Genomic DNA, 263737 nt, shown 5'->3' with positions numbered 1-263737 from the left:
CCCAGGGTAGCACAATAAGACAAGGGCATCTGAATACATTTTAAAAGCACAAGATCAAAGTCAGAAACCACCCACGCCCTTCTTCTCGATCCATCACTGTACTTTCACTATCTGACAATGTATACCTCACTGTGGCATATGACCACCAGGTGGTAGATCTAAATATATGCTACAGTTTTCAAGACAGTCTGGCAGCAGACTGCAGATCTAAGATCTACTTTTGGTAAGGTAGCTACAAATCTTTAGCTTAAGCTACAACTTACATGATGTAGCTAAAACCAAATTAAACAAAGATGTGTTAGCATAGATATCATAGCTTTGTTCTAAATTGGCTAAATTGAAAATTAACAAAACCATGTTAGCTAGGCAAGCTATGAAGGTTACATAGCTATGTAGTTAAATCTCTGGCTAATGAAGCTACCATAGCTATTTTAACTACATCAATAAGGTAGCGACATAACTAATGTAGCTACAATTAAAGCAAACTATCTTATCTATGTAGCTATATTAGCTACATAAATCAGGTAGCTATGCAGCTAATGTAGCTAAATCAAAAGCCAAAAAAGCCACTTTAGCTTTGTAATTAGCTACGTAGATTAGGTAGCTAAATAAAAAGCAAAAAAGGCTTATGACGATGCTTAAGCTACATAAAATGCATCAGTAAAGTAGCTACATAACTAACAAGTTTAAAGTCAAAGCAATTAAAACTACATTTGGTAAACAGATAACAGCTATGTAGCTAATGTAGATAAATCAGCTACATAAACAACGTAGGTTACATAGCTATATAAAAAGCTAACAAAGCTACATTAGCTACGTAAACTATATTGGTAAGGTAGCTACATAACTAACATAGCTAAAGCTAAAGCAACAGAAGCTACATTGGTCATGCAAGATTATGCCAAAGCTACATCCAGTTCAGAACTAGTTATGTGATGGGTGGCTTATTTTACCTCTGTTAGCTTGAGATAAAGCTAATGTAGCTACACTGGCTTATGTAATAACAAAACATGGCTAGCAAAGCTTATTTTATCCTGGATTAGACCGTCAACCTTTTTTTCAGTTTTATGTAATATTGCTTAGTTTATAATGTTTGCAGTGTGGTTATTTCATGAATGTAACTGCCATATTTTGTCCATAAAGCTATATTTAAGAAAGCTTTCAAAGTTTTACACTGACAATTTACGTCCCTTCAGCTCTGACAGCGATGACGGCGGTGTCTCACAGTGGTGATATTAAATCTGCGGTCTGCAGCCAGATTATTTGGTGCAAAAATGACACAAGTTGAAACATTAAATTTACAATTCAGATTCATTTCTGTTTTAAAAACAGTGCAGTAGGCCTTTATTTAAACATGGTAGTGCTTTTTCTTGCATACATCGTTAGTGAACGGTCGCACAATAGGTTACATTCAGTATGGCCACAATAAAACAATCCATAACATAACACAATTAAGTCTGCTTTGATCACAGATAGAGCAAGTATCAGTTTTACATAAATAATATCACCCTGGAAGGAGAATGTGACAGTTCTTGATGCAGAAGCATGCTCTACAGATGTTCTGAAATAGGTAAATATCTGGACCAAAAAATGACAACTTAAAGCTCCTGGGAGGAATTTTTAAATGTTTGTGAAACAAGCTGATATTTTTTTGTTATTTTTCTTTATGGCCCATTAAAGAAAAGAAGATCATCAGCATAAAGACTGACTATTTCCAAAGAGTTATTTCAAATGTAATTGAAAGGGATGCAACAGGGTAGGTGTCACATGAAGTGCTGTCCAACAAAGCACAGTATAGAGGGATTTTTTACTAAAACTTGGACATCTACAGGACAAGATCAGAAAAGCGAGCTACGACTTTGACCATAGAGGACACCAAAATCAGCAAATGAAAAGTTCCTCACAGGAGCTTTAATTCCCACTACAGTTTTTAAATTGATACTATGCTTTTTTGTTTTTCTGGATGAAGTCAAAGTTAACATGGTCATTTATTTACAGTTTCATGAGAGCTGAAGTGTGCACAAAAACACATGGGTGTTTATTTATCATCAGTTTGGAAAAACAGAGTATTAATTTTGGCCTAAAAACTGGGTCATGTATGAAAATGTTCCATCAAGGTGAAATATAACTGCAGTCTGTCATGAGATTGTGAGCTTATGAAAACTATAGGTACGGAAACTTTAGAGGACATGCATCCATGTGTTCTATTTGTCTCTGATTTCCTGGGATAATGAGTAAATTTTAGCTAACAGGATGACAACAGGGCAGCACTCTGGCGCCCTCTATTGACCTACTGCCACCACCCAAAATTGCAGTCTTGTGAAGTTATTACAGGGGAAATAAGCTGTGTGAATGCATTTCCTCTATGGGTTTCCGTACTATAGGAGAAGGTAATTGATAAAAAATAAAATATAAAAATCTGTTAAACAAAAAAATCAACATAAAAACATGTATAAAAGCATATTAAAACTTCTGAACAAAAATCTAGGATCACACATACTGACTCAAAATGTCACGTCACACACATGGATTAGGAATCGATTAACTCCAAGACACAATTAAAAACATTTCAACATTTCTTGTGCAAAAATAGTTTCCATAAGGAATGAAACAATTAGATATGACAACATGTGATGGCACGTTGATGTTTCCTTTTTCAAAGGATAAATAGTAAAATAGAATACAGACGATGATTGAGGAAAATACATAAAACAAGTAGGAGCTGAAGTCCTACATTCAGGCCTGAAAGCCTTTTCTCTGAATCTTCCAAGTGCAAATTGTTGCCTCACAGGTCACAAAAGATCAGATCACATCAAAGTTTTTTGGTCAAAAATAGGCTTCCGATACATTTCCCCCTTTTTAATGCACAATCTGTAGGCTGATTTCAATGATTGTATGTTACTCTGATCTTTTATAAATCTATGATATGTCCTTTAATCCCATACGTTACTTAACAGTGTATGAAATTCCTGCCTCTGCTCTCACACTGTCTCCATCCTATTATTGTGGGTTAGGTAGCCTGCTGTTGATATTTCTTCAAACAGCAATGCCATGATCTAGCCAAAGCCTTAACTAGTCATTCAAATTTGTTTGATGTTACATATTTTACACATGTCCAAGCTTACTAAGTTGGATTTAACACCAATATGGCAGCTACATATAGGTTTAGGTTTCGCTTTTTTTTTTTTTTTTTTTCTTTTTTTAGCGATTGTAAGCTGTTAATATGGCGGCTAATTGTGAACACTGACATAAACTGACCAGTATTTTCATAACAGACAGTTATGAAAATTGGAAAAAGCTTATTTTACATGACAAAGTACTCAAGACTCCGGTAAAGTGGGTTAGACTAAGCAAGCTAACGTCTAAAGCTAGCTTCCTAGCAGTGTCTGTGGAACTTTAATTTCTGAAAATAAACAAGCACTGCTTCAGAAATATAAACTTGATAGCTAGTTTGTGATTGCTTTACATTTAAAACTCTTTTTTTGTTTCCTTTTTTCAGTGAAAACGTCCTTGGTTTGAGGAATTGCGTTTAAGCTAGCTGTTAGCATGGCTGTAAGCTAGCTCTCCCTGTTGCACCAGCAAATGGTAAATTAGCCCCAGCTAACTCCTGTCAGAAAGTCTCCAACAGTTAAATGTCCCTTGTAAACAGGTCAGTTTATTTTTTACCAGTTCCATTTGTGATGTTTTTTTATGTCTTGAAAAAAAATTGAAAAAACTGAAAAAAAAAACAACAATTTTCAATGTACTTTAGTTTCAGTCACAAAATTGGAAAACTTTGGAAAAAATTCCACAAACTGATCAGTTTTGGTTTGAGGCAATTCTGTTTTTGTTCTCTTGTTTTAACAAGAGGACTGACTCACTGAGGAAGGTGAACATTTCAAAATAAAAGCCCTCATGTCAAATTAAAAGCCTACAGATCCACTGTGTTTTACAGTATAATAATATGCCTTTTTTCTCTAAACAATGTTTTAAAATACATGTAATAAAACACAGTTATTTACTTCTTTATTTATTTAGAATACATGATAATAAATAAACCTTTCCACCAAACAATACAATCATGATTCGAAAATCTGACTTGTGCTGGGTACATAGATAAATACCTCATGGAGTCCAGGCTTATTTACTGAGATTTATTTATTTACCTCCAAATATTTATCTAGTTTGTTAAATCAAAATTATTTTTGCTCTTTATGTTATTTTTTCAACACACTGTATAGAGAAATTAGGCCTATAATTATATGGTAAAATGTAGTGGATAGATACGTAGGGTTTAATTTTGATATGGCTTTTATTTTGAAATGCTCACCTTTCCAAGTTGGTCATGTTTTCTTTTTCCTAAAGTACTTAATTAAAAATAGAAGACAACAAAATGGAATTGAGAAAAAACAAAAATTGGACCCAATTTTAAAATTTGTATTTTCCAATTTTGTGACTGAAACAAAAAAAAAAGCAAGAATGGCTCGTTTTTGGGGTTAGGTTTTTTGTTTCGTTTTTCATTTTTTTCCAGTAGTGAAAAAATGTAATTGCTCTGTTTTTTTCCAGTCTTCTGTCAAAAAAAAAGACAGGAAAAAAACAAAACAAAACAAAACAAAAAACACAAATACAAGGGTTTATCTGGATTTCTGAGGCTTGTTTCAAACAGAAAGTAAAACTGCCAGAAATGAATCTGACCTAAATGGCCTGTGTACTTCGCAGCCAAGATTTTTTTTATTCGAAATGAGAAATACAAAATCAAGAGACAAGCTGTTTCCACAGTACAGTCTAGAAATAAGAAAACAACACATGGAAAACGGGAACCAAAATACGAGCCATGAAATATGATTTTTAAAAAAGGTGTTTTTTTGTTTTCCATGTTTTGAATCCCAATTTTTGTACATTTTAGATTTCTCATTTCAGTTAAAAAATCATTTTGCCATAACATTCATTGACCATTAAATTATATCTTTTGGTTTTTATCTTAGAAGTTTTCATTAGCTAGCAGCCTAAGATTCAACACTCCTCTCTAGCTTATTTTTTATGCTAATTAGATTGACTAACATAATCGTACCCTTTAAAACAAGTTTCAAACCAAAAAAGTCACTAAGTGAGTTAATATATGCCTTTGATAACCTTTCAGGATAGCATTAGCCATGTTAGCTTAGCCACTACTCAGCTAGTCTATAAACAGTACTGTAGAAGCTTAATTTCATTGAATTTATAAGGAATGATGGGAAGAGCAGTGATTATCTGGGCATTATTCCAATTGGAGAAATGACTGGAAGAAATCTGAGCTGAACGGGACAAAGTTTGGTCGCTGCTCTTTTAGCCGTATTAGCTGTCAGTGCTAACCCTTGTCCTTAGCCTGTGCTTGCTTTAATTCTGGTCCATAACCCCAGCATAAAAACAACACCACCATATTTCTTCAGTTATTGGACACATTTCTTGGTCCCAAACAACATCCTAGTCATAAATACCTGCTGTGACGTGTCAGGAAATTGTTATTCCTCAGTCTTCTTCATTCCTACAGTGGATCCCGCTTAATTCTGAGGGGTGCAGAAATACGTTTGTGACCCGCAGTAGTAATTCTGTGGCGTGGAATAGAAGTTACTGTGATGATGGTGGTGGTAGTTGTTGTTCTGGGGGGTGGAGTAGTAGTTGTGATGGTGGTGCGGGTGAGTCTGGATGTTCCCGTAGGCGAAGAGGAGGGGTGCTGTGGAAGAGGGAGGCTGCTGGCCAGACGCTAAGCCTGCGGTCAGAGTCCCGTTACGTTGGATGGAGCCGTACCAACTCGATGTTCCCAGCTGGGGAGTTGTGGAGAGGAGGCTGAAAGAGGAACACGTCAAAGATAAGTCCTATTGAAGTGGTTATTGATTTTTGATTTTATATGTGAATGTATCCCCACCTGGCTCGATCACTCCTGCTGTTGATCCCCCTGGACAAGTCATCATCGCTATCATACCGTCGAGGATTGTCAAAAAAATAAGCTCTGGAGCTGAAACTATGGCTGTTGATCATCCCTCCTGGAGCCTGATAGACAAAAGTATTAAAGCTTTTATAAGGTTTATCGCTTTGAATGATTATTGCTAGCATTTGTGCCTTATTGTGTAATTTTACCAGGTTTTGGTTGGGTCTTTGCACTCTGAAGAAAACCACAACTAAGCTAGTAGGCAGCAGCTCCCAAAAGAACAGAATAATTCCAAATATGATGTAGGCTTCCCCGCTGATCTCCTGCACGTCAGCCTGGAAAAAAACCACAAAAACACTGTAAATATTTCTCATTACGTCCTTTTTCATTTGGTTCTACTTGTTCAACAAGAAGGACTGACCTACACAAGGTTTGACATTTAAGGAAATAAGGTTTTTGCAATGAGTTATATAAGCGATGAATCAGTCTTCTCAGCTAAACTAGTGGAAAAGTGATTAAGTGCATTTCAACTCTTCCTGTAATTCAGCTTTGAACGGCCTAACCTTTCCTCTTTAAATTAGGCACTATCAGATATTGGTGGTTAAGCTAATAGTAGTCTCACTGTGTTTGGGTTCACTGAAGAAGCTGGATGTTTAGTTACAATGATGACCTAGAAACATAAGAATTCAAAAAAGCTGGGACATTGAGAAAAATGTGACTTAAACAGTGATTTGCACATCTTTTTCAACATATAGTCGACTGAATACAACAGAGAGGCAAGATATTTAATGTTAAACTCTTTCGACAAATATAATCCACTTCATTTTTGAAATGTACTCACATTCTGACAGTATACCTGCAACACATTTAAAAAAAGTTGGGACAGGAGCTTGCTTTCCACTGTTTTATACCACCTTTACTTCAAACAAAACTGTTTGCATCTAGGGACAGAGGACACTTATTGCTGAAGTACTGAAATTGGAATAGTCTGGGTTTCCATTATTATATTTTACACTTAACAATACACCATCTATATTTTTGTATAAGAGACAAGTCTGGACTGCCTTCAGGCCTAAGTCTAGTACCTCTTTCGCTGTCAAGCCATGCTGTTGTGACTCAGGAAGAATGCGGCTTAGCATTATCTTGCTAGCAAAAGACATCATCTGGATGAATGCATATGCAAATCCATAACCTGTATGAGCCTCTTAGTATTAATGGTGCCTCCACAGATGTGTAAGTTACCCATATCATAAGCACTAATACACCCCACATCATCACAATTGCTGGCTTTTACTCTTTGCCCTATTAACAACCAGGATGGTGCTTTTGCTCTTTAATCCATAGGAATCTATGACCATTATTATAAATAGTGCTATCACAGATGTGCAAGTAGCCCATGCCAAGGGCACTAATACACCCCAAAACCATCAAAGATGCTTACTTTGGATGGGGGTGGGGGGGTGTCTTTTCTTACAGTGTCCCAACTATTTTGGAACATATTGCAGGCATCAAATTCAGAATATGTGTTTAAAAAACCACAACATTAAGCTTTGTTAGTAAGTTTGGTACTGGTTTAGGGGTTCAGTTGAAACTATGTCTGCTAGAGCTAGTGTTAGCATTAGCATTCATCAATGGGTCAAAGTTTTGCTTCAAAATGGTTTCTGTGGGTGACAGCTACTTAATAAAAAAATAGAGAAATAAATTAGCCTCTATGATCAGTGCTTTCTTGATGAACTTTGTTTGACTTTAGAGCTTAATTTCAAGAATGCATGCTAATAAAGTCGGCTAAAACCTTGTATTTATGCTACTTTTTTGAAAGCCTCTCCTTACAGCAGTAGTCCTACAAGATTTACGCTAACATATATACATATATAGATACAGTCAGGTTTTTTATTTCAATACTTAACAAAAAGAAGTTTGTGCTAAAACTACTTATAGCTACAATAATTGTACTCTGCTATTGTACAGCAGGAGTTTGGTTCATGCTAATAATATTTTATGCTAAGGTGACTTGTGGCTATGGTTTTAATGCCTCTAATAGTAATTCCTGTGAACTTGTGTTTTATATAAACATAACTTTCATAAGGAAAATCTAAATATTTTTGTCCTCATGTCTTTTCTTGATTGGAATCTGCTTCCATTCCTAATAACATGGTTAGCTAACAGATGCTAACGTAAGCTACTGTGTTAGCATGCTAACAGTACAACCAGTATTGCACCTTTTAAACATGATATCTTAAGACTAGCAGAAGGGATTTTCTTCAAATTTTGCATAAATGTCCACTCTGACTCAAAGATGGTCTAATTGAATTTTGGAGGTCAGAGGTCAAAGGTCATCGTGACCTCAAATCTCATGAGCACAATATTTCAAGAATGCATTGGGGGATTTTTGTTAAATTTGGCACAAACCAACACTTAGACTTGAGGATTAAGCTATTAGATTTTGGAGGTCAAAGGTCACTGCGACCTTACTTAATGAGATGTCTTAGTGACCCTGAGCAATATCTCCTAAAAACATTGTCACAATACAGCTACATATTTGTTTTTTGTTTTTTTTTTTGTTTTTTTGTTTTTTTTACCCCACATTGCTTATTTTGTTTTATTTAGCATGCAAACACATGGTTTGTACTGGTGATGTATCCCTGCTAGTGATGCAGAATTGCAGTTGTTAAGGTACAATACAATCTTGAACTCAAATGCAGGGAAAAATCTTAATTCTTATTATGTAAAACAGATTTAATCATATAAAGATGTAATAGCCCACATGTAAGTCTTACTTTCATGAAAGGACATAAAATGTTAAAATGTTAAAATGCTAGTCTGACATCTGGTATGCAGACAGATTAAAGCAATAATTTGTGATGTCAGATTATGTAGACCTCTGTGGGCGTGTATATCATCCACCCAGGATCGAGCCCTTTAAAACGGGCTCTTCATCCCAAGGCCTGAGCCCTGATGTAGGTCAGGACACACAGACACAGAGGGTTATTTATAGCCTAACAAAGCCCTTTACCCCACTAAGCATTGCTTCCCCAAATCTCCTAAGATAGACTGTCTACACAAACACACTCACAAAGCTTATTTTCCATCAATAACTGAAGATGCTTGGTGAAATACCTGATCTGAAACGCTGTACCAGCCATAGTTGAAGGGACTCGGCCTGTCTTGTGGCGACATTGCCACCACCACCAGGTTGTAACAGGCTCTGGATGTGTAGAGCAGAATCACCACGGCTCCAATGGCAGTCGCTTGGCACACTGATGTACCCTGGGGGGAAGAGTTACTGTGCTTATTACAAGCTCATGCTCATGTATCAGACGGCTACTGGCCTGTAATTGAATGTCGGATATGGGCCACAGACTTGATCCACCAAAATGACTGAGGCTTTTGCTACACCAAAATGTCAGGCTCTGAGCTAGCAATCAATTATTAAAGGACATAAATTTAGCATTCTGCACACAACTGCAGACCATAATTTCCACTAGTGACGGATGTAGTTTGAAAATAATCAGCACCAATGCTTTTAGATGGATGTATCACAAAAGTTTAGGGTGAAACGTGCACTACATCCCAAAAAGAGAAACCTGTACTTTTGCTCTACTTCTACTGTGTTAGCTCTTAGCATCTAGCAGTCGAGTCAAAGCTCTAAATTTCATAACTGTTAAATAAAAACTGAAATAAGTTTAGAAGCATTTAAGTGCAAAGCTTTGATGGTACGATTGGTTTGGGTCTAGGGGTTCGGTTGCAACTATGTCTGCCAGGGCTGCTGTTAACATCAGCATTTATTAATGGGGTCAAAGTTTAGCCTCAAAATTGTTTCTGGGTGTGATAGCTATTGAATAAAATGTTCGATAAATAAATAAATGTTAGCCTCTATGATCAATGCTTTATTGATAAGCTCTGTTTGACTTTGGAGCTTCATTTCAAGTATGCAGGCTAATACAGTAGGCTAAATCTTGTATTTATGCTATTTGTTTTAAAAGCTTCCCTTCAAAGCAGTAGTCCTTGGAGATGTTTAACACCAACAAATATGTAGATATTATCTGTTTTTTCATTTATCTTAATACTTAACAAAAAGAAGTTCATGCTAAAACAAATTATAGCTAAAATTATTGTACTTTGCTATTGTACAGCAGGAGCTTTGGTCGTGCTAATTGTACTTTTATGCTAATGTGAATTGCGACTATGGTTTGCCTCTAAAAGCCTTCCATGTGAACAAGTTATCTTAAGAATGGATGAAGGGATTTTCGTCAAAGTTGGTGTAAATGTCCACACTGACTCTAGGATCATCTGAATAAACTTTGGAGGTCAAAGGTCAATGGTTATTGTAAACTCATATCTTGTGAGCACAAGAATGCATTGGGGGATTGTTGTCTTACTTGGCACAAATCTACACGTGGACTTTAAAATTAAATTAATAGATTTTGGAGGTCATAGCTTAGTAGCTAACGTAGCTCAAGCTAAGCTCACAAAGCAGCTATGTAAGATAGCTTTAGCTACATTTGCAAAAGCTCACATGGCTGAAGATCACTTAGCTACATTGGCTTACATAGTAACATGGATTACACAGCTATCTTAGCTATGTAAGCTTTAGCTACAGCTAACAATGCTAAAGTGAGCCTTCGTTCATGTATCTACTTGTAAAACAGGTCTACACAACTTTAATTTCATAATAAATTAATGTAGTTATGTAGCTTGGGTCTGTAATGTCAGCAATTTGGGCATTTCATGAATTTTACTGACAAAATTTGTTCATGAATGAAGATGAATAAAAAAATCTAAAGCTGGAAATACGTTGTAACAGAAAATTACGGCACTTCTTCTCTGAGATACCTTGTCTCAGGCGAACAGTCTGCAGCCAGACCCTTCTCATAAATGTGCCTCCACCTTAAGTTTGTAAAAACAACCACTTGTTAGCCATTTTCCTTGAGAATTTTAGCTACACTGTGCTAAAACTACATGGTTGCTACTTCCTGAAAACTTCCTCGATATGAAACATATATAAAACCAGAATATCTTGATTGTTCTCAAGTGTTTTTAATGCCTTACTTAATTGAATACTTAAATGTTTTTGTATGAAAATCTAATATTGTTTTTTTCACCTCAGCACTAGTACAAGTATTTTGCCTAGGCTTTATACAAATTAGCATGTAAAGCACTGTACTGTTCCTTTGATTCAAGGTAAACACTGGAGCAGGATTTTTTTATTTATGCTAATGACACTTTCTCATGCTAACATACCTAGTGCTATAGAGGCTTGCGTGCTTTGGTATCCATACACAGTTCATATCTTATTTAGGCTAATTTACTAATCTTTGTTAGCATAACTACTGCCAGTGGCTGTGTTCTTTCATTTAACCTCTGTGTGGCATTAGCAAGCTAAAGCTAACAAAAGGAAAGTGAGTGACAGGAGTGACCCCTGCAAATAAATTAAACTGACAAGTTCCCAAAAGTTTATTTTTTAAATGTAGAAATGTCCACATAGCTAGTTTTACAGTTTAAGCTACACTATGCTAACTGCTACCAAGCTATTACCTGAAAACCTCCTCTATGCTAAAACTAAATATCAAGAATGATACCAAGCATTTATCCAATACCTCTGTTTATTAAATGTACTTAAATATTTTGTAAAAAGACTAAAGTGTTGACTTTTCTTGGCATAAGCATTAAAAGAAGGACTTTACCTGATTAATTAGACAAACACTGTGATTTTCTTACCTTTGATTCAAGGTAAACATTGGCAGAGGACATTTTGGCTATCTTGAAGATGCACACAGCCAGAGACACAGCACACAGGACAAAGAGACTGTCGTTGATCAAGACCCGGGCCAGGACTGCATGTCTGACACCCCCATCACTGGAGACATAAAGGTGGTTAACTCAAGTACACAGGCATGGAGCTTAGCATATGAAGGATATATTTTATTGATGGTGCTTTTTTGTTTGTTTGTTTACCTTGGTGACTCAGAGCGCTCCAGAGCTCCTTGCACTAACAATGCACATGTTAAATTCACTACCAGGAAGAATATACTGAGACAGAGGAAGAACAAACGCAGAGGAACCCTGCAGAGACAGTGAGTACACATAAACAACATATTTAAATTCATGGCGTCGAAACAAAAAGAAACAAATTAAAGTGGAGGAAAAGGGCTGACTGTGCATAGAAGGAAGGACTTTGTGCATTAAGAGGGACTTACTTGTATTTGGTGAGCTCTGGGGAATACTTCGCTTTCGCCTTAAACATCACCTGAAAAACAGGATAAAACATCACCACAAAAGCACCATTACCTGTATTAAAATAATTCATCCTATTAAAGTGTATCAAGCAATTTTATGACGGAGAGACAGGGTTTTATTTTGAAGTAGGCACACATTTAAACTGAGAAAATTCAAACAATACATGACAAACATGGCAAAGCTTACTTGTGTAACTATTGACTGAACGTGCTAAAATGAGCTTATGGGCTTATTAACAGTAGATTAGTGTGCAATTAAAGGATTTTAAGAACTCAGTGAAGTCTGGCTCAGCTGTAAATCTAATTAACAGTCAGATTTAATAATTATAAGTTATTTAAACAGCTCAAACTGGTGTAAATTTAAGGACAATTTTGGGGCATGTTTGTATCGCTAAAAACATCTTTCAAAAAACAAAAAAGTCATTCCAGGAGGTGAGTGAGATCATTTGAGGCTGGTGTCCTAGATTTTGTGCTTACATTTGACTTGTGTTGACATTTTTTAAGGTAGTCCCTTCAAAACTGGGAACACGTCAGCACAAAGATTTCAGCAAGTCACTGGATTTTTGTTTGGGCTCTTACTTATAGTGAAACATTGACATTTGTTCTCTATATGTGCTCTGGATGTACCGGGGTAGAGATAAAGGGGGAATTTGGAACAGGTTAGACAAGTAATAGTCAGCACCACTGTTGACTTCATGGAGAACAAAAACATCACACTAATACTGATTTACATGGACAATTCAATTGCTTTAACACAAAAGATAACCTCATAAAATGCTTGGACTAGTCCAGGGAAAAACATACCAGACAAACTGATATTCTTATCAAGTTAATACGAAATGTTGCTGATACATTAGTCAATAAAATGTCTTCCTTAAAGGGATATTTCAGTATTTTTTAATTTATGAGGCACCTAGGAGTAGTAGTGGCATTCAGGGATGTAGCTAGGGATTTTGGGCCCCCAGAAAGAATATTACACAGGGCCCCCCTTAACTGGCTAGCTAAGAAACCACTACAAAACAGTAAGCGTGGATGTGATGGGAATTCCAACTCTTTTTGGAGATCTGGATCATCAGGCTCCACTCAGTAATAAGAGATGGACTTTCAGCTCCCAAAAAGCTCTTTATTTGGTACCAAGTTGTCTTTCTATGCATTTAAAACAACAACCAAAAGGGGGAAAAGGGCAAACCATTTCTCAAACCGGAGCCAGGTTGTAAAACCGGCCCGTCCATGAATGACACATCAGAACCCTTCAGTAGCTTACAGTCTTTGTCTGAGTCGTCATTTCAATCTAAAAAGATTCATTTGCCAAAAAGTCTGTCACCATGTCCTTTAAAGGTATGTTTATGGCATAAGCACCTCTCTCAGAGAGCAAGAGGGACATGCTGACTACTGGCTACGCCATGTGGAGAATGAAGCAGTACTCTTATACAATAAAATCCATTTAAGGGACATTATGATAGCAGCATTTTTACTGCTTGTAAAATCTCTGGCGTTCAATACTGTTCAAACCAAACTGTAGATAAGGACAAAAGTGGTGGCCTTAAAAAATATCAAACTGCACACAAGTCCACTGTAAGTACACAAAAGCTGGGACACTGGCTTCAGCTGATACGGTTCACTCACTTCCTAGAATGTTGTTTAGTTTTTGAAAATGCAGGCGCACAAACATGAAGTCTCCATGGCTATAAAAGCTTCCCATCATATTAAAAGTAATAGTAAATATGCTGTGTTCACACTAAAGTAGACCTATCATGTTGACGAAAATCTGCAGGATTGCCCAACATTGTCAACACTGAGTTAAACAAAATATGCACTCAGGCTTTTGTGCAGGAATGTAGGCCAAGAGGAGGTAATTTGTAACCAAGAGATGAAGCAACCAGCCAACAAACACTGACAGATTACATACATTATGTAACCTATACATGCATCTGAACATTTAAGCAAAATGTTGCTACAACAGAGATTTTCTCTCACCAGAGGGGGCTACCACTGATATAAAAAGGCACATTTTATGTACTCATTATCTCCAATAAAAAGGATCTTAAAGTGCAATAAAAGAGAAGTAAATCATGGGTCATGACAGCCTGACTCATCAGAAAAAAACACTACACTCAAGTATTTCCACACATGCATGTCAGGTGGCAGACCGTGTCATGGTGGTATGATGTTATATCAGCTCTGGAGTTTATTGCTGAGTGAACTCTTTAAAGAGGCTGTGAGACACTAATTACAGTCACTAATAATTTACTCTAGTTCACTAAATGACACATTATCTGTGATTTAAGCAGTCTAGCAAGTACTGTAGTTAATGTGCATTTTGGGCTCTATCAACATCTTGCAAAGTAAGGCAACCTTAATAAGTAAATAACTTAATTAAAGCTCCATATAATTCTGTTTCAGCTTCATAATTTGAAAGATTAAATGGTTGAACACATCTGTCGTTTCAGTTACTTTTTGAACAGAAAATTTTAAGTGACCTTTCATGGATGATTAAAAAGAAATCAGTGACGCTCTTACTCCACATTTAAACAAGGGTACTTGTAGTTTCACCTTAAAGCTCCTGTAAGAGAAATCAGCGCCCCCTGTGGACCAAGCAGCACTTCTTATTTCTTTGCTACTTTTGTCCTTAAACTATATAAGTATTGTTTTTAAAGATATCAGGTGAAAATTGCTGTGAAAAATATATTTTTTAGAAGGGATCACACTGTCCGACACCCACCCCGCTCCAGTGGTTCCAGGTTTTAAAAATTACTGCACAAAAAAGCAAAAAGTTGCCCATTTTTTGCCTAGTTAGTTTCTCTAGGTCATAACAAGGCATCAGTATCAATTTTGTGTCATTGCTAGTTGAAAATCAGTCACAGGAGCTTTAAAATATCAAAGGGATACTTCAACATTTTGGCAAATTTGCCCATTGCCATAATTCCTATTAGGCCTTAGTTATAGGTTCACTTCCTTTAGTTGTCGGTGCAAGCTGTTTCTAGTCTGGGGGGACTGATATATCAGCTGTGCAGCTAACGCTATGGAGACAGACACTATTTTTGGCTTTCCCTCATCAAACTCATCATATACACAATCCAACAACTCCAAAACGCTCTCGTGGACAAGTTGTGACCTGCACATTCACCATGCTATGAAATAATCATGGAACGTTCCGAGACGGAGATGTTTTAGAGCTAAATGCAAAGTCAGAACTACACTCCAGACATGGCTGCTGCACTGTGTCACTCCACCCAGTGGTTTACTCAAGAAATAGTTCCGAGTATTTGCTTCATGTGTCGTAATGTTACATAAGTATACGTTATTATTTCATAGCGTGGTGAATGTACAGGTCACAACTTGTCCACGAGAGCGCTTTGGAGTTGTTGGATTGTGTATTTGATGAGTTTGATGAGGGAAAGCCGGAATATCGTCTGCTTACATTGAGTTGGCACAGCAGCTCCGAACTCGGCAGCAGCCGATCTAGAAACAGCTTGCACCGACAACTGAAGGTAACGAACCTATTACTAAGACTATAGGGATTATGGCCATGGGCGAATTTGCCAAAATGTTCAAGTATCCCTTTAAGATTTCCTTTTGGACTACAAGCTTTCAATTTTTAATTTTTATATTTATCCACCAGGATGCGCTACTTAACCCATTCAAAACATGCCACAAGCATTTCACACTTTCTACTGTTTACTGCAAGGGTGCTTTGCTACTGACATGTTAATCAAATACTCCTTGAAATGTATGGAAATTATTTTAGTTTTTTCTGGATCAGGTTTTCCACACATGCTCTAAAGTTTACATGCCGGGCTTTGACCTGTAAGTCAATAGGCATGAATGCAAACGATAGCAGAAGTTCTGCTGTCATCTACATATGAATATCACCAAAACATAGAGGGACAGCATGCATCGTATTTGTGCCAAAAGAACAAAACAGTAGATTCTGTGGTCGACAATCAAACATACCGTTTGCTATGTCGTTGGAGAGGTCAACACAAAGTAGGAACATAGTGACCAGCCAAATGAGGGTATATATTGCTATATACTGTAGTGTAAACATACTAAATTGCTAGGGCTGCAACCAAAAAATGAGCTAAAAGGGGCTAGAAAGCTCTTTCAATCTGAGAGGAACAGCAGAGTTGGACAATATTTCTCGGCTGGGCTTCTGCTGCAAGAGAAAATTTCTAAAAGTAGTCATTTGAGTCATTTTTTATAATAGTTTACTGGCATAGCAACTTTGAAGTGGACTTCCAATATCAGTTTTACTGATTATATCAGACTGAAAGAGGCTGTTCCAGTTTCAACTGTAGCAGAAAATATGAATCTGATAAATTACTCAGGTCAGACATGAAACCACAAACAGGAAAAAATGTGTTCAATGAGCTGGCTAGTCATATGCTTTTTCATACATATTTAACCCTACACTGTCAGCTATGGTAGAGAAAATGTATGAGACTACTGTAGCCACCTATGTGATGTCAGTTCTGTTGCTTATGTGCAAAATATAACAACAACCAAAGAGATTTATTCAAAAGAAATGAGCTGTTTACTCTTCTCAGATCAGCTAATAGGGGTAAATGTTTATTCAGCAGTCATATGACACTGCTGGTTTCATTACCTAATCTCCACCCAGCCTGTTGGACGAGCGTCCTTTCTCCTCTCACTCTTACATGCGGTTAAGACACAGACGGTTTGAAGTGAACCAGTGTGGTGCTACCAGCTGAGAGCGTGTAGGTGTTTTTTTTTTTTTTCTGAGACTGAACAAAGAGGTCTTTGACATTTGGAGTGGGCAGGTGTTAAACAACTGTGACTGACCAGCTGTGTCCCTCTATTTCTTCCACTTACACCATGGGCACAGTTGATGAGAGTATAAACCTAACACAAACATATGGCCCATTTATGAAATGAAAAATGTCAATAAAAGCCCAAAACACAGGCTATAACCAGATGATTCTACTATCTTCTACCCTTAGACATAAGCTAAGTCCATTAGCGGAGCGTTTAAGCTGACAGCAACCCAAAAAACAGTCTGCCCTCTTCTTTTGAACATGTTTAAAACTGATACAGGAAGTACTTCAAAACATACATTCACCCTCAACAATGGCTAGCTTGAACTAGGCTAAACTAACCTTAAGGAAAAAGCGTCACAACCGTCTTTGTGGGGGTTAGAAGAAGCAGATTGATGACAGTAACTTGTCTGTCACATTTTCAGTTTCTGTGCTAAGCTACGTTAAGCTAAAGCCAGGTAGTTAGCTTAACGTAGCTTAGCACAGAAACTGAAAATGGTGGTGGCTAACCTAGCTTAATCTAACTATTACATCAAATTTACATGGTGTATTGCATCTATTTCTATGCATTTTGTACTTCAATTGTTACTACCTTAAGCTATAATTTAACTTTAAAGTAAACTAGCATCGTAGCCTTCTTTATTGATATTAGCTGAGTGATACTGCATACTCATCTGCTTGTCAGATAAGCTTGGAAACGGTTAGCCTAGGATCCATGAAAGCTGAAAGAGGACACGGCTAGCCTAGCTTTTCACTGTTTAGCAATTAACCTAAATGTTGATCTAGTTTTTTTCCGAGCTACATTATTGAATTAGCTTGAACAAAAAACTGGTGCGTGGGTTAGCAAAGAAGATTGTGAACTCTTACATGTTAGCTTATTAAGTGTACAAACTTAAACGGGGGGAAAAACCCACAAATATGCTGCTTTGGGGTCTGACATGGGTGCCATTTTGGAGGGGGGTAGCCGTGGCTCAAAATTAATGTAATTTAATGATGACATGATGTCCAACCAAAATCAAAATATTCATAAGCTGCTGAAATGTTTCAGCCATTAATTTGGCATTGGCTCCTGCAGAGTTATAAAGCTACCTTTTATGAACAGTAATGGCCAAGGCTGCATTTATGTAAATCTACAGATAGAAACTAGCTAGGTTTAACAATAAACATACATGCTAACTTTCTGCACCTTTCCCCCATACAATACCAACCGGCTTGAACAAAAAGTTGGCATTTTGGTGAACTAACATCACAGCCGTCTTCAAGGAGGTTGGATAGAAAGATAATAAACACTTAGTTGACAGTTTGTCGAACTAGGCTACATTATACCCAGAAGAATGTTAGCATAGATAAACTTGAAATGGAGATACAAAGCTAGCTTAGCTTAGCTTTTAAGTTGAACGATAAACTAGCATGTTAGAATCTAACTTTATATTTTGGCCTTTTTTGTGGAAGTTAGCAAAGGAGACTGAGGCTACTTACTGTTTGTCAATATCAAGATTAAGCCAAGAGAATGTTAGCCTAGCATAGAAGCTGTAAGGGGCCACTAACCTAAATTAATCTACTTTTAACAATAAATTAACATGCTGCATCACATCTATTTCTCTATTTCTACACATTTTTCACCTACAAGGGTGGCTATCTTAAACTTAAATTTAACATTTATGGAAACTAGCATCATAGCCTTCAACATGGAGGTTAGCTAAGATGATTGATACTTCCATCAGCTTCTCAGATATTTAGCATAAGCCAGGAGGTTGTCAGCCTCGATGGGAGAATGACTAGCCTAGCTTATTCTTGGTTTAGCAATCAACCTAGACATTCATCTATTTGTCCAACTAGTTTTGAACTAACTTGAACTAAAAGATTTTGGGAAATTAGCTTTACTTTCTTCACATGGGGTTAGCCAAGAAGATAGATAATATTTGGCTGTCTGTCTGAATTTAACATATCTAGTTAAATCCAGGAAACAGTTAGCTTAGCATATGGACTGAAAAATGGGACCAAAAAAGCAGTTTCTGGGCTTCCAAAATGCATCTACATGGGCGCCATATTTGAGAGGGGTAGCTGTGGTTCAAAATGAATGTTGATGATGGCATGATTAACTAAAATATTTCTAAGTTGCTGAAATGTTAGGAGATTTTTAGCCATTAATTTGAGCTGCGGCTACCCCGTCCAAAAAGGCTCCTGTGGAGACGTGAACCTATAGCTTTTGTGAACAGTAGGGGGATAGGTACCATTGGTGTCTATTGATATAAACCAGCTAGGTTCAACAATTAACTTAAATGTAGCCTTGTTCTGCACCTGTTTCACCCACAATACTAACTAGCTTGAATAAAGAACTGACATTGTGGGAAGCTAGCATCACAACAGCCTTCATCATTACCAACGCTTACTTTTCTGTTTGTCTTTTAATAAACAAGCATAGCTTTGTTTATATTCAACAACAGACTAGTATGTTATATTTAATCTTTATATTCACATTTGTCACCCACAGTAATGAGTAGCTTCAACTTAACTTTACATTTTGGGAAATTAGCTTCGGCTTTGTTTGTGGGAGTTAGCTAAGAAGACTGATGCTAATACTTAACTGTTTGTCATTATTAAAATTAAGCCAAGAGAAGGATAGCTTAGCTTAACACAAAGGCTTGAAACAGGGGGGCAGCTAGCCTTAATCAATCTTGATATTCCCTTTTTTCATCTAACCTCTTTTGTAAGACTGTAAAACAGCAAATTGTAGTGTTAGCAGAGGCTATGAGAGGGACTATTTCTAAGCTAGGTGCAACTTCCTGGAAAAACTACTGCTTGCCTTGCAACCTTACTCACTCTACTAGTTGGCACATTGTCACATGGTTAATTTGCAATTATGTGCTATTTCTCTGAAACAGCACAGCTTTGAGGAAGCAGACACCTCATTTTGAAAAATATAGTTTATAGTTGAAGCTAGATATGCTGCTCTACTTTGCAGTCATCAAACAAATCAAGTTTTCTGCCTATAAAATGTTATGAGAAATGTTTGCTACAATTTTCCAGCTCATAGTCCTCAAACATTTTGTCAAACAGTAGTAAATATTAGGAAATAAAATAGTGAGTGGGAAAAGTATGAAAATTGAAACCATGTTCACATTCATAGAGTTAAAAATAGTACATTTATAGTATGCTGATGACCTTAAACTCTTCTTATCAACCACAAGCATTGGATTAGTTATCAAATATTTATCAACGTGTTTTATTTCTTATCTATCAAATACATCTGGCTAGCATAAGTCAGAAAGCACAGTCAGGGCCTACTGGGAGTTGTAGTTTATGTGTAGCTTGTCTTTTTTACTGCAATTGCAATGCAGGAAAATCTGTTTGGCATTGATTTTTCTGGTTTAAATTGATGCACTTTTAAGCTGAACTGGGTTATCATCCTTGCAGAGCTTTTGACCAAAGGGCATTGAGGGATGTTGAGACAAGGAATTAAGGACACTGCATAAACAACCTTCATCCATGACAGTGAATATAACGCAGTAGAATATAAAAACAGCACTATTTGCTTGTGTTTATGTGAAATTGCTGGTTGAATTCGACATCAAACTAATACAATGATAACAAATGTGCAGAGTCAGCATTTCTGTGAAATCAGGTCACACACAAACCGTCCACTCACTCTTTCTCTCACTACCTCAAACCCACACACAAAGGCAGTGCAGCCTTACCTGGGTGAAGTAGAGGTTCAGCAGGCATAGTGTGAAGAACTGCAGGCAAACAGGGCAGCAGTAGAGCAGCCAGTAGGCCAGAGGCTGCAGCTGGTTGGCCTGCACCACATTTTTAAAGTAGAAAGAGAAGAGGGTCGTCCTCAGCGCTGCCCACAGCAAACACAGAAACAAAAACACACTCTGGTAGCTGAAGCGCTTGTGTCCGTAGTGCAAAATGAGCCAGAGCTGCAGGTAGACGAAAACAAACAGGAAAGAGTAGAGGACGGTGTAGATGGTAGTTAGACTGAGCTCCAGTGTTGGGGAGATTGCAGCTCCATGAGACTCCTTCAGTGGGGTAAACAAACGGGAATTAACCTCCTCTCCTGCCGAAAACATCTCCACTCACGGCTCGCACTAACACATTGGAGGCTTCAGAGCACAAAAAAATACTAAAACTGGGTCAGACCTGGGATAAAATCACCGTGGCTGACAAAAAAACGAGGATTTTCGGGTGAAAATGTGCCATAAAGCAGTTTATTCTGTAAAGAAGTGGCATAATTAAACTGCGTTGGGGTTAAAATCCTATGTTTGGTTCAAGAATAAGAAACGGCTCTTGTTTTAAATAAGCGCCATGTTAAAATAACAAGACAGAGAAAGAAAACAAGAGAGAGGTCCCCCTGTGAATCTCTGCAAAGCTCCTCTCTGCAAAAAAACAACTTAAGGGGGGGAAAACCTCCAGATCAGCTGTGATGCAGTTCTAGACCCGCCCCCTTGTTCTCAATTAAAGCGGAAACCACCACTCCTCAGGCCACCATCTTGGCTCTTAAGTAGGCTTATTTACTTGAGAAACAGCTTACCCCGGAGCCGACGATACCAGCCAGTTTCCGAGCTAACTCGCCCCAGTGTAACATCCACTCACGCCCACTTTTAAAGCGCGACACTTGATTGGTTCATCATGCCAACCAACCTCCACAGCTTTCCCCCTCCATTGGTTTATGATGATGTCAGCTGCGATAGAGCCCGCCCTCCGTGTGCCTGTAATTGGCCATTTGTTCAAGTCGAAACCATCCCCCTTTCTGATTGGCTGAGGAACACGTGGGCGTCTCTCATAGAGAAAGAAGCACCAAAACAAGTGGAAATTAGCGTCGAGTTGACGAGTGACAGCTTAACATTAGCGGGTAGTCGTGTTCCTTCAAAAATAAAATCATGTATAAAACTTGTTTAGATTATTTCGAAATGTAAAGTAAAGTAAAATGGTCATAGAATAATAATAAGCTTACAAAAAAAATGGACAAAAGTGCAAAACAATGCAATACTTTTGTTTTTCAAGTGTCCATAATTATTTCATTTTTTAATATCCAATTTTCTTATAGATATAATCCAGAAATAGTTTTTTAAAGGTGAACAACCTGAATCTATAATAAAACATCTCAGTTGAATATATAATTTTGTTTTGATTCAAACATATTTATCAGATATATAAATCCTAAAAGACATATTTTGCTACTAATACAGTGCTTAACAGATTTATTAGACCGCCCTAACCCTAACCAAAGTAAGGTTTATGCCACAGCTGCCCTAAATTAACAGCATTGGTAATGACCAAAATCATTTTTCATGTTTCTGCAATGGTTAATACACCAATATGTAGAAGCTCTTTAACCCAAATGATATTTTTAATGCTAAAATATAATTATTTTTGTTATCCATGAATTTTCAAATTTACAGATTTACAAAAACTGAAAAAACAGTAAAGCACATTAATATTTCTTTATTTGCATTCCTGAACAGAAAATTAGTTGTAGTGGTCGAATGTTATGCTTGACTAGTTTCTGACTTCTCGGAGAGGCTCAGTGAGCCGGCTCAAATTTGGGTGAATTCAGTTTGAAATTCCTCATTCCTGTTCAAAATGGTAAAATGTGGAGAGCTCACTGAAAATAAAAGAGTCCGCCTTAAAGCACCTCATGAGGCTTGATGGTCTCTGAGACAAATATGACAGGTGGTCTAATAAATTTGTTAAGCACTGAATATGTGATGATTTATTATTGTACCTTATTTAGGTGTCATTGGTGTCAGTGTTTTGAAAATCAGTTACAAAACAATACATTGTGCTTTCTTTCCCAGGCCTGCAGATGTAACCTGAAATATATATATATATATATATATATGTATATATATATATATATATATATATATATATATTCGCCCCTTTATAAATAGTTACCCTTTATGTCAGAGGACACATTTTTATATATTTCCCATAAAAATCGCTGAGAGGATAAATATCAACCCGCTATCATGTTATCAATGGGGGACTCTTATTCTAAAGGGACAACCGGAAGCAGTATTCTAGCTGTTGCAGTTGAGCACCTTCCTGAAAGCTGGAGCATCACTTTTTAAAAGCCGTTTCAATATTTTTCTCTGTACGTGGACAAAAATTAAACAACAAATTAGCTGTATCGGCTTTGTAAGATAAACATGAACTTGTCTAAATTTACAGTTAGCCGTTGGAAGCAGCATTAAGCTAACTATCCTGTTAGCAGCTAGGATGCTAACTAGCATTCCTTACATTCCACAGTGATGTACAAGCTTCGTTTTGAGGCTTTTTTTTCTGGATTTAACTCTTATAGATCAAATTTTCATCACACTATTTGTGTCGTAATGCTTTCATTCACTACAACCACGAGTTTGACTGTGGTTTTTAACGTTTTTACCACCTGGGGAGACACAAGTTGAATTTTTCTCCACTTCGCTTCTCAGGTAATTCCACCGGCATGCCCCTTTTCACATCTTATGTATGACACATTTAGTAAGCAATATGTCATATATGTATCATTCCCTGGTGTTACTGGGACAGTAAACCTTAATTAAAAGTTATTACAGGAGCTTACTTCCCCATCTCATAGCTCACAAACCTGTATTTTCTTCTGCAGAGAGCACCACTCAATCTGTCCACCATGTGGATGTGTATTGCTGTTTTCCTGCTATGGATGAGGCCAGGAGGATGCACAGAGAAGGCCAACATATCACTCCTGATCGAATACACAGCAGCAGACTTCTATGAGAAACTGCATTCTGGGAAGATGATGTTCATCTATTTTGAGCATCAAGGTAGGCTGCACATAAATGACAACAATGTTATGAAAACTTTCATCTCAGCTCTTCAGGTTCCCTTTTAATCCATTAACGCTCCTGTGAGGGGTTTTTAACCCGTGCCAAAACAGTCTGAAATGCCTCTTTTTGACATACAAAGGCAAACAGACCACTAGTGAGAAAACTGCATGCTAGAGACAGAACCTTTGTTTCCAGTTTCTACAGCAAAATGTGTAATGTAATGACAGCCCTCGGCACACTGGTTGTAGATTTGAATCCCAATTATGGTGTTGTTTGGTTCCCATCTTCTTCCATTCTCTCTCCTCATATTTCCTCTTTCTTCTGCCGTCCTATCAATTAGGGCTGGGCAATTGATCCAAATGTAGATTAAATCTCAATGTGACCTACTGCAATTTTCACATCCCAGAGGGTGCAATATTTCTTTGACCTGAAATGTGTTCTGAAAATCCAGTTTAATACATTTTTTGAGGAAGAGGAGTTTTTCTCTACACATTCAAGTGCCAATATTTTCTAGAATAATTGACAAACGTTGCTTCCTTGTTTTTGTATATTTTTGTCTTCTTCAAAATAATAAATCCATACAATCATCATTCCTTTCATTAAAATTCAGATCAAATTTGCAATATAGAAAAAGAAATTGCAATAAGACATTTTTGTTAGATTGATTTGAATTTTGGGAGGATTGCGTAGACATTTTAGATATTTTTGCAGAACTTTGAGAAATTTATTTTGACATTTTTAGGAATTTGATTTGAATTTTGGGTAGGAAATTTGCTTTGAAAGTTTAAAGTATCTTCTTGAAAATTTGATAAATGTATTTGTAAATTTTTGGGGTTTGATTTGAATTTCTTTGGGAATTTGTTTAGATAATGTAAGGTATTTTAATGGAATTTCTTTTTTTTAACTTGTAAATTTTGGGAAATTTGATTCAAATTTCTGGGGTAATTAGCTTTGAAACCTTTATTAGGTAATTTCATGAAATTTGCAAAATTTATTTGTAAATCTTAAAGAAGTTGATTTTTTTGTATGTCTTTTTATTTTTTCTATGAAAGTTTGAGGAATTTATTTTAACTTTTTGGGGAATCTGATTTTACTTTTTGGGTGATGGGGCAAGTCTTTAAAATTTTAGTTTTTTCTAAGTATTTGTGAACATTTGTAGACTTTGGGAGATTCAATGTAGATTTCTGGGGGAAATAGCTTTGTGTGTTATAATATAGAATGGTTTATAATATGGGTGCACCGATCGATCGGCCAAAATCGGTATCGGCGCGATTTCCTTAATTTTAGGAGATTGGCGATCGGCCTATCCTTGTAAATAAGATTGGTGGATAAGATCGGTTTCATATGTACCTCTACCTACTAAAATGTGAAAATGAAAGACTAAAGGAACTGGTATAATTTAGTAGTTTGGACAGCAATGCTTTAAACTTTTCATTTATATTTGAGAGAACTACCCCATGTGCAGTTAAAACAACAAGTTTGTATTGTTTCATGGGTATTGTTCAATGTTATTCAATAAAATAAGATTGAAACTTTGAAGGTGTATGCTGTCAGTAATAAAAAAATCAGTATTGGCCAAAATCGGAAATGGCAGGTCAGGCTTTTTAAAGATCGGTGATTGGCCAGAAAATTGCAATCGGTGCACCCCTAGTTTATAAGATGAGGAACCTGAAGAATAATCACATGTTAAATTGCAATCGCAATGTTGGGTGAAAAAAATCGCAATTAGATTATTTTCCCAAATCGTTCAGCCCTACTATCAATAGAGGCAAAAAAAAAAAAAAACTTTCTCCACAAATTGAAAGATACAGGAGCTTTAAAATATCTGAACATGGAAAATGAAATCAAACCTCTCTGCGTATAAATCCGCCTCATGCATTGCTTTGATCTGGCAGTATTGACTGTTTGGATGGTAGATTTCTCAACAATGTCTTTAATAATACAGAAAAATTGAATCACACTAAGAAATAATTTTCAGCTTGAAGATAAAAAAAAAAAAACTCTTTAGTGTCAGAGTGAAAACAGTTTTCTTCAAAGTAACATCAATCAAACAAAAATATTAAAAGGGAAAATAAGTGATTGCATAAATATTAATCCCCTTTGTAGTGACTGACCTAATGCAGCAGAGGTCCAGCCAATTATTGCGAATAGTCGCACAATTAGTTAATCACAACTGGTTAATCAGTATTCCTGGCTACCATTACACCATGAAAACAAAAGAACACTCCAAGCAACTCAGAGGAAAGGTTATTAAAGAGTATGTCAGGGGAAAAGCACCAAATCTATTCTATTTATTATACATCAGACAACAACCAGTGAAATCTCTTGAAAATAATGTCCATCTTACACCAGGAAATAAATCCATTAATCTACATCAGTTTATGCATGCCAGCGATGATGAATCCTTGTCAAGATACAAACACAGCTATTAAAGCCTTTTAAGTAGTACGTACAACAATGAACTCTTCCTATCTCCAGTCTCTCCAACTGTTGCCCTCTTCCTGGTGGAATTGGAGAAGTCTGCTGAGGCCCTGCAGGATTATGGGATACTGGTTGGCAAGGTAACAGTGGTCCTTATGGTGCTGTATGCTCCATCTGTCTTTACAGTTCATATTTTTGTTGACTTTTACTGTAGCTGTTGACACTAGAATGTGAGTGGTTGTTTGCTCCTTCGTTTTAGTTGGACTGTAATAAAGAACTGGTTCACACGTACTGCATGGAGGAGAGGGTGCTGCATACGGCTTTTCTCTTCAGGTAGGTTGTGTAGACATGACGTTATATATAAAAAGACTGCGGCTAAAAGCTTTTCTAGTAACACAACTTGTGTCTCTGTACCAGGGGTGGAAAGGAGTTTCTGGGATTTGATTTGGACACTGTGTTTGACGTCAACTCCATCGTCTCTGAAGTCCTTTTGTAAGTAAACACTACTTCGTCAAGTATTGAGGGCAAGTATGAGCCTTTCTTAATACTCAGGCTACATATCCGTGCGTCAGTTTTATTACATGTGTATCCAGAGCCTGGTTATTCTGGGTCTTAGAGCTCAATTGTTGTTCAAAGCAACACAAGCTATATAAGCATCTTTTTCCATGACAGACTGCACTTTGTTGTTTTGTTCATCTCCAGAAAAACAGTTAAATCTCTTAAAGTCAAATTAAAAGTAAGAGCTTTTGTCTCTTTGTCCTCCAGTGCCATCCTGCGTGAAGAGGTGAAGTACGTCCACACAGACGCAGACCTCCTCGCCATGGAGAAGGCCGCTAGAGGGAGGAAAGATCTTGTTCTGGGTTATGTCCTCAGCCTGGGAACACAAGGTGAGGAGAAGCGCTCTGAGGCACTGCTAGCGCCAAAACCAACAGTTAAATGTGTGCAAATTGATCAGAATTGAACAGATAAACGTTATCTAGCTGATGGATTTAAGTGTTAAGAATGTGACTTCTATGGGGAGATTGATTGTTTAATTTGCTGATCAAATTGACCATATTGATCCTGTTGATTGTGTTACTTCAGAGCACAGATCCATGATGGAGACAGCGTATGTGTATGGATCCAAATATCAGTTCATCCTCATAACAGGGGGCCCAGTTTTAAAGCATTTAGGGTAATTGTTTTCCTTTCTTCAGTATAGATCCCTTTGACTGTCTTTAGTTGTGTTTACTGACTCGTTATCTGTGTTTGTTTTTCTAGTGCTGATGAGCAGTCCCACTCGTCCCAGGTGTGGTTCCTCCACTGCAGACTTCACAGTGGTCACCGGACTTCAGATCGCTGCCCTTTCACTCGGATGAGGAAAGCCCTCTCCACACTCAGCCTTCACTCCTTCCTGCAGCTCATGGAGGCTCCACTAGTGGTCAGTAACAGGGACATGAGCACCAAGTGGGGAAAAATGCACAATGAAAGACAAGATTTCTTTACATTTAAAGTCATAAGAGCTGATAAATAGTCTAGTACTAACGCTTTTAGATGTAAAAATTTGTATTCTATCAACTTTGCTCTAAGAAAAACATGGTTTATTTGTGATCTTGGGGTAATATCTTCACTACTTTCAGTCCTAGAGTGTCCCAACTATTTCTCTGATTAATAGAATCCACCCTTACCTGCATATCTCAGCAACTACACTGAATTTATGGGTTGTTTTCTTAACTACAGATGATTTAAATTGAGGAAATGATATCATATGGTCCTGCAGAAGACCCAAGCATTTATATTACCTGCCTTGTTTTAGGAAAAAGCATGGTATATTCATAATCTTAGACAAAAGGTCAGGTTGCTGAGAAGCATCCCCACAGCATGATGCTGCCACCACCATGCTCCACAGTGGGGAGGGTGTGTTTGTGATGATGTGCTGAACTCTGGCGGGATGTTCAGTGCCTTGGATTTTTTTCTTATACTTTTTCCACATCCTTATCTCTAAGTTGCTTGGGATGTTCTTTTGTCTTCATGGTGTAATGGTAGCCAGGAATACTGATTAACCAGTGACTGGACCAAGACTACAATCAGCATGTCTCTGCAGCTTTTCAGCTTTCACCAAAGTGGACGTGTTTTCATCCTGAGAAAATCTACAAAGCAAAAGTACTAAAATATGCCTGCATCTGTCTCTCCACTTCCAGACTGAAGTTTACGAAGACCCCTCCTCGGTCAAACCCCCTCAGTTCCCCTACCAGCAGACCCCCCAGGTCTTCCTCTTTGCTCATCCTGCAACTGAGCACCTGGACCGGGAGACGGCTACAACCCTGGCCTGGAGGCTCCGCGGCCTCGCCCTGCTGGTACTCGTACACAGGTACTGTGTAATATTTTGGTCTTTAATTGTATTTTATAGTGTTAAATGTTGTTTTAACACAGTGATACTCAACGCGTGGCTCTGGAGCCACATGTGGCTCTTTTGTGAGGATTTGTGGCTGTTCTATGTCTTCATTTGAAATATTTTTCACCTAGAAAACCTTAAAAAAGGTCAACTTTGACCTCAGACCTCAGGAAGCTACACTCTTGTGCAGCTAAAGCTTTGATTTTCAACCAATTTTTTTGTCTGTTTATTTCTGTTGCTTTTATTTGCAATTTACTCCCCTTATTTTTCCTTTTTTTTTTTTTGCAACTTTTAATCAATTTTTCTGCTTTTTACGCCTATTATGCCACTTCTTTTTGCTACAATTTTCCTATTTTTGGCCCTTTTTAAACAATTTTTGCCTCTTTTATCCTGCTTTTTGCTATTTGCAAATTTCTCCCATTTTTTGCCTTTTCTTGCCCATTTAAGCTTCCTTTTGCCATTGAATGCCACTTCTTTTCCAATTTTTGCCACCTTTAGTGCTTTTTCCCCATTTTAGTCACTTTTCACTCATTTTTTGCCATGTTTTTACCACTTTTTGACCATTTTTGCCACCTGTAACTCATTTTTCTTTTAATTTTGCCTATTTTTCTTCCCATTCTTGCCATTTTTACCCAGTTTTTGCAATTTTATACCTATATGCCCCCTTTCACCCATGTTTTGCCACTTCTTTTGCCACATTTTTAGCATTTTTCCCACATTAACTTAGTTTTATTGCCACTTTAACCCATTTTTGCCACTTTTTACCACTTAGATTGTGGTTCTTGCAAAGGTTTGGCTCTTTGGTTGAGCAGGGTTGAGGAACACTGTTTTAAAGTGTATTTGTTTGCTCCTCCAGGCAGAGCCCTGCAGTGAAAACCCCAGAGGAATACAACGCCGCTTATAGGCTGCCTGGGAAGGTATGCTTGTCTTATGCACGCACTCAAAATCAGTCCTCCAATGGGTGTTTCAACCTTTTTGTTTATTTTGTGTGTTTTGAGAATTTAGATGTGAAATACTTGACTTTGCACGACCTTGACGAGGTGCTAGAGCTCTTCACAAACCAAGAGAAAGAGGAGGAGGAAGACGAGGGGATGGAGGAGGAGGAAAACTCACATTTTGGTAAAAATTTGGTAGAGAAATGAAAAGACACATCAAAAGAGTAAGGACGAGAGAAATGAGTTGTGTTTCTGTCTGCCTCCAGGAGAACTGGATGATGAAGTGGCAGCATCTGTCTATGAAAGCAGAGGCAACTTGCCGGACGTGGACTCAATTACCCATCTAACCTCTGAAAACTTCCACGCCACAGTCGCTCAAAGCAGCATGACAGTGGCGCTCTTCTACCTCAAATGTAAGACTTCCTGTTCCTACTGTTCCGACAAACAAGGGGTGCAAAAATATGAATCAAAAGGTCAAACAGATGTAGTTGGAATTAGCTGTAGTTTCTGTTTTTCACCTCCAGGGGATGCTGTTTCCATGGCATTCCTCAGCTCCTTTATTGAAGTTGCAGACAGACTGGAAGGTAAACAGTGTAACTGTGGGAGTTTCAGATAAAATTGATTAAAAACAACCCATACCTAACACTGGAACTTTATTTTGTCAAAAAAGAAAAAGCATTTTCAGGTTCTGTGGTCCAGATGAGTGCCGTTGACTGTGGAGAGTGGACCAACCTTTGTGCTGCTCAGACAGGAAGCTCGCTTCCTCTCCCCTTCCAGCCAATCACAGCATTTCCAAGCGTCTTGATGCTCCGACCGAACGAGTCAGCCCAGCGCTACAGAGGGATGCTGGGTGCAGAGGCACTGCATCGCTTCATCATGCTGTAAGAAGCCTATTTTCAATCAACAGACATTCTATTTTTTTATTACCATAAAACCCAGACTATAGGTTGTATCATTCTATAAACTGCACTGTTGTTTTTGGGGGAAAAAGTATATTTTCTTCCTCTGTGATCATATGTATTGCATTCAGAACAGTTTGCAAAATTCACTTACTGTGCACTTATGTAGTTCTTTTAGTACCGTCTGTTTTCACATTAAGAGTTGCACCTTTCCTAGCTGTAATACGGTAGTTGAGCTCCTAGCCTGTGGTGATAGTTGTGAAGCTGACCAACACAGCCCGCCTTTACAGGCCACTTTTTCACTTTAATTGAAGAATCTTTTCAATCAAACCAGCATTATATACCTATCAGTAGCCCCCTATTTTCCTAATCATGCAGGATTATGACCTAATGAGGGAGAAATGCAGTAAAAAAGTGGCATTGCTGCCTGGCCTGCCTTGCAATGCATCCCAGCACATTGTGAGCTATAAAGTGGCAGCTTCTGGCTACATGCTCTGAATATATAAGCTTCTGTACACTCATATTTATTTGTATTTCTTTACCCAGGAGCCTTCAAGCCTCGCCAGTGCGACTGTCCACGCCTAAGGAAGTCACATCGTTTCTTCAGGAAGTGCCTCACCCTGAGCTAGTAGGCTATCAGCCTGAGAGAGTGCTGGGACTGTTTGAGACACAAACTGACACAGGTATTAATCACTTTTATGACTTTAATGACCTTATTCTGCTCTGTGGTGATGTCATAGGAGCTGAAATCAAATCTAGGACTGTAGTCAAGCTGTAAAGAATACAGCAGCTGAGATAAATCATCTCTTTAGAGCTATACTTCAAGGATTGTGAGGGTGCAATTGTGTATTTTTATTTGGTCTAAGTAGCCCATGTAAAGAGGGACCTGAATGCATACGATAAGAGAGTACTTTCTTGTCTTTAAGTGCACACTGTGAAATTTTATTTGGGACTATCAGCCCAGCAGCATTAAATAAGACAAGATTATAAAGATTGAGCAAGATGCAAACAGCTTATTAATGCCATTCTGGTTTTAATAACAGTAAATTAAATGTAGGAATAAATGCCTGGGGAGGTTTAGAGTTTGTTTCGCTACATAATTCTCCAGCAGAGGGCGCTTTTACTCTATTTTTCAGAGTCAGAGATGAGCTTGCTCCTGCTATGAACCAAAGCATACAGCTGACAGAGAGCATGTTCAACATGAACATTATAAACAATACCCCACCAAAATCCTTCTGTTCTTAAAGCCAGCTGTGACCTTATTTGGACAGGAAACTCTTCTTTTATGGCTCTGGATTTCCAGGCCCAGAGAAGTCAGAGGCATTCTTGGTTTTGTTGATATTTTGCTTTCAATTTGCACAGTAGAGTCTACAGCATTTGTAGAGACAATGCAAGCAGTGGTTTTCTGAAGTGTTACTATGGACTAGGGAGGACACGATGTAAAATGAGAAGAGGTGGACCAAACAATAGAGTCCACTGTATGATGGCTCAGTGGAAGTTAACACTCTTGTAGCAATGCTTTCTGTGCTTCCACCCATTCATAATGTCAACAAAATAGTGTCATTATCAGCAAAAAGGAACACAATCTAGCTTCTGCTTGCTGACCGTTCACACATGCAGCTCAGCGTGAAGGTTTAAGGCAGTTTTCTGGAGTTTTATACAGGTATGAAAGCAGGAACTGTATCTTCTTTAGATTGATACACAGGTATTTAGTTCTTAAACACATCCTATGTGGTTTGCACACAGTCCCTTGAATGAGTCAGACTCTTGTCAATGTCTAGAGTTTTGATTTTTGTAAAAGCATTGAGGTAGAAGATTGCCAAGAAGGTGCTGATTCAAGGTTTTCTAAGGGCTTATGATTTGCAGGCAGTCCCTTAAAAGTTTCCAACTCTGGTTAGTGTTTCTAGTTTTTTATTTTTGTGGAAACATTGTAGGTAGAAGATTGCAAAAAACGTGATGAATTTATTTTTTTCAAGAGCTTTTAATTTGCAGACAGCCCCTTAAATGTTTCTGACTGGTCATTATTTATAGTTTTAGATTTTTGTAAAAACATTTAAGGTAAAATTTGGCATCAAAGGATGAATCAGTGCTCTCCAAGAGCTTTTAATTTGCAGACAGTCCCTTAAATTATGCCAACTCTGACATTGTTTCTATTTTTTTTTAACTTTTTACAATAGGAGACTGCCAAAAAAAGGTTAAGAATCAAAGCTTTCTCAGAGTTTATAATTTGCAAGCAGTCCCTGAAATGATTCCAATTCCAATTTTTCATTTTTATTTCTTGATTTTTATAAAACATTTAAGTTAAAACATGGCAATAAGGTGATGACTCAAAGATGTTTTATAGAGACTGTTATTTGCAGGCATTCCCTTAATGTTTAAGACTGTTCATTATTAATAGTTTTGGATTTTAGTTTTGGATTTTTTTTTAAATGATTCCAACAAGGATTTTTTTTTTTTGCAAAAGCACTTCAAGTAGAAGATTGTCTAAGAAGATGATAAAATTATGTTTTTAAGAGCTTAACATTTGCAGACAGTCCCTTGATAGAGTGCAGCTCTAGTCACTGTTTATAGTTTTTTATTTTGTGTAGGTTAGAGATTGCACAAAAAGTTAATGAAAATATTTTTTCGAAAGTGTCTAATTTTCAGACAGTCCCTCAAACATTTTCAACTCTAGTTACTGTTTCTAGTTTTTGATTTTTTTTTTTACATTTTGTTATTGATTGCCAAAAAATGCTGATTATTGTAAGTTGTCTCAGAGCTTGTTATTTGCAGACAGTCCCTTAAATGATTCCAACTCTGTTCATTATTTTTAGTTTTGATTTTTATAAAAACATTCAAGGTAAACGATGGCAAAAAGATGATAAATCAGAGTTTCATGGGCTTATAATTTTCAGACAGTCCCTTAAAAGCAGCAAAAGTGTTTTTGTAGTTATGTGCTACTTTGTGGGCGAGTAAAACAATGAGAAGGATCCAGGGAGATGAGTTTTATAGTAGATCCGTGAGTTGGAAGGCTCCTCAGACACTGATCCCTACAGAGAGGTTTGCAGTGCTTCCCACAGTGGTAACTGTTTACACTCACAGAGGTAAACAAATGAAACTTGGCACTCATGCTGTGAAATCATCTGCAAAGAATGCATGCTTGTAAGTATTTGATTTGCCACCCTGGTGAAATTCAAATATTTGCATGCTGTGGTCTGGCAGGAGACTGAAAGATGCTTAATGCTAAAGTCTGGAAACAGCAGCATGGTGTGGGATCAGATCTTTTACTAGGTTTTATGGAGCTGTATGCCCAGAGATAAATCGGGTATATCAGACTAAAAATGCACAAAAATGCTCACTGAATGCATTTATTATAAGTTCCTCTGTCTTGTCAGGTGTGTCACTGTTTACTGAAGCAGCAAAGTCACTGAGAGGAGAGGTGCTGACCGGGCTGCTGACAGACGAGCTGGCAGAGAAGTGGTAAGTCGAGTATTGGAAAAACACTTCAATGTTCGCTTACAGTGTGAGCTGGTTATTCCAGCCCCATTAAACAGCAGTAAAATCAGCTGTGTTAATTACGTTATATGTCTGAAATGTCTATTTAAGTGTCATTTGTTTTCCTGCAGGGCTGCAGAGCACTCTGTGGACCTTCCTGCATTGTTTGTCTTTCCATCATGGAGGACTCCAGCTCGTCCTTTGTTTCTGTCTGTGCCCACTTCTGTGAAAGAGCTGCTCGCACACATTAGGTCTGCACTGCTGCATCCACTGGTAAACACGGTTTCTGTATCTCTCTGGGTTAAAAAGGTCATGTTTGCATTGAGGAGTACATTACATTGGTCAGGTGTAAAAGCCTTCAAAATTTAAGATGAGTCATAATGAATCTCCATCAGATCGTGGGCTTAACCTCGTTTAAATCTCATTAATAGTTAATGATATATAAATGATGCTGACGTGACTTCTTGGAACTTTGTAAAAAGCCAAGATGGAATCATTCACAGTGTGGCAACAGGCACCATATGTGCTTATTCACACAGTTTGGACGCTGTTTCCACAATATCCAAGGTCAGAGTGTGCGTCACATCCAGGTTTACATTCACTGATTTAAACAAATGTAAAGAGCTGATGCTGAAATTAAAATCTGTACTGCTGAGTGAGTGTTTATACAGCTATATGGCTTTGTTTCATTTGGCTCTAGATGAGTCAGGAGCCCAGTGTTTAGTGCATAGTTTGGCCTTTCAGTTGTCCTCTAGATGGCACTGTTGTTATCTTCTACAACAACACTAGGATAGAGCAGCGCTTACAAACTCCCTGAAATGAGTTATGATATTCAGAAACATCATGGGGTTATGTTTAAAAAGTGCAATTAAAAAACAGTAAACGGATTACTTGTTTTTGAAAAGCTGATAATTCATATACAGCCCCTTATATGGTTCCCACACTTTTTTAGTCCTTTTTGAATTTATATTAGAAAAAAAGTCATATATAAAAGTTAAAGAAACAGTGAACAGTAGACTTCCCATGTTAAGTCATTTTCATGCAGTCTCTTATATGATTCCAACTCTATAGTCATTGTTTCTAGACTTTGATTTTTGTAAAAAAAAAGAAAAGAAGTGAGAAATTAAAAATTAAGCACTCTAACTTGTAGACAGTCCCTTAAATGCTTCCAACCCAATTCATTGTGATTAGTTTTTGGTTTGTGAAAAAATAATTCAGATTAAGAAAAAAATGAAAGAAAGTGAGGAATTAAAATTTTAAGTACTTTAATTTGCAGACAGTTCCTTAAATGTGTCCAACTCTATAGTCATTGGGTATGGTTTTTCTGTTGGTTAAAAACAATTAAAGTAAAAAAAATGTATGAAAGAAGTGAGGAATTAAAATTTTAAGTGCCTTAATTTGCAGACAATCCCTTAAATGTTTCCATCTCTAGTCATTTTCTGTAGTTGTTTATTCACCTAAAAAATTTTAGGTTGAAGATGACCCAAAAACTTGATGAAATTATGTCTTTAAGAGCTTATAATTTGCATACAGTCCCTTAAATGTGTCCAACTCTAGTCATTGTTCATAGTTTTTGCTTTTTGTAAAAACAACTAAGATTAAAAAAAGGACAAAAGAAAAAACAGAGGAATTAAAGTATTTAGGCACTTTGATTTGCATACAGTCCCTTAAATGTTTCCAACTCTAGTCATTGTTTATAGTTTGTGCTTTTTGTAAAAACAAGATTTAAAAAAAAAAAGGAAAAATTTAAAAAAAACTTGAGGAATTAAAGTATTTAGGCACTTTAATTTGCAGACAGTCTCTTAAATGTTTCTAGCCCTAGTCATTGTTGATAGTTTTATATTTGTGCAAAAAAATTACGTAGGAGATTGCTCAAAAAAGTTGATGACATGATGATTCATGTCTTCAAGAACTTTTATTTTGCATGCAGTCCCTCAAATGAGTCCAATTCTAGTCATTGTAGTTTGTGCCTTTTGTAAAAATATTCAGGATAGAAGATCGCCTAAAAACAGATCAAAAAAAGTTTTTTGGTGCTAATAATTTGCAGACAGTCCCTTAAGTAATTCCAGCTCTGGTCATTTTTAATGTTTTTTGATTTTTGTAAAAACATTTTAAAGTGAAATACTGCCAACAAAGGTGCGAAATCCTGTTTTTAAGAGCTTCTAATTAGCAGACAGTCCCTTAAATGTTTCAGACTTTGGTCATTGTGTACAGTTTTTGATTTTTGTAAAAAGATGTCAGGTAGAAAATTGCCACTAGAACGCGATGAATCAAAGTTTTCTAAGAGCGTATTATTTGTAGACAGTCCCTTAAATGATGCCAACTCTCGTCATTGTTTATAGCTTTTGTTTTCTTTGTTTCGTGTAAATCGTGTAAGTTAGCAGAAACTGGATATTATGTTTCCTTGATTTTTCTACACAATCGTGTATTCATTTCAAACTGTACATATTTAATAGATCTGTTTCTTTGTGTCTGTTTCATCTCCAGCCTGAGCTGACAGTGGAAAACCTGCCGTCCTTCCTCTCCCTTGGTAAAGCCCTCCTCCTTCTCTTTGTAGGAGAGGAGGAGGACGAGATCGGGCGGCGGCAGAACCAGGCACTGGTGGAGGAGATGAGAGGAGTGGTGGAGCTGGGTGGAGGGAGGATGAAGTCATACCTGGCCTGTTGGATCCACCTGTGAGTGGATCAAACAGACTCACCTTACTAGACCTGCTACTCCATCCATCCATCATAAACGCTGAAAACAACCCCACTCTGTCTTCATTATTTTCTTTATTTTGTCAGTTTTCACAGTTTTATTGATTATTATGATTTGTTATATGTTGTTTTGTTGTGTTTCATTCAGGGGCCGTACTCCAGCTGGTATGTCTGTCCTGGGCTCATATCTGGGCTCTATGCCCCCCCTCCCTGCTCTGGTCCTCACCCATTTCCCCTCTGGAGATGAAGTCTATCAGTTTCCCCCCAGCGCCCCCATAGCCGCCCCTTCTGTCCTACGGTGGCTGCAGAGAGTCGAGGCTGGGACTGAAACACCTGCAGGTAAGTGAGATTTTACAAAGCTGTTAAGAAAAAATAAAAGTGTGAAGAAAAAAGGAGAGGGACTAAATTCTGATGCAGCTCTGCATTGTGCCATGGCAGCAGAGCCAAAGCAGCACACCTTTGATTTTGGCCAATTGTTGGTAAAATATTGGCATCAGTAAACCGCCAGGCTGATAATTAGTCTACTCCTAATTTGTACCATAGCTTATGTTTTTGCCACAGTATTGTATCCAGACCATATTTTAAAACCATCTTAAAAATGAAATTCCCTTTTCTTTCAAACAGGATTAAAATGAGCATGAAAAGTGGAAAAAAATGGCAGAAAATGTGATGAAAGGGATTTTTAGAAGTAACAGAAATGGATTAAAAGTGGAAGAAATTAGACAAAAAACAGCCAAAATGGGTTCAAGTTGCACAAACGAGCATAAAAACGTGGTAAAAGAGGTTTACAGTTGAAATATTGCTGTAAATGTGGCAGAAATTGGAAGAAAAAGTTGGTGGGATGGGATTAAAAGTGGCAGAAAGAGGTTTAAAGTGGCAAAAATGGCTGTAAAATGTAATAAAATGGAATAAGAAAGTGAGAAAATTGGTTTGAACTGGCAAAGATTGGTTCACTGTGGTAGAAAATAGGCAGAGAGTGGCAAATGTGGGTTAAATTGGGAAAAAAAATGGGCATAAGAAATAGTGGAATTTGATTAAAATTGGCAATATTGGCTTAAAATTGGCAGAAAAGGGGGTGAAATTGGATTAAAGAGTGTCAGAAAGGGGTTTAGAGTGCAAAAACTGGTGGAAAAGTGGTGCAATGGGATTAGAAAGTGGGGAAAAATAGGTTTGAACTGTCAAAAATGGGTTAAATGAGGCAGAAAAATAGTCAGAAAGTAGCAGACAAAGGATTAAATTGGCAAAAATTGGCATCACTAATAGTGGAATTTGGTTAAAATGGGTGTAAAAAGGGGCTAGTAGTTGCAATAATGGGTCAACTGAGGTAACCATAGGTGGAAAGTGGCAATGATTGCTGTAGGCGTGGCAAAAATGGGCAGAAAAAGTGGTGAAAAGGGTTTAAAAGTGACAAAATGGATAGAAAAGTGGAAGAAATGGGCAGAAAAGGTTGTGAAAAGGTGTTCAGAGGTGAAAGAAACTGGTTTAAAGTGGCAAAAATGGGTCCAAAATTGATACAAAGTGGCAAATAGAGTTAAAATTGGGTGGGAAAAGCAGTTAAAAAGTGGCACAAATAAATACTTTCAGCACTAGACCCCAATAAAAGTTTGACACACTTTTCAGCTTCAAAATGAGGGAAGTGTTAGCCAGGATGCTAGCACCTATGCTACTGATAAAACACCAGTTTTAAAAGAAGGTCTTTAGTCTAAATGATAAACAGACTTCCTGTTTTAGCTACTTTTTTAAAGGCTTTTCAGAACGTGTTACTGGATGACCAACCATGCTTGTTCATAATTATGTTACATTGTAAAATTATTATTAGAAGTGTTATTTACTCCTCTGTGTTGATTTAGCTCCAAATTTGGGTAAAACAAAGCACTAGAAATGATATATTTTAGTGGATGGATATGTGTTTATGTGGAGGATTTAGAACCAGACCAGCAGCAAGAATTCTGACTATTTCTCTGTACATAGCTATTCCTGACTGTCACTGTTGTCACCAAGCTGGACTCCAACAAAGTATTTAACATTATGCAGAGCTTTTGTTTACATTTTTCTGCAGCGTTTTACTATGATTTGTATGTTTGTTAGTTTAAAAAAGCTATACTATGCATGCATAAGAGGACAGGAGGAGAAATGGCATAGCATTTACTGCTTTGTTCAAGACTCACTAAAGCTAAAATCTCTGGTTCCAGAGATCCCAGTTACACCATAGCAGATGCTTTCTCAATCATTAACACACTATTATGGATTAAGTCTTTACCACGGCTCTTATTGAGTCGTTCCCACGCTCTGTATACTTTGTGGCTCTTTGGAACCTGCTGCTAAAATTGCAGTCTGCATCTGGATGTGCTTTTCCACAATGAATCACATCTACACTTTGTTTTTCCACGTTTTGAGCATGCAGCAGCAAAAATAGACACAGCAGGTTGCAGAGCAGCTCAGGTTTACGGCAGTTATCTTTCCAATGACGGGGACGTTGTCTCGGAGCAGCAGCGGTCGCTAAGATGACGTTTCTAACTGCTCGCAGTGATTGCAAACCTACATCTTCGGATAAGTCGACCACCTGCAGTGGTGGATTTTCAGCCTGGTGGATCCAGACAGCACACTGTCAGCACGATGTCTGCTGGGTACATGGAGCATGTCTGTGAAACATTTCCAAGCATAGAGAGGAGGAACATGGAAAAAACATGACAGTAATACATACATAGCAACTGAGAATAGAAACTACAAGATAAGGCTTCTTTGTCCCATATCTCCTCATTTAAACACAGAGAATGTACACTTCTCCACCAGGGGGTGCTAAATCAAAAATAATAACTAAAGATGACAAGCAGAGATGAGCTACTGAGTTCTGCCTACCTCCTGCTGATTGGCGAAACCAACAGAGTGGGCAGAATTATTAGAAATATCTCAGGTAATGTACTCTACAAAAATATAACATATGAGTAGTTATTTTGAAATTACTGGAAACATTCTAGTGCTACAATCCTTCATAATGTTCTCCAAGTTGTTCAGACCTTAAAGAAACATGACACCAATTTTCCATAACAAATGTGATGTCCCTATCTTAGGAGAGTTCCTGTCACTTCGGTTTGAGCAGCTAAATGAATGCTAAAGGCTTTTCAAATGAACATGATGACTAGCAAAGCTTTCAACCATGTCTGTCTGGAGCCATTTGCTCTTAACCTTTGAACCCTGCGGTTTGTTTAGGTGTTGGCCTGGATAAAAACACAGGCCTTGCTGTGACTCGTCCCTGCCAATCTGAACTGATGGATCATCATCCAGCACATTCCATCCATTCTCTCCGGAGAAACAGGAGCCCTGCAATCTAAAGAGACCCACAGTAGCTCAAAGGCTGCTGCTTTACTTCTTCCTTGTGGGGAGTTATCCAGATCTCTTCTTTTGTAGATGGGTTTCAGGTTTGCTGGACCCATCTGGATTGCTGGACTCTGTAACCTGAGTTTCTTTTTTTTGTTTCCCAGAAAACTGACTTTTATTGACCAAAAATGTTTTTGATGCAGTATCTTAGAAGTTTGGCTTAATGTGGAAATATGATATTTAATGTTATTGTATAGGATATAAACAATAGTTTTTCAAATGTATATATTTTTGACACTAATTCCACCAATGGATTTTTGCTAAGAAACTTGTCTTTGAGCAACAACATTGCCATTTTGTCAATTTGAACTGGAATCTAGTTTTTGCTCTAAATAAACATGGGTTGTAGAGTTACAAGGTCGTTCAGGCTACACAACTAGCTAAGTAGCTTGACACAAGTTGTGAAATCCATCCGTTAATCAGCCTAACAGAGAATCCCCATCTTAATACTGTTTTGTTTTTTGTTTTTTTTTAACAGAATGTGATGTAGTATCAAAAGGCTCTGAAAGTAGCGTTGGATTAGCTAGGTAGCTGCTAACGCTTCATCTAAGAGGCTGAGTAATGCTTTAAACTCCCTAGCTGGTTAGCTTGCTTGGCAGTTAGCCATCCATCTATCCAACTTCTTCTGGGTTCCCTTGTGGTGGTAGCAGGCTGAGCAAGTCAACCCAGACATTCCTCAGACACTTTTCCAACTATTTCTGGGGTATCCCAAGGCGTTCACAAACTAGACAGGATAGATAATCCCTCTTGCGCATTCTTGGTCTTTCCCTAAGTCTCCCTCCAGCCGGATGTGCCTTGGAGACCTCCTAAAAGAGGTACTCAGGAGGCATCTTGATCAGATACCTGAACCATCTCAACTGGCACCTTTCAGTGCGAAAGGAGCAGTGGCTCCATTACTCGTTCTCTCTGGATGTTTGAACTCCTCACCCTATCTCTAAGGCTGAGCCCAGCCACCCTCCGGAGAAAACTCACTTTGGTCGTTTATATCCACAGTCTTATTCGTTTGGTCATTACCCAGAATTCATGGTAAGGGTTAGGAGGTCAATTCACCAGTAAATCAAAAGCTTTGCGTTTACAGTACTGCTGAATCACCCTTCACTGAATCTATCCATCAATGTCTTGCTCCCTTTACCCTCACTTATGAACAAGACCCTGAGATACTTGAACTCCTTCACTTGGGGCAGATACTCACCCCTCCCCCAAAGGGAGTGATCCACTGTTTTCCAGCAGAGAACCATTGCCTTGGATTTCGAGGTGCTGACCCTCATCCTGACTGCTTCTCAAACCATCCCAGTGCCTGCTAGAGGTCCTGAGCTGAGGGTGCCAACTGAACCACATCATCTTCAAAAAGCAGAGACAGAATTCTGTGGTTCCTGAACTGGAAACAATCCTTCCCCTGGCTGTGCTTCGAAATCCTGTCCATGAAAATTACAAACAGGATTGGAGATAAGGGGCAGCCTTGGCGGAGGCAATGGAAACGTGTCCGAGTTTGTGCTGAGAGTGTGGTCACCACTCTCATGTTGGTTAGACAGGGACCTGATGGCTTGACGCAGCAGCCCTGGGACCCCGCACTTCCAAAGTATGCCCCATTTGCCCCCTGAGGTACACGGTTGTAAGCCATCTCTGAGCCCATAAAGCATGTAGACTGGATGGGCAAACTCCCATGCTTCTTCGAGAAGTCCTGCAAGGGTAAAGAGCTGGTCCACTGTCCCACAACTAGGATGGGCTCTGCATTGTTCCTCCTGTATCTGAAGTTCAGTAATCCGGCGGGGCCTCCATTCGAGCACACCCTGTGGCCTCCCTTATTAAAAATGGGAAATACCACCCTGGTCTGCCACTCCACAGTCACCATCCCAGACCTCCACATGACATTTAAAAGGCCCAACGACATCCAAAGCCTTCAGCATCTCAGCGCGAATCTCCATTGAAGCCACTGGAGCCAGATTAGTCATGTAAAAACTAGCAATGATGCAATCATTCCCATCATTTTGTATGCCTTTGTGCCAGTGGTGCAACAGAAAACTTAACCCAGATGTCCACTTTGACTAGAATTTGAAGGTCAGATGTCAAGGTCATTAGGAATATCTTAAGAACATTTTGAAGGATTTTCTTTTTTGCACAAATGTCTAGGAGGACTTAAAATTGATCAGATTTTGTAGCTTAAAGAACTGGGCCTCATGTTAATCCTATGAATCCCGCTACAAGAAAAATCACCTCAGCCCTTCTGTGCCTGCCAGTTTACTTTAACTGTCCAGCAGTTGTAAACCTTACAGAGGCAGTACTTCCAGTTGATCTTTTTTACAATTGAGTCATTAAAATGTTAATATTTGACTAATTATCCAAATAATCTATTTCCTAATAAGCTTTATGGACTTTTACTTGCAACAAACCCCTCCATTTTTACATGTAGTCCTCATGATTAACCCTTTAAATCAACAAATCTTAAGGCAAAAATATCAATAGATATATAGATAACATATCATATCATGCCAACTGGAAAAAAATATTCCCAAAATTGGGCTTGCAGCTTTAAAACAATGTCTACTGCATTGGGTTAAAAGGCTTTACCTTTATTATATTTCACATCATAATTCTAGATCTGCATCCGTCTTTGTCTCTCTCCATAGGGATGCTGGGCGACGCCAGCTGGCCTCCTGCTTTCGACTTCTACGACTTCCTGAAAATCATGGACACGCAGGAGCCTGAGGCGGCGCTGAAGCAGACTCCTGCAGATGAAGATGACATGGAAAAGGATGAGGAGAATGAAGGAAAAAACATTGCGGAGGAAGAAGCAACGGGCTCCTCGTCTAGATTTCCTACAAGTGAAAATAAAGCAGACATTCACTCTGAACTATGACTGAAAAAGCAGGAGGGAAAACACACTATGCTGCTGATATTCCAGGTTTGTATATACTGATCATGAGGGTGTTTTTATTATATTTTTGTACATGTGAGTATTTTTCATTCTTCCCTCTATTTTTTATTGCCCTATAGAAACACTCTGCAGTCACATAATACCATATATACATGTTGTTAAATGTGGGATGTGCCAAAGACACTGAAAACTTTACAATAAAAGAAAATCTACTTCTACCAACATAGATTAGTGCTCTTTTTTGTTTTCCACACATTTGCATGCTCCTCTTAGGTGTTTGAATATAATGGTTTCTTATTTCTGTGTGACGCTTCATTTCCAAGCTGACCAAAAATGTAAACACATCTTAACAAGATGTCAGTTTGATTCGACATACCTGCACTCAGTGGTCTTTTGTGTTTCCAGCATCCTTATTTTGTCATGTGATCCCTACCGCTCTCATGCATTTTTGCCACAGCAGTAACTTTATTAAATGATACAGTTTAATTGTAATGCTTTCATGTTCTACAGTCATCCAAACACATGAAGATGAAAGTGACATTAGACCTGTAAATCCTGGAAATTACTCTAATGTCATCATTCCCATCATTCCACCTAATCACTCTGGCATCATGGGATGGCTGTGCAATATTCCTGGCAGTTTATATCGGAACAAAGGAGGTGAAAAAGGTCTCTTGGACTGGTCTGTTTTTATGAGTTCTGTGGTTTTTGATGTGGTTTCTGGGACCTTTAGATGCTTGAAACAATCAAAGTCTCAGTTAGAGGAGAAAATAAAAAACATATACTGACAAGTCTGACAGGCTTTTGGATTCCTGTTTAGAACACGGGGCTATCTGAAACCATTATAGAACTATTCAGCCTCAAACTGTTGTCCATAATGGGCACTGTTTTTGTGCTGAGCTGAAATTAGACTTAAAACATCAGCAGTTGACTGACTGTAATACCTTGGACCAAGCCGAGTCAGCTGATGATGAAGACTAATAATCAAGAAGTGTTTTGGGAACACCTAAAGTCACAGACATGAACTCTAACCCAGTTGATAACTACGCTCATGGTGCAAATATGTCTCGCATCAAGAACAACAACAATCAATCAGAAACATGAGCAAAAGAACCCCAGCAGGTATCGCTGTATGACAGGACACACCCAAACACATCTAAACACATTTCAACCAAGCAGCAATCTCCGGTCCTGAAAAATGAAGCCAATGCGGAAGTGCAAAAAATTGCAATACTGCGAGTGTCCACTAGAGGCTGGCTGCAGGAACACCGCAAGTCCCGTCTGAACACATGTTAAACAGCCGGTTTTGACATGAGAAATAAACTGGTTTACAGCCTGGTTCAAAACACCAAACGTGTCTCATTAGCTAGTGTCTTATTGTGCTCCCACTGTACGGGGGGTGAATTTTTTTGTACCACGATCGTTTGGATTATACTTAGGATGAAAGCTGATTGGCGCGTCTCATTTGATTGACAGATAGCTCAGCAGGCAGAGGCTCTGTTTCTGTCAACCAGAATGCTAGCTAGCAGGCTGACAGGAAGTCGTGCTTAGTGGGCGGGCCATTAGGTTGATCCAAAGTTCAGTTGAGACAGCGGTTTCAGTATGGAAGCCTCCACAGATTGGCTTCAAGAGCCGTTTGAGTCCGCCTATTGTAGGCAGACGACTGACATCAATCGGGGTTTGTCCAAATCTTTCTACAGTCTGGTTACAAGTGGTAAAAATGTGTTTCAGAGAGTTGAAATCTGCAAAAATTGGTGTATAAAAAGTGGTGAAAGCGAGCCAGAGGCGGCAAAAATGGGTTAACAGGCCAAATGATCAGAAAAAGTGAAGAAAGGTTTCAAAATGGTGAATAGTGTTTTAGTTTTGGCAAAATGGGAGAAAATGGGTTTAAATTAGAAAAAAAAATGTTAAAGTTGAAAAGGGCCCAAAAGTGGCAGAAAAGGTGGTGAAATGAGATTAAAAGTGGCAGAAAGGGATTAGTGTGAAAAATTGATGAGAAAAAGTGATGAAAGCAGGTTAAATTTGTGGCAAAATTGGTGTAAAATTGCAGAAATTGGTTAAAATTGCAAAAACTGCCTTAAAAAGTGGTAAAAGAGGGTAACCATGAAAACACTGACTTTAGAGTGGCAAAAACTGGTGGAAAATGTGGTGAAATGGGATGAAAAGGTGGGAAAATTTGGTTTAAACTTGAAAAATGGGCTTAAAAATAGTGAAATGCAGTTAAAATTTGAGAAAAAAATGGCATAAAAAGTGTTGAAAAGGGGTTTATAGTGTCAATAACTGGTCAACAGAGGTACCAGTAGACAGGAAAAGTGGTGGAAAGGGTTTAGAAGTGACAAAAATGTTTTCTAAGTTGAAGAAATGGGCAGAAAAGGCAGTGAAATGGGATAAAGAAGTGTCTGATATGGAATTGGAGTGGGGAAATTGTGTTAAAAGGGGAAAAATGGTGAGACAAGGTTATAAAAACAAGTTAAAATGTGGCAAAAGTGGTGTTAAGTGGCAAAATGGGTAAAAACTGGGCTCATACTGTGCAAAACTTATGAAACATGGTGAATAATTGTGGCAAAACTAGGCGGAAATAGTGGATAAAAAGTGGCATGAATGAATACTTTCATCATTAGAACTCAATAATAGTTTGACACACTATTTTAGCTCCAAAATTAGGGAACTGTTAGCCAGGACATAGCACCAATGCTACTGATCCTACACACATATATTAAATAGGATCAGTACATCACAACTGGGGAGAGCCCATTCACTGGGCTTGTCAGGGGCCCAGCCAGTTCTGGGGGTCGACTTACTTTTCACAGTTTTTTTTGGAGGATTACTTTGATTTCAGTATAAATCTCACCAAATTACCATGTTTTTATTTCACATTTAACTTATTTTGTCTTTATATTTTCATAAAAATGGCTAAAATATCCAGTTTGTAATCATTTTAAAGATATTCTTAGTTTTTATAAGGCGACCCCCAAGGGGGGCCCAACCCCCATGTTGAGAACCACCGCATTATGTGACTAGTAATGATTTTATTAAATATTTCCTATCTTATTTTGAAAATCTCAGACCAGACAGCTTCCTGTGAGATCACAGCCCTGTTGTTAGCTGTAAGGGGATTTCCCTGACAACACATGAGCTTAGCCTATGATGTCATAGATGAAAGTTCTTTGATGATGTCATTTACCAAAGGTCAGAAACTCACCCTTAAGCGTATTTCATGACAGAGGGGTGGAAAATTGTTGAGATCGCTGAGATTGTGTCAGTTCACAGCAAATTATTCGAAACTTCTTCCAATTTTCAACATTTTTTCTGAGTTTTGTGAGAAATTCAACACTGAAAAAATGAATCCAGTCACAAACACGTTCTGTGTAGGGACACAGATTTCCTCAAAGCTTTCAGACTACATCATTGAGGATTTTATTGGGCAGGGCACCTTTGCCTGTGTGGCGAAGTGTCTGAAGACAGCCACCAGAACACAGGTCGCCCTGAGAATTGTGAAAACTTATTCAGAGGCTGAAGCTAAAAGAGAGGATGAAATGCTGAAGAAATTTAGCATTTTCCATCCTGACAGAGAGAACATTGTTAGATGGTACGGCTCATTCATGTACAACGACTACCTCTGTCAGGAATTCGAACTTCTTGATATCAACCTCAACGAGTTCGTTAGGAAGAGACCGACCCGCACCCTGAACCTAAAAGAGATCCGGAGCGTCGTGTTTCAGCTGGCGACTACCCTGGAGTTTCTGAAGGAACTGGGTGTTGTTCACACTGATTTAAAACCAGAGAACATCATGGTGGTGGATCAAGTGGGGCGTCCTCTCAGAGTTAAGGTGATCGACTTTGGGTCGGCACACGAAAAGAGGAAGTTGAGACAAGGAGTAGTCTTACAGACCAGGTACTACAGGGCTCCAGAGGTCATCCTAGGTTCTCCCTGTAGCACAGCCATCGACATGTGGTCCCTTGGCTGTATCGCTGCAGAGCTTTACCTGGGAACTGTTCTGTACCCTGCAGCTAATGCCCACGAGTTGCTCCAGTTCATCACTCAGACCCAGGGTCAACCCCCGGAGGACGTTATGGATCACGGGTTGAACTCGTTCATCTATTTCAACAAATTCCGTCCATATGTGTGGACGCTCAATCCTCCAGAGGAGTGTGGCCAATTTAAGCCAGTGATTAGCTCCTTGGACGACCTGGCAAAAATCCACCAGAGGCCTGGCCATCCTTTAAGAGCTAGGACCCTGGAGGATAAGGTAGAGTTGGACAACTTTGTAGACATGGTCAAACAGATGCTGCACATGGATCCTAAGAAGAGAATGAAACCGAACCAAGTGAAGCTGCATCCTTTTATGAAAAAGACTCATCTGAGGAGGTTTTCCCGACCTCAGATGTCAGATTTTCAGGAGAGGAGGTCAAGCACAGACCAGTCAATGCAGCAGCAGCCTGACTCGGTGAAAGATTTCTCCTGGAGATCCAGCAGTAGTGCTGCAGGTCTGCAAAAATCCATGCGAGTACCTAAGACAGCGAATCGCAGTGCAGTACCCACCAAGAACCTGGAGACAAGGAAGTGGGCCTCTGGGGAAATCTGCAGAAAACACAGAGATCCTAGCGCGCTCTTTCCTGTGGGTAAAAAGTCTGGCATCTCAAAGAAAAGGAGCCGAGAAGAGATGTCTAAGGACAAGGGTGGACAGCAGATGCCCAGTCAGGAAAGACTGAAGAAGAGGAGGATCACCCCAGACACTGAACCAGCGTGTGAGATAAAGAAACGCTGTACAGTACACACCAAGAACCTGGAGACAAGGAAGTGGGCCTCTGGGGAAATCTGCAGAAAACACAGAGATCCTAGCACCATCTTCCCTGTCGGTCAAAAGCCTGGCATCTCAGATAAAAGGAGCCGAGTTAAAATGTGTAAGGAAAGAGACGGACTGCAGATGCCAAGTCAGGAAAGACTGAAGAAGAGGAGGATCACCCAAGAGACTGAACCAGTGCGTGAGATAAAGAAACGCTGTACAGTACCCACCAAGAACCTGGAGACAAGGAAGTGGGCCTCTGGGGAAATCTGCAGAAAACACAGAGATCTGAGCGCCTTGTCTCCTCTGGGTAGAAAGTCTGGCATCTCAAAGGAAAGAAGCCGAAAAGAAATGTCTACGGACAGAGACAGACAGCAGATGCCCAGTCAGAAAAGACTGAAGAAGATGAGGATCACCCCAGAGACTGAACCAGCGCGTGAGATAAAGAAACGCTGTACAGTACACACCAAGAACCTGGAGACAAGGAAGTGGGCCTTTGGGGAAATCTGCAGAAAACACAGAGATCCTAGCACCATCTTCCCTGTCGGTCAAAAGCCTGGCATCTCAGATAAAAGGAGCCGAGAAGAAATGTCTACAGACAGAGACGGACGGCAGATGCCCAGTCAGAAAAAACTGAAGAAGAGGAGGATCACCCCAGAGACTGAACCAGCGCGTGAGATAAAGAAACGCTGTACAGTACCCACCAAGAACCTGGAGAAAAGGAAGTGGGCCTTTGGGGAAATCTGCAGAAAACACAGAGATCTGAGCGCCATGTCGCCTCTGGGTAGAAAGTCTGGCATCTCAAAGGAAAGGAGCCAAGAAGAAATGTCTAAGGACAGAGATGGACAGCGGATGCCCAGTCAGGAAAGACTGAAGAAGATGAGGATCACTCCAGACACTGAACCAGCGCGTGAGAGAGAGAAACGCTGTACTGTACCCACTAAGAAACTGGAGACAAGGAAGTTGGCCTGTGGGGAAATCTCCAGAAAACACAGAGATCCTAGCGCGCTCTTTTCTGTGGGTAAAAAGTCTGGCATCTCAAAGAAAAGGAGCCAAGAAGAAATGCCTAAGGACAGAGATGGACAGCAGATGCCCAGTCAGGAAAGACTGAAGAAGAGGAGGATCACCCCAGAGACTGAACCAGCGCCTGAGACAGAGGATTGCTGTGCAGTACCTACCAAGAACCTTGAGACAAGGAAGTTGGCCCCTGAGGAAATCTCCACAAAAAACAGAGATCCGAGCATCATCTTCCCTGACATCTCAGATGAAAGGAGCCAAGAAGAAATGTCTACAGACAGAGACGAACAGCAGGTGCCCAGTCAGGAAAGAGTGAAGAGCGGGAGGATCTGCTGGAGACTTAAAAGGACAAGGGACGACCAGGAAACCTGAACAACTGGGTCACTCCACAGAAGAGAAAGGTGGATTCAGGGTCACAAAAAAGAGATTTCTTTTCATCATCCAATAAAAAGAGTTGAGATATCCTCTCCAAACTGACAGAGGGAGATCTCAACGAATGATGATGTGAAAGGCATAGACCAGCAAATCAGCGCCAAAGAGACCCTCTCTACTGTGGAGCAGGTGAGACCAGAGACCAAGAAGTCTCCTGGGACAGAGAGTGAGAGCCAAACCACAGGGAGCACGAGAAGATGGAACGACATCAAAGAGGGAAAATCCATTCCAGAAATCTGGATCACTGGATCCCGTTAGATTGAACGAGCAGAGGGAGCTGCTCTTAACAAAATTTGGTTTTATTTTCCGTCTCCGTGCTCAAGTCAAGTGGATTGGAAAAGCCGGCATAGGCTGTCCTGCTCTCCCAAGGAGGCCCTCACTCAAAGTCCCCAAGAAATTTTGGTCATCCATGCTGGTGGGAATGATCTGGGATGGAAGCCTGCCATGGAGCTGAAATGCAAAATGAAGAAGGACTTGAAGGAACTCCAAAAGGAGTTCCATCCATAAAGACTGCATTTTTCTCCATTAATGAGCGGCAAATGTGGAGACGTGGAGGTGAAAGTAACGTCGATGATGACAGGAAGGCTGTCGCTAAAATAGGTGGAGAATTCATCGCACATCCCCTCCTCAAGAGCTCTGACAAAGAGGAGTTTCTTCCTGATGGAGTCCACTTCACCAGAGAAGGGAATGAAATCTTTGTCAGCAGCATCTGCTGATCTATTAAGAAGATCCTGGGGATAGCCTGAATGAATTCCTGCCTCCAAAATAAAAAAAAATTCAAAACTGTAAATAAAAATATCAGAAAGTGATTATTTCAGTGACACAATGCACATGCAAAAGTTTAAATGAAAGCATTACAAAATAACAAAATGCAATTTTAACACCACCTATCATTTGTTTGCTTCGGTTGTTAAGCACCCTACATTTCTATAGTTTTAGATGCATATGAGCGAACTTCATCATCTGAAGGGAGCCAAAAGATCCGGCTCACTGAAAAGAGACAAATTCCATCACTATTCCCTGCGTTCATTATGAAAAGATTCAAACAACACTTTTTCAGTATCAAACAAAAATTAGCATTTGAGACACAAAAATATGATCCAAGCAAAAAAATGTTTACATCAAGAGAACAAATGTAACTATAGATTAAACCGGTCTATTTGGCAGTGCAGTAGTAGATGTTGTGTTGTTTCATACACATATGTGTTTTATCTATTTTCCCAGTCACTTTGGGCTTTGTCTTTGCTTTGTACGTAAAGTACACCTATGTCATTAGCTTGTCCATTGGCTCATGCAGTGGCGGCTGGCCAATAGAGGGCACTGGCGCACAGCCAGACACATATTAAACAATGGAGTATGAATTAGAAAATAAAATCCTTTTAAATAAAAAAGATCGATTTGTGTATGTGTTGAAGACATGATACAGACCAGCAATATGCGATTATAATGTAAGAAATCTGCATTTATTCAGTGTTTTCTTCTCTTTTCTGTATGCTTTTGTTCATCTGGGGCTATTTTCAAATAGCCCCGAGGGGGCGGGTTTAAGGCACATAAACTTTTGTCTCTCACCGTCTAACATTAAATCAGATTAAACTTTTCCTGTTTTTGGTCAATTAGGATTACCAAAATTATTTCTATTTGCTAAATGCCAGAATAATGAGAAAAGGATTTTTTTTTAGACAATTTTTATTACTTTCTTCAAAGTCAGAAGTTTACATACACTAAGATTACTATGCCTTTAAACAGTTTGGGAAAGCCCAGATGATGATGTCATGTCTTTGGAAGCCTCTGATAGGTTTATTGACAACATTTAAGTTAATTAGAGGCACACCTGTGGATGTATTTTAAGGCACACCTGAAACACACTGCTTCTTTGTGTAACATCATGGGAAAATCAAGCCAGCCATCATACCGCTCAGGAAGGAGACGGGTTCTGTGTCCCAGAGATGAACATGCTTTGGTCCTTAAAGTGCATCTCAACCCAAGAACAAAAGCAAAAGACCTTGTGAAGATGCTGGCTGAAGCTGGTAAGAGTGTGTCATTATCAACAGTCAAACGAGTCCTGTACCGACATGGGCTGAAAGGCCACTCTCCCAGGAAGAAGCCATTACTCCAAAAGAAACATAAAAAAGCCAGATTACAATTTGCAAATGCACACAGGGACAAAGACCTGAATTTTTGGAAACATGTTCTGTGGTCTGACGAAACTAAAATTGAACTTTTTGGCCATAATGAGCATCGTTACATTTAGAGAAAAAAGGGGGAAGCTTGCAAGCCTGAGAACACCATCCCAACTGTGACACATGGGGGTGGCAGCATCATGTTGTGGGGTTGTTTTGCTGCAGGAGGGACTAGTGTTTATACTTGTGTATAATTGTTTGAACAGATGAACGTGGCACCTTCAGGCATCTGGAAATTGCACCCAAGGATGAACCAGACTTGTGCAAATCCACAATTCTCTTCCTGATATCTTGGCAGATTTCTTTTGATTTTCCCATGATGTTACACAAAGAAGCAGTGTGTTTCAGGTGTGCCTTAAAATACATCCACAGGTGTGCCTCTAATCAAATGTTGTCAATAAACCTATCAGAGGCTTCCGAAGACATGACATCATCATCTGGGCTTTCCCAAATTGTTTAAAGGCATAGTAATCTTAGTGTATGTAAACTTCTGACTTTGAAGAAAGTAATAAAAATTGTCTTAAAAAATCCTTTTCTCATTATTCTGGCATTTAGTAAATAGAAATAATTTTGGTAATCCTAACTGACCAAAAACAGGAAAAGTTTAATCTGATTTAATGTTAGACGGTGAGAAAAAAAAGTTTATGTGCCTTTTAATATAGTGTATGTAAACTTCTGGTTTCAACTGTAGATGAGTGACGTACAGATAAGCCAATCAGCGCGCTCAAACTAGATCTGCTAGGGCAGGGATGTCAAACTCAATCACAGCAGGGGCCAGATTCTGGATTCAGGACTAACCTGAGGGTCTAACAGGGTCAGCTTTTTGACCAGAAACTGTCAACCTTGCAAAAAAAATAACAAAAAACTTAGCACTGATGATAATGATTTTGACATTCAAAAAGTTAAAAAGATAAGTTTAAAGCCTCACAATCTGAAAAAAAGGAAATTTATTTGTTTAAAGAGGTCAAAACATGAAATAGAAATTGAAAAATAATGTGTTTTAAAGGCAAATATATTAGAAAAAAAAGTCAAAATCATGAGTTTAAAAGGTCAAAATATGAAATAAAATTTGTAATCATGAAATTAAAAATCAAACTATGATTCAAAATTTTCAATTGTGAGTCTAAAAGGGTCCAAACTATGGGATTATGAAGTCAAGTACAAAATAATTGGTTAAAAAGGTCAAAATATCACTTAAAAATTAGAATTATGAATCTTAAAACTCAAAATATCAAATGAGAAGTCAAAATTATAAGTTGAAATGCTAAAAGTATGAAATTCAAAGTCAAAATTCTAAGTCTCAGTCCTAATTGTGAGAGTCCTAATTGAAAATGTGAAATTAAAACACAAATTAATCTCTTTTCCCACATTCCTGACTTCTGATCTAAATATTTTTACTCCTTGCTTTTTCAGATTTTGTGACCTAACAAGGATATCTTAAATCATCAAGGATAAGTTCACATTTTTATATGTGAGGAAATCTTCAGACCTCATAGGGGAGAGTGGGGTGAGTTGTGCCAGTTTTTACTCAAAGTGACTTTAAAGTGAGGCCATGACAGTAATGCCTCCAACTTTAGTACGTACATATATTTCAGGATGTGGTGCATCCCTGGGAACAGTAACTTTGGATCTGAAATAAACTGTTTAAGAAATATAGCTTTCAGAAGAAAGTGGTCTCGTAGCACAACTTGCCCCCAGTGTGGGGTAAGTTGTGCCTTTGGTTAGAATACGTTGGGGTAAATTGTGCCAGTGATTATTGAAGATTACTGAAGTAAAACAGAACATTTTAGTCTCATAAACTATAATGCTGTATAAAAGCAAGACAAATTCAATACAAAATTACTAATTTAGGGTTTATTTAGATATAATCACCCTATTAAACTGATGGCATAAGTCATATTTCTAGTTTTTGGGAAAACACAAAAATCTTAAATACACAATATTGATATCTGTGAATCATTTCAGGCAAAAAGGCTTTGGCAATAGATTCCTGTTGACATACAGTCTGTCAGTTATGCAACATATATGAATGAAGTGATTTAGGCCAATTTCTGAACATCTCCTTGTGACTTAGGCCACTTAAAAACTGAATAAAACTGCTCTTTAATAACATAGTGCGAACTCAAAACTGAAATCAGTGTTAGCTGAATTAAATGAATGGCAGGTAAATCAAACACTGATGAGGCGTGCCCATCTCCTCACCTCTCTAGCTGTTTTTGGTCCTTCTTTGTTGGGTACTAGGTGTGTAGGTCTAGGTGTGTGATTGTGTGGATTTGTTAGGGTAGGTGTGTCGGTGTGTGGGACTGGGTGTGAGGATCTGGGTGAGAGGGTGTGTGGGTTAGGGTCTAGGTCTGGGATTTACTGTATGTGTCTGGGTGTGTGGGTCTGGATTTGTGGGTATTTGGGTCTGGTTGTGTGGGGGTCAGGGTTCTGGTGTGTCTGGGGGTCTGGGTTTGTGGATGTGCCACTGGCACAACTTAACCCAGGCCCTTCGGCACAAATCACCCCAGCCCCACTATTTTGAAAAGCTAGCATGATCCAGCAGCTTAGAGCTAACATCATGCTGACTGTATAGACTCATTGTGTAGCCTACTAAAGCACTAAAACATGTGTGAAATGTTTTCAAACTTGTCTATAATTGTTCAGACATAACAATCAAAAAACCTTGATCATAGAAATTTTACTTTGAAAGGCAAAAAACAGTTTTTTGAGCTAAAATGTGCTTACCTCTCATGCCATGTGTCTGTCTTTTATGCAGGATGAGTAAAATGGATGGCGCTTCAAAAATATGTGGTCACATGACCAATTTCTTCTATGGGTTTCTTGAAACAAGGGGTCGCACTCACCCGCGGCGCTACTATTGGGCCCGGGTGGGCCTGGGCCCACCCATTTTGACCCAGGCCCATAGTAATTTCGGACACAGCATTAGTTTTCATTCTGGCTGTTCATCCAATAAGCAGCCTGAGGAAGGCTTTGAGTGAAAGCTTCTCAGCCAATCAGAGGATTGTACCCCACGTGTGGTCTCTTAATCCTGCCCACAAGCTGCATCGTCACCAGCAAGTGATCCAATGAAATGAATGATAATGATGCGCCAGCTCTTGAAGCAGCAAGCTCAACGAGACTGACACAGACGGTCACTTTAGCTATTAGCTAATATGAGACGTCAACAAGGCAAAGCAAAGCAGCTTGTTTTATTTAAATTCACTGAGAAACGCTCCGAGGAGCCGTTAGCCGGCATTTGCCAGTCATTGGCCGGTAAAAAAGGGGGGAAGTGCGGCGGATGAAAATATAACCGGTCAAAATGTCCGGCAGAAAACATGCAAATGACCAGATAAGTAAATACTGAATACTTGCATATTGTATTTTGAGTAACCTAGAAGACATGTTGCAAGAATGCGTTAATATAAACTAAAAGTTGCCTAATTTTACTACATCTTCTGTCCTGCGGTGCTGGGGTTGTTTATCTCCTCAGACGGCAAGCACGTGGCTAATTATATATGTACGATGACGTCAAAGCGAATCTATTTCTCTACTGCGCCTGCTCATTACTGCTGGAGACTCTGCAGGGAAAGTTTGACCAGAGCTTTTGCATAAAGCAGAATTTTAATCTAAGTGAGGTTTTCCTGGTTAACCAAAGGCTTAATATCATGGAGGGATTTTGAGTTTGTCATCGCTGTGAGTAATGAAGAGGCTGAAACAAAGGGAACTGTATAGCTGAGCGTAGTAAACACCGATGCAGCAGCAGAGACAGAGAGAGGCCTGCGCCGGCTTTTTAGCGGAAGTAGTCTTGGATAAGCCGCCAATGAGAGGAGGACTGGACCGGACTATCTGCTGTGGAGCTTTTATCTTTTCCAAATAAACCAGGATGGTTGGATTTACTGCTTTATTGGAGGTTACAGTGATATCATCATGGGGACTGATATTAGCAACTGACTCATTTTTCATTTGAAATGTAGATTTCTAACGCGGTGTCCAGTTAACAGAGCACTTTTCTTATGTGTTATGTGTTGTAGGTGGAGGATGGTATTTGGCTGTTTTAAGCTGCTTAGTTATGATAGCGGCCAGCTTAGATGTGCTAACGGTGCTAATATGAAGCTAACTGTTGTTGTTTATGAGTTTAACGTGGGCGTGTGTTGTGTGACTGACTGCGTGTGTCAGGAAAAGCGCGCAGCTTTCATTTTGATACTTTAAACCACTTACACAAAAAAAAAAAATAGAGAAAGTCTCTGTGCAGCCATTTCTAGGGTCTCATCATGTGTAGGTGTCTACCAGTCTCTAATAACAGGGTAATAATTACTCAGGTTTACTGTTGGCTTTGTTTCTACTGTCTGGGTTTTGGGTCAGGTCTGGAAATAAAAATGTGTCCTCAGTCCCGTTTAGCGCAGACTTGTATCGATGTATCACAGAATATCAGATTTATGCGTTTTGCTGCTGTTAATGCAGCAAAATAATGTTAAAGAAAATATGTGGTAGTTGTTCTAAATGGCCGGTATTCTTGAGGAAGGCCGGTCATTTTGACCGGGGACAAAAAAAGTAGCGGAAACGCTCAGTATCGGTTAAAGTCGAGACTAGTCTCTTCTCGCGTGATTAAACGGGAACTGGACGGTAGTTGCGACTGTATACGTTCTCCTGTAGTTGGCTGACTGGAACTTCTTCAAGATTGCTGTGAATGGAGACCTGATGGAGAAACTACAGAAAGCAGAGCTGGGTCTGGATCAAACTGGTTGTCACTGAACAGGAGGCAGGTGGAAAAGGAGAGCGCTGTCTGCCGGGACTCAGTAGGCTAGCGGGCTAATGCGGCTAATGCTAATGTTTTCATGTTTGCTGAGTTAATGCGGTCATATCAGCCTGTCAGAAACGGGACTGGAAATACGAGGCAGTCCTGAGAAAGTCAAAGAAATGGGACACACACAGATAAGTAAATGTTTACAGTAAAACGTTTGATAAATGAGCTCCGTCAGTTATGACAGTGTCTGAAAGCTTTACTGAGTCCTGTCACTGAGGGTGAAGCTGATCAAAGGAGCTCATCACATTTACAGCAGTTTTAATGATAGAAAAGAGGCTATCAGATGTTGATAATAATCAGTATGTTTTGTATTGTCACATTAGAATTGAGTAAACCCCAGGAAAAGTAGCTGCTGTAATGTAAACATTAATGAGGATCTTATCAAACATACAAAAAGAATATTATTTCTGAACGACAGTATGTGTTAAATGTTAGGGTAAATTTTGGTGCCCATCAGATCCACTTGTGAACAGGGACTAGATGTTTGCAGGTTATCTGAAGCTTGTTTGCATTCATTTTCACCCTAAATAAAAGGCTGCAGCTGTTTGTTTTGATACTGTTATACTTGATTTTGATAAAGAGGCGTGATTAATCAGGATCAGTGTAGTCATAACATCTTTCTTTTAAGTTAAAGATAAGTATTTATTCTGATGTCTTTTCCAGGCATGTGGTGTCATCTTCATCCATACCAAGAAGCTGTTCTCCTCCACACATCCCCTCATCGGCTCACCTCTGCTGCAGGGAGGACAGTTCCTTTTAATGCCCCTGGTTGCTGCAGCACCTAAAACTCCTGTAAGCTGAACTTAAGCTGAACTCTTCTTTTATGGACGATAACCTTCAGGGCACTCTGTGAAACTATGAGTCTTCCTCGTCACAATACTGATGAAAACAGCTGAGTCTGAGAGGTGGTCACAGAGACACGCAGTTATCTAAATGCTCAAGCGCTGTTCTTCATGGAAAATATGTTTAAAAACATGTCTGACTTTAGTAGGAGAGCTAGTGAAAGGTTTTTCTCTCTAAAAGGAGGAAGGATACCAGAACATACCAACATTTCTGACCAAAATAAGGAGTTAATAAGAGTTTTGCCTCTCAGAAAGACAAAGTAATCCTACCACAAATCAGCTGATAGAAATACATGCAGGGTCTCTCACCATGATTATTATTGTCAGTAGTTCTACTCAGACTTATTTGTTCAAAGCAGCTTTAACTAACACAAAGTTTTATTTATTTTATACAGTGTTTTAAAAGGAATTGGTATGGTTCATGCATCTTGTTTATTGTATACAGATTCAGGTGCTTTGATAGAAAATTCTGCTGATTAAGCTAAAGGACAGGACAGCAGATTGTCTTTGAGAAAGGAGAAACATTTCTGGAGCAGAAAATTACTGGAGGTCAGGATCTCTGCATCTTAAAATTCTTTGATACATGCTACTGTCTGTTTATATGTCATTACTGGAATAACGTGAACTATGGCGACTATAGACATGTCGGTACACGACTTTTGTCATGTACCATTGATGATTTTTGGAGACAGAAAGATCACATATCATCTAGAACAGTGATTCTTAACCGTGGGGCCAAGGCCCATGGTTGGGCCGCAAGCGCCTGCTAGTGGGCCGCCAAAAAGAAAAAAAATATATATTTTTTTTTTCACCTGTGGGCTGTGAGGGCCGCGAGGAGCAAGTATTGGCCATGAGACGCTCAGTTGTAATACACCTCCCTGCAACTTGGTGGCAGTAATGCGTCAGTCAGTTGACTAACAAGCTCAAACAAGCAGAAGAAGACAGCTGCAAGTCTGGAGCAGAAGTTATGAATAAGTTTGTTTATGATGAGGTATAATTTCACATATTCACCGATAAATGTACAGGTCCCAATGCAAACGTGATAAACTGCATCTCATCGCCATCACAATCTCAGACCACAAGATAGAGGATCAGCATCAAAGTGCCACTGAAGTTAAGGTTTTTGGCTCAGAATATGACAAAAATATAACAGCCTTTTTTACCATCTTTACCAAGAGTGTCTCTCCGTTAGTTTGGTGCTACAGTATTTACATTGAATCAATTAGCGTAATGTTTGCCAACCTTTGTTATCTTGGCTATTACAGATAAGTTAACGAAGCTAAGCTCCAGAAGTTAACATTAGTTTAATTAGAGCACTTTGGACAACAGCTAACAATGATGTACGATCACCAAAGAATAAAAACTAGAACAAACAATACCAATGAACTCCCAACAAATGTGACATAATGAACAACACAGCTAGGAGCTAACGTTAGGCTAACTTTAGCTAACGTTAGAGATGTAAAAGATAACTTTATATTTCTTTCCAGCAAAGTCACAATATGCTGCCTCAAATACGATGTTGGCTTACCTTAGAACAGATGTTGTTGATGTGGTCTGCTGCAAAACTTATATCCAAAGAAGACACTTCCTCAGTTTAGATGTGGTTTAGGAAAGGGTAAAAAATACACTCCGTTGCCCAGCCTCTCAGGATACCTTGTATTGGAGTTGCGTGTACCCCATGAACACCGTTTGCCCATTTTTAAACTTAAAATCTCCAAAAAAAAAAACTCAAAAGACCGGACAAAAACTGACTTTCTCCTATTCATTTCAATGGACATCCAGGCAGCCGATGTCCAAGTGTATTGGAGTGGCTATACGCACTGTGATTGGCTCATCGTGTTTGAGGGCGGGACTTAGCCATAGGTCAATTGCACCGGCCTCTTATTGCTGCTTGCCTAAGTCATGACACCGCCTGAAAAAGTGTTGTTTGAATTTTTTTGACACAAATTTCATTCCATAACAATAAGTCCATTTCATGTTGATCTAATCATGTCTGTACACTGATGCCGAAATTGTCGTTTTTTGTAGTTCCATTTTTTTGGAACAGGTTCGATTTTATGCAAAATTTCGTATCAGCCAGTCATTTAAATGGGTGATAGATGATTCAAAACAGTTCCTGCTGCTTTCACCACGCTTGCTCACTACCGCCAGACCCTCCCCTCTCTCTCTCTCTTTGCACTGAAACCTCACTTTAAACACCAAAGTTTGCTCATTTATTATGTGGATATCAACCATGAAAATATAACAGATAAAGGCATATATTTGTGGTCTACTCACAGGTCATAACGGAGACAGAATTAAAAAGCTGTTCTCCAACCCTCCAGCTTGTCTCAACGCTATGACGCATGAGCGTGTGCCGTATGAAGCTCTCTGTCAGGATGGATCCAGCAGTACGAAACTATTTGCCACATTCTACAAATTTTCCAAGTCAAGGCAAATACAAATGCACCTGACTCAGTGTGCAAGATCTGAGTGTGTGATGTTTAACTGGCTTATAATTCCTGTGGTGCAGACAAAAATGCACACAGCTCCACAGTCCAGCCTTTTAACAACTTATCAGCTATGGTTTTCAAACTACAACATCTTGACATTAAAAATATCCTTAAAACTGTATGTGATATCTTAAATGGCACAGTTCATACTTGCTTGCTTGAAGACAGGGGTTGTTGTTCCACAGTCACTGTGTAAAAATGACGAGGAGTAAACGCCGTGTTCATCTGTCTCTCAATGCCATTAAAAATGCAGAATCTCAAAGAATTTTTTTATTATTTAAGTTGGGAAGGGGTGCTTCATTAATTAAACACTACAAATAAAGTCATATTGAATTATATTACAGATATTAAAGAGAAAATTAAAATGACGGATTGTAAAATGGTATGACAGAATTTTTACGACCCTTTCCGTCAAAATGACGGACAACAAAAAAATCCAGCGCAATCTCTGGTACGCAGCATGACAAACGATGCCTGATTCGACTGATAGTCAGCCCGACTTCAGAGTGAGTCGTGCAACTCTAAATTTGTGGCTGAATCGCAGAAAAATCGCACAGTGTACACCAAGCTTTAGGGATTCCGAGGCATTCCCAGGCAAGAGGAGATATATATTCCCTCCAACGAGTCCTGGGTCCACCCTGCAGTCTCCTTCCAGTTGGATGGGCCTGGAAGACCTCTACAGGGTGGGGACCAGAGGGCATCCTGATCAGATGCTCGAACCACCTAACCTGACACGTCAGATGGATGTAGGAAACGTTTGGGAAAAGGCAGAGGCTTTGAAAAAAAACTCAGTATGATTGGATGAATGTTCTGTCTGTCACATCTCTACGGGCCAATAAGAGCAAAAAGCACGTGACGTAGCTGCTATTGAGCTGCGAATGTGCAGCTACTGAGGAATAACTCAAAACACGGTGACTGTAGATATGTAAGTACTCGACTTTTGACGTTTTTTAAAAGAAAACAACTCAGTGCTGTTCTTTGTTCTTCTTTTAACGAAGAAATGTCGTCAAGTTCTGATAAAACTGGCACTTTAGCAGCATCCACGCTAAGCTCTTCCACCTTAACTGCACCAGCTCTTGCTGCTGCTTGTTTACATCACGACTCTGCCACGCCTGAAAGTGCTGCCCCTCGTCGCTGATTGGTCCTGTCACTTTCTAACCAGGCCCAAACGGTTCAGATGTGTTTGGGCCAAAGATGACCTGTATGATCTGAATGTTGGGTGTTTGGACGTAACTGCTAGGCTACAGGAGTCCCTGAAATGCATTGTCAAAGGCCACCAGCAAGAAAAATGTATTTAGATAGAGAATAATTTCCCTGCTGTGGAGTCAGTCTTCAGTTTACCGTACTCTGCTCAAGTCAATCAGCGTCACAGCAGATTGGACAGAGCAGACACACTCTCAAGCATCATGTGTTTACAAATGGTAGACAGCTGGATTTCATCTTTCAGTATCTGTTTGAGATTCTCTGAAGCCAGCAATTAGACAAGGATAAAATCCTGAGATGAAGCCGACTGGAAAATACATTTTTACATAAAATAATATGTCAGAGGTCCAAGCTTAAAGTGCTTATGTGATCTCAGCTCATATGTCAGTGATGTACGGTATAGCTGTGCTAGTTTAGAGAAAGTTTTAGAGAGTAGAATAGTTGCTGTCACTGATGTTTGACTGTAAACTCTCCTGCTGTTGGCACATGCTTGCATTAAATCAACTCCTGCATTACATAATGGCTGAGCTGGCCTGATGGCTGTCACAGTAATCTGAGCAGCTAAAGACAGACTGAGTAATGATGAAAAATGTAAACATGCACAGGCCAATTCCATGATCTTTGTTTTGCTTTAAATGGAAGCATGAAATAGAAAGCTGACATTTGGATGAAGAAAATAGCATTTTTTAGTGATTGCCGTATTATTGAAGAATTATCGCCTCTTTTTGGAAGAATGTTGAATGTAAATCAAACATTAATTAAATAGAAGTTAAAGGAAACTAATATACTTGAGAGAGTTTCCACTGAATTTACTTTTTTGTGCTTTTTATAGTGAGATGGAAGAAGTCTTTAGGGCCAGTCTGCACTAATGCTAGATCCTGTAATTATGCATATTCCTGCATATGAGAGTGGAACATGCTGGTCTCTTTAAGTGCAGCATTGATGAAAAAGTTTAATCACATCATCAGCTGAGAATGATTATGCTATATAAGCTGAAGCTGTAATTTCTTAACATCTGTATTTGCACTCCAGAAAGCTGCATTATGCTTTTTCTTCTTTCTTTTTCCTCATCATTGAGTATAATTTGGGTATTTTCAGTCTTAGTCTAGCAAACAAAAGCGATTAAAACCTTCTACGTACTCACTGCCTGTGACATACTCACGCAGTGTGAACTGCAAACTAGAGATGCAACAATTGTGAAAATTAGGGCCGACACGTATTTAAAATGTCAGCCTCACCAATCACTGATAGCAGTGTTTTTCTTTACTTTAGGTGTAAGCCTCATACCGCTATCCCACTAAAATTAGCGTCTAAAAGCGGGTTTTTTAAACGTGGGTAAACCCGCTAACAATCAGAAAGTGACTCCTCTCGCATTGCCAGAAGACCCGGGTCTGATCGCCGGCGGACGAGCTGCGTGGCTGTTTTTTTTTTCCCTCTGATGCATCAAGCAGATGTCATCATGTTGCTTTTCTAGCTCAATCTTTCTATAACTAAGATATCCACTGAGAATAATTAAAGTTCTACTGACATATTCAGTCCTACAGCTTTGAATTTCTCTCTTGATTATCCAGTAAAAGTGCAGCTCTTCCTACTTATGAATCTCTTCTAAAGAATGTTTCTATTTCAAGTTTTCACACCCATCTGCTTCTTGGAAATATTAGGCAAACATCGATCTTTTTAATGATTTAAAACAGAAACTTCAGCCTGCCAAAGTCCGGTCTCCTCCATCAGCCGTCATCAGGCTTAACAGCTGATGGAGGAGACGGCACTTCTCAAACTAAGATTTAAGGGTGAAAACTAAAAAAAAAAGAATATATAGTCATTTCCAAGGAGCAGATATGTAAAGAGAAATAGAAACAACCTTTCAGAAAAGTCTCCCATTCTCCAGCTGCATTTTTTACACAGGAAGCGCTGCACTTCCTGTGATAAACCATGAGAAATCCAGGGCTGTAGAAGCCTGACTTGTTCACGAAAAAATAATAGCTTTCAGCAGATATCTTCATTATGACAAGAGTAAGCCAGACAAGCATTTTGTGTTTATATGTGCCGTTAAACTATGCTGCAGTGTTGGAAACCTCTGCCTTTACTCCTGTCTCCTCCAGCAGCAGCGCATCAGGCTTTAATGTGCAGCTGACGGACCAAAGTTTCTGTGTAATGACAAACAAAAAAAGAGGATCAATGTGATCATTTCCAAGACGGAAATAATGCAATAAATAAATAAATGAAAGGTTAATAGATTATATCGTTTGAAAAGGATCTCTTTTTCCAGCTGCGCATGGACAGGACGCACAGCGCTTTATGAGCTAATCCATGAGATTTTACCAGGCTGAATGAGCTAAATCTGTCCTTAGGAAAAGAAAAATATTCAATCAGGCTTGCACATCTATACACTGCAATTTCACTCCATTCCTTTTTACAAAACTGCTCAAGCTTTGTCAGGTTGCATGGGGATCGGGCGTGAACTAGGGATACACGCGGTTAATTGGTAAAACAGTTAAATTTGTTTATCAAATGAGCCAGTGTGGGATTAGCAAGTCGGGTAAACTAATTACCTACCATTTTTTATGAACACAGGCTTAATATCCTGGTCTATAATGATCTTTTAAACTGTAATGAACCTCCCGCCACTAGAGGCTGCTGTGGCTTCAGTTAATGGCTGCTGCCTTCCTGTCTGATCCTTCACCAGATGTAAACATGAGAAGCCCAGCAGTGGCTTAGCGGTTAGTGTGTCGTAGGAAGACAGCAATACTACAGTTTTCTAAAGCGGGGTACACACACAAAGACAATCGGGCTGTTTTTGACCCGATTTTCCCCCTTCCTGACCAAGGATGGCAAACATCCAATTATCTTATGTCTTATAAGATTATCCTATAAGATTATCCTGTGGTCTGAGGTGTGTCAAAAGTGAATTTGTCCCGATAATCGGCTCCGAAAATGGTCGGGGCCGACAATCGTAAATATTAAACTTGTTCAATATTTACAACCAAAAATCTTCGTGGAAAGCCGACGACTCCCGAGTCATGACTCCGTGAATTGTGACGTGGAACAGAATGTAGCCAATCAAGAAGCGAGCTGACTGACAACAACCATAGTCATTATATACGTATATAATGTCTATGACAACAACTCACCTCTAGCTCGCCCAGTAGACTATAAAGTCTGTGTTGTCTCCAGGATTTTCTCCACGGTCTTTTCTTTTTTATTTGGTATTTTTCCATTAAAAATAGTCCCAAGAACACCATCATTCCCTCTTCTTGAATGTCCTCTTCCATGTTGCGTGTTGTGTTTTTCGGTTGTTGCTATGTTTCTTCTTTGTTTTTGTCAGATCACGTGTGATCACGCGAGATTTCTGGCTGGGAGGACGAGACTCTGTATCGGTGGTGGGACAGAATCATGATGTGTGTGATGTGCTGTGTTGAGATTATCAGAGCACACCACACACAGTACGATCAAAACTGTTCAATGCCTGATTTTTTATCTTCATGTGTGGGGTCTCTAACAGATACAAAAATCGCTTAAGATTTAGAAAATCCTTATGTGTGTACCCCGCTTAAAGTAGTAAATGGAAATAAAGTGGTATGTAGGCTGTCGAGGGTTGAACTCGTGTAACTACTAACCCGATGTGAGAAGAGGTCAAATATCAAGCACGATATTAATCTGCAAAGAGGAATGAAGGCGGGCAGCACTAGCTTTTAATGCTAGCGTCGCTGTACAGAGAACATCAGGCTAACATTACACCTGCTGACACTATGACCCTGTGAGGAATTTTACTATTTTCGAGGGATTCTCTCCTCTTTAGACTAGTTGGTTAAACGGAATTTAAATGAGCATTTAGACAGATAGGGGAATAGATGCTTAGGAACATTCTTGGCATGAACAGCCCTTTTTAAGGCCAGCCACAAATTCTCTATCAGATTAAGGTCTTGGGCTTTGACTTGGCCACTCCAGGACATTCACCTTGTTGTCTTTAAACCATTTCTGTGTAGCTTTCACTGTATGCATTGGGTCGTTGTCTTGATGTAAAATCATTTTTCTCCCAAGCCGTAGTTCTCCTGCAAACTGAACAAGATTGTCCTCCAGGATTTTCCTCTGTTTTGCCACATTTATTTGACCCTCAACCTTTACATGCCATCCTTTACCAGCCATTCAGGGCCGGTTACTGAGAAGCATCCCCATGGCATGATGCTGACACCGTTTGCTTCACAGTGGGGCTGGTGTGTTTGTGGTGATGTCTTTTGTGAGGGCCATAAAGCACCAGAACTTTCTTCCTCTTGACGATGAAGTCACTGAGCTCTGGGGGATGATCAGTGCCTTGGAAATTTTTCTGTATCCTTCCCCTGACTTCTACTTTTTGGTACTTTTCTCTGAGTTGCTTGGAGTGTTCCTTTGTCTAACTGGTGTAATGGTAGACAGGAATACTGATTTACCAGTGACTGCATCTTCCAGACACAGGTGTCTTAAGATGCATTCACTGCACTCAGGTGATCCCCACTTAAATCTTATAATACTTCTAACTTAGGCAGCATGAACCAGTGTAGATTTGTTTTAAATAATGTTACACTGTATACTTACTGGTGATGACTGAAATCTTGTTGGATAAATTTTGGGCAGTAAAAGCTTCAATCTCAGTGTATTTTTCTGATCCACTCTCTGTAATGCTGTTGGAGATATTGAGCGCACATGAATCTCTGTATACCTTAGACCCAATGGTCTCTGACATGCAGATGAACATATAAGATAATTGGATTTGCTGTTGCCAGGAAAAACCTGATTCCCTGAGTCAGCGTAATCAATCAATAGGGAAATGATCCTGCGTAGATCAAGCATGTAACCAGATTGGAGACCAGCCATCTGCCCCTGTGTTACATGTGAGTTATAACATTAGAGTAAGCAGAGCTTGTGTATTATTGAATTTCTGAGGGACAGCAGGCCTGCTACCTGGAGCGGTGTGTTTACTGGTAACCTCTGCAGACAGTTCAGAGTCAGGCTGGAGACACGCCGCTGATGTTTCACTGATAAGAGTAAATGGAGAGCCATTTCATCAGGCCTTAAGTTGTTACTCTGATTGGCTGTGCTTACATTACCATGCATTAGAATGAGTGGAAAAAACTAGGGCCAATTTCTCAGAGTTCTCCTCTAAAACGATCTCTGCGGTTGCATAACGCAGACCACGACGAGCGGTTTCTGTGCAGCATCTTCGCAGGAATCCACAGCAGCTGCATGTCGGCGCACATGCAGGCTGGTGAAGAAGGAATCTGGCTTAATTACAAGAGGAGTGTTCGCAATCACAGGGAACTGATGGTGTAATAACACACAGATGCTGTGAGTGGAGGAATGCAAAAGCAAAGATGGGATGATAAGAAGGAAGAGAAGATTGTGTATGTTTGGAGTGTTTGCTCATGTGTTATCCATAGTCCTGACTGTCCTGCTCTGATTTTTAGTTATAGTGACATAGATGAATGATCCCCTGCCCTTTTGGATCAGTGATTTAGAGTTTTGTTGGGAATATTTTGTGTGTTTATAACCTTGATCCGTCTGTTTCTGGGAATGTATATTCCCCAAGATTGCACTAATCAAAATCCAAACCATAATTGCACTAAAATTCCTATGGGACGCCCTGAAATCTTGGCTCTCACAGACATGCACAGTGATGCACACACAGGGGATCTTACTGCAAAGACCAGGATGGAATTCTACATAACACCACAAAGAAAACACTGTGGAGTTTGGTGTTTGCAGGATGTTCATTCCAACATCTATATCAGTGATAAATCACAATTAGCCGTCCTTCCATCCAGTCTCATCCAGGGCTTTTACCCTCCGTTAAAGTGGGTTAACTTGTGGGTATTTACTGGGCTAGTCCAATTTAGATCCCAGGCTTTCACAGCTCATTCCTACGCAGATCTCTTAAACCTTTAAAAGTTGATTTTCTGAAGTCTGTTGTGGGTGTACTTAATCAGTTATTGATACGCCTGCAAAAGAAAGATTATGGACATGTTTGGTGGTATGAGGTAGAGCTGGACAACCACCAACAAAAGTGAAGGTGATATGCGCCATGTGCACTAGTCACATGCAGGACATGCAATGTTAAAGACTTGAGCACTGACTTGGAATTACAGCAACCACTTTAAGTTGGTTTAAGTCATATCAGTTAGATCAATCTCACTGTGCACATGTTAATGATAAGTCTTCTATGTGCACTAAAGTTAGCTATGGAGTTCCACAAGGCTCTGTGCTTTGACCGATGCTTTTTATCGTCTATGCCTCCTCCAGAGACCGGGGACCCCCACTGTACCTGAAGGTGTTTAAACACAGCTATGCACATTCAAGGATATTCATGTGCAGACAAGGGGGGATAAAGGGAAGAGATCGGCAAAATCAGGGTTATTGTAAAGTTAATCTGTGATAACCTTTTTTTTTTAACCTGAAAAATAACCACTCGTATCAAAGTAACAAACTGTGTTTATTCTTTTGTGCCATAGTATATAGCCATCTTAAAAATGTAAATTCCTTTTCATGAAAACAGAATAAAAATGGGTTAAAAGTAGCAAAAACAGGTTAAAATTGGCAGAAAAATTGGGGAAAAGTGGCAAAAATGGCTTAAAGTGTCAAAAAATCGTTAACTCAGGCCAAAAGTGGCAGCAACTATGGTAAAGTTAAGCTATGATAACCATATTTTACTTTTCCCCCCAAATAACCAGTCTTCAAGTATCTTTTTATTCCTTTGTGCCATAATATATAGCATTTGTAAAGGAGGAAATTGATTAAACTGGCAAAAATGGGCAGAAGAAATAGTGAAATGTGGCTAAAATGAGCATAAAAATTGGGGAAAATGGGTTAATAGTGGCAATAATGGGTCAACAGAGGCAAGAATAGGCAGAAAGTGGCAAGAATTGCTTTAGAAGTGAGAAACAGGCAGAAAAAGTGGTCTAAAGAGTTTAAATGTGATAAAATGGCTGGGCGCGCAGATGGTTGAGTGGATTAAGGCACGCACCATTTACGTAGACGGCCCGGGTTCGAATCCAGCCTGTGGCCCTTCCTCGCATGTCTCTCCCCACTCTCTTCCCTGTTTCCAAGTCTATCCACTGTCCTCCCCTATCTAATAAAGCCCCCCCCCCCCAAAAAAAAGTGACAAATGGCTTTAGAGTAGAAAAAAATGGTGGTGAAATTAGATTAGAAATGGGTTTAAAGAGGCAAAAACTCTTGGGAAAAAGTGATGAGAACAGGTTAAAATGTGGCGAAACTGTTGTTAAATGACAAAAATTGGTAAAAGATGAAAAAATAGGCACAGATTCTTTAGAATTTATGAAAAGTGGCAAACTTGGGTGGGAAAAAGTTGTTAGAAGGTGTCACAAATAAATTCTTTCAACATGAGAGCCCAATAATTTTTTGACACATGGTTGCACCAATGCTAGTGGTCAAACATACATGCATTGAGACTATCAGTAAATAAGGGGGTCAGCCAAGTCTGTGGACAGGCTTTTGGCAGACTTACATTTACATTTTTAAACACTACACTCTGATTTCAGCATAAATGTCACCTAATGGCCGTGTTTTAATGTTACATGTAACTAATTTTATGCATATGCTTTAATAAACGGTTTGAAATCTTATTTTTTAAGGCAGGGTGTGTCTGCGACCCCCACGTTAAGAACCTCTGCTATAGTTATGAGAAACCACTCCATAGATGTGCAGATGATACACAGCCGTACGTAACCTCTCTTCCTGCTTCTCCACTCCCCACTACCTCTTTTCAACCCCAACACGGCTTCAACACATGACTATTGAACACAAGTCTGGTTCTGCTCGATGTTCCTGCCTGTTAAAGGGCTTTCCTTGCTACTATAATGTTGTTGAATGTGCTGAGCTCATGTCAGGTCTTGATAGTTATATATCAAAGAGTACAGTCTAGTCCTGTCCTCTTTGTAAAGTGTCTTTAGATAACTTTGGTAATGAAACGTTGCTATGTGAATAAAGAGTGATGATTGATAGTTACGTGACCTAAAACATCATAACGTCACTTCTGTGTTTTTAAATGGAAATAAAAACCTCAGGTTTCCCCTTTCCATGTCTGAATTCATCAACACTCAGAGAACTGAGCACCATGCGTGCAAAGTCTGCTGTCTCATGCATGTAAACACACACAGGTGATACGGCTATCATCACAGACACACCAGCATGATGCCTGAGGCAGACGCTTGATTACGCAAGGCACCGGCACACTTTGTAGTCATGCAGATTTTTGTGTTATGTTGATCTCTAAATACAGTATTCTAACTTTGTTCATTTTAAAAGTTTTGTGTATTGTGCACCTGCATGCAGCAGGAATGCAGGGGAGGCCGACAGGTTATGCAGGTTCAGAGTCTGTTATTTACCTCATAAACCTATGCTATGCACATCTACGTTTCTGTAAGGTAGAACTTTCCCCTGGCGTACAGATCTCCTCTGCTCAGTTCTTGATAGACAAACACCAACTGTGAAAATCAGGGCTGATAACCAGTACAATACTGATATTTAGAATGACCCTTTAGCTTATTCTGCTGCCAGTTTCTTTTCATCACTTGGTTTAAGAGTCCAAAAAAAATGTTTCTTCTTATTTGCCCATATAAACAGATCTGTAATCAAAAATGTAAATATATGAATTGTTTCAGGCCTTTTTTTCAATAGTGGAGACAAAAACAATGTTTTTCTTTTTCCTGCGTAGTCATTAAATCTATGTAGTTGAAGTGTTCATAAAGAAAACAGTGAGTAATGATGACAAACTGAGTGAAAGTGACATGGGACACATTTTCTCAATAATTCTACAGTAATTTATCAACTCCAAGAAGTCACCGCTTATATTTACTGGATGCGTCCACACTGTTGCCATGGGAACTGCAGGGCCATTTCCTGTCTCTCTGCCATAGGGAAAGAGAGAGAATTAAGCCTGAGGGCATGTAGGGACACTGATGAGTCAGAATGAGACATCTCACTGCTGTCAGGTTTACTTGACTAATTTGTCTGTTGGGAGTTAGGTCAGCTATGACCCTTAATGTTGTTATGACTGCCGAGACATACAGTGACCTGGGTCATTTACAGTAACTCTGCATCATTTTAACTGGAATATGCACCAAAGCCTTCTCAGGATTTCACCTGTGTCTGGTTAATCGGTACTCCTGGCTACCATTACACCATGAAGACAAAAGAACACTCCAAGCAACTCAAAGGTTATTAAAAAGTATGCCGCAGGGGATGAATACAGAAAGATTTCCAAGGCACTGAACATTTCCCAGAATTCAGTTCAATCCATCATCAAGAATGAAAAGAAACTGCACACAGCATCTGTTGCCAGGTTTCTTTTCAGTAAAAGCTTTATGGGAGAATGCCTGCGAGAAAGCCACTGTGGACGAAAACTCATTAAATCTGCATTAGAGTTCACTGAAAGGCATGTGGGAGACTCCACGGTCAAGAGAAAGAAAGTTCTTCAGTCTGATGAGACCAAACTGGTGCTTTTTGACCATCAGGCAAGACGCCAAACACTGCAGATCATGACAAACACACCGTCCCATCTTTGAAGCATGGCTGTGGCAGCATCATGCTGTGGGGATGCTTCTCGAACAATGACACGGAGCGTACAGCGAAAGCTAGACGATAGCAGACTCAGTGCTGTAACTTTAGCTAAAGGTGTAGCTACTAAATACTGACTTGAAGGGGCTGAATATTTATGCAGTTTTTATTTATGCAGTCACTTAAAAAAATAAAAATAAACATACCCAGAACTACACTCAACATTCAAAACATTCCCACGCTGGGTAAGAAAGACTTTTTGCTTGTATATAGAATTTTATCTTATTTAATTGACCTGAATTCGTACTTTTAAACTATGATGTTGTAACGATAAAACTGTCTTTATTGCCTGGCCCTGATAATACAATAACATTTTTATAACCAGATTGAAGTCGCTGAATTAACTTCAGGTCTAAAATACTTCAGGTACTAAAATACTACTGTGTGTCACTGCTCAGCGTGTGACTGATTTAATGACGACTTCATACTTTAACCTCAGAGTTTTAATTAGAAAGTTGGGGAAAAGGAGTTTGGGAAATTAGGAAAATTCGATGGAAACAGTCCAATTAGTCACTTATTAGGTTTTAATGTGTGAGAATTTTATTATTCAATGGCAGGTCAGACCCCTGACTGTGGTTAATTATAACATCAGCTCAGAAGAGAAGCTCTGATGATAGGTGACAAAGACAAAAAAGGACCAAAGACTAAGCTTGCAAATGTTTAAATTAAATAAAACATTTACTTAATCTAGACCACAGGTGTCAAACTCAAGGCCCGAGGACCAAATCTGGCCCTTGGTACAGTTATACCCAGCCCAGAGGATCATACCATATTTTTATTTTAACTGGCTCACCGGTATGAGGTCTGCAGATTTCCTCCACTAAAAAAATGTAAATTTAACCTTGATGATTTAAAATATACTTGTTAAGTCAAAAGAAATGGAAAAACTAAAGAGTAAAAATTTGTCAGATAAAAAGTCAGGAATGTGGGGGGAAAAATTGTGTTTTAATTTCATACTTTCAATATTACATCTCAGAGTTATGACTTAAACCTATGAATTTGACTTTTTATTTCATATCTTAACCTTTTCAATTATTATTTTGAACTTTTATCACACATTTTGACCATTTGGATTCACCATTTTAAATTTTAAGTCATATTTTGACCTTTTTAATTAAATATTTCAAATTTCATCACAAATTTCATGTTGACTTTCCAATTCCTTACTTTGAATTTTAATCTCATATTTTTACCTGACTCAAAATATATGATTTGAACTCATATTTTGACCTTTGAAACTCATTATTTTGACTTTCTACCTCATATATTTACCTATAAAAATATTATTTTGTCTTTCTATCTCATATATTTACCTATAAAAACATTATTTGTCTTTCTATCTCATATATTTACCTATAAAAACATTATTTTGTCTTTCTATCTCATATATTTACCTATAAAAACATTATTTTGTCTTTCTATCTCATATATTTACCTATAAAAACATTATTTTGTCTTTCTATCTCATATATTTACCTATAAAAACATTATTTGTCTTTCTATCTCATATATTTACCTATAAAAACATTATTTTGTCTTTCTATCTCATATATTTACCTATAAAAACATTATTTTGTCTTTCTATCTCATATATTTACCTGTAAAAACATTATTTTGTCTTTCTATCTCATATATTTACCTATAAAAACATTATTTTGTCTTTCTATCTCATATATTTACCTATAAAAACATTATTTTGTCTTTCTATCTCATATATTTACCTATAAAAACATTATTTTGACTTTCTATCTCATATATTTACCTATAAAAACATTATTTTGACTTTCTATCTCATATATTTACCTATAAAAACATTATTTTGTCTTTCTATCTCATATATTTACCTATAAAAACATTATTTTAACTTTCTATCTCATATATTTACCTATAAAAACATTATTTTAACTTTCTATCTCATATATTTACCTATAAAAACATTATTTTAACTTTCTATCTCATATATTTACTTATTAAAACATTATTTTGACTTTCTGTCTCATATATTTAATTATAAAAACATTATTTTAACTTTCTGTCTCATATATTTAATTATAAAAACATTATCTTAACTTTCTATCTCATATATTTACCTATAAAAAACATTATTTTGACTTTTAATGTGTTTTACCTTTTGAACTCATTCATTTAATTTTTTAACCTCAGAGTTTAAGCTCGTAAACTTTTCATTTTGACTTTTTCAAATTTAAAAGTTTTCTTTTTTTGCCCATAATCTATCACTGGTAAAAATGAGTTGACAGTTAATGGTTAAATGTTGACCCTGTTAGGCCTTCAGGTTAGACCTAAATTCAGAATCCGGTTCCTGCTGTGATTGAGTTTGACACCCCTGATCTAGACAGAGAACTCGATCTTAACCAAAGAAATATTGTCACCAATCCTTGCCTTACAAATAGTTTGTTGCAAATCAAGAAGAAGTTCAAAAAACAAACATGGCAACCACTTGTGTCATCAACTAGGTAACCTAGGTTACCCTGCAACAACCCGCCTCCTACTTCCACGTCTGTGATGCAGCCCAGAGGGTTAAATGGACCTGTGCTGCACTTATATGATGGTTTCTGGAGACACAGAAGACGCTACCTCTGCAAATGTATGCACTGATGATGGTACTGAAGCACGGCTCACAACTCCTGCTGACTGTGCTCAAGTACAAATGAAACATGGAAGAGATGACGGCCTCCTCTGGTGCTTTAGTTTGATAAAACAAAATCAACAGCATGGGTATACAGTACGGGTGAGAAATTTTAGGATTAAGCAAATAAAAGCCTGGGCTGTTTTACAGGAAAGGTTTATTTCTCATGCTCCTACTTCTCAACCGCTCTAGTGTTTATTGATCTAACATCATCTACTCTCACACTGAAGCATTTAACTTCACTTGAAATCTACTTGACAAGATAAAGTGAAATCACTTGTCTGAATATTCAATAGGTCAAACTTGTTTTAGTGTTATATAGGGTCAGCCAATAGGGGGAGCCAGTAACATAATTAAATCAACTCATGATGTCCAGCAGCAGGTTCATCAATGATTACAGTTTAAATTGCAGATACTTCTGTTTTGAATTATTAATGAAAAAAGCACATAAGTTAACTATTTCTAAGTGTTTGTAGAGAGATTTTAAACAGTAAGCAGATTTTATTGTTTGCTTAGCTTTATTTTTGCTTCTCAAGCATCAGCGGCTCATTTTAAGGACATGATGAAATATCAAAACTGCAGAGAATGCAAATAATCTGATGAAATGATTTTTCACTCTGGATTTCACAGCTTTACTTCGGGCAAGAATCCCTTAAATTCTGCAAAGTAAACCCAAAGTGTCTTGTATGAGATGGCCAAAATGACATTTCCAGTGTTCTTTAAGGCTGGTGCTGGGTTTTGGTTGCTGTTAAAAATATATATATATGATTATAATTCATAATATAAATAAATATGATTATAATCAAGATTAATGAATATGAAAACAGGGAACAACAATCAAAAAGGAGCAAAAATCAGTCTCAGAATTAAGATTAATAATAATAATAATAATAATAATATGTTATAAATATTGATATTACATAAATGGAAGCAAAAATGAATTAGTACACTGACCCTTTAAACTTAGCAGATTATTACAGTGTCTATGCACAATAACCATAGACAACTTTGTTAATAATAATAATAATAATTATAATAATAATAATAAAATAACTACTAATCTAGAACAAACTGTTTACAAGCAAACTGGTGACGGTGTCAGGGAGCTCGAGAAACAAGACAGCTGATTAAAATTGCTTAGTAATGTGGTTTAACAACAACAAAAAAAGCTCCAGCTAAGGAGTCTACAAACACAGTACGATGACTTCCCCACGCAGAAACTCAGTGGCCGGACTTTGATTTAATGGCACTGTACTGGACATAAATGGACACAGCATAGTAAATCCACAACATATAAGCGGACAATTCAACAAAAAGAGCTTTCAATGAATGCACTTGAACTACAGCTAGTCAACTAAAAAACTATGACTGAAAATATTCATCTACAACCATTTTCCATGTGAAAGACTAGACTGAGACTAACCAAAACAGATCTTTGATGACTAAAGCTTGAAAAAATGTAATTTAGTTTTTGTCAGACATTCAAAAATTCTTGATATTTTTCCACTGTGGGTAAATCTGTCAAAATACATTGCGACTGTAGCTATTCTGCCTCTCAGCTGTAGAAAGCACAGATCCCAGGTTTGGCAGGGCGCACAGAACACACTACCATGATTAAGTACCAGATTGAAGCCAGAGTATGAATGTTTGGACTAAAAGTTAAGACCAAAATGTTAGAAGTTTTTATTGACTAAAACTAGACTAAAATGTTTTTTGAGTTTCTGTCATCTGAAACTAGCTTAAAACTACAAACAGCAGAAATGACTAATACATGACTTAAACTAAGTGGCATTTAATCAAAAGACTAAGACACAGACTAAAATTAGAAATAGATGTTAAAATTAACACCTCTTACTTGTGATCACGGTGTGTGATTAGAGTCTGATGTCCAAAAGTGATCCAGATGTGAGCAGCGGTCAGTCTGTTAAGGTTCCTTCCACGGTTCCAGCAAGTTAAAAGTCTTGTGGCACCAAGATTCAGCTTAAGGATGATAGCAGGTCTTGTATCATCCTTCTGAGGGGGAAGGGGAGTTGTGTGTCTTTTGGGTACCGGTGGGCTTTCTTTGGCACTGTTCAGTTGGCGTCGAAGCAAAGAACGAAAAGTCTTCGTACTCGACCAGCCAATTTCTGACTGCGCTAAAACTGGAAGTGTAAGGTAGCTGGTCTGCTGCTTGAATGGCGGTGGAATGGGCTTGAGGGTGGGGTCACAGTGGGTTTCGTTACCTGTGGAGTCATCTCAAGTCTTATATCAAAGACGAGAATGTTTCTTGCTGCAAGGACCGCTGGGAAGATGAGTCTTACGGGCTTCCTCGTTCTTCATTTGAACTAAAACTCGGACTTCAACTCTTCAATGTCGGCCGAGTCTTGTTTCATGAAATCCACCACATGGTTGACTCCCAACAGTGGTTTCACATTAGTGAGCCTGGCCTGGATCTGGCACTTTTCTTTGTGACCCCAAAATCTGGTTCTCTTGATCATCGGAACCTGCCCTAGTCTGCTTGAAGAGGTGCATGAATAGCAAGCAGATTTGTAAAGGCAGTTCTAAATGTGCCTAATGTGAAACTAAACTAAAATTTGTGTAAGTGAAAAGAGCATGGTGCTTTTGGTGCTAATCCAACATGTCCACGTTTCTACTTTTTTGTTAATTAAAAAAAAAAAAAGGTGACTCGTTGATGCTTTTTCTCAGACTGACTGCAGTGATGGTTTCAAGGTGTTAATGGTCATTTCAGCAGCTCTTTGCTTGGTGATCAGTGATACAGAGAGAGAGGGAGAGGCATCTAAAAAGCTTTTATTGGCTTTGTTACACAGTTCTGGGAAGACAAACACAATCGCCCGCTATAGAAGAGTAGTGACAGGAAATTTGGTGCTTCAAAGCGTGTGGTGAGAGAGAAGATGGCAGACAATCCTGTCTCACTTTTACAGGATTTGATACGATCATCTTTGATTCCCATCAAAACCTGGCTGGTCATACCACAGTGATGCCAGTTTAGGAGCCAGAGCCTTGAATCTTCCTGACACTGATTTAATAGGATGCTACGTTCTGCTCCGTACAGAGTTCCCCTTTTTCTTGTATTTGCTGTATGAGTTTTGGTGACTGTTGAAGCCATTTAAGTTTGTTTGAGATGATGTAAGTTTTATGTTTTACTGCTGGAAGTAGCTGATGTGGATCTGACTCTTCTGTCTGCATGTGGCAGCAGAAGATCATCTTCCAATCATCATTTGCACAGTTTTGGTCATTATATGCAAATTAAAACCTCATTTTTTGTTTTTACCTGATAGAATAGTGTAGTTTTATCTCTTCTTCAGTGCTCAACCTGCTGTGTGTTCAGTTGTTGTGCTCTTCTGCTTCAGTTTCAACAAACTCACACCCTGTCAGACATTTTCCCGATTTTTTTGCTTGATTTAAGTTTGAGCACTCAGCCAGTGAGACCTGACACGGCCTGCTGTACATACAACTTTATCTCCAAGTTGCAAGATAAGCCACTCCTATGAGATGCTATTTGTCAACCAGAGACGTTAACTGCTTAAACTGCCCAAATTTTGAAGAAAAAACAAAACACAAAAAGTTAATTTTTTGCATCATAACATATAACCATTTCTTGAAATTTATAGCTGAAATATTGGCTGTGTTTATCTGCCAATATTAGCCTCTATCGATCTATATTGGCAGTAAACACTACCGACAAGGTGGCTAGATGTATGGAGAACCGGGATGACTGGAAGCGAAGATGCAGGGCTCACCTGAGGACGACCTAGTGGTATTGGCCTGTATCGGGTGTAAATACCAGCTTGTATTGGCCTATATCAGCTGTAAATATATGACTATATCTGCCTATATGGATCCTATATCTGCTGTACATATCAGCTATATAAGCTTATATTGCTGGTAAATACCAGGCTGTATCAGATTTAAGTATTGCCCATATTGGCCAACAACATTTTTAAATTTTGGTCTATATTGGCAGTATATATCAGCCTATATTGATCTTAACTGGAAGTAAACATTGGCCTATATCGCATGTAAATACAAGCTTGTATTGGCCTATATCAGCTGTAAATATATGACTTTATCTGTCTATATTGATCTTATATTGGTTGTACATATCATCTTTATCAGTGTATATTGCCTGTAAATACCAGCCTGTTTCAGCTTTAAATATCTGCCTATATATGCCTACATCATCTATAAATTGTGGTCTATATTGGCTAGGGGTGGGAATCTTTAGGCATCTCACGATTCGATTCAATTATGATTCAGAGGGCTATGATTTGATTCTAAATCATTTATTGATGTATTTTGATGCATGTTTTTTAACAACATATCTGTTGTTGTCACTGTCCACTGACTTTTTATAAAGACAATACATTTGTGGTTAGAGAAAAAGAGATAAATTTACTTCCATTATCATTTATTAAACTAATGGAAGACTTGTGTAAACTGGAAAGTTGCAATTGCATTGAAACAAAGGTTGACTCCTCCTTTCCTTGTAACATAACCTGAATAACAAACAAAAAAATGTCCTTTTTAACAGACAAACAGCTGTTAGTCTATGTCTTGCTGTTACGTGCAGAACAATAACGCATTCAGACAAAACAAAAATATTTTTCTATACCAAAACAAAAAATGCTAATTTATAGAAAACGATGCAATATAAAATTACGTAGCAATATTTAACAATAGTGCTTTAAAACCTATGTTGTAATAACTAACACTAGCTTAACAAAAGGCTGCCATTAGTCACAAATAAATAAGACTTTGACCTGCAATAATTCTCTGACATAGAGGACAAAAAATAATGCACTTCTGAAACAGCCTGTAAGGTTCAAGGAACTAAAAAAAAAATCCACAGCAAACGTGGACTGAAGGACAAATTTCCAAGTTCTTGTGTAAGAACGAGCTGATCTAAATGTTCACATGCAAGTTGGTTACAGAACTTATTTACTTCCTCCTTAGCCCTTGCAGACATGAGCTGTACAGCTCAGCTCTCATTCATTGCTCTTGTTTGGGGCACATATGACATCAGCTTCCAGTCATCAGAGGTAAAATGCACAGTTATTGTTCTTAAAATTTAGTGGCAATTGATGTCCACACATCATGTTACTGCTATCCTACCTTACATCAGTGATGCCATGGCATGTTTTGGTTTCGTTGTAAAGCGTTGGGATGGCCATGCTCCAATGTATGCAGCAGCGCTCGAAAGCCCAGTTTTCCATGACCGAGTACAGCATAAATCTTAGTCAACTAGAAAAGCACTCAGAGAGCGCAGACCTCCGCCATTACCCCTATCTCCCAATAGTGAAGAATCCTTAAAAAAAATTCCTGGATCCATCCCCATGTGCCCCCCACCACGGCATTCACCATTACTCCCTCCCCGGTGGGGTGAAAACACAGCGAGGCAAAGCATTGGCTACACTACGGGTGCCAAAAAACGCACCCATAGTCTCACTGGACGACTGGAAGTCATGGAAACGGGTGAATATTCCTCTATTCCTCCCAGCATTGTGAGTATTCTTGCTACAATTAGCTGTCTTTCTCTCTGTTACGCTCCGTCTCGTCTCCTCGACAGGGCGTGCGTCTTTCAAACTGTACAAACTCCAAAACTTTGAATAGAAACACACCCAAAATGCTGTTGGGATTGAAGTTACTCATGTCATCTCCTGGTGTAAAGTGGTAACAGCGCAGACCTCTGCCATTAGCTCTACAGTATCTCCCAACAGTACAGAATCCTTTAAAAAAAATCCTGGATTCAGACGGTGATCCGGATCACTCCCAAAATCTAATCAGGTCTTCCTTATGCCATTTCTGACATTTACTGAAAATTTCATCAAAATCCATCTACAACTTTTTGAGTTATGTTGCTAATGAATGAACAAACAAACAAACCCACCTGATCACATATCCTCCTTGGTGGAGGTAATAAATGCTGGATGGACTTGTTGAATTTCTTCACCTTTTCTGAGGAGGTTTGGAGCTTGTTAGGAGATGTTCGACTGCTGTCTGATTAGCAGAGGCACTATATGGCTTCTAATCTTCATTGTGTTCCTGAAGTATTTTTATTTGGCGGGACAGAGCCTACGTACAGCGTGGCTCCTGTCCAATTCAATTACACCGTCAATGTTATAGAAGCCGAGGTGCTTCCAAACAGTAGATTTAAAACCACATGGAGCTGGTCTGCTCTACCGGTCACCCATGCTTCTTTGTTATGTTCTCCCTTTAAAGTGTCCGTGTGGAAAAAGCGCTGCAAATAACAGTTCCGACCTTTAAACGGCACCTAAAATTTAGATTATTGATTATTGGACATTGATGAATCGATTCAGAATTGTCCACCTCCTAATTGCGATGCATCTAAGAATCGATTTTTTGTCCCACCTCTAATATTGGCCCTAAACATCAGTCTGCATTGGTCTATACTGCCTGAAATACCAGCCTGTATTAGCTGTAAATATCGGCCTAAATTGACCTACATCATTAGTAAAATTTGGTCTGGCATTAAATGTCAGTCTATATTGTCCAGTATTGCCTGCAATCTGCTCAGTCATTATGTAATAATGCTTTTTAAAAATGACTGACACATGCAATGACATACAAACTAATTTGTTATAATTCAATACAGGTTGAAAAAAGTGTAATAAGTGGATAAGCATCTAAACATTTGTTTTTTAATTCTCATTATAATGTGAATTGGCTTTTGTTAAGATAGACATGCCCAGGTATAAAAAAAAATGGGGGTTTTGAGAGGGTTAAACAAGACAAAACATTATTTTAAACAGTCAGTGTTTTTCCCCATAGATCACAATAAGGTAAATTGCACCATCTACTGGAAAAAAGCGAAAATGACAACTTTCACAAAAATACTAAAGAAAAATCCCCAGCTTTTATTGCAGGCATGTTTTTATGTTCTAATGGCTCAAGGATGAAAAAAAAAAAAAAAATCAAATTATAATGGAAGTAGATGGGACCAAACTGGACACATGGGACACAAACGTCAGTATCTTTGTACACGGTGCATTATAGACAAGCGGTATAAGCTAAGACAACATTTTTTAAAATGCCATAAAAATATAAAAGATTGCCAAGTTGCCAATTTAGTTTGGAATTTATTTTGAAATTCCCATGACATACTTGTTGGCAGTCTTATGATGTCCTAAGCTTTCTAACACGCTAGCGCTAAGCAGGCAAATGCTAACAAATAGCAGCTGAGACTAATCGGCTTGGTTTAATGTCCTCATATTGAAGTTTGGGAATATTTCCTGCATCATCCTTTAGTTTTTTTTACTTTTCTTTACAAAACAAGTCAGGGTGATTCAGGAAAATGTTCTGCAAATTGTTTGCCAGTGATGTAATGTCATCTGCAGCCTTAATCGTATGTTTTTAAACCACGCACTTTGAATTAAAATGATCCGACTGTTCCCCCTCATGATGTAAGGATGAGTCAGGTCTGTTTTGTAACAATAAAAGAATTGTGCATGAACTGTCTAAGAGTAGAAGTGCCTCCATGCCGGCTCTTGTTGGCCTCAACACAAAGAAATTCTTTGCTTCCTCCAGCTCTCAGGAGCCTTATCATTCAATACCTTTTAACACCTATTGGAATGGTACACAAAAGCCCTGTATATGTGTGTGAGCGAGCTGACTTTAGACAGACGAACAAAGGCAGTGAGTGTCACAGAGAGGAAGATAAACCCTTGGCTCATGGCTTTTCTTTATGAAATCTCTGTGGTTTCCTACCACAATAACTGCAAATAAATTTCCTTCCTTCTGTTTTTCAAGAGGAAAAATCCTGATCTGTGAAGAATATTTTCTTTAGCCTCTAATGGATTCTGTCAGGGCACAAAATCAGAGCTGAAAATTGAAAACAAGCCAAAGAAATATAATTCAGAGGAATGTGGGAGCTGCTTAATCTGATTAGGAAACTGTAGATGATAGGATTTAAAATGAACCTAAAATAAGATATAAAAGACAGATGCAGATAGAGATCTTTCTAGCAGTTGGTCTGACTAACTAAGGCTGCATGATTGTGTTTCTGTGTCTGTGTGCATGTTCCTTTTCACCTGGGACCGTCTGCTCCGGTTATTTATGGGTTTTATTCCCCGAAAAACCACAGATTTCTAATAAAAGACTGTGGAGTCAAACAAAGAGAAACAGGAAGTTGTCATCGCATGGGCATGACGACTCCATAATGGAAAGTGGTCATCGTGGGACATTTGTGTGTGCTTTGAGTGTTGTGTATTTTAATAAAGCTGCTAAGTCAACAGTCACTAAGAAGTCAGGTTTAAAGGGTCAAGGCCTTCACACCACACCTTATGTACCAATCAGTGATAAAATTCCCAGTTGAATTTATTGATATGCTCCGAATCAACCCTGGAAGTGTTTCGTCGCTTCTTCAGGAGATGACAGTGGATGAACCTCACTTCTAAACTACATTAATCACAACCTGCCAGTATGAAACATCTGCTATTTTGCTTCTCTACTGGCTGTTTACGTCGTCTATTCTTGGATACTGTGTGAAAAAGATTATGACTCATTACGTGATTTTAGCTTCTAATGCTGTATTATGCAAGCTGCATTTCAACACTACTCCCACTTGGCTACATTTTGCTGTGTTTGCTGGAAAAATGAGTTATGTTGTCAAGTCCTTCATAGACTGAACAGAACACACCTTTTTGGAAGGCAGACTTCTTTCTTTTATTGTTGCATGTCATCTTACTATCTTGCCAGATTCAATGGCACGGTTCAACCGGGCTCAAAGCTTCTGTCAGACCAAGTGCGTCATAAAGAATCAGGTGGTGTTAAATTATTATTATCATGTACATTGAAGTTGAATATTCCCCTTGTATAACCTCTTCAAGTGGCTTCATACAAGGGCCCAGGCCCACCTACAGCTTTGGCTGAGCCCCTGAGAAACCCAGAGAATTGGCCCTCCACATTAATAATGTATCGAGCCATTTCAAACACTATTCACCACTATTACCACTTCTTAACCGATTACTGCCACTTTCCACCTATTGTTGCCTCTGTTGAATCATCACTGCCACTATTGCCCTCATTTTCACCTGAAAGTGTGTCAAACTTTTACTGGGTTCTCAATTTAAAATTATTTATTCATACCACTTTTTAACTGCTTTTCTGCCCAATTTTGCCACTATTATTTGTCACTTTTCATCAATTTTGTGCAGTTTGCACCCACTTATGCCTCTTATTACCCATTTTGACCACTTTACATCAATTATGACTGTAGTGTTCTTGTCCATGACTCTAAACGTAACACCAAGCTAAACCATGTCAACGAAGACAGAGTTGAAGTAAGTTTGCTGTCGTTTACTCAACCTGTCCTCATTAACATTAGGTGAAAACTGAAAAAAAAAAAAAAAAAAGATACAAGAACATTCACTTTCTACAATAATACAAAAGAATTTTGAAACTGCATCTCACATGCATATGAAATAAAACGACAAACTATGAAAACATACTTTAACAATATTCTATAAAATATAATGTCTAACATCACAACTATAATCAAAATACTCACAGAATTGTTCGTCCTGTGCTTAAAGTGGTTGGCAGTGGCTTGTCCACAGCTATCTGGCTGAACTGCCCTGTTAACTCCCCACAAAACAAAGCACAGCCATGAAAGTTTTAAAGCCAACCCACGAAAACCAAGAAGGTCCACCCTTGAGTGGCGAACGCCAGTAGGCAACACTTTTCCCATAATTTTTTGCCTTTGTTAACCCATTTTCTGCTACTTTTTTAAAATCCCATGTAACCTTTTTTTTTTTTTTTTTTTTTTTGCATTTCTTCACCTTTTAAGCAATTTGTGCCTCTTGTTATCCATTTTGGCCGCTTTACACCGATTTTGACATATTTTTGCCTGTTTTTGACACTTTTCTCACCAATTTTTTGAAATTTTGAACACATTTTTGCCACTTTCACACAGTTTCAAACTATTACCGGGTTCTCCAGTTGATTTATCTGTACCACTTTTCTTTGAACATTTAATTTTTACATTTTAACCCTTTTCAACACTTTTCCCATATTTTTTGCCTTTGTTAACCCATTTTCTGCTACTTTTTTAACCCCATTTCACCAACTTTTTCCATTTCTTCACCTTTTTAAGTCATTTTTGTCACTTTTTAACCCTTTCCAACATTTTTCTGCCAAATTTTGCCACGATACACCAATTTTGACATAATTTAACCCCATTTTGTCACTTGTCCCACCAATTTTTGACACTTTGAATACATTTATGCGTATTTCACCCCATTCCAAACTGTTACTGGGTTCTCAAGTTGAATGTTTTTATTTGTGCCACTTTTTATTCACCTTTCCCACCCTATTCTGCGACTGTCGTTTGCCGCTTTTCATAATTTTGCGCAACTTGTGCCAATTTGTGCCTCTTGTTATCCATTTTGGCCACTTTACACCAATTTTGACCCCTTTTGTCACTTTTTTGACACTTTGAAAATTTGAACACATTTTTGCCACTTTCACACCATTTCAAACTATTACTGGGTTCTCTAATTGAAATTATTTATCTGTACCACTTTTTTTTAAACACTTTATTTATAGTTTTGTTTAACATAACAGTAAACACTAAACACTAAACACTAAACACAATACAAAGACAGAAGCAAAATAAAAACACAAATAAAGAAATACACTGTATGGGAGACAGAGTTGAAATTACCTCATATTTGCCAGCATCACATCATTCTACATTTTCATATTCCAGTGGCTGGACAGGTCTGTTTTATGGTGTACTCTTAATCACCCTAGGTAGACAGATATGAAAACATGGAGTGGGGATATATGGCGGAAACCACAAAAAATTAAAAAAGTTATTAAGTAGATGAAATAAATCAAATAACTTAGGACTAAATAAATAATGAGAGGGAAAAATAAAAATAAATAAATACATAAATTAAAAGATAAAATGATAAAATGAAGATTACACAAAAAATACACTTAAAAGGTCTACACAACTGTTTACCCACTTTTCCCACCCTATTTTTCCACTGTCTTTTCACCGTCATTAACTACTTTTCATCAATTTTGTGCAATTTGTGCCCATTCTTTGCCACTTTTTACACATTTTTGCCACTTTACACCACTTTTTTGCCAATTGTTGCCTCTGTTAAACTGATATTGCCACTGTTAATCCTTTTTTTTAATTTGTGTGCCCTTTTTTGCCAATTTTGACTACATTTCACTATTTGTTATGTCCATATTTGCTACTTTTAATCAATTTCTGCCACTTTCTGCCTGATTTTCTGCTTCTGCTAACCCATTTTTGCCACTTCAAATGCATATTTCCCACTTTTTATTCCCATTTCACCACTTTTTTCACCTGTTCTGCCACTTCTAAGCTATTATTGCCTTTGTTAACGCCTTCTATCACTGTTTAGGCCTGGTTTTGCCACTTGAAAACAATGTTGCCACTTCCTGCTGTTTTTATTTTGCCTTTTTAATCAAATTTTTGCAACTTTTAACCAATTTGTGCCACTTTTAAAATCCCAATTCACCACCTTTTCTCACAGTTTTTGTCATTTTTAACCCATTTAAGCCTTCCCAATTTGTTTTGTTTGTAAGAAAAGAGGTTTACATTTTAAAGACAGCAACATGCTACAACACATATCATTAAAAACAGACATTTTTTGCTTTGATAAGAGTGGTTATTATTTAGTTTAAAAAAGAATATGGTTATCACACCTTAACTTTACAATGATCATGATTTTCCTGACCTCCATTCCCCGGATTGGCTGGGCCCCAGACAGTTCTCTTTTTTGTCTCCCTTTATGGACGGCCATGCAAGTGCGCACACATTTCTCAGTTCTGTTTTGTAGGTTACGGGTTACTTTAATATCCATTTTCATGTGAACATTAGAACAAATGACTTTGTGTTTTTCACATCATTGTTCCTATTTCCAAGTAAAGGAAGTGAAACTGTCCCATAACTTAAAGAGGTCTGGTGGATAGTTCCATGTTAACTCAGCCCAGAGACATTTGTTGGTTTTGATTAAAATACTATTTGAAGGCATATATACCAGCAGTATCAGTTTGCTTACCAATAGGCAATAATTTCCTTCCACATGGCAATCAACAGAATGAGTGCTCAGCTGGCCCGGAGGTCCCCGTTACAATAGGATATTGAATTGTAAATCATATTTAATGCTTACGATTTGAAAAATGTTCCTTCAGCAGATTGGATCACTTGTAAGACATGGAAATAATCTTAAGAGCTCTAACAAACTGGAAAGATTAGCCGCTTTGTGTACTGTTGTTGGAAGGGGAGAATTGGCCAAAACTCAATCCGATCATCTTGCTTTATAACGAAAATTCACACAGACAAAAGTAAAAATCCATGGATGAAGTCATGTTGAAGGTATATCAGCAGTATCAGTTTGCTTTCCAATAGGCAGTCATTTCCTATCATATGGCAATCTAAAGAATATGAGCTCAGCTGGCCCGGAAGTCCCCATTACAACAGGATATTGAATTGTAAATCGTGTTTAGTGCTTACAATTTGAAGTATGTTGCTACTATGTAACCATAGCAGATTGGATCACTTGTAAGACATTGAAATAATGATTTCCTTACACATGGCAATCAGCAGAACATGGGCTCGGCTGGCCTGGAGGAGAGAACTGTGGTCTCCTGCCTGTGTTACATAGTGCTGATAGCAGACAGCCAGGGCACTTGGTGGAATTGGGCAAGGCGCCACTCTCCCTGTTGAAAGTTACTGTGCAGTTGCCTCAACTCGTAGCTACTTTTTAAAGACGGTTAAAAAATAAATTCATTTGTCTTAAAATGTATGGATTTGCGGTTGAAATATGAATAGTATATACAGCATTAACACAGACAGGGTTGTATTTCCTTTATGGTCTCTTGACTTAAAGACTACAGTATATGAGACTCTGGGACTAAAGCCTTACATGGATGAGGGCTGACTTTTATTAGAGTTCCTTTGGTTACCTGCTTTCATCTCCTACCTCCTTTTGTTGTTCTTTTCCAAATGACTCCTTTATTGAAGTGGTTGCTTGTAGGAATGTTTCCTTTATTGCCTTTGCATCAATTTGGGAAATGAGAGAAGCAAGCAGAGCTCTGCTGCTGTAAATCTGTGTGATAAGAGTGCAAAAGTAAACCTTTTAAAATTCTCCAAACATGGCTCAGAGGGAACAGAGGCGTCTGATTTTGCGTGTGTGTTGAGCTATTGTCGCTAAGGCTGGTCAGTGTTTACAGACTTGTGGCCACTAATCCTTTGTGATGACTCTGAAGTTACATCCTGTTCAGATATCCTGGATCTCAGAGCTTCTGTGGAAAAGAGATAGCTGAAGAACTTTCAATCAGCTGTGTATTCCAAAAAATAAAGGTTGAATGGATGAGATCCCATAAATGTAGATTATTTGTTCTCTGGGTGGCTTTTTGAGTTTATTTCTACATGACTGATGTTGCTCCCTCTGCTATAATAACACTAAATGAACTGTAACAGACCGAGATCTCTCACATAGATTAAAAAACAAATGTTTTATTTAGTGATAATGGCAAAGTTGGGAGGGAGAAACCAAGATGGAGAAGAGCATAGGTCAACATTCCTCCTGGTCCTCTGGGACTCAGTATCACTCTGCAGGCAGAGCAGTAGAAAGCACACAACGTCCTGCTACGAACTCTGGCCGGGTCAGTTCATCACTGAATCATTAAAGCTGCTCATTTCATCAAATGCACTTTCACTTAATTGGATCAGGTCATAGTGTCTGCTAAAGATGTTGTCTTACAAATCATAATCTCCAGAAAGTGACCACAAATGTGATCGCTATAATGCGAGGACTAAAAGCTGGTGGTGCCAGTCTAATCTGCACCCTGCAAATCTAATTACATTGTTCATCTGCTGGCAAACAAACACATTTACTTGTGTTTTCTTACCTTTAACCCAGATGATTAGTCTGAATTTTCTACCTCAGTTCCAAAAAAAGTTGGGACACTTTTTAAAGTGCTCATTAAAAACAATGCAGTGATTGTCAAATCTCAAAAGCTTGTTTTGAATATGATGGCAGCAACACATGTCAAAAAAGTAAGGACAGGGCAACAAAAGGCTGGAAAAGTAAGGGGTACTAATCAAAAACAGCTACAGGACCATTTAGTAATGTATTAGGTTGATTGGCAGCAGGTCAGTAAGATGACTGAGTATTAAAGTCGCTGTAAAGTGAAATCCAAACTTTGTGTCTTAACACACGAGATATTTTGGAATAAGGTTGCTGCAAACCTAAAAATCCTGAGATCTATGTGTGACTGAATTTTTTTATTTAGTCTGCTGGAACGTTCTTCACCTCTTTCCTGGCTGGGTTTTATTTGAGCTCGGCAAAAATCTGAGTCCATGGCATCACCAGTCTTGATGGGGAATTACCCTGCCCCCTTACACTACGAAGATATAAAATTACATACAGTCTGTTGTTAGCTGATGTCAATGCCTTCATTGAAAGTTAACAGCTGGTTAAATGCTGTTTTTTTGTTCATTGTGAGATACATTTCTCAATCAGCCACAGTAGATTACGGGTCATTAAGAGAATCATAACTCAGAGATTTGTGCCAGAAAACAGTAAATTAAATCTGCAACTTCTGTGGGATCCTACTCTCAATGCAGCCTACTAATAATAGCTAGTTATATTTGTACTCAGTATCGGTGAGAACCTAAATGTACCCAAATGGGCTGGAAAAAATGTTACTGGTGCATCCCTAGTGGTTACGCATGTAACACTAAGTAAGTTGAGATTTGCTCAGAGTGTGGGTGATGAAACGTTCCTTGAATTAGGGACATATCCAGTATTTAAAAACTCATACCCATCCCTGGTATCAGTAGTTAATGATTAATGAGAACCATTCAAGGTTGCTTTTGAGGTTCCCCAAGGCTCAAGTTTAGGCCCAATTCAGTTTAAGCAAAATCCAAAAATATTTGTATCATAATATGTGGAGATTTTGATTAAAATCAAAAGAAGTTGGTTTCTAGACTTTAAAAGCACATCTAGAGATTTCCAAAGACCAGGTTTAAGTCCCAAAAAACGTTGCCTTTTCCCCAAAAGTTCAGTGGTCCTTACAACCATGACGTAGACCAGTGGTTCTCAAATGCTAAGGCAAGGCACACCAGTGTGTCTTGAGGCAAGTCTAGGTGGGCCTTGGGGATCTGGCTGGCCCCTGAAACCCCCCCAGAGAATGGGTCCTCCCCAACTGTGATTTATTGATGATATCAGTGTATGTGTGTTAGATCAGTAGCATTGGTGCTAGCGTCCTGGCTAACAGTTACCTCATTTGGCAAGCTATTAAGTTGAAATTGGTGTTGAAATAATTAATTCATGTTACTTTTAACCAATTTTTCTACCCATTTTGCCACTCATTTTTACAACTTAACCATTTTTGCTGCTATTTTGCAATTTTGCAGCTTTCTTAAATACTTTTTACCCATTTTTGCAACTTTTTGGAACTTTTAGCTACATTTTTGCTCACAATTTTGAATTTTGCCATTATTTGGACATTTTTTGCCATTTTTTTTTCCATCACTTTTAACCCTTTTTACTGCCTTTTAGCAACTTTAACCCTTTTTGCCACTTTTCTGCCACTTTTAATCTATTTTCCCACCTTCTTGCCAATTTCCACTCACCTTGCCTTTTGTTTGGCCACTTTTTTGGCCAATTTTGCCCATGTTTTTAACCACTTTTAACCCATTTTACCACCTTAACCAAATTTTTGTCACTTGTAACCCATTTTTGCCACCATTTTGACACTTTCAACATGCCTTTTTAACCAATTTTTGGGCAACTGATGCCAATTGTTACACATTTTTGACTTTGTCTTGCCCAATTTTGTCATGTTTTTTTCATTACATTTCACTAACTTTTGCCACCTTTTCCCCACTTTTGCCACCCTCAGTTGTCTGGCCCCCTCTTATGGGCTGCCTTGACTGTTATATCATTTAAAAAGTCTCTTTTGTATTAATATGAATATGGTGCGCCTTGAGATCTTGGCTTAACCTTAGGCTTGCCTTGGGCAAAAAAAAGTTTGACACCCATGATGTAGACCATTTACAAAGTCAGAAATCAGCCCACACTGAGAATGTCTGGAATGGGTTAAAAAAACAATCATTCTGCTATGACCGGCAATAATCTGTTGGACAGATGTGTTGAGTAATGTAGAATGAGTTTCAAAAATTGGCGGCTGTAATGTCAATGTTAGTGCCTGAGTGTCAAACTTGTTGTTTTATATTGTTGAGAAAAGGATTTGTAACAAATCAAAAAGGTTTCAGAAATCTGCTTTTTGTTGTTGTACTTCAAAATTATGAATTACTTTTATTTCCAGAGCATTAAATCCCTTTAAAACTTCCAACATCAAAAGTATTTCTCTTTCTTCAAGTGCCAAAATGAAAATTGGATGCTTCTGTTAGCTATGATGCAATGCTAGCATGTTAGCATGCTAACGTTGGTGCAAAAACAAAAAAGGACTGATCTCCTCTATGAATGTTTGAAGTTTCAGTCATAGCATATTATCTAATTACACACACACCTCTACTGTAAGCATTCAGACAAAACCTGAGCACATTCTGTCCCTAACAGCCTTTTGGTATTATGAGAAAACAGGAGTTGCTATGCCGTCTGTGTGTTGAAGTAACAAAGAATCTGAACCTACAGGAGAGAAAACATCCTCCTCTTTGAGCCTCTCTCCGTCTCCTCCTGTATGACCTGGTAAACATCCTCCTCTTCCTCTGTTCCTCAGGAATGTCTGACAGCGTTGATCTTCTAGATGAGAGAGAGAACCTCTGATTGTGTGCCACCCATGATAAGCCCATCTCTCTCTCTCTCCTGTGGAAACCGTTGTGGTAAGTGGTGTGTTTAATGACGTCAGAGCTCTCGTCTTTCCTTTGTGTCGACATTCTTCCTCTACCGCACACTCTTGTGGTCTATTGATGCTGTGTTGTGTTTCAGCATGTTGTGCATGTGTGGCAGTATATCATGTGGATGACATAATCCTTTATTTCTGCTCCAAAAAGCTGGGTATTAATGTCCTCCATCAATCAAGAAAATCAATAAGAGTCAGTGTTTTATTATGTTGTGCTTACAGGAACGGCAAAGATCATATTAGAAGCCCAGCCATCCATTATCAGCACTGCTGGTCTCGTTCAGGGTCGCAAAGGTGTCATTGGGCAGTAGGTGAGGCACACATTACACTGTCTACGACAGTGCCATAACCAAGCCAAGACATTCATGTTGATTTTGTGTCAGCTGGTGTCCCTGTCTGTTCAGTTCACTTTGCATTACGGTGTTGTGGGAGCGTGAGAGAGCATAACAAAGCAGGAGCTCCAATTACACATAGTAAAACATGCACATGCAGTTCTGTCCCTGCTGGCTCTGCGGATCCTGTTCTCATATTCTCTGCACCTTTCACAGTGAGGGTGAAACCTACTACTGTGCTATATCATCTCTGATTGGTGTTTTGGTGCAGGGGCGATTGTAGAGTTAATACTTTAGGCGTTCTCAGCCCTTATAAAATCCAGCACCTAGCCATGCAGTCTCTGTTTGCCAACATTTATGATACTAAATGGGTTGTTCTGAAGAGCTCAGCGATGACTGTGATGGATTCCACCTTTGCAATAAGACGGTTCATGACATTTTAGCCCAGCTGGATATTCCACAGTCTAGTGTAAGTGAGTAGAAAGTGGAAGCGTTTGGGAACAACAGCAACTCGGCCACGCAGTAGAAAACCAAGAGTCGGCAACGCTCTGCTAAACCAAAGCTGAAGATTTCTGAACTTCTACTGGCATGTAAGTAAGCACAAATGAGAATGGAATGAGTTTTCATGTCTGAGCAGCTTGCATGTAAGCCTCACATCACCAAATCCAGCGCCCAGCACCTGATGTAGTGGTGCAAAGCACTCTGAGCAGTGGAAACATGTTTTGTGGAGTGGTGAGTCACGCTTCTCTGTTTTGGCAGTCAGATGGGCGAGTCTGCTTTTGGTGGATGACGGGAAAACTTGTCTGACTGCATTGTGCCATCCATGAAGTTTGGTGGAGGAGGTGTAACACTATGGGGCTGGTTTTCAGGTTTGGGCTAGACCCCTTATCTCCAGCGAAGGCCAATCCCAATGCTTCAGCATACAAAGACCCAGCGCACAACGCAAGAACTATAAAAGACATGGTTTGATGAGTTTGTTGTGGCCCATACAGAGCCCAGTCGAGCATCTGTGGGATAAACTGGAACGGAGCTTGCATGCCAGACCTTCTTGTCCAACATGGCCCGACCTCATAAAGTGAACTGACAGAAATTCCCACAAAGCACTCCAAAATCTTGTGGAAAGTCTTCCAAGAAAAGTGAAGGCTGTGATAGCTGCAAAAGGGGACCAACTCCATTTAAAAGCATTTTTTTGATTGCAATGTGTAAAGTGTTGGTGTAAAGGTGGCCAAATATTTTTGTACATATTGTGGCACATAGCTTTGGCATGATAGGTCTACTGATGATATTTCCAGTGCTATATTTAACACTAAAGCTGGGAAATAAACAGATGGTGGCCAGTCAGATTTTCAACATCTAATATGGAAGTTCCCTTGTTATTATTTAGAGGTGCTGTGATGAAATATAGGGGCACTTCAGCACACAGAAATTGATCTAAAATCCCCTCTGGTTTGCTGAGTTAATTACAGAGGGCTGTGACAGTTATGTATGAGAAAACAATGCCCAGACTTTCACACTGTCAGCATCTGGGTAAAACCAGTAGAAGGGTTCAGAATGCAAGTTATTTGTAGATCGATAAAAAAAAATCACCATGGTGTGAAACACATCTGCTGCAATTGAAAACCCGTGTGGTCACAGCACAATGAAAGCAGCAATGAGGCTGACTGCACGTAGACACCATGGAGATCAAAACAGCCACATCAACTTTCTCTGCAGCAGCTGAACACACAGTGCCGAGTTATCATTTCATTTAATTTCTGATCATTTCAGCTGTCTGTGACTAGTCAACTATACAAGTTGTTAGTTGCAGCCCCGGTGACAGCAAGTGGTGACAAGATTTTGGGATATTGTCATGCAGATTCTTAGTTTTTAGTGATTTTTTTTTTTTTAAGTTTACAACAAAAAGGATACATCATGGTACTTTAAATTGTGCATAAAACCAAGACTCTCATCTTTATCTGTCCTAAATGGCAAAACAGCTTCAGTGAGTTTTGATTAGGGATGCACGCGATTGGCCAGCTAAATTGTTGAAGTCATAATTTTGGTGCTGACTACAAAAGTGGCTCAGACCATTTCTGCTGTGTTCCAAATTATTATGCATGTACTAATTTTGTTCCTTTTTCCCTAAATAGTCTATATAATTGGCAGTCAATAGGATTTTTCATTCTAAGCAGTTATATATATTATATATGAATTTTATTTGACAAAATTATCAAGGATAGCAGTGGCAGTTTAACCCCTTAAAGCCTGTTGTATCATATTTGATACATACTTTTATGATACCTCTATCTAATCAATATGATCATAAATTACTAACCAAACTTCGGAATACAATCTGAAAAAGTGAAATAAACATTTCAGTTCCAAAAAATTTGAATTTTCTGGCTATAGTTAGCATTTTCAGGCTTTAATGGGTTAAAATTCAGTGTTCCAAATTATTCTGCATAGCATAGTTTAAAAAGTCTTAATAGATTCTAAAGGACTGAAATCAGAAATCTGTTGTAATTTTTTGCATTGGGGGTAATTTTCCTCAAATCAAAGCTGTTTCAATCAAAAATGCCTTTACAGGGCTAGTTAACATAGGATCTAATCTTTGATATCACCTTAACAACTCTCTAATCCATTGAACTTGTAAGTCCATGTAGAGTTTCTGCCTGTATTTTCTTAGTGAATGCCAGAATTACCTCTCAGAACTGCTGTTGTGAGGCAGACTGTGTCCACCCTCATAGATGCTCCACGGATTTTCAATATGGTTACGGTCAGGCCACGTCCTGATTTTTTTCTCCCTTTATGCCCAATGCAGCAAAGGATGTCACTCCTAAAGACATGGTTCTTCTTTTTTTACCATAGCAGGAAACGGGCAGTTAGGAACAGTTAGGAATTTTGACACCTTCTGTCATCTTAGGTCGTTTTCACACCTGATAGTCCGGTGGAACAGACATGGCAACATTGTCGCACTTTCCTTTGGTTTGGTTCACATTCACACTGCTCTCTTGGTCAAATGGACCAAACCGTCTGAACACCTACAACCTCTGCCCGTTAGGGGCGCTGTCGTCACAAACAGACAGCGACCAAGAGGAAAAGAAGGCATAGAAGAAGACGAAACTCCTTCCACTGGTCTTTTCTTCCACATAAACAATGATAAACACAGAATTGACACTGTCTTGTGGTTTCTGCTCTTGCATTGCAGCATTATGAGCAGCCAGCGAGGTGGTGAGCTGTCCAGCATGTCGTCCTTTACATGAGACAAATAAATCAGCAGCAGGTATGACGTGTTGCTATGGCTACATAGACGCCAAGCCAGGTACCGACATGTATTTTAATGTATTAAATCACATATAAATCCGTATATCATTACGCTTAATGCCACTTCCTGCCTTTGGTTCACAAGTTGGTCCGCTTTGCTTCCACACCTCAAACGAACCGGACTATCTGGGAAAACAGACCAGAGTTCATTGAAAGCGGACCAAACAGCTCTGGTGTGAATGTGCCCTTAAAGGGGCCTACCAACTTACTTCCTGTGATTCCAGCCCAAAACGTCACTCCACCACCTCCTTGCTGATGTTCTAGCCTTGTTGGGACATGGCGGCGATCCACCAACCATCCAGATCTCCATCCATCTGGACCATCCAGTGTAGCAAAGGACTTATCAGTGAATTAAAGTGTTTGAAAATAGTCTTCCCCTATAATAGCAGTTAACTGATGGCACTGTAGGTGTAAATTCTCTTGTTAAACCAGCTTGGTTCAGCACTATTTTGATCTAGAACATGGGGACAGAGTTGTCAAGTTCTACTCACATATAACTGAGGCATATAGCGACCGGAGCATCCTTCTTTACACAAGCAACCTAGAGCTGCCAATAAAGGATATTGTTACAGAGGTGCCCTGTCCTTACAGCTCACTAACTCCTGACCCATCCACTGGTGGGACGTTTCATTGACACATGAATGTATCAGCAAAATGGGCCATTAGTCAAGGTGAGAGGTTAAGCTGCGTGCCGTACCTACAGAGCATAAAGAAGGTTATTTCTGTCATGCATGAGACTCAGACTGAGGGCGGTGGAGGCAGCAGATCAATACAAGTGCTGCACGATGTCTTTATCATCTCTTCGCTCTGCATGCACCGTTTATCAGTGTCAGAGTGTTGCAGCCTGGTGCTGGCAAGCTGTGACTTTAATACGCATCGTATTTTTAACCTTTTAAACCATTAAAAAGGATTCCCTGATTTATGAGAGAGAATAATACTTGAAGATTAGTTTGATCCACAAACCATAAAGGAGGTTAATTTGAATGTTGACAGCAGCAAATCAAACACTGCAGGTCTTTAAATAACTCCCCTGGTGGCTGCTCAGCTCATGAGCATCCATTAAACATGTGATGTTTTTATGAATGAAGGCATGAGGTGGGATCTGAAGAGATCAGGCTGTTCTGTATTCTGCTCAGTGTGCCATTCAAGCACAAGATTAGCAGGTCAAATGTGCAGGTTTTATCAATTGAACACCAGGGTAACAGATCCCTACAAGCAGGTGTTGAGTCTCATTTAAGCTTTTTCTTGACTGCGTCCTTGAGAAAGGTTGCACAAACTCAAACCCACACAGACACGCTGTAGTGGAGTTGATGGAGTGGTTGTTAACAGTAGCAGATCAATCATTTGAATGTGGCAGCGTGGTGGTGATCTTAACGCATTCACACGCTCAGATTGAAGCACTGCATGAGCATTTGCTCCTTTTCTCACCTGGTTTGACGTTTGAGATGCTGTGCCCATCCATTTTCTTCCAGGACTAGGTTGCAGCAGCAGTCAAGAGCCATTCCTCCTGAGGTATTTGGAGGCCTCTCCAAGCCACTTGAGTTGCACAAACACTCAATTAGGTGCAATTTGCATGCTATTTTTTTCCTCTGAAACATTTAGCTCCCTCACAACATTCAACCTAGGGGTATAATTTTTGACCTGTTTATGGATCATTATCAGTCCTACAAAAAAGCTTCTTGGACCCATACCTTAAAGACCCTGTAAAGTGAAAATAAATCTGTATTTAGGTTTGTTGTATGACAGGATACTGTGTTATGAATCCCAGGTCAAATCTCAGTCAATAAAACATCTCTAAGTTTATGAGATTAAGCTCCAAACCATGAAAATGAGGCAGTAAAATCTGCTCCAGGATGGTGTGGGTGTGTCTGTTGAATGAACTGAAGACACGCCCAATCAGGAGAACTACCATCCTCTCAAATAAAAAAAATGCTACAATCACACCATTAGCCTGCCTACTGACCTTTTGTTGACCTTAGTAGAAGTGACAAAGTCTGTTTTCTGGCTCAACTCTCTGTTATGATGTTTTAAATGATCCATAGACCGCTGTGGCTGATAGATTTGGTAAATTTACCTCACAATGAACAGAAAAAACAGTATTTAACTGACTGTTAACTTTAAATAAAGGCAGTGACATCAGCTAACAACAGACTGTACAGAGATGAACTGCTCTGTAATTTTATATTGAAGTTTTAGAGGGGCGGGGTCATTCCTTATTGTGGGCTCGTGACATTGTGAGCCCACATCTTGGCCCCGCCCACAGGAAACCAAGCCAGGAAAGAGGTGAAAATTTTCTAACAGTTTAAATCCAGAATTCAGTCACATATAGATCTCAGTGTTTTCACATGTTTACAGCAACCATGTTCTAATATATCTAGAGTGTTAAGACACAAATTTTGGATTTCACTTTACAGGGTCTTTCATCCCAACAGGAAGTCCACCAGCTTCATCTCGATTTCAAAAATAAGGCCTTTGTGACGGTGCCAAAAGATTTTAACCTGTTGTAACATGTGGGCGCATTATTGTGAGCATGCTCACATGCTCACATACCATGGTGCCCCTTACTGGCAACAGGAAGTTACACAATTATTATATTTATTAAACCCTTCAAGCTCTTATTTCCAAATAAAGGCCGCCTAACACTGTCATGTTTCGTTAAAGGATGCCGTGGCGGCGATGGTGACCATTTCAATATCTCGCCATTTGACACAGGAAGTAGGTGTAACTTCTCTTATTTTATTGAACCCTTCAAGCTCTTATTTCCAAATAAAGGCCACCTAACACTGTCATGTTTCGTTAAAGGGATGCCTTGGCCGTGATGGTGGTCATTTTAATATTTCTCCATTTGACACAGGAAGTAGGTGTAACTTCTCTTATTTTATTGAACCCTTCAAGCTCTTATTTCCAAATAAAGGCCGCCTAACACTGTCATGTTTTGTTAAAGGATGCCTTGGCCGTGATGGTGGTCATTTTAATATTTCGCCATTTGACACAGGAAGTAGGTGTAACTTCTCTTATTTTATTGAACCCTTTAACATCTTATTTTCAATTAAAGGCTGCCTAACACTGATATGTTTCGTTAAAGGATGCCTTGGCGGCGATGGTGCCCATTTCGATATCTCGCCATTTGACACAGGAAGTAGGTGTAACTTCTCTTAATATATTGAATCCTTCAAGCTCTTATTTCCAAATAAAGGCCACCTAACACTGTTATGTTTCGTTAAAGGATGGCTTGGTGGCGTTGGTGCCCATTTCGATATCTCGCCATTTGACACAGGAAGTAGGTGTAACTGTCAGATGAAGCCAGTAACATGTCTGACATAAATCTTCCAACCTTCTTTGAATTTAACATGACAAAAATAACAGCCCTGTGATGATCATTTCTGCATATTGGCATATTCCTTTGTCATACTGCCATCTAATGTTGACAGCCAGTACTACATCGTATACAAAGTATAATATGACCATTATTTAGACTTAAGGTATTGCTTGAGATCTCTGGAAAATGACCAACATGTACATATTATCTTTAGAAAATGGAATAATATAAATGTTTGCATGCACATCCTTCATGTTTGTTTTGTCCTGTCTCAGTTTTGTAACAATAACTGCTGATTTTTGACCCCTTTAGCTGCTATACTTACGAGTATAGCTTCTATTATGTGCACTCATTATACCGTTTCCGTCTTATATCTCTGCTGTTTATGTGTTTGCATTTGACATTGTACTCAAACCACAATTCTGCCTGTGGGTACACTTTTTTCTTTGACCTTTTACAACCACAGGGAGTTTTTCTGTACAGAAAGTGCCCTCATTTCCTCTTCATTGATCTGCTCTACTCTCTGTACCTTTCACTTTTGTCTAACTTGCATAGAGAATGACTCCCTGGAATAATATTCATCCATTCAGACACCGATTCCAAAACCAGGGTGTGCTTTGGCTCTAACCAGGGCTCTGAGAAAGACAGAATTATTATAAAGAGATGATGGCTAGTCAGGTGTAAAATTAAAACTTCACCTGATAGGAGAATCTGTCACTCCATGTGTTCGTCTTGTGCTAATTTGCATAAATAAACCTTAGAATAAACAGTTAAAACTTCATTTATGACACATGTCATTATAGATTTTACACTAAGAATAGGATTACTGAACTGGGCATATTTGACTCATGACATTTGGGATGAGTTGGCCCAAAAAAAGCCTCAAAAATCTTTCTAAAGAAAAGGAGACATAACTGTGAAGTCCAACATGACTCATCGCTCTATGAGTTGACAAACAGGTTTTATTACCATGCCAGGAATAATTAATAACTGAAGCTGTTTGTGACATAGAAAACCCCCCCAAGGAACTATTGCAAGAATTACACTGCAGGGAAATGGTTTGGCCTTCAGACAGTGTTTACAGTAAGAAAGATTTCTCGTCTAATCACATAGAAACATGGGGAAGGCATATAGACATGGCAGATAAGGAGAGGTCAATATTTATGGATGACTGAGGGTCAGAGGGAAAGGAAGTGGAAAATGGAAAGCGATCAGAGGAAGGTGGATCATGTGTAGGGGGGAGACAAGGGAGGAAGTAGACAGCAGGGAGTGAATAAACAGAGATAAATGCTGATATGTCAATATTTACGAGCAGTTAGGAGCTTTAAAAATAATATTTGTTTTCCGGCATACATGGTATTTTAGTTTATGCTCTTATATCTGTATGTTAATGTCACTGCAGGACCTCCGACTGTAGTCTTATTTAGTCTCCATGTGTGAAAACTCTCTTTGACATACTATGAGATTTATTATACTACATGGAAAGCTTTTATTTGTGTTTTTATTTCATATTTCCAATTTTGCATCGCACAATTACAACACAAACTCATGATTTGTATTTAATTAAATATTTTGACCTTTTCAATTCATAAATTGGATATTTTGCTCATATTTTGACCATTTAGATTAAAAATTTAAAAATTGAATTCATATTTTTACCCTTTAAACTCGTGATTTTGAGTTTTATCTCACATTTTGACCTTTTCAACTCCTATCTTTAAAGTTTAGACAATTTAAAGTTTAAACTTAGATTCTGTCCCTTAAAAAATCAGACTTTTGACTTAAATATCATAATTTGATCTATAAAACTCATGATTTCGAACTGCATCATATTATTTGGACTTTTTTAAGTCATACTTTTGAATTTATCTCATTTTGACCTTTAAAACTTATGATTTTTACTTTCTGTCATATATATTTGCTTTTTAAACATTTATGTTTGACTTTCTATCTCAGATTTGAGCCTTCAAATTTGTCATTTTGACTCTTTCACCAACAATTTAAAATTTAAACTCATATTTTGACCTTTAAATCTCATCATTTCAACTTTCTATCTCTTATTTTTGCTTTTTAAACTAACAAATGTGACTCATTAGCTCAGATTTGTGCATTTAAACTTGTAATTTTGACTTTATCTCTATTTTTCTTTTTAGTTAAGTTTTTTTCCTTCCAATAATTCATTACTGTTGAAAATGCAGTTGACAGCTTATGTTAAATGTTGACCCTGTTTGGCCCTTGGAGATCGGAAATCTGAGAAAGGCAAAAAGCGGATAGGTGAGCAGAAAAGTGAAAAAAAAAAAAAACTATTCAAAAGTTGTAAATTTTGGTTGAAAGTGGAAATAAGAGGCTTGAAAGTAGAAAATTATGTGGTAAAAATGGGTGTAAACAGATAAACAGGGGTTAAAAAGTAACAAAAATTGGTCAAAAGTTGAAAAAATGTGTGGAAAAGTGGTTAAAAAGTGGCAAAAAATATGTTAAAAGTGGCAAAGAACTGCTTAAATTTGGAAAAAATGTTGTAAAAAATAGGAGGGAACAGTGGTGGAAAGGGGTTTAAAAGTGGCAACAATTGGTTAAAAGCTGCAAAAAAATAGCTTAAAGGAAAGAAAAGAACAGGAAGTGATAAAAGGTGGTTAAAAAGTGGCAAAAATTTGTTAATAGTTGCAGAAATGGCTTCAACGTTAAAAAAAAAAGGACAGAAAGCAAAAAAAAAAAAAAAAACACTGGAAAAAATGTGGTAAAATGGGCAGAAACAGAGAAAAAAAGATGTTAAAGAAGGGCAAAAATGTCTTAATGTGGCTAAAAATTGTATAAAAGAGGAAAACATAGGAAAGTGATGAAAAGGGGGTAAAAATAGCCCAAACTGGTTAATTGTGGCCAAAAAAGGCTTAAAAGAGGTTAAAAAAAATCGTAAAAGGACAGAAACAGTGATGGAAAGGAGTTACAAGGTAACAAAGTGGAAAAAATGGCTCAAAAGTGGAAAAAATGCACGCAAATTTATGAAAAGTGGTTGAAATGGTTGAAAAGATAGGTTGAAAGTGGCAAGAAATGGCTTAAAGTAAAAAAAAAAAAAAAAAAAAAGGTGAGAAGTGATTAAAGGCAGTTAAAAGATGGCAAACATTGGTTAATACTGGCAAAAAGGCTTAAAAATGGAAAAAATGTGGTAAAATGGGCTGAAACAGTGATGGAGAGGCTTTAAGGAATGGCAAAAAAATTAGAGGAAATCATGGGTGGTGATGAAAAGCGGTTAAAAATTGGCAAATTGGTTAACAGTGGCAGAAAATTGCTGAATAGAGGAAAAAAATGGAAAATGGACAGAAAGAGTGATGAGGGCGCGCAGAAGGTCGAGTGGTTTAAGGCGCCATGCATGCAGGCGGCCCAGGTTGGAATCCGGCCTGTGGCCCTTAACCGCATGTCTCTCCCCACTTTTCCCTGTTTCTGAGTCTATCCACTGTCCTTCCTCCATCAAGCAAAGGCATGACAAGGCCCAAAAATAAATCTTGACAAAAAAAAGAAAGAGTGATGGAAGGTGAAGTTAAAAGGTGGAAAAAGTTGGACAAAACAGGCAGACTAAATCCAGAATCTGGCTCCTGCTATAATTGAGTTTGACACCCCTGTCCTAGGCCATCGGCCCCCCGAGAAACTTCCTAAGTAGAATCAGACTCGTGTTAAACAGTTGATAGAGAGATGGAAAGAAACAACAAACAAAAATCTGATGATCCCAAATTTCTGATACTCACCAGACTTCCATCCTGCCCTAAAAACTGCATATTCTTAACAGTTTTGAGCTGTTTTTCCACTGTAAATGATGTTTCACTTTGTCTTTAAATCCATAAGAATGTCTTTAGGGCTGTCTTTAAGTTGAAATATCTTTTTGACATTCACCCATGGTCTGAAATTCTCTCTACAGCTGAAATTTAAGAATCAAACATCGTTCTAAGATGATCGAAGGAGGGCCTGTTCGGAGCAGTGTGACACTTTAAATTGATAAAACCACAACCACAGACCTACATGACCCTCCCCCTAGTTGTTAAAGCCAATTAGCAGTTAAAGCCTCAGACTCTCCATCTTTTGACGGATGCATCAGTACCTCTTAGGAGGCGTGACCTCCCCATAACTCACAAAATCCTGTTAGTTTGACAGAATCTAAAATCATTCGCCCTACTTTCTCGTGTCGTATTTGTGATTTATTCGAGCTGTCCTCAGTGGAGCCGCGGCCTCTGCTTTAATAGAGACGTTTGATGGAGTTAGAAGATTCTAGTAGAAGTGGCCGAGGTCACAGGCCTAGATGCTGTGGCTTTTATAGTGGATTTTCCCTCTAGACTGGAGTCTCTGAGGAGTCATCGACCTTTACTTCATTGATCCTCTGGAAGCCACTGCCAGAATATAATACAGGCTAGCTTAGTGTCCAAGCTTCAGGATGACGGATCGCGTTCTCTAATTCAAGCAAACGGCAGGATCAATGATGTTCCCACCAGAATGAGATTTCTGCTCAGACTGAGAGAGTTTCCCTCATTTATGTAACCCTGCTATTTATAGACACGACAACAAAGAATCAGAGAAGTGAAAAGTGGTGCGCTGTAACATGATTCTGTTTAAAGCGATTGTACCTGTGTATGGAAGGTCAAGTCACTGGTTAATCAGTATTCCTTGCTACCATTACACCATAAAAACAAAAGAACACTCAAGCAACTCAAAGAAAAGCGTATAAGTAGGGGATGGGTACCCCACCTTGCCTATTTAGAAACAGCTTTGATGGAAATCCTGACTCTTTTCTGACTGTAAGAAACATCGCAGCCAGTTCAGATGAAGCCAAAGTGAGCGTGCTCTCAGTATGAAAACCAGACATCGTTTCTGTTGCCAACACTTGATGCCAGATGTCAAACAGCAGCGTCCACTCAAACACACACACAGTGTTGTGCAAAAGTGAAGTCCAGCAGCTGTTGAGTAACTACGTTGTACTCTGTGAATATTTGAACACGCTGTAAGACATCACCTTGAAATCAGCCTGCTGTTGTGGTGCTCTGGGCCGTCCGGAAGGTCTCATGACGTTGTTGGGTTTCCTGGGAGGATGAGCAGAGCGTGGGAATCCTGAGCTGGTCACATTAAAGGCATGTAGTGATGTTCAGATATCACAGAGATTATCTATAAAAATTCCCAGATCTCTGTGGTTCTTCTAAAATCCTGGTTATGGGGACACAGTGTCCCTTGGAAACCAAGGATTTCCTCTCAAAGTCTTCAAAAGACTATTCCGCTCTGTTGTGTTTGACTTTTAGTGAAGCAACATTTATATCAGCACCAGTTTTGGACTTAATCTTCAAGGCTGTGTCTTTAGAATTTCAATCTAAGACGGGAAATTTCTCAATCTGTAAGTTCACTCAGTAGTTAGTTTGGCTAATGACCAACCAAGATTAAGTAATACGTTTGATGAAATAAGTGTATGATTAAAATTGCTGGACAAAACTGATTAAAAATTGATTTACATTGTCAAAGAGTTAAAAACTGTCCTGATATTTTATAACTACGACACATCTCACCTGCAACACATCACAAAACATTTCACTCATACATGCTTTTGTACCATATGGAATATTTTAAACTGTAAACCTTCTGAAAACAGAATTACCTTCTTTTTGTTGTTTTTGCTAATGTTAACAATGTGGATGGGCACACTGACTCCACCATTTGTAAAGTAATGTCAGCTCCATAGCAAAGTCATGATCTGCATTAACGTCAGGGTGAGAGAGAAGAAATTAGAAGGAAGCGAAATAACTCAAAGGGAAAAATAATAAAATAAATGCTAAAAGAAAATGAAAAAAATTACAAAAATGGGTCAAAAGTGGCTAAAAATTAGGGGAAAATGAGTTATTAGAGTGGCAAAAATGGGTTAACAGAGGCAAAATGGGATAAAAGTTACAAAAATGTAGAAAAATATGAGTGGAAAAGTGATGAAAAGTGGTTAAAAAGTGGCAAAAATCTGTTTAAACTGGCCAAAAAAAAAAAAAAAAAAAATGGCCTGATAAGAAAAAATATTGAGAAATGGGCAGGAGCAGTATGAGACAGGGGTTTGAAAGTGGGAGGAATTGGTTAAAAGCTGCAAAAAATGACTTAAAGGTAAAAAAAGAACAGAAGTTGATAAAAGGTGGTTGAAAAGTAGCAAAAAATGGTCAGAAGTTGCAAAAAATAAATGGGCGGAAAAGTGATGAAAAGTGGTTAAAAAGTGGCAAAAATCAGTTAAAACTGGCAAAGAATGGCATAAATTTGGGAAAAATGTTGAAAAATGGGCAGGAAGCGTATTAGAAAGGGGTTCAAAAGTGGCAAGAATTGGTTAAAAGCTTCAAATAAATGACTTAAAGGTAAAAAAAAAGAACAGAAAGTGATAAAAGGCAGTTGAAAAGTGGCAAAACTGGGTAATAGCTGCAGAAATGGCTTAAAGGTGTAAAAATATGGACAGAAAGTGATGAAAAGTGGTTGGAAAGTGGCAAAAACTGCTTAAAAGTGGAAGAAATTTTGTAAAATGGGTGGAAAGAGTGAAAGAAAGGTGTTAAAGAAGGGCAAAAATGGCTTAAAGTGCCCAAAAATGGTATAAAGGTGGAAAACATGGGTGGAAAGTGATGAAAAGCAGTTAAAAATTGGTTAATTGTGGCAAAAGATTGCTTAAAAGAGGAAAAAAAAGTGGAAAAAATGGATGGAAAGAATGAAGGAAAGTTGTTAAAAGCTAGTAAAAGTGTGGGGGGGGGGTGGCTTAAAAGCGGAAAAAATGGGTTGGAAATTATTGAAAGCAATTAGAAAGTGGCAAAATCGGTTAAAAGTGGCAAGAAATGGCTAAAAGTTAAAAACAGTGTGTGAGAAATGATAAAAGGTGATTAAAAAGTGGCAAAAATAACATACAAGAGGAAAACATGGAGGTGATGAAAAGCAGTCAAAGTTGGCTAATTGGTTAAAGGTGGCAAAAAAAAATTGTTAGTAGAGGGAAAAAAATGTGGAAAAATGGACAAAAACTGTGATGGAATGGGGTTAAAATGTGGCCAAAAAAAAAAAGGCTTAAAAGTGGGAAAAATGTGAAAAATGAGCAGAAAAGTGATTGAAAGGGATTTAAAAGGGCACAGAGCAACTCTGACAGCTTTCCAGGCAGAAAAAATGGGCAGGAAAGTGATGAAAATCGGTTAAAAAGTGACAATAATGGTTCAATGTGGCAAAAAATAGCTTAAAAGTGGAAAAAATGTGATGAAAAGGGGTTTAAAAGTAGCAAGAATTTATCTGAACATCAGAACCAATTATAGCTCGACACAATTTAGCCAGCTCTTAGCCAGGACGCTAGCACCAATGCTACTAATCCAACACACACACACTGATATCACCCATTAATCATTACTGGGGAGGGCCCGTTCTGGGTTTTTCAGAGGCCCTGTCAATTCTGAGTGGGCGTGGACCAACCTCTTGTTGTTAGGAGGATTTTCTTGGTTTAAATTTGTTTTTATGGAAAATGCGTCACTCTGGGCTCTATTCTATGCCAACCTCTAAAGCACTTGTTAAGACGTAGTCAGCAGTGCGTTTAAAAAAAATTACTTCAGGATGCATAATGGATGACCCAAACTCCCTGGATATGTAAGTCTAGAAAATAGAAGTGACATACGAGTCTTATCCGGATGTCTGTGGCTTCAGTTCTATCTTTCCTGGGTGGTTTGGTTTGGAAAATATTGACAACTTGGACTCAAAAACATCCTCTCTGTCCCTCAGTGTGGCCACAACATCATCAACACGTATCCCACAGGAGCATCGCCCCTCAGACTGTAAATCCAGGAATTTATAGATCCAGCTGATGAGAGGATAAAAGTATGAACCTGGCTCTGCCTGTTTGCCAGGATTGCTCAGACTCCAGTTTCTCCTGGCAGGTCCTGACATGGCTCCCTGTTGGCTCACATTCAGAGCTGACACTTCCACAAACACACACCCATTTACACAAACTTCACACAGCGAGGTGCACACCCCTGAATGTTGATCTGTTTAGTTGATTTGTTGTAGTTACCCCATAGAAGTTCAAATAAGAAAGAGGAGGCCGAATGGAGAGTTTCTTAAAGCTCAGTTTCCTTTCTCGGAGGAATTACCTGAGTCGGCTATTTTGCAATCGATCAGTGAGTCAGCATCACCTACAGCAGATACTGTGATGGTGAAATATTTCCAGTTATAACAAACGCTCAAAAATGAGCTGTCATTGCATGCCACTGCTTGCTGACCTCGTTCTCACTAGTTGTAGGGGAAAAATCTGTATTTCACAAGCATTTCTAATGAAAAATAATTAGGAGGAAGTTTGGATGATTGTATCTTACTACTATGAAACATAGTCTTTTTAAATGGATGTCTAGAACATCATAAATTCGACCTCTCCAGTTAAAGTGAAGTTGAACTGTATTCATTAACACAGTGGTTTTCAACCTTTTCAGCCCACAACCCCCAAAATAAAGATGTCAGAGACCGTGACCCCCACTGTACCTGAAGGTTTGAACACAGCCATGCACAATTTGGAATAATCATGTGCAGACAAGGCCGTCCATAAAGGGGGATAAATGGGAGAGCTTCATGGTGACCAGTCAAACTTTAAATTTCAAAACTTCTTAGAAATGCAGTATGTTCTGAGGAAGGATTGAGCAAAGTGAAACTAAAGCCTTGTTGCTACTGCTGACAGTCAGATCTGGTTTCTGGTAACAAAAATGTCTTTTCATGCCACCAGTTTCATAAACCTTGCATGCTACAATGTCAAGAGCACTGTTATCTTTTCATCCAGCGCTGTTTCGTTGTACAGCGCTCAGTGGAACATAGGCTATCAACCTTTCAGCGACATTTCAGCAACCAGGATGGACAGAAATGAAACATGGTGTCCACATCAGCAAATCAAAAACCTAAGATCATTGACATTCTCAGCTGGTGAGGAGAAACTCTCTAACAAACCTGTTCAGAGATCAAGAGCTTCTCTCAGAGCGGGGGAGGGATGGGGGTAATTACAACAACGCTACAGTGAAACTGGATGTGTTCAGACATGAAGAGGAAGTGTGAAGGAGGAGCTTTTCTCACAACTTTAAGACGGTTATAACCATGTCACTCTGACTTTCAGGAATTACTGTTAGAAGAGTCCAAATAACACTCTTTTTTAAAGTGTTGCATGAGCTCATCAGTTTTCTATTCTATTTAGGACTATGAAAATCATAATCCATCTTTACTAACAAGTTAAAAGTTGACATTTTTTATGAAATGTATGAAATTACTTTCTGTTTGACTTGTCCAGGCTGATTTGATGACTAAGCAGACGGAAGAAAACGTGACCTCAAACACTTGAACAACTTTTTATGCAACAAAGCTTTCTCAGTACATCAGCACAAACTAACGTCGCTGCTAGTTTGCAGCTAGTCCTATTTTAATAAACTGCTGTCAGTGCTAACATCAGTGGAAAATAGAGCGTGGCTGTTTCACAAAAGCTTCAGTGGTTCACCAGTGAATGATGCGACAAGAAACAATGAGGTATATATCAAATATAAATAGGATGGGTTTTTTCAAATTCACTTCATGAAAGTGTCTCTTCTAGTAAAACAGGTTTTTCAACTGTGAAATAATTACTGTCAAATAATTTGACCCATTTATTTCATGTCCTGACTGGTAATGCCCCACTCCATCGACTCTCACACACAAACACAGTTTTGCCTTGTCAACTTTGAGAGATTCTTTCGACCCGAAATATGTTCTATCTTCTGCTGTTCATGCGCAGAAACACTGTTTTTCTTCTTTCCTCCCTGAACAGATGTATCCTGTAGAGACACACAGACACTTCTCTGTGTGAGCTCAAAGAGCAGATAACAAACCACACTGCCGTCACTCAAATTCTCAATATCAGCTTCTGTATATGTGCTAGTTTGAAGCTGACATGATACATCTGACACATGACTTATCTCTGGGTCTGTATTATTGCTATAAGACCCACCAGGAGCATGTCTAAATACTATGTCATTCTCATGTGAGGTAAACACATGATATGTGTTCACTTAAATACAGCCTAAAAGGTTTTTAATGAGAATCAGAATCAAGTTTTATTGCCAAGCTCATTTTCACATACAATGAATTTGACTTAGATGGAAAAAATGGGTTAAATAATGGCAAAAAATGATGAGCAAGGTGCTGAAATTGGAGTTTAAAAGTAGCAGAAATGGGTAAGAAGTGCCAAAAATTGGCTAAAAGTGGCAAAAAATAGCCAAAAATGGGTTAAAGTGGCCAAAACAGGCATATTTAGTGGTAAAAGGGGATTAAAAAAGTGGCTGAAATCATGTTAAAGTGCCAAAAATAGGTGGAAATTTAGTATAATGGGATGAAAAATTGATATGAACTGGCAAAAAAGGGTTAGCTAAGGCAGAAATAGGCTAAACTGGCAAAAATGGGCATATTAAATTGTGAAATGTGCCGTATAAAGTGGTAAAAGGGGTTAATAGTGGCACTAATGGGTCAACAGAGCCAACAATAGACAGAGAGTGGCAAGATTTGATTGAGAAGTGGGAAAAAAACGCAGAAAAAAAGTGGTGGAAAGGATTTAAAACTGACAAAAAATGGGTTATAGGTGGCAAAAATGTATTAAAATTGGCAAAATTAGTGGGAAAAAAGTGATGACAATGGGTTGAAATCTGGCAAAATTGATCTAAAGTATTTGAATATTCCTAGTTTCGTTAAGGCATCTGGAGACCCCCTCTCAGTGTCCTGCGACCCCAAAGGGGGTCCCAACCCCAGCGTTGAGAACCACTGCATTAGGTTGTTGTACAAGTCTTACACACTGAGTGTGCCTTTGTAAAGTCCGACGCAATGCTCAAAGTCTGTTTAAACATGCTTTACTCTGTCTACTGGTTCTGGGGCTCAGTGAGAGTTTGTGGGTGAGGGCTGAAGTACTGCTCACATCACTGACGGCAGCAAGGAAGAAACTGTACATGTGGCATGAGGTTTTGGTCCTGATGGACCCCAGCCTCCTGCCAGAGGGGAGGGCGTCAAAAAGTTTGTGTCCAGGGTGAGAGGGGTCAGCTGTAATCATCTGCATGCCTCAGTATCCTGCAAACATAGTCACCTTCTCTGCAGAGCGAATGATACGCAGCAACCTGCTCCTGTCCCTCACCAGCGTACCTGACTGCGATGGATAAAGTTAGGATGGACTTGATGACGGCGAGTTAAAGTGCAGGTTAAATGTTTCCAGCTGCTGTGGGAAATACATCCTCCTTTGTGCTTTTTTTTAGATGAGGAAGTTGATGTTTAGCTCCCGTTTGAGGTCCTGGGTGATGAGGGTGTCCAGGAAGAGGAAAGAGTGCAGAGCAGAAACTGAGGAATCACCGAGGGTTATTGGGGCAGGGGGTGTTGGCGGCAACGTCCTTCCTGAAATCAACAACCGTCTCCACTGTCTTTAGTGCATCGACCTCCAGGTTGTTCTGGCCACACAAGGCCACACCCTGTAGGCGGACTTGTCCCCACCAGAGGTGAGTCTGATAAGGGTCGTGTCTGCTAACGTGAGGAGCTTGACGGCCTGGTAACTGGAGGTGCAGCTGCTGGTGTACAGGGAGAAGCGTGCTGATGGTTCCACTGTCAGAGGCATTTTTCCCCAGCTTCACTTGCTGCTTCCTGTCAGACAGGAAGTCTATGATCCACTTGCAGGTGGAGTTAGGCACGTTCAGCTGGGAGAGCTTGCCCTGTAGAAGAGCTGGGTTGTTGTATTGAAACAGAGCTGAAATCCACAAACGGGATCCTGGGAGGTATCAAATGGAGCAGGTTCCTTCTGAGTCCAGAGGCTTAAGGATGAAGTGGAGGACCAAATTAATGTGTTACACATGTCTGAGGGTGTGGACATACGTGTCCTCTTACTGCAGGCTGAGCCAAGTGTCTAAATTCACCAGTACTGTGTGTCCACAGACTGTGTCATCACTGTGTGTAACAGTGGACATTTGAAAGTTGGGAAATCATCCCTCTCTTTTCCTCTTAACTCAATGAGTAAAAGGGAAATCTCTCTGATGCCCCCTTTTCTCACTGTCAGTTGTTGTTGTGTCTCCCTGTGAAGGCGTGAGATTTATATTGATGGTAGCATGAGTGAGGAGGGAGGGGAGCGGTTTGGTTGGTACAGGAAGTGGTTTCATTATTGAAGGGGACAGTGGAAAAAAACAGCCTATTTTATTGGTTCTGTTGTCAGATTCATGTGTCAGTGACGCTGGGCTTGCTGAACAGGCCTTTCAGCGGATGGATGAGTAAAGTTTAGAAAGCTTTAACAAACCTCGGCAGGCTTAAATTAGATGTAAATTCATGCTCAAATGCATTATTATTTCCGTTTTCTTTTTTTGCATATGTATTTTCAAGATTTTGATGCCTTAAGATGAGAGAGAGAACAGGGAATGATATGGGGAATGGAGCCAAAGGCCAGATTTTGAGCGTCTGTACAGTGCCTACAGAAAGTATTCACCCCCTTGGATGTTTTACCCTTTTATTAGTGGGGATGCTGAGCATCCACACTATTGATATTCGTGTTGGCCATTTTGTTTATTTTTCCTCTTCTGCGACAGCTATCTTCTTCTTTATACTTTGCCATATCGACACCATTTAAACTTTAAAGACTTAAGTTTCTTTGTCATTTGACTACTATGACTTTTTTATTTCTAACTTTTAAAAATTTTTAAAATATGGCTATTTTTATGCTATTTTCAGCTATTTCTATGCTTTTTCAGCCATTGAATGTTATTTTTCAGCTACTTTTAGGCCGAAATCAGCTGTTTTTATGCTATTTCAGCTATTTTTTAGCTATTTATGCTATTTTTATGCTATTTTCAGCTATTTCAGCTATTTAGGCTACTTTCAGCTATTTTAAGGCTATTTTGGGCTACTTTTCAGCTATCTTTACCCTTTTTTGAATTATTGAATGCCATTTTCAGCTACTTTTATGCCATTTTATGCAATTTTATGCTATTTTTAAGCTATTTTTCAGCTGTTTATGTGCTTTTGGCTATTTTCAGCGTTTTTTCCACAATTCAGCTCTGAGCATCCCCACACAGTTTCAGCTGAAATTGCTATTTTGATCTAGTTGATCTTATAAATCAATTCTGGTCAATATAATTTGTCTTTATTGACCAAAAAACCCTCAAAAAATCCTTTTTAATGTCAAAACAGATTTCTGCAATGTCAATTAGGTAAAAATATTTCATGTAAATATGACTGCACAAATATTCACCCCTTCAAGTCAGTATTTAGTAGATGCATTTAGTGGATAAGTCTCAATCAGGCTGGTACATGTGAACACTGCAATTTTACTCAATAGCTGTATGCAAACCGTAGTGATCCTTGACCTTTACAAGACTTCCAGGGCCGACTATCAAGAAGCATCCCCACAGCATGATGCTGCCACCACTGTGCTTCACAGTGGGGGTGGTGTGTTTGTTGTGATGTGCAGTGTTTGGCGTCTTGTCTGATGGCCAAAAAGCACCATTTTGGTCTCATCAGGCCAAAGAACTCTCTTCCACCGAATTCTGGTGAACTCTGGTTGAGATTTAATGAATTTTCTTCAACAGTTGCCACTCTACCATAAAACTTTGACTTGTGAAGAACCCGGACAACAGTCTTATGCAGAGACTCTCCCTTCAGAGTAGTCATAGGTGTCTTGGTGGCTTCTCTCACTAGTCTCCTTCTTGCATGGTTGCTCAGTTTGTGAGGACGGCCCGATCTAGGCAGATTAACACACGTGCCATATTCCTTCCATCTCTTGATGATGGATTTAACTGAACTCTGGGGGATGTTCAGCTCCTTGGATTATTTTTTTTTTGTATCCATTCCTTTACTTACACTTTTCAGTGACTTTTTCTCTGAATTGCTCGAAGTGTTCTTTTGTCTTCATGGTGTAATGGTAGCCAGGAGTACTGATTGATTGACTGATTGAATTGGGTCAGTCACCTTAGAGAGGATGAATATTTATGACAGGTGCAAAGAGAAAGCGAAAGCAAATGGTAATCAGTGCTCTTAATCCACTGTTATAACTCTCAAGTCAATGAATCAGAATAGGTGGTGGGAAAGAAAAATGCTATTGGAACATTTCTGTTGGCTATAAAAGACTGCAACCAGTGGCTACTACAGCAAGCAGGATGATGGTTATGGTATTTTTAGACCAAAGGGATTGACTCCCAAACCATTCCCCCCCACAGATTCATGCTGATAGTAGTTTAAGCAGGATTTATGTAATAAATATACACTACTACTGATAATATGACTTAACACTAAGCTGCCTTGGCCAGTGTTTTCTTTGACTCCTGTGTACTGATAAATATGGTGCTGGCAAACCACACTGCTGTCACTCAACCTCTTATCAATGCTCATGCAAAGATTAGCTATTTAGACATGGAATCGGCAATATCTGTGGTTTCATATTTTAAATATCATACGCATAAAACCTGCCCGGGAACAGGAAGTGTACACCATGCAAATGTGCATTTTTATGTGTGCAGGGATTGCTTGATATTGGAGAAACATGTTGAAAGAGAAAAATAAGAAAAAGTAATTCTCTGATGTTTTGAGGCAGTGAAGTTAAGCTAATGACAAGTAAGCTTTCCCTGAAGGGAGCCTTGTTGTTCAAAACATCCTCTCTCATCCTTCCTTCATTCTCCCAGACCACTCTGATATCAGCAGCACGGCCAAATATTAAAGACTGGAGTGTCCTTCTGCACGTCGCTGATTGCTGCTCCTCCTGTAGATCACTTTGAAGCCTTTCCAGCCTCTGCAGTCAGAGCTGTTAATACTGATTTTTTATGTCTTATACCTTCTAGAACATACAAGTTGTCATTGAGCATGTTTGTTAAAAACATCACACATTGATATCTGTTTTCTATTCCACAAGGTCAAGTCTTGCACTAGATAATTGGAGAGAAATCTGCCTTGATAAGAGGTTTTTATACTTCCGTTGTTCATTATCCCAGGGCCGTTGGACAGCTCAGTGAAGGAGACACAAAACAGATGCTGAACATCCTTGACACCAAATATTTTGTCTGGATAACAACTAAGGCTCAAGGTTATTTGTTTTTACAGCCTGCTAAAGTACAAAATGATGTTTTCCATCTCCTCATTAGCTTCATCCTGACATGGCGCATGGATAGTTTACAGTAATAAAGCTGGAAGAATCACCGCTCAAATGTCTCTGGAGTGTTTCATTACTGGGGCACCAAAGCAGATGGAGGCCATTGACCAGTTATTTTATAAGCAATACAGTAAAAAGATAGTTGTCACGGCCCTTTTTTTAATAGTTGCCTCAGGCTGTTAGATTATAATAAATCCTAAAGGGGTCGTTAATAATGTAGGCTACATGATGGTTAGATTTGTGATCTATAGCTAAACAAAAACAGGAGGGGATGATCAACCTGATGATCTCAGTTTAAGATGTCAAGTGAGAAAATTGGATCAATTTTGGGCAAGTTTTCCAAATAACAACAAACCCATCCATCCATCCAACTACCCATCCAACTATCCATCCATCCATCCATCCATCCATCCATCCATCCATCCATTCAACCATCCACCAATCCATCCATCCATTCATCCATCTATCCATCCAACTATCCCTCCATCCATCCATCCATCCATCCATCCATCAACAAACCCATCCATCCATCCATCCATCCATCCATCCATCCATCCATCCATTCAACCATCAATCCATCCATCCATCCATCCATCATCCATCCATCCATTCAACTATCCCTCCATCCATCCATCCATCCATCCATCCACAATTCTATTCATTCATTCTGCCATCCATTCACCCATCCATCCATAGATTCATTGATCCATCCATCCCTCTATCTGTCCGTCCATCCAGCAACCCATCCATCCATCCGTCAATCATCCACCCACACATCCATCCACACATCCATCCATCCATCCACCCACACATCCACCCACACATCCAACCATTTATCCACTCTTCCAACCATCTATCCACTGATCCATCTACCCAAGCACAGATCTATCCCCCGACTTGCCACCCAGTCATCAATCCAGCTATCCCTCCATCCACACACCCACTGATTCATCCACCTTTCCATCCATCATACAAGCCATATGTCTGTCCATCCATCCATTCAGCGAAGAAAAAAGCAGTCAATCAATACATCCATCCATTGTTCCATCCATCCAGCCCTCCACCAACCAGCATGTACTCACTCGGCTTGATAGTCAAGATGCAGCAACGTCTTTCAGCTTCGACATTCTCTGGCCAATCAGGAAACATGATCCCCACAATGAGCTCCAGGTTTCCCCTGGGGTCTTCCTGAAGAAACTCCCAAATGGAAGTGGTGAGCAGAAGTCCCAGTCAGATTTCCACAGCATCTTAACTCATTTGAAATGTTTCTGGGTTTTTATTGAGGCTAATTTTGATCTCTAAGAAGAAGCTTCACTTTGGCTCCCTCTGGATTCCCCTCCATGAATCACCAAATTCACATGTTGGACAGAGTTTTTTGGTCATTTGACCTTGGCAGCTGTGTTCTTGGTGCACTTGGCAAATTGGCCAAGGCAAATTTGATCCCAGGGGAGTCCCTGGATTTAAAGTGGTTAAATTAAAAAAAAAAAAAAAAAAAAAACTCAGAAATTGCTGAACTTTTGTGGAGCCTCCCTTGGAGAACTAAAAATCAGTGTTTTCTTTTGATGTGAGGCCTCAGAGAATGCTCAATGCCAAGGTTCTAGAAAGCAGGCTCTTATCTCAGGGGTCTGGCCAGGTTCAGCCTGCTATTGGGTTCACAACCTGTGGGGACACACACACAAACATGAACATCAACAATATGATTCTCAGAGTGTCGTAATCCACCCTTGTGACTCTGCAGTTTGTTCAGTAGCGAGCCATTTATGGCATTTATCTGCTTTTAAGAGACTCTTGATGAGAAAAGCCACCCAACTTGGATAGTGACTCTGATTCCTTCTCAAATTGGACAGAACAATCTGCAGCTCTGTGGTTTCAAATATCTTTACAATGCAACTTGATGAGATTTCCACGAGAAAGGCCTCAGGGACAAATGATGCCGTTTTAAAAGCTATTAGCAGAAGAATGTTCCTTCATTACCGCCACAATGAAGATGAGTGCTTATTTTCCAAAACTTAGACTGAAGATACAAGCTTTTTGATTCAGGTTATTTTTTCTTCAACTTGCTTGATGTTAGCACTGATAAACTTTTGAAATATTTCCTCTCCTCTGTGTTGATTTGCATCTCCTTCTGACTAACTCACTTTCTCTAAAGCTGCACTTTCCTGTGTGCTTGTCATGATGTTGACCTATTGACCTCTTATTAGAGGTTTCTTTTCATATGACCTTCCAGCCCCTGCAGGTTATCAGCTGATGGCTGCAAATAGAAGATAAGGGTAGCTTTATATTAATTGTAATAAAGTTGAAAGATATAGTGTTCTACTCTGCAATTGCAATGTGCATAGGCTTGATAGTTCCAGAACGAACAATGTCGGTCATGTGACTCAAAGCAACTCAAGCCCAGTTGTGTTGCCAAATGGAAACCAAGAGGCTTTGATCAAAATCTGTCTTATATCACCGTTAGCAGTCAGAGAACTGACCACACTGTTTGTTTTTTCTGCTTGTAAATCATACAGGAGCTGCTGCCGTCACAGATACACCTGGATGAGGCTCAAGGCAGACGCTGAATTCGAGGTTGGAAACGAGTATACTCCTGTTACAATAGCACCTTATCCCTGTGACTTTTAATGCTGTGGACACAAGGGGTGGGAGAAAAAAATCTATACAGCATAGTATCGTGATATTTTGTCTGGTGATATATCGTATCATCTCGTCCACCAGGTATCGATTTTTTCAAATTAATTGCTAATATGAACTAAAGGCTATGATAATAGAAAAATAAAAAACAGTTGTTTAGACAATTGTTTGTCCAGTGAGGTCAGCAGAGGTGACAGTCATACAGCAGGAGAAAGTTGGTACAATAAACATGACGGCACCAGGGGAAGAACATCAGGAATATAAGCTGAGAGCTGAATTGTGGAAGAACTGCTGAAAATAGCCAAAAGCACAAAGATAGCTAAAAATAATACAAAATGGCATAAAAGTAGCTGAAAATGGCATTCAATAGCTAAAAAAGGATAAAAATAGCTGACAGTAGCATAGAAAAGCTGAAAATAGCTTAAAAATAGATGAAAATAGCCTAAAAGTAGATGAAAGTGGCATTTGATGGCTGGAAAACAAAGAAATAGCTGAAAATAGCATGAAAATAGCTGAAAATAGCTGGAAATGGCATAAAAGTAGCTGAGAATGGCATTCAGTAGCTAAAAAAGGATAAAAAAAAATAGCTGAAAGTAGCCTAAAAAAGCTGAAAATAGCCTATAAATATCTGAAAGTAGCCTAGAAATAGCTGAAAATAGCTTGGGAATACCTGACAGTAGCCTTAAAATACCTGAAAAAAGCACAAAAATAGCTGAAAATAGCCTTAAAGTAGCTGAAAATGGCATTCAATTGCTGGAAAAACAAGGAAATAGCACAAAAATAGCTGAAAATAGCCTTAAAGTAGCTGAAAATGGCATTCAATTGCTGGAAAAACAAGGAAATAGCTTAAGATAGCATGAAAATAGCACCAGAAGCTGAAGAGTTTGATAGTCATATAGTGAAAATAGCCCAAGAAATGCCAATGCTATGGGGAGAAGAAAGTGCAATTTTTTTTTGAAAGCCCCATTCATTTGAATGGGAAAAACTTTTGCAGAAAAAGTTAAATATTTTTAAAACTATAAAGTTAGAAATGAGAAAAGTCATAGCCATCATGTCCTAAAAGATCTGAACAGAATGAAATTAGAATGATGAGTATAGCTCAAAGAGTGAAAGAGGAGATAGGGTCCAAAAAATGTACGGAAAAAAACAAAATGGCCAACGCGAATATCAATAGTGTGGATGCTTACTCAGCATCCCCACTAAATACTGCAGTAATATGACAAACATGAGGGTAAGACTAATGCTAAATCAGCTAAACAGTTGAAAAACTGTATGGATCACAATATATTGCAGTATCTGGTATCACAATACTCACTGTATTGCAAAATGTATAAAATCGTGACAATATTGAATTGTGACCCAAGTAACATGATAGTAATATAAAAATATCACTGTATGATAATCGTGATTTCCACCTCTAGTGGACACATAAATGGACCATTAAGGGGGCTGAAACAGTGGCCACAACTATATTAAATGGACTATTTCATGTGGACATTCCTTGTTACGCAGATGACACCCTGATCTATGTGTATCACCTTATAGTGCCTCTTCTGAAACATGTTTCTGGTATTTGATAATTCTGCAGAACAGGATTTATTCACAGTAAATTTCCCAAACACCACTGCTCTTTTTCTAGCCAAAGTAAATCAATTCTTTATTTTCTCTAATGTGGGAAAAGTAAGTCAATAAATCTCATCTGGATTGTTGTAATTTCCTGTTCATTTTTTACTAATTATCTGTGTCCAGCTCGCCCGTGGCTGTTTCATAATGGAGCTACATTGTTTAAACAAAAAGGGCACTCACATTTATCCCAAACAGCTCACGAATCCCCATCAATAACATTTGGTTCGATTTTTTGGCTTCTAGAATGATTTACCTCCCAGGTTTGAAAAACTTCTCTCTAAACTTTTAAGGAAAGGCACAAAGCTGTCACAGTCGTCTTCCAATATTCTGGAATCAGCAGAGAAATCTGCCTCCTCTGAAACACAAACTCCACACACACGGCAGCAGCTTCCTTCCTCTGATCCAATGAAAACCCAAGAAGACACCAGATTATCCAATTAAACCGACGGGGTTAATTAATCAACGTATCAATTAGGCAGAATAAATCCACTTAGAGCTGATGTGTTCCTGATGTCTGGTCAGTCAGGGTTATGTAATTGTTTATTGGAGCAGCATTAATTGGAAGAAAATAGGCAGGATATTGAGTGGATTATAGATAATTGTGGGATATAATTACATTCTTGTGAAAATGTGATCAGGTCTTGTCATCACACTATGGTTAAATAGAAATAGTAGAGTGAGCATCAGTGCTTTACAGCATTCAAAGTAAGTCCTGAGCTGTTTCCCATCCTCATTTTATAAATGGAGAGATGCTCAATAAATAGAAATGCCTGTTCATAACAATACAAAACTGCATTCCAGTTTGGTTCATTTTAATCTTGATGGCAATTTTGTATTTTAATCTCATCTGAGTTTGTTAATAAATGAAGTTTTTTAAAAACAAAATCATAGTGCTCTAGATACAAACATGGAAAAAGATAAAAACAATAAGACAAATTAAAACAACCTGACATTGAAATAATTCCATGAAATGACAAATAAAAAAGGGAAAAGTCTTAAAATGAGTATAAAGAAAACTCTAATGCCAAGTCAAAAGCAAAGGAATAAAGTAGCAGTTCTTGTCTAAAAAAAACAAAAACAAAAAAAGGTCAAAATTTTAAGCAGATGCTAAAGTACAGTGGTTCTCAACTGGTGGGTCAGGACCCAAAAGTAGGTCAGGAAGCTGTTTCCAGTGGGTCAGGAATATGTGCCGGGGAAAAATATGTAGGAAAAAATAGTTTAAAAGTCCTAAGTGGACACACGAACCTATACATTTTTCAGGTTTTCTTTTGTTGACAAGTAAATTTTAGTCTTTTTCTCAATTTTTCAACGTTGTTTTTTCCAGAACGATTAGTTATTGCCCTGAGAAACTGCCAAATTTTTATGCTGTCTTCTGTTTTTAGGTATGTGCTATTTAAAACATGTTTCTTTAGCTTTTTCCTTTTTGTTCTATTTATGGTTGCAACTATAACATTTTGGATTAAATACATTGAAGCAGTTGAACATTTGGAATAATTTGGGTCGTGATTTGTCACAAGAAAGTGGTAGTGGGTCTTTAGTTGAGAACCTCTGCTTTAGTAAATATGCTGCAATACAGTATAGCCTTTCAAAATAAAACCCCATTTTCATAAAAAAGAATGACCTTTTTGGTAATGTAAACAGTGTGGATTGGCACTTTGAACTAAACCAAATGGAAAGTAATATCAGACTTCAGCTAAGCATGATTTCTATAAACGGCAGGGTGCAAGAGAATAAAGTAGAAGGAACTAAAATCATTTTAAGGGAAAAAATAATTAATTGCAAAAAGAAGTAAAAAGCTGAAATTGGCAAAAATGAGTTACAGTTGGTAAATATTAGCTGGAAAAGTGGTGAAAAGTAGTCAAAGTGTGACAAAAATGGGTAAAAAGAAACAAACATGGGATAATAGAACCAAAATGAGCCCATAAGAGGCAAAATGGGTGGGGAAAATGGTGAAAAGCTGTTAAAAAGTGGCAAAATTTGGTTAGAATTGGCATCAATAGGCAAAAAGTGGCAAAATGGGTTAAAAGAGACAAAAATTGGATAAATGCACCGAAATGGGCTTAGAAAGGCAATATGGAGCAGAATGGGAAGGGAAAATGGTGAAAAGCTGTTAAAAAGAGGGAGAAAATGATTAGAATTGGCAAATAGGTAGAAATGGGTTAAAACAGACAAATATGGGACTAAAGCAACACAATGGGCTTAGAAAGGCAAAAAAGGGTCAAAATGGGCTGGAAAAGAGGGGAAAAGCAGTTAAAAAGTTGCAAAAAAAATGGCAAAACAGGGCAAAATGGGTTTAAAGAGACACAAATGAGATACGAAATAGCAATAATGTGCAGGAAAAGGTGATGAAAACATGGTGCCAAAACATGGGTTAAAGGTTGCAAAATATGCAAAGCCTGAAAGAAATCAGCCAAAAACAACAAAAAGCTTTAAAAAATTGGTTGGAAACAGTGCTGTAAGGGTCTGAAAGTGGCATGAATAAGTAGCCTGAACATTGGTACCCAATAATAGTTTGACACACTTTTTGGCTCCAAAATGAGGAAACTGCTAACCAGGACGCTAGCACCAAAGCTACCGATCCACCACACTTGCATTGATATCAATAAATCACAACCAGGGAGGGCCTACTCTCTGGGATTTTCAGGAGTCCAGACAATGCTGTAAGAAGGCATGCATGTTGCTAACATCTTCATTTGCAGTGTTATAGCCTGAGTGGTCTCTCAGTTCTGACAGACATCTTCTCTGGCTAATATAGATACTGTTGACAAGTACCGAATACAAACCCACATTGAAACACCAAACTATCACTTTAAATGTGAAATATTACTTTTTCTCATAGTTGTAGCCACTCTAAGTAGGAGTTTGGAGACTTGACTCCAGCAGAAGAAATAACAGGGCAACAGTAAAAACCTCCAAAACTTTCCAGACTACCTTCAGTTTACACTCTTGTTCCATCACCGTCCACTGAATCTAACTGACCGTCCACTGAATAACCAAACTACTTCCATCAGCAGACAATAGCATTTAAACATCTATTGTTGTGTGGTACTACTTTTTCAAACATGGCCACACACAGTTTAACTTTTGGGCTACAATCTCAAAGAGTTTCAGGTCAGCTTAAGGCGATCAAATCATCATTTTTCAACAGTTCGGTTAAAACAATGTAGAGTCAGTCTATGACACAGTAAGGAAAGCCTTTTGTAATGCGAGAGAAAAGCTTAGTGGGGTCGACTGTGGTTGGTCAGTCAGCATATGCAAATAAACCACTGCGATGACTGACAAACCCACAGAGAAGAAGTAGTAATGCATTGTAAGAATGGATGTTTAAGTCAAAACCATATGTGTGCTCTATGTTTGTCTTTTACGATGGCACCATGGCAGACTACTCGACAAAATCTTGTCCTGTCTTGGCTGACACACTGGTGACGCCAACAATGGGATTGCAACAGTTCATGGTATGCTGGGTGAGTTCATAGGTCAAGTGGATGTCCTGTGCTCTGAAAGGTATTAAACACCAAAGAAGAAACAATCTTGGACAATATGGCTGTTGAGAGAACCAGTACAGCGTCACCATTTATTTTGATAGAACGTTTTCAGCCAGAAAGAGGCGGACTGGCATTGTTTGGGCAGAGTACCTGGATGGGTCTAAGCTATCAATTCAAATAGATTTTGAGGTGCAAATTTGATATCAAATAAGGAAAATTAGCCCAGTTAGCCTAGCTAAGTACTGTAATGTGCATGACCTATTGGTTGGCCAAAGCTTACACAGCATTGACTCTGAGTCAGGGTGTCAAACTTGATGGTAGATGCAAAAAAAAATCTGGCACACCAGTCTTTTTTGAGGTTGTGGGTTAGGGCAGTGGTTCTGAAATGGTGTGCCATGGGAATTTGTACAGTACGTTATTACTACAACTTTATGGCAAGTATTGTAACCAGGCCTGCCCACAGATCTGGCTGGACCCCTGAAAAACCCCAGAGAATGGGACCTCCCCAGTTGGGATTTATTGATGATGTCAGTGTCTGTGTTGGATCAGTAGCATTGGTGCTAGCATCCTGGCTAACAGTTACAGTTAACAGTTAAAAGCATGGCAAGCTGTTACTGGGTTGAACTTGGTGCTGAAATTATTAATTCATGCTATTTTTTGACCAAGTTAACCATTTTTTCTACCTATTTTTGCCACTACTTTTGACAACTTAAACCATTTTGCTTCTTAGCATTTTTGCCACTTCTTGTCACTACTTTTGACCCATTTTTGCAACCTTTTTGCCACTTTTTGCCAAATTTTGCTTTTGTTTGGCCTTTTTTTTTTTTTTTTTTTTTTTGCAGTTTTTTCACATCACTTTTTTAAAAGCTTTTTTACCTCCTTTTAGCAACTTTAACCCTCCTTTTGCCACTTTTATGCCACTTGGGATCTATTCTGCCGCCTTTTTTGGCCATTTTTACCCACTTTTTGCCTTTGTTTGACCACTTTCATGCCCAATTTTGCCCTTTTTATTACCCAGATGTAAACAAGCACAGTGGATAGACAGCATGTCTATGAGCAGGATGTCTGGCCGTATTTCGGTCCAGCAAATTGAGATAAAAGTCTAAGTATGCTGTGGCATGTTCAACTGGAATATCACGTTGAAAAGAGCAGTGGGTAGTAGATATTAGCATGAAAGGGCAACTGAAGGCTGGTGGTGCCAGCACTGCTAATGTCAGCCAAACTCAACAACCCCGTTAGCAAAACTTTGACTGTTTTCTGATTGTTTTCTTGCCTCTAGATGAGTCGCTCTCAGTTTAAATTCCCAACTAGGAACATCCCTAATCTTAACTCCCACATCTACAGACATAATGGATAGTCGGGTCAGAAAAATAACAGATTGAAAGCAAGATCTTTGAGCTTTCTACTTTGCATAAATGCATCAAGAGTGCAAGGTGGAAGTGAGTGAGCCCCAGACAGAAGTAAAACTCTCACGGCTCGCACTTATCAATCAGCAGGAAATAATAAACACCTCTTACGCAGAGAAAAACCCCAGCTAAATAAAGTCTAATCCTCATTTTAGTCATAATTGTTTATGGTTGAACCAAAGAAAAGACCTGTGACTCATCTAAAAAGCATGCAAACACACAGGAAGTGTCCATTACATAACTTGGTCATAACAGTCAAAATAGAAAACAGATGCTTTCAAAAGACACGTTTAATCCTAAAACATTCTCTTGATTATAAAAAGTTAATTGTCTTGAGATGGATGAAAAGAAAAGAAGAGGGGGGAGCGGCAGATTAATTTTCAGAATGGACTGAAAGAGGGAGAGGAGAAATGTGCATTTATGGGTTGTGGCATCATAACTCTTTACTGGCCAAGGAAGTAAAAAGAAGAAAGAATTCAGAAGTAGAGAGATGAAACTTTATGCAACTACAATAAATTGATGTTTCATTCTCCTTAAAGCTGTTACAAGTGAAGCTACATTTCTGGTGTTTACTTAAGCTGCCTTTCTAGAACTTTTCTAAGAAGGCATAGAATATCCTCGAAACAGTGCCGCCTCTAACTCATTCACACAAAGGAGGACTCATGCAGTGGCGCCATCAAGGCCCAATCTCCTCTTAAACCAGTGCATAAGTGCTGCAGTTCCTCCAGTGGCCACTTGGGGCTTATGCCGAAAGAGAGTCAGCCTGATGTAAAACTGGACAACTTTTCAGCAAAATAAAACATGTTTACAGCCTTGTACAAAAACAGTTTTAGCCTTTATTTTTTTGTCTCTGCTCCTGGTAACAAAGGGTAGAATTTTTATTTGACTTACTCGTTCAATTTTAAGTGCCTAGTGGCTATAATCTTGGCTAAAAGAAGTCACTTATTTTGTCAATTTGGCTGTTGTGTAGTCGCTGGAATCCTTGTCTCTCTCTTGCCCTACCCTTACCCAATAACCGCCCCTGAATTTGTGAAACAGTGGTCCCATAGACCAGTGGTTCTCAACCTTTTCAGCTTACGACCCCCAAAATAAAGGTGCCAGAGACCGGGGACCCCCACTGTACCTGAAGGTGGTTGAACAGCCATGCACAATTCAGAATAGCCAAACTGGGGGCCCATGGAGGTCAGCAAAACCACGGTCCATTGTAAAGTTAAACTGTAGTATCCATATTTTAGATCTAAGCTGAATAATAGCCACTGTTATCAAAGATACAAATATCTTTATTTATTCATGTGTGTAGAAAAAGCCTTTTTTGTCAAATAAAGAATGAAAATAGTTAAAAATTTTCTAAAATGGGTTAATAATGGGGACAAAAGTTAAAAAAGGTGGTGAAGTTGAATTTTAAAAGTAGCAGAAATGGGTTAGGGGTGGCAAAAATTAGATAAAACAGCAAATTTGGGATTAAGAGGCAAAAATGGGCATAAATACTGGCATAAGGGAGTTAATATATGGCTTACATCGGCAATAATAGGTCGTAACTTGGCGAAATGGGAGGGAAACTTGATTTGAACTGGCAAAAAGTGGTTAACTGAGAAAGAAAAATGGTTTAACTACCAAAATTGGGCATATCAAATGGTGAAATGTTGTTAAAATGGGAAAAATGGTGTAAAAAGTGCTTAAAAGGGGTTAATAGTGGTAATAAAGGGTCAACAGAGGAAACATTAAGTTTAATTGGGAAGAATTGGTTTAGAAGTGGCAGAAACAGGCAGAAAAAACTGACCAAAATAGGTGTTTAATGGCAAAAATGAGTTAAAATTGGTGGGAAAATGATGAAAAGGGGTAAAAAAATGTGACAAAATTGGTGTGAAGTGGCAACAGAGTCATTTTAAAAATATTCTTATTTTTTTTGGGGGGGGGGGCATCTGGAGACCCCCTCTCAGTGTCTCACGACCCCAAAGGGGGTCCTGACCCCAAGGTTGAGAAGCACTGCTACTAGACGACAAAAGACTGCATGTTATCTACCTTGTTTAAATAAAATCATGATTTACTACAATACCCACAATCCTAGCGAGTCACAGCAACAATGGCACCACATACATCACCTGCCACCAAATCAGCCAATAGAAAAATTCAGTTGCAGTAGCTGGTTTCAGCCTGTAGAGGGCAGTCACAAGGGTTTGAGGGTTGAGTTACTCTTTAAGAAACAATCTATTTTATTAAACTTTGTCAAGTCAAATAGATGGTTTTCAAAGTTGAAATTACCATGCTTAATCAGTCTGTTAATGGGAATTTGCATTCTATACTAGCATCAAGCTAACAAACCCAGATGTACATCCAGGATGCTTCATGAGAAATCAGTCTTCTGGTTAGATTAGTAAATATGTTGACAATCAGTAGAGGTGCCTATGAGAAATAGATTGCCTGTAAACTTTAATGTCAGACCCTGTCACCAGTCAACACATTTACCCTTCTTTAAGTAGCATGGGCGTGGGGGTTGGAAATTAGATCTTCAGATTAAAGTAACACCTCTCAGCATCAGTTACTTCTCTGCAATACGTGTGAAAACTGATAAGAAAATTGTGGCTACCACCTGTGCCACCTATGTAATTGTTTATTAACACCTATAAGGCAAAAACAACACACTTCTAAGGGTTTTAAAGTTAACCCCACTGGTTGCAGTTGTGTGTTTTTGACATCTTTTTCGTTTATGACATGATCTCTGCAGTGGTAAATATAAACATTAAAAATCCTAAAATTTCTAATCATTTAACTGAATCAGTGCAGGCGTATAAAAGTGCTGATTGAGGATCAGAGTTGCACCATTGCACACTTTCATCATACATACCATATTTTCCGGACTATAAGTCGCTCTGGAGTATAAGTCACATCAGTCAAAAAATGCGTCATGAAAGTAGATGGTAATGTTTACTCCTTGTGCATGTCAGTCAGTATGAATTAACATTAAAAACATGTTAAATTATATATTTTGATATATAAGTCACACCTGACTGTAAGTCACAGGACCAGCCAAACTATGAAAAAGTGCGCCTTATAGAAAACACGGTATTCATATTTCTGTCACCTGTTAATCCAACACCAGTTAAACAATTACAAAAATGTGTCATGAGTTAAAACTTCAGGCTGTTGTTTGTTACTTCTGACTTTAAATAATCTTAAATCAAATATTTTATGATCCTTTTTAACAATTGTATGGGTTTTAATTATTGTGAAAGACCTCTTGCGACCCACCTGCAGTACCTCTGGGGCCCACACTTTCAGAAACACTGGTTTATTATTTTCTTCACCCTCAGTTTTGTTTCACATTCTTTTAATGTGTCCCACTTTTCCACAGTTGTAACTTTTTTCATTGGTTAACCTACAGTCTTTGGCCAGGTGGTTTTCTCCACCGCATCTGTAGCATTTTCTTATGTACAGGTGGGGCTTTGGTCATGTGTCGCTGACCTTTTTCACTGACCCTGAAGGTTCTTTCTTGCCATGCAAATCCTCAATGCCTCTGTTTGCCACCTCCATTGCTTATGCAAACATGTGCTTTTCAAAAGTCAGTCTGTCCTCTGACAGCAGTCTCCGCTGTATCATGTCTTCATTCATGCCATGGTTATGGATGTTCCTAGGCATCTATTTCCCCATTTGGCTAAATCTCCATTTAAATTGTGTTTAACTGACTAGTCTAAAGAGGAGAAAACATTTAGAAAACAGTCAAATTCCTCACAGGGTCATTGTGTCAGTGGGTATGATGTGAGCCTGAACAGCGTGGCTAACATTAGCAGCTAGCACCGCCAGCTTTTGTTCTTCTTTGTATCCTCTTTTCACGAGTTCAACTCTTGGCAGCTTACACACCACTTTATTTCCACTGACTACTTAAAATTTGGTCATACCGTGCTGTTCCTACTACAAGCTGACCATTAAACTACTGCTAAGCTTTTCATATTTACTTCAGGGGAAGCTCAGACAGGAAGTCCGCAGCCATTAACTGAAGCTACAGTGGCCTCTTGTGGTTACAGTTTAAAAGTACAATATAGAATTGGATTTTGAGCCTGTGTTTATAAAAAAAGATAGGTAATTAGTTTGGTAGGTAATTAGTGTAACCAACTCGTAAATCTTGCGCTGGCTAACGTGATCACCCGATCCCTCATGTCATCGTCAACAAATCACCCAAGTCACAGTCCTGCGCCAGCTTTCTCAGTTCGCCCACAATTTGTGCATCACTGTGGCGCCCTCTGTAGGCAGTAAGATGCAGTAACATTCCACAGTCACTTCATAACACAGGGAAAGTCCCCAAACAATGACATTTCAGTATTTTATAGGAAATCTGTTCATATTTTGGATTTTTTATGGTCCCAGTTTCATATGGGTTGACCCAAGAAGTCTTTTGAGAGGTATCAGGGACAATTGGATTAAGGTGTGGCGCGTAAATTGACACAGATGGACACACCGCCAATTATACTAACTAGGGTCAAGTCCTTGTTGTCAGAGCATACTTGGCCAATGAAGCTGATTTTTATTGTACTAGTTTATTTTTCACCTTAGTGCAGGGGTGTCAAACTCAAGGCCTGGGGGCCAAATCCGGCCTGTGGTACAGTTATACCCGGCCCACCATATCATATTTTTATTATAACTGGCCCACCAGTATAAGGTCTGCAGATTTACTCCAGTACAAAAATGTAAACCTAACCTTGATGATTTACAATATCCCCGATGAGTCATAAAAATTGTATATGGTAAAGAGCCAAAATGATTTGATTAAAAGTCAGGAAAAGACATGTGTTTAATTTCATATTTTTAATGTTGTATCTCACAACTATCACTCAAAGTTATGGTTTTACCTTTATACCTTATATTTTGACTTTTTAGAATCACAGTTTTAAATTTTGAGTAAAAATTTGATCTTTTAAACTAATATTTTTTTATTTTATCTCACATTTTGACTATTTCATCTAATAATTTTTTATTTTTTTTCTTGTATTTTGACCTTTCAGACCAACAATTTTAAATTTTGAGCAATTTTTTTGACTTTCAAAACTTATGATTTTGAATTTTATCTCCATATTTTGACCTTTTAAACTCATGATTTTTACTTTTTTCTTACATTTTGACATTTTGAACTCCTAACTTTGACATTTATATCTAACTTTGACCTTTAAAACTAATGGTTTGGAATTGTATCTTATTGTTTCGACCTTGAAAACTTGTGATTTGCAATTTTATATTATTTTTTGACCTTTAAAACTCACAATTTTAAATTTTATCCCTTATTTGACCTTTTAAACTCATGATTTTGACTTTTATCTCATATTTTCACCATCAAAAATTATAACATCATCTTTCTATCTCATGTATTTGCTTTTTAAATACATGTTACTTAAGTGTAAAGTGTAATGTTTTTACCATTTGAACCAGTAATTTTTACTTTTTCATCTCAGATTTTGAGCCTTTACACTTATCATGTTGACTTTTTAAATATCAAAATCATTTATAATCAGTGCCCCCCCCCCCCACAATTTTTCATTTCTGGTGGAAACGAGGTTGCCATTTTATGGTTAAATATCGACCCTGTTAGGCCCTCAGATTAGACCCAAAGTCAGAATCTGGCCCTTGCTGTGATTGACTTTGACACCCCTGCCTTAGTGTCTAGGAGACAGCCAGCTGTTTAGATGATAAAATGGGAGTACAAGTGTCTTCCACATCAGATTTCTCAGTAAGCGATCATGCAGATGCCTTTTGAAAACACTGCACTGCTATTATGTCTGTTCATGCCACATATTTGCAGTTTCTTCATGAATTTTCTGTAAATCTGTAACCCCGTGGGTGTGATTCCTATCAGGGCCCTATTGGGAAATTTCACTAAACTAAGACTGAAAACAAACAGTGAGATTAAAAACTCGATTTTTAGGCGGATGTTGGTGATTCTCACCCTCAAAACTGTGACCTGCTTAGCATAAACCACACAAACATGCTGTGTTGAAACAATCAAAAACAAAACCCATAAAAGGCCGCCTCTTATAGAGTCTATAGAGAAAAAATTTGCTCAGACCTCCAGTGAAACAGCCGTCTTATTGAAAAATGTGCCTCTGTTCTCCACATCTGGAAGCCATCCATAAACTGAGTGTGCGCTGAAGAATAAGGTTACAAAGCCGGTTGGACTGAATGTTTGCAGGATGAGATGTTTATTCACACAGACAATAAAACACTCACTAACACCGTTTGCTCAGTGCATTCAGTTTCACTTACAGTACTTTAATAACAGACATTTAGGTAGGTAGCATTTCAGTGCCGTCTGTCACTCGCACATGCTCAAATGTAGGCACTTTGACATACAAGCATTAACATTGGAATTTCACATTTGCAACAAAACATACAGAGGAAAAGTGGTGCACATACAAAGAAGCAAAGCTCACAGAATAACACAGACAGAATCCACAGGAAGCCACCGTCGTAAACACTGAACATTTTGATGCTGAGCTCACAAACCGGCAATAAGCTGCTGCCCTCACAACACTGCAACAAAACACATTCTTCATACTCAGAGCTGAGCTTTAAACATGATGTTCACACACTTTAACATCCTCTTTAATGTCAAATATGAGAACTCTGGGTTTTCCTCTCATAATTCACAAGCAGTTTTAACAAATCCCCTGCTGTTACATAACCCGGCCCACTCCGGGGTGTTTCTCTATTTCCAGGTATTTATGACCGGAGATCCCGCGCTGATCACTAGTAGCTTTTTTTCTTGCCAGACACTTGTGCCCAGTCTGAATCTGATCGAATGCTAAGGAAGAAATGTTGTAATAGTTGGACTTCCCAGTGGTTATAGTTAAACCTAGTATGACAAAGCACAATGGAAGAAAGTGCCTGCTTTTTCCAGGAAACTCATTGGTCACTTTAAGCACATCAGTTTGAAGTAACGCTGTTGACTGACTGCAGAGATGATGACAAAAGCTGGTGGAGGACAAATCACCAAAGGGAGACTTGGAATAGGATTTAAGCATTGGTTGGCACAGTTGTTTTCTGCTTTGCTCGAGCATAATCGCCCCCTTCTCTCCTGCCGCTCTGCTTTCACATTAACACACCCCATCCCCTGATCACTGTAACATTGTGGTCCCACTAGACATTTCTTGGTTGCAAAGAGATACTTTGCAAAACCTTGCCCATCTCTGCTGCTTCTGTTTTGTTATGAAATCACTGTTTTGTTCAGTAAAAATGTTTGCTCAATAACGTGTGTTTATAAAGCAGTATTCTATCTTTTTTGTTTTATGGATGAACTTCACATGATGAGGGAGAAAAGCTGTTAAAAGTGGCTTTTCTGGTTCGACTATGAGAGATCTTAGAGAGCAAATATAAGAGGAGAAAGTTGAAATCATAAGTTTGAAAGGTCAAAATATAAGAGATCAAATTTGAAATCATGAGTTAAAAGTCAATTTTGTTTTAAAATTTAAAATTGTGAATCTAATAGTTCAAAATGTGATATTAAAAAGCCAAAATTAGGAGTTTAAAATGTCAAAATATGAGCTAGAATTCAAAGTGATGACTGAAAAAGTAAAAAAAAAATATTTAAATTCAAAATTGGGAGTGTAAAAAGGTCAAAATATGCTAAAAAGTCAAAAGCTATTAATTTAAAATGTCAAAATATGAGGAAAAAATTGAAATCATCCATTTAAAAAGCCAAAGTAAGGAGTTAAAAAGTTCAAAATATGACTTATAATTTAAAATTGGGAATCTAAAGACAAAAATGTGACATATAAAATCCAAATTGTGAGTTGAAAAGGTCAAACCATGAAATGAAAAATCAAAATCATAGTTTGAGTCATAATCTTGAGATGCAAAATTGAAAATATAAAATAAAACACAAATTGCCCCCCCCCCCCCCATTCTTGACTTTTTATCAAATTTGTCTTACTCTTTACTTCTTCAGATTTTTATAGCTTAACAAGAATATTTTAAATAATCAAGTTGAAGTTCACATTTTTATACTGGAGGAAATCTGCAGACCTCATACTGGTGGGCCAGTAATAATACAAATATGATGTGATCTCGCAGGCCGGATATAATCGTTCCATGGTCTGGATTCGGACCCTGGACCTTGAGTTTGACACCTGTGGCTTAGAGTCTAGAAATACTACTTTTTTTAAAGATATGTTTTTTGGGCTTTTATGCCTTTTTTCATAGAGGAGGACAAGCAGGAGGCCAGACTTGAACCCAGGCTGCTTGTGTAAATGGGATACGCCTTAAAACCCCAGTAACCAGGGGTTATATCAGTGCGCTGCTGCCACACTTCAACCACATTTGTGGAGACAGTTCCACCGCCGATTGTTTCTCTCCTCATTGAGGCACAAAACAGGATGACAGGACTACTCTCTGGACATGTTTGCATCTGGGTATCACCAGAACGACATGCTTTGTGAATCAGACTTTGAGACGAAGCAGAAAGTGGGAGCTAATTATTCTGTTTCAGCAGCTGCAATTCATTCTCCATTAATCAGGCCTTCTGTGTTTATCACCCTCTCCTTGAGTGGGGTTTTGACTCTCTACATTAAGTATCTCCAGGCTTTTTTTGCCTTTTGACCTCGCCGACAGGAATCTGCTTGGAATGTGGGGGCAAAGGCTACCAGAGTAGAGTTTAGGGTTGGGGGGTTAAAAAGCTTAGAGATGATAAGATAACAGACACACAATAGAGAGTCATGCCAAAGGCATCTCATAGTGAATATCTGAGGTCATGTATAAACATGCTCCATGTATAGATAATATCAAGTTTGGCCTAAGGCAGATTATGACAACACCTTAATTTCCTGTTCCTTAAAAGGCTCCAGCAATCTGTGGTCTTTATTTCAGAATCAATCTGCGTCACCTTTATTGGTGTTGAAATCTCAATAATTACTTGAAAAGTATTATTTGAATTCTTCTTCTGCTGTTTCCCTGAAATAAAAGCTTATCTTATATCATAACATCATGAATAAATATGTAGCTTTCTTTCTCTATCTCCTCTCAGCAACCTTTTTTAATTTAACCCCTAAATGCCATGTAATGTAAGCAGCATGTTGAGCTTTTACTTTGAATACAAAGCTCCAGAGAAGTCCTTATGCATTCATTCAGCTGAAATGCTATTAGAAGGTGTGTGTTCCCTTCAAATGGCAAGAAAGGCTCAAAGATGTTGAAAACATTGGAAACTCCTCAAGTCCACAACACCTCATTCAATCTTGAGTCCAATAAATAGAACTATCTAGAATAAAATACTGTTATGGTCATAGAGCTTCTGCAGTCTGAAAACTCTCTGTGTACTCCCACGTCGGACAAGAAAGTTCCACATTAGGCGGAGATGTGTCTTTGGCTATTGATGTTTTGAATATGGAGCCCCTCGAGGTCCCAAAGAGGGCCCGGCAAACTGAGCCCCAGAAGAAGTGCAGCACGCTGGGGGAGAGGAGGATGAAGACCCAGGGGTCGATGATGGAGTTGACAGAGATGAAGCGGAGGGCGAGGAGATCCAGAGGGTGAGACTCACTCACCATCGTCGTTGAGTTGATGTAGACGCGGATCTGGAAGATGGATGGGGAGAGAGAAAGTAGATTGAGTGTGGTCAATCAGCTGCAGAACCTCCTGTCACCACCTATGACAGCTACACATGGTTTAGATTATACACTAAAGCCTTACACGTCACAGATGAAGACTTGGACCATGAAATATAGACACTGAGACCACAAATTTGTTTCAATACTGAGACTAAAGGTAGGTTTTTGGGTAGCAAGTGCCATTGCCATGACTACAGCCATTGTATCAGTATACAAGCGCCATGGGTGATAGTACGAGGCTCTTTATCCAGTTGATTTTTGTGAAAGTTGCATTGGTAAATGGCACACTATCCCTGGAGATAAAATATGGCAAACATCAACATAACTTCTACTATGATAGGTAGTTCTGCTAGTTGTCTTCCTCGTCAAAACCTTACTCAGATGATTTGTCTAACTGAGGCGTGTACATGTAACAGTACATCAAACCACATACATCTAGGTACAGCAAGAAAGATGCACTCTTGGAATTGTAGTGTTATTTCACAATTAAGTTGACAACATATGTTGAAACCTATGTGACAAAGAAGATGGATAGTCCAGGACACCTTTGAGAGACAGAACAGGACATTTCCATCAAGAAAAAGACTAAAAAGAAGACCTCAGTCTCAACTACAACTCCTGGCTAGCTTAAATGCTAACAACATCTGCCAGTAGCTGAACCAGAGATGGCATTGTGCGAGAAGGTGGAAGCGGGGCAAACAAGCAGCTAGGCTAAGAGTGGCCCCACACAAAACCTGCCGTACCAATCATCTTCCTCACAAATGAACGCTCCCTTGCCAACTAGATGGACGACATTAGGCTGGGGATTTCTTACCACCGCTTGGACAACTGTGTCTTGATAATAACAGAGATCTGGCTGCCCGAAAACATTTCGGGCTTAGCTGTGGAGCAAGTAGGCCAAACCACATACAGAGCGGACCGGACACCTGACTTTGGTAACTTTTTTTTTTTTTTTTTTAAAGGTTTATTTTGGGCATTTTTGTGCCTTTATTAGATAGAGGATAGAGTCAGAAACAGGGACAAGAGTACAAGAGTAGGGGAGAGACATGCGGTAAAGGGCCTCTGGCCAGATTCGAAACCCTGACCATCTGCGGGGCGCAGCTTAACCACTCAGCCACCTGCGCCCCCAACTTTGGTAACTTTGGTGTTGCTGGCTCTCCCCTACCTCCCCTTAAAGACATCTACCAGAGTTGTTTCCAATGGACCCCTCAAAACCTGGACACTGTCTGTTCAGCATCACCCACACAAACATGCCATTCTGAGCATTTATTTTGCGGGTGCCTGCTCCCTTGTCAGTGGGATGGATGACGTGGGGCTGTGGATTTTATAACCACCGTTTGGACGACTGCATTTGCTGCTAAAGAGGAGACTGCCAAGAGAAATTTTGTTTTGTTTTTACTATAAATGACATGAACCAACCGGCCAACCAACCAACCAACCAACAACCCACCCACCCCCCCAACCAACCAACCACCCAACCAACCAACCAACCAACCAACCAACCAACCACCCAACCACCCAACCACCCAACCAACCAACCAACCAACCAACCAACCAACCACCCACCCAACCCACCAACCAACCGTCCAACGAACTCCCTGCAGTTGCATGGATGTAAGTAAGTCCACCACTGCTCCTTATTTTGCCTTGCAATCCATAACAAGTTCCTTTATCCATGGTTAAGTATATGTCATAATTGTCAGTCTACCTGAGGGTCCTTATTTTCTTTCAAAATAAAAGCACATTTGTATCCAAACAGAAAGTTTTCAAGCCTTAGTTTAGGGTAGCACATGAATCCAAAATGAAACAAAAATGGATTCAAATGCAACAGTGGAGAGACAAAATTCTGAGATCAGTCAAGGTTTAAATTCTAATGGTTTGGGAGCCGTAGTGTAAACATAATGAGCATTAAAGCAAAAATCTATGTGTTTCCTCTTATTTTTCTAAAACTGTGTTTTTGTGATTATTCAATTATTACTGTCATCCTCGAAGCTCTTCTGGACTAAAAAAAGACGGTCTTACTACCAAGTATGAAGATCCTATGCTGTGCTGAATCCAGACATTGTTCATGGCAGAGATGATTTTGTGTCTCGTTGACTTATTGAAGGTTATTTTAAGCATTCCGTCTCTGTAAAGAGTGTAGCTGGTCATGGTAGCTGTCTGTCTCTTAATGAGTCGTTTCATGTTGGAGGTTCCTGCCTGTTACAGAAGCTTCCTTGCAACTAAAGCCAAGCACTTGCTCACTGTTTGATTAATGTTGGGTATTATTAGAGTTTGAGCCCCTGCACTAAATTTAAAGTGATGTAAGATCATAGAAACAGTAACAATCTCATGAGTTTCTAGCATCTCCTCACCAGAAGTACTGTTTACAGAGGGCACTTGAGTGACTGTGTACTTTGGCCGTGAGTCTAAATGCATTTGCCCACACTCACAGTGAAGGGTCACTTTTTCATTCCCTTTCAATTTCATCTCCTTACATACAGGAAGTCCCATCAGCCGGTCCTCAGGATGTTTGCAGAGTCCTAATTTAAAGAGGATATATCAATTACCCTCAGCATCGTTCTGTTTGCTTTTCAGGCAGACAGCTGAGGCAAACACAGGCTGATTATAAATCAGAATGAGAAATTTATGTTATTTAGTGGTTTAAGAGAGGATAGGAGGCAGATGTTGAATTCTGAGCCTGATTCAGATTCCCATGCTGGTATCCAGCTGGGGTTTGTTACACACAGACAGTGCTGTGAAACCAGAAATGTGTTCTTTATCACAGTTGACATTTATACACACAGTATCTGAACGGCATCATCACACAATTAAATAAGCATGTTTTGCCTGATTTTTAAATGTAACATTTCACACCCATTTTAATAAAGGTACATGCTATACAGTATAGACACCTGTCTCTGGAAGGTTCAGTCACCAGTTAATCACTATTCCTTGCTACCATTACACCATGAAGACAAAAGAACACTCAAGAAAATTCTTTAAAATGTTACTGAAAAGTATAAGTCAAATACAGGAACACAGTGTTGAGTTTATTTGTTAAGTTTATGAAGAAAGAGCTGCTGCAGGGCTGCACACTTGCATAAAAAAAAGTTATAATTGTTGACTTAAATTTGATGAATGTTTATAAAAACGCACTATACTTATCTGGTTTAATTTATTTTAAAAAATCACCCCGGACTGTTAAGCAGCTAGTATCCAACACCAGACAAGAATGGGACAACACTTCTCTCCCAAAACCTTTCCCCTACTTTTTTTGATATGTGCAGCCGCCATCAAATTTTAAATGAGCTAATATTTTTCATGCAATAGTAAAATGTTTCAACATCTAGCATGTTGTTTATGTTGTATTGTGAACAAACATTTTACACAGTGTCCCAACTTTTTTGGAAATGGGGTTGTATTTTGCAGACGTTACTGTAATGTCTGTTTTTTCCAGTGTCGTTCAGCCCTTATTGACTCGCCAAGAAGATGTGTTGACACTCAAAGATTAACCCATCGCTGTCTTTGGCTCTGCTTTTCTCAAGATTAGAACAGTCTCATCTGCATAGCCGAGGTTCTGAGCTTGCACTCCCTCCATAAAGGGGCCAGACTGACAAGAATCTTAGGGGTAAACCGATTATCTATTATTGGCAGTGGTATTTTTTTTTTTTTTTTTTTTTTTACTTATACTCAATAAAATTGATTAATCAAAAAGTGCACTACTTGGATTCCCCTTTAAGGTGTGTCTTCCGCTCTGGCTTTATTTGTAATCTCCACAGTCTCACAAATGCCCTGCATACAACACTTATTTTCTTATTGGGTAGATGTCACATGAATACTAGCCAATCAACACTTCAGCCTGGGTGCCACTGACACAACCAGCATCTTGCATCACTTCCTGTTTTTATGCTGATAGAACAGGGTTAAACTGTTTATTTTCCCACATTTTTATTGATCACACAGTTTTACTCTAGCCAAATGAAGTACATTTTATGGCACAATAAATACGCATTGGTTGCATATATCAGTTCTCAATCTCATGATCTACTAATAATCAGTAACGGCCCTGAAAAACCATCGGTTGACCCCTGACTATTACTAATGACAAGTGCCTCATATAACCCCACTTAAAAAAAAAAAAAACCCAGACTATTCCTTTAAGTTTTCTGTAAGAACATCTGGAGAGAAACTGTCCACGTTTTCTGAATCTATTCATTTAATTTAATCATGAGTTTAAAAGGTCAAATTTGAAATAAAATTTGTAATCATGAAATTAAAAGTCAAAATGTGATTCCAAATTTTACATTGTGAGTCTAAAAGGTCAAACTATGAGATTATGAAGTCAAAGTTTGGAGTTGAAAATATGAGGTAAAATGCTTAATAACTGGTTAAAAGGTCAAAATATCACTTAAAAATTTGAATTATAAATCTTAAAGTTCAAAATATTATATGAAAAGTCAAAATTATGAGTCGAAATGCTCAAAGTATAAAATTCAAAGTGAGAATCCTAAGTTTGAGTCGTAATTGTGAGATGCTAAATTGAAAATGTGAAATTAAAACACAAATTAATTTCTTTTCCCACATACCTGACTTCTTATCTAAATATTTTTTTCAGATTTTTTGACTTAAAGATATCTTAAATCCTCAAGGATAAGTTCAAATTTTTAAACTTAAGGAAATCTGCAGACCTCAGACTGATGGGCCAGTTATAACAGAAATATGAGATCATCTTGCGGGCCGGATTTAACTGCTCCATAGGCCAGATTTGGCCCCCGGGCCTTGAGTTTGACACCTGTGCTTTACACTAATGTGTAAACATGACAATGTTTCATAGTCATATTCAAATTACGACTTAATTATGACCAAATATGGTCACTGTTTTTTGCCTGTATGGGGCAGAATCTTGAAGAATATGCTCTCAATCTTACGATTAAGTACCAGTCCTTGAAACTCCTTCCAAATCAAACAGTAAGAGAGAAGATATGAATGTTCTTTACACTGTTGTTTTATGAGTTCTGCTCAGAAGTCGCTCTATTTAACAGTCTTTGACCTTTTCTAGCCTTTGAATAAAACTGTTTTATAAGCACTGAGGGGCCAAGAATGAATAGCTGATTTCACTCTACAGTTAAATCAGCTACCTTTGGCTGAAGTAAGACGCTCTAACTCCCTGAGCTGATGTCCACGGGAATGAGAACCAGCATGTTAATACAATCCATGGAAGCTATGACTGCTTTGCACGTTTAGAAATTCCTGCAGCTGCCCTCTCGGGGGGCCACAGAGGAACAATATCCAGTGAAATGTGAAGGCAAAAGCACACAGGTTGTAAAGTCACTGTATACACTGCTTCATGTCTGCTCTACCTTCAAACCTCCACCCATGTTTTCTCTTGTTTTTCTCATCTATATATTATATGAAAGTCATTTTTAAGTTCTCTCTAACTTGCGGTAAAAGCTTTTTAGAGGGCTTGCACTGACATCATCGCTCCAGCCTCATTAGGCCAGTTTCCTGCTGCTTGGTGGCTTTATTGCTACCTATTCTACATGCAGCTGACAAATGCATGGCAGTTTAACGTCTAGCTTTAATGCAAACGTGCAGCTGCTAGCTTGGCAGGGATTCTCAAGTCTTCTCAAGCGCTGCAGAAAAATGGTAATTGTTGCATAATATCTTCAGGAAAATATGCCAACAAAACAAAATCTGCACGCAGCTGAAACCCAAATGACGCAAAAGAAACAACCGAGGTATGGTTTGTTTTTATTTGAATGTAGAGAAGCTCTACGCTAATCCAAAAGGCTTTGTAAACAAAACCACATGTTATCATTACTGTGATTTGTGACAGGCCTCAGTATGTATGAGAGACATAAACAGACGGGGGGAAGGTTCGTGTTTGTGCGTGCAGAGATGGATCTTTTAGTGCGGCCAGGCTCAGCAGTGAAATCCAGCTCACACTGTGAGCCCATTTTCTTCTCTTCTCTCGGTGCCAACAGGAAGTGCAGTAAAAAGGTTATGGAGTGTCTGCATGAGGGCAAAAAAACACCTTCTGAGTTTTTCAATTCAGTAGAGATGGTTCATTATTGCAGAATTCACAACCTGGACTCATCATGATTATCAAACTGTATGAATTCTAAATGACTTTCATGTCTGCCTTCAGGGCCAGTCGAGGCTGTGAGAAACTTTGCAAGGTCTTTGATGTTCCAGGTCTGACTCCTCAGAACCAAAGTGGTTCCGTATGACTGAGGTCCTTTTACCTCGAGCTGATCAAGCCGTCTTTCCAACATCTTCAGCTCTCTTTTTCTGTGCTTTTTTTGGTTGTTACCTCTCTGGGCAGGTCATTCCAAAGTCGAGGGACCCTGAGAGATCAGGCACTGTCACCTTTAGGTCGTTTTCACACCTGATAGTCCAGGAGACTTGGTTTGGTTCACATTCACATTGCCCTTGGTCAAACGAACCAAATCATAAGTTTGTGGCACTGTCATCCTAAACAAAGAGTGGTGAAGTAGAAAAGGAGGCGTACAAGGAGACAGAACCGGAAATCCATCTCTTTCCGCCGGTCAATGAAAAAACAAAGAATTTACGTCATCTTGGTGTTTCTACTTTTGCACTGGGGCATTATGAGCAGGCAGCGGGCTGTCCAGCATGTCATTCCCTACGTGAGATGAATAAATCAGCACCGAAGAAAAAGGCAAGACAACATGTGAGAGAGAGACTACGATGTGTTGCAATGGCTACACAGATGCCAAGCAAGGCACCGACACGTATCTAAGTGTATTAAATCACATATATAAATTCATAAATCCTTACTTTTAATGCCACCTCATGGCTTTGGTTCATATATTGGTCCGCTGTGATTTCACACCTCAAACTAACTGCACCATGGAAGCAAACCAAGACCCCCCTTTTCTAAGCAGAGTCCGCTTGTTTGGTCCACACTAGAGTTTGTGTGAGCTTTCACACCTCCAAACGAATCAGACTATACGGGAAAACGGACCAGAGTTTGTTTAAAGTGGACCAAACAGCTCCGGTGTGAATGCACCCTTAGTTTTGAGTCTCGACTTTGGAACAGCCAGGAGGCCCCTGCCCAAGAAATCTAAGGCTGCAGGCGAGCTCATAGGGGGTTAAAAGTTGTATTAAAAGTGTATCAAAGATATTTTGTCTGTACCAGATGGTTGTTGTTGAAAGTATTTAGCCCAGGTGACCAGCAAATCAAGGGGGCAACCCATGACTGAACCCTGCCCCTCATGTGCACAACTTAATTAAATAAAAGGGATGCAACTGTCTGTCTCTGCTGTAAAAATAACTCCCATTTAGAGATATTGCATGTTTTTCTTGCACACAAAATTCAAAACAATCTCTTTTAAGTTCTATTATTAAGTGATTTTATTATCTTTGCTGTATAAAAAGGGAAGGCTTGACCCTACTTGCCCCTTTATGCAAGCAATCCCAGAGAGCTAGTAACAATTCAAAATACGTCATTTTAAGAGGCCTGTTTATCGCTCCCATTTGCCTTTAATTCATACAGCGTTGTTGTATGATGTTTACTTGAACCGCTCAAGTGTCCGGCTCCAGACTGTGTATTAAGTGTGTCTGTGAGTGTAAATTTAATGTGGTTGTATTAGTGCTAGCTGCCAAATCTGGCAGCAGTCCATTCAACTATTACCCTGTTTGAAAATGAAGTGGTCTCAGATAATTTTAAAAACCAATATGTGGACACAGAAACGAAGACTAGTGGGAATAGAGAGCAAGAAAATGGTTTCTGCTCTGACGCCACTGATGAGGCCTCGTCTTCCCACCACTGGAGAGTTATTATGGCCGACTGGGACGCCTGATTGGAAGCTACTGTCCTTACTTCCATTAATTCAGAAAGACAGAAAAAGACAGAGTCATTCTTACCTCTGTGCTGATAGGCCGCCGTGTGCCCTTTTTAATTATTAACAGAATAACCTAAGGCACATCGCACATACACAGTCACATCATCAGCGTATAGTTTCATATTGGCAGAAAAATGCAATATGATCTACCTGCATGTGTGTACGTGTCTGACATCCTGACCTCAGACTGTGGTATCACATTGCTGCCTAGACGCCCACGGGTGTTTGCATGAAGGTCTTTATAAATTATGCATTTGGCTTTTCAGTGTGTGATTCTGAAAAGCATGCAGCTGCATAGCAACACCTTAAAAGTCTTTAAATATAACAGGGATGTCACAATGCCAGACTTTTAAACTTAGACTCCCTTTTTTGGGCTTTTCTGCCTTTATTTAGTCAGGACAGCTGAAGAGAGACAGGAAACATGGGGGGAGAGAGAGGGGAAGACATGCAGCAAGCAGTGAGAGACCACTGAAACTCAGATAATTGTTTGTAATGAGCTACGTAGCATTAACCTGAAATGCCAGATAGACTGCTTCTTTTATCCACTGGATAGTATATATTTCATATCCATTTGGGGAACCTCCCATACAAAATGATTGTTTAGGGTAGGCCTTTACAAAATAAATTCTTGGAAGATGACTGGACAAACATACACGGTAGTAGGTCTTTGCTTCTCTTTTAAAAAAGAAATGCCGTCCAGATATAATATAGCTACATCGGAGCTAACTGCCACACCAGTGGTGGCCACTGCTGCCAGCTTCCAGTACAACTAAACTCCGCCCCCTTTTTCTCCTCAGATGACACTGATTGGTCCAATCCATTCCATATCGTTTAAGACTGGCGCTCTGCAGGATGGATCAGCCTGATGACAGACATGGAATCTGGCCAGCCCATCAGCTTTGCAATGGTAAGGTAGCTTTCAAGGAAATCTAAATTTCAGTTTAAATAAGAATGGATGGAAACCACAGCAAGGCGCTGAGTTTTTAGTCAGAGTCTAAGATTTTGCAAAGACTGGGGGTCACTAACTACAAGACTAGAATAAGATTCCTTTTGATATTAATCCCATCATGGACCTCACTGAAATTCACTACAGCTTTTGGGCAGAGAACAAGATGGAGAAGGAGATCACATGAGTTAATATCTCGTTTTTAAATCATTTACATCGAGGAGAAACAAAAGGAAAAAAAGGGCAACTTTGCAAGTTACTGCAACAACCAAAGGACTATCCCAGACACACTTCTGAATAAAAGTACCCAAAGAAAACCATCGACTGTAGAAAGCGAACCGAACTTTGAATTAACCTAACGTCCTGTCAGCTAGCTAGCTAGCATTCTGGTTGACAGAAACGTAGCTTCTGCCTGTCGAGCTATCTGTCAATCAGATGAGACGCACCAATCAGTCTGCAGTGAGGTTTTTTCCTGAATATAATCTAAACGATTGTGGTTCAAAAAAATTCACCCCCCGTACAGTGAGAGCACATGACGACATTAGCTGATGAGACACATTTGGTTTTGTGAACCAGGCTGTAAACCAGTTTATTTCTAGTGTAAAACCGGCTGTTTAACATGTGTCCAAACGGGACCTCCAGTGTTCCTGCAACCAGCCTCAAGTGGACACGCACGGTACTGCAATTTTTTTGTACTTCTGCATTGGCTTCATTTGCTGCTTGATGAAACGAGGGTTGTATTCCACACAACACTGGCTCCCGTTGGTTGTGGATGACGGTCACATCATTAAAAAAACAATTGATATAGACCAGAATAAAGACTTCCAACACTATCAAACTGCTCAGATTGAGTTTTATGACCGCCTTACACCTAATGACTAAGATCACTGGAGTGCGCTGCAAGTTTAGCAAGACTCATAATTTTAAACCAACTTTGGAATTTTATTTGTGACTTTGAAATCACACAAAAGTCGTTAGGAGGCCAGCATAAGCCGTAATGAAACAAGCAAACTGAGTGGAAGACAAAACTGCACTGGGGGGTGCAGAGGGCCTAGCGGTTATGTTGCACCCCATGTATTTGGACGGCAAGTCAAGTCTGGCCTGTGGCTACTTTCCCACATGGCTCTTCCCCAGTCTCTCATCCCTGTTTACTGTCCTCCTCTCTAAAATAAAGGCATAAAAAAGCCCTGAAGGTTATCTAAAAAACTGCATTGTGACTATCACAACAAAAATAGGAATCTTAATACAGCATTCCCTTTGATCTCAGAAGTTGGAAATTCTGAAATGCTAACCGGATACGTCATCCCAAACCAACTCAATAGTTGGAATTCTCATTCTGAAACTCTTAAGGAATTTCAATAACAAAGTTAAGAATTCTTAACTGGAATGTGATGTCATTCCCAGCTCCGACATCTGGAACACAACATTAGTGTCAGGTTGCACATCTGTAATGTTAAGGACTGTAAAGATGCTTATAAAAAAACTAAATTAGCAGCTCTCATCTTAAGTAAAATCAAATTCATCACTGCAACCACAATGCTAACTTTATTAGCCTTCAAATGTCAGTTTCCACTCTGTTTTAGCATTAAGCTAAGATGTAGATCCTGCTCTGCGTGTGACAAAATTAGTCACCTACTTACTGGTAAACTGCGCTTTTCTCTTTAAATGATTGGCAACTCAAGTAAAACTGCAACTCAGGTTTGTGAGCAAGGATAAAAAAGCATCTGTTTACTACAGTTTCTTTACCTTCTTCGCTGAATTAGCTGTTCCTACAAACACAAGCATCACTAACTTTGAAGAGGACAGCTTGTTTCAGACTGAGGTCATTTATAATGTATGTAGCATTACCTAAATAAGTAGAAAGCCATCAGTAGAGAAGACATTTTTCTCTTTACTCTGATAATAAAGAACAGAATGGGAAAGGTGGATGTTTCTGCAGGTGGATGCTTCTTTTAAATAAGGAACTACATAACCCTCAGTATAATGAGTTAGTGTCTGCTTTGAGTGAAATATGGTAAAAGGTTTTCTTCATTTTCCTGCAGGGCAACAAATGGAAACGTCTGCCAATAGGTTAATGTAGCCACTCTGGGGAAATATGACAGAGGGAAGACAAATGTGACAGCCTCATGTAAGTGATTTACTATTATGTATGACATAGTATTCCCATTATGGATAAGTATCCATCATATTTGTCAGAAATAAATGTTATGATGGTTTGTGCCTGCAGTAGGGAGAGGTCTGGTGACTGTTGGACATCTGATAACACATCAGTAAGATAAGCATGTGGCTGAATGCTCAGATACACACATGAAAACCCAGTGATTAAAAAAGCTTATCAATATTTCTATTCAACTCAAAAGTAAGAAATACAGATCAATGAGCAGCTTTATCAGTGTGTAGATGTAACAGTCCCTCTGCAAGATATTGCCAAAATCTTTTATGCATCTATGTGTGTCTAACATTTGGATATTAGCTATTACATCCAGTTTTATCCATCCATTACCTAGAGTAACTCAAAAGGCTGCTGCTGGAGCTAAACCCAAACCACAAAGGAGGAGATCTTCATGTAACAATGATATAAGGCTAGGAGAAATATAGATCCTCAGTATGTTTAATTTTTTATTCAAAATGACTTCAGCAAATGTAAAACCTTTATTATTGACTTGTTTTAACACTTATGGTACCTCAGTGAAGGACAGGGATCTGTTGCAGCCTAATTAGTTTTGTCCTTTAGTCTCCTATCCCTCTGCCCTGCTCTCTGCCTTCTGTTTGACCTTATTAAACTTCACTGTACCAAGTCATCTGTTTTATCCTGTTCACAGCCTCCCGATGACGCAGTAAAGAAGGTCAACATGGGAAGCCGATCCCAGTGTCTTCTACCTGCCAAAATCACCTGGTACAGGCACACAGCAGAGGACAGCTTGTGACATTTATAAAGTCGTTATTCTTGTGTCGGTCTTCGTTAGATTATTTCAAGTCAATAATACAGTTAACGCCCTGTGGTTTGGTTTGACATTCATTTATTTGTTTAGAGATTAACTGCTTTGGGTGTGATATTCCCTCATTAACTAAGTAGGGAGTGGAATAAAAGTATGCTGGTTTAGCAGTGACTGAATCTTATTAATGGCCCCTAAGATACGAATTTAAAGAACTGAGCCAGCTATAAGACCTCAAAGGCTTACAGTAGTTTTACATACTTAAATATAAGTCATTTTATTTCTTCGTATAATCTGTCAAAGCCACCCAGAAGGCTCCAGTGATGAAGAATGAAGCAAAAGAAGTGTCAACAACTGCAGTACCTTGGCTGGCCACTTGAGGCTGGCTCCAAAGTGACTCAATTTCCATTAAGTACTGTGTTGAAATTATAAACAAACACCATAATTCACTGCTGTCTGGTGCAAAATTCACATCTTATTTCTCCATTGTATAAAGCAATGAAAGAGTCGGATTTCAGTTTTCTATTGTTGAAATTAAATCCATGGCCGTGACGCAATTATTGGCAAGTGGTTGGCTGTATTATTAATCGTTCAAAAAGTCTCTGCTGCAGTTATTGCAATAAGTAAAAATTCAGTCATTTTTTATTGATATATTAAGCCTGTTAATAGTAATGCTTTAACGCTTGGTATTGATCTGGAAAGCTTAACGGGATAAAAAAAATAAAACAATTTAATCATACAACTAAGTTTGACCTCAGCTTCCTACCGTAGTCCTCCTACACCGATGTTTACGTCCCTAGGGTGAAAAGGTTAAAGGTGAGTCAAATGCAGCCAGCAGTGATGAGTGAGGAGACAGACCCAGGTCTGCTTCACGGCAAATTTAGATTTAAAAAGCCGCCTAACGGAAGTCTGGATGAAACAAAAGTTGTGTGTGTGTGATGAACTGTCTTTACACCAAAGCACAACGAGTCTGAAGTACCATCTTCGGGCAAAATACATCTTTGCTAATGCTAGCAAAGATGCTAACAACAAACGGGATCAAGCCATAAAGCCAAGCTACACTGGCGCAGTCCAGCAGACCTGGATTTGTTCCCAAAACAACAACATCTAAGCTAACTAAATGCGATCGCTAATGGGTCGCCAGAGACTGCAGACCATCAACACCGTTGACTACAAGGGGCTTCAAGACATCATCCAGGTCGCCTCTGATGACCCGCACCACGGAACGCCTACGAGAACTACTGTCATAAGAATCTGTGAACTGTATGACAGCTAAAAAGACAGCTAAAGTGGAGCAGCTGGCCTGAGCTACATTTATTACACTGACGAGAGACCACTGGACTTCAGTCAGCAACTTCAGCTACCTCGGGGTAACAGCACACCTGATCATTCACTTTACAGCACAAGTTATTTTCTACCTGATATGTTTGTCTGCTGGGTTTGTTTGCAGTTTATAAATATTTTTGCTCAGTGAATGAAGATATTCTGATTTACAAACCACAAATAAGTTCAAAAACTCTAGTTTGTTTAAAATTTCGTTATTTAAACACCATATTTGTACTAATTTATCTCAACCAAAATACAAGTAAATGGTAGTATTTTTAATGTCAATTTATAGATAATTAGAATAATAAAGAAATACATTTTTTTAGTAAAAAGTGCTTTCAAAGTGCTGTACATAAAGTTGATTAATTTCTGACTTCTCAGAGAAGCCCAGTAAGCTGGCTCAAATTTGGGTGAATTCAGTTTGAAATTCCTCATTCCTGTTAAAAATGGTAAAATGTGGAGAGCTCACTGAAAATAAAAGAGTCCGCATTAAAGCACTTCATGATGCTGGATGGTCTCTGAGACAAATATGACAGGTGGTCTAATAAATTTGTTAAGCACTATATATATATATATATATATATATATATATATATATATATATATATATAGAAGCAGTTATTGAAAGAAATTTGTGTATATCACCAAGGGTAAGCATAAACCTTCAAGGAATCGGACTGTTTTTTTAAGTAAGCCTTTTGTCCTAATCAGTCTATTTACTGTAGCTCAAATACTGAGGGAAAGCTCACTGTGAAAGAAAATGTGTCACCTTATATGCACATTTGCACTAATTAGTCATTTAATGAAACTCAAATACTGTAAGAAGGCTCACTGCGGTAAAATGTCACCTTATATGCAGCACGTACACTGTAAGGAAAGCTCACTGTAGTAAAATAAATCACCTTATATGCTAATTTCAATGATCAATCTATTTACCCAAACACAGATACTGTAAGAAAGCTCACTGCGGTAAAATGCCACAGCTCATATGCACACGTGAATTATTTATTTCATTTACCATTACTCAAAAACTGTATGAAAAGCTCACTTCGGTAAAATGCTTCACCTCACGTCCACATTTGCACTAATTCATTTTTTACTGGAACTCAGATACCGTAAGAAGACCCACTGTGGTAAAATGTGATACCTGACTTACAAATTTGCACTAATTATAAAATGGTAAAATGTGTCACCTCATGTCCTTATTTGCACTGAGATAACTCAGTGTGGTAAAATGCTTCCCCTCATACACACATTTGCACTAATTCATCTGTTCACTGTCAGTCAATACTGCTTTAATCTTTTTTCTCTGCAAACAATCCTTAAATATTGAGCAGTATACTGTACAAGCCTACAGGAGGACAATGGGGCAGCAGTGATTAATGTAAAGAATCCTAAAATAAACATGATAATTAATGATGCTATTATTAAACAGGATGGTTTATTTACAAGAGATAACTTTTTACAGCATTTACATTGAGCACAGATTAACGTCAGGCAAGGAGGATAATATTTACATCATTAAGAGTGTGACTAAAATGAAGATAATCTTATTTACATTCACAGTGGGCGTTGTATCGCAGCATTGTGATAGTTCTCCTGCTCTTGTTTTGTTTGTCCCACAGTGACAAGCTAAAGCCAGACTATCTGATGAATCAAAAGATTATCTTGACAGTGAAAGTCAGATGGGGGTAGAAAGTGAAAGCGTTGGCTTGGGAATGATTGGGAATGGAGGAAAGTGGGAATTCTAAAGCTTTAGATGGACTTGCTTCCTGCTCCACTTTGTTGTTATGGTGATGGCTAAAGTGTTAAACTATAGGCTACAAAACAGCAGTCCACAAACAAGCTGTTCAGCGGCCGTTTCTTGTCTAATATTTCGACCAGGAGTCTTTTGTTGAGAGTCCAGCTTGCCCAGTTAAAGTGAAAAAACAGCCGAAACCCTACCTCTACAGGAGAAAAATGAGACTCAAATTGTTCTTAAAAAAACTCTCTTTTCATGGAAACACAAAGCTCTTCATTTGGCTGGTGTTTGCTGTTGCAATCAAGTGAAGTTTGATGTATAATTTGGCAATCATCTCAGAAAGGCTACACCTGCTTTTAAAGCCACAGCCAAGGCAGGAACGAGACAAGATGGCACTTTGGTCCATTACTGTTCTCTGCAGTGAAAGCTCAGCTTCATATCTGACTGAGAGTTATTGATTTACCTTTGAAAAACAGAGGGTGGTTACAAAATATTCTGAAGACCTACAGAGACAGCAAAATGGCTCATTACTGCATGACTTGTGGGTTGGTTTCAGACTCACGTCCATCCATTTATCTTGTTCTTGTCTCCAAATCTGTCTACATTATCAGCCTGCTTTGATTAAAAAGAGTCAGGGGTCTCTGGAATAACAGCCTCATTTTTGCCAGCACTGCCATCAGCTGATTGGACAGATATTAAAGAGAGATCATGTTCATTTTTATATGGTTGGCCCATGGTTATGTACTCTTTAGAGAGATGGGAATGTAAAATAAAATCTATTATAGCTGCTGGAATCATGTTTTATCAGACTCATGTTTGATTTATTAATAGTTAATCTCATAAATATGTCATTGTAGTTCATTAGTTTGCCTAAAAGACTGAGTGATTGTGTAATAGAAATGAGTGTTTTCCTGAACTAGTTTGATTTATTTTCTTCTCGCTAAATTTGAGACCAAATTTTTAACCACACTCGGCGTTATCGTCTCATTTTGGTTTGTCTGAATGGCTTCCTGATTACATTAATAAAAAACCCAGCAGTTTTAGAAGACACTGCTAGTCTTCTAGTTCAGTGCGGTCTGTCTACTTTGTTTCTTTGCATTTCAAATTGATTATATAACAGAGAATTTAACCACAAAATGCTTTGTCCATATAGATATTCAAATAGAAATCCAGCTACTCTCCTAGTAAACATGCCCAAAAACAATCACAGTTAATTGAACGTACCTTCTGTCCTTTCTAGCTTTATTTTATGTCATTTATGTTGCTTATCCTTATTCAAATTCTATTGATTTTTTTACCACCTTCTTTAATAAAGTCAATAAAGTAAAATTTTATCTTATTAAAAAAAATTAACTGAATATTCTGCAGTGTGGAGTGTTGGTTTGGCAAAACAAGTCATGTGAGGACATGCTTAAGGAACTATATTTATCCCAGTATAATCAAAAGGTGATTTCTGATCAATTCTCATATTATAGACAAAAATATGAACAATAACTGTGACAATTAAAAATCAGTTTGATTACCCCCTGAGATAATAATAATAATACAGTATACGGGTATTTTTAGGGCTGTCAAGAGATTAGTATTTTTATCATTCAGGCAGGGCTATTCAATTACAAATTCAACTGGGCCAAATTTTAAAATCAAGAAATGTAGCCGGGCCAGAGATGTTCAGTGCCCAGTAAGCAGCTGGTAATGTCAAATTTCGAACCAAAACAGATCAATTCAATGAAATAAAGCACTTTTATTCATAGATTCCCTTCTAAATTTGGCAACATGACAAAAGCACATCATAAAGTCCATAAATTCACGACAACAGAGCCGTATTGGAACATAACCTGAAGTGTTAGAAATGTTTTTTTTCACCTGAATAAAAAAAAAAAAAAAAAATAGAATGAAAAAATGTAATGAAATTCTGTAAATCATTTTGGTCACATTTTACCCAGGCATATCTTAAAGTGCATAAAAACTAAATTTGCACAGTTGTAGCTACAGTTGAAAAGGACAGGTTAGATATTCGGTATCTTGGGGCCACTTCTGTCAGCATCGCTAGCCACGCTTCAAAACAGCACAGTGCATTGTAGGAAGACTCTTGCTAGGCTACGCGGAGTGTTGCATTCATGGTCTGAAATACTGTGGGAATTTATGGAAACTTGCGAAACAGGTTGCCCTCTGCAGTTCTGGCATGACCACAAGCTGGGCCACTTGGGGCTTGGTTCTGGGATGCATGTGGCCCCTGGGCTGCTAATTGAATAGGCCTGCGCTAAGGTATCGATAAGTTGTCTCTAGGTGCTTTTAAAATGACTGAGTAGATAAATAGCTTACAGTAGTGCTACTATCGTATGTTACATGTAACTACGGTGGCCTTAAAGTGTGAGATTAACATGAACTATGAACCTGTCAGTGCCCAGAGCTAGCATAAAGCCCTGGATAAATACAAAAATAACCTGGAGTTATGTTTTAGTGTGAAAGGCCAGCTCATAGATTTGTAGAATCTGTTTTATTTATAATATTATATGAGCACTGACCCAAGCAGGCCTAAAATACATAATACTTTATGTATTTAATATTATCAAATAAACTGTTTATAAAGAATCACATTTCATTCAAATAAAACCAGACTAGCTGCTACCCTTGATGTACATGAAATCAGGTATTAAAGATATCTTAACCACTTAAAGCCTGTTGTATCATTTTTGCTACATACTTTTATGATATCTCTATCTAATCAATACGATCAATAAATTACTAAAAAAAAACTTCTGAATACAATCTAATAAATGATAAAAATGAACTCAAGTGGATTATCAGTTACCAGAAACACCTAATGTATCAAATGAGATACAAAAATATATATATGTTAAATTTTATGGAAATTTGGACTTTGTTGAATTTCAGTAGAAAGTTAAACATTTAAGTTCCAAATTAGAAAAGCCCTCTGAGAGCGCAGACCTCCACCATCAGCCCTATCTCCCAATAGTGAAGAATCCTTTAAAAAATTCCTGGATCCAGATGGTGATCTGGATCACTCCCAAAATCTAATTTGCCGATTACTCCCTCCCCGGTGGGGTGGAAACATGGTGAGGCAAAGAATTGGCTTCGCTACCAGTGGACTGTCATGGTCACCCATGGTCTCACCGGATGACTGGAAGTCATGGCAGAGGGTGAATATTCCTCTATTCCTCCCAGCATTGTGAGTATTCTCGCAACAATTCGCTGTCTTTCTCTGTGTTACGCTCCAACTCGTCTCCTCGACCGGGCGTGCGTCTTTCAAACTCTATAAACTCCAAAAATTTGAATAGAAACACACCCAAAAATGCTGCTGGTATTGAAGTTACTCATGTTCGCCATCTCCTGGTGTAAATTAGTAACAACAGTAGAAAAGCACTCCGAGAGCGCAGACCTCCGCCATTAAGCCCTATCTCCCAATAGTAGTACAGAATCTTTAAAAAAAAAAAAATTCCTGGATCCAGAGGGTGATCCAGATCGCTCCCAAAATCTAATCAGTTCTTCCTGATGCCATTTCTGACATTTCCTGAAAATTTCATCAAAATCCGTCCATAACTTTTGGAGTTATGTTGCTAACAAACTAACTAACAAACCCACCCGATCACATAACCTCCTTGGTGGAGGTAAAAATGAGAATTTTCTGGCTATAATTTGTGTTTCCAGGCTTAAAAGGGTTAAAAAATGAACTTTTTAAACTCAGTGAGTCTCCTAATTTTGTAACAGCACACTGTATAAGAGCAAACAGACAGAGTACCAAATAATTGATTACAGATAAAGAATAGTTATCAGAAATATTAGTGAAATAACCTAAACTTTTTTGTATGTATGTTTTACATTTCAGGTTGTTGATAAATGTGAACATCCTGCTTCTGATCCTTGGGTATCGAACATGATACTAAACAGGGTATCAGTATCAAAGTTAAAATTTGGGTATCAGGACAACATTAACAAAAAATGCAAAATAGTGGAATTTTACAATGTAATAAAAGATGTGATTAATTGCAATTAACTAAAGAAATCATGAGATTACCCTAGGTATAACATGACACTGAGATTTTTTTAAGTTACCCTCATAATCCTGTTATCTCACCAGGTGAGCCTCTAGTGGAGGGGTAGCTAATGACTCACTAAAACAGTGAAAGAGCAGAACAGGATTGACCATGTCAGCTAAAACATCAGGATTACATCTGCTTCTGTGATAAGGCTATGTAAATATGGTGCTGATAAGTGTCTTTTTTAATGCACCTATTTTGAACTACTGTAGATATTTTTTTCATTTTGCCAGCAAAATGTCAAAGTTTTTATGCATTTGAAAGGGCTTAATGGCAAAAGATTGCATTAGTTTTGCACGACACTGTACTACTAGACTGACATGACGCCTACATTTGAACATAGAGCATTTAGACCTTTAGCGTCGCTTTGAATAGCACTGATAAGGGCATTTCCTGTCTAAACTTGGCATCAGAACAGCTCAGTCTATTGTATGCTTTACGAATAGCTACATTTCTACAGAATGCCACAGATACAAACAGATACGGTCACAGATTTTTATCAGATGAATAGCCCTTATATCTGCTCTGTGTGCTATCTTGTCTCGTTCATATGTAAATGTCATGCTTCTGTGGCAGGGTTTGATAATGTTTTATAATTTTATCACATGTTTGCATCTATTTTCGAACCATAATCTTGAAATGGCACGCTTGCCTGAAACTTTAAAAAAATCCCTGATTAAAAACTGAACTTTTAGAGCCATAAATGTATGTAAATAAAGAGTTATTTGTCTTCTTACCACTAGGGGCAGCGTGCAGATGATGAAGATGATGGTCATGAACACCAGCAGGATAAGATGCTCCACCTCCTCAGCCATCGACATCGCCCTGCGCTCACTGCTGGGTCTCTTGGTCGCCATTATGGAGCTGCCATTCCTCCTGCGGCGCCGGTACATCTTAAACAGCTGGTATACCACAAAACAGTTGCACGCCACGATAGCTAGCACCAGCACTAGCATAACTGATGCGTACAGGCAGGGATAGATCTTGTCGGCAAGGTCTAATGGCTTCATGTCAATAAAACACCAGGTCCCAGGGCAGTATTGGACATAAACACCAAAGTCACCAAAAGGCAGGGCGCAGAAGAATACCCAGAATAATAACACTGATGGTATCGTTATGTAGGCACACTTTTTGGTGACATGGCGGTTGTACAGGTAGGGGTACCCGATGGCAAAGCCTCGCTCTAGCGCCATCATAAAGAGGAGCGACAAGGTCGCAAGACTGAAGAAGGTCATACTAAACCCAAAGTAGCGACAGACACTCTTAGAATCCGGAGCCATCCCAATCAAGGTCATATTACGAGCATAGGACAGCATCACCACGGGACTGACCAGGCAGGTCCCCATCAGGTCGGTGACCACCAGCGATGTGATGAGGACGTGAAACAGCGACCGCCGCCGCATCTCTCCAGCCTTCATGTCTCTACGCCGACGGATCTCCAGGATCACCAGCGCAGCCACGTTACCAAAGATTCCAGTGCCGAACATGATCGCGCTGAGCAGGGGTTTGCTGTCCGGGTCGATATCGTGCTTGTAGTGGCACGGGTCTGCACTTTGAGACCTATTAGTCATGGTGGTATTCATGGAGGAAGTCAGTCCCATATTTCAAAGACAGTTTTACAAAAGTGTCCTTAAAAGGTTGTCTGCAGCCATCCTGGAAAGAGAAAGAAGAAAAGGCATGACAGAGATTTAAAGCGGCTGGAAAATCGATTTATTACCGAAAGCTACTATAATGAACTTTAAATATGTGTACATCCTTTCTGTTTGCAGTTCCAGACCAAACTATACCCTTTATAAGCCCAAGGTTTGTTTGTACTACTCAATCCCACTTGGCATCGTCTTTAAATGTACTCTCTTTGTATTTAAGGGTCACTTGGAATCAAACCAGCATCAATATGCATAAATGTTCATGCATGAGCCATTTCTGCATGTTGAAACCAGACATGTTCCCACACCACTTTTTTTCTTCCCAATTTCAGCATCAAGGTGTTGGGTATCAGCCGATACCAAGAACTGATCTGCTACCGGTGTGAACTTTCTGGACTGACTGTGCAGACTAGCAAATTATTTTAGATCTGTATTTGTCTCAGAACATGGCTCAACAAATAGAATCATAATGTACAACACAGGTTTCAAACTCAAGGCCCGGGGGCCAGATCCGGCCCGTGAAACAGTTAAATCCAGCCCACAAGATGATCTCATATTTCTGTTATAACTGGCCAATCAGTCATTGAAGATATCCTTGTTAAGTCATAAAATCTGAAAAAGTAATGAGTAAAAATATTTAGATACATGTGTTATAAGAAAACTGGTCAGTGGCTCGAGATTTTATGGAAGGCCTGTGGATGAATCCATTCACGCAGTCCCTCACTCTCATCTGCTTCATCTTTCCCTCTCTCTCTATTTCTTGCTCAACTACTTGGGAGTTATGCACGGATTGTCACAATCACTGTACAGTAGAAAGACAGCGCGCTCAGCCTCTACACCTGGGGTTACAACCTACATTTGCACAAGGGACAGCTTTAGTCTCGACAGAAACTCTAGGGGCCGGGCTTTCAAATACACAAAAATTAAATATTTTGGTCTGGCTAACATATTATTGTAGTATTTGTATTTTCTTTCAAAACACAGGACATTTTTAGGCATTACCAGTGAGATTTATCCCTGTTATCTATAAAGCAGAATGCCACAAGGAGAAAGACCTGGCAACAGAACTGGCTGGGCCCCTGAAAATCCCACAGAATGGGCCGTCCACAATTGTGATTTAATACCAGTATTAACTCATTTTAACCCCTTTTTGCCTCTTTAACCCAATTTTAGCCATTCTTTAACCCCTTTAAACCACTTTTCCTGCATGTTTTATCCCCTGTGTGCCACTCCAATCCATTTTTGCCACTTTTTAACCTCTTTTCATCACATTTTTTCAACAATAGTTGCAACTTTTAACCATTTTTTGCCACCTTCCACCCATTTTTTTGCTACTCTTTAACCTCTTTTGCAACTTCCCTGCCAATTATTTCCCTTGTGTGCCACTATTGAGCCCCTTTTCACTAACTTGGTAGGCTATTTTAGCTGTATTTTTGCCACTTCTAACAATTTTTTGATACTTTTGCCCCTTTTTGCTTCCTCAGCAACAATTTTGCCATTTTGCCACTTTTTACCCATTTTCATTGCTTTTTTTAACGTTGTTTTTCATTTGTAACCAATTTATGACACTTTTTGCCTCTTTTTCCCTCCTTAACCAATTCTTGCCACACTTGAACCTCTTTTCACCACTTTACCTGCTCACTTTTTCAGCACTACTGCCAACCATAACCCTATTTTTAAATATCTACTAATTATGACAGTAGGCATGCTTGATATTGGATTTTTGCCAATATCCAATATGCCAATATCAAAATCAATATTTAAGCTTAAATATGTTTAACATAACTAAAAATTCAGTCTTTGAACACAATTTTAGATTTGAGGATGAAAAAAGAAACAAACTTTTTTTCTTAAAACACACTTTAAAGTTAAAAGAATAAGAATGAATAAAGAAAAAGATCTCGACTTACACTGGTCTGTTGGTTCAGCCTAAAACTGCATTAATTTATTAATATATATGGCCAAATATTACAGTTGATATATGCTTATATGCACAGCCAAAATGTAAATATCAGCAAAAATTTTGATATCTGCCGATACAGATATTTGGCTTTTTTTGCTAATATCTGCTGATACCAATATCAGGCCGATAATAACGTGCATCCCTATATGACAGTAAATTTCTGTAAAACAGATCCAATGTCAAGTCATTCTCAAACTATTTCAAAACTCATTGTTTGTGGGATGGATTTAACAGCTGTAGACATTTAAAGCCAAAGGATATTCTTAAAACCACAGCATCTTTTTTCCTCCTTTTCTGAATTTAATGATCTTTCAGGGGCCGGACAGGAAGCTTTTGGCCGCCAGTTGATGATCAGTGCTCTACACTAACTTCTGCTGAAAGCTTCATTTACTGAATAATGCATATTCCTCATTGATACTGAAGATCCTGTGGGCTGGTTAACGAGCCAATACCTGCATTTAAAGATATGAGACGGACAGATAGCGGCGTATGGAGAGAGATAAAGAGGAGACAGTTAGGAGTCCACGCTGCATGGACCGTTAATGTGACTATTGTTGTGAGAGTAAAGGCAAGTTTACTCTGCACCATTTAACTTTGATATTACCTGATTAAATCGGCATTACTAAGTGTTACGAATACTCAAACTCTTGCAATGTTTAATGAATATCTTATAATGTAAATATTTCACAGTTTCTCTGAGCATCATCAGTTTGTCCAACTACGGCTCATGCAGTCACTCAATTAAGGTTATTTCTAGTTAATAACATTTTTTATTCACTTTCATCAACAGATTCTAGCTTTGCATTTAGGCATGGATGCTATTTTTGCTTCGAACATTTGTTTACATGCAGCAGGTCATTAACCTGATAAGATCCTGCAATTATAGAGGATGTTTACATGTAATTCACAGCTCCATTTATCATCACTACTGCCACATAATATGGAGCACTTTAATTTTTGCAAGCTATTCTGCCCTCTCTGCAGTCCTGAAACCTGGAGCATGTTCTTCCTCTGCTAAAAGGCATTCATTTTTTGCATGTGTCTAAAATTCACAGCACTTGAACTTTGCTCCAGTGTGACATTGTGAAACCATAAGCTGTTCCCCTTCTGTCTCAGCAGCTATCAGCTGACAAGCTGCAGATTTAAAAAGCCGCTGTCCAGTTTTCACACTGAATTCTTATCTCAAAGTCCCAGATGTGCTGATTCACAGTGAAATATTGGATGCAATAACAGTTTCACACACAGGCAGCTGTTGCCTCACACAGAAAAATCTGGATTCCCTTTGGGGGGGGGTGTGCAGTGGACTAGTGAGTCTATCCATACATAATGCTAAACATCTGCTCCTATTGTGGGACTTCTAATGTTTGCTGCCTTCACTTTCACGGTGAGTAACGGCCAGACAAGTGACTCACCTACTTACATGTGTGGAGAGCTCCACATGTCACTGAACAGTTTGGAAAATAGACAGAAAGTGTAGCAGTGTCCGTACACAGAGGTCAACGAGCTCTGCCAGATGTGTCCTAGCGTTGGGTCTGAGGTGGACGGCTTGTTTTGTCCCCTACAATTGCGATATTAGTCCAATAATCCCGAGACTTCGAGCTTTTAAGTATAAAACAATAAATGACATGCGTTATCATGTTACAAACAAACTCTTTACTTTGCTTTTCTATCAGTGTGCACGTGAATAAAGTCAAAGAAAACATAGGCAAGGTGTAGAGCTAAAAAAAACAAGGGTCACTGAATGGGGCACGTGAAGAAAATAGCTTGTAAAGTTGAAATTTATCCCAAAAATGCAGTTTTTTGATTTTTTTTTTTTTTTAAGAAAACTTTGGACAAGTTAAGCTTGAGACAGCGTTACCTCTTTGACCATGGAGGAAATTCAGCACGTTTCTATGCAGAGTTTGGTGTTTTCGTCGCTCCCAGTGAGAAAACGTCTTCTGGCAGAAACTGTCACATCCGCGTGGACTTTATAGCATCAATACGCATCCATATAATTAAGTTTCCGCTCGCGCTTTAACTTGCTTCCCGTCGCGTGGTTGTTTATTTCCGTGTCCTACAGTCCACGTTGAGTGCTGGAGGAGAAAATGAATCCTAATGTGTCGCTATTGAAGCTGCGCGAGGTTCGGAGGTGAGGTGTGGAGAGGTCGAGGCGCGCGGCACTGTGATGAGGCAGGCATGAATGGACCCGGGGTACAGGGAACGATGCGGTGACGTCACACGGACTGGGTACACCCACCCCCTTGCATTCAGGCTGGGGCTGCAGAAAAGCTTTTGATGATTAACTGAAATACTTCTATGCTGAAGATTTTTTTATTCTGAGATTAAAGTCAGGTTTCTAAGGTTAAGTCATAATTATCATAGAAAAGTCAGAATGCTGAGATTTAAGACGGAATTCTGAGATTAAAGACAGAATTCTGGGATTAAACAAACAAATCTGAGATTAAAGCCAGAACTGGAGATTGATGTCAGAATTATCAAAGAAAAACCAGAATGTTGAGATTGAAGATGGAATTCTGGGATTAAACAAACAAATCTGAGATTTGAGTCAGAATATTAGATTAAAGTAAGAAATCTGAGATTAAAGCCAGAACTGGAGATTGATGCCAGAATTATCAAAGAAAAACCAGAATGTTGAGATTGAAGATGGAATTCTGGGATTAAACAAACAAATCTGAGATTAAGTGAGAATATTAGATTAAAGTAAGAAATCTGAGATTAAAGTCAGAACTGGAGATTAATGTCAGAATTATGGGATTATAGTCAGAATTTAAGGAATCATAGATTAAAGTAGGAAATAAAGATTAAAGTCAGAATTCTGAGATTAAAATCAGAAATTGAGATTAAAGTCGAAACTATGTCATTAGATTCAGAAATCCAAAATAACAGTCAGAAATTTAGATGAAAGTCAGAATTCTGGGATTAAAATCAGATTAAAGTCAGATTTCTGAGATTAAAATCAGATTAAAGTCAGAATTCTGAGATTGAAGTCAGAATTCTGAGATTAAAGTCAGATTAATGTCAGAATTCTGAGATTAAAGCCAGATTTCTGAGGTTAAAGTCAGATTAAAGTCAGAATTCTGAGATTGAAGTCAGAACTCTGAGATTAATGTCAGATTCAAATCAGATTCCTGAGACTAAAGTCAGAATTCTGAGATTAAAGCCAGAATTCTGAGATTAAAGTCAGATTAAAATCAGATTAAAGTCAGATTTTTGACATTAAAGTCATATTAATTCAGAATTCTGAGATTAAAGTCAGATTAAAATCAGATTAAAGTCAGAATTCTGAGATTAAAGTCAGATTTCTGAGATTAGAGTCAGACTTCTGAGATTAATGTCAGATTAATGACATAAAAATCAGAATTCTGAGATTGAATTACAAAATCTGAGATTAAAGTCCGTATTTTAGATTAAAACTGAAGACTTAAGTCAGATTTTTGAAAAGGAAGTCAGAATTCCTACAAAATCTCAGAATTTTGACTCTTTCTCTTTGTTTGGAAGGTCAAAATTGATAAACAGTAAATTAATACATTTGTTTTTAAATTTTTTACTATGCTGACAAATTTCTGTACTTTTCTAAAACTTTCTACTCAAGTATCTCCTTTTCTCTGGATAACAAAGCAGGTTTTCCCAAGATAAGAGGAAATTCCTCATGAACTTACCGAACGTCAACCAAATGTCTCAGGAAAATAGAATAAAATGAGATGGATGCTGGTGTGGTGTGACCAGTTAAGAACCACTGAGTTTGTGTAATCTGGCTGATGATAAAGGACCATTAAAATGATGCAATACAGCACAGCATTAGCACAGCATGTACTATAAGTTAACTATCATATGGTTAGTTTGACTTTTAACAGGCTCTAGTGATTGTTGATGGTTAATTATCTGTAATGCAGCAGATCAACTAACTGACTTTTGAAGTACTAATCAGATGTTAATTTTCATTGAAGTCCAGCTGGAAAATATAAATCTATGTCTTGCTGAGCCCCTGGAGATTTTAGAAGACCCTCATTGCGTAAAGGTCTCACATACAGGACATTTACATAACTACAAATACCTCCAACCAGCTGCATGTATGTGTAGTGAATAGTAAAGAATATGTAGATGCTCTCCTTGACCTGAATAATGCAGCAAAGAACAAGCAGACAGCAGGAGATAACCTGATTGACACTGAAGAAAAAATGTAATTGTTTTTCATTCTCTGAAGAAATCTTTCTCTAAATAAACAGGAAACCGCCTCCTAAATATACAGTGTGGCACTATGCTGACATCCTGACCCGCAAATAGCAGGGCTCTAAAAATAACAAGAGAAAAAAAACACTGCTCTATGCAATGTGTGGACGGACAAACGTATTTGCCTTGTTAATGCAGCACACCACAATTCCAGGTAACCAGCCTGAAAGTTAAAGATCTATGTGGGTTCAGATGTGTGGAAATAGCTTCCCATTCTCACAGGTTTCCTCCAACGCCACTTTAATTTCCCATCTGAATCAAAAAATTTCTTTATCTTTCCATCTCTGTGCCTCATAAACGTCCAGTGAAGAATCTATCAAGTCTTGTAACTTGTCTCTGTACATATTTGTGATCCTCTTTTGTTCTGCTTTTTGCAGTTCAGTGAATAAATCATTTTACATTTAAAGTAAAAATGCAACAAAAGTTTCTCATGACTTGTAACTTAAAGAATATATTCTGTGTTATGTTGTCCTAGATCGCAAACTAATTCTTTATCAGAAGAACATTTGGCAGTAGTGGAAAGGAAGATGTTCCTTTAGCAGGCAGAAACCTTGGACAGAACCAGAATGATTGATGGAGAGTCGGGAAGAACCCTTGGGCAGGACCAGACTCATTGGAGGAGAGTCTTTACAAAACCTTGGGCAGGACCAGACTCTGGTGGAGAGTCAGGAAGAAACCTCGGCAGGACCAGACTCTGGTGGAGAGTCTTTGCAAAACCTTGGGCAGGACCAGACTCTGGTGGAGAGTCAGGAAGAAACCTCGGCAGGATCAGACTCTGGTGGAGAGTCAGGAACAAACCTTGCACAGGACCAGACTCTGGTGGAGAGTCAGGAAGAAACCTCGGCAGGACCAGACTCTGGTGGAGAGTCAGGAAGAAGCCTCGGCAGGACCAGACTCATTGGTGGAGAGTCAGGAAGAAACCTCGGCAGGGCCAGACTCTGGTGGAGAGTCAGGAAGAAACCTTGCACAGGACCAGACTCTGGTGGAGAGTCAGGAAGAAACCTTGCACAGGACCAACCAGACTCTGGTGGAGAGTCAGGAAGAAACCTTGGACAGGACCAGACTCTGGTGGAGAGTCAGGAAGAGACCTCGGCAGGACCAGACTCTGGTGGAGAGTCAGGAAGAAACCTTGGACAGGACCAGACTCTGGTGGAGAGTCAGGAAGAAACCTCGGCAGGACCAGACTCTGGTGGAGAGTCAGGAAGAAACCTCGGCAGGACCAGACTCTGGTGGAGAGTCAGGAAGAAACCTCGGCAGGACTAGACTCTGGTGGAGAGTCAGGAAGAAACCTTGGACAGGACCAGACTCATTGGTGGAGAGTCAGGAAGAAACCTCGGCAGGACCAGACTCATTGGTGGAGAGTCGGGAAGAAACCTTGGACAGGACCAGACTCTGGTGGAGAGTCAGGAAGAAACCTCGGCAGGACCAGACTCTGGTGGAGCGTCAGGAAGAAACCTTGGCAGGACCAGACTCTGGTGGAGAGTCAGGAAGAAGCCTTGGACAGGACCAGACTCTGGTGGAGAGTCGGGAAGAAACCTCGGCAAGACCAGACTCTGGTGGAGAGTCAGGAAGAAACCTCGGCAGGACCAGACTTTGGTGGAGAGTCAGGAAGAAACCTCGGCAGGACCAGACTCTGGTGGAGAGTCAGGAAGAAACCTCGGCAGGACCAGACTCTGGTGGAGAGTCAGGAAGAAACCTTGGACAGGACCAGACTCTGGTGGAGAGTCAGGAAGAAGCCTTGGACAGGACCAGACTCTGGTGGAGAGTCAGGAAGAAACCTTGGACAGGACCAGACTCTGGTGGAGAGTCGGGAAGAAACCTCGGCAGGACCAGACTCTGGTGGAGAGTCAGGAAGAAACCTCGGCAGGACCAGACTCTGGTGGAGAGTCTTTGCAAAACCTTGGGCAGGACCAGACTCTGGTGGAGAGTCAGGAAGAAACCTCGGCAGGATCAGACTCTGGTGGAGAGTCAGGAACAAACCTTGCACAGGACCAGACTCTGGTGGAGAGTCAGGAAGAAACCTCGGCAGGACCAGACTCTGGTGGAGAGTCAGGAAGAAGCCTCGGCAGGACCAGACTCATTGGTGGAGAGTCAGGAAGAAACCTCGGCAGGGCCAGACTCTGGTGGAGAGTCAGGAAGAAACCTTGCACAGGACCAGACTCTGGTGGAGAGTCAGGAAGAAACCTTGCACAGGACCAACCAGACTCTGGTGGAGAGTCAGGAAGAAACCTTGGACAGGACCAGACTCTGGTGGAGAGTCAGGAAGAGACCTCGGCAGGACCAGACTCTGGTGGAGAGTCAGGAAGAAACCTTGGACAGGACCAGACTCTGGTGGAGAGTCAGGAAGAAACCTCGGCAGGACCAGACTCTGGTGGAGAGTCAGGAAGAAACCTCGGCAGGACCAGACTCTGGTGGAGAGTCAGGAAGAAACCTCGGCAGGACTAGACTCTGGTGGAGAGTCAGGAAGAAACCTTGGACAGGACCAGACTCATTGGTGGAGAGTCAGGAAGAAACCTCGGCAGGACCAGACTCATTGGTGGAGAGTCGGGAAGAAACCTTGGACAGGACCAGACTCTGGTGGAGAGTCAGGAAGAAACCTCGGCAGGACCAGACTCTGGTGGAGCGTCAGGAAGAAACCTTGGCAGGACCAGACTCTGGTGGAGAGTCAGGAAGAAGCCTTGGACAGGACCAGACTCTGGTGGAGAGTCGGGAAGAAACCTCGGCAAGACCAGACTCTGGTGGAGAGTCAGGAAGAAACCTCGGCAGGACCAGACTTTGGTGGAGAGTCAGGAAGAAACCTCGGCAGGACCAGACTCTGGTGGAGAGTCAGGAAGAAACCTCGGCAGGACCAGACTCTGGTGGAGAGTCAGGAAGAAACCTTGGACAGGACCAGACTCTGGTGGAGAGTCAGGAAGAAGCCTTGGACAGGACCAGACTCTGGTGGAGAGTCAGGAAGAAACCTTGGACAGGACCAGACTCTGGTGGAGAGTCGGGAAGAAACCTCGGCAGGACCAGACTCTGGTGGAGAGTCAGGAAGAAACCTCGGCAGGACCAGACTTTGGTGGAGAGTCAGGAAGAAACCTCGGCAGGACCAGACTCTGGTGGAGAGTCAGGAAGAAACCTCGGCAGGACCAGACTCTGGTGGAGAGTCAGGAAGAAACCTTGGACAGGACCAGACTCTGGTGGAGAGTCAGGAAGAAGCCTTGGACAGGACCAGACTCTGGTGGAGAGTCAGGAAGAAACCTTGGACAGGACCAGACTCATTGGTGGAGAGTCAGGAAGAAACCTCGGCAGGACCAGACTCATTGGTGGAGAGTCGGGAAGAAACCTTGGACAGGACCAGACTCTGGTGGAGAGTCAGGAAGAAACCTCGGCAGGACCAGACTCTGGTGGAGCGTCAGGAAGAAACCTTGGCAGGACCAGACTCTGGTGAAGAGTCAGGAAGAAACCTTGGACAGGACCAGACTCTGGTGGAGAGTCAGGAAGAAACCTTGGCAGGACCAGACTCTGGTGGAGAGTCAGGAAGAAACCTTGGCAGGACCAGACTCTGGTGGAGAGTCAGGAAGAAACCTTGGACAGGACCAGACTCATTGGTGGAGAGTCAGGAAGAAACCTCGGCAGGACCAGACTCATTGGTGGAGAGTCGGGAAGAAACCTTGGACAGGACCAGACTCTGGTGGAGAGTCAGGAAGAAACCTCGGCAGGACCAGACTCTGGTGGAGCGTCAGGAAGAAACCTTGGCAGGACCAGACTCTGGTGGAGAGTCAGGAAGAAACCTTGGACAGGACCAGACTCTGGTGGAGAGTCAGGAAGAAACCTTGGCAGGACCAGACTCTGGTGGAGAGTCAGGAAGAAACCTTGGCAGGACCAGACTCTGGTGGAGAGTCAGGAAGAAACCTTGGACAGGACCAGACTCATTGGTGGAGAGTCAGGCAGACATAAACAGAACCAACCTCATTGGTTGACAGCTAAGCAGAAACCTTGGACCGAACCGGACTCTTTGATCTACTGCCAGGCAGAAATCTCAGACTGAACCAGACACTCATGGGTAGACAGCCGAACAGAAACTTTTGGCGGAAGCAAGACTTATTGCTAGCATCCAGTCAGAAACCTCTGACTGAACTGGACTCATTAGTGGACAGCCAGGCTGAATCCGTGGATGAGACCAGAATTATTGATGGACAACCATCCGCCTCAATCGGTGGAAAAAAACAACAGAAATTAATAGCACAGTCTCTTCACACTTCAACAGCTACTTCCTGTAAATAATAATGTCATCCTTAAAGGAAATAATGTAATATCTGTCCATTTTAGCAAGAAAGCTTTCAACAAACCCTGTAATGCAGGCAAGTGTTATTCTAAATACACTTTTGCCAAACAGGATCCTAAAATAGACTTTGGTGTTTGCTGAAAGCCCTGAAACGACACTTGAGTGCCTTTCTACAGGCCATTAACCAATCCTTTATTATGACATATTGCCATTACGCCACTTCCCCCATGCTCTCTCTCGCTCTATACAGTGTCTCTTTCTGCTCACTTTTGGCCTTTTTGAGCAAGACCGCGGACGCTTCAACAACCTAAACTGTATATTTTACATTTTACGACCAGCTTGTCAGGATTATTTTTAGTTTTGACCCTTGTCCTCCTGTCTCTACCTTTGTTTCCTTTTGCTAACTCTTCATCTTTCTCTCTTTTACCCTTAATCTATATTTGCGTGCATGCAAGCAGAGGCCCCATACCTTGTTCCCCCTTTACCTACTTCTGTTGTTTCCTCCTCTTCCTGTTCTTTCATCTCTATTTTTCTGTTTGCTTCATGTCATCTCTTTCTCTCCTTTCATTTTGTCAATCCAGCTTTTCTCTACTTTTTTCTTTCATTTTCATTACTCTTTTTCTTGTCTTCTTTTCTTTCTGTTTTTTTTTTTTTGTAATTCTAGACAGCAGTCAAGCATTTTTCAAGTGACTCCTGAAGAAGTCAATCTATCCGATCATAACTCCAAAAGATGAACTCCTGCCAAGATACCATATGGTCTACAGTGTGTGTCTTAAGTAGTCCGCCTCACCATCTTTATTTAGAAGCAATTCAATTATTGATCAAGGTCTTAATCCACAAATCTGTCAGTCTGCTCTGCTGGTAAACAGCCTTTGTCCAGAACCTGGCATCTGTTAAAGTGCTGACAAGTGCTGATGTACTGTTAGCCCCCCCCCTCTCTCTTCATCCCACACAAACACAAAAACATAACAGTCCCAAAGCGAGGCTCAAGCCCTCACATTACTGCTGAATGTCAACAAAGTCCACGTGTCCGTGCACGCTCCAACCGTCTAATGGCTCTGCTTTGAATCATTGATGAGTTGATCGATTTTGCAGAATATCTGATGTCACAAATGAAGCCGGTCAGTCAGCGGACGGTAATTAAACACTGGAGTTCTGGGAAATATTACAAGCAGGGAGTATAATCTGATTAGACTGTAAATGTAAGATTTGTGCACTCTATTTGTAGTCTTGAAAAGGTTAGATTGAGAAGGATGTCTGAGTGCATAGACAATAAAGCATTTGCAACATAACGAAGTAAAGTATGCATTAAATTTCTCATGCATTTTGAACAACTAATCATCTACTGTTGTGCAGCTGTTTGGCTTAGTTTCTCAGCTTTGCCTTTGCTGCCACCTACTGGTATCTCTGTGTAAGTACATGCTCCATCTGTGGTTAAAAGACATGGATTCATGTCACATTCTTTAAAAGTTCAACTGTTTAATAAACTTGCAAAATTATGTTTTGTGTATCCGTCTTGTACTGTATTTTTCCTTGGATGCTTTTGTTGTAGCTGTGAAAGAAATTCAGCCAACCAGAGGAAGTGATGCTGCCACTCTTGACATTCAACTTTTTTCAGTTCAATTCAACTTTATTTGTATAGCACATTTCATACAGGCATAAACTCAATGTGCTTTACAGAAGATTAAAAACAAACTGAAAAAACAATCAGCAATTCAAGCAACCCCCCCCCCACCCCCACCCACACACACACACACACATAAAGTGCAAGTCATGTGTACACAGGCAAAATGCTACTATGTTGTAGCATGTTGTACTATGTACTTTATCTAACAGTCAAAGGCACAAGAGAAAAGCAGTGTTTTAAGACCACTCTTAAAAGAACTTAAAGTGTCTACTGACGAAGCAGCACTTTAAAATCGATTCTATTCTTCTGGACACTGGAGCTATCAAATGCTGGACACAGACTCATGAGCATCCAACCTTGCAAAGCAGATGGATTTGCAAGTCCAATCAACAATGTTTGTGCTGAACCGAACACAATTGGACCAATCAGCATCATTTGTGGAGAACGAGGTGAAACTACAGGCGGGGTTTAGTTGGACTGGTTCTATTTGGCCTTGGCATCAATTTATTCATGGAGAAGCTCCGCTGTTAACAATCTAGCTCAAGAGAAGGGCATGCATACGAAATTTTGTCTTGTCGCTCTGATTGGCCCGTCATGAATGTGACAGACACCTCCCGAGATTTTTTAAGAAAGTCCTGCTCTTCCCAAATGCTTTCTATGGGAGCTTTCCCAGATGGATAGATCTCCAAACCCTGAAAAAGACTGATCAGGTCCTCATCAATGGGTCCTTGATCTTCCTGTTTCCCACCAACACATTTGACGGACAACCCAGTGAACTCTTCCAGCTCCTCCTTAAAGATTTTGAGGCTCAAAGAGGTCAGGAAAGTTGAAAAGTTAAGCTGTGATAAGGTTAAAATAGTAAAAGACAAATGTCATAAATGGGTTAAAATTGGCAAGAAAGAGCAAAAGGTGGCAATAATGGATGGAAATGGCAAAATGTGGCAAAAGCAAAACTGGTCGGAGAGTGGAATAAACGGGCTAAAAGTGACAAAGAAATTAGCAAATTAGAAACTGTCATAAAGTAAGAAAAAAGAGCAAAAGCAAAAACGGATTAAAAGCACTAAACATGGGCAAAAATCGACTAAACTAGGCTTAAAGTTGCAAGAAGATGTTAGAGAAATGGAGAAAAAAGGCAGAAAGTGGTAAAAAAAAAAAGACAGAAATGGGTGGAAAGGGGAAAAAAGTGGCAAAAATAGACGAAAAGGGGAAAAAACAGGCAAAAAAATGTACAGATGGTCTAAAAGTGGTTATAAAAGTGTCAGACATAGGTGAAAATGGGATAAAAGTGGCAAATAATTGTGGAAAAATAGTGACAAGATGTGGCAAAAGGCAGCTTAGGTGTGCAAAAACAAAAAGCAAAAAGATGTTTCAGAAATTGGAAAAAAAAACAGCAGAGCAAAAGATGGTGGGGGGAAAGTGACAGAAATGGGTGAAAAGGGCATAATGCAATAAAAGTGGCAAGAAAGTGAAGAAAAAATATAGGTGAAAAGCATTAAATGGGTGAAAAGTAGCAAAAACAGAAAGAAATTGGCAACAAAACAGGCAAAAAACTTGCAAAGATGGGCAAAAAGTGGTTTAAAAGGTGGCAGATGTGGGTGATAATGGGAGAAAAATTGCAAAAAAATGAGGGAAAATAGTGACAAAACAAAAAGTGGCAAAAGGCAGCTTAACTGTGCAAAAAGTTGCAAAAAAAAAATAAAACGATGTTGCAGCAGTGGGCAAAAAGGGGGAAAGCGACAGTAATGGGTAGAGGGCAAAAAATTGGATTAAAGTGGCAAAAAAAAAAGTAAAAAAGGTGAAAAGTGACAAATGGGCAAAAATAGCAAAAACACACAGAAAGTGGCAAACATTTTTCTCCAAAAAACGGGCAAAGAATTGCAAAGATGGGCAAAACGTGGTTAAAAAAGAGATAGATATAGGTAAAATTGGGTTAAAAGTGACAAAAATTAGGTTTAAATGAGTCCTCAAAACACAGACTGAACAAACTCCTTTGCTCCTTGCACACATTTTATGGTGGTATTTTCAGTTTTACCTATGTGCTCTTTGTTAAATACATTGTGTGTTTTATCTTATCACATGCAGCGTACTAAAATGAATGTTAGAAGCTTGAAAGCGTATACTCAAGCACATACTTCAGTTGGTCCTTTAAGGCTGAAGTCACAGTTTCATTTCAAAAAGGTTTCAGTTAATTTTCTAAAATTTCCTCCGTTATAAGACTGAGGATTTCTCCTCCCTCTAGAGTACCAAGACTTTTTTTAAGATGCAGAATCATCAGCTGCCCTTTTGCCGCTCTCTCTCTCTCTGCCCTCTGGCTGATGTTGCCTCAATCCAGATGTCTTGGCTCCAGATTTGGATCTTCTAGTCGACTTATCCTCTGAATTAATAGCGTCATTATTCACTTTTGCTGCATTTGTGTTGTCCTTTCTAGGACTCTGTCAAAATCCTGGGGCATGTGCTTAACATCATCTGCAATCATTTTTTGTTAAAAATACTGGAGCTGTCTTAATACTGTCATATAAGTCTAGTGGTACTGGAAATCAAGGTCCCAGAGTGGAGGAAGATCAGAGAGGCGCAGAATCCAAGGTGCTTAGAGCTCGGTGTTTGATATCATAATATTGTGAGTTAGTGTATTTCTTTCTTTCTTTTTTTTTTTTTTTTGTGAGCTGTAAGCCGTAATCACCAAGAGACGAACCAAGAAAGGCCTTGAAATATTTGACTTTGTATGAGATAAATCCAGAAAATATTTAAGTTTCTCTTCTTGAATTAAATCAAAGGGGGGAAAAAAGCTTTTTCTTGATATTCTAATTATTAAGATGCACCTGAATATGCAACAGAAATGTTAATTTTTTTGTGGGAAAACTAATTATAAGGATGAAAGAAAATTAACAAGCAGATAAAAAGAGGTAAAGGAAGAAACATTTCGTATTGTTCTCAAAATTATGTGCCTGGTTCCACTTTCTGTTGAGGAAAAAGTGTGATAAATTGAAAAACAACTCATTTTAAGCTCTGAAAACGTTTGTTGTAGTACCGCCATCAGACGCTAGGTGGCACACTAGGTTAAATCTTACAGTTTTCCACTAATAACCGTCATTAAATCACAGAATAAGTAAAGTGACATCAAATATCAGTAGATTTGATTGTGTTAACATTCAATTTAATGTGTGAAACAAGAAAGGGACATTTTTATAGTTTCCGCCGTCTTATGTTGCTTTTGGACCTGTTACCGGAGATTTTTAACAAACATTCGACCAAAATTCGAACAATTTAATGGGTTAACGGTTTTGACGGTACGTCATAGATATCACGTAATGTAGCCTAGCTAGCATGTTGCGTCTGTGTTTTCTTTTAACGTTACTCCGCCGTTTTTTATTTGTTTTTTAAAGCTTTTTATGTGTGTTTGAGTGTCTTAAAATCACACTATGTCTTTTTTAAACATTGTTGTGAAGGAGATAGAATTACATCCGGATTAAAAAACGCTCTATTTGTCTTTTCTCTTAATACGAGCCAGATGTTACCGGGCTGCCGCTGTCACTCATCCCACCTCTGACCAATCAGAGCGCGCCTCGACTCCTCCCTCCCTCCCCCTCCCTCCGCGCAGAGTATCATCATCATCGGCTCCCTGCTAAAGGAGGAAAGTCGTCCCTCTTCCTCTGTACCTCTCTCCCTCTCACACTGCTGAGCTGCTCATTCAAGCCGGCTCCACGATGCAGAGAGGGACGCTGTTGGCCGTGAGTGTGCTCTGCTGGAGCGCCAGCGTCTGTGTGGTTGGAGCCATCCAGAGGGCTGATCTGTTTCCTTACGGCTCTCTGAGTGGAGATTTGATTCTGGCAGAGGGCGACGATGAAACGTCCAAAGTGCTGACCCTACCCAGACCCTTATACTTCTACGACTCCCAGTTCACCCAGCTATACGTGAGTACAACTTCATTCATCCTGTTTGCACGCTCACTGTTGACTGAACGTGCGTGAAAACTCTCCTCAAAGATAACTTTTTGCAGCTGTTGAACAGCTGTTTTATGGCGCTAAATTGAGCGTTTTATTATCATGTTTGAATGAGGATAAACTAACACTACAAGAAGGCGCCTTAGGTTCATTATCACCTACTATTTTACTCCGAGGACGTGTGAAAAATTTAAAGCACGTTCTATTTTGAAGGAATTAACCTCAACACTTTTAAGTGCATGCATGAAAACTAAACCAATGAACTCACAGGGCTGCTAGTTTAGCTTAAGAACTAGAACCCAAGTGGTTGAGGCGTATCTAAATCAATTTCTTGGGTAAAATTTAGAGAATTACACTGTTAAGCATAAGCAGTTTTAAGTTTTAGTGCCAAAATGCATCCTAGAATGGCCCCCCTATGTGCCACATCATTATTGGTGGTTTTATCATTAGGCTCAGATAGGCTATATCCTGGGGTTCTGTCCTACAAGTGCTTCAAGATAAACTCACTAAGGTGAGCATCAAATAGAGCTATGTGTCTAAAACTACTGCCATGGATCAAGATGTGCATTTTCAATCTAAAAAATAGGGCTATGAAGGATCAAAACTGCATTACAATAGATTTTTATGATCTAAAAAAGACCGTGGAGGGGACCCCTGACCGCCACAGCCTTCAGAAAGCCCCAAAATGTCTTCATCTGAGCGTATTAGGTAGGTAGACCTGTAGACATATTGAAACGATGATCTGGTGAATGGTAAAATACCTTGCAAGAAATAAAATGTATGACTTATGGCACCAAAGGTGAGCATATGTTTTTATTCTTCTTGTTCCACCTGGCCTAGAGGCTATGTGATTCCTTAAAGATAAATGGGAAGGCCCTATATTAGTCTTTGCCTGGGGCCTTTAAATCCCCACAACTGCCCCTGCACATTGTTATGTAATTGGGCAATGGTTGGGAGTGAATTACAAGCTCTACACTTAAGTGCAAAGTTGAGGTAGTTTGCCTGGCTATTGGAGAGAAATATGATACTTTTTTACCATTTGACTGCTCTGATTGCTTTTTTTACTGCTTAATTAGCAGATTCACTGCATGAAATCAGTTTATAATCAATAATGCAGTCATTCATAGCAGCAGTACATGATGTATTTGGAAGAAACTTCTCTTTTAACAGCTGCAGCATTGATATAAAAATAAAAGAATCAGTAGTTGTAATGCAACATCTGCCACCAAGGTCTTTGGATTATTATTACCAATGCATGAAAAGGCATTCTTTCATAGAAGTAGTATTACAATTTCTTTGCTTAAAAGTAACAAAATGTTACACTAAAAGTTACTTTCAAAGCTCCTGTGAGGAACTTTTGGTTTGTGTTGACTTCGGTGCCCATTGTGGACAAAGTGAATCCTTGTATCTTTGCTAACTTAACTTGTGTGTGAGTAGGTTGTGTTTCCATCCCTAACAAGAAAACTGTGAAGGGAAATGTAAAAAGGTCTGTCTTTGTTGTGTAAATGTATGTCTTTGACACCTACCCCCTGGCAGCAGCATTTTCATACATTAAATATAAGCATGAGAAATCGTCGGTTTTGTTTCAGATGACCTCATTTGTATTTTTAGGTAGTAAGGAAGCATCAGCATTTATGTCAAGCTGTTTCCTAACAACAGGCTAAAAATTCCTCGCAGGAGCTTTAAATAGAAAAACAGGATGTCTGTCCATATTACCTAATGGGGTTAGTACTGCACATGCAAGCAGTTACTCATCATACAGAATGCAGTTTTTTTTTTTTTAAATTCACATCATTTCAGAGGAAAATACGACACTTTTTCTCAGTTTGATTCCACTTATCGCTTTTTCTACTGCTTATTTTGCAGATTCACTGTATAAAATCAGTTAATCAATGATTCAGTTATTTAACCAAACAGCATACGATGCTTTTAGAGGCAACTCCTCTTCTAAAAGATACAAGAATCCTAAGTTATAATGTAACTATTAATATAATATGTATGATTTTAAAGTGTGCTACTGTGATTTGTGTTACCCCTGAAAAAAAAGACAATTGAACAATTTCTTTAGTTTAAAGTAACAAAATGTTATGCTAAAAGTTTATTATAAAGCTGCTGTGAGGAACTTTGGGTTTGTGTTGACTTTGGCGCCCTCTGTGGACAAAGTAAAACCTTGCATCTTTGCCAATTTGACTTGAACAAGAGTGATTGTGTTTTTTTTTTCTTTTTTAATCATGAAATTTCTGTTTAGTCAATTTTAACAGTCAAATGCATCAGTGAAAATGTAAAAAAAAGGCTGTCTTTGTAGTTTAGATATATCTCTGTGAGACCTACCCCCTGGCAGCAGCATTTTTAACATCAAAAATAAGCATGAGAAATCATCAGTCTTGTTGCTGAGGATTTAATTTGTTTTTTAGGTCATAAAGAAGCATCAGCATTAATATTAGGCTGTTTCTTAACATGCAAAAAATTCCCCACAGGAGCTTTAAATTGAAAAAGAGGATGTTCGTTCATATGACCCAATGAGGTTATTACTGCATATGTTCATGTAAGCAAGTACTCAGTACTGTAGCCTTTAGGTTATATGCATTTAAAATGTACCAGTTCATTTTGTATGAACTGACTGATATTTAAAGAGGCTGTCTATGAGGTGTAAATATTTCTCTTTGACATCTACCCCCTGACAGCAGCATTTTCAAACATTAAAATAACCTGTAGAAATCAATTATCTTGTTGCAGATGACCTGATTTCTCTTTTTAGATAATAAAGAAGCCTCAGAATTAATTTCAGGCTGCTTCTTAACAGGCCAAAAACATTCCCACAGGAGCTTTAAATTGAAAAATGCAATGTTAGTCCATATGAATTAACGGGGTTATTATGTAAGCAAATACTCTGTACTTTAGCCTTTAAGTTTTTGGCTTGTAAGATGAGCCAGTTAATTAAATTGTATAAACTGACTGATATTTAAAAAGGCTGTCTTTGTAGTGAAGATGTATCTCTTTGACACCTACCCCCCTACAGCAGCATTTTCAAACATTAAAAACAACCAATAGAAATCGTCAGTCTTGTTGCTGATGATTTTATTTGTCTTTTTAGGTCATAAAGAAGCATCAGCATTAATTTCAGTTTCTTAACAGGCTAAAAAAATTCCCCACAGGAGCTTTAAATAGAAAAACAGGATGTTAGTCCTTATGACCTAATGGGGTTAGTACTGCATATTCACATGTAAGCAATGCTCTAGGCTTTAAGTTTTTGGCTTTAAGATGAGCCACCTCGTTTTATTATATAAACTGACTGATAGGTTAAGAGGGAAACTGTTTTTTCTCTAATTTAGTGAAGTAAAAAGTCTTTTTTCTCTTTGAAGTGGACCGAAATATAGCCAGAAATGAGCCCTTTAAAGGAATAGTCATATATGCTCTTCCAAATTTCCTCCTAATAGTTTCAACTATTTTTCATTGTGTAATACATGAAACAGAAAGTTGGTAAGAAGAGTGCATGGTTTGAATTTTTCCTCCTCATAGTCTGAGGGATAGAAGGAGCCCCAGAGGTTCCTTGAGGAGGGTTTGGTGGTTTATGGGGGGATCTTGGTGTCCGTTATGTGGTTCCTGGGGTCTAAGAGGAGGTTCCAGTGGTTTAAGAGGGGATACAAGTTCATTAGGAGGCTCCATGGGTTCAAGATGGTCTTTGAGATATCCCTCAGTGGGATTTTATGATGGGTTTTGAAGTATTCCAGGGTCCCAGCTAGTCCTAGTGGTCGGCATCATAAAAGTTGCATTACAGTCATACAGTATGTGATAATTTCTTTCTGTGTATAGGTGGCGACCAATGGCATCATATCAGCTCAGGACCTGCCAATGGAAAAGCAGTATGTGGACGACGGCTTCCCGACAGATTTCCCTGCAGTGGCACCATTCCTGGCGGACATCGACACAAGCGGAGGGCGAGGACAGATTTACTACAGGGTGACCGAAACGCCCAGTGTGCTCAACAAGATGGCCCAGGTTTGTTTAACAATTCTGCTTTGTTATTGCAGATAAATACAGAAAAAACCTGTTTGGATATTAACTATGAATGTGGATTCTTTCTTTCTTCAGTTCATCCTCCATTAGTTCAATCCATTGTACACTCCCTCTTTCCTTTTTCTTTCCTCCCCTACATTTGTTCATGATTCATCTGCTCACCCAGGAGGTTCATCGAGGATTCCCAGACGCAAAGTTCACACCCACGCATGTCGTGGTCGCTACATGGGAGAACGTAGCAGCTTATGAGGAACAAACACGGACTGTTGGACCTTCCAACAAGGTAAGATCGCTGATTTCACTTGCTACAAGAGTTCAGGAAACTTCATCTCATGATGCTCTACGCTGAGAAGCATCCCCACAGCATGATGCTGCCACCACCATGCTTCACAGTGGGGACGGTGTGTTTGTGGTGATGTGTAGTGAAATGCTTCGTTGTTTGGAAATTTTTTTATATCCATCCCCTGACTTATACTTTTATATAGCTTTGTCTCTGAGTTGCTTGGGGTGTTCTTTTGTCTTCATGGTGTAATGGTAGCCAGGAATACTGATAAACTAGTGACTGAACCTTTCAGACACAGGTGTCTTTATACTACTATCATTTAAGACACATTCACTGCACTAAGGTGATCCCCATTTCACTAATTATGAGACTACTAGCACCAATTAGCTGGACCTCTGTTAAATTAGGTCCGTCACTTTAAAGAGGGTGAATATTTATGCAATCACATATTTTAAAGTACCAGTATCTGGTACCAGCGATGTAATAATGGTACTCAAATATTATAATATTTATTCATAATTGTATTATTTACTCTGTCATCATGTAAAAGGCCCACACTCGGATGTTGAAGTTCTCGTGAGAGACAGTCCCAAATTCCTAGAGGATGTGCATCACTTGTAATCAGCTGAGGGTGGGGGGCCTATTTGTAATTCCCCTTCCCCTCCTAATCTGCCTCTTAACCTTTTCAAACGGTCAGAGGTCATCTTTTAGGGTCATCAAAGTGCCTCTCGTCTCATTAACCCCTCCTCCAATTCACACACAGGTAGACGCAAACATGCTTGACCATTCCTGCTCACATGCTCTGTTGGACATCGCTCCCCTCCCTGATGTAAGCCAGTTAGTAGTTAATAACTCGGTTTACCATTAAAGTACTCGTCTACAACAACCCGGTATCGCCACGTTAAACATACTTAAATTTGAGAAGTAGATTTAGAGAAATTAGGATGTGTGGTAATTACATTCTGATTGTTTTGCTATGCACCTGTCCTTTCACCAAATACAGTATCTCTGCCTGCTAGTTAACCTTATTTCAACTCTCCCATGACCTCCAGAGAAGGCTTATTTGACACATCCATAACTTCTGCGCCTTGTCAAACATGCAGTTTAGCACTAATTATAGGGAAAATTGGACATTTCCAGAAAGAAATGCTCCATTTAAAGTAAAACAAACCTCCTTTCATTACCCACTTAAAATTTTACTCCCTTTATTTGTGGGGATGCCATCTCAAGATAAATGTCCTAATTTGTAAGTCCTAAAAATCCATAAGCATTGACGTATAGTTTTTTGTAGTTTATGCTGGCATTAATTGGACTTTTAAAGGGGCAGTCAGGCATTTTAAGAATATACATCCATAAAGTTGGGACGCTTACAAGAGACGAAAAGGAAAGGATAAGTTAGAAAAAGTTGCAGTCAATGCCAAAATATAGCCGTGTTTACTGTGGGTGCAAAGAGATGGGATCCTACATTTCCCAGAATGCAACTCATCTGCATTCCACAAAAAAGCATCCATCTTTTAAAGTTAAATTTATAGTTTATAGAGCAGGCAGTCTTCAAAGAATATTTAGAGATAACTTAAAACAGAGATGGCTAGACGAAATCTTGATGGTTTATTTTTGTCATTTTATAGACTTGTTAAGCTAATTCAAATCATTCAAATAGCTCCTATAAACTTGATTTCTTTCTCCAGAGAGTTACAGCCTTTCAAAATAAAGCTTTATCTAAAGGACTTGGATCCTTGTGTTACTGAATCTCTGGGACAAACTCCAAGTAAAGCCATGCCTCCTGAATTTATTGATCAAACAAACACTGCTTTGTTGTTCCTGGTCTGTAGTGCGTGGGATGGAGGGATGAAGGGAGTGGCAGATTTAAGGAAAGCCCCCCGGTGATCTCACCGTCTCCCTCCCTCCGTCTCATCTGTTTGTCCTTCTCTTAACTCTTGTGGTCTGGTTTCTTTTATGACTTCTCCTGATTGATGAAAGGCAAACAAATCAGCGGTTTTATCTCATTTAAGGCCAAATATTGGACTTCTCAGTGTTAGCAGAATGCTACTTTAAGTTTGACGTCCACTTTTAAGGTGAAAATGTTTTATCACATGCTCGGGAGGGGGTTGTTGTGTGATTTAAAGACTCTGTCTGCCTTGTCAGATTGAAGCAGTCGGGGTCCCTGCTGGGATTTACTTCAGCGGGTCCCTCTCTGCGCTGATAGCATCTCCCCCTTTGAAGTGATTAGCCAGAGGTGCTGGGTGGGGTGCTCTGGGGGGGTTGTGTGGTATGTGTGTGCGAACTGATTAACCTAAGGTGTGTGTTTGCCAGGATGTATATTGGGAGTGACGAGGTGGGGTGGTGTTCTGGGGGAAGGGGGCAGACTGTGCGGTGTTCAGGGTCCGGATACGGAAAAGAGAAGAAAAAACAGGAAAATACAGCAAAGAAAATGAATGCAGAAGAGAGAGAGTTCACATCCCTGATAGTCGGGCTTGTGTTTTCGATAAAATTAGTCTAAAAGAGGCTATTATCTTAATTGAGAAATAATTGCTTCACTCAAAACCAAAACACACACACACTGTTGTATCTACTACCATGTAGCTCATTTTGCTAATGACCTCAGCCATTTTCACAGAAAACCTGGCCTTCTGTGTGTTAATGTAGTAGGAAGTGTTTGACTTTTAGCATCATTTTGCTAATGCTTCTTCACATTAGGACATCTGTCATGTTGGTGGATTCTGTTACACTCTCTACCTTCCACTCGTAAGTTTAAGAAATACAAGTACTTGTTGACAACACAGTAGCACAACGTGAGAGAATGATTCCACGCCACATCCCAAATAAGCTGCTGTTCTCTGCCATGCCCTTGGGCAGCGTTAAGGTGTGTTTTAGCTGTATTTAGTTGTGTTTGGATGTTGCCTGTTGTACAGTGATCCCTTATTGGGTTCTTTTGCTCATGTTTCTGATGGTTTGTTGTTGTTTTCTATGTAAGACGCACAGCTGCACCATGAGTGAAGTTATCAACTGAGTTAGAATTCATACCCTAGCTTTAGGAGTTATTGCAGCTCTCTCATACTGTAAAATACTTATCACTCTAAAAGTGTAGCTGAACTAGATATAGTGTGGAGCGGTATAGACACTTTTAAAGTCTTTTAAAGCCTGAACTGCCTGGTTCCAGATCTATTCTGTTGCTACTGTGAATAAGGAAAGATCATATTTCACTGTGAAACTCCTTAGTTGCTACTAAGTGCTAAAAGTTAACCTTAAATTGAAAACTTTTCACCTTTACATGAGAAAATTTATAGACCAGTACTTTTACTGTTACTTAAATACATTTTAACCTTTGTAACTTTAACTTAACTTAAGTAAAACAGGCGTGTACTTTTTCTACCTCTGGATAACAATATATAAACCTAATTACATCAGAAAAAGGCACCCTTACTATTTTATATTGTACTCGTATTTGTTTTACTAAGTCCAATTTATTCCCACTTTCTTCTAATTTGTTTTGAAAGTTAGTAATGTTAGCATGCTAATGGTATAAGCCAAACCTTTGAAATACTAAACAATAACCCTGTTTCTAACAGGCATGTCAGTAAAATTTGGCCATGTTAGCATTTTGGCATTAGCATTTAGCTAAAAGTATAACCTTCCTTACATACTCTAGCACCATCATCAGATTTAGAAAAGAGTTTCATTCCAATTCTTTTTTTCAGTCAAATATTCGCTAAACTAGAATAATACCCATTTGATTAGTTTACACATTTGGCATGCTAATGCTATTAGCTTAAAATTTTGTTAATATAAACAACAAACCTGCCTAACATGGATATGACAGTAAAATTCAGCCATGTTAGCATTTTGGCGTTAGCATTTAGCTTAAAGTATAACAATCCCCATGTATAGTTTATTCTAGCAGCATAATCAGGTTAAAAAGGTTATATATTGAATTAATTTTTCACCAAATACTAGCAAAACTAGTACCATACCTGTTTGAACAGTTTGCATATGTTAGCACGCTAATGCTTTTAGTTAAACATTTGAAATACAAAACAATCATCCTGTTTCAAACAGGCATGTCGGTAAAATTTGGCCATGTTAGCATTTTGGTGTTAGCATTTAGCTCAAAGTGTGCCATTCTTAGATATATATATAGCTTACAGAACGTGTATTTGTTGCATTATAAAAAAAGGAAAAAAAATACATCAACCCTTTTCTACATAGCTTTATTTTAAGTTAACATTGATTTTTGGACCATATTCACATTAAATTGTCTTTGTTATCTGTCCATTGCGTTGTGGAGCCTAGCTTCCTTACAAGTAGTCTGAGCACTCTCTCCTTAAAGAGCCAACACAGACTGGAATCTGTTGTGGCTTATATGATTATTATTACCCAGGAACTCATGCAACCCAGCTACAAAAATGCTGAATTGTCCCTTCAAGGCATAAAAACATATAAATTTGGAAATAATTAGTAGTAGCTATACATGGGCTGCTAAATGTTATTGAGGGCTCTGTGGCGATGCATACCAAAAGGGGGGATCATAATATGAAAACATTTGAATGGAAATGGCATGTATGGTATGTCTACAATATTGCAAATGTGTCCTGAGGTCCCCTTCCTGAGAGCATTTCTGAGTACAAGCAGCCCTCAGAGTCTCTTCAAAGCTGCGTCTGCTAAAAGGGAGAGTGTTGGAGGCTGTGGAGCTTATTACATGTTTGCTGTGTGAAGGTCAGATGAGGCTGACTGGATGAATAAATGACTCCTCTGTTAGATTTGGCCTTCACCTTTCATATTGCTTTCTTGTCCTTGGTATTCTGTCTTCTTTTCTTTAGCACAATAGGAACTGTTGTTTTCTTTTAGAGTTATTTGTTGTTTTTAGGGGGGCCTAGCAGCGACACAGGGGGAATCCCTTGAATCTTGTGAAGTGTTACTGAAGTTCAGCTTTTAAAATATGCCCCAATGTGTTTATCAGTCGCCTTTAAAGCTGTTTATATCATGTGAGAGTTTACCTCATGTTGCGGCTTTACAGCTCAGTAATAGCCACTTAAATCAAGACTTTGGTTGTTTATCTCTTTGCTAGTTACGTGTAAAGTCATCATTTTCTCATTTGTACTTGTGGGAAGGATGTTCATGTGCTGAAAGCTTGCAGATCTGAGAAAAGCAGCCCAACATGTGCTCTTGACTGCATCAAAAAGCTTTCATAAGCCCTGAAGTTGTACAATTTCCTCAAGACACAAAAGAGCAGGGAATCCTTTTGAGTAGAGCTAAAGTTATTACAGGCAAGAAAAAAAAAAACTGGAGCAAGATTTTCGTATGACAACAGCGAAAAACTGACTGCACTGTTCCTGGCTACAAGCCTGGAGTGTATGTGTGAGTGTGTGCCAGTTCCCACGCTGTAGGCAGTTCCGTTTGTAGCACTCTGGTGAGGCTGGCAACTGGACTGCAGCTGCTCTCTGTCTCTCTCTGTGCCTGTTTGCAGCTGTGCTGCGGCCGCAGAGCTGAAAAACCAGCGACCAACAAACAAGTGTTAGACATCCATCCTTAACCTCCCTCTCTCTCTCTCTTCCTCGGGATGTTCCTGGCTAACCCAAGTGGGATCCAGCTTTAGATAATTACAGCGTGATTCAAAACATTTGCTGCAGAGTGTCGAGTCACTTATTTGAAACACAGACAAGATGAGCAAAGTACATTGTGCTTAAGTCATAGGCTGAGTAGACTAAACTATATAAAGACAGAGTAAAGCAGCGCAATTTATAAACAACACTAGACAAGACCAAACAGAGGTAAATATGGTGAGACTACACCGAATGAGACATAAAATTGCTTCCACACAACACCTGCTATGTGTTAGCAGCAGCTGTAGGGTTTGTAAAGCTATAATTAAGCCTTGTCAAGTCATATAGCTACACAGGTTACACGTTTGCTAATTAACAGTTCAGCATTGTAGGGAAAATTGGATGCTTGCAGACTTGGTTCATAAAGTGGACGTTAGATTAGAAGAGCAGAGCAGTTTTCCAAAGATATAGCTAGTAAAGCCAGTTGTTAACTTAGCAGCTAGTTAGCTAGCAGGCTGCTAATTCAGCTCATGTTTCTTGTGTAATTTATCCTTGGAAATAGTGTAAAAGCAAAGTGCCTTAACATACAGAGAGAACAGAGTTTTAAATGGACTTGTTATGCCTTTGTTATAGAGATATGACAGTGGATGGAGTCTAAAACAGGGATGAGAGTGGGTAAACACATGCTAAAAAGGACACAAGTCAGACCTGAACCCAGGCTTTCTCTGTACATTAGGCACCACATAACACTAGACCATTGGTTCCCAACCTAGGGTCTTGGCACCCCAAGGAGGGGGGGGCGATTAAGATCTCAGGGTGGGCGTGCAACCCTGTCCGCTCTGAGTTTGTCAAAATTAGATGTGCATCTATTATTTAAAAAAAAAGATTAAAAACACAACATATTGGGCCAACGTAAAATATTAAAAAATGAAGAAAATCAGTAAATTTTTTAGCAAAAAATTTAGCATTTTTAGTTCTATTTTTTGTGATTGTTAGGTTGTATATTTACACGAAAAAACTCATAATTTCAGAGTATATAAAGTCTTAAATTTTGACTTAAAAATCCTACATTTAAAGAGTATTAGTGAAAAATGTACAAAAAAACCCACAAACTGAAAATAGTAGTTGGATTTTTCGATTTTATAATCTCGAAAATTCTAAGTGTTGGTTCACTTACATTTAATTCTTTTAAAGAAAAAGAAATCTATTTTTTTTCTTCATGTAAATTAACAAACTTTTGAACTTGAGAACTTCAAGGTTTTTCTTAAAAAAACAAACAATTATGGTATTATAATTTTACTAGAATGGCCCTAATACACCATTATTATAATGGATAGTTAATTTGAAGAACTTTTGACAAGAACAAGTCAATGTAAGCCTATTATTTGGGGATTTTGTCGGTATAAACAGTTCAAATTGATGCTTATTTTTTCCCAAGTAGGTCCTAGGGGGCTTAGCTTTTCTTAGATAAGAGTAAAGGGGGCCCTGAGGAAAACAGCTTGAGAACCACTGCATTTGACCAGTGGTTTTCAAAGTCTTCTTCACCCACGTCACACCTAATATTACGCCAAAATCACAGGGCACACCATATTCATATCCATGCAAAATACCCACTGTAAAACATGATGCAGTATCTATTTTTCATGAAGTTGTAATAATAAGGAACTGTTGCACAAATTCCCAAGGCACATCTAGACTTCCCCAAAGGCATGCCAGTGTCTTATTTTTGGAGCTAGCTTAGCTTAGCATAAACAGCTAGCTAGTACAACAGAACAAAACCTACCTGATAACATGCGTTAATGCTCACTATTTTATTCTAAAGGACTCTGATTCATACAAAAACTGTAGACCTTAACACTAGGTTGCCAACAGGGTAATGTGGGGTGTTTCTACCAAGCAGGACCATTTGGTTCAATAAACCCTGATCTTTCTGATGCTAATTTTAGTCCAGCCTTACTTAAAGTGATGGGAATTTTTAGCTCTTTTAACAGATCCAGATCATTTGGCTCAGCTCAGTAATAAGAGCCTGTCTCCCAGCTCCTAAACAGCTCTTCATTTGGTACAATTTTTGCTTTTTTTATATCTAATAATGAAAAAATAACTGGCTCCCAAATGAGAGAAGGCTCTCGTCATTCACTTTGGAGAGCTGGCTCTCAGAACAGGCTTGTCCACTAACAACATCACGTCTGTTCATAACTCAGTCAAGTTAAGTCTAACCAAAAATCCAGGGTTTTTTTTTGTGAATTAGTCTATTACCATAGCCTTTAGTGATGATCCTTTATTGACTTTGGTCCAACCATTAGACTTGGATAGGCACACTTAGTACCCTAATGGAAGGGTGCCAAAGAAGTCGGGCGGTACTAGCTAGTTATTATGGTTCCTGTCACAGCTTATGACAATGGAAACTCAAATGACCAAAGTAAACCGGACCACTTGGTAGAAACACAGCTATAGAAGTGTCATAAGAATATTTCAACACATGGAATCTTAACAATCAACCACTTATTTTTGGAGATAACCATGTTTTTAAAGCTCCTGTGAGTAACTTTCAGTTAGTGTTATGTTTGGCGACCCGTAAGGACAAAGAAGTGCCTCGTTGTTTCTTTGCTTACTTTAAACAGTCAAACATATCACTATCTGATCATTTTTGCGATGGAAATTGAAAAAAAAAAAACGATTTTCATTGTTTATCTGACACCTACCCCCCATCAGCAGGCTTTAACAAAAACAATATAGGGGAAGAAATCATGTCACTGATAATCTTGTTTGTTTTGATCGGTCATAAAGAGGCATTAGAATGAATTTAACTCTGTTTCATACGCACTAAAAATCTCCCTACAGGAGCTTTAAGTTAGCTTGAAAGGTGCTTTAAGTCTTGGTTCTAAGCTAAGGTAACCTTCCTTGGTTTTTGCTTTATATTTAGGATGCAGACAAGATTATTGGATGCTAATAGCTATTGCAGTTGTAGCCCCACATTTGAAATAGGTTTGTAAATTGAATATCTCATAACACATGAATAATGTTACTGAGCTAATTGCAGTCGATGAACTTTCTGAACTTTAATTTCAGCTGGTGGGTATTTGCAGACTTCAGCCCCCCACTGTGCAGCAGACAGCCTTTACAGACTGACGATGTTATCTCATAAACTGTCAGGACGTCCCCAACAACAAACATTCGTCTGTCCTGGAGAAACCTCATGCCTTTGCATGTGTCTGATCAGTGCCAGGAGTGTGAGGAGACTCTTTAAAACAAGGTGTGACAAAACCCTGTAGGTAGGTCAAGGGTCTGCTGTGTTTGGGGTGGGGGGGTGTCACGGCGCACACATACCGAGCCACACACACACTGAATGTCTTTGAAGTGTGTTTGCAGCAATTTGTTGTCCTCCAGCTGTGAGTCTATAAAGCACACGAGGCTGCTTCACACAGACAGAGTCAAACAGAAAATGACCACACAGACGGAGGAGGGGAGGAGAAGAGACCACAAATTAAAGGAATAGTTTGACATTTTGGTAATGACACGTATTTCTTTCTCACCAAGAGTCGAGTTAGACGCTTCTTACCACACTCCTGTCTGTCATCAGATATGAAGCTAGTGTTTGTGGCTCTGTCACTCTCTTACCCAACTCATCATACCAATTTAACCAAGACACTGATGTGACAGTTTTTCTACAAATCAAATTTGATTAAAGATTCGTTGAGCTAGTGACTGATCTTGAAAAATGTTGTTGTTTGTTTGTTTGAGATGTTGGCTTGGCTGTAAATGTATAATAGGGCTGGTTAGTTTTAAAGCTAATGGAAGCTTAAAAGCATCTGAATAGAGCTCAGTTATTAGTGTTCAGATGACTGTGTGATTTTCCCTACAAGGGATGTGGATTTCAAGGGAAAATTACTTTTTTAACTGGCATTAAGAGAAAAAATTGGATTTCTCACAGACACATGGGGATGTAGCCTACATCTAGTACAGGGATTGACAACTTTGGTCACCAAGAGGACCATATTAATTTCATTGCCAATGCTAAAGGGCCAAATTGTTACAGATTCTTGCATATTTTCAATTTAAATCCTAGGATTACTAATAATGCAATTATAAGTAGAATATAATGCTTCCATGATAGTTAATTATACCAACTCAAGTTTAAATAGAAATCATTAATTTAAAGAGAAACACAGAATAAAATCAATGTCAAGCTGCTTTTTGAATGCAATGAAAATGATAGTAACTTTTTATTTTACTTGCATATTTATTTTTCTTTATAAGTGTATTTAGGGATGAATATAAAAAAGTTCGGTGGAAACAGTTGCATTAAATCTACTACAAAGCAAAAAGAAAAGTAGTAACAGAAATAAATTAAATAAATAATAAAAAATAGAATAAATAAAATGTAAGTAAAATAAAATCAAGATAAAAATTAAACAAAGAAATTAATAAATTAATTCTGGAATTTTCTTAAACAAATTTACCCCCACCCCCATCCCCCGCTCAAAAAAAAAAAAAAACATGAAAAATAAATATGACTAAGATATATACAAAATAAAATAAAGATTAAAAAATTAGCTAAATCAAAAGATGTTAAAAAAAACATATTTCAGATTGTTTAAATAAAATTAAAAAAAAAAACTGAATTAAAGAACTGGCCCTGTTTCTGTTTTCATGGCAGATTTTGTCCGATTTCTTTATTTTTATAATTCATTAGAATTTGAATTTGCCTTTTGGGGCCGCATTGAGTGAGGTTGAGGGCCATATATGGACTTTCCCCTGATCTTGTATGTCAGTTTGATGCTGACACAGTAGGAACTAAAATTAAGGGGTTAGCAGATTTTGCATATCACCATGGTGATTTTAACCCAAACACGATTTATTTTAGTTTACAGTACTAAGTGAGATAGATCATTTGATCTATCTCACTTAGATCAGATTGATCAGATCTTAAGCAATGGAACATTCTTTAAGCTAAGGGATTCTCCGTCATTGTCTTAGCATCTCCACAGTCTGTAATGCGGCTGTTTTGTCATCTAACACAAGGGCTCTGTTTCTGTAGCTGCCAAAGCTAAGGCTCTGGGGTTATGTTCTAAAATGTATGTCAATAAATTTGTCACTGTATTTGTTTTATTCTTTTTGGTATCAATTTTATATTGCAGTATTACAACATTAAAATACTGGACACATTTAAATCAGGAATGCACAATATTATCTTTATGATATTGATATCAGCAAATATTAGCTTAAAGGTTAAATATAGTATCCATAGATATGCCAATTTTTTTCTGTAGACTGAAAACAGCTGGTTTTGGGTCAAAAGATCAGCATGAGAGAAGAGATCAATATTTCAGCTTTTTTCAGGTATTTACGTCTAGATTTGATACTCAACTCAGAAAATAGCCCCTTTTGTTAGAACCCACACATTTTTCATGTGAGCAAAAGTTTTTGAACATGTTACTGACAGGTGTGTTTTGTTTCCAGAGTGTGTCCTATTACATTGATTATTCACACAGTAAGCGCTAAATGTCTGTGCTAGGTTTCCGATTTGACAATGCGGATTCCGCCGTGGCCGTGGGACAGTAGACCAAGTCTTTCACCTTGCAGGGCTCAACGAGGGGACCAGCATCTGCGGTATTGCAGACATTATAGCATGCCGTTGTGGTGAAGAGGGAGGTGAGCCGGAAGGCAAAACTCTCAATTTAACAATCGATCTTTGTCCCAACCCTCACCTATGATCATGAACTCCGGGTAATGACTGAAAGAACAATGTCCCGGGTTCAAGTGATCGAAATGAGATTCCTCAGGAGGGTGGCTGGTCTCAGCCTTAGAGATAGGGTGAGGAGCTTTTACATCCGAAGTACAGCCTACATGTCGAAAGGAGCCAGCTGAGGCAGTTCCGGCATCTGATCAGGAGGTCTGTCCAACTGGAAGGAGACCCCGAGGTAGACCCAGAACTCGCTGGAGGGATTATATACCTCATCTGGCCTGGGAATGCCTTGGAATTCCTCAGGAGGAGCTGGAAAATGTTGCTGGGTAGAGAGATGTCTGAGTTGACTTGTTTAGCCTGCTGCCACAGCGACCCGAGCCCGGATAAGCAGAAGAAGATGGAAGTTTGGGATTTGGGTTTTGCCTGTGCAGACTGCATTTACAGTTAGAGGTGTAAACAAGATGGAAAATCAACCAGAGCCATTGTCAAACATCTGCCTAAGCCAGTGCAACCATTTAGAATGTCCCAGAGTAGAAAGAAAGAACTGGTGTACTAAGGAATAGACGTCAAACAGGCAAACCAAGGAAAACAGGAGCAGTTCACCACAGAAACATTGTGACAGCTGTAAAGAAAGACCCTAAAACAACTGTTAGTGACATCAGCAACAACCTCCAGAGGACAGGAGTGAAGGTATCACCATCTACTGTTACTGACATCAGAAACAACCTCCAGAGGACAGGAGTGAAGGTATCACCATCTACTGTTAGTGACATCAGAAACAACCTCCAGAGGACAGGAGTGAAGGTATCACCATCTACTGTTAGTGACATCAGAAACAACCTCCAGAGGACAGGAGTGACGGTATCACCATCGACTGTTACTGACATCAGAAACAACCTCCAGAGGACAGGAGTGACGGTATCACCATCGACTGTTACTGACATCAGAAACAACCTCCAGAGGACAGGAGTGAAGGTACCACCATGTACTGTTAGTGACATCAGCAACAACCTCTAGAGAGAGATGGAAGACAAGCCTCAAAATCCTGGGACAAAGTTTTATGTACTGATGAGTCAAAGATGAACCTTTCCCAAAGTGATGGAGAAAGAAAGGTACAACTCATGATCCCAAGTCTAAAGAAACATTTTTTCTTCCAGTTTAAAGAAAGATGCAACCAAACTGATTGGGAAATCCTTCATCATCAGGCAAGATAATGACCCAAAACATACTGCCAGAACAACAAAGGAGTTCATCTGGGGCAAGAAGTAGAAGGTTTTAGACTTGCCAAGTCAATCTCCAGACTTAAACCCTAAAGAGCATGTATTTTACCTGCTAAAGAGGAAATAAGAGCTGAAAATGTTGATTTTTTTTGTCTCTTATTTATCTATTGATGTCAAACCCAAATGTTTGGAGTCGACAGCAAAAATAAAGGAACTGGCCTCGCTGTTCCAACGCTGCTGGATGGGAGTGTATCTCCCATTAAAGCAGACCTATGGCCCCCCTTCCAACTCTGCCAACCCCCGGCATCTTTTCATCTCTCTATCAGCCCAGAGCTCTCCCTCTTTCACTCTGTCCCCTCCTCCTTTTGCTTCTCATCTTCTCTCCCCCCTCCCAGGAAGAAGGAGGGGCAGCCGTGGAGGAAAATACAGACGTTTAACAGGGATATTAAGGACAAAGAAAAAGCAGATCCTTCATAGAGCTCCAGCGTCTTCTCCTCCTTCCCTAAAGACAGAAAAAAAGAAAGACCCCCTCCTCAGTAATTACACAGAGCCTGGGGGTGACAAAGTCCTCCCCGCCCACAAACAACAAGATAGTTTAAAGATGTTGATGTAAACAATTAGGAACACACACGTACATTCACATGAGAGAAGAAGAGTTGGAGGGACGTCTGTGTTGTTTAAGTGTGTCTCACATTGTAACGATGTCTGTAACATCATCATGAAGGATGTCCAGACGCACAGGAAGACAGCTGTGGAGATCAACATCTGGGCTGGGGGTTTAGAGACGCAGACGTGCATTTCTGGGTCTGAGTGTTTGTTCAGATAATGTGATTCTGTCCCAAAGGAAACAACATTGAATCACTCACAGTCTTCCCCTCTTTCACTAAACCAGAGTCTCTTCTAGCTGTGGTTTTTAGAGGCAGAGTGGGCAGAGCTCACCCACTGTCATTTAGGAAATAAGTTCCAGGAGTAACAATCCAATGTTTAGCAAAGGAATTCCCTCATTCATCTCCTTCTGTTTATTTATTCTATCCCAATTTACCTCGAATAGATGTTTAAGAACCCACACACCAGGGTCAGTATGTCAGTAATTGACGGTGGTCGGAAGAAGGGGGTGTGAAGGGTGTGAATTCTAAACATGATTCCCAGCGGAGCGAGAGATCAGAGAGGAAGAGGAGGAGACGGAGGGAGGAGGAGAAGAGAGGTGTGAAGTTTAAATATGAGGTGTGAGTGTTAGAATAATTTAGAGGTGGTGGAGCGGGGCTGACTTTGTACACACCAAAGGTGACCTCAGCCTTTTAACACCAGCAAAAGAAACATATGTACATAACACCTTTGGAATTATCTGCTACAATCTGGACCATCAGGGGCAGAACATTTTAAAATGTTCTCAGTTTTTTGCATTTTATTTTTTTGTTTCTTTCATTTATTTGACATAAGTAGGACCTGATCAGTTTTAAAATTTCATGTATTTTGGCTGCATATAGGCCAGTTTGTCAGTTGTTGGGGGTCTTCAGTCAGAAGAAATGGTGTCAGTCATTTAGAGAGATAGGGTGGTGTTGTTTTTCCTATTTTTAAATTTCTGCCAAAAGTTGTGCATTTTTGGAAGTGTTCCTTTCCAAAATCCATACATGTTCCCTAAAATTTCAAAGAAATTACCCAAAATTGCAGTGAAAATTCTTGATAATCTTGAAGACATTACAATACAAACTCCACAGAAATTAAAGTTAATCCCTGATTATTATCAATTAAATTCCACCTTAAATTTCTTGTCAAATTCCCCCAAAAAATACTTATTCTTTTTTTTTTTTTTTTTTGAAATGTCCATAAACATTCCTGAAAATGTCCACAACAAATGTCCCAAACATCCAAACATATGTTCCCAAATTACCTTGAAAAGTTTAAAACCACACTGAGATTTTTATTTTGAAATATCTGCCACATGTTCTAAATTTCTTGGACATTTCCTTTTTCTAAAATCCACAAAAGTGCCCCAAAATTTCAAAGAAATGTTCAAAATTTTCTGTGAAAATTCTTAAAAATATTAAAGACAACCCAGTAAGAATTCCCATATAAATTCCTGAGAAGTTTCAAGCAAATTCTCCCTAAAATTTCTTATCAAATTCCCCCCAAAATGAAAAAAAAAACTTTGTTTTTTTAATTTCCATGAAAATATCTGAAAATTTCCAACAAATCCTCCCAAACATCCAAACAAAATTTCCCAAATAAACTTGAAAATGTAAAAAAAAACAAAAAAAAAAAACAAAACAAGAAACCTTGAGAGATGGATTGTGGACTCATTTTGCTTGTTATTTTGATTTTGACATTTTCATGAAAGTTCTAAATTTCTTGGACATTTTCTTTTCAAAATTCAAAACTAAATTCCCCTTAAAATTTCAAAGAAATAGCTTAAAATTACTGTGAAAATTCTTAACCATCTATAAGACATTCAAGTAAGATTTTCCAAAAAAAATCCATGTAAAACCCTAAGAATTTTTAAGCAAATTCCCCCTGAAATTTCTTATCAAATGGCCCCAAACATCCCAATAAACCAAGTTCCCTTGAAAATGTAAAAAATGTCAAAGCAACTTTCCCCAAGACTTCTCATGAAACAGTCCAAAATATACAAACATATCCTCAAAAATTCAGTTAAAATACCTAAAAATTTCTAAATTGCTCCAGACATCCAATCCAATTCCATGTGAATCCCTGAAAATTTTCAAGCAAATTTCAAGCAGATTCCCGAAAATTTCAAAGAAAATTCCCCTTAAAAATTTCCCCCCTTTTTTCCAATTTTCCACTGGGTGCCTGAATTTAAATGAATTCCCCCCAAAATCCAAAGAAATTTCCCAGATTACCTTGAATGTCTTTAAAAAATTCAAAGCAACTTTTCTAACTTCAAATAAAACCCTAAAACATATACAAACATATCTTTAACATTTCAACTAAGATTCATTCGAAAAATTGATAGGAAATTATCCCAACATTTCATGTAAGTTTCTCAAACTTAAATGGATATTATACAACTATCTTAAACATTCAAATTGCAGTAATGATTACTATGTTGAAGTAAATGTAATGTCCTTGTATTGTACATAGGTCTCAGGAGGTTAAAGATTAAATCAAGATCATGTTAACGTTGCTGAACAGGGACCCCTAGGGCCGTAAAGGGTATTACAGGATTACAGGATTGTAAATTAATTTTTACTACATCTACAGAGCATTTATCAAGTTATTTGCTCCAAAAATGAGGGGATTTAATTATATTAGCTTTTTTATTCATTTGAACATTTCTATAAGCAGACAATTGTGTGCTAATGTCACACTTTAAAGAGCTGGAACTCAATTTGGCAGCAAAGCCAACTTAGCAAAGTAGAGTTTTAGTGTAGCTATGCAGTTTTATGGAGTCATTCTCTATAAAACTGGATGCTTATGAAATCCCATATTATATCAACGCAAATAGAATAGTAACATAACATAATTAGACTCTAAAGCTTTCATTTATCTTCTTTTTAACCATTCATCTTCTCTCTTGTCTATGTTAGCCAGAAATATTGCAGTTGTTTCGATCTACACTCCAAAAGTTTACTACTGTCGCTCAGCCTCAAACTTACACTGTCTCTGCTTCTCTGTACAGGTCAATACGTTCCAGGCAGTAATTGGCTATGATGAGACTGACTCATACGCTCTCTTCCTCTATCCTGAAGATGGCCTGAACTTCTTTGGGACACGACCCAAGGTAACTTGGTTAACACAGCATTGATATTTTACAACTGTTTTGAAAGTTGTGTTGACATGTTTTGTGCCCTTCTTACTCTTCCAGGAATCTTACAATGTGGAGATAGAACTTCCTGCTAGAGTTGGATTCAGCAGAGGAGAAATCACGTATTTAATCTTCTCACGGACTGAAGGACCTCACTACAGCGTGACCAGTGATGAGCAGTCGGTGAAAAACCTCTACCAGTAAGTCAGAATTGTCAAAGATGCTTCACAAAATTTAACTGTATCAAACTTGGGCAGTGTTGTAATGAATCTTTAGAGTTAGCTTGGCAAATGCTAGCTGATTAGTTATATGTAAGTTGTATATCATTTGATTTGAACATAACTTATACCTTATCTTATGATGATGATGTAGCCTATGCTAATTTTAAAAGAGTGGCTAATTGTGCCTTTTACAGTAGTAACTTGATCTTTCTTCTAAATACAGCAGTTTGATACAAAAGCAACAAGCAAACATAACACTTAGATCGCAAAGCTAACTAGCAGCTAACAAAATAAAGCAGCAGCTGTTGTCAGTTGTTAACGCCAACTGCTAATTAAGCTAAATAAATAGCTTTACTTTGGTAAATATATGTGTATACTTAGAAATGTCCCCTAAAAGAGTTAATCGACAAATAAGCAGTGGTTGCTAACTGACTTACAGGCTGTTTATAAAATAGTATGTCAGCTAGCTAACATAAGCAAGCAGATATTTTGTCTCGTCTTAAAGAAATAATAATGCAATGGTAGTGATTTAGCCTAAATGTAATAAAGTGCTTTGAAAAATAATGTTTTTTTTAGTTGGATGACATGAGAGGTTATTAGAAATTGAAAGGCAAGCAAGTAAAGAACTAGCTTTTTAAAGACCTTGGTAAATTAGCTTAAAAGCATGCTAGCATGCTAATTTCTTCCAGCTAGTAATTGAATGAGCAAATAATCTGCATTTTAATCTGTTTGCTGTTGTTGCTAAAAACAACAAATTCTGTACTAGCTAGCTTATACTGAAGGAATATGAATACCAATAGGAAGCTGGTAAATAAAGAATAGGAAGGGCCCCAGGACAGAACCTTGGGGAGCGCCAGTAGAAACTGGAAAGGGAGAAACTTCGTAATTTTGAGTTGTATTAACTGAGTGCAGCCAGAGAGGTATGATTTTACCAACATGTTTGTTACAGCCTTAGCAGGACAGCATTTCAATGCTTTCACCCATAAAAACTGCCATTCTGTAGCAGAATGGATTAAGTTTTACTTAGTGGAGAGGCTCTGCTTAAAATCTGCTCCCTGGGTTTGTCCAGCAGCATGTTTTGACCCTCCAGAAACCCCCATATAGATGGATACATTTATAACAATGTGTACTGAATACAATAACATTAATTCAAAAGCAATTAATCGATAGCAGCATGAATCTGGATATGGGTGTGAAACAAGCTTTTTGCTATAAAGGAGGAGGCTGGGGTGGAGGAGGTTAAGCTTTGCCAGTAGCAGCAGAGTGATGCATCAGCATCAATGGAAGCAGGGATTAGTGACAAGTACATCATATTTAAATACACCCCTGTATTGAGAGAAAGAGCTGTGATTGGCTGTGGGAGCTGGGAGGTGACAATGACTGAAATCAAAACGTGATGTTTACATGCACAAACACACAACAGGATACTTAAAAATCAAACACAATGGGATACTGGGATGTCAACCCACTCAATAACTTGTTTCTTGTCGTCTAGGGTTGGTAACACTGGGATACCTGGCGTTTGGCTGTTCCACACTGGAAACCGCTACTCCTTTGACAACATTGTTCCTGCATCTATTAGTGGCATCCTTGCTCCACCTCCAACTGGACTATATGGCCTCTCTCTGGTATTTATCTCTCTTTTTTTTTTTTAACAATTTAGACTTTTTGTGAGGAAAAATCCTTCAACTGCTCCATGTTTTCTGCCTCCAGGACACCACCACCCCTGAATACGCTGAGTTCGAGGAATACCCAGACAACACTTTTGACCCTGATAACCAAGACGAAGACGACGACTACCCTCTGACAGGCGGGGACCCTGAATTCCAGCCTGCCCCTGCCGGTGGGGAACAGCCCGAGTCCGTTCAACCAGCAAGTCCTGATGTCCCCTCGTCTCCTTCAGAGGAGTCTGAACAGCATGGAAGCGAGGATGTGCCATTGACTTCTGAACCCAGGTTTAGTCTGGAGCCAGCTGAGAGGCAGTATGCTCCGCCTAATCCAGAGGGGGGTGCTCCGCAGACTGAGGAACAGCCGCCGCAGGTAATGCTAAAGCTGTGTACCACCAAGAAGTCCTGTTCAGTTTGGTTCTGTATAGTTTGCACTAAGTACAGCTTAAGAGATCTTTTGTATTCAACTCCATGTCTATCTTAGGCATGATACCTTTATTGGGAGGCTGCACTGCTGTTATTAGCTGATACTCCTATCGCCACCCAGCTTAAACCTTAGTCACCAAGTCAGGGTACAGCTGGAACCGTATTAAATTATATTGAACCAAACAGGACTAAAAATGCTTTTGGCCAGTTTTAATTGTCATTAATGAACATTTAACTGCCTTTAGACAGTGACTCATTAGTCAAGAACCCAGGGTGTTTATAAGACGATACACACTAACATTTAAAACTAATTTATGCTCACACAGTCTCCTGTATAACAGCAGTTCCCAACCTTTTTTCCTTGGGGCCCCCTTACTCTTTTTTAAGAAAAACTAAGCAGACCTCAAGACCAACTTGGAAAAAAAGTTCACATTAATTTTGACCGTTTTCATCGACAAAATCCCAGCATAATAGGACTTAATTATGTTTGTTCTTGACAAAAGATCTATTTTTGAAATATCCAATATTATGATGGCATTTTAGGCTCTCTCTAGAAAAATGAATGCTAAAGAGGATCTGTTAATTTTCAAGAAAAATACATTAAATCCTCAACTCTTAAAGGTTGTTAATTTTGGAGAAAAATGACAGAAATTTTTACTTCAAAATGTATGAGGACTAAAAACTTAGGATTTTTGAAATTACACTGTTTTCAGTTTGGTTTCTTGTAAATGTACTTTACATTGTTGCAGATTTATCACCTTGATAGCTGGATTTTTTTTTCTTTTTTGTAATGTAAGGCTAATTAAACTAAAAATTATTAAGATTTATCTCATAAATTAATGACTGAAATCTTATGTTTTTCTTGTAAATACACAACTTAGTGATCTAAAAAAAAGAATTATTTACCCCCAAAAGATTGTTTTCTATTTTTTATTTATTTATTCATTTATTACAGATTCCTTTTATTTTAAGAATATCTTTTTAGCGGTCTTTCAACACTGTCATACATTATGTTTCCAATCATGATTTAAAAAGAATATATTGCTGGTGTCGGACCAAAACCTTGTATCTCCTTTTTCATGATTTTATTTTTTCATAAATCAGTTTTAACTAATTTTAAAGCATAAATAGTGCCAAAAAGATTCTGACTTTGACCTTTCAGGGTTGAATTAATTTAAAGATACTGCTTGTTTTCATTCTCTGAAAACTGGTGATATTTGAGATACAAGGTTTTAGTATGATGCCAGTGATATGTACATCTAAGTCTAAGTCCAGCCCCCCTAGGGGTCCGAGGACCACAGGTTGGGAAGCACTGCTGTACAAATATCAAAGGTTTCTTGTAAGCGACAGAGAGCCTGATGAACAGTAAATCACAGTGTCATCAGCATATGAATGAAAATTATAATGGATAATGTTGATATGGAATAAGTAACAGTGGTCCCAAAACTGAGCCCTGAGGTCCTCCTTTTTTTTAATTCAAGATATGTAGAAGTCCACAGCACTCTATCTTTAGTCCACAGTATCGAAGGCCTTGGACAAATCATTAAAAGAGCAGTACGGTAATCAAAAACACCCTCACTAAAAGCATTTCACAGCTACTAGATTTATCGTCATGAACTCACAGTTTGGTGCAGCAATCAATTCAGATGCTCCTAAAACCTCTGAGAGAAAGAGAAATTTAATCCTCAGTTCAGACAGAGTTGAGTAATAACGATTTGTAACTGGAGCTGCTTCTTGTGAATTCTGCGGTTGTGATGGAACGCTGTTTTGGAGGCGGTTATGCTGCTGTCAACAAAATGCTGGCACAGCCACCATCATGATACCGTAAATACTGTATACAAGGAGCTTAAAATGCATCTGGAAGACGTTAAAAGACTTGGCTCTGAATAAGAACAGCAAAAACTAATGTGTTGTATGTGTGTTTGTAGGCTCCTCTGGAGGTGGTGGATGTCTACCCCCCTCACAGAAACGAACCCCCCCTCTCCCCTGGAGGTCACGTTGTCAGCGTGGATGAAGACGATGTTGATTTTGACACTGGAGGTAAGACAGCTCAGAGTGTACGTCTATTTTCATATTTGAATGTACAGCTGTCTGGACGTAGAAATGGACGGTCACTTTGAGAAACAGAAAGGTAACTTTAGCCGGCCCTCTGCTGCAGAGCTGCTCAGCAGCTGGCAGTACAATACTGCCGTTGTGCTGGGCAGCTCCCAGGTGTGTGTATGTGTGTCCGTCCAGCTCTCCCTCCCCTGACCTACTCCCACAGGCTTTTGCTGTAAATAAGAATGAGTTCTCAGTCAACCTGCCTGCTTACATAAGGGTCAAAGAGTCTGTTGGTGTGAAAAGTTTTCCTCTTATTAAGCCACTTGGCTCACTTTGGAGTCCTGAGATTATACAGCTTTTCAGGATCTGGAGGAATATCTCAAGGTTTAAGGCTATTGAGTGGAGTTTCAGATGATGAGTTTAAATGAGCTACAAAAGCATAAAGATTGAGGCGCACTAAGTGAATTGTCTCCTGTGTGAGCAATCCTGGAAACTCTCCCATCATCCTTTGTGTCTCTGTGTGCTTGTGTGTATTTGTGTGATGCCCCTGTAGGATGATAGAATGCTGCATCTTGATCCCACAACACAAATAAAAAGAGAGAAACAAACTCTACACAGCCAAGTGCTTTTGGAATTGTTTGCTAAGTTTTTGTCGACTCAGCAGCTGTTTTTCATGCTGACTGTCCAGTTCTTTTTCTGTTTATTTGAAATAAATAACAGAGTGACTCACTTCCTGTGTGTCAGAGAGTCTCTAGAAAGAGTTTAGAGATGTAGAAATGTGTGCTATTTATACTGTAGCTGTACAGATGTCATTCATGCAGGTTTTAGGTTTCGTCTCTAAGATTAAGACTTCTTCTGAGAGCTTTAAAGCAGCTCTGAATTTGTGTGTGGGTGGTTAGGACCGCTGCAGCTGGTTCCTCTCCAAGTAGAGAGTTTGACATGTGTGTCTCTGAGTGCATGTTGACACTTCTCTTCCTGGATCTCATCCACCTTCTGAGCCCTCATGTCCACTCCTCAATACTTGGAAACAAACCTTTAATGTTCTGTCTCCAATTAAAGCCGCATGTTTGTGATGATGATGTAAATATTGGATGAAAAGAAGTGTGTTTTCACATAACAGGGACTGGCTTTCCTGCCAATTTAAACATCTTAAATGTTCTGTCACCAAATAAACATCACTTTTATTTGATGAGATTGAAGATTAAAGGAATATTTCACAAGAACTGTAAAGGCAACACTTGCAATTTGTCTGTTTGCACATCTGTCCCCATGCATTTTTTATATTCAGAGTTTAATGAATTTTCTATTCAATCAAATCCACTCCTCTCTCTTTTTGCAGTGATTCAGTACACAACAGAGAATAAGGAAACATGTGCCAGGTATGTGACAGCTTTGTAACATGAAATCTGTTTGTTGTTGTTTATTTATTTCATAACAATGCTTTGGCAGAGCTGAACTCGCTGCTTTTCTCTCTCTGCTCTAGATTCCGGCAGCAGTGCTCTCAGAATGCATTCTGCTCCGACTATGCTACAGGCTTCTGCTGTCACTGCCGGCTTGGTTTCTATGGAAACGGACGCCACTGTCTACCTGAGGGTAAGAGCACTATCATTAACACACTCTAAGTTACAACCCCCATTCCAAAATAGTTGGGGTGCCTTGTAAAATGTAAATAAAAACAGAATAATGATATTCACAGTAGAACACATCAGATGTTAAACCTGAGACGTAAAAATATTAGCTCATTTTGAATTCCATGGCAGCAACACATCTCAAAAAAGTAGGGACAGGGCAATGTTTACCATTCAAACTTTTGAGCCAGCGACCCCCAAAAATTAAGGTGCAAAAGATCAGGGACCCCTACTGTACCTGAAGGTGATCAAACACAGCCATGCACATTCAAGAACAGTCATGTGTAGACAAGGCCGCCCATAAGGGGGCATTAAGGGGGGAGCTTTCTGGGGTCCAGCCAAGGTGGGGGACCATGGAGTCAGCAAAATCATGGTCCATTGTAAAGTTAAGATGTGTTAACCATATTTTATATTTTACCTGAATAATAGCTGCTCTTTTAAAAGCAAAAAATATCTTGTCTTTTTATTTGTGCCATAGATTGTACCTATTCAAATCACTTTTCTTAAAAAAACAGGATTAAAATGGGTTAAAAGGGCTAGAATGGCAGGAAAAGTGGTGAAATGGGATTTTAAAAGTAACAGAAATGGATTAAAAGTGGCAAAGAGTAGTAAAAAGCTTTGTTAAAGTGGGAAAAACAAGGCAAAAATGGCTTACAAGTGGCAGAAATGGGTGGAAAAGGTTGTGAATGGGGTTTAAAAAGTGGGCTAACCTGGCAAAATTGGCATAATTATTATCTAAATGTGGTAAAAATGGACAAAAATGGGTAGAAAAAATTGTGTTAAGGGGTCAACATTGGAGATAATGGGTCATCAGAGGCAACTAAAGGCATAAAGTGGCAATAATTAGTTTAGAAGGGGCAAAAATTTGCCTAAAATTTGGCAAAAAGGGTTAACAGTGACAATATTGGCTTAAAAGTAGCAGAAAAGGGTGGAAAAGTTGGTGAAATGCGATTAAAAAGTGGCAGAAATTGGTTTAAAGTGGCAACAATGGGTAGAGAAGGTGGTGAAAATAAATTTAAAAAGTGGGAAAAATTCGTTTCACCTGGCAAAAATGGGTCCACTGAGGCAGAAAAATAGGCAGAAAGTGGTAGAAATGGATGAAACTGGCAAATGGGCATATTAATTATTGATATTGGTTAAAATGGTCAAAAATGGGCATAAAAAGTGGTGATGAGGGGTCATCAGAGGCAACACTAGGCAGAAAGTGGCAAGAATTGGTCTAGAAGTGGCAAAAAAAGGGGCAGATAGAGTGGTGGAAAGGGTTAAAATATGACAAAAATGGCTTTAAAGCAGAAGAAATGGGCAGAAAAGAAGGTGAAATGTGGTTAAAATGAGCTCCTTTTATACCCAGTCACATTACTGACCTGTTGCCATTTAACCTAATTAGTATCAAAATGGTCCTCCAACTGTTTTTCATCAGCACCACTTCTTTTTCCAGCCTCTTGTTGCCCTGTCCCTACTTTTCTGAGATGTGTTACAGCCATCAAATTCAAAATGAGCTCATAATTTTCATGAAATTGTGAAATGTCTCAGGTTCAACATCTGATATGTTGTTCATGTTTTACCGTGATAAAATATGGGTTTATGAGATTTGCAAATAACTGCATTCTGTTTTACAGTGCCCCAACCTTTTTGAAATTGGGGTTGTATTTTGACATAGGCGCCTTCATTACCTTCAAATGTTTTTTATCCATGTAGGTGCTCCACAGAGAGTCAGTGGGAAGGTGAGTGGCACGGTGACGGTCGGATCGACTCCAGTGGAGCTGAACAACATCGATCTGCATGCGTACATCGTGGTCGGAGACGGGCGGGCGTACACCGCCATCAGCGAGGTCAGGATCTGAAAACACATTTAAATACAAAGTCTACTGCTTTTAAATGATCATATAAATATTTCTCACTAAACTTTGCTCTGATTGATTAGGTACCTGAGCCGGTGGGCTGGGCTCTGATGCCTCTTGCACCAATAGGAGAGCTGTTTGGATGGATGTTTGCTCTGGAGCTGCCCAATAGCCAAGCAGGGTTCAAAATCACAGGTAAAGTTGTTATTCCGTGTTTCTGTGTGTGTATATTCTTGGTCTAGCATGTGGCCTCAGCTCTGGTGCACATGTGTGGGGTGACGGGGAACTCCTCTAGCATGTGTGAGTGTTTTCAGTCTCAGCTGGAGCGTCTCCAGAGACGTGATGTGATATCAGGACTCAGCCCCCCTGCTCTGATAGAAAGCAGCTGTGTCTGTTTGTTCTGTACAGATGTAATCAGGCTGCAGTAATCCGGGATGAAAGTGGTCTATAAATATAAGATCTGATATTTGGACTGATTGATGATTTTTATCTCCAGGTGCTGAGTTCACTCGCCACGCAGAGGTGATCTTCTACCCTGGAAACCAGCGCCTGTCAATCATCCAGACAGGCCGTGGCCTCGACGATCACAACCACATCACTGTGGACACCGTAGTGAGCGGAAACGTGCCGTTCCTTCCTCCTGGAGCTGAAGTCACCATGGACCCTTTCAAGGAGACCTACCAGTACTACCCATCTGGTAACCATGTCAACCCTATACAAACAATAGTGTAACACTGACATTAATATCAGCTTAAGTAGTATTGATGTCTTTCTCCAGTTGCAACGTCCACCTCTGTGAGGGAGTACGTGGTCACTTCAGCAGAGCGAGGCTCCGAGTCGTTCTCCTTCCAGCTGAGGCAGAACATCACGTACCGCGACTGTCGGCACGACAACCGCGCCAATGCCCCGGAGACGCTGCAGATCACCATGGAGAGGGTGTTTGTGATGTACGTAAAGGAGGAGCGCATCCTGAGATACGCCATCACCAACAAGATCAGCCAAGTCGGAGGTGAGTCATGGAACATCACAGACCGTACATGTAGCATATTAGCTATTAGCTCCTTACTGGATTAAAGCTAGCATATTAAATCAACTCAATTCTATTCAATAAGCTTTATTGTGATAATGATAACTTTATTTTTTATATCACTTTTAAAAACAAGGGTTTACAAAGTGTTTTTAAATGTGCAGAAGTGAACAGGGGAACAAAGAAACAAAACCCAAACAAAAGACAAAGAAGACAGCAGTTAAAGAATATAACCAAAACCCTGATCAAGATAATATTTTCACATCATTGTGAGATATCAAGATCCAAGAAATCATGAGATGACATGCAAGATAAGACATAGCAGGACGTCAATCAGAGTGCAGGTATCAAAGGTAAAGGGGTCAATAGTGGCAATAATGGGTCATCAGAGGCAACAATAGGCAGAAAGTGGCAAGTTTAAGTTTAGAAGTGGCAAAAATCTGCATTAAAATGAGCAAAAAAGGCTTTAAAGCAGAAGAAATGGGCATGAAAAGTTGCAAAAAGGTTTAACATTGGTAGTATTGGCTTAAAAGAGGCAGATATGGGTTTAAAGGTAGTGAAATGGGGTAGAAAAGTGGTAGAAATTGGTTTAAATTTCCAGAAATGGGTAGAAGGTGAAAATTGATTAAGATTGATTAAGAAGTGGGAAAAATAGGTTTAAACTAGCAATATACATTCACTAAGCCAAAAAAATAGGCATAAAGTGGCAGAACTGGGTTTACTGGCAAAGAGGGCATACTCATTATTGAAATGTGGGTAAAATGGTCAAAAATTAGCATAGAAAGTGGTGTATAAAGATTATCAGAGGCAACAACAGGCATAAAGTGGCAAGATTTAGTGTAGAAGTGGCAAAAATCAGCATAAAAAGTAGCAAAAATGGGTTAAAAGTGGAAAAAAAATGGCCAGTTAAAGTGGAAATTAAGGTTAACATTGGCTTAAAAGTGGCAGAAGTCAGAGGTAAAGATGGTTAAATGGGATTAAAAAGTGGGTAAAATTGGTTTTAACTGGCAAAATGGGTTCACTGAGGCAGAAAAATAGGCAGAAATGGGTATAACTAGCGAAATGGGCATAGTAATTCTTTAAATGTGGTTAAAATGGGCATAAAATGTGGTGTCAAGGGGGCAATGGTGGCAATAATGGGTCAACAGAGACAAAAATAGGCAGGAAGTGGTAAGAATTAGTTTGGAAGTGGCAAAATCAGCATTGAAAGTAGCAAAAATGGGTTTACAGTGGCAAAAGTGGTAAACATTGGTTCCTCAGGTCTTAAGGGAAGGTATATCTGTCTGTCGTCTGCATAGCAATGGAAGGAGACTTTGTAATTCTGACTGATTGGGCCAAGGGGCAGCATATGAAAAGAAAATAAATGAAATGGGATTATCGGCATGGAAACCAGGTGTTTGCATTGCCAAAGGAGTGTACACATATTTTAAATGTTTTTTACACAGTCACAAAAAAACAGATTACAGTATTACAATTAGTGTATACAGTATATATGTATGTGTGTATTCATTTATGACAAGAAGAGACACAGGATATAAAAACTGAAATAATGTTTGAACCATAAATCGTATCCAATTACATTTTTTTCCTCTGTAAGTCCTCCATTGTGCCATTCTAATGACGCTATCCAAGCTTTTGTAGCCCTTACGGAGGCTTTTCTGGCAATCCTGAAACTTGAGTGACTTTCCAGTTCATTTGAAGAGAAAATTCAGACCACTAACTCTGATGTTGAACGTCTTATTTTATCCATTTTTAATCAATTTTGACAATCCGACCGCTAGCTTAGCGTTAGCCACCATGTTGTTTTGTCACATATGCTATGACAACCAATGGCAAGCTGTTGTGTCATTGTATAATGCTTTGCCAAATGGCATTCCAAATTCCAAACGAGTATTTAAGATTTAGTTTATCATGATAAATCTGCTTTATTTTCTCTTAATTTTAAAGCCTATTACTCAGATGATTACACATTATAATGAGTAGTAGTAGAGGGTTGTGCTGTAAAGTTTAGTCTTCTGAAATGGTCTCAGAAGAGTAAGACTGTGTGTGACTGCATGCCATAATTAGGTCCTGGAAAAAAATGTTCTTCGTCCAAGGGTCATTAAAAAGATGCAGAAGAAGCAGGAACAGTTATGATTCATCAAATGTGAAACACCAAAACCAGACAAGAACACCATGTGCTGACTGAGAATGTGGGCTTCAAAAGGACAATTTAAACCAACCAAATTCTAGAAAGTTTGGATATTTGTACAAACAGCACACAATAACACATGTCAACAAGATAAGCTATCACTAAACCACAGTATACAGAAAAACTAGATCATTTTACAGTTAGGTTTGGAAGCATATCAGGCCAGATTACCTCTGGTTAGAGATATATATTCACAGTTGGCCCATTACATTAGGAACTGAGGGACTCGTTTAATCCAGTCCAGACCACCACTGTCAGTCTCTAAGTAGGTGAACTCACTAAAGGCGTTGAAAACGTGAGGTTTTGTGTTCCGGTGCCACAACCAGCAACCAGACCTCCTCATAATTGTTACAAAGCTGCCTCAGAAACCTCAGCCAAACCACGGCGCTCATATGCAGTGAGTCAAGGGTTAATCGTACATAGAAAACCATTTTAAAATGTCTGTTCTTTGTGGATTCATTGTCTGACAAAAACTGCAGACACTTTTGAAGGATCATTTTCACCACAGTTTGCATCACAGCTGACTTTTCATACTCTACTAGTTTGGTCTGTTTATGCAGATGATTCGCATTTATGAAAATATTCTGAAGAAAAATATGAAAAGTGAAGATGGGCAGACTGTCTCAGGAAGATTTGAGCATGATGCAAGAGTGTGGAGAGAAAATTGTCATTTCATTGTTAGATTGGAGCCTCTAAGTACTTTGTGGTAACAGAAACACGACCTAAACCGCAGCGTTAAGCAGCTGTGGAAGCAAAAATTGACCATAATGGTTTAAGTCTTGTACTAAATGAATACAATATGGCAAAATACAACCAAAGCGGTTGAGTTTACCTTGGCACAAGTCCTTAACCTTGCTGTGCAATGTTATTTTATATCTTTGATTCTTGTTTCTGAATAGTTTCATGATTTAACTGATGTGAATATATAAAGCTGCATTGAATGGAGTCGGACAAAATATCAGAGTATGGAACAATATGCTGACTTATGTGATACAGCTATGAAATCACTGGTTCCCAATAGTAATATTTTGATTAAAATAGCCCTTTTTAAACAGATTTCCATGGTAGTTTGCCTCACTGTATCTCTTCCCAATGACTTATTTCCAGGGCATTTCTGACATGTATTATACATGAGTGTAAATTAATTGGCAAAAGAAAAAGTTTAAAAGGAAAAAGAAGAAAGCAACAGTATAATGTCAGACAGTATTGTATCGTTTCACATCTTACATTTTATCGTATCATATCGTATAGGGATGTAACGGTTTTTGTATTCGTCCTGAACCATCGCGGTTTAGCGCATAGTCCCATGATAGATACGTCCAAACCATTAAAACAAGGGGGGACAATAACACAAATATTGTATTTACTGTCGATCCCAGTGACAGTAATGCCGGTAAGTGTTTGCTAACTGATATTTAACCACCAACAAAGAAGGGGAAGTAGCCGGCCTGACATATAAAAACACACTAATGAAAAGGAGGCAGAGCAGCAATGTTCTATTCCCTCAGCTTTGCCTGTAAGGCAGCGGCTGCGAGACCTGCTGCCTTTTTCTCTCTCTCTGTATCTCTGCACCATTTTTAAAAAGATCAAACACATCACTGCTGCCAATACATTTTAAAGACTATTCACTGACCTGTAGAAGCATAAAACACCGACAACACCGTCCCTTCCTGTGTTTGCATGAGCTAGTCTGTGGTCTTTCACTGACGAACATGAGTCAAGATTTAGCACGAGTAATTACTGCACCGGCATTTTATTTAAAACAAAGTGACAGCACACTTTATACATCATGATAAATTGGTCTAAAAAGCACGCATTTAATTTACATTTTATGTTGTGTTCATTTTTATTTTATTTTATTTTTTTTAATCAGTAGATTTTAGGTTGTTTTCTGTGTTGATTTCATTTTGCATGTTTTATTGTTCTCCCCTTTTGTCTTATGTTTCAGATATCACAGGCTGTACCGACTATTACAGATAGTTCTTCATAACACTAGATGGAGCAAAAGATACTTGATTCAAATGTATGTTTCAAACATGCAACAAAGGCATTTGCTGCACTAATGTTAATAAAAGGTTGATAATAATAATAATAATAATAATAATAATAATAATAATAATAATAATAGGTAAGAGACATTTAGAATTAGAAATCTGGAACTTTTTTTTTTTAATCGATGAATTGAAACCATACCAAACTGGGACCCCAAAACCAAGGTACGAACCAAACCGTGATCTCTGTGGACCGTTACACCCCTAATATTGTATCGTATCTTATATCATATCGGATCCTATCATATTGTATCTTATATCGTATCATATTGTGTAGTATCTTATCATTTCATATCAAATCATAGCTCTACATATCTTAAGGTTTTTACATTGTACTACTTGCTTGTAGTAATACATTGTATCACCTGGCCTCATATGTTTCATACTGTATTGTTCTGGTATTTTAAAGTATCATATCATGAGTTAACCGGTCATTCCCACCCCTGGAATTTAACCTTTTAAATTTATGAGCTTTGATTGTAGCTTTTGACTTTTGATTCAAACTTTCCCACCCAAATTTCTGACACAAAGAAACTAAATATACCTGGAAAAGCTGTTGTAAAGGCATGCCCATAAATTAACAATTAAAAGGTGAATTTAAACCCTTTAAAGAAGATACATAACTCTATAAGTCCAGGGGTGCTGGCATGTCATTGTGGACCTAATATTGAATTTTATTCCTATCATTTCTGCATTTCTAGTTCCAGTGTTTGACTTTAACAGCCTTTCCTGCATGGTTGCTTAGTCTCTATTAAGGTTTCTTTCAGTTCATGAGGGGACTGAGAAATTTTTGACTTAATGACTTTTTTAAATGTTCTTTCTCTATCAACACGCGCTGGTCATGCTTTCTTTCCTCACTCCTTCTGATGAAAAGCAGAAACACCTTGACAGAGACAGGAGAACCTGAAAAGATGAAGAGAGAAATAATGAGATTGAGAGTGAAAAAAGACAATATTTCTCCCCTGTTTTTGATTTCAGACCAAGTATCTGTCATTGGAACGTCAACACGCTGATTATAAAGGTCATGATGACACATCTCACACGCACACAGCGATACACCCAGAGCACAGCTGGAAGAGCTTTCGGGGATCAGGGGTTTTGTAAACACGGGTTAAGTGGTGTGTGTGTTTGAGAGAAAAGGAGAGAGGGAGCATGTGTGTGTGTTCAAGGGTCTTACACTTTCTGGGAAATAATATCCTAGCCAATGACAGATTTTCTCAAGGGGGGGTTGCCGGGCAGAATAGCTGCCCACTGATGTCATGAGAATCAGAGATTGCAGGAGACCTTAAGACACTGAACTGATAGGAAAAAGAGCAAGCATAAACCTCACTTAAGTTTAAAAATATGTTGATTTCTTAAAGATATTCCTTATTTGGGCTTTACCCCTCAAATTAATCATTAGTCTATCAGATATGATGCTGGTTCTCTGATGTTTTTATGTTTATCTTTGAAGGATTTCAAGAATGTTTTGATGGAGTTTCTCAAACTTAGCATCAATTTCCACTCTGCATCAGTGACTAACTAGATAAGATTTTCTAGTTAACCCTCTGAGCCTCGAGATATTTTTAACCTTTTTGTCCCACCTGGACTTGTTGTCTTAAAAAGCATGTAAAACATCAACCCTGTGGTGCACAGTCAAACTCTAAACATCCTTTTCTTAAGGACAACCTAGCCTTGAAGAATATTTGTGCTGCAGTAGTCACTTGAGAAAATGTTGTGGGATTAAAAAAAATAAACAGAAATTAAAGATAGGATATTTTAGGTGTGACACACTGTAAATAATACGGACTAAGAATTGTTTTGCTCAAATCTTTTTGGGACCAAAAAGTAAAAAAAAAAATATTCTGTGACAAAAATCTTCAAAATATTCACATATTTACAAAAAGAGTCCTTGCACTTCTTTGTGTTAGCTTTATTTGTGCCATTATTCAAAGCTGTTTCCGTCTGCAGAGACACTGAGGGCCACATCACAGGCTTTTTTTCTCTCTTTCTTTCCATCATGACAACAGTTCCTAACCTAGGGTCCTGGACCCCCTAGGGGTGGTGCCAAAGATCTCAGGGGCGTTGCTTTGTCTTCTCTGAGGTAGTCAAAATTAGCATATATTAACTAAAAAAATGGCAAAACATAACTAAAATTGTAAATACAAATATCTTTGATAAACACGTATAGGCCTAAATTGTCTGTCCAGCCAGACATGCCCGGTTTGGCCATGACGCAACGATGGAACAGCCCATGTGACAACACAGTGTGGTGGCTAATGCTAAGCTAGCAGCAGAAACGATGGAAAATTGATTGAAAATGGATTAGAAAAGACATCCAGCATCAGAGTTACTGGTTTGGATTCAACCTTTAAATGCCCAAGAGAGGCACCCAAGTTCCAGGCTAGCTAGGAAAGTTACCATTAGGGCTACGTCATTAGAACGGGGCTTCCAGAGGGTAAAATGAAGTGGTTCTACTTACTGTGACCACAATATTTCAAGAATGCTTTGAAGAATTTTCTTCAGCATTTGCACAGATGTCTCCTCTTACTCGAGGATGAACTGATTAGATTATCATTTATCCTTTGAGTCTAACAGTGTGTCCCAAGTGCAAGCGATGCAAATGAGCATCTCTGATAAGATCCATCCATTCACACTGGTCCTGTTGTAGTGTCCTGATAGCCTGTGTCTGGCTTGCATTATAACTAGGAAAGAGGGAAATGACAAGGTACCAGGAGTGCTGTACTGGGAGATTTTTCTTGATTGTCTTTCACTTCTGTCAACCAAAAAAGCTTGTTCTCTTGATTTGAATAGTGGAGATATTTGTACATTAATGATATAAATGTGTCTGAAATGTTATGCTCTGTGCATCTCACAGCTGTGATTGGCTTTAAAGTATGAAGCCCAATGCTTTCATTTCTCTGATTTCACAAGAAAAGCAATAGATTTTATATTTTAATGAAAGAGAAAGTGAAATTCACCAAGCTTAGAAGAACTATTTAGTGTGGGCAGTGAGCATGTGGTGCTTGTAATGGGATACAATTTCTGATGTTGTTAGGACACAGTGTAAGATTTCCACAATACCACCTCAGCACTTCTTCTTTCCTTATCTCCGTACTTTCACCACCCTGCAATTGTATCCCTTGTTGAGACACATAACCATCAGGTAAGAGTTTAACAGTGATATCTGTTATTGTGACTACTGTCATTTAGTGTGAAATGATGTTCTCTTGGTCTGTTTTTTTAGTGAATATTGTGATTGAATAGAACTGGAATTAGTGTAAATGGGAGGAGATAAAAAAGAAGGTTATCTGTGGCATATTGAAACAATCCAGAATGAAGAATGCGTAAAAATATTGGCACCAACCAACTCTACAAAACTAATACAACAATGCCAATCCACTAACAGGAAGAATGTGCTAAAAGAGCTCTCCTTTTCTCTCTGATCACCTGCAGAACATGTGTCAGAGGCTTTCTGCAACACATGTACAAGGGTCAGAGAGTGTGGAGTAATAGAGTAAAGGTTTATCAGGTAATCAAGAATGTGGGTATTTTAGCAGAGAGGGGCTTCTTATAATATTTTAGTTACAGTGACTACAGCATTTTAGTATGGTAGATTACATAAATAATTAGTATGGTAAATAGATTAATTGGTGCAACAATTACATATGGTGAGGCTTTTTCCACAGTGAGCTTTCTGACAGGATTCAAAATACAATAAAGGAGTAAGAGACAGTGTGGAATACTTTACATTATGCAGGGCAAAGGAGCTTGTTAATTCTACTCTCTGGCACTCCGTGACTGTTAAAGGGTCATCGGAGTAAATCTGTGACTGTTGGGTAGGCGTATGGGTGACTCTGTGACTGTTGAAGGGTAATTAGAGTACCTCTGTGACTGTTGGGTGGTCGTCAGAGTACCTCTGTGACTGTTGGGTAGTTGTCAGAGTACCTCTGTGACTAATGGGTGGTCGTCAGAGTATCTCTGTGACTGTTGCTGTAGGGTGGTTGTCAGAGTAACTCTGTGACTGTTGGGTGTCGTCAGAGTACCTCTGTGACTGTTGCTGTTGGGTGGTCATCAGAGTGACTCTGTGACTGTTGAGTGGTCATCAAAGTGACTCTGTGACTGTTGTGTGGTCGTCAGAGTGACTCTGTGACTGTTGGATTGTCATCAGAGTGACTGTGATTGTTGGATGGTCATCAGAGTGACTCTGTGACTGTTGGATTGTCATCAGAGTGACTGTGATTGTTGGATGGTCATCAGAGTGACTCTGTGACTGTTGAGCGGTTGTCAGAGTGACTGTGACTGTTGGATGGTCATCAGAGTGACTCTGGGACTGTTGTTTGGGTCGACAGTTTAACTCTGTGGCTGTTTAGACAGCAACAATGCCACTATTATAGCATTCAAGATTGTTCAAAAGTGTCAAGATTTTAAAGGGTAAATCTAGCTGTTGAAAATTAAATTGTTCAATTAAAAAATACCTGAAAGATCAGGCTGTTCATGACAGAAGACAAAGCCTTAAAAGTCTTGGCTCCCAAGTTTTTCATTATCAATTATTGGACCTTTCTTACTTCAAAATACCTTTAACTTTAAAGGTCACACCCTTAGTTTATAATGCAGCCTCCACAGATTTAAACAACCTCCTGTTTTCGCTCAAATTTTCTGGTTGAAACTTAGATATCAACGTTTTTACTGGACATTCCCGATCCTATTCTGTCTCCTCTATGTCTTTAATTGGTGTTTTATGCCTGAGTCTGATAATAATCTGCTTCAATCCTTTTAGAAACCACAACCTCTTAATTTCAGGTTGTTCAAATGTGTCAGTAAAAGTCAATGATGACAGGTATTATAATTCCTTGCAGCGCGTAGGTTGCCTCGTGTGATTTAACAAGGTGTCACGTCACCTTTTGCCACCCTGAAAGAGTTATAGCTACGCCTCTGTGAAAGCGGCCTGCTTGTGTGGAGGAGTTTTGTAAAAAGCTACAGGTGGGAGACTGCTGTCCATGCTTTGATGGCGTACAGTGTCTGTGTTCTCTCTCTTTCTCTCTCTCTCTCTCTAATTACCCCTCAGTCTTCTCTCCCATCCACACGCATCTTGCCCCCTCATCTCCTCGTCTTCTCGGCCACATTCAGCACTTTGAAGAGCCTCTCTCTCTCTTTGATAATGAGCCAAAATTGGCCTCCGGCTGGAGGAGATGGGAGCAAGCTGTGCCTCATGTCTGTGCGTTTGGTTTTGTTTAGGTGGAAGCGTGTGTGTGTTGTATTTTATAGCTTATGATGGTACAGAAAAAGACCATCCTTTAACACTTAAACATCATTTAACACTGTTATTACTGATCATGGGATTTTTATGTTCCTTTTGGTGGTCTGTGTTTCTTATTATTGTAGATGGCAGCACATATGTCGGCAATATGGCAAACTGGACTCCAGAGCACTAACAGGAAGTACATATTATTTGAATAAGAGTTAGACTATGAAACACAGAGAAGCTTGAAACTGTGTGAGGTATTTTGAACAAATAATTTTCAGCCATATAACTCGCTGTTTTCTATCAACCAGCTGAAGAAAGGAAAAATATTCCTAAAAGTTTAAGTCATACACAATTTTTTCTTGTACAGTCAATCATGAAAAACACTTTAGGGTTTTACAGGGAATCATGGTATGATGCCATACGGCAAAATACACATCACAACAAATTCAGGTAAAACCTTGTTAAATAAAAGAACATCTAAATAAAAATAAAAAACTGATTCACTAATAACTTCTATCAAATTTCTCTTTTAATGCTCAATAACTTCAATAATTTCCCCCATTCTTTGGGTTTAATGCCAGGGGTTGCAATAGCAGAGTCAATCAGAGCAGTACAGTACAATACAGTGGGACATAATGTTTCTATACTTATGATACAGTACAACTCAAAAATGTTGGGACACACAATACCTGGCCCACAACAACCAAAATGTCATAATAAGTTCCAGTAATAAGCTAAATCCGGAGTAAAATCCCCAAAATATCAAAGATGAATTTCAAGTTTCTGAAACTCAATAGTTTCCAAACCAGGGTGAGTTAAAATGCAATACGATACATGTATTTAGATAAGATACCATACAATATAAATATTCCGATATGATACCAGTATTTAGATAAGATACAAAAAATACGATACAAATATTTAGATACAATAAGACAGGGGTGTCAAATTCATCACTTAATTTTGACTTTTTATATCATATTTTGACCTTTAAACTCAGAATTTTGACTTTCTCATATATTTGCCTTTTAAATTTTGCCTTTAAATCAGTGTTAAGTTGGTTTTTTCTGTGTTTTATTACTAGTGAAAATGAGGTTGACAGTTCAGGGTTAAATGTTGACCCTGTTAGGCTCTCAGGTTAGCGCTAAAGTCAGTATCTTGCTCCTGCTGTGATTGACTTTGACACCTCTTGACCAAATAGTTCAGCCCTCAGGACGTCTCATTGGAGCAAATCTGGCCCTGGACTCAAATATTTATATACGATATAAGTATTAAGATATGAGATTATACAATACGAGTATTAAGATACCTAACTTATATTATCCAAATACTAGTATCTTACCTAAATATTTGTATTGTACCGTATCTAACCTAAACACTCGTATTGTATCAATACAAATATTTAGATATGGTACGAATATCAAGGTATGATAGAATACAAGTATTTAGACACAATACAAGTTTTTAGATACGATATGAAATGATTCGATAGTATGAAATATGCAGATACGAAACAAGTGTTCAGAGTATTTAGATAAGATACAATGTGATATAGTACAAATATTAACAAATATACAAGTATTCAGGTATGATAAAATATCATGAATATTAAGATACCATATGGTACATTACAAATAGTTGGATACTATGGGAATATTTCGATATGTCAGGATACAATTGAAGAATTTACATACTAAACAATACATTAAAACACAAATATTTGTATGCGAAACAATTCAGATATTAAGTTGAGAAACGATATGATACATTATGAATACTCAGATAAAATAAGAGTATTAAATAAATAAACAAGGTAGGATGGAATACAACTATTTAGATGCAAGGAGTTAGATAGGATGGCAGGGTTTGGATATGATACTATATAGCACTGAACTGATCACCAACTGGAGGCCCAGGGGCCACATCAGGCCCCCCACAGCTCAACACCCAGCCTGCAGTAACTCAATTTAATTCAGAAAAAGTGCTGAGGAAAAAAAAATATTGCTGAAATCAGGGTATCTTTTCTGTCTTTCCTTTTAAGACTGGTTTAATGTTTGATCAGTTTTACAAAAATCCAACCATTATTAACCATTATTAGCAAATAAAATGCATCTATTCACATCAAACTACATGGCAGCCCCAGAAATATGTGGCTTAAATATCTCAATCGTATAGAGATTTAACTGTGTGAATAGGGACTGGGTTCACTTCTAAGAGCTAAGGTTCTTTTCAATTAAAATACAATTATTTAGACAAAAAAGTTTCTTTATTTAGTTCATTTAACGCGCCGGCCCTTACGGTGTCTGCGTAGACATAAACTGACCCTTGTACAAATGTAGTTGATGAGCCCTGCTCTATAGTATGATAAGAATATTCAGATATGAAACAGACACCCTACGCCATTTAATCAGTTGTTTTTGATAATTGATTTTATTGCAAGACAACTGCTGTAGATATTTTTATATTGAAAATTAATTTAGTTGTATTGATATTTTGTCCCACCTATATTTTAATTTCTAACCAAGCCAGACAGATGTTCAAATACTTTTGTAAAACCCCATAAAAGCAACAGATAATAATATTCAGAGATTTCTAGGATCAGATTCAGATAGTAGACAAATAAACCATCACCACGAGGATTTTGGCTCCTTTCCCCATACCACCCATCAGGATGAAGACTTTCTTGAACTTCTTGAAGCAGCATAGCTCTTAATGTTTAACATATTATTTATATGTCTTTCACATTCCTCTCTAATGATCCTTCATGGTATTCTCCACTCGCCTGTTTTTTTTTGTTTTTTTTTTCTGTGGGTTTTTCCTGAAATTAGTCCGCGACTCGGCTTTGTCTTTGATTGTCTTGTGCGTCTGTACGAGGAAACCCCGACCACACATCTGCTCACTCATCCGCCTGTCTGCGTCTCGTGTGTATGTGTGTGTCTAACCTCATCCATATGTTAAATATTGAGTGAAGGGAGTCACTTCCTTAGAGGAAACCATCCTATGGGAGTTTGTCTAGAGTGATTTCACATGTGTGTCTGGTTAGGCCGTCTTGTAATCATCGCTGTAATCATCCGACTTTAGTCAGTGAATGATCAAGATCTCAATTAATCTCAGTTAAAGACATTTGGAGTGGTACAAACTTGGTGCAGTCGGGCTGTAGGTTCTCCTTTTTGTGTCACTCTTGATTCAGAGACAGTTCATAGACTACTGAGGTTTTTAGGTGCCTTTGTTTTTGTACTAGAAACTCTTTTATGCTACTGCTCCATAGTGGAAGAATAGGGGAGTCCTTCCGTCTGAACACTTCTAGGCTTTTCTCAAAATGCTACTTCCACCTTCTCCTACACACTTCCACTCCATTTGTGCCCTCTTGTGTAGGGTCTGCCATAAAAATACTTTTACACCTCCAAGTACAGAGTAAGACTGCATAGTTAAATCTTGCATCAGCAAGTTTGCACCAATGAATGATTTACTGTTTAAAGGTTTAACACCCTTCATTATTCTTATACAAGGGTCTGATGTTTTTAGGGAATAGAAAATAATTAACTATAAACATCAGATAGAAATTATAGTAACGGTAGAAATTTCTTAGTAATTTTCTAAAATAATTTCTCAAGAAAAAGGTGGTAATTACCTTGTAATAAGTTGATATTTTATCAAGTCATAACTCAGTAATATTAAGGAGTGTTTTTTTGAAACAGTGTGGTAATTATCGAGTAATTCCTCATAATATGGTGGAAATCTTCTGCTTAGTAGGTGATACTCCATCCTAACCCAAATCCTTGTAATATTGTGGCAATTCTCTTGTAACTAGGTGGTATTTTACCCCAAACCTAACCCTCATAATACTGTGGCAATGCTCTGGTAATTAGGTGGTATTTTACCCTAAAATTAACCCCCGTAATATTGAGGCAGTTCTCTGGTAATTAAATGGTATTTTACCCTAACCATAACCCTGGTAATATTGTGGCATTACACTGATAATTAGGTGGTATCTTACCCTTACTGTAACCTTGGTAATATTGTTGCAATGCTTTAGTAATTAGGTGGTATTTTACCCTAAACCTTACCCTTGTAATATTGTGGCAATTTTTGGTAAGTAGGTGGTATTTTACCAAGCAATTTCTTAGAAATGCAAAGATTACTTTCTATATTAGTTGCTTGATAATTTCCAGGTAATTTCTCTGTTTTGGTTGTCTTAATTAAAGTGAGTCCCTCCTGAATAATTTACTTATTATTTATTAAATTTATTATTTATTATTATTTATTTATATTTAAGTCATTTTTAGGGTTTGGGTAGGGTAATGTTTAGGATTAGGATGAGGTTAAATTAAAAACAATTTACCAGAGAATTGCTACCGTTTTACATGATAATTAAAACATTACTTTAAGTTAAATACTTCTTCAATATTACCATATTTCCAAGTGATAACTCTGTAAAAAGCCAACTTATGACTAGGTAATTGTGACATTTTTTCTTGAGAACTTACACGATAATTACCACTCATTACTATAAAATGACTAGGTAATTAGGGCCCATTAAAATTAAGTGTTACCAATATGTTTAAGAATATTCCACAAAATATGTAGTTTTTCCTCTCATTGTGGAATATTTGAATGGATCTACCTAGAGTTATTCATGTGAACTTTAGTGACACAAATTCAAGCCACACAAACTTCAATGAGAGGAAGTCTTCCCAAAGCAGGCTCCTAAATTTAAACCCTCCAACTAAACCAAGGTATTAGTTTGCCAAAGGCCAAATATCTCAAGAAAGTGTTGGAGGATTTTCTTTTTCAAGCTTTGCCCCAAATTCTTCCTGACTTCAGGACAAACTGATTAGATTTTGGAAGTTCACAGTCAAAAGTAAAGGTAAAGGGCTTCATGTTCTTCCATTGTTTGCTAACGCTGCATTGCTAGAACACTTGGAGGTATTTGCCTCAAATTTTGCTCAGATGTGCAGATGGAGGAACTGATTGGATTTGGGGTCATATTACCAATAGGGGGTAGTTCTAGCCAGGTGGTGTTATCTGTTTCTTTCTTTTCTTTAATCGGTCTCCTCTCTTTACAGTTGAGCCAACAGGACCAGAGCTGGTGAACCCTTGCTACGCTGGAAACCACGACTGCGACACTACCGCTCAGTGTATCCCACTGGAGGGCCAGAACTTCCAGTGCCAGTGTGCTACTGGTTACAGCGGAGATGGACGCAACTGCTACGGTACCTTTTTGAGTGACAAAATCTCACATGAGCAGGAATCTTGACCGTTTATGCCCTTGACATGTTCCTTCATCTAATGGTGCCCTACATACTGTGACACACAAACCCATGCAGTGGAAGTTGAAGACAGTTCATGGCAGCGTGCCTATGTTTCATCAACATCTGTCTATCCAGAGTAGAGGGGTCAAGTACAGGCTGGATGGAATGAATCATATAGACTCCTCTCTTTCCCTCCGTCCATCCTGTGTCTCCCTTCTCTTCCTCCAGGTTGATTTGTTACTAAACTGCGACTCAGAGCACTTAAAGCTGGCGCATGGTCTGTCATTAACCCAGCAGCAGGTCTCCCCGTCCTGCTGATATCACAAGGAAAGCCTCAGGCTTGATTTTAGTTCCCATGATGAGGCCTCAGTGACTTTCTGATCGCGTAATCTGTCTGTGGTTTGTCCTTTATGTTGTAAATACATTAAGAATGCAGCCAATCTAGGTGTGGATGCACATTATAAAGCAGCAACATGATGTATGCATGCACTTAAAGCCCCAGTAATGGCCTCTAATTACAGCTTTTATGCACATGAGTGTAACAGGGGGGATTCCTGGTTCATTAGTGTACAAGGTGAATGAAAAAGTGTCTGACTTTGTTCCTTTTCTCCCGCTGCAGACATAGACGAGTGTGCTGAGAACCTGAGTTCCTGCGGCGCTCATTCTCAGTGTGTGAACCTGCCTGGTAGCCACCGCTGCCAGTGCCAGAGCAGCTACGAGTTCGGCTTCGATGGACGTACCTGTGTCGGTGAGTTTTCAATGATAAAAATGTTCTAGAGATGTAATAAAGCCAGACTTAAAGCATTATGAGCATGCAAGTTTATTAAGGCTTATCATTGAAGCAAAACCTCACCCAAGTATGTTACTTCATCTGCACATTTTTGAGTTTATTTATCTGAGGAAACCTCAAAAGGTCTTAAGAGGCATGAAAGAATGTAAACAAGATGCAGATATTTGACTGGAATGCAAAAAAACAACAAAAATGGTTTACATTGAGGTAAATTATCTGGAAATGGAGCCTTCACATCCAAGCTGATTTCTTCCCTACTCTGCTCTTGACTTGTTTTATTTAATGTGTGGTGGATTGGAAAGTTGTCTTATGTTCAGCCATTTTCACAAAGAATTCTGGGTAATAAATCTCTCAAGATAAATGTTTCATCCAGGGATTGTCTGCACTCAATTTCATGGCATTTTAGTAGAAAGAGTGGAGGGGCAACTATTATCTAAGACTATCTCCAGAGCCCAGCTCTGAGCATTGCCAAAAAAACAAAAACAAAATTAAGACCTTTTCTGGCACAACACTGCTATTTAGTTACGGTTTCTATTTTCGTTTTCACAGGGGCAAATGTTATTCTTGTGAGATTCCTTAACAGGATCTCCTGATTTGTTTTGGTATCTGGTAAATTGTTGGAACACATCCCAACAGCTGTTATTTGTCTCTAAATGATTAAAAGTCCATTGCAGTGGTTTGTCTTTGGGCTGAGCTCCATTATTTCAATGAAAAAAACCTTATAAACAAAGATATAAGCTACTGAACTCTACAGACAATATAATCTGAGATAGGAGCATAATACAGTTAACACCATACTGTAGAGCACAATACAATTAGATGTGAAACCATGTGATATGGCGCAATATGATATGATACTTACAATTAATGTGGTAGAATCAAGCAGTGACACATAATATAATACGGTAAACCAGGGGTCATCAACTATGTTTGTAAGAGGGCCAGGTTTTTCCTTGATGGATGCTTTAGGGGCCGGACTTTCAAATAAACTTATATTAAGAGACATCTTGGTCTAATTGACAATATTTTTAAATAATTTATTTTATGTCAAATTTATGCCATTTTTAGCCTCTAAAAGAAAGCTCAGTCTCTGTACTGTAACCAGCCACAAGGGGGCGATTGAGATATTTCAGCTGAATGTATCGGGGCGGTTATGTTCTCCATTACTGCTGATATGGTGTGCCCTGATTGGAGAAAAACCTGTGCAAGAAAAAGGCCTTTATTTTTGGATCTAAGGCAGGGAAATGCTTGAGATTGAGGTTTGTTTTAACCAAAAAGCTGGAAGACTTGCCCTCCCTTTGGGACAAAAGGGTTGTCAAGAAAGCTAAGGTCTTCATTGAGCAACATGACCACATCCTAGCTGCGAACTTTCAGCTTATGCCTTCAGAGAGGCGTTTTAAAGCTCCACTTAGGAAAACAAATCGTTATTCCAGATCTTTTATCCCATCTGCCATTAGACTTTTAAGTTTAGATCAGTCACTGTGGGAATGAACCTCTGATTTCATATATAAGTATATTTTAACTTTTATATCATTGTCCATTTTCTTGATGCATGGCAGTTTTATTTGTGCATCCTTGGGAGACATACAGAACACCTTTGGTTATCTCTGACAGTGTTATTGTTGAGTGTTATGTGTTGGCTGCTGCATGTGCACTGTGTATTGCTGTCAAACTGAATTGCCTTCGGGACAAATAAAGTTGTACTGAATTGAATTGAAAAATGAAATTAAAATATGTGTTAGCATGCATCATATTTGCTAATAATGGGTGACAGGTGGAGTTCTATAAAATGGTTCAAACGTTATCGATCTCAATTGTTTTTTCTTCAGGAAAAATCTGCAGGGAATTTTAAAAAGATGCCTTATATGCATCAACCTATTTTCCCCCTGCATATCTCTGAATTTAAAAATGCCCTCAGGGCTGGATGGAAAGATGTGGGGGACCTGATGTGGCCCTCGGGCTGCCAGCTGATGATCACTGATCTAAGCTTAACCCCTTATTGATGTTTGGAAGATATTTCAGGCTCTAAAGTAGTCTGTAACTTTTTCTAAGCTGCCTATAAAGTGAACTCACGTCGGGACAGAGCTCAACAGGCTGCACACTGTGGATATAATTTAGAATTAAGGCCGATGTTTTGAAGCACACATTCACATTCTTAGATACTGTAAAATAACAGTTGTACATTATAATTTAAATATATCCTTGCAAAATAGGGTAAAGAGATTATTTAAATTATTATGCAGAGTGAGAGGAAATAAAGGAGACAAAGGATTATTTGATCCTGACGTAAATCTGCTGACCTGTAAATTTCAAAATTTGGGGAAAGTTTACGGCATTAATAACAGATACTGCCTCACTCTGGCATCAATTAAAAAAAACAGGCTTAACTTGTCAAAAACATCATCTGTATCCAATGACACTACTTTAGATCAAATTCTGCTGCGTAAGCATTTCAGCATTTACTGTTAATGTAATGATTGACACTAGATATGATCCTTCGTCATCCTCTACTTTATTACTGTTTTAATGTTCTACCTTCACATCATCATGTGACCATAACGTGTTCTCCCCGTGGATTATTAGTCAGATACACTTGTCATCATCATAAAACCTGTTTTTTAAGGGTGTAGATCTCTATGTTCCACAGTGAGCTGAGTATTTGGAGGAGCTCCACATATTTGTCCCAGCGCAGGCATAACATTTCTTCCACAACAGTAACGCACAGCTGCAAAAGCCAGGAAACACAGCAAGAGAGGGGAGGATGGGTGACAAATGTGAGAACAGGGGTGGGAAGGAGAGGACTAATGGGAGAAGGAGAGGTTGAGATTAGACAGGAGGAGGTGGGATGGGGGGGTGAAAGTGAAAGACAAATGGAGCAACGACACAGTGTGAGTGTTTTTACTGAGGAATGTGTGGAGGACAGAGGTCCTGCCTGTTTGATTGTGTGTCCTGCTTTCACCCATCACTATGAACTTTTGATGAACTTCCTTTAAACCCTCCTTACCTCCTTCTTTTACAGATAATGTAAGACTGAACATAAGGCCTTTAAATCACCAAAACCACAAATCAACTACTGATGAGATAAAACTGGAGTGAATAATTTCAGACCGCTGAAAGACACATTTCTGGAGCTGTGCTTTAGGGAGGTTTCCCCTTTATTTGTGGTTGTTTATTTTCTGTTCCCCCTTTGTTGTTCTTAGACATCGATGAATGCAGCTCCTCTCCCTGTCACGTCAATGCCAGATGTATCAATGGCCTGGGCTCCTTCCAGTGTCAGTGCAGGCCTGGGTTTTATGGCGATGGTTTTTATTGTTCCCAGCAAGAAGGTCAGCGAAACCTCTGCGCATGTTATGTGTATGCCATGCATGATTGTAGATCTATTTTGTGGCTGCTACTCTAATTAACTTATAATATCATATTCTGTAAAGTTCAGAACATTAGTGTTTGTTTCTGCGTCTTTCTTTTTCTTGTCGTTTTGCTTTCATTTTTCCTCACTTTTTCACTTTCTTTTATGTGAGCCCTCACACTGAGTCAACCACTGTACTTTCTTTGTTTGATAAATACCAACGCTTCTGAAAAAAGGAATAAAATGCAGAGATTTTGGTTTATAGGTCAGACAGTTCGTCCCAAGACCCAGTGTGAGCAGCACAGAGACAGTCTGCAGGGTGGAGAACCAGGAGGTCTACCAAGTGTTGGAGCCTTCGTCCCACAGTGTGACGCCGATGGAGGCTACCGACCACTGCAGGTGGGTACAGCTGTGTGAAGTACATTTTTAGAGAAATAAGAGATGCTACGATTGATCGGCAGCTGATCATAAACAGTGAACTGTCATTCAAAATGTCATTTATTGATCAGAATTAATGCTTCTAGTCACTGATCCCTAAAATCAATCACCTGTTGTCAATACCCTGATGTCAACTGTTAAGAGAAGTTTTTTGTGTGTTGTCGTATATTTATTTAACCAACACCTTTGTGAATGACCTAGATTCAAAAACTCATCAGTGCCATCTAACACTGATTATTTTGAAACGCTGTTTTTTTAAACCCTATTTTATTTTGAAACGCCTTCCAAAATGCTGTTTGATTGCAAAATGCCATTTTATTGCGATAACGCTTTTCTTTTGAAACAGTTTTAGTTTTTGCAAAGCTGTTATTTCAAAACACTGTTTTATTTTGAAATGCCATCTAAAATGCCTCTTTATTTTGAAAGGCTGTTCAATTTTGAAACGCCTCTTTATTTTGAAATGCTGTTTTATTTAGTGTAACACTTCCGCTACCAAGTATTTAGTTTATAAGATAATCAGATGCTGTCTAAAATGCCATTTTATGTTGTTTGTCCAAACACTGTTAATTTAAAATGCTGTTCTTTTTAAACACCTTTTTTCTAAAACCCTGTCAAAGTGAGTTTTATTTTGAAACGCTGTTTTATTTTATTACGTCTTCATTTTGCAATGCTGTGTAATTTTTTCAATGCGGTTTAATTTTGAAAACATCATGTAAAATGCAATTTTAAAGACTTTTAAAGACTGCTTTATTTTTAAACACCATCTAAAATGCTTTTTTATTTTGAAATACCTTTTCTTTAATCCCTTTCCAAACCATTTTGAAACACTATTTTACTTTGAAATATGGTATTATTTTGAAATGCCATTTTATTTTAAAATGCCATCTAAAGTGCCTTTTTAAATCCAAAACTTTGTCTAAATCACAGTTTTATTTTGAATTGCTGTTCTGTTTTGAAATGAGGTTTTATTTTGTAACATCATTTTATTTTGAAATGCCATCTAAAACACCTTCATCAATTTGAATTTGTGTCCAAAATACAGTTATATTTTGAAATGCTATTCTGTTTTACATATATTAATAATATAAGATAATTGCATTTTTTGCATAATGCAAAAGTCACTGTTCTGAGACTTTAATTTATTAGACTGTTTGCAGAGTTTAGCCTATTGAAGAGGCTTAAAGTGAGGATGATCAGTATGGATATCGTCAGCAACAAAAATGTGATCAGGACATCTCTATTTAGAAAATTAGACTGATTCATTCAACATAGTTTTTTTGATGCATGATGTCGTCTCTAGTCACATCATTCATGGATCCAGAATTTTTCATTAGAGAATATCAATTCGCAATCAGGACAAGATCAGCAAACAGATGAGACGTACCATTTTGAAGAACGGCTGGCTGACTTTGAGTCTCCTCACTCTTAATATTAACTTACAGTGTCACGGCTCTACTGGACATTGTTGGTGTGTGGATAGCAGAGGGCAGGAGAGAGTGGGAACCAGGACGCCACCTGGTACAGCACCCAAAGACTGTGACAGACCAGGTAAGACAAAACTTCTGCACAATCCAAGAAATGTGGAAAATAAACTACTGCATGTATTCTCTTGCTAATTCGCTCTGCTTTTTCCCATTAGATGAACCAGAACACCCTAAAACTCAGTGTGAGCACCACAGAGACAGCGCACAGACCACCAGTCCAGAGGGGTATCCCATAGTTGGAGCCTACGTACCTCAATGTGATGCTAAAGGACAGTACATGCCTTTGCAGGTTTGTCCCAAATCAAGCTGTAAAGAGACACACCTCCATTTGAAGGTGACTTAACCTGTACGTCATTTTTACACTGTTGTGCTGCTGCTGCTTTTTTTTTCTACAGTGTCATGGTTCTTCTGGACAGTGTTGGTGTGTAGAACGTAATGGACAGGAGAGAGCAGGAACAAGAACCCCACCTGGTACAACTCCAGTAGGCTGCAGCAAAACAGGTGAGTGATTAACTTTCACACCTAGGTTTAGACTTTTCCCCTCCCAAACAAATCTGCTTAGATTTTTCTCTCCTGTGAATATGTATGTCATTGATTGTTATGGGGGAAAAAAGTTGGCTTCATGCTAATAAAGAATGGAAATTCCCATTAACAGGCTAACAGAATTAGCCTTGCTATCCCAGTCACTTTACCTTCAGAAATAATCTTTTATGCCTCACACAGCTAAGTAGACTGTTTCTTAAGTGAAGACAAGCTAAGTTTTTATAGATTTCTTCAATATGTAATGCAACAAGAATGATATTGATCAAAATTTGGTGGCCTGTGGGCTGACATGAACATAGCTTGAATTAAGCAAATCAAGATCTTGGTATTTTACCTTTTATCCTTAGTATATGACAAAAATTTAGACAAAATATAGAGTACAGAAAAGCTTCTACACATCCCATAATGCAAGTGTGAAGCATCTTTATTTGAATTTGCCCTGTTGGGGAAAATCTAAGACAGGTCTGTTTTCAGACTAAAGATCTCAGATGCCCCCTGTTGAAGATCATTACTGTGAGACGCTGCCTCTGTCAGGACTGGGGTGACATAATTTGCAGCTACACAGAAACCACATTACAGAACTGACAGACTAACAAACATTTCATAAATAAAACAAAAAATATCAGCTCTCTGATCTGGGGTCAAATTTTGTTTAAACTCATTTTACAAGTAGTTACACGAACAATATCTTGCTTTAGCTGTGTTATGTTAGCTTTAGCTAAAGCTAACATAGCTACACTAGCTACTTAGTTAACATTACTATGTAAGCTAATGTAGCTACATTACTTTTAGCTTTTGTAACGTGAGCTGTAGCAAACATAGATAATGTCGACGTAGGTAGCATAGCTAATGTAGCTAAGCTAGCATAAGCACTGGCATAAGCTAATATTGTCAAATCCCATCACATTTTAGATAAAAAAGCAGAATGTAATATCAGCTGCTGAAGCATTTCAAACTATTTTTCACAGAGCCCAACATTTATACAGTAAAATGATGAAAACTTCCCTCTATGCAGATGACAACATTCCTGGATTAACCAGTCAAAACCAGTTTCTAATTCCTTTCTAATAGTAGTTAATAATAGTTTCTAATAGTTTTGAAGGACTTGATTTAAAGAGAGTAATGGGCAGAAAGATTACAGTTGTAGATTTTCAAAAAAATGATTTCATGTTTTTTGTCTTTTTCTCAGATGAACCAGAGCGTCCTAAAACTCAGTGTGAGCACCACAGAGACAGCGCACAGACCACCAACCCAGAGGGATATCCCATAGTTGGAGCCTACGTACCGCAGTGTGATGAGAGTGGACAGTACAGATCATTACAAGTCAGCGCTTGGAGTTTGTTTAATCCATGGACAAATTTGATGAATTTTTCACCATGTTTTTTTCTTTAAAAATGTCCTGGTTATTGTTGCTACAGTGCCATGGTTCCAGTGGACATTGTTGGTGTGTGGACAGTAGGGGACAGGAGAGGTCAGGAACCAGGACTCCACCTGGGACACAACCCAGAGACTGTGACAGACCAGGTGAGTTTCAGCCAGCAGCCTGTTTACACTGTATTTGTACTGATGACAGTCAAAAGCCAAGTACAGTTTTTGCTATAGAGAGACTTTCCAGAATAAAGTTTTAATTTGCTAATAAGTGTGCTTAAGTAATGCTGATACATTGTATTTCTGTAGCTTTAAGTAAGACCCTAGTGTCTTTGTGCTAAAATAGGCTAAATGCCTGCTAGGTTTAGCTTCATATTTACAACTTCATTTCTCACATTTGTGGAAAAATGTAAATAGACAAATAATGTAATGATTCACTGGCATCAGATTTAAAGGGTGTTTGTAATTTCCCAAAAGAAGAGACATTTCTCATTTTCATCTTTTTACTTGTCTTGTCTCTATCTTTGACTAAATATTGGGTTCCAGTGGTTTGCAGTTCATCATATTCTGTTTCCATATTTGACAGTGTTCTAACTTTTATGTGAACAGGGTTGTAACATACAGACATGAGATTGGTACCAGTCTTTTCACCTACACTTAACCCTCTAAGCCCAGCATTGTCGTATATGACAAAAAGAGGTGCATGTTATTCAAGGTTACAAAACTTTTGAACCATAAAACATTGCCACTTGTTTTTTCCCCCTGGAAGCCCTCCATTGTACCATTCTAATGACGCTATCCACGCCTTTGTGGCTCTTACAGAACGTTTATGGTGAGCCAAGAACTTGGGTGACTTTCCAGGGTCTTTAAAGATGAAATCCACACCTGTAACTTCAGTATTGAACATCTTTTTATCCATTTTGTAATCCATTTTTCGATCGTTCCTGCAGCTAGCTATTACTGTCCACCATATTATCTGTTTTGATCCCATAATGCATTGTGACTGGGCTGTGACAACCAATGGCAGGCTGTTTGGTAGTCACATCAGGCTTTGCTGAAAGTGCCTGTGCATACTTTTAGAAGCTAGGAAAGAGAGCCTGATGAGTTATAATGGAGAGAAAGAGACACAGAGAGGCCGTGATGTGTCCCTCTGTGTCACTGCAGACAGGAACTGCTAGAAATAACAAGTCAAATTCCCATAACGGAAGGACTTTTTTTCTAAAAATGTGAAAACTTTAAAAACCTTTTGTCTTGGAATAATTATTTTTTTACTTTTTGGCCCCAAAGAAATGGAAGAGAGACGACATTAGTGTTTAGTGTGTTTAACACATAAACATCTTTCAGTTTTAATTTCCGTTCAGTTCATGCTTTTGTTTTTTTCAAGTGACATTACTGCAGCACACATGTTCTTTAAGCCCAGATTGTTAAAAAAAGAGAAACAAAACAGGATGCAGAGCTTGACTGTGCACCACAGGGTTGAATTTTATTGGCACTATGAGGTACCATTACATCCCTTTAAAATGCAAATTGAGAAACTGGTATTTAAAGCTTTTTAATCTAAAAATGTTGTCTTTTTCATGCTTTTCTCTCAGATGAACCAGAGCGTCCTAAAACTCAGTGTGAGCACCACAGAGACAGTGTACAGACCACCAGTCCAGAGGGATATCCCGTAGTTGGAGCCTACGTACCTCAGTGTGATGCCAACGGGCAATACGCACCACTACAGGTTAAATTTCAACCACTGATGGAGTAATCATTAAAGCTTATGTTGTTTAAAATTTGATTAAATGTTGAATAAGAAATATTTCTGCATTTAAATGGCTTCATGTGCCTTTTCCAGTGTCACCGCTCTAGTGGGCATTGCTGGTGTGTCGACAATAATGGACAAGAAAGAGCGGGAACCAGGACGTCACCTGGTGCACCCCCTACTGACTGTGACAAACCAGGTAAAACAGAAAAAACAGACATACATATATCTTTCCTTCTATAGCCTCCTATGAGGGCTTGAGGCTGTACTCTGATGTGCGGTGACAGTACAAGCGCGAGCAGGTGCATTATGTCAAGGTTGTCTTAAAAAACATTGACCTGTGAACCGCCTAATTCCTCAGCTCAATGACAACTCAAACAGACGGCACGTTTACGTGAGTGTGTGTCTAACCTTGGAAGTGGTGCTCTATGAAGGTCATTGGGTCATGGAGCTGGAATGCCTGGAAAAACAGGTGACATCACTGCAAGGCTGTGTGCGGTGGGAAGCTTTACATAAACGACAGCCGAGCCAAACAGTAACATAAGGCTGAAAAAACAGGACTGCAGCTTTGATATTTTCTGTTGGTGGTTAAAGTGGATGTAGTAATAGATTTTATGATCCTGAACCTTTTTAACTGTGAGTGAAAAATAAACATTACCCCCTGTCATGCCTTTAAAATGGCATTTTTAGAAGAACTGTGCTCCTTTAACAAATACAGCCAAAGCTTTAAACAAGGCAAGTTTATTTATTAAAAGATGTAACAACACCTCACAATAAATTTATAGAAGTGTAACAAATATGGAGAACTCAGATTGATCTGATGCAAATATATATTACTATTCAATTTCAACAACCAGCAGAATAACTGATATTTGTAAGTAAAAATAACTAATAATTGGCGTTTTCAGAGAACTTGTTTCAAGAATGTTATTGATTCCTATATTGGGTTTAATTTCATGCTTTCTAAAAATTTGACACCAAAATCCTGTAATGTTGAGTGCATTATTACATCTCTATAAAGCTTTATTCACACATAAAGCAATTCAAAGTGCAGAACAGATCATTAAAGCTCCCGTAAGGAAATTTCAGATTGTATTATTACTGCACTATAAATAGTTTTCAGTCTGTAAGAAAAGCAGTACCTTTTATTTGTTAACTGATAATTTTCTGAATATATGCATAAATTAGATTTTGTAGCAAAGAAAAGTTGCCTTTTGCTTTTGTAGCTCATATAGAATCATTTGTATTAATGTCAGTCTGTATCATAACTGGTTAAAAATGTCTTACAGAAGGAGATCACTAAGCAAAATTTAAAATACAAAAATTCCATCAGAGTTTCAAGACAGTCTGACTGCAGATCTCATTTCACCCCTTGCAGACCACTATGATGAGACACTACCTTTGTCAGAGCAGAAATACATGCTAAAGCTTTCAAAATAAAATCAGATTAAACTCACGGTTAGGATAAGGGTTAGGATATGGAGAGTTAAGAGCCAAAAACCTGACATGCAAAGCTTAACCACACAACATTTAAGAAAGCAGAGTAAACTGTGCTCACATGAAAAAAAAGGTTGTTCTCCAGGAAAACACTTTAGTTACCTAGATAACAATGCTAAATCTAAAACTAAAAAAGCTACGTTAGTTACCTAGATAACAATGCTAAATCTAAAACTAAAAAAGCTACGTTAGTTACCTAGATAACAATGCTAAATCTAAAACTAAAAAAGCTACGTTAGTTGCCTAGATAACAATGCTAAATCTAAAACTAACAAAGCTACGTTAGTTGCGTAGTTAGCAAAGGTAAGGAAGATGCGTAAGCTCCCTAGACAAAATAGCAAAATCTAAAACTAGCAAAGCTACTTTATTTACCTAGATAATGAAGCTAAATCTAAAACTATTTAAGCTTAGTTAGTTATGTAGTTATGAAGGTTTTGCTGCTACATAGCTCACTCTTAAGCTAATGAAGCCACATAACAAAAAAGCTAATGCAAACTAAACTAAGTCAGCTACCTAGATGACAATGCTAAATCTAAAACTAACAAAGCTACATTAGTCACGTGGTTAATATAGGTGATGAATATGTGAAAGCTACCTAGACAAAATAGCAAAATCTAAAACAAACAAGGCTATGATATTTACCTAGTTCATGAAGCTAAGTCTAAAACTAATAAAGCTACGTTAGTTACATAGTTAATGTAGGTTGTACAGCTCAGAGCTAACTCTTAAGCTAATGAAGCTACATATCAAACAAAGGTACAGCAAATTGAAGAAAGTCAGCTCTCTGGATAACATAGCTTAACTAAAACTAACAATGCTACGTTAGCTTTGTAGCTAATGTAGGTGACGTAGCTAAACCTTAAGCTAATGAAGCTACATTCCTAACTAAGCTATGGCTAAAACTAACAAAGCTACGTTCGCTGTCTAGATAACAGCTAAATCTATAACTAACAAATCTACATTAGTTACGTAGTTAACAAAGGTTGCATAGCTAATGAAGCTACATGCCCCACATAGCTAAAGTTAAAGCAAAAGAAGCTATGTTAGTTATGTCAGATTACTTCTAAAGCAGGTCTATACATAATCTAATCCCAGATTAGACATCTGACTTTTTTCTGATTCATTTATGAAATGTTGCTTAGTCTGTAATGTTCCCAGTCTGCTTATCTCATGAGTGTAACTTTCACACTTCTGTGTATTAATAAAGTTGAACAACAAAAACAAACATCTAACACACGGTTCTGGCAAATTAGGTCCCTTCTGTTCTGACAGACCTGGTGTCTCACAATAGTGGTCTGCAAAGCGGGAAGCATCTAAACATGCTTTCCTTTAAGAGATGAAAAAGATGGGCTTAAGATGCTCATGCACACGCACAAACATGGGTATTTAAGGCGGATCAGAAATAGTGCAGTTTTTACACTATTACTGTGATCTTGATGGTGTTGCATTCCATCTTTCATTGCTAGATGAGCCAGAGCGTCCTAAAACTCACTGTGAGCAGCACAGAGACGGTGCACTGTCCACCAGTCCAGAGGGATATCCCATACCAGGACTGTTTGTACCTCAGTGTGATGCTAACGGACAATACACACCTCAACAGGTAAGTTCTAGGATTAATGTTAAAGCACACAATGTCATACCTTTTGCATCATAATGTACTATATTTGTGTATTTTAGTGCCACGGCTCCACTGGACACTGCTGGTGTGTGGACATCAGGGGGGAGGAGAGAGCAGGAACCAGGACTCCACCTGGTACAACACCTGTGGACTGTGAAAGACCAGGTGAGACTGATGACAGTTCTTTCAATCTAAACTTTTCAGTACATCGAGGAACAGCCAAGCATGTCAGAGCTGCTTCTCTCCCTGCCTCAGCCTTTCCTTGTTGGCACAGGAAGAGCAGGAACGTGTGCTGTTTCTTTTTTTCTATCTGCCTCTCATTTAAACAAGGACAAGGCTCCGTCAATGCCTGATGGGAAAATTTTCTTGCACATTTCTCACTCAGTAGTGCTTGGTAGCATGTTTTGCATTATTGAGATAATAGTGTTTTATTGTTATGCATATCTGTGTTTGTTTTTTCTCTCTTTTAGATGAACCACAACGTCCTAAAACTCACTGTGAGCACCACAGAGACAGCGTGCAGACCACCAGTCCAGAGGGCTATCCTTTATTAGGAGTATATGTACCTCAGTGTGATGAAAATGGACAGTACTCATCACTGCAGGTAAATGTAGATCTAAAGACCTTTTTATTGTTTTTACTGGCGTTGTAACCTGTTCCAAGTGAATAAAAGCAACAAAAATCTAATGATCATATAATACTCTTTCAGTGTTTCAGCTCTACTGGAGATTGTTGGTGTGTGGATAGTACAGGACAGGAGAAACGAGGAACCAGGAGATCACGTGATCAACCACCCCTGGACTGTGACAAACCAGGTAAGAAGAGGAGAAAGGTTCTTCCCTGTTGGAGCCCTTCATGTTTTTTTTCCACACGTTAAACTTCGTAAGACTGATGCACACTGTTTTGTAACAGCTGTTACCTATTTAGTCATTAAAATTCTTGCACATGCCAGATATTCTCTCAGACTAGAAAAACTCCTTGGAAACTCACTGTAGTGTTAAAATGAATGTAAGGCATGCAAAAAAAAAAAGTTTTGGAGGGGTTTAATCACAGTGAAAGTAAGGATTGTCAAAATAGAAACTTGTGTTATGGTTAAATTCAGGTAATGAGGAATTAGATATGCACATTGTTAAAATAAAATAAATAAGTGAATAAATAAAAACTGTAAAAATTTAGAATTGTTAAATCGTAAATTTAAAGTGTTGAAATTAAAAATTTTATTTAATAATATTTAGATTTAAAATTTGAAACTGTTGAAACATAAAATAGATAAGTAAAACAAATAAATAAACAACAATAAATTAAAGTGAATGAAATTCAAAATTTTAGGTAATTTTGTTTAGATTTAAAATAAAAAAATGTTGAAAAATAAATAGAGATAAATAATAAGATAAGATAAATAACTAAATAAAAATTAAATGAATACATTAAATTGATTTACATTATTCATTTAAAAAATAAATTTATTTAGATTTAAGATTAACATTGTTAAAATTTAAATTGTCGAAAAATAAATAGATAACTTAAACAAACAGATAAAAAATAAGATAAAAATAATAAAATAAAGACATAATACATAATGAATTCTAACAATTAAATTAAAAATTCAAATAAATGAATAATTAAAATTAGGGTCATCTGCATAGAGTAACAGTAACATTCAGGACTGACTACAAAAAAAGCAATTATGAGGCATCAAATTTGAGGTTAATTTTTGAAAGATTATTTGTTGTTCTCTGTAAATTCTTGTTCAGAGATATTCTTTTTAATGTATTAAATAACTAATTATATATTTTGGTGGGCTAAGACGTGAACCTTGTGGCACCCAAAGCAGAAAATCTGTGGTAAAACAGACTCCCTTCCTTTTAACTTACAATGTTTTTTGAGGTATGAGAAGACAGTTCCTGAGACGGATTAATAACCTTATTTCAGCCCCTTGAATTTATTTACGCTATGAATAATAAAATATGCTGAATCAGCCTTTCTTGATAATATCATGTTGTAGAGCAGGGGCAGATCTGCGTCATTGTACTCACCTCTTTTTGTCTTTAATGCACAGGATTCTTATAAAGATCTATCTTTTTCTCTTCCAGATGAACCACAACGCCCTAAAACTCACTGTGAGCACCACAGAGACAGCGTGCAGACCACCAGTCCAGAGGGTTATCCCTTATACGGAGCATATGCGCCTCAGTGTGATGCTAACGGACAGTACATATCGCTGCAGGTAGATATTTCTTTACTGGCGTTTCACCTGAGATTTTGGTTATAGCTAAATCACAACAAACAATTCGTCCTTTTTTAAAGTGTTTCAGCTCCATTGGTGAATGTTGGTGTGTGGACAGTTCAGGGCAGGAAAGACCAGGAACCAGGACATCACGTGGTCAGCAACCCCCAGACTGTGACAGACCAGGTGAGGCTTTTATTACTGTGTGCTAAACTTGACTATTAATGCTGTTCTGGTGCATTTCCAATCAAATCACCTCGATTATACGGCGCCAATTCCAAAAAAGTTGGGACACGATGTAAAATGGAAGTACAAGCAATGATTGCATATTTCATAAACCCATATTTTATAAACAATAGAACATAAATGACATATCATATGTTAAAACTGAGATATTTTACCATTTCATGAAAAATATTAGCTCATTTTGATTTTTATGGCAGCAACCTATCTCAAAAAAGTAGGGATAGGGCAACAAAAAACTGGAAAAGTAACTGGTACTTGTGAAAAAAACAGTTCGAGGAACATTTTAGTCATAAAAGGAGCATTTTAGAGGGGCAGAATCTCTCAGAAGCAAAGAGATTCACCAATCTTCGAAAAACTGCATCTAAAAACTGTGGAATAATTTTATAAAAATGTTCTGCAGTATAGGTTCTTTGCAGATGCCGTCATGCAGCAGTGGAAAACACCTGTTCAGGGGCAAGAAATTATTTATACGTCCAGAAATGCTATCTAAAAGGCCATGTTTTGAGCTTTTTACAACATTGACAAACATTTAAGGTGAGAAAATATGAACATTCTTAATTCTTAAGCTACTTTTGTGTCTCAAAAGCAGTGAAATATTCAGGCAAAGAAAAGCAGCTGGAATTTTAAAAAGCCTCCAATGCTAACACAACGCTCATATGTGGTCCATTTTCACAGTGTGGTCCGGTTTGTTTAAGTACATGGTTGCCATGGTAAAGCACATTAAACCCTGATCTTGCCCGTGTTTCCTCAGCTGATGTCCATCCATTCTTTGTGACTGGAAATCCATCTCTTTTAAGAGATGCAGCTCTATGGCTCAGCTCGGTAAAGCTGGCTGTTTGGCTCCAAAACCATTCTTTACTTTATAACTTGGCTTTTTAAATGTGGCTTAAGTAATGCCAAAGGATGTAGGAAAGGAAACTGGCACTCAAACGGGAGCTAGCTACCACGGCTAACATAAAATAGCAGTTTTGTAGGACAGGCTTGTTTGTGAACGGCATATTTTTACTCGATCACTAACCCCACAAGGTTTATTCAGTTGGTTGGACTGAATAAAGGGCTGTCCCCCACTTCCTGACCCCCATCATCTGTATAAAACATACATGAATATACGAATGAATATACGAGTATCCCACCATCTACAGTACATAATATCACCAAAGATTCGGATAATCTGGATAAATCCGTGCACAGTTGACAAGGCTGAAGGTCAGTATTGAATGCTGGTGATTGGGCCCACATGCGGCATTGCACCAAAAATAGGCATGATTCTGCGCTAGAAATGACTGCATGGGCTCAGGAACACTTCCAATGATTAAGGCCCTTCACAAGTGAAAGTTAAAGCTGTATCATGCAAAGAAGAAGCCATATGTGAACATAATCCAGAAACTCAGCCATCTTAACTGGGCCAAAGCTCTTTTAAAATGAACCAAGGTAAAATGGAAAACTTTTCTGCGGTCAAATGAATCAGACACTACATGGCACTTTGTTTTACATAATAGTGTCTTAATGTTACATTTTAGTATCGGCTCAGCCCGCTTTGCATATCACCAATTAATTCAGACGAAAGTTTGTGCATGCTAGAGATGTAAACTTAAGTTTAAATAGGCCAGAAAACCGTAAAATTATACTTTGGTTTTGCCGAGATTTATGCAAAAATAATGTGATAGTGGAGTTAATTTATACTGAGGAAAGAAAACACTAGATTCATTTTCTTCCCTCTCTCTCTCTCTCTCTCTGCTGCTTGCTCGCCCTCTCACTCCCACTCTAACATACACAAAGAGGCCGTTCTATAAATTCAGCTCCCTGCTATAAATTCCATTTATGACCATCCAGACATCTGAAGTGGTCATTTCTTGGTAAGATGAGCCGCAGGCTGTTACCGGGCAACCAAAGCAAAACATGACGGGCCGGCTGACCACCTGAGTGACAGAACAGTGCTACACCCACAGCAGAGATGCACATAAACATGCACATGGGTGCAGATCCGTCCTGGAAACGTCAGCTAATCTGCACCTTTAACCCTGTTTTACTCCCAGTTACTCTCATATTTATTCAGACTTTTTATGAAGTTGCACTAGAGGCTTGTTTAGGGATTCAGTTGTGAGGATGTGAAACATTATCTGACTGATGCTACCCTAGAATTTGACTGTTTTTGTTGATTTTATGGATCAAATGAGCAATATATTTAGATGTTAGTATGCTGCAGGCATAGAACACCCACATCAAACTCTGAAATGGTTCAAGTTAGTCTGTATTTATGCATACCCACATAATTATTACAGCTCACTGCCAGCACAGTACGCCATCATCAGGATCCAAATATCATTTATTTAGCGGACAGTCCACAAGCTGTTGATTTCTGGGAAGGACATTAGCGACATGAGCTTCTAAACTTAGTTCGTCATTTGGTCAAACAGTAAATAGAAGGAAAACCAAGTGATTCATAACACCGGACAGCAGCACGCTAACTTCAACATGAGTAAATCCTGCTGGAAAAAGTCATTACAAGCTATCAGTTTAATTGTTTTGTTAGCATTGTCTCTCTTTAAACTCTCTGATCCATCACTCAATTTCTGCTCCCTTCTCACCCTACTTCCAAATACTCACCTAATCTCATTCTTAGTTTAGAAGCTGTAGAAATTAACAGAGCCAGAGAGAGAGGCCTGGATAAACATTAGTGGAAGCCTAAAGTGCTCTCGGGTGTAGTTTTAAAGCTCTCCCATAAAGTGAGTTATTAAAGGGATTTTACAAGGTAAACACTATTGACAAAAGCAAGATGTGTGTACATGTGTGAGGTTTTTTTAAACTCAGCCCATTCCCACAACATTAATCAAGCACTCCACCAACGCTGGCAGATCTATTTACAGATTCTACAGAGAAATCTGTAAACAAGGGTCTGGATTTACAGAATGTGAAGTGGTCTGATTTCCGTTTTAACTGTTTTGAAGAATTGCGTATCAGCAATATTTGGTTTATACAGGGAAAACAGTCAGATAAAAACAGTATATAATGAAACACCTGCTATTAGAAGAGGTATGCTGGCAATTCATATCCCCCCCTTCCTCAATACAGCCTAAACTTGGCAGAATACCTCCTAAAAATCTGCCAACTTCAGCAAACCTAAGACCCATTAATCACATAGCCCCATCTCCTCAGCACTCTCATACAAGCAATCATTGCGCTGCCCAGGTAGATGTTAAAGGTTTTAGTTAAAACCTGCCCAACAAAATATGTTACCACCATAATATATGAGGTTATGTACACTCAATGGCCACTTTATTAGGAACACCTTGCTGCTACTGGGCTGGACCCCCTTATGCCTTCAGGACTGTCTTAATTCTTTGTTTCATAGTTTCAACAAGGTGTTATAAACATTCCTCAGAGACTCTGGTCCATATTGACATGATAGCATCATGCGGTTGTTTATTTTTTGGCACACCCATGATGCCAATCTCCCATTCAACTACATCCCAAAGGTGCTCTACTGGATTGAGATCTGGTGATTGTGGAGGCCACTGGAGTAAAGGGAACTCATTGTCATGTTGAGATGATTTGAGCTTTGTGACATGTTGCATTATCCCAAGAACATATCCCCAACACCATTACACCACCACCAGCCTGAACCGTTCATATAATCCATGCTTTCACGCGCGTCACGCCAAATTCTGACCCTGAATGTCGCAACTGAAATCAAGACTCATCAGACCAGTCAACATTTTTCTACTGTCCAGTTTTGGCAAGTCTGTGCGAATAGCAGCCTCAGTTTCTGTTCTTAGCTGGAGTTGTCTTCTGCCTTTCTATCATCTCAAGCCAGTCTGTCCATTCCCCTCTGACCTTAATAAGGCATTTTCATCCACACAACTGCCGCTCACTCTTCTTCAGACCGTTCTCTGTAAACCCTAGAGATGGTTGTGTGAAAATTCCAGTAGATCAGCAATTTCTTGAACACTCAGACCAACAACCTTGCCATGTTCAAAGTCACATAATTCACCTTTCTTCCTCATTCTGATGCTCGGTTTGACCTTCAGCAAGTTGTCCTGACCGCGTCTACACACCTAAAGGCGTTGATTGGCTGATTAGCTATTTGTGTTAACAAGCAATTGAACAGGTGTACCTAATAAAGTGGTTGGTGAGTGTATACTGTCAATTTTTAGCAAACTTCGCTGACACTATGCCCTACCTAAGAAACTTATTGATATGTAAACTGAAAGTAAAGTTATTTTGGGTGACGCCTCAACCATTAAAATGAGACTCACAATAAACAGATGAGCAGATGCTACTTTGTGGTATGTTACAGACTGGGTATCTATGGCACTATGGATGTTAAACACCACATGGAAAGGGAAGTCTTGCCCAAAAGTTGTTTTAACACATATCGCTGGCTTCACAAGCTAATTCCTGACAAATCCACATCTGTCTCAGAGACAAATATGATCTTAAAATGGTGGCAGACAATGATTTCCAGTGGGTTCAAAGGTTGCCAGAACTGATGGAGGAGTCGTGATGTTTACCGGCTTAGATATTGCCATAAACTAGAGGGATACTGGCGTTTGGCTGTACTTAAAGTAAAGCATGGAGTGTGTAGTTTGTCCATATTTTCACTGTTTTGATTTTTGTCCCTCTCAGTCCCTGTGCGTCCAACCCAGCGCCCTGAGAGTGTATGTGAGCGATGGAGAGCCAGTTTGATTGAGCACTATGGCGGAAAGCCAGACGCACAACAGTACGTTCCTCAGTGCGAGGCAGATGGACAGTTCAGGTATGAAAACGAACATGTGCACGCAAATTTTTTGGGGGGGTTTCTCCACGTAAAAGTACTTAAAAATCTTTTCACAGTCCTGTCCAGTGTTATGGAGAGACCACTTACTGCTGGTGTGTGGACCAGGATGGAAGGGAGGTTCCTGGCACTCGATCACATGATGTTGTCAAACCTGCATGTGAGTATTTTTTCACTTTAACTCTAATCTAAGCAAGTGTATCCTGATGCTCTAGTAAATGCTGCCAAGCACAGCTGACACATTGATTTTGTCCACCTTTTTGTCCCAGGCCTTCCGTCCGTGGCCCCGCCCACTGTGCACCCACTGCCCACCCCAAGTGTGACCCCTCCCCCAAACACTGACATCACCCTGCTGTACGCTCAGGGACAGAAAATCGGAGCGCTGCCACTCAACGGGACACGACTGGATGCAAGCAGGGCCAAAACACTTCTGACCCTACATGTAAGAGATGACTGGAAAAAGGCCCATTATCTTATTCTGCCAAGTTCTTGATATTGAGAATTTCAAGCAGCAATTTCCACTGGTGAAAAATAAAGGCCACAAAGAAATGCACAAAACTGCAGTTCCTTTAGTGTCCTCTCGGGGCTGGTTGCAAAATTGAGTAGTCCCTATTTAGCCCCGTGTTAAATTTCAAATTTTTAAAGCAGAGGCAAACATGTTTATAGCCTCATAAAATATATTTTTTTATTTACAGCTCATTTACTTATGTTTTGTATGGTTTGGTTTTTGTCTTTAACTTTCCTGTCAACCCTAGAAATGTGAAAATGTATTATGTAGGTTTAAAGGATACTATTTTAGCAAATATGTGACATTTTACACTGTAAAATATCAAATTCAAGACTGAAAATAGAAAGAGAATTAAAACAGCAAGCTTTAGTGTAGTCAGTATATTCTGTGGATGCTAATGTTTATATGTTTGGGTTTGCAGGGCTCAATAGTTGTGGGTATAGCCTTTGACTGCAGAGAGAACCGAGTCTATTGGACAGATTTATCCGCAAGAACCATCAACAGAGCCTCAATGGCCACCGGAGCTGAGCCAGAGATCCTCATTAACACAAGTAAGAACAAACTTTTTCACTCCTTTGTTTCTTTTATGGGCACCGTGTTCCACAGTAATAATACTTTCTTTACTGCATGTGCTCTCCCGTGTAGATCTGGTCAGTCCGGAGGGCCTAGCAGTGGACGTCAATCGTAGGAAGATGTTCTGGGTCGACTCAAACCCTGATGTAATTGAGACCGCAAACTTGGATGGAAGTGAGAGGCGGACGCTGTTTGACACCGACTTGGTCAACCCCAGAGCCATCATAGTGGTCTCATCCACAGGGTAAAGATCCTCCATTCATCTAACAGCTTTTCTTTTTCTCTTGCTTGTTATTTATCTTTAAGAACACATTCTCTTTTAAAACTCACCTAGTTTGCTGGCAAGTTTCTTTAAACACATCTTGTTCACCAGCAAGTGCACAACTAGCAACCTAGTTAACTAAGAACATACAGTGCCATGAAAAGGTATTTGTCCCATTTCTGATTCCTGATGTTTTTGCATTTTTATAACACTTAAATATTTTAGCTCATCAAACCAATTTTGATATCTCACAAAGACAACCCAAGTAAATACAAAATGCCATTTCTAAATGATTTTATTTAGTTAGGGAAAAAATCCAAACCTGTCTGTCCCTGTGTGAAAAAGTAATTACGCCTGCCTTGTTAAATCATGAGTTAACTGTGATTAATCACAGTTCTTGGAAAGCTGAGTTCAATTTCACTGGCCACACACAGGCCTGATTACCGCCAGATTTGCTGAATCAAGAAATCACTTAAAGATGCTGTCAGACAAAGTGAAGTAGGCTACAAGATCTCAGAAAGAAAAGCATCATGCCACGATCCAAAGAAATTCAAGAACAAATGAGAAACAAAGTGACTGAAATCTATCAGTCTGGGAAAGGTTTCAAAGCCATTTCCAAGGCTTTGGGACTCCAGCAAACCATGGTCAGAGCCATTATCCACAAATGGAGAAAACTGAGAACAGTGGTGAACCTTCCTAGGAGTGGTTGGCCAACCAAAATCACTCCAAGAGTGCAATGACGACTCATCCAGGAGGTCCCAAAGAACCCAGAACAATATCCAAAGACCTGCAGGCCTCACTGGCCTCAGTTAAGGTCATGACTCAACCATAAGAAAGACATGTCCATAACAGAGATCCAAAGCCAAAACCACTGTGAGACCATGGATCGTCTCACATTTGACTAAAAACATCCTGATGATCCCCAAGACTTTTGGAGAAATATTCTGTGGACTGACCAGACAAAAGTTGAACTTTTTGGAGGTGTGCGGCTCGTTACATCTGGTGTAAAAATAACACAGCATTTGATTAAAAAAAACAACATCATGCCAATAGTCAAACATGGTGGTGTCAGTGTGATGCTGCTACAGGACCTGGACCACTTGCTGTGATTGATGGAATAATGAATTCTGCTGTCTACCAGGAAAATCTGAAGGCCAACGTCCGGCCATCAGTTCATGCCCTCAAGCTAAAGCGCTCTTGGGTAATGCAGCAGGACAAAGACCCAAAACAAACCAGCAAGTCCACCTCTGAATGGCTCAAAAAAAAAAACAGAATGAAGATGTTGGAGTGGCCAATTCATAGTCTGGACTTGAATCCACTTGAGATGCTGTGGTGTGACCTTAAACAGGCAGTTCATGCTGGAAAACACTCCAATATGGATGAGTTAAAACAATTCTGCGAAGAAGAGTGGGCCAAAATTCCTCCACAGCGATGCGTTATCGCAAATGCTTGATTTTAGTTATTGCTGCCAAAGGGGGCACAACCAAGTTGTTAGGTTTAAAGGACAAATATTTTCTCACATAGGGCCTGATAGGTTTGGGTATTTTTCCCCTTTATAAATAAAATCATCATTTAGAAACTGCATTTTATATTTATTTGGATTGTCTCTGTGAAGTAAAAAAAATGGTTTGATGATCCGAAACATATAAGTGTGATAAATATGCAACAAAATTAGGACTCAGAAAGGGGGCAAATACTTTTTCACGGCACTGTACCTTGTTCACCATACAGTGCATGTTTTTGCTAATGCATTAGTTTTTTTTAAAAGTGACTGTATGTTGGACTTGAATTACAAAACTATCGCTGTATGTTACTTTTTAATATGATTGCTCGTACGGATTCCTTAGTAACATGTCAAGCTAACACTTCCTCTGAGTGGCATGGAAGCTATAGAAAGAGCAGTCCTGACCATGCATCTAGGACTGCATGAAATGAGTAAACTATGCAATATGCAACAACAAAATTACTTGCGATAATTGTGTGTGAAGTGTGCATTAAGCTCCAAAGTTCTTGTTTCTTTCTGCTTTATCAGGACAATTAAATGTGGTCAATGGTTAAGCCCTTGTGTGCACACATAGCTGAGAAAACAAACCAAGAGGGAGATTTACTATAAGTAATCTGAATGTCACATATCAGGTCTTTAAAGCTCCTGTGAGGAACTTTTGGTGTGATTTTGATGCCCCCTGGTGGACAAATGATCCGGTTTGCTTTTGTAGCTCATATAAAATCACCAGTTTTAATGTCAGTCTGTTTTATAACCGCTCAAAAACTCCTTACAGGAGCTTTAAAGACAAATCACGTCATCTGACTCTTCAGGCTTAGGGGGTGTAGTTCAGTCTCGCTTTGCAAACATGTACAAACCTCCACCCCGAGTTAGAAACAATCTCGCTCTCCGCGATCAAGTGTGACATCCCGGAGGAGCTTCACTGAAGCAGAAGAAGCTCCAGCTCTCTGGGTGATTTTCTATCAGAGGGGAACACAGATGGTTTTCAGGCCATTAGCACAACCATGAAATCAACAACATTCAAGCTCTGAGACGAGCTATGAGTCAACACGGCCTGTTTCTGATTCATCAGTACAGTGTGGATTATATTTAAAGCCAGTTAGGAGAAGAGGATACCCGATGAAACTGGGAGGCTGTGACCTCAGCGTGACCTCATCAGCGTCAGATACAAACATAAAGGGATGAGATTTCTAGGCGGTGTATTCCTTTAATAAAGGTAACTCTTGCATGTTACTTTAAGTGCTTTTTTGGACACTTTGAGCTAAGAAAGCTGTGCTGGATTTACTGATGCTGCTAATCCTTCACCCACACATGCTGAAAGCACAGGGCTGTCATCAGTCAGCTCTCCAGGAATAACATCTGCTTTTCATCATCGCAACTAATCGCGTAATCAACAGGTGTGCATGTGAGAGAGCGCGAGCATGTTTGTGTTTATGTGTTTGATACAAGCGATTAAACACAGCAGCTATAACCTTTATCGTAAAACTGAAAATGTGCGATTGCTTTGACAGCTTATTTTCTGACTGAAGGCCAAGTGTTTGTGTGTGTATGTTGACAGAAAGCCAAGTCCTAAAGGTAATTACTGCCTCACACGGCTACACTTATGCTTAAGCATGTGCTCTGTGATTTGTGAGCCTTCACATGCTGCCCTTAGATGCATCCACACTCATTATAGAAGCATGCACCCACATAAAAATGTATCTTACACCAACATCTGCTCAGCCATACCTTATAAATTGATCATGTACACACTCCTTAACTCTTTTGTGTGTGTGTAAGAGAGGTGATTGCTCATGTGGTGTGTATTACCTGTCATTCCCAAAGGACCGAGCACATGTACAGCATCATGTAGGGGTTAAAAAGCATCAGCCCACACATGCTCGTAAAGCTCAGGGCAAAGTCTAAGTCTGAGGAAAAAAAATTCTATCTTAATTGCTGTAAAGACAAAATCGCTTTCTTATTTTTAATCAACAAATGTGCCTCCATGTCTTTATGTTATAGTCTGTACTCATGGAGCATCAACAAAAATGCATTAAGTCATAGGTCACACGTTTCTCAGAGTAACCTGACCGTCACCTCATCAGCATGAGACAGCTGCTCCCCTGAGACCCGTCCTCAGAGTTGCCTTCATACCCGCGCCCTCGTGTGTTTGTCATTTTCCTCCTGTCTCTTTATATTATCCAGATCCCTACGCCCTGGACCAAAACGAGTCCTTAAAAGACTACTAATATGCTAACTTGTCAGGTTTAAATTAATCAGTAAATGCACAATATAACCCCAATTCCAAAAAAAAGCTGGGGCGCGGTGTTGTATGTCAATAAAAACAGTATGCAGTGATTTGTGACACTGATAAACCCACATTTTATTCACAACAGAACATAAACAACATATGAGATTATGAAACAGATGTTTTACCATTTCATGAAAATATTAGCTCATTTTGAATTTGATGGCAGCAGCACATCTCAAAAAAGTAGGGACGAGGGGAGGTAAACGTCTGGGAAGTGAGGAGTTTTGTGGGAGGAATGTTGTCTCGTTCTTGTCTAATATAAGATTCTAGCAGCTTAATAGTCCTAGGTCTTCTTTCTAGATTTTTAGTGACCACAGAACAGTTTTCCATGTTGCCTCAGTCCATTTTAAATGACTTTTGGCCCAGAGGAGATGGCTGCATTTCTGGATCGTGTGCACATCTGGCTCCTTCTTCAGCTTTATCTGTGACAGAGTGATATCTGGAAGTGTTCCTGAGCCCATGCAGTGATTTCCAGTACAGAATCATGCCTGATTTTAACGCAAGATCGTGAGCATCCAGTATTGACCTTCAACTTTGTCAAGTGTGCACAGATATTTCTCCAGATTCTCTGAATATTTTGATGATATTTTATGCTGTCAATGGTGGGATATTCAAAGTCTTTGCATTTTTCAATAAGGAACATCTTTCTTAAATTGTTCCACAGTTTTTAGATGCAATTTTTCACAAGTTGGTGAACCTCTGCCCCATCTTTACTTCTGATAGACTCTGCCTCTCTAAAAAGCTTGTTTTATACCCAGCCAGCTTACTGATCCGTTGCAAAAAACCCAACTAATTGCAGGGTTCAATCATGCTTCTAAAAATCAAATTAAAGACTTTTTAAGACCATAGAAAAAATAAAACCACTTTTTGCATTGTAAACCTTCAAAAAAAAGTGTGGACCCAAGGATTTTTAAGTAGGGCAACCGGATTAGCATCTTTGTATAAGACCTTTTGCTTGTAAAATCAGACTTTTGAAGATTTTTATGGCCTTAGATTTCAAATTTGCAGTTTAAGACTATTTAAGACTTTTCAAGGATCTGCAGGAACCCTTTAATTAGTTTTTCCTCCAGCTGTTCATTAGTACCACTTACTTTTCCAGCCTCTTGTTGCCTGTCCCTACTTTTTGAGATGTGTTTAATAGTTTCCATGAAACAGTGAAACACCTTTTTTTTGTGAGTAGAATCTGGGTTTGTGTTTTGACAGTCTTTGTTTTTATTTACATTATACACAGCACCCAAACTTTTTTTGGAATTGGGGTTGTAGATAAAGATAAATGATGATTGGAAAAGTGCTCTGTAGTCATGTTCCTGTTTGTCGTTTTGCAGGAGTCTCTACTGGACCGACTGGAACCGAGAGGCTCCAAAGATCGAGTGCTCAACAGTGGACGGGCAGAACCGCAGGGTGGTGGTGTCTGACGGGATCGGCCTGCCGAACGCTCTCACATATGACTCTTCTTCAGGACAGATCTGCTGGGCTGATGCAGGTAAGCAGAACTTCTACAACTACTGTGAGCACCTGTCACATGTCCTTCTTTTCTTTTGTGTTAGGTTGTTTTTTGGGGATTTTTTGCCTTTAATTGGAAGATAAGTTATCGAGAGACAAAGGAACGTGAGAGGAAAGGGAGTTGAACCTGCAACATGGGCAAAAACGACGATGGCTAAATACAGTATATGAACTTTGTCATGAAAACTATGTATATGTAGAGTTGGTTTAGAGAAAACAGAGCAGTTTAATGTCTTATGTTGTGATTTTGTTTGGCAGCTATTATAGAAAGAGGGTGTTTACTTCATGCATTTTACAATTGAACTTATAGGGATTTCTTTGCTTTTGGACTCAGCCTCTAGTGGACACTTGAGGAACTGTGGTCTTTCGCACTTACTTGGTCATCTCAATCCATAATTGCTTGCTTTTTTCTGTTTTTATTCTAACCTGAGGCCCTGTACACAATTTAAATAGCCTCGATGTAATCACTGTTTTCTGTTCTTAACTTCAGGAACGAAGCGACTGGAGTGCGTTTCACCAGACGGTTCGGGTCGGAGAGTGATCCACCCCAGCGTCAACTACCCGTTCAGCATGGTTTACTACAGGAACCACTTCTACTACACTGACTGGAGGAGGTAGCCATCTTTATTCAGTGATTTTTTTACAGCATAGCTGACTCCGATCACTAATCAATCTGCTGCCTCCTAGGGACGGAGTGATTGCAGTGAGTAAAGCCAGCAGTCAGCTCATTGATGAATACCTGCCTGACCAGCGCTCTCACCTGTACGGCATCGCAATAGCAACTAACCAGTGTCTACCAGGTGAGATTTGTTCCTTATGGGTGCACAAACCTGTATTATCAATCTTATTCACTTAGTCTCTGCTCAGACATGTCCTTTAACTCTGAACCAACACCCCTCACTAACACACGTGCACTTAAACACTCCGACTTTGTTGGTGCAGCGGACAGTGAGCTCACTGGTTTGTGTGCACTGATGTCATCCCATCAGTCAACTCCCACCAGATGTCACCCTCACCCTTAAGGCTGCATTTACAGACACACAAGACCCAATTAACCCGAAACAGGAGGGTGGAGAACTCTGCCTTTAGATCTAATGGAAGTGTAGAAAATAAGATGCAAAATCTAAACAATCTACAGCAAAAACGAAAATGTCTGTCCTAGCATCATTCTGGGGAAGAATTGATTTCGTTCTCAACGTTGGGTCGCGAGACATTAAGATGGGATCTCTAAACTAAGGATGTATTTTAAATTACACAGTTGCCACTTTACACCTAATTGACCAAATTCTAACACATTTTCTCAATTTTTAAACCCTTTCCACAACTTTTTGCCTGTTTTTGCCACTACTAAACCAAATCTTGACACTCTTCATCTATTGTTGGCACTGTTGTCCTACTATTGTCACTATTAACCCCTCTTTGCCACTTTCTACACCTCATTTCACAATTTGATATGCTCATTTTTGCCAGTTTAACCCATTTCTTCCTGTTTCTGCCTCAGCTAACCCTTTTTTTGCCAGTTTATATGACTTTTCATCCCATTTCACCAAATTTCCACCTATTTTGGCACTTTGATGCCATTTCAGCCAATTTTTAATCCCCTTTTTCCACTTAATATGCCTGTTTTTGCCAGTTTAATCCATTTTTTGCCCTTTTTTTGGTTATTTTTGCCACTTTTATCTAATTTCTGGCACTTTAACCCATTTTTGCTCTTTTAATATCCAATTTCACCACCTTTTCCTCTATTTTTGCCATTATTAATTGATTTTAGCTATATTTAATGTATTTTAATTTTTTATTTTATTTTTTTAAAGGCTTTACATTTTTAAGAGGGCTACTTACTACACAGATGAATTAAAAGTGTATTTGTTTCTTTGATATACATATACCACAGTGTAACTTTACAATGGGCCATGATTTTGATGGCCCCCAGTTTGGCTTGGCCCCAGAAAGCTCTTACATTTCCCCCCCAGTGGGTGGCCTTGTTTCCACATGACTGTTCTTGAATGTTCATGGCCGTGTTCAACCACCTTCAGGTACAGTGGGGGTTCCGGTCTCTGGTACCTTTATTTTGGGGGTCGTGGACTGAAAAGGTTGAGAACCCCTGCACTAAATAATGAAGATAATGAATTTTAACCTGAAAATATTGGTTAAGATCACAGGTTAAGACTCTAAAATGCCGTTATACTGTGAGTCATATCTCACAGTTACTTGAAGCTCCAATGAAGAACGTTGGATAACACCAATTGCCCAATCAGTATTCCCACTGGTAGTGTTTCTGTTTCATAACCACCTAAAAATCCTCATAGGAGCTTAAACTAAAACTTAAATACAACATACAGACCTCTTGTGTTTCATCACCTTGCATCCAGAAAGCAGTCATCACACAGCTGGATTACACCCACCTCTCCTTTCCTATACCTGTAGTGTTTGTGTGGTGACTTCACACACATGAAACGGACAAAAGTGATGATTACACGCAGCTGTGTGCGACCCTCCGCCTGTATTTTGTGTTTGTGTGCGTCATGTTTGATGTGTTGACGTCTGCAGATGGCTGCGTGTCCTTTCAAAGACTCACACTAAGCACCTTTAAAGTACAAAGTAAGCCCTTAAACACAGCGTAATCCTTAAAGTGGCACCTCAGCAGATGTGGCTGTCAAAGCCGAACACATCTGCAGAGAGAGTAGGAGTTTGACGATAAAACATGGTCAGAAAAATTGATCAAGCTAACGTCACATCTGCACGTCCTGTAACACCGGGACAAAATAACAGCCAGGCTCTTCAAAGACGCTGATGCGTGGTGTAATTCAGCACACGATGACGACTGAAACACACTTGTTACTGCTCGTAAGAGGCTTAAAAGCTGTTATTGTTGAATACATGAACACAGTGACAACATGCTCTTTTCACAGATAATTCTTAGTGGTAAAGAGCAGGGCTTTGTTCAGGATGGAGGGTCTGTTTGTTCTGTTATTAGGGACTCTGCAGCACTTAAGCTTTCATCCTTGGAGTCACACAGGATGAGAAAATCAGACTTTGAATGCCCCATTTCCTCCTGCAGCTATAAAAGGGAGGTAACTCAAAATTTAATATATGTGTTGAAGCTGTAAAAGATGAGCCACTTTAACCTTTAAATCTCTGATTTCTGTCTCAGGGAGCCATTAACGACGGACTGGCAGAGTCCTTTGGTGCTAAAGTTCTGGGGCGACCCCTGATCAGAGGGCAGGATGGACAGAAAAGTCACTGCCCCTCAGAAGAAAGGACACTCAGTCGGGAGCAAGAGGGCTTCCTGCCTCCAGAATCTACAACCCTTCCACTCTCCCTGACCCCGCTCCTGTTATCTCACCTTAAAGATATAACCCCCAAATTAAATGTTTTGTAAATTTGTTTTATACCTCATTTTTTAGTTTTTTTTTCTACTGTATTTTTGTACGTGTGTTGTTTTTTTCTAGTTTTCTATAAAAGCAATAAAAGCTACAGGAGACCAGATTTTAAAATTTATGTGAGCGAAGGTTTTCTGTTCTTTAAAGCCAAAGAAGAATCACATTAAAAGATTTTTAAAATGTTTGCGCCGAAGTGAGGCTGAGCATCGGTTTTCTGGCCACAGTGGCTTTCAATTTTAGTCAGCTTAGTAACTAGGTCAAAGGTCAGTGGGATGGTTATATGTTCCAAAGACAGAGAATGTTACAACTGTAATTTAACTTTATTAAATCAAAAGCTCACAGAGCTTGTTGTTACCACCTGCCTTGAGGCTCTAAGCTAGGCCATACTTATTATTTTCCAGATTAAGCTTGACATGACTATTTCCTTTCTTCCTAAGATGTGAAAAGTGCCAACTGTACTATTTTTAAGTATTAACCTTCAATATAAAAATGGTAGAAAGTTACAGCTAGCTAAGTGGCAAATCTTTTAAGACAAAACAACAAAAACAAAAGATGCATTTGGCTCACTTGTAAGCTAGCAGTACCTTTAGAGCTTGTCAGTTAACGTCTGTCTTTGACTTTTGCCAGCTCAAAAAAAACAGAAATAAAAGGAGAAACACCGGTGTTAAAGAAAGTTGCTAGCTACTTTGGTTGCCAGGCTAGCCGTTTCTACCACCCTGTGATAAGGCTTGCTGCTCCCCTGCTTTGGGTCTCTAAGCTAGGCTATGCTAATTATTTTCCAAATGGCTACTAACTTAACAGCGGTGGCATTGTTGTTTCATTTCCTCCCAAGATGTGAAAAGTGCCAGCACTTCCATTTTTCAGTGTAAACATTTTAGAGAAAAATTGTAGAAAGTTATAGTTCGCTAAGTGGCAAAACAACAACAACAAAGATGAGTTTGGCTCATTTGAAAGCAAGCAGTACCTACACCAGAAATAAAAAGAGACTGGTTTTATTGGGAGTTGCTAGCTACTCTGGTTGCCATGCTTTCCACCTGCTTTGGATCTCTAAGCTAGGCTATGCTAATTATTTAAAATAACAAGCTTGTTATAACAACAGTATGACTATTATTTCTTTTCCTTCTAAGATGTGAAAAGTGCCGGTGCTACCATTTTTAAATGTTAACTTTGAAGTTAAAAACAGTAGAAAGTTAGCCTGGCAACTCAACAGCTCAGTTAGCTACCAAGGAGCAACAGCTTTCAGTCTCTCAGCCAGGCTAAGCTAACCAATTCCCAGTTTAGGCACGGGGGAAGATGTGCTGAGGATAAAACTATTATTTGCTTTCTTGCTGAGAAGAAAATGTAAATATTATCACCATTCCTTCTATTGTAGTGTTTATTATGAAGACAGAAATGGTAAAACGTTAGCATAGTAGCAAAAACAGCTCGTTTAGCTTAGTAGCTAAACAACAGGAAACAGCCTAGCTTGGCTCCATTTGAAACTATCTTCCTCATAAATACGTTTTTGTATTATCAGTACAAAAATGGGAACGTTCAGGAATTCAGTATGAAGGATAAGAGAGACAGTTAGCTTAGTAGGAAAACGACTCAGCCCGAAAGCAAATCTATGAAACAGCTCAGTTAGCTAGGTGCCAAAACAACAGAGCACAAGCTAGCTTTGCTCCAACTAAAGCTGTCAGTTGGTTACCATTAAAGCTCATCGCTTAACATGTATTGATTTTTATCAGCAAAAAAACTAAAAACAAATGTACAACTTTTGAATTGAAGGTAGCTGCTAGCTAATACGTTTGCTAGGCTAGATGCTCCTCAGAATCAGCATTATATTTTTGGGTGAAGATGTAAGAAAGGTGTCGCTAGTCTTTTTCTTTTCTATTCTCTATTGAGAGGAAGATGTGAAAAATGCCACCAGTTCTTCTCCACATGTTGAAAATGATAAGGGTTAGTTAGCTAGGTGGCGAAACGACATCAAAAAAAAGATGAGTTTGGTTCAACTGCAAGCTAGCACCCTTTAGCTTGTCAGTAAATGTGTATCTTTTAACTTTTGTCAGCTCAAACACTCGAAATAACGGGAGGTACACTGGTATAATGGAAGTGGCTAGCTTCTTTGGTTGCCAGGATAGTTTTTTCCATCACCTTGCTTTAAAGCTAGCTTAAGCTAAAAGTTTCTTAGCTTCAGCTTAGTACCCAGCATTTACACAGGAATTTTCTGATGCAAACAAAAACCATCTAATAAGACAAGTGCCTGTATGTTTTCACTTGTAAAGTTTGGCATTGTTGAGCGACTGAAACGTTTCATGGAAAAATCAGCAATAATCTGCTTCCCTCAGCCCTGTGTGCCATTCAGACCACACTGACTCCAGTCCTGCACTAATTATCTATCTTTACCCAATGAAACAATGTTCCATCCTGTTTTTGTTTGCCAAATATTTTTACTACATCTACTTTTCAAATCTCTTTTTTGTAAGATGTGATATTTATAACAATAAAATGTGATTTGGTACTTGGAGGTTGTGCTTTTCTTGTGATGTCCTTTAAAGGTGCTGATAATGAAAGGAACACAGAAGACAAGGTTGCTTCAGCTGTATTTATCTTTTCCCACACAGCATAAATGTAAACAATTTCAAAATAAACCTGTCATCCATTGGCAGAAAAACACAATTATCTTTAAGACAAAAAAAATACAAATGCAACTGTCAGTTTGAATACTTCAGAAGAAAGGTGAGTTGAGCAGGAGGTTTAACCAATGTCTCTGATTAAAACAAGGACTTGCAGCAGAAATAACTATAAACTATTGCATCTGAAAACTTGGCATTTGCTCATATTTCCTCAAAATATTCCAATTAAAACGGTCTAATCTCATGCATTTCATGAAAAAATGCTCATTTATGTCCAACTCAAATGAAGGCTTCTCCTTTTAGAAAGTAAACTCCTGTGGTTAAGTCCCTTGCTTTCTTCTTCATCCCCGCTCTCATCTGCCGACCTTGCCCAGCCTGTGGTCCGTCTTTGGATCAGCTATGATGGCCTGAACAGCGACAATAGCCTCGTTGATTTTAGTCTGGAGCTCCCTTAGCTCCTCGATGTGCAGGAGGCGAAGGATCTGGGCCGCTTCGTTTAGAGTTGCATCTGAGAAGACATTAACTTTCATAAGTTAAGGCAGTATGAACTTTGAAGACTTTATGGTGACCACAAATCTTAATCATGTTTAACAAATAGGTCTCAATGCGGCTTGCACATCTGGACACTGTAATTTTACTCTATCCAGCCGAATTAATTATACCCTCTACCTTTACAAGTCTTTCAAGGCAGACAGCCGACAAGCATCCCCACAGCATGATGCTGCCACCACCATGGATGGTGGATGGTGTGTTTTTGGTAATGTGCAGAGTTTGGCGTCTTGTCTGATCGCCAAAAAGCTCCAAACTGGTCTCATCAGACCAAAGAACTTTCTCCCACTTGACCATGGGACCTCCCATGTCTTTTGGTGAACTCTAGTCAAGATTTAATCTGAGTTTTAGACACTCATTGGCCCTTTCTCACCTCCAGTGTCGAATCCCAAAATGTGCTTGTCCAAAGCGACTGGGATACCCTGGGAACCACAAGAACATACATAAGTTATAAATATTACAAACATTCATGTCTGGAGTTGCAAAAAGAGACATCAATCTGGATGACAAGGGAAAGGTGGAAAACAGTCTTTGCTGTCCAAAGAAGAGACTGAAATCAGGTTGTCTTGGAGTAAAATTCTAAAGTAAGACATGTTTAGTTTACCTCTTTATTCTGGCTAGCTTTAGAGATTGCTTCTGGAGAAAGTCTATCCTGGATCAGAATACGAATAGCCTGAGGGGGAAACAAAACATCACAAATATGGGTCATTTTTGATCCAATGATCATAAAACAATCTAAGATATAACAATAGTAACGTATGATTGTGTTTCTACCTTGAGCATAACCAGGTAGTCGTCGTGCCGCTGTATCTTGAGGATGTTGGCCAGAGCCGTCACTCCTGCTTTGAACTCAGGAGAGTCGCCTGCAAAACATGAAGGACTTCATCTCAGCTGAACCGAAGAGGCGACAGAATCAAAGACACAAGCACGCGAGGACGTGTTTCTACTCACTGTCAAGGTTGATGAGAGGGTCTGTTGATTTGTTGCCGACTGCAGCGGCTGCCAGCGGTTCACATTTCCTGTATTTCTCCACTGGGAAGAGCCATGAAAGACAGATAGGGATTTCTGTAAATGTTTAGTCAGGAATATGAGGACTATTGATGCGCTCTAACTTGTTTGTTCATGACTTGTAACATTTCTAGCAATGAAAAGGCAACCTTAAACTGCATTTCCACCAAAACTACCCAGAAACGTTAGCACCAGAAGATACTTTCCACGTAGTTTAAAGCCACTAGCCTATTGTTGTTTGCTTTTAATAGAAATGAAGGGCATGTAAACATTAGCTGAATTAGCCTTCCAGCATGTGAAACAATCTTCTGACGAGTCCACAAATACTCCACATGTCACTGTATGTGGAGTATAACTACTCCAGAGCAGGAACCACTTGGGGGGCAACATAAACTTCCCAGGGACTTTATTTAAACTCTGATCCCGATGGTTAGGAGGCACTGAGTTCTTCCTAAAGTTCGTAGTCCCTGGGGGAAGCTCCTTCAGTAGAAGTGCAGCTTTAGATTGCATTATTTCTTTTTAAATGCCTCTATCTAGTGGCCATCATGAGTACTGCAGTGCGGCTATACTATAGCATGTATTTCACACATTTACTGATGATGTTGTTGGTCTTACAGCGCAGGAAATATGCAGAAAGTATCGTTTATGGTTCTTATGACCCCTGAATTTTAAACAAGTCAAACTCAAATTATAATGACATGCCTGCCCACAGAACTGTCTTGGCCACAAACAAACCCAGAGAATGGGCGCCGTCAGGTGTGATTATTATTAATATATCAATGCCTGTGTCTTGGATTGCTCGCATTGGTGCTAGCCTCCTGGCTAACTGTTACCTCATTTCAGAGCTGAAAAGTGTGTCAAACTGCTATTGTGCTCTGACGTTAAAGTTACTTATCCACACCAATCTTTTCCAGCCTTTCTCATCTCCGTTTCTGCCCCTTTTCCCAGTTTTTCTCAACTTTTATCCCACTGAAGCCACTTTTTAACAACTTTTCACCATTTCATCCATTCCCTCTCCCTTTTTGCCTTTCTTGACCCATTTTTGCCTCTTTTAACCTATTCTTGCCACTTTTAAATAAATTTACACCATTTTCCCTTCAAATTTTTGCCCCTTCTTTGCCTTACTTGACTGATTTTTGCCACTTTTTCCCCACTTTTCACCACTTCCCTATCCATTTCCCCTTTTGCCTTTCTTGACCCATTTTTTCCTCTTCTAACCCATTCTTGCCCCTTTTAACAGCTTTTCGCCATTTTCCCTCCGATTTTTTGCCCTTTCTTTGCCTTATTTGACCAATTTTTGCTACTTTTCAACCGCCTTTCAGCTTTTTGTATTTATTCTATGCCTATTTGTGCCTTTCTTGACCCATTTTGCCTCTTTTAACCCATTCTTGCCACTTTTAACCACTTTCACCATTTTCTAACCCATTTTTGGCCCATTGTGCCTTTCTTCACCCATTTTTGCCACTTTTATCTAATTTTAGCCTCTGTTTACCTACTTCCCACCATTATCAGCCCTTTTTTGTCTTTCTTGAACCATTTTTGCCTCTTTTAATCCATCTTTGCCACTTTTTCCTTATGTTTTTTAAAGATTTTTTTTGTTTCTTTCTTTCTTTCTTTGCCTTTGGGGCATTTTTTGATAGAGGAGGACCTTGGGCAGAGTCGGAAACAGGGTCGAGAGAGCGAGGAGAGACATGCAGCAAAGGGTCACAGGCTGGACTTGAACCCAGGCCACCTGCGCACATGGGGTGCACCTCAAACCACCAGGCCACCTGGGCCCCTGGCAGGTCTCCCAGTTTGCCTTTAGACATCTTACTGGGGTTGGGAGGGGAGAAGATGGCTGGATCAGTGAATGACTGGGTTCAGGAGCATCAAAGGGAGCTGCAGGCGGCTCACAGTCATGCGCAGAGACAGCTTACTTTGGCAGCAGAAGCATGCAAATGAGGTCAGGGTCCACCCTCACGCCACAGTACTCTGCAGGAGGGGCAGCTGGTCTACAAGCAGGATTATGCCTTTACAGGCAGACATAAGATACAGGGCATGTGGTTACCAATGCCGTACCAGGTTGTGGCATGGTCAAAACAAAAAACAAGAAACCATGGAGTCCTGATCAGAGCAGTATAGTGTATCCAAGAATGAGGAGTCCGGCGATGATGCTGCTGTGGTCCTGACAAGGTTGACTGAGCCAGACAGCCGGACTACTGATCAAGTGGCTGCACAAAGGGCTGCCTCTGAGGAGTTAGAAGAGGAGACGTGCACAGCTGGAGTGCACTCCAACCCCTACCATCCCTTAAAGACAGGGTTTATTGACAGTCTTAAGTGGAGCCCCGTTATATAATGTCATTGGTATATGGGACCGGACCGTCCTGGGGTCATCGGGATGATGATCCTAAGTTGAGGATGAATGTAAGGACCGCCACAGGTGGGTGGGGCTCAGGTAATAGTGTGTCCAGGTGTGGGTGTGTTGCTGTGATTGAGAAGCACTGAGTCTGCGGTGAGGATTGCACATGGCTGCTGGTAAATGTGTGGCAGACGTTTCACTAATCTTAGGATAGATGAAGAGGTATGAATGAATTTTCAAATCATGTCCTGGGGGATAAGAGCTGTATAGGTTGATCACATGTTATTTATATCTAGGTTGTGCGGGTGCAGGGCAACTCTGGAGAAGCTGGAATGAAGCCCTCTGTGTCAGAGCTGAATCGGTATGTGATTTTATCAATGTATGTGAAATCTGGAAAAAAAAAAAAAAAGTAAAATAAAGTTATTTTTATCTTACCATTGTCTCCATATTCATATCTCACAGCCAGGCCCAGCAACCAGTCTAAAGCCTCCTGTCTCTCCTGAGCTGAAAACGGACAGCTCACATCCTGCAGGTACTGCAAACAGGAAGAAAAGACACTCAACAAACCCACCAAGATAGTTAAAAATCATATCAGAGCTTAGAAAATGATGGTGGGTTACCTTCTGGTAGGCTTGGGGCCAGTCTGAGCTGGGGATGTTCCTCAGGTTTCCTCTGTCCTCTATCTTATAATGTCGGATCTTCTGGTCCTCCAGCCACACGATGCAGTTTCTGAACTGTGTCTCATCTGAGAAGAAAAGGAGAGGAAGACACTTGTTAACACGGCAAGAGACAAAAAAGTCAACATGCAGCAGCGAGGATGCCTTATAGTGACGTCATCAAATAGAGCAGCGTGAATAAATAATGCTGACAATCAGCTACTAATATATGGACGGGAATAGCCAAATATAGTTTCTGGGGCAGCAAGTAAGATCCCAGTTACATGTAAATACACAGACATCAAATCATCTTTTCATGTCGTTAAACACTGCTTGTAATTTCCAAGCTAAATTTTAACACGTATACCTACAATCAGAATAGCAGCACGACTTATTTTCTTACGTCGTATTCAAATAAGCTCAGCCGAATTAAAGTGAAGTATGCTTGTAGGCTTTCGAACCAAAATTATCCTTCCACACTAACAACAAAAAGGTGAATAAATAAATAAAAACTCTTATTTTAAGCGTAGTTTGGCATTGCGTTGTCTCCAGGCATTGACAGAACTCATGTTATCTACATACACGTTAGCCGGTTCCACGTTAAACCAAACAAACTAAATTTAAAAAAGCATATATAACACATTATTCTCACCTTTGCAGTCAAATCCAGCGGGGTTGTGATAATCTAGTGCTGTCAGTTTTCTCCGGAACATTTCGACGTATATGTTATGGTTAAATAATCGCTTTCTTTGCTCAATTGAGGGCTAATTTGGACGTACTCTGCAAGCTGTCGTCGGTGAATGGCATTGCGCATGCGCCGCTGTAGCCTACGACTTCCGTTTACGTCTATCAAAATAAAATCGACTCTGGACACATACTGTTGCTACCGTAAGCTCCCGGTGAGAAAAAGCATAAATATATCAAGAGTGAGTGCGACGGGGAAAATATTTAACGGCTTTTACAAGTTTCAAGCTGGGTTTTTCACTCAATGCAGTGTTTAAAATACAATATTGCGAATAATTTGAAGCTTTTTAGTAACTTTCAGGTCTGAAATATCCCTTACTTGCTTAGTTGATCCCAACTATAACGCACTGGTATAGTTTGGGGCAGTAGTGACTCTGACTAGGGTGTTGCTGGTTCAGGTTCCCATGGATCAAGTCTGGAAGTTGGTCTCATAGCTGTTGAGGTGCCAGTTCACCTCAGAAAAAGTCCTTGAGCAAGGCACCAAACAACAAAACATGCAGCAACCACTCGCTTTGACATCTCCAGAAGTCCACAGCATTGTGTCTGGACATGTAGTTTAGCTTATTTGTGTGTAGTATGTTTAGCAACATGTTGTAAAAATTGAATTTCCTCTTTATGATTAAATGAATTACACAATTATTTCTTCTTATCCCTCTTATGTTGGATGGATCAGGAACTCACCAAATATAAGCAATCGGAAATAAAGATTCTTCAAGCCATCATACATTGTGTTCAAAAGAAAAACAGCAGAAACTTTGGAAACAAAACACAACTTTATTTCACATCACACTTTATAAAATGAGGCAAAAACCATCACAGATGATTCAATGGAAGAATAAACAACAAAAACGTGTATGTGTGTAGAAAGGTTTGCGTGTTTGTGTTTAGTATGGTCTCATGCGTGGACCTAGAGGTGGGACTCTGTTGGGCGGTGTGATCGCTATGTCCAGATAGTCTCCAATCTGGAAACGCTGGGACTGCAAAGTCATGGAGTCATCTGTGCCCTTCCTTCCTGAAATAGTGTTGCCGAGATCTCTCAACCTGAAATGCACCACAGTGGCATAAATTAGACTACAGAGTGATCATCACATCTTCAGAGCAATAAAAATGTACAAAACTTCTGTTTACATACCTGTAGACTTTCCCTCTATGGTCAGGATAGACGATGGAAAAATGAAAGTGGGTCCCCTTTTTCCTGGCTTCTGGATACACTTCCTTCACCAGGCTAGTTAGCTCCTTCAGGGTAGCATCCATCCTGATAACGGGGAATATGAAAAACAAAATTAATCCAGCAAGTCAAATAGACACAGCAACAAAAGAGAGGGAAATAGGAGCAGGCTCACCATGTGTATATTTGGAGCTCGCTGGAGGGGACGTTTCCACGGGCAAATTCGTCTGGTCTGTGGTGTCTGCCACAGTTGGTGGTGAAGACTCGCAACAGGAGGGGACAGGTCTGCAGCAAAGCAAGAGTTAAACACAAGGTAACCAGCTGGGTAAGAATGGCAGTAACTGTTTGAAGAATACATTCAAAAACCTTGCATCATAAATTCTAGGATTAATTTATTAATACCAGAACAGTGCAAGAGAAGATGGAATTTAAACTAAAACTATTAAAAGGTAGAAGACATTAGAGAATGTTTTGAGTGTTTTTTAAGTATTTATTTCGACAAGTAAACCTGGAAGATCTGTGACACCTTTCCATGACAGTGGTGTAGATTCTACCATCCACTGTTTCTAACAGACAACAGGAACTAAATGTTGACATGTAAAGTGGCAGTAGCAGTAATATTTACACTCAAATGTTATGACCCTTGTTAGATCATAAAAAGTACAAAATACAGTAAGAATAATTAGATAAAAAGTCAGGAATGAGGAGAAAAATAATAAATTTGTGTTTTCATTTTATATTTCAAATTTTGCATCTCACATTTACTACTAAAACATATCGTTTTGTATTTTTATTCAATATTTGACATTTTCATTCATAATTTTGATTTTTCTTTCTCAGATTCTGACCATTAAGATAAACAATTTTAAAATTTTGGTCATATTTTAACGTTTTGAACTCTTGAATTTGAACTTTATCCAACATTTTGACCTTGTCAAGCCCTCACTCTGACTTAATCCCATATTTTAAACTTTTAGACTCACAATTTAAAAATCAAAACTCATGTTTTGCCATTTTATACTCATAATTGAGATTTTAACTAATGTATGGAACCTTTAAACTCATGATTTTAAATTTTGACATGCAAGTACAATGTTTTTGGATTTCTGTGTCATGTATTTGCCTTTTAACCCTCTGGTATCCCTACAAATTGCTGCCTCACTTTCCTCCTAGTGTGCAAAAAATGCACAGGGGGGTTATTACTGTTAATATAAAAGTTATATTCGTTTATTTTTAATTGTTTAATTTTTCTTTGTTTCATCAGCTTGTTCCATTAAAAAAAATACCAAATACTCAATAACTGTCATATCTTTTAACCCTTTAATTGCCACGTTTGTTATGTAAACAAACTAAATTTTTTGATGAAAAAAACACAAATTGATTTTTTTCAAGACACTACACTGAAAGTGAATAACGTATTTATGGATGATTGCAGCCTGGCATATGTCATTGATTCGTAGCAACATTGGTTAAAATGCATTTTTAGTTTTTTGTGAGGTCAATTATTCTAAAATACTCATGTTTTTCACCCTTCTGCGCAAAAAATGCACACCTTTAAATCATGTTATAAATATCATACATTTCAAAATAGTTTTACTGTTAGTGAATTATATTTTTCTCAGTTAAGGTCAGCCCTAATCATAAATGTCAAACACTCATTCATTTGAATTTCTTTAACCCTTTAAATGCCAGGTTTCATTGATGTCACTCCATTTTTAGATGCAAAATACACCAAAAAATGATTTTTTGCAAGTTACTACATGAAAATTAGATAATTAATTTTCTGATTACGCACAGACACACTCACAGACTCACACACTGATCTGCACTTAAACAAAACCTCAGAGAGTTAGTGAGAAGGGGAGCAAAGGTCACTATAACACTGAAATCTGGTGGAAAAAAAAACATATATTTCCTGCTGTCACCCATATATGGTAAAAGTGGTGTCACAGGGTAAATAAATGGTCCAGGTGCAAATGTAAAGCCCCAACTCTCAAATGAAGCCCAGAAACCAGAAAATGCATGATTCATGCCTTAATGGAGTATAGATTAAAAGAAGTGGTTTGAATGGGTTTCAATTCAATGCACATTTTTTGCACACCAGGGATATTAACGCTATAAAAAAGGTTTACTTTATTTATGTTGGGCTGATTGTTGTGGCTGGGACAGAATTTTGAAAAATGTGTAAAAATGAATAAAAAATACAATAAATGGGAATATTAATTGTGAAAGAGAACAAAGGTTTTTTATTTTAAAATATCAACTAAGTGTGCATTTTTGGCACAAGGGGTACCAGAGGGTTAAAAGCCTTTTACTTGTTTTATTTTAATTATCTCAAAATTCCAAATAACAAAACAAAAAAAGTATTTCCCTGCCCTCCATAGATCATTAGTGTGGAAACTGAGGTTGACAGTTTATGGTAAATGTTAACCCTCTCAGGTCAGACCTAAATTCAGTATCCGGCTCCTTCTGTGATTAATTAACACCACTACTCCGGAGCAAAGCACGGGCACGGATTGTACAACCAAGAAACATCATGAGTAAGCTGTAATCTTAAGCGGAAACGTTTGCTGCTTGTGGACGAATTTACACAGTGTCGAACTCATCCGTAACACCTATAGCTTTACAACGGCTTTACAGTAGTTGTATTTTTCCAGCTTTGTGGTTTAATACGCTGCATAATAACAGCATAGTTTTAGAAACACATCCCTAGTTTGTTTCATAATAAAGATGATTAAATGCAGTTGTACATTTTATTGAAAAATGTCACATAAAACTATCCTTAAGTAAACGGTCACAGCCTTTTTATGATGTACTAGCATGCTAGGCAGCATACGGTGCGCTACAGGTTCCTTCTGTTTACTTTATATAAATACTATAATGCTTTTTGTATGACAGAGAAATTTAACTATTAATTTTCAACTTGTATTACAATGTCTGCAGTATAAATTAGTATTTCCCGGCTGTAAATTAGCATGGTTATCAATTGTAGCCTGGTAGAATTAGCATGGTTAGCTCATGCTGCAGCTCAAAATAAACAGTGTAACCCTGACTCTGACGTCCAACCCCTCCGTCTACCTTTTCTCGGTCGATGGGCTTCTCTGGCTCCCTTTTGATTTCTTCTTGGGTGATCCGCGATTCCAGAGCCATTGTTTAATCCTCTGATTTAGCACACTTGGGTGTCGGTGTCTTTCACCGTGCTTGATTATTTTTTCGCAGCTGCAGCAACGAAGGCGAGAGGGTTTACTTCCGTTTCCGGTGCCCCCTTTGCAGCTGATAACTCCCGTGTGTAAGTTTGTCGCCCTCTACTGTTGCGGAGTAAGTTTATGTGCTTCATGTTGCATTCATAAAATATCCTAAGCTGTTGTTTGGGATGCTTTTTTATTTTCTCCCTCTTATTTGGGATCATTAGGATCTGATACGTTTGAAACGCAAGCTTTGTCTTTGAACAGGAAGTAGTTTTCACCAAAAATAATGTCTGTATTTGAGGAGAATATGCTTTTCTTACTTTACAACACAGAGTGTATAGATTTTAGGCATTTTGAGTGTGTGTCAGCAAGTTGATGGGCGGCTGTTCAGTTAGTAAAATAAAGTGTAAGGCATACAAAATCATACAATGTTTTTGTCTGATGATGGAGCAAGACCTTGTCAAGGTCTGGTATGAACTACATTTCCTCTAAAGCTTTAAAAGATCTGAAGGTCCTGGGAAATTCCTTTTCAAAAAATAAGAGATTCCAAAAAAACAAGTCCCCCTAAATATCCTAAAATGTCTAAGACAGTACCAAAAATTTCTGTGAAAATTCAAAAATTCCTTCCAAATACCACCAAATATCCTCACATATTTTGCAAATGTCTCAGTAACCTTTTATGAAAACACCAAGAGATTGACATAAAGTTCTCACCCAAAATCAGTGAAAATTCTTTGAAATTTTCAAGCCAATTCCCCCTAAAATTTACAAAAAATGTTTTTAAAAAAAAGTACATTTTGAGGCAATGGCGCCATTAACCAACAAGCATACACAGTGACAATTCCAAACAAAACTAACAGCTCAGATGGCTGCAGCTATACAGAAAGCTATGGGCAATTATCCATATTACACTAATGGCTGATTACAATCAAGGGTCGAGAAAATGCTTTCTAAATTATGGAAGAGCGATCCTGTCCAGTATGATATAGATGGACAGACGGATGGACGGATGGATGATTGGATGGATCATTAGGTGGGTAGATGGATGGATGGAAAATGGATGGAGGGCTGATGAATGGATGAACGGATAGATGAATGAACGGATGGATGGATGGATGGATGGATGGATGGATGGACGGATGAAGGGTAGTTGGATGGATGTATGGATGTATGGATGGATGGATGGATGGATGAAGGGTAGTTGGATGGATGAAGGGTAGTTGGATGGATGGATGGATGGATGGATGGATGGGTGGTTGGCTGAGTAGACGGGTGGATGGTTGGGTGGATTGGATCCATCCATTGGGTGGATGGATGGATGGATGAATGGATGGATTATTGGGTGAGTGGATGGACTAATGGATGGAAGGGTAGTTGGATGGATGGATGAAGGGTGGTTGGATGGATGGATGGATGGATGGATAAAGGTAGTTGGGTGGGTAGGTGGATGGATGGATGGTTGGATGGATGGTTGGCTGAGTAGACGATGGATGGTTAGGTGGATTGGATCCATTGGGTGGATGGATGGATGATTGGATGAAGGGTAGTTGGATGGATGGATGGATGGGTGGATGGATGGATAAAGGGTAGTTGGATGGATGGATGGATGGATAAAGGGTAGTTGGATTAATGGATGGATGATGGATGGATAAAGGGTAGTTGGATGGATGGATGGATGGATGGATGGATGGATGAAGGGTAGTTGGATGGATGGATGGATGGATGGATAAAGGGAAGTTGGATGGATGGATGGTTGAAGGGTAGTTGGATGGATGGATAGATGGATGGATGGATGGATGGATGGAAAAATGGCTTAGAGGAAACACATAGGACGAAACTGGCAAATAATTTGAGAGTTATAAGAACAGGCAGGAAAAGAGACAGAAAAAGGCAAAAATTGGCTGAAAAGGTGATGAAACTGGAATTAAATAAACAACTAAAAAGGTTAGAATGAGGAAAAACTGGGTGAAAAGAGCTTAAAGTTTATTTTAAAAATTGCAAATTAAAGTGCTTAAACTGTGCAGTAAGTCCCATTATTTTTAGCGCCTCTGTTGCCTGGTGCAGACCTTCCTGCAGCGGCGCGGCTGATCCTGCATCAGTCGGCCAAGTCCTCCTCCAGATCTGGGACCTGCTATTCAGTCACATGCTGCTCTCCCCCTCTCTCATCCCAGCGTGTTTGTGTGTTTGTACAGTCCTGCTAACATGTATGTGAGTGTTGTACAGTGTGTCTATGCTGACAGTGGCTCCCTCTGTTCTCCAGCTGGCTGCCTGATCAGGAGCTACTCTAACAATCAGCTCTATTTTACCTCTCTCTCTTCCTCCCTACTCATTCACCCGCTTGAAACAATCCACCAGCCTTTCTTCTTCTGCAGTGCTTTTTTTTTTAAAGCTCGGTCCTGACTGACGGATCAAACAGTGGCCCTTTGAGTCGGCTCCTGACACTGATATCCATTCATTGATATGCATCAAGAATAAGTGTCACTGTTATTCCCCTAATGACTCTATTAGAATCACTTACGCCTCCTCTGTCTCTGCTCAGGATGTTTTCCTGACTACAAACATCATTTTTGATTTAAAGAGTAGAACTTTTGGTTTAATCAAAAATCATTAAATGTGATTATAAACACTGTTACACTAGAAAATGTTAATCTTTTTTATACAGAGGTCTTATTCAGTTTCTTCAGAGTTTTCACTTTACTTTGTGTCAACTGACGATGTTGGTTTTTGCTCCCACACTTGAACTAACTCATCGGTCACAGTCATTAGGAGGACACAGAGCCGCTCTGTCCTGGAGGCTGACGGCTGCCAAAGAGGCGCCTTGGCGCTGAGAAGTCCCCCTGACTCTACCTGTGTCCTGTTACAGTCACAAAGGCATCACACAGACACCTCTTTACTACAGTGCAGCTTTGTTATGTCAACACTCTGAATTCAGCCTGGCAGTTTACGTTGTCCGTAGCTAAATGTTAATATGAGCATGCTCACATGATGATGCAGAATCCCTGATCCCTCGCTAATCCCTGATTGCATTGATGCAGATGCACCATGCTGATCCTAGCAAAGCTTAACCTCCTCCACCCCAGCCTCCTCCTTTATAGCTGTGCTTGTTGCACCCTCATATTCAGATTTATGCTACTATGGGTTAATTGTTTTTGATTAAATCTTAATGTATTCAGTACACACTGTCATAAATGTATCTATCCATATAGGGGTTTCCAACTAGGCTGATGGGAATGTCATGTTTTTAAGGTACTTGGTCATAGATTAACAAAAAATTAGATTTCTGCCTGATGATGGTAAAAGGACCAGTGTTTGGCCTGCTTTAGACTATTTAAAATGCTTGTCACACTTACCCTTTCACTGAGTGGTGACAGCAGGAGCTGGACTTGTGGTTCTCAGCTGGTCTAGCCTCAGGACCCACCAGTATCTTTAACTCTTGCGCCCCCTTGGGCATTTTTGTACATTTTTCTCAACTTTTTTTGATTTGGTGATCATTTTGGCTGTGTTACAGCTTGTGGCATGAATTTTTGATGGAACTTTTCTTTCTAGTTAATTTTTTAAATCCAGTGTGTTTTACCCATGTCATTTATACTCTATTGATGCATTTTGCACCCTCTGGACTCCTCTGAGGCAAAAATGTACACTTTCAAGAAAAAGTCACTATTAAATAATCACACAAATTTTTTATAAACAACTTCAGAGTTGCTCAAAACTGCCAAACATTAAAAACTTTTCAGGATTTTTATCCTAAATTACACAAAAAAAACCTCTTAGCACCCCCTGGTAGCCACATAGCTCCATAATTTAACCGTCAAAAATACAAGAATTTCATGCATCAGCCTACAATGGGAAAACAGTTGGATGTGGTGGAATCTATTAAAAATATCAAATATCACTACTTTTCTTCAAAGGTAAATGCTGACATTACAGAAGACGTGGTTTTATACTGTAATGGCAGTAAGATTAAAAAATGTGGTGTTAATGGAGTCAGTGAGGCATTTTTGGCTTGAAGGTGATCAGAGGGAGTATCTGACACTGCATGAAAAATACTCATGCAATAAAATCATTTTAGCTGCTTATCTTTGATATATCCAAGACTCTAATCACCAACAAATCCCCAGATCTTTACTTTTTATCATATTTAACTTTTTGTGTGTTTTTTTTTTTTTTTTCTGGTAGTAAAATATGAAATATTTGAAATAATTAAATTGGCATTTAAAGGGTTAAAATCCTGAAAATTATTAAGGTTTATAGTTTTGAGCAAGTTTAAAGTTTTTGAAGAGATATATCAAAAAAGCAGAAAATAAATATTGATGTGTGATGATTTAATAGCAATTTTTTTTTTAAAGATTTATTTTTGGCCTTTATTTGATAGGACAGTGGATAGAGTCGGAAACAGGGGAGAGACATGCAGGAAATAGTGCCACGGGCCGGATTTGAACCCGGGTGGCCTGCGCATATGGCATGCGCCTTAACCACTTGACTACCGCCGTGCCTTAATAGCAATTTTTTAAGTGTACATATTTGGCTCAAAGGTGACCAGAGGGGGTATTTGACACTACATAAAAAATATAAATGCAATCAAATCGATTTTGTTTCTAATCTTTGACTGTCCAAAAGTCTAATCACCACAGAAGTCCAGTCTCTTTACTATTTATTATGGAGAAAATATTAATTATTTTTTTGTTTGTAGTAAAAAATGAAATATTTCAAATAATTAAACTGGCATTTAAAGGGTTAAAATCCTGAAAATTATTAAGTTGTTAGAGAGAATTATGAAGAAAAAAGTGAAAAAATATATTGATGTTTAATGATTTAATTGCAATTTTTTGTGTGTACATTTTTTGCCCTGAAGGTGTCCAGAGGGCAGTAAATTTGAGGAGGGCACAAGGGTTACAAACAAATTGTCATCCAAGTTTCCCCAAAAAGTTTCAACGCTGCATGTCTAGTTAATTTAAATTTTTGCTTTTGGATCTTAGATGGAACAAAACATGACAGGAAAAAGAGACAGGACAAAACAGACTCCAGAATTACATGGTAACATGTAATTTTTGCCAATTTTCCAGGGATCTTAAGAAATCACTTCATCATCATGGTGAAAAAAACGTTTTTTATTGCAACAAGAAATAAATGAGTCTAAATATTGGCATTTAAATTTACTCATTATCATTATAAAACAGAGTAAAATAAAAGGTATGGATGCATGCTTCATAGACACACATACGACCCTCTGAAAACTGCTCCATGACCCACTCTTGGGTCCTGACCCACCAGTTGAGAACCACTGATTCAGAGACCCATACTGTCACAAGACAGTGTATTCTATACAACTAAAAAAAGTAACATTTTGTCTTCAAATAAACTATTCCCATGTCTGCATTTACAATACTCAAGTGACCTCCTTCTTTATGGCTTTGCACCAGCTTTGCCATGCATGCATTTTATTTTGAAAGTTCCCACAGGAAGTCATTAGTTATTTCTTCAGCTGGCTTGTCTCTGGAGGCGCATCTTTGTGGAGTTGCAGGTTTGTGTTATGTTCTGCATCTCAGATCCAGACTGTGTCAGATTTGATTCACTTCTATGACGCTGAACTTCTTCTTTCTTTGTTTTTCGAAAAAGTTGGAACGGACCATGTGGAATATTTTCCTGCAAACGAGCTGACTGTGCAGACACAAGGTGAGAAAAACTACTTTGTTTGAGATTTAACATTGTATCTTGATGATTGTAGGATGTTTGGAGAATTTAGAAAGGAACCAATCATTGCCATGTTTTGCATTTATTTAGACTTTCTGAGTTATTAGTGTGGCAGATCATTGATGTAATGAGTGAAACTGTGTGATTTCAGTCATTAATCAGTGAGTAGCAGATGAATGGTAGGGCTAAGTGAGGACTGTAGTAGTGTGGGTGTGTACAGTTCAGTACAGTCCACGGTGGGCAGCGAGGTTCATTAGTTCACATGAATCTTGGCGCTCGTCCGTCCTTCCTCCTCCTCTTCACTTTCATTCCTTTTCATCCTCTTCTTCCTCAAACTTCTCTTTTGTTTTCTCTGCTTTCATTTCCCGCCATGCCGGCCTCCTGGGAGTCTCTGAGTCTCTCTGTGTCCCTTCAGTCCAGTCAGACATGTGCATAAACACACAGAAACAACCTCACTCCTACTTGTATCAGTCATATTGTTCTTATTGTGTGTGGCTGTCTCTTTAGGATGTCCTGGCCGGCCCTCTACACTCAGCTAGTGGGTGCCAACCGCCACTCCACCAGCCTGGGTAAAATCTGGCTCTCGGTGCTCTTTATTTTCCGTGTCATGGTGCTGGTTGTTGCTGCTGAGAGCGTCTGGGGGGACGAGCAGTCTGACTTCACCTGTAACACACTACAGGTAGGGTCCTGTGTCGAGTTATTACATAGAATTTAAAGGAAATAATCCCCCTAATTCACCCAAGTTCATTTTGTTCTCTGTGATTTAATTCAATGATGATTCCAGCTTACAGCTCAAAAATACACTTCTCAAAATTTTAGGATCTCACAAAACACCCTACCAAGAAGGATTTATAACACAGAAATGTTGACCTCCTTATGCTCTCAGTACTTGCTTGGAGCTCCTTTTGCACAAATTTCTGCATCAATGCAACGAGGCAAGGAGGCGATCAGTCCGTGGCACTGCTGGGGTGTTATGAAGTCCCCATGTCTTCCCCATGATTCTGATCCAGAGTGAGAGAATAAAGGCTCAGGACACCTTCAGAAATGAGATTTTTCCACAATATTCTAATATTTTGTGATATTGGATTTTCATGAGCCATAATGATCAATGCTAAAGTTCTTGAAATATTTTACTTTTTATGGAAATTTAACTGTCTGAAGTTAATCATGGGAAAAATGTAACTTTTACATGTAGTTCTACTTTATTGAGATGCACCTGTATATCTTGGCCAGTGGTTCCCTAAGTGCGGGTTGGGACTAACATGAGGGTTGCAAGACCCTTTAAATAGTATATTTGACCAATTATTGTCAAAAAAAAAAGCCCGTATACTTAAAATGAGCCCAGTTTGAAATAAAATCAAAGTTATTTAGTTAGATTTATATTGATAAGCCTGGGAATCCCTGATCTAGATCAAACTGGGGCTGATTCTGAATTTAGGTCTAACCTGAGAGACAAACAGGTCAACATTTCACTGTTATCTGTCAATGTCATTTTCACCACCAGTGAATTATGAGGGGAAAAATTTAGAAATGATGATGAATGAATTTGAAATGAAAAAGTCAATGTGAAGTTCAAAATCCAAGATAAAAACTTTAACTCATTAGTTCAAAATGTCAAAACACAACATTAAAAGTCCATTTTTAAGGCAAATATGTATGAGAAATTTGAAATCACAAATTTAAAAAGTAAAAATATGAGATAAAATTTAAAATCAAGAGTGATAAAGTTCAAAATGTGAGATGAAATTTAATATTGTGAGTCTAATAGATAAAATATGGGATTAAAAGTTAAAGTTAGGAGTTTTGAAGGTCAAAATATGACTTTATATTTAAAATTGTAACTCTAAAAGGTCAAAATTTGAGAGAAAAACTTAAACTCATGAGTCATAAGAGTCAAAATATTTATTAACATTTTAAAATGATGAGTTTTAAAGGTCAAAATTTGGCTTAATAGTTAGAATTGTGAATGTAATAGGTTGAAATACGGCATAGAATTGGAACTCATGTATTTTAAAGGTCAAATTGTGTGATGACATTTTAAATTGTGACTCTAATAGGTAATATATGGGATTAAAAGTCAAAGTTAGGAGTTTTAAATGTCAAAACAAGACTAAATAGTTAAATTGTAATTCTAAAAAGTCAAAATGAAAGAGAAAAACTTAAATATCATGACTTATAAAAGTCAAAATTTGAGATTAAACACAAAATTAAGTTTAAAGGGCAAAATGTGAGATAAAAATTTAAAATCATGAGTTTTAAAGGTCAAAATATAACTTTATATTTAAAGTCATGAGTCTAAAAGGTCAAAATATGACACTGAATTCAAAATCATGAGTTTCAAAGGTCAAAAATTCAAAATCAAGGTTCATAATGGTCAAAATAGTAGTTTGAATTCAAAATCATGAGTTTAAAAATGTAAGATAAAATTTTAAATCGGGGGTCTTATAGGTAAAATATAAGATTAAAAGTGAAAGTAAGGTTTTAAAGGTCAAAATATGACTTAATATTTAAAACTGAGACTCTATAAGCTCAAAGTATGACATAAAAACTTACAATTATGAGTTCTGAAAGTCAAAATTTGAGATAACATTGAAAATCATGGACTGAAAAGGTCAAAATATGACTGAATTTTTAAAGTTGTTAAATTAAAAGATCAATATATAAAATAAAAAGCCAAAATCATGTGTTTTAGCCGTGAAAACATTTTTTTTCCACATTCCTGACTTTTTATCCAATTATTTACTTTTTCTACATTTTATGACAAAGACATTTTTAAATAATCAAGGCTTAGTTTACATTTTTATACTGGAGGAAATCTGCAGACCTCACTGTACTGGGCCTTGAGTTTGGCACCCCTGCTCTAGAGTGTCAGCCTCTATTTAATGACATTTATGGACCCTGTTCTGATCAGTGAAATAGATTTAGTTATCAATAACATGCATCACTGGTGGTTAAACAGTTTGGAATACCTCTCAACATCTCAAGTGCTTTTATCACATCTCATCATTTCCTGTAGCTTCAATGTAATTTATAAAAATGATGTAGTATTAAACCAAATCTTTGTGAAAGGCAGACTTTAACAGACATGAGTGATGCCTAAAAATCTCAGGACTTTGTAAAACATCTCAGATCTTTTATCAGAACTCTCTGTGTTTCAGCCTGGCTGTGAAAACGTCTGCTACGATCAGTTCTTCCCCGTCTCACACATCCGTCTCTGGTGTCTCCAGCTTCTCTTCGTCTCCACACCCACACTGTTGGTAGCGATGTATGTGGCGTACAGGAACCACAGAGACAAGAAGAGGCTCCTACAGGTGGACATACCCCTAAATGTTCATCCCTCTGTGGGACATTTGTTGTAACTTGATACGGGACATGTCTTATAATGTCTTGCTTTATCATGCATGTAATTCTGTATTTGCTGTGTCTTTTCTTGCTATTTCATGTCTTTCTATCTGTATCCCAGCATGCATTGCCTCATCTCATCTCATGTTACCTCTGGTCCTGTCCTGTCAGAGTTCTGGTCGAGCGGGTTTTCTCACTAATAAAGGACAAGAGGAAGAATTGGAAACCCTGAAGAGACGGAGACTCCCAATAGCTGGCGCCCTCTGGTGGACATACGCCTGCAGCCTCATCTTCAGACTGCTGTTTGAGGGAGGCTTCATGTAAGAGCAACTACAACCCCAATTCCAAAAAAGTTGGGGCGCTGTGTAAAAAGTAAATATAAGCAGAATGCAGTGAATTGCAAATCCCATAAACCCACATAAATATTGGCTCATTTTAAATTTGATGTCAGCCACACATCTCAAAAAAGTAGGACAGGACAACTTTTTTGGAATTTGGGTAGTATTTGATTTTCTTTCTCCCCACCTTGAAGTTATTTTCACACCATAATGTTCGTTTGTGTCTCCAGGTACGCCCTGTACGTTGTGTATGATGGTTTTCACATGCCCAGGCTGGTGCAGTGCGATCAGTGGCCTTGTCCCAACCTGGTGGACTGTTTCATCTCACGTCCCACCGAGAAAACCATCTTCACCGTCTTTATGGCCACTGCCTCTTCTATCTGCATGGTCCTAAATATGGCTGAACTGGCCTATATTGTCGCCAAAGCTGTCACTAGGTAGAGGTTTTAATCAGTCAGACAGTCAGGTGATTAATCAAGTCATTAACTATTCCTAGTTGGTATTTCACATTGTGCCTGTCTAAATATTTAGTTCTTTAAATAATGAGCAGAAGTTCACCTTTGTCTTCTTTTCAGGAGACTCAGAGGTCAAACGGAGAGGAAAACCAACAAGTCCAGCAGAGAGAGGACGCAGAACAAGACAAAGCACATGTTACTCGTCTCAACCTGACAGAGCAGCGACTTACGGAGCACGAAACTTTTTAAGACTTGAAACACTTAAAAGCTGCATTTACACAAATGTGTGATACATGAATATCCCAGGGGCGTTGCAAGGATTTCTGCACCCTGTTCAGCCAGCCCCGCACTGTCCCTATAACCCCACCTCCAATACACATATGAGCCCTTTAAAAATAAAGTAGGATACACATCTTAAGTCTTGAGGCTTTACAAAACATTTCCAACATTACTGCTCAAATATATTGGCAGTATTTTGGTGCTTAGATTTCTGCAATGTTTAGGGGTAAGACAGTTAT

General features: G+C 38.8%; 7 protein-coding genes and 1 long non-coding RNA gene across 9 annotated transcripts; 3 read left to right on the top strand and 5 right to left on the bottom strand.

Moving 5' to 3' along the window:
• Positions 1–1337: 1337 nt before the first annotated feature.
• Positions 1338–21294, bottom strand: gpr137c (G protein-coupled receptor 137c). The gene is made up of 8 exons (XM_041781953.1): positions 20597–21294; positions 12085–12134; positions 11843–11950; positions 11606–11744; positions 9005–9154; positions 6097–6222; positions 5885–6009; positions 1338–5805 (listed from the first exon to the last, which is right to left on the bottom strand). The coding sequence occupies exons 1-8, from the start codon at positions 20969–20971 to the stop codon at positions 5520–5522; spliced, it is 1359 nt and encodes a 452-aa protein (XP_041637887.1). The 5' UTR covers positions 20972–21294; the 3' UTR covers positions 1338–5519.
• A 1636-nt stretch (positions 21295–22930) lies between these two features.
• On the top strand, positions 22931–42954 carry txndc16 (thioredoxin domain containing 16). Of its 2 annotated transcripts, none has more exons than XM_041781490.1 (20): positions 22931–23335; positions 23509–23686; positions 26168–26250; positions 26370–26443; positions 26528–26602; positions 26876–26997; positions 27194–27284; positions 27371–27530; positions 28291–28460; positions 29341–29401; positions 29483–29603; positions 29689–29832; positions 29944–30003; positions 30090–30300; positions 30865–31001; positions 33693–33777; positions 33924–34065; positions 36280–36467; positions 36637–36827; positions 42494–42954. In XM_041781490.1, the coding sequence occupies exons 2-20, from the start codon at positions 23533–23535 to the stop codon at positions 42721–42723; spliced, it is 2499 nt and encodes an 832-aa protein (XP_041637424.1). In that variant the 5' UTR covers positions 22931–23335; positions 23509–23532; the 3' UTR covers positions 42724–42954. The 2 variants fall into 2 exon arrangements, with proteins under 2 accessions (XP_041637424.1, XP_041637423.1); XM_041781489.1 differs by having other exon boundaries at positions 29686–29832.
• LOC121506014 lies at positions 36774–53925 on the bottom strand. Its single transcript, XR_005991602.1, has 4 exons — positions 53885–53925; positions 42435–42592; positions 39031–39130; positions 36774–36821 (listed from the first exon to the last, which is right to left on the bottom strand). It is a non-coding gene; the product is annotated as an uncharacterized LOC121506014 (long non-coding RNA).
• Positions 53926–128798: 74873 nt separating this feature from the next.
• On the bottom strand, positions 128799–155028 carry ptger2a (prostaglandin E receptor 2a (subtype EP2)). The gene is made up of 3 exons (XM_041782205.1): positions 154737–155028; positions 150007–150922; positions 128799–130379 (listed from the first exon to the last, which is right to left on the bottom strand). The coding sequence occupies exons 2-3, from the start codon at positions 150868–150870 to the stop codon at positions 130089–130091; spliced, it is 1155 nt and encodes a 384-aa protein (XP_041638139.1). The 5' UTR covers positions 150871–150922; positions 154737–155028; the 3' UTR covers positions 128799–130088.
• Positions 155029–166655: 11627 nt separating this feature from the next.
• Positions 166656–243588, top strand: nid2a (nidogen 2a (osteonidogen)). Its single transcript, XM_041781776.1, has 40 exons — positions 166656–166916; positions 170760–170945; positions 171130–171246; positions 187330–187431; positions 187516–187655; positions 189172–189304; positions 189390–189716; positions 191698–191809; positions 193149–193188; positions 193293–193402; positions 195136–195269; positions 195362–195473; positions 195775–195975; positions 196057–196287; positions 210841–210987; positions 211646–211774; positions 215017–215142; positions 215428–215561; positions 217043–217148; positions 217240–217373; positions 217480–217585; positions 218817–218950; positions 219046–219151; positions 220588–220721; positions 220836–220941; positions 223706–223839; positions 223917–224022; positions 224328–224461; positions 224567–224672; positions 225951–226084; positions 226165–226270; positions 230957–231086; positions 231164–231264; positions 231374–231546; positions 232034–232163; positions 232258–232429; positions 237567–237724; positions 238235–238358; positions 238432–238544; positions 240899–243588. Exons 1-40 carry the CDS (start codon positions 166710–166712, stop codon positions 240907–240909), a joined length of 5346 nt encoding a protein of 1781 aa, XP_041637710.1. The 5' UTR covers positions 166656–166709; the 3' UTR covers positions 240910–243588.
• Positions 243589–243697: 109 nt separating this feature from the next.
• rtraf (RNA transcription, translation and transport factor) lies at positions 243698–249099 on the bottom strand. Its single transcript, XM_041782042.1, has 8 exons — positions 248946–249099; positions 248258–248382; positions 248073–248172; positions 245243–245323; positions 245066–245154; positions 244896–244964; positions 244665–244713; positions 243698–244250 (listed from the first exon to the last, which is right to left on the bottom strand). The coding sequence occupies exons 1-8, from the start codon at positions 249004–249006 to the stop codon at positions 244096–244098; spliced, it is 729 nt and encodes a 242-aa protein (XP_041637976.1). The 5' UTR covers positions 249007–249099; the 3' UTR covers positions 243698–244095.
• Positions 249100–249791: 692 nt separating this feature from the next.
• sap18 (Sin3A-associated protein) lies at positions 249792–253444 on the bottom strand. Its single transcript, XM_041782168.1, has 4 exons — positions 253284–253444; positions 250381–250490; positions 250170–250292; positions 249792–250078 (listed from the first exon to the last, which is right to left on the bottom strand). Exons 1-4 carry the CDS (start codon positions 253353–253355, stop codon positions 249922–249924), a joined length of 462 nt encoding a protein of 153 aa, XP_041638102.1. The 5' UTR covers positions 253356–253444; the 3' UTR covers positions 249792–249921.
• Positions 253445–259024: 5580 nt separating this feature from the next.
• Positions 259025–263433, top strand: LOC121506367 (gap junction beta-2 protein-like). Its single transcript, XM_041782148.1, has 6 exons — positions 259025–259066; positions 259592–259763; positions 262243–262395; positions 262598–262746; positions 262995–263201; positions 263340–263433. Exons 2-6 carry the CDS (start codon positions 259593–259595, stop codon positions 263431–263433), a joined length of 774 nt encoding a protein of 257 aa, XP_041638082.1. The 5' UTR covers positions 259025–259066; position 259592.
• Positions 263434–263737: the final 304 nt, after the last annotated feature.

This window comes from Cheilinus undulatus, linkage group 24 (genome assembly GCF_018320785.1).
Source record: "Cheilinus undulatus linkage group 24, ASM1832078v1, whole genome shotgun sequence".
In the NCBI taxonomy this organism is placed as follows: Eukaryota; Metazoa; Chordata; class Actinopteri; order Labriformes; family Labridae; genus Cheilinus; species Cheilinus undulatus.
Note: the sequence above shows the minus strand (reverse complement) of the source record. Positions and strands in the feature narration are given on the sequence as shown.

Excerpts from the sequence above, each read along its gene's own strand:
- gpr137c (XM_041781953.1), bottom strand. The coding sequence starts at position 20,971 with ATGTTTTCGGCAGGAGAGGAGGTTAATTCCCGTTTGTTTACCCCACTG. Across the intron at positions 9,155-11,605 it reads ATGTTTACCTTGAATCAAAG|GGTACATCAGTGTGCCAAGC; the intron begins GTAAGAAAATCA and ends TCTTCCCCCCAG. Across the intron at positions 6,010-6,096 it reads AAAGACCCAACCAAAACCTG|GCTCCAGGAGGGATGATCAA; the intron begins GTAAAATTACAC and ends TTTGTCTATCAG.
- txndc16 (XM_041781489.1), top strand. The coding sequence starts at position 23,533 with ATGTGGATGTGTATTGCTGTTTTCCTGCTATGGATGAGGCCAGGAGGA. Across the intron at positions 26,998-27,193 it reads CCTCAGCCTGGGAACACAAG|AGCACAGATCCATGATGGAG; the intron begins GTGAGGAGAAGC and ends GTGTTACTTCAG. Across the intron at positions 30,301-30,864 it reads CTGCATCGCTTCATCATGCT|GAGCCTTCAAGCCTCGCCAG; the intron begins GTAAGAAGCCTA and ends TTCTTTACCCAG.
- ptger2a (XM_041782205.1), bottom strand. The coding sequence starts at position 150,870 with ATGGGACTGACTTCCTCCATGAATACCACCATGACTAATAGGTCTCAA. Across the intron at positions 130,380-150,006 it reads TCTGCACGCTGCCCCTAGTG|ATCCGCGTCTACATCAACTC; the intron begins GTAAGAAGACAA and ends TCCATCTTCCAG.
- nid2a (XM_041781776.1), top strand. The coding sequence starts at position 166,710 with ATGCAGAGAGGGACGCTGTTGGCCGTGAGTGTGCTCTGCTGGAGCGCC. Across the intron at positions 220,942-223,705 it reads TACTGACTGTGACAAACCAG|ATGAGCCAGAGCGTCCTAAA; the intron begins GTAAAACAGAAA and ends TTTCATTGCTAG. Across the intron at positions 232,164-232,257 it reads AGAGATCCTCATTAACACAA|ATCTGGTCAGTCCGGAGGGC; the intron begins GTAAGAACAAAC and ends TCTCCCGTGTAG.
- rtraf (XM_041782042.1), bottom strand. The coding sequence starts at position 249,006 with ATGTTCCGGAGAAAACTGACAGCACTAGATTATCACAACCCCGCTGGA. Across the intron at positions 245,324-248,072 it reads ATATGAATATGGAGACAATG|TGGAGAAATACAGGAAATGT; the intron begins GTAAGATAAAAA and ends GGCTCTTCCCAG. Across the intron at positions 244,251-244,664 it reads TTTGGGATTCGACACTGGAG|ATGCAACTCTAAACGAAGCG; the intron begins GTGAGAAAGGGC and ends ATGTCTTCTCAG.
- sap18 (XM_041782168.1), bottom strand. The coding sequence starts at position 253,355 with ATGGCTCTGGAATCGCGGATCACCCAAGAAGAAATCAAAAGGGAGCCA. Across the intron at positions 250,293-250,380 it reads GAGCTCCAAATATACACATG|GATGGATGCTACCCTGAAGG; the intron begins GTGAGCCTGCTC and ends CCCCGTTATCAG. Across the intron at positions 250,079-250,169 it reads CATAGAGGGAAAGTCTACAG|GTTGAGAGATCTCGGCAACA; the intron begins GTATGTAAACAG and ends GGTGCATTTCAG.
- LOC121506367 (XM_041782148.1), top strand. The coding sequence starts at position 259,593 with ATGTCCTGGCCGGCCCTCTACACTCAGCTAGTGGGTGCCAACCGCCAC. Across the intron at positions 262,747-262,994 it reads CTGTTTGAGGGAGGCTTCAT|GTACGCCCTGTACGTTGTGT; the intron begins GTAAGAGCAACT and ends TTGTGTCTCCAG. Across the intron at positions 263,202-263,339 it reads GTCGCCAAAGCTGTCACTAG|GAGACTCAGAGGTCAAACGG; the intron begins GTAGAGGTTTTA and ends TCTTCTTTTCAG.